Source organism: Calypte anna, chromosome 4B, assembly GCF_003957555.1.
Source record: "Calypte anna isolate BGI_N300 chromosome 4B, bCalAnn1_v1.p, whole genome shotgun sequence".
In the NCBI taxonomy this organism is placed as follows: Eukaryota; Metazoa; Chordata; class Aves; order Apodiformes; family Trochilidae; genus Calypte; species Calypte anna.
In genome coordinates this window covers 15,933,845-16,222,202 of record NC_044249.1, presented here as the reverse complement: position 1 = coordinate 16,222,202, position 288,358 = coordinate 15,933,845, and the positions used below count along the sequence as shown (strand labels likewise).

The 288,358-nt window shown below is 41.1% G+C and overlaps 6 protein-coding genes and 1 non-coding gene across 9 annotated transcripts; 4 read left to right on the top strand and 3 right to left on the bottom strand.

Annotated features, from left to right (window-relative positions):
• Positions 1-58,087: 58,087 nt before the first annotated feature.
• Positions 58,088-85,032, bottom strand: LETM1 (leucine zipper and EF-hand containing transmembrane protein 1). Its single transcript, XM_030450440.1, has 14 exons — positions 84,837-85,032; positions 80,274-80,331; positions 78,710-79,166; positions 74,426-74,569; positions 73,393-73,530; positions 70,425-70,628; positions 69,828-69,947; positions 69,094-69,225; positions 68,370-68,549; positions 67,675-67,830; positions 66,290-66,424; positions 65,471-65,661; positions 63,406-63,544; positions 58,088-61,965 (listed from the first exon to the last, which is right to left on the bottom strand). Exons 1-14 carry the CDS (start codon positions 84,913-84,915, stop codon positions 61,816-61,818), a joined length of 2,283 nt encoding a protein of 760 aa, XP_030306300.1. The 5' UTR covers positions 84,916-85,032; the 3' UTR covers positions 58,088-61,815.
• A 25,745-nt stretch (positions 85,033-110,777) lies between these two features.
• NSD2 (nuclear receptor binding SET domain protein 2) lies at positions 110,778-179,254 on the top strand. The gene is made up of 23 exons (XM_030450765.1): positions 110,778-110,919; positions 125,619-126,244; positions 138,078-138,243; positions 142,255-142,421; positions 142,754-143,245; positions 147,382-147,526; positions 148,507-148,584; positions 150,059-150,177; positions 153,226-153,307; positions 154,277-154,401; positions 167,455-167,586; positions 168,604-168,727; positions 169,735-169,935; positions 170,580-170,759; positions 171,772-171,928; positions 172,639-172,844; positions 173,293-173,396; positions 173,625-173,894; positions 173,990-174,106; positions 175,765-175,906; positions 176,262-176,368; positions 177,892-178,096; positions 178,986-179,254. The coding sequence occupies exons 2-23, from the start codon at positions 125,648-125,650 to the stop codon at positions 179,252-179,254; spliced, it is 4,185 nt and encodes a 1,394-aa protein (XP_030306625.1). The 5' UTR covers positions 110,778-110,919; positions 125,619-125,647.
• LOC115598366 lies at positions 175,489-175,619 on the top strand. The gene has a single exon (XR_003987598.1).
• Positions 179,255-183,579: 4,325 nt separating the features above from the next.
• LOC115598325 (mucin-2-like) lies at positions 183,580-196,414 on the bottom strand. The gene is made up of 9 exons (XM_030450677.1): positions 196,319-196,414; positions 192,774-193,313; positions 191,332-191,467; positions 189,846-189,934; positions 188,167-188,230; positions 186,576-186,664; positions 185,665-185,777; positions 185,040-185,196; positions 183,580-183,902 (listed from the first exon to the last, which is right to left on the bottom strand). Exons 1-9 carry the CDS (start codon positions 196,371-196,373, stop codon positions 183,751-183,753), a joined length of 1,395 nt encoding a protein of 464 aa, XP_030306537.1. The 5' UTR covers positions 196,374-196,414; the 3' UTR covers positions 183,580-183,750.
• A 5,447-nt stretch (positions 196,415-201,861) lies between these two features.
• NELFA (negative elongation factor complex member A) lies at positions 201,862-225,263 on the bottom strand. The gene is made up of 11 exons (XM_008501848.2): positions 224,864-225,263; positions 217,655-217,826; positions 216,337-216,498; positions 215,327-215,416; positions 213,450-213,580; positions 213,170-213,239; positions 212,223-212,311; positions 210,496-210,607; positions 207,963-208,219; positions 207,589-207,688; positions 201,862-206,111 (listed from the first exon to the last, which is right to left on the bottom strand). The coding sequence occupies exons 1-11, from the start codon at positions 225,113-225,115 to the stop codon at positions 205,927-205,929; spliced, it is 1,620 nt and encodes a 539-aa protein (XP_008500070.1). The 5' UTR covers positions 225,116-225,263; the 3' UTR covers positions 201,862-205,926.
• Positions 225,264-250,113: 24,850 nt separating this feature from the next.
• LOC103535747 (neuropeptide-like protein C4orf48 homolog) lies at positions 250,114-259,675 on the top strand. The gene is made up of 4 exons (XM_030450666.1): positions 250,114-250,186; positions 252,345-252,487; positions 254,290-254,378; positions 258,963-259,675. Exons 2-4 carry the CDS (start codon positions 252,364-252,366, stop codon positions 259,032-259,034), a joined length of 285 nt encoding a protein of 94 aa, XP_030306526.1. The 5' UTR covers positions 250,114-250,186; positions 252,345-252,363; the 3' UTR covers positions 259,035-259,675.
• A 7,493-nt stretch (positions 259,676-267,168) lies between these two features.
• C4BH4orf48 (chromosome 4B C4orf48 homolog) lies at positions 267,169-280,231 on the top strand. Of its 3 annotated transcripts, none has more exons than XM_030450605.1 (4): positions 267,169-267,374; positions 267,540-267,700; positions 274,215-274,303; positions 278,116-280,231. In XM_030450605.1, exons 2-4 carry the CDS (start codon positions 267,568-267,570, stop codon positions 278,179-278,181), a joined length of 288 nt encoding a protein of 95 aa, XP_030306465.1. In that variant the 5' UTR covers positions 267,169-267,374; positions 267,540-267,567; the 3' UTR covers positions 278,182-280,231. The 3 variants fall into 3 exon arrangements, with proteins under 3 accessions (XP_030306465.1, XP_030306466.1, XP_030306467.1); XM_030450606.1 differs by lacking the exon at positions 267,169-267,374 and adding an exon at positions 267,407-267,436; XM_030450607.1 differs by lacking the exon at positions 267,169-267,374 and adding an exon at positions 267,417-267,454.
• Positions 280,232-288,358: the final 8,127 nt, after the last annotated feature.

Below are 288,358 nucleotides of genomic sequence, written 5' to 3'. Positions count from 1 at the left end.
CCCTGCTCGTTCACTAAAAACCCTGTTGTTCTGTGGGAACATCTGCTCCTTTATGCTCCACCCAAACACCCCACACATTCTTCAGAAATTTCTCTTTCTACAGGTCTGGTTGCTTTTTGCCAGCAGCAATGTACACACTTGACACGCTAAGGAAAAACATTTAACAGTAGCGAGAGAGCATTGCTCATAAATTATTCTCTCTTCAGGATGGAGAGGAGCAAACTAACACTCCTGTACTTTAGGAAAGTTGTTTGCAAAAGGAAAGGACATTGACTGAGTCAGTTAAGGTGAAATACTTGCCATTCCCTCTCCATAAGACGTTTCAAAAGCATTTATGATAATTCACTCAGGTCACTACTGGATAAGTGATGGGGTGGGTGTGCAGCACCTTGGGAACCTGGGAACTCCTCCCCTGTGATTCCAAGCTCAGGGACACACTGGAGAGCAGATTTCTAGCTCTGCTCCTACCTTGGCTTCTTTGAAATGGGCTGGGAATTTGGGGCTGGTTTCTGGCCAGCTGGGACAACTCTCCTTAGTTCCCTGGTCATGATCCATCCCTGTCACCAAAGGGCTCTTGCTCTGCCACGCTGCTGTCACTGCCATGCAAGAAGATGCTTTGCTGTGCTGGACAAATGCAGTGTACAGGGTTTGTAGAAGTTTTATATACTAACAGACCCCTGTATTTGCAATTCCAGCCCAAAAAAACATGGACTTATTACTTTTTGGTCTAAATCACCAGTTGGAGCTCTTTTTATTTGACTTTTCATTGCTGAATTTAGAGAGTACATTCCAAGGACCTTTTACAGTGTTTTTTTTCCTGCAACTGTAAAATGTAAACATAATTTAATATCACAGCCCCAGCATCTAAATTTTCAAGGAAAGGAATTAAAGATGACAGTTACTAACTCAGAAGAGCTGAGTTTTCACTGACATTTAAGCCAGTGTACATTTTAAATTTTCTCAAGAAAATTTTCAGACATGAAAACGTCTGCAAGTTTTGCAAAACTAGATGATGGTTCAGTTCTGACTGCACTTCCCCACCCTTCTACTAATCTGACACTGGCATTACTTGGAACAGAACAGACTTTTAGATGTGGTGTGATGAGTGTTTCAAAACAGTCACTAAAACCTTCCTGAGAGGTGGGATTTCACTCATGCCTGCACTTCACATTTTATTGTCAGCTATAGGAAAGCAAGTGAGTGATATTGTAGTATTTTATGGGTAGTTGTGCTGGACTTTTTGCTAAAACTTCCTCTCTCAGGTGACCCAGCACTCTTCTTTGGAGCTTCAATTTGAGTTTGCAGGTTTTGCATGGTTTTCTCATCAGAATGCAAACAACTCTGCCTGTCTGAGCTGAGACAGGCAGACAAATTTCCCTGGGCTGCTTGGTTTTAGTCTCATTATTTTATTTAAGCATCACAAGGTTGAAATCTCATGGTATTAGGGTGTGCACAAATACATGGCACCCATCCCCTGCCCTACAGATGGCTGTTCCAGCAGGGGCTGAGGTGGAAACAGCACTGAAGAAAGTCAGAGAAAGAGCATAGGCTTCCCAGCACCTGAACTTCAGACCCTTTAGTTACACCACTGCAAACCCCTTTATTTAGTCCTTTGAAGAATTACCCAACTGGCCAGAGTGTTAAGCAAAAGAAATTGTAGGAGTTATCTTCAAGCCAGATGGTTGCTCAAGAGTTGCCTTTGCTTGGACACTCAGTGCTGGGGAGGTTTGGTGGATAAAGTTTCTGCAAAACCTGTCCAAACTGTAGCAATGTGCTTCGAGCTTTATTTAACCTCTCATAATTGTGCAGTGGTTTTCTATTTAAACTTTCCTCCAGTGTCCTACCAATGAGTACATCCATGCGTAAGTGAGGTCGGTGCCTCAGATCTCCCTCTTCAGCTCCAGAAATGCTCCAGGTGGCCACCAGAAGCTGAGCAAGGGCATTTCTCCCTTGAATCCCAGGTGAGCTGGTGAAAAGTCTTTCATGTTCCCAAGGACTGCCCTGACCCAGGTCCCAGGCAGGGCAGCCCCAAGGAGTCACACTCAGAGCCCTGTGTCTTATCAGCCACACTTGTGCCCTGTGACTGCTACGAGTGGTTCCCAGGGTACTGATTTTGGCTTGCAGGGGAATATTCAGACTGAATGTTCAGTTGTTTGAACCCAGTTCCAGCTCTATCTCTGCCATGTTTAATAACTTCCATAAATTGCTGAGTTCTTCCCTGAGATGAAATGGTTGGTTATGTGTGGTTGGCTCTGGCATCCCTGGTACCAGAGTGCTGGAATTTCAGCCATGAAGTGGGATGACCATCTGATTGCTGCCATTCAGGGCAGGCTGCAGATGCATGTGGGGACCTTGGTATCCATGTTAGCCTTGACTAGGGAAAGAGTTTAGTGAACTGACTTTCAAAGCCCACTTTCCTGACTCATGCTACAGGATTCAGCAAGTCCCTTAGAAGTGTATGTATGCATTGCACAAGGTTAGGCCAGCAAAGACAAGGAATGAGAGGTTAAGCATACACTTCTCAGCTCCTCCCTTCGTGCCCACTGTGATCTTCACCACCTTTTTATTGCCAGCATTCCTCCTGGCCTCATGCTAGAAGAGACACTGAGGGAGCAGCAAATTTTCCTCCAAGTTCTCCCAGTGCTCCCAGTAACAATGTTGTTGAGCTAAATGGATGAATGCTCCCCTCTCTAACAAAACTCTCCATAAAGGTGACTGATAATTCCAACCATAATAAGCACAGACACTGACTAGAGATGAATCAGGTGTGTACTCTTTACTTGTCTGGAGCTACAGATTATGTCTATGGTGGAAAAGTTCATCTTAGCAAATACATTCGTTAGCATGATTAGATCAACACCACCACAATATTCAATATTACTTTGCCTTTGGCAGCAAGGACAGCTGGGCAGAGCAGCATTTAACATGATGCTAGTTAAGGCATGTCAGATAATATACTTTCCAACATGAGGCAGCCTCCCACAACAGAAAAACCATAGCAAAGGAACCAGTTTCAGTGGTCACTGAATAAATGAAAATCTTTTTGAGGTTATGCATATGGGATGGCACAACACCCACCCAAATAGGAGCTTCTCATAGCAGGGGCAGTCCCACACAAAGGCAGCTCACATGAAGCAGTGCTAGAGCTCCAAGCTACTTGGATCAAGCAGAGCTCTGCATGCTCCCAGCAAAGTTTGAATCCAGAACTGGGTATTGCTGGGAGCTCCAGCCTGTCTTGGGAACTCTTGGAAGTTGGTTTGCAGAAAAAACAGTAATTCACACCCACTACAAAAAAATTCTTGACACCAGATCAGTCATCTCCATGCACTTGCCACAGCTGTACTCACAGCATCACCCTCCTGGGCCTGCCCCACCTCTCTCTGCACATCCCCAGACCCAGGGCACTGTTTGGATCCATGTTCCCAGCAAGCTGTGGTCCCTGCACTCTGGTCATGCTTTCTCAAAGCCAAGGTTGTAAAAGGTTCAGTTGCAAATGCTGAATGCTATCTATTTGAAAAGCATTCTAACTTTCAAACACCCCCTCTCCAGTGGCTACCGGCACTCTGTCTGTGCAAGGAAGTAATTGAAGAGGTGCAAATGCTCCAGCTGAATATCCCACATACTCAGGAATAGTTTCTTGGTCTGGTAGAGCTAACAAACCTTGCTGTGCCTAAAAGATGTTTCCTCAAGTTGGTCCTTAGACCTTACACATGGAGACAAGTGAAAACTGTATTAGGTAAAAAAATGCAGACAGACAGACCCTGTAACCCATTCAGGAGATGTAGGCATACAGAAAAGTTCATAGCAGTGCATTATTGTAGCAAATAAACTATTCTTAAGCCATGGTTTAGCACAGGTCAGTCAGCACAGCAGCATTGGAGCAGCACTGAAGTCACTGATGAATATCAGAACCATTTGGGATCCACACAATGAACTGCAGAGTATGAGAAGTCAGCTTTGCCAATGCCTAGAGCAGCATCAGAGGTCTCTGGAGGCTGCTGTCACCATCTGAACTACATCATTTAAGCTCACTTATGCATCAGGACACAGGCACTACAGGCACTTTTCCCAGCTGCAATCCACTCCACGTGCTATTGTCCTGCCCCACCAGAGGATTCCCCAGTCCATGGGAACTCTTTCCCTTGGCAGCTTAGCCTGTTTTTCTGGTTTCCTTTGTGTTGCCATAGTGGCACCAGGCACCTTGTATGGCTACTCTGGCTGACTCTCTCCTGCCCAGCTGCCCTGGAAAATTCTACCATGGGAGCAGACATGAAATGAAATGTCAGTGTTTCAGAACAATTTGCCCTGGCTTGAACATAGCCAGAGACCTGGTGTTGCAAAGGCCAGCAATCTGAAAAGCCCATGCACCAAAAATTACCTTTTCCTTATGGTTAGTAGAAATTTCTAACCAGCATCCTGACCTCTGCCTTAGCTGCCAGCTGAGGTGATTTTGTGGAACTCAGTGGCAGAAGATCTGCACACTGAATAGATCTGCCTGGGCTGGTGCTTCTCTTGCCTTCATTTTAAAGATGGCAAATTGAAATACAGCCCAGATAAAGGATCAAAGTCTCCAAAAGAGCCTGTAGCAGAGTGGAGACAGAAGCTCAGCTGAGCACCACTTCAGGACCCCCACCAAAAATCCTTTTTTTCTCCACAGTAGTGTCCAAGCAGGCTGCCTAAATACCTACACACACTGCTACAGACCAGCATCCCATCTGTAGACCCTAAAGGAAAGAAACTGCTCTACAAATCCCTTAGAAACTCTCTCTGCCAACAAAACTAAGTAAATCCTGCATTCCTTGCTGGTATAAGACAAGACTTTATGGATACAGCCCCTGTGGCCCTGCAGGCAATCACCTCCCTTTGTTCCCTAAGATTAACTCTTGTTTACACCTGTAAGACTTTTTCCCCATGACAGGTATCAAACATTACCAAGAGGTCTCCAGAGTTCTGTTCTCAAGAAACCCGAGTTCCCAGGTTCTTATGCCAGAAAACAAAGCAGATTTAAGTGCTTGTGATCTTTGAAACCCTGGGGCATCAAATCAACACCCCCTTCCCATCTCCTGACCCCATATCCCTGCTCTGTTCCCTAGCTGACTCTTCCATGAGCTGATTCAATGCACCTGAACAGCAGAAGACAAATCTTAGAGAAAGGGGCAGCTTGCTGCTGGGCTAGGGATGAACAAAACAGGGAGGGAGCTGCCAGGTTCCAGAGCTGAGGAGGGACCTTGAGGTCACATAGCCTGGGGCAGAGGTGGGAGGAGTGGAGGGTTGTCCTATGGGATGTCCTGGGTTACCCTTGGAGAGGTTCTAGGGTTCTCCTAAGAGAGAATCCTGGGCTGTCCAAGCAGTGACTCATGGCTTGTCCTAGAATGGGTTCTTCTTCTCTGGGTGTTCTCCATACAAATAGACAGGACAGGTTTATGCTATACCTGTGCCAGAAGCAAGGTTTTTCCCTCTGCAACTGCAGACAGAATGGGAGGCTGGAAGTCCCAGGCTCCAGGAGGAGCTTGCAGCCTAAATATAATCTGCAAAATGTCCCCAAAAGACATTTGGGGGGTGATGAGTTACACCGAGACAGCTCCCCACAGCATCCCACAAGAGAAACATCTTTCCAGTCACAAGTTTCACAATGATTTCTATTTGCATAGCAAGGAATTTGCCACTGGCAGGGGTTGAAACTCAGGAGCTAATGTACTGCAGGTTTATGGTAAATGAAGGCTTCTGGAGCCATAATTCATGTTAATTGACAGAAGCTGTCTACAACACTATGAAATATGCACATCCTAGCTGCAAAACAGGAATCCCTGTGTGCATCAGAAAACAAACACTGCCTTTTGCTTCCACATCAAATAAAAACTGCTGGTTAAGTCTGAAATGAGGTGTGAAGAGTCAAAGATGCATCTGTAACAAACCAGCTAAATGCAAGAACTGGGAAAGGAATGAATGTACCCGAGAAACGGGCGACCATTCCCATCCATGCCACACTTTGATCATAAAACACACTGAACAACCACTGAGCTCAGGGCAATGAAAATTATCAGGCAATTACCATTTGTGTGACCCATTTTCATCACTTCATTTAAAAAAAGGGGCCAACTGAGGCAAACTGGATTAGCTTCATTGACTAGAGACCAATCAGCCCCCTAAGATTTATTTGCTTGGAAAATACATATATTCTGTGAGTATATCCACCTATAATGACTAAACTTGATTTACAGCTTTACAGATATGTTTAGGAGAAGAGGTTCAGTTTTTCCACAAGGAAATCAGTGAAACTATTGAGGGGATGTACCCAAAGGTCTTTTCTAGGAGCACAAAGCCACGCTTCAGTTGTTAGAAATAAAAGTTTGTGAAGTGAGATTTCAAATGTTGTGTAGGGAGGGACTGGAGGGCAGCAAGGGCAACACCTTGAAAAAATCCCCATTTTGTCCAAAGGTGTCACCACATCAGAATGCAGCCATCCTGCAAAGACATTTGTGTTTGGCAATGTATTTGAAGGAGATTTTCTGGAAGTTTGAGGAATCCTTAGCCAAGAGAGTCATTGTGGAACAGTGTGGATTTTTTTTTATTTAGTCTTTTGACCCCGAACCAGTAATGTTAAGAAATTCCATTCTAGGAATCCATTCTAAAAAAAATTCTGTCTAGTTCCCATGAAAAATGAAAACTAGCTTTGAAGCTGTGACAGCTGTCATGAACAGAATTATCTACTTACATCAATAGCTGTAGGGGACAATGTTTGGCCTTAGAAAATCCATCCTAGACTAACAATGCCAGCTTGTGCAATTAGTTCTCATTGCAGTACTAAATAGAGGGGCTTTTACTCATTTTATTGGCTGTTAGTATTATTGAACATTATTAACTTCAGAGAGATGTATTGAGAAGCAAAGTCCTTTTTCTAGATTATATACAGTGAGATTTTTGCCACCAATCGACACAGCCTGGGGGTGGCCTTAGGGAAGGAATGTTCAGAAGGTTTCTTGTCCTTTTGCAATGATAAGCAAGATGCCATCTAACCTCACCTGCCTCTACCATCCAAAGCATCTTTGTCACCTTCCCTGAGACCTGTTAAAAAACCCATGGATTCCCATTACCAGGCTCCTCTCCCAGCACAAGCCTCAATCTTCAGCAGAGCTCTCTCCAAATCAGGGTACTCCAAGACCTGGCCAGATGTGGGCTGGGAAAAGCTGTGACAGAGGAGGATATAAGAGATGATGTTGCTCTGTCTGGGAGATCACATAATGCTCAGGAGGTGCTGTCACATGAAGGGTGTTACAGATAGTTCTGGTTCTACCAGATTTTGCACCCCAAAAGATCTTGCCATCATGCTGCCTCCATTTTTTGATCCAGAATCCAGCTTTATATCTTACACTCCTTATGTGTCTCACTACTCATTCACACGGCAGGACTCTGCCAATCTCCTTCACATCCTCCTGCATCCCAGAGGGGACCTGGTACACTCAACATGAGCCCTTGAGGACCGAGGCACTGCCAGTGAGCTCACTGCAGGTAGGATTTGGCCCAAACTATCTCAGCTTGTCCCTTTCATTAGCAGAGCTGTTCTGCTGGTTTGCTCCTGAGCAGTGAATGAAGAAAACTGTGAACAATGATTCCTTCCCCAAAAGCCCTGAAATCCATGAGCCCATCCCTGCAATCATTGCTCTCACCACTCTTCCTTGACTTTCACAAGAAGTTCCACGTGTGGATGAGGCTGGAGGATTTTCAGGATGAGACCTTGGATAATCTTGACCTGACCTGACCTGACTCACAAAGGAGGAGGAAGGATCTCCATCCAACTGGCTTAGGTGGTGGCTCATCTTGCCAGAGGTACCTCATGCCAGTTCCTTTGAAAATGAAGAATTAATCATCTTTCTGATTCAGTTAAGATACTCTTAGATGGGAAAGAAGAAAGGAGTCAAAGCTGAAGACACCATCAGGAAGGAGTGGAAGAGGAACAGTAGGTGTTGGGACAAATTGTTCTCATCAGAAGCTCAGCTGAAAAGAGATGCAGAATTGCAGGAGGTTGGTGTTTGCAGCTAACAGCCTGGCCGCAGAAGCTCTCTTCTCCCACCCCAACCTGGATGCTGAGTGGAAGCACAGAGGGCTTTTCACTCATTTTGAACCTGATCCTGCACCATTCACATCCTCCAGGCTTTGTAACCAGCCCCAAGTTCACAGGTGGGGAGGGAGCTCAGCCCCCTGCATCCTGCCTAGCCTGGCGGTGGCAAAATGAGCATTTCTGAAACTTGTCAGCTAAAATATTTGAACAAGCAGGTTTTCAACTCCCAACGTGGACAGGAGGAGCTCCTTTTTAGCAGGTGTTAGGAGGAAAAGATAAAGCTGCTCAGTTGAAAATATGTCATCTTTCATTTGGAAATGTGTCAGGAGAAGTGTGTTAGCACGTTCACGCCAAGTCTGGAAGAGCCCTGGAGGAGTAGAATGGCTGCACTAGTGAGGAGGGGGAGCTGGAACTTGAGATGTGGGGAAAGATCACTGCTGTAAGACTTTGGGTAGGGGAGAGGAAGCAACTAACCTCTAACAGGAACATTTCAAAAACAAGGAGTTTAGGAAAGGAGATTGCAACCACCTGCATTTTACACCTGCTCCAAGCAAAGTCTGGGGATCACGTTTGAGGTGACCGTGGCCACACGATTCTGCATGAGGATTCCAGAGGCTGATGCCATTGTGGAAGCTAAACTGGGCTCAGAAGCAGTGGGACCACTGCAGGACCCAGACCAAGAAGGACAGAGCCAGGGAGGAAAGTGGTCACCTCCCGAGAGCTCAGTATCTTGTGCTAGCCCCTGCTGCTATGACTGCTTTGGCAGCTGAGCTGGCATTTTGGACCCTGGATGCTCAGAGAAAAACCCAGCCTTGGTATCTTCATGTCCTTCCATCAATATCCATAGCAGAGCTTCACAAGCAGGGTTTGCTTGGCTTGTTTTTCTCCATGCAAAGTGGCTGCACAGTCCCTTTCATTTGGCACTTACCCAAGCAGCTGCTGATACAGTCCCAAGGAGACACAATAAAAAGACTGTAGGAATGTACAAATTCCATTTAATGTGAAACAAGGGACCAGTTAATCTGATCCCCAAGGAAAACAAAGATATTTATTTTCATGACAGTGTGGTGAGAGCTTCTATTTCAAGCCAAGAACAGCCCTTATCCCTTGGATCCACACTCCTTCTGTGTAGACATGCCTAAATAGCCAGTTTTGAAGCCAGCTCCCAACCTGCTGCTTGCAACCAGATTTTGTACATTTTGAGCCATCTCTCTCTCTCTAGCACAAACAAGCCTCAGAGACATCTAACAGCAAAGACATTGGGAACTGGGATACTCAGATTTTTATTCTGTTTCCCAGGTATACTGGGATTCCTCTCCCATCTGAACAAACCCAGTGACACATTGAGAGCCCTCTTAAATGGATTAAGTGGATCTTAAAGGATGATTAAACACATTTATGAGGTCTGAATAATAAAAAATAATAAATGGCCAATGCCTCAGTATCCAGGACAGACTTCTACAGCTATATCCCAATCCACAGGCTGCAGGAAGAAATACTTAACTCCCGGTCTGGGTGAGCAGAACTAAGAGAATATTAACATCAGCACTAATTACTGTCACCACAGCCTTCACTCTATCCTGTTCCTCCAGGTCTGTGCATTAGCTCACAATTTCCCAGGGGAAAGCATTGCAGCCTTCCCTGCCTTGCTGCTCAGCCCTGCCAGGGCTCCTCTCCACGCTCTGTGCTGGGTATCCGGGTACTGCTGTGCCCACTCCCTGCTGGCACAGCTGCAGCTGTGTTGCCAAAATATTGGATTAACAACACTGTGACTCTGAAGGTACATCCCATTTTTTTAATTTCCTACTTGATGAAAAAAAAGGTCTCTGGAATCAGCTGCATTTTCATCACTGAATTTCAGTGGCTGATCAAAGCTCTGTTGCTGTGCAGGACCAGAGTGACCTTCTCCTCCTCCAATCAAACAAGGAAAAAAACCCAATTTTGCTGCCCTAATCCACTGAGGACATACAAGCCCCCTGAACAGGGTCTTCCACCATCATGTAATGTCAGGGCAAATCAAACATGGTGTGCTAGCATGAAGCACAGCAGCCACTGGCACCTTCACCAAAAAAACATCCTGAGGGGAAGGCGGAAGCTCTCAGCACCAAGCAGCCATGGCACCAGGCCAGGAAACAGCAACCTTGGATTCATCTCCATCCTCAGGGCATTTGAGATTGAGGGGGCTCAAATGCATTGCTTCTACAACACTGCCCAGTCCACCATGCTCAGGAAAAGCCTAAGAGAGAAGCTCTCTGTAGCCAAGAAATGGGAGTCAAAAAAGGGAGCAGAAAAGGAAGAGGTGCCTTTAGTCTCCTGGCTGCAGCACTCAGCCCTGAAGAGAGGAGAGCCCAAAAGAATTTAAAACACAACCTTTTGGGAAATACAAGACATCCTCAATTCTTTACCTCCAGTGATTTAAGTGGAATGACTTACACACTTGCAAAGTTCTCACCTGAAGTTTTCTAAGAAGCAGTGACTGTACTGGGGGTTTCACTCTTTCCAGAAGTTCTGATTTCTGTTTCTTATATGAGAAAAATGCAGTTATTAGAGAGAAGTGAAAACACTTCCAAGGAAAATCCTCCTCTCTGGTACCTTGCAGGGCTCACATAAAAAGCCATGGAGTGCTGGTGGTGTCACTGATGCAGCAGGTCAGGTTGGCCATGGGGACCAGCAGAGCAGGTCTAGGCTGCCCACAACCCACACCTGGCAAATGGAACCCCTGGGAGCTCTGGGCAGGCCATTACCAGCACTGCAAAGAAGAGGAAAAAAGCCTCTGGTTACCCCCAGGCCAAATACACTTGGTTTCCACATAGGAAAAGTTCCCAGCAGTTTTGGAGAAATGGTTTAGTAAGGTCTAAGGATCATCAACCTGAGCCCAGTTCCCAAGCTCAGACACTGAGCCAGGCCAAGATGTGTGACATTATAGGAGAAAGATTGGAGCCTGAGTGTGGGCACCAACCCATCCATGACAATACAAGACCTGTGCCACATCCCTACCAAGCTTTCCGAGCTCAGTTCTTTTTGCAGTGCTTTGGGCATGGCCAGGTGCTCTGACCCCCTGCACTAGTTCAGCATGGTCAGACAGCCTGAAACACATTAAATGTGTTTCAGCTCCTGAAAAAGCTGTCAGCCCACAGCTTGGACAGGAGCACCCTGTGCTGGGTTAGGAACTGGCTGGAGGGCCGGGCCCAGAGAGTGGTGGTGAACGGGGCTGCATCCAGTTGGCGGCCGATCACTAGTGGTGTCCCCCAGGGATCAGTGTTGGGCCCAGTTCTGTTTAATATCTTTATCGACGACTTAGACAAAGGGATTGAGTCCATCATCAGCAAATTCGCAGATGACACCAAGCTGGGAGGAAGTGTGGACCAACTCGAAGGCAGGAGGGCTCTGCAGAGGGACCTGGACAGACTAGAGAGCTGGGCCGATTCCAACGGGATGAGGTTCAACAAGGCCAAGTGCCGGGTCCTGCACTTTGGCCACAACAACCCCATGCAGCGCTACAGGCTGGGGACAGAGTGGCTGGAGAGCAGCCAGGCAGAAAGGGACCTGGGAGTCTGCATCGACGAGAAACTGAACATGAGCCAGCAGTGTGCCCAGGTGGCCAAGAAGGCCAATGACATCCTGGCCTGTATCAAAAACAGCATCACCAGCAGGTCCAGGGAGGTGATTCTTCCCCTGTACTCAGCGCTGGTTAGGCCACACCTCGAGTACTGTGTCCAGTTCTGGGCCCCTCAGTTTAAGAAGGATATAGAGGTCCTGGAACAGGTCCAAAGGAGGGCAACCAGGCTGGTGAAGGGACTCGAGCACAGGCCCTATGAGGAGAGGCTGAGAGAGCTGGGGCTGTTCAGCCTGAAGAAGAGGAGGCTCAGGGGAGACCTCATTGCTGTCTACAACTACCTGAAAGGAGGCTGTAGCGAGATGGGAACTGGACTCTTTTCACAGACGACCTTCAACAAGACAAGAGGACACAGTCTTAAGTTGTGCCAGGGGAGGTTTAGGTTAGATATTAGAAAGAATTTCTTCACGGAGAGGGTGATTAGGCTATGGAATGGACTGCCCGGTGAGGTGGTAGATTCTCCGTCCCTGGAGACATTTAAAAAAAGACTGGATGTGGCACTCAGCGCCATGGTCTAGCAACTGCTCCGGTGGGTCAAGGGTTGGACTAGATGATCTCTGAGGTCCCTTCCAACCCGGCTAATTCTATGATTCTATGATTCTATGAAATGTACTTTAAGTAGGACACAGCCACTGTTGCCAAGGAGTTAATAGTCCAAATGCTCCATACAAAGAGAGCTTAACACCATGATGCATGGGGGATCCATGGTAGGAGGGCATGTTAGTCAGGTCAGACACCAAATCACATTGCTCCTCTAAAAGTCCAACAATGGCAGCAAATAAAAGGAGCTTCTTCCCCTGAGGCAAAAAGTTCTGAGACACCTAGAGACAGATTTAGCTGTGTGGAGGAGGGCAAGGCAAAGTCGGTCCATCATCTCTGTGGCTGTGTATCTGGGCAAAGCTTCTACACCACTTCAGGACAGGAGGACAGAGAATTGCTATTGCAGTATCCTACGTGCAGGCTGAACCTGGCTGGGCATAACTGAACAAGTTCTACCTCGTAGAACTGAAAAAGCCCTTCAGACACTGTGGGCTGTGTGTGGTTTGGTCCTCTCCAGTCTCTACATGATGGATCCAAAGCTGGTATATGGAGGATCTCGTCTCCCAAGAAGCAAAGGAAACTTGGGGGAGGTTGAATGAGAAAAATGATAGAGTTGGAGTTGTTTAAAGCAAGGATCATCTTTTCCTTTTGTATTGTACAGTATAGGGCACCACAATTCCTGACTGACAAACATAAGCACTTGTGTAATAAAATAACAATAATAACAGCAGGTCTGGCCACTTTAGGGAAACTGAACAAAATATTGTACATTCACGTTGAGTATCAGTTTCTAGTTTCAGAGTTTCATTTAAAAAGTGAGTTATTTGTCAAAGAAAATTACAGAAGTCGCATTTCTGAAGTTTGATGAGAGAAGACCAAATATATTTTAGTTACAATCCTACTTTAATAGGAGGGAGGGAAGGCATTATTATTTTTTATCTCTAGTTTCTGTGCATGCTCAGCCTTTTGCCCAGGGGGACTATGCCTCTGTTAACATATTCACATTAAGACTGCAGACAATTTACTGAAATACAAAGTATTCATCTTAACACAAAAGTAAACAGTTAAAGTTCTGTGACCTCTGCACTTCACAGGGGATGAGACTGGATGATCTAATGGGCCCTTCTGGTCCTACTGGCTGTAACTCCATCAATGAAGACCTTTTGGAAGTGATTTTTACTTTTGGGTCCTATGCAATTCTTTTTGTATCTTCACTAGGCAAGGGGAAGTTTAAGGAAAACAAGTTGAATTAAAGATCCATATAATAATGATTAAATAAATAAAAATGCGGTGGTTTTGCTGACAAATTGAGGGTATCATGGATCAGCAGTTTTATTATAGTCTCAGAGAGAAAAGATCAAAAGACAGATCAATGCATCAGCTTTTAGTTCATTTTAGATGGCACACTAAGGGATTAAGAACTCAAAGGATTTCCCTTCAGTCTCAGCGTGTTTCCAGAACATGTAACAGTTTTAGGTCAAATTATAATAATTAGCTTGAGATAGCATGTTGACTGGAGAGGAACTTTGCCAAAAACAATTGTGCACATCACTAAATACTGACGTTTGAATTCAGAAGGGAAACTTGCTTTAGCTCACCCACAAGTTTATACAGGTTCAACCATTAAAAGGGAGGTTGGTCTTTGCAAAACAACAAGAGCTGAAAGTTGTAATACTTCCCAAGTCAGATGGGGAGTAATCCCAAGAGCATGATGTATAAAGCAGCAGAAGGAATGTTTAAACATAAATGGGATCATACTGCCGTGCAGACAGACATGGCCTCTTCAAACTCTGATAATTAATCAGTGACTGGATCATTAATCACCACTTATATGTTATTAGAAGATCCTCAGGAACCTGGTGAATGCTGGGACTTATTTTTAGTAGGCAACTTGTCTTTGGTAATGAATAGATGGACACATGGAGGGAAAAGAAAATACAATCTCAGCCCAAAGTTGGAATTTTACATCCTCATTAAAGAGCTGCTGTATCCCAGACAGGTGGGATGACCCTGCTGCAGGAGTCATGGGTGATACCACACAGCCTGCAGTAGTTAAAGAGCAAAGCTCTATTAATCTGTATGTCCACAAATAGCTGGTTTTTAAGCAGAAAATATTGACTCCTTGTTGCTCCATACCCAAGTGAGCAAGCAGAGGGGAACTCAAATATCTCTGCTAGCCAGACTCAAATTATATTCAGTTTTCTTTCAGGCCACATTCCTCAAACTTCAAACTGTCATTACTTCCCTATCACCCCTGCAGGCTCCTTTACCCCTCCAGAGGAGACAAGGCAGCTGGGGAAAGTAATTTCATTAAAATAAAAGTACAAAAACAAAACAAAAAAACAAAAAAGGCAGGCATCTAGGCTCTGGCTTGAAGAATTAGACAGTCCAACAATCACCGGGTCAGTTCACATTAAGCTGAACAAAGAGCAGATGGCAAGAAGAAGATGAGCTAAATGGCTCGGTGGCCGCTGCCTGTCCCTAATTCTCTGTTGACTTTCGCAAGGGCCGTGCCGGAGGGGGCTGCAGCATTTGACCCCCCGTTTCCAGGCGCAGGCGGGGAGCAGGGGACACATGCGGGAGCGCTAAATAGGCGACTCCATCCCCGCCTGCCCCCGGCCCTGCCATGGGTGACTGCTCTCCCCCCAACTCAGCCTATCAGGAATTTATTGCCTCTTCTCCATCACCCGGCAAAGGAGCCGTCACACAGATGTTGGCATTGTAACTCATTCAGTGTCACCGTGGGGTTCTCCGCCATTGTGTCCCCGCACAAAGAGGCGGCATTCAGGGGAGGGCACGGCGGGGCTGGAAGGTAGCCCGGGGCCGGGCCGTGCTGATGCGTTCTTTGTTGCGGTTCCTTCGCCCAGGGTATCGCCTGCCCTTGCACTCCCCTGCGCCGGAGGCGAAGCCCGGAGAGGAGCCCGCAGGAAGGAAGGATTTTCTGCCTTTTGTGGGCTCTTTCTGTGCAATTTTTGTTCTCCGGGACGGCTTTTGTTGCCCAAGGTAATGATCCTTGGCCCTTATTCATATCTCTGCTTTTGTCCGGGGTCCCTTTGTAGGCAATGCACCGGGGGTGAAACCCGACAGAGGCAGCACCAGGGCCGGCCCCTGCTACGTAAACAGCTATAAATAACTGGCTGTGACTTATGTGCTATGAAATCGTCCTTGTCAGGGTTATTGGCAGCAGGTTGTGCAAAAGGTTTCCTGAAGATACAGCAGAGTCATCCTGGCTCCACGTAGTATCCCCAAGAACTCATGACTGCAGAGGTGATGGGGTAATGAACAGCATCCCCAAGCCTGCTCAGGACAAGCATCTTCACAGCCTGTCCCATGGCCACGGACTCTGGTCCCTTGGGCTTCTTGAAGAGCATGAACACTCCTATCCATAGACAAGACAAAAAAAAATGGTGTTCCAGAAGCTGGATGTAAACCAAAGCAAAACCTTTTTGTCAAACCTCTGCTGAACCTCCTGGGGGTGTGATCTAACTCCTTCTGTGTGATCCCTCCTTGATGCCTGTGAGGGGACGAGATGGCAGGAAACAAGAGCATGCTGCTCTTTAGACATGTAGGCACAGAAACAGAAACAAAACCAATTTAACCCTTAAAAGCAGAGATGCTCCAAGGCCACCTCTTTCCTCCCCACTGCTAGCACCAGTGGTGGCATCCTCACCAAGCTTGGGCCAAAAAGGCAAAACAGGGAGGGGACAGCCCATGGGGACACCTCTCTGCACTGAGGCCTCCTCTGACACTCAGCATGAGCTTTGCTCCAGCTCCCTCTGTGGAGTTCCCCTCAGGGCTGCAGACCTGCAAACAGTTATGCAAGTTCTCACATGCATAATATTAAGCATATTTGTTTTTGTTTTTGCAGGTTCAAGGCCTCAGAGTGTAAGCTCCGGAGGGTAGGGAGGCTCTGCTCTTCAGACATCTAAGGCACCACACCCAGCTGTGAGGAAAAGGGATTTTTTTTTTTTTTTTTTTAAATTTAAAAAACCCCAGAAAAACAACAAAAACCAGAAAACCCACCCCAAAACTCCCATCCATCAGTTCCACTGCAGCAATGGTGCCAAATGAAGTCTTTCCACTCATGCAATTTTTGTGGTCTGAAATGCACCACGTGTTTAACCACGACTCCTTGGCCAGTCCTTGCAGCACCCAGGTTCCCAGGTGGTCCCTTGTCCAAGCACCAGCCAAGCCTGTAACTGTTTAGTTTCTAAGCTCAGGGCAGTAAGGCCAAAGTGGACACAGGCCAGATGTAATATAGACACACACAGGTCTATGTTATATAAAATACACTCACACATATTTTATGTATGTAGATACACACATGTATATAAAAATATATAAACTCACATACAATGTGTGTGTTTAAAATAGAATCTCCCAACCAGAAAATAAAATATTTTACTGCAAAATGAATGGATTATTTTATGCTTAGGAAAGCGAGTTAAAATAAATATAGAACATTAATGAATCCCTGTTCAAATTGGATGAAACACAGTGCTTCATACTAACTGCATGAACATTTTTTACAGTTTATTTCTATCAATGCTAATAGGTAAATCTCATTTGGAAAGAAATATACTTGCTACAGAAGAGACCTAAGTCTTCATGGCCCACCACACTGTGCTCAGCACCAAACCTATGGCACAGAGGATCTGGAAATCCCCTGCCCTCACTCAATGCAAGCTTGAAAATCAGAACTGAACTGCAGCACAGAAAGTTCACCCTCCTGGTTTGGTCTGAGAATGAACTGGGAGAAAACTTACTTTCCGGACCCCTTTTTCCTGAGCTTTCCCCTCGAATAGATGCCAATAGATGCAGAGGGGTGCCTGGTGCCCTCACAGGCCAAGTGGCCTCCAGGAATACAGCATTTCTCCATAGGACCTATGATGCTGTATGTGATGCTTGCATTTGAAGAGAGGACCATCTCCATTTAGCACCCTGTGTTGTTTGACAGAAAGAACCTGGTGAGGGTTGGCAGCCCAGCCCAGAGAGAGTTTCTTGGTGGAGGGAGGCTTTGAGATCTCAGACCTTCAAACAGAAGCCACGAACTGTGTGGGCAGGTTTCCCAAAGAATTATCACACCCTGTTATTAGGGCTTTCAGCTGGGAAGGGGAGAGACCTGGACTGTTCCAATGGCAATTTAATTATTTTATACAAATGGGAACATCTTTAAAAGTTTTAGAGCCTGGGAGAGGCTTTAAGAGATGCGTTTGGACATTTTTTGGGGGAAAGTGAGTTCAAGTCTGATCAAGCAGAGGAAAATCACTCCTGGGAGTCTCCCATCGCCCAGATGAATACTTTAATTACTGGCCTGGGCACTGGGAGGAGGAGGTGGGGAAGCACAGCATTACATCTTTCTCCAGTTCTACTGACAGAAGGGATTAACCCTTCTTGGGCACCAGACGAGCTTTAAGCTTTGGGCCTGGGTTCACATCAGGCACCTCTGGCCCATGCAGAAGTAACACACAAAGAAAATGGTAGAGACTTCTCTGAGGTGGTGAGCTCCACTAAGCTTCCCCTGTGGTCAGTGGCCAGAGATGGAATTCTCCAGAAGGCAAACACAACCACTGAAAATGCAGATTTCCTTCCAGAGGTGTCTGTCTCCTCCCACTGAAGGAAAGAGGGATCCCAGGCCACCAGAGTCTTAAGAAAAGGAAACTTCTCTGGTGCTGAAGGAAAGGGGGATGAATCATAGAATTATAGAATAGTTTGAGTTGGAAAGCACCTTAAAGATCATCTGGTTCTAACTCTACTGTCAAGGACAATCTGGGCCCTTCTCCTTCTGACTTTCATGAATCCCATCCCATGCAGTGCCTGGTGCACTGTGTGGATGTTCAGTTTCGCTGAATAATAAAGATTATTCACAGTGACCCAAAACTTTGGCCAGATGAGAGCACTTACACATGTAAAGGCTTGAGCCAAGCCCTTGGAAGCTAACAGGAAAGAAAACAAACTAAATATGCTGACATAGCACTGTAATATGGAGCAATCAAGAAAAAGAGCAAGACTAACATGGCTTGAACAGTACAAGAATTATGTAATGCTGACATCAAAATACCTGGAAAACGGTGGGAGGAATCTCTTTCCTTCAGTGTTCAGAAGAGCACTGTGTCCTGGACAAGCTGGGAGCTGCAACCTGCCAGGACAGGTCAGCAGACCCCTTCCAAGTCCTCTGAGTAAGTAGTTTTCATCAGTTTAACAAAGAAACCTTTCAGCACGTGGGTCTGGTGATGGCACAACCCGAGGAGATAAAAGGAGACAGCCAATGTTCACAGACAAAACAGGTCAGCCTGACTCAGGTCATTATGATGGATGTACCTGAGCTCAACCAAAGATGATTTTGAGATTTCTTGAGTAATCTGACATGGCAAACCTAGCTCATGGTTCTGCTCTGGGTTTGTGTAAGTAATCACCATTGCATCTGTGGGAAGAATACATTAAAAATAATTTTGCTTTGTACAAGTTAATCTAGAACAACAACATAAATACCAATGTTCCTCAGGGAAAAGGCAAATTTACTGAGCACTGATGGGGTATCTAGGGGGGCAACTCAGTTTATTACCAACAGCTCTTGTTCAGGAGCATCATGTAATCAAGGATAGCTCATGGTGCAGTGAGAACAAAGGAGTCACAACTGTGTGACAATCCTCTTGAAACATTCCATCAGTGACCAGAACAATCACCCAGTGAGCTGGTGGAAAGAATCTTGTCTACTTCAGTGGTCTTTGGATCCTGTCCCAAAGGGGGAAGAAATCTCTATTAAATGTACTATGAAGACACAAAATAAAGTTCCAGAAATTATCCAGTATCAAGAGGTTTCAGCTGGAGTGATTAACCATATCCCAGGAACTAATGTCTTCTGGCCACTAAATCTTTCTTGCCAAGCAATAGAAGAGCCAAAAAAGCAAAGTAATTAGGAAGTTAGCACAATAACTCCAAATCCCAAAGAGGGTTCACTAATTGTTTACATAAGATAGATTACAATGAAGGGATGATTAGAAATATATCAGCTGCAGGACAATGATAGAAGCAAATCTGTCTTGGTGGGGGGAGGAACAGACCACAGAGAGCAACAGCAGTCTAAAAAGTGGAAGGAAAATTCCTGTCTGCTCAACCTCAGAGACTTTGCAGCCCAGCACACATCTACTGTATCAATCTCACATAAGAAGACATCAGATGAACTTGCTATTTTCCATAGTGGGAAAAAAATTAAAAAGAAGTGGACATACCATGGAGCCATGGTCTTGCCTTTCAACCCACCTGGGACCATCCACCCAGCTGCCCAAGTAGAGACACTCAGGAGCAAACACTGGGCAGCACTGACCCAAGGCAGCTCATGCCATCACAGCCCTGAGAAATGATGGTGAGCCCGGGCAGCATCTGATTCCAGTTTTCTGGATGTTGCTTGTGTCCTTGGTATGAAAGAACATGGGGACAGCCAGAAGACAAGCTCATCTGGGATGTTTTATCAGTGTCATCAGTGACTACACAGCAAAGTGAATTTTTACAATCATTTTCCTATGTTTGGGTTAGTGCAATACATCCAGTGCTGGGATGCTTCACAGTCCTGTCTCTTGCATGGCTGCAGCCCACTGCAAGGTGTGTATTAAGAGCTTTGTGCCAGATCTTGCAAACTGTAGCACAGGACAAGCCTACAGGAGCAGGTAGATGATGCAGGGCCTTTTTAGTATCTGTCAAGGCCAACCACCACCAGTCACATAAGCTCCTCTGTTGGATCTAACCACTCCAGCTGTGCCAAGCACCACATGTAGAATCTTGAGACATCTATTAGAAGCAGAGCCAAGCAAACACACATGCAAACATGCCATCACCAAGAGCCTGATAATGTTATTTCGCCTTCTTCCACAGCTTCCAGATCCCACTGGCTCTGTTTCTACGAGACATTTTATTTTTCTAATTTTCAGCCCTGCAAACCCTGCCTGGAGGCCATAAAATTCTGTCTGTACACCCCAGGATCAGGGCTGTTCACAGCAAGTACGTATGGACTCTCAAAAGAAGGAGGAAATAGGGATGGGTTGTAAAAAATTCTTAAAGGGGTCTTGAGTGAGGCTTCTGGGCACAGGTCCATGAAACATTCGGCACATCAGCCTGACTGAGATAGCTCCTATGCCCCATAGGTCCCCCTGGGACTAAACCAGGGTCTCCAGTTAAACTGGCCAGTCAAAAACAAAGCACTTTGCTCTGCTGTAGCTCCTTCAGACATGCAGACCTTGTAGCTGGCACCAGGAATTTCTGCCAATTACTTCAAAGAGGGCAGGATTCAACTCATCATTGAAGCCCGGCCCCATTCCCTGTCCTTAGGCAAGTGGAGGAGCCATGAGAACAGCTCAGAAACCTCAGCTGCTTCAAAGCACATCTGCCTACCTTGGGAATCAAGAAGAGCCTTAAAAAAACACCTCCCCTCTGCACCTGCAAAGCTGGTGACCCATCTCCTGCTGCCTGAGATGAGATGAACAACTATGTCCTACTGGCCAACTTCATGTCTTCAAATGTTCCTGCTCTTTCACATCCCATCCCAGATGTGATCTTCCCACTGTGAACTGCCACAAAAGCTGTGCCAGCCCAAAGGCTTTACTCATCCATCATCAGATGAGTAAAGGCATAATCCTGTCTAGGAGGCATGGCTTGATAGTTCAGCTTCCCTGACAACAGTGGTGAAAGAACAGCAGAGAAATAATTTTTTGCAACTTTATGACCATATACTTAGTTATTACTTTATTACACTAATTCTGTCTGCTTTGCTCCTTGCAGGTCAACAGTACAAAATCACTCATCCCCAAGGGGTTCCATAATGCCAATGTTTTCCCACATTGTGGTGTTCCTCCCCATCCTATCCCACTCAAGTGTAAGGCCAAACAGCATCCCTATTTCCAAGGGGCATTTCCAAGACCAAGGGCAATGTTGCAAATGAAGTGATATGATGCCTAAAAGGCCAAATAAAAGAGGCAAGGGGCCTTTCCCCAACCCTAAGCACACACAAGAGGCTGGTTGACTGCATGGTCTCCCCATTCCAAGAGGACACATTTTGGGAACAACCCCATGCTCCTCCATGTTCCTCCAGAGGGTGCCAGGACACAAATTCAGAAGGTGTGGGTTAATTCAGGTCAAATCTGTGCCAAGGCACTTGCTAACACTGCAGCTGTGGGGATGGTCACAGGCCAGGGCACAACACCATATATTGGCCATGCACCTTTTCTAGTGACCATGGAGCAGAGGGACCTGAAAAATGCCCACCTCATGCTGCCAGGTCAGGGCATGACTTCTTAGACAGAGCTTAGAAAAGCAAAGGCACCAAATTTTGTGTATGAAAAAGGTCCAAAGGGAAGTTCTGAAGGAGTCTGAGACAATCCATGACTCCTTGGAGAAGCTGGCTCAGGATGCCACTAGGTGAGGAAGCCTTGGAAAAGCTCCCTGTTGTCTCTTGCCCTCTCTTCCCCACCTATCCAATGGGAAAACCAGCACGTTCCCTTCTCACAGAGGTGTTGTTAGAGCTGCAGATCAAAGGCCAGAGGGTGCCCTGGTGCTGTGGGGATGGGAACCATAGGAGCACCCAACCTGAGATGAAAACACAAAGAAAAATGTTTTCAAACACAAGTAATCTAAGTCAATTTTGTCATCTCCAACTTCAAAGATGCTGGCTCCATTATTTTGTCTGCTCAGGAAATAGAAAAAACATTCTTCTTGTCCAATACAGTTTCATGCAGACAGCAGGCAAAACTTTGGCCTGTTGGATTAATTAAAATCATTTTAAACTGAGGTTCCAAATTTCACCCAGGCTGGCTTAGGGCATGTCTACACAGATGGGTGCAGACACACATGGGCTCCTCTGTCTGCCTTTCAAGCCAGCTTGATTCAAGCTCCTTTCAGCATCACACTGAGCTCACATGAGTGATCTGACCACTTGAGGGGAATTAAACACATCCCTAAGAGTCAGGGTGTAATATTTAAGCCCATCACCACATGAACATGGTTTCATGGCTTCTGGATGAAGCTGGCTTGTGCCCAGCTGGCTTGAAGAGCAAGACAGGAGCTCACATCTGTTTGCATCCATCCATGTGGGCATGTCCTTATATGCCTGTCTTCATGTTTACTAAATATGTTTTTATTTGGCCACCCACTAATGGAAGTATTTTCATGACAGCTTTTAGAAACTGTGCAGTTTTCTGCTCTACTATTTCCTTGTACCATACAAAGCCAAAATATTGTGGTGTTCACAATGATCAGCAAAAATCAGAAATAGAAGCATACATTATTATGACAGCATTTAATAGCAACAAATTAATTACCTTTGTAAGATGTTTTTGTTTCTGATAATCACAGGTGTTATTTACAACACAGGTTTTATTTCTTAGGTGGGTGTGTGCAATGATCTATTATTTTGGCAGATTCTTCTATAAAAGAGCACATTCATCAGTCCTTATTTCAATAAAATACTCAACCAGAGCAAAATCTATGAAATGTGGAAGTATCCATGGAACAGATAAAGTCACAGGAAGCAAACCATCCCCATTTCATCTGTATTAATGTTCAGCCAGGTTCAGGACAAACACACACATAGAGCCCCAGCTGAAACAAACTGAGAATTTACTCTGATCAGGTTTAAGCACAGGCCACAGATATGTCCAGAGTGAACTCAGTCATTGGGAAGAAATTCTGTGGATATGGAATAATAGGAAGTGTATAGTGTGTACAGAGGGAAAACCTTTTCACAGCAACACAAATCATTCAGAATTCACAGGGACATAATTTACAATGAGTGTAGAAATTTACTCAGGGAAGGAGGAAACTCAATAATTCATCTGCAGTAGTTTTCTTTGCATAAATACTGACCGAGATAAAGCTTATCAGAGACATTCTTATAGCTTTTTAATGCAACTGTAGTAGTCCATGGAGTATTAGTTATTTGGCAGTTAGTGTTATTCTGATATAAAACATACAAACCTGTTAAGTAAGTTAACCATTCACTGCCCACTGCTGGAATAATGCCAGTGACTCTCAGCCAAAGTCCTTTACTCATGACATTGGCATCAAAATAATGTTGCCCAGGAAAGGAAAAATGACAGTGCCTACCAAAATAACATAGGAACCAGGGAAATAAATCATAAGGAGAGGCTTGCAGAGTTTGTCTTGTTGAACAAAAAGCCCAGGATCACAACACACCAGTAGTAGCACTAAGACTTTCTTCTTAACAGCAAAATCTCTAGGCTTTCACTCGAGGCAGCCTCATAAATTCAAGCACATGGCCATTCCCAGGAGACAGCAGCTTTCAGAGCCACTTTGTGAACTACAGAGCTGGAGTAGATCTGCCAGTCAAGAGAGAACAGTTTTGCTTCTTGTACCAGTGCCAGAGAGCAACAGTTTGTACAGTGATCAGGAGACATCTCCATTAATACCCCTCACAATCATACAAGTAGGAACTGCAGTAATGGATCAGGGCAACATCCAGCCTGTTGCTACTGCTGAAAAGAAACAGATGTTTCATAGAAAGATAAACAGAACAAACCCACAAAAACTCTTGTGTTTTGTGTTCGTCTTGTAGCCTATTGCTTTGCTCTATTCCTGCACTCTCCATCTTAATGCAACCTTCCAAAATCAGTCAGAAGCTTGCATGGCAGAAATGCAAGTAGGTTTAACCCTATGGGAGACCTCCATCCATCCTCAGATTCTGCATGGGATAGCAAAGAGTTTATTGCTTGAACATCTGTGTGGAGACAGGAGGTGTTTCTGATGCAGGTGATGATGCATCACCCAGCAAGAGAGCCAAGGAGGAAAAAAGCAAGAGATTTATTCTTCTCTGATGTTTGCCATGGTCACCACTTCTTGGAGCTTAATCCAAGCTCTTCAGAGCTCATAGAGAAATAAATTAACAAGGCTGGACACTGCTGCTGCCAAAACAAAATATTGTTCTACAGTCAAGAGAATTAAAATTTCTTATGAGCTCAAGCCAAAATCTCCTCTAAGGGAATAAATTTTCTGATCATCTGTAGAAGAAAAGACTCTGATTAAATAGGGGACAGTAACTAAACAGTTGTTCAGATTTAGCTGAAAGGATTGGGCCCACAGAGATTATTGATTCATTGGTTATAGATGATGTGCCTTACAAGACCAAGGGTTCAAAGGGCTGTGGGGCAATATATGCAAGAGGGCTTGAGACAGTTAAACCATCAAGATGATCTTGAGACTGGGTCTCCACACTGACCAAAGTTTAAAGTAAAGTAATGCCTGTAACTGCCATGGGATATCTAGTAGGTCTGATGAATTTCAGCTTCCAACCTTAGGTCCAGAATGGTGGAGGTTGATGCAAGATGAGGAGATAGTTGCTAAATTCAACTTTTTTGAGGCCCTACCCCACCTGAGGACACTAGTATCAGTGGTATCTGTACTTCCCTAAGATTCACTGTGCCTTCACTCAGGTCCTACATCTCCATTTCATTTGGGCACCAAGCACAGGCTGGAGCCCCCACAAACTCAAGGACAACTCCCTGGTTGTCTGAATTGCACAGATTGCAGCTCACATTCAGTTTCCAGGCAAGCTCTGGAGAGCAAAGGTCCCAGCATCCAACCACTTCTGTCATGGAGACTCTGGCCATCAACTTTGAGTCCTCTGTTGAGGTTAACTGGCCTCAAGAACCTCAGGAGTGCCTTTCACTCAGCTGACTGAAAACACAAGAGAATCTGCTGTTCTAAGGCAGGAGCACACACATTTGAAGACATGCAGGTCCTGTAGCTGCTGTGTGGAGGGACATATACATGAGAAGAAACATTACAGGGTTTCCTCATCCTGTGGGACACAAATGTACTGAGGACATCTACAGGGCTGTCAGATGGTTTCTGCTACATCATTTTGGCTACTGTGGCCAAACAAGGCTCCCTCTCAGCTCCTTTGCCACATAAAGGGACAGGAAAACAGAAAACCAGAGACTGCTGCTTGCACAGTACTCCCATAAGTTTTTGCAACAAAATGCCATAAGCAATTGGTAGTTTGGATTCTTCAAAAGAGCTTTGTAAGACGCTTACTCCTCGTACATCAATAGAGAGTGGCAAGAGGAGGATTATTTTGATGTTGCACTTTTGAGCTTGGTGTTTGCCCCCTCTGAGCACATAAGGATGATGGGACCTACACCAGGTTCTGCAGGTTTTCCTACTTGATAGGAGGGCAAGTAAACAGTTGTCAGCCATCACTCAAGTTGACTTAGACCTTGCTGCCTTGCAAAAACCCACATCTGTACCTTGTCTCCTAATGGATCCAGCAGCTCTATATCTGACATGCAAAGTTATTACACTGTAAAAGTAACTCTGTCCTTTCTGGAACTGAATATACCTCCACAGTCACTGTCAAGCTCTACCCAAATCTTGCACCAGGGGTAACTCCACTTACAAATATCTGACTGCAATTTTCTGTCTATATCCAAGGAATTTTTATTTTGTTTTCAGCAGGAGTGTTTTGTCCTTCTATCCATGGGCTCCATCCATTTCCCTCAGCACTGAACCTGTCCTATCCCATCCAGACAGCTCTCTCCAGCTCAGGAATGACATGCAGTACTCACAACTGGAACATACATTTTCTCTTCATGCTCCATAGTTGCCAAAATAAACTCTTCATGAGATAAAGGCTAAAAGTTACTAACAGGGTGAATTATGCCCTGACTGTTGCATTCCTCTCCATATTCCCTTGAGGCTCCCTTGCTGCACAGCCCAGTGAGGAAATGCTCCACATGCTGGGTTTGTTTGTGCACTCCCTTCAGGATTTAACTCTAGTAACAGCTTAAGGCAGCTCATGAATGAATGAGTGAATTAATTAATATGAATCATGGGCAAACAAAATGCGCTCAGTCCAGCTCCTTATTTGCTTTATCCCATGCTCACTGGGCCTGGCTGAGGGGTTGGGGCAGGTATTTGAGACCCACCAGGCTTGTGCTGCATGTAAGCATCCCCTTTCTACATTATTTAATTTTAACAGGTCTTTCCTTGGCTCTTTTCGCCTTCACTGAAAGGAAAACAAAAAGCTCTCTCATGACCATGATGCTCCCTTTCCTTCATCTTCTGACCAGGGCAGGCTGCCTCAGCCCCCTCCCCAGCCCCTGGGGCTGTATGGGGCCATGCTGCTCATCACAGCAGACAATACAATATTCTCCCTGTTTGATCTTTCCCTCACCTCTCTTTTCTTTTTTTCCCCTCAACTCATGAAATACACAGAGTAAATCTTTTCCACACCTACAACCCTTTCCTGGTCAAAGCAGTTCATTGAAAACACTTCTCATGCACTAAGCAGACCTTATCACATCATCACATATTCAGTATTTTCACTCCTGTAGCTTTAGTAACTTTTTCAATTGTTGTTTCACCTCTTCCTATGTATGGAGACCTGGCTGACTGCTTCATTGAGTTCCTAACCATCTGTATGGTCCTTTTACACTGCAGGGCACTTTGGGACACACTTTGTTCCTTTGGGATGACATGGTGAAGCCTTGTTGCTGTTGGCATCTCACTCTTAGCTTCCTTTGGAACTTCCAGCTGCCCAGGAGCTTTTTGGAAAATCAGTTTTGTTCCAGTGGTCTGAAAGGTCAACAAGTAGATAGATATCTCAGAGTTATCTCCTTTCCAGAGAGTTAATGGCCTGTACTGGATGGATCTCATGACATTCATTACATTGTATGGATACCTCTTACTAAATGCATGATTCAAAGCCTCTAAGGACTGCAGCCATTTAACCATCACTTCCCTTCACCTTCAGCAGGTTTAATATAAATTTAAGGTTTATAAGAGCACTACAGAAGCATCAAGCAAATACTAAAATATACTTCATGCTGGACAAGAATAGAGTTCTACCAAAAGTCACTCCCTTGGCATGGCAAGATGACATCCCTAGCACACTCTTGACTGCACTTATAAATAACACCATCCTGCTACAAACAGCCACAAGAAGCCAACCAGAAAAGCATCTGCTCTGTGCTTTGTTGCCATGCCTCCATGGTGTGCCCCAGGTTGCAGTCACAAGGTGCCAGCTGGGGTGACTGGGAGCTGGGAAACCAGGACTCTCAATCACAAATCCCTTGGGAATGCTTCTATCAGGCACTTCTCAGCACTGCAGCCTTCAAGGAAGGCACTTTTGATGTCTTTCACCATGGAAACTTGCACCTCTCCATCAGCTGACCTCATCCCTTCCCTCTCATTCTTGCTTCCAGCTATTTATTCTCCCCAGACAACTTCCATGGCTGGCAGGGGAAAGGTGAGCCAGATGCCAGAAGGAAATCTCTTGTTTCAGGGTGAGAGATGGGTGCCTGTTGGCACTGCCTCTGTTCTGCAGGAGCTGGGAGCCCTTTCTACAGAAGATGCATCCTTCCTACCCAAACTCTGACAATTCATTCATTAAAACCTGTGCTCTAGAGAAAGCATTGGTCTCCCAGTTGGGAGCAGGGGGTGTCCAACCCATAGAAATGCCCAAATGCCCCTCACAAGCCACCTCCCCTAACACTGGACATTTGCTAAAACAGACAAGTGGCTTATTTGGGCATTTGGCCTCCTTTGAAAATGAAACAAGACTGTGTTCTTTTTGCAGTGAGGGGCCCAAAACTGAACACAGCACTCGAGGTGCTTTCCAAGGAATATTCCCAGACCACACTTCAAAGTGCAAGACCAGCTGTGCCTGCTCTGCCTACATTCATTGAAGAAAGGGTAAGACCCAATAATTGGAGAGATGTTTCTTATCTCTCCTTAGATGCAGAGATGACAGTAATATTTGGTTTAACTACCATGTACACATACGTATGATTTTTCCAGGTGGAAAACAAGCCCAGAAAACTTAAGCCCAAAAGCTGAGAATTTTAACAAACTGCTAACTGAAAATGAATTAGAATGGAAACCATCATGCAACTTTATCTTTGTTACGCTAATTTACAGCTACTATTCCCCTAGGCCTAGCATAATGCCAAACTAGACTCTTATCAATCTTTCCCTAGGACAAGAGATTCATATGGTCTCAGGCTAAAATACTATGCTAAAGAGATACTGTCAATTTTCCTCCCATTTTGTAACCCCCTATCTCCAACTTCTCCTTCTCTACTGTGTTTCAGAAGAGCCATCAGACTGATTGTGCACTCAAATTGTCTTCCCAGTTCATGAGCCTTGAATAAATACACAGACACACCAGGGTATGGTGTGGAGGTCTGCACAGAGAGAGGAAATACACAGGTCAGCAGCATACAGCACCCTACAGACCATGTATTTTGTATTAATATTCCAATAGCTTGGTCTCATGACAAAAATTGCAATGAGAGGGAAGAGAGCAGGCTGAATCCACCCAAGGTGCCACATTCATGGAGAAAAGCAAACCCTGGTCTATCACAACCCTACTGGTGCCATCCCAAAAGCTTATCCATGCTGCTCCTCTTCCCTTGCAATCCCCCAAAATGGGCATATGCCCAAAGGGTCCCTGTTCCACACTCTGTTCCTCCCTTCCCTAGCATTAGCTGGAGCACTTTATACTTCTAAGTTGAAGGTAACTTGCTCCAGGTGGAGAGTGTAAAGGTGATGCAGAGCCCCCAATGCCACTCTGAGCCCTGTGCCCATCACCTGGAATACAATGGGGACAAAAATGCTCCAGGTTCACCTTCTTCAGGGCTACCCCACCAGCATCCCCCCTGTATTTCTCAGTTCTTCCTTTCCTCACACTGATGTGCATGAAGTTGTATCTTATGAAAAATTAACCCAAGTGTCTGTATTGAGCTTTGGGTGGGGAAGGGAATGGGGAGAGGGAGAGGGAGAGGGGAAGGCAGATTTGGAGCAGGGCCCTGGCAGCTTCACCCTCCGAGGGGGCAGAGAGCGAGTGGTAACTTGAACATCTGCCATTCAGCATCCTGGCTTCCTCCTGATTCAGCGATTCTCCCAATGCTGTGTGGGAATGCCCACGGGACACATTTTGGAAGGGTTAGTGAACAAGTGCAAGCAGCTGTGCACGCTTGCTTTGAAAGCATATCCTTTCCTTTCCAGGATTTTGTAAATCCAGATCAGGACTTTGTACATCCAGATTTAACTCTGTCTCATAATCCACTCCCTGCTCTAAGGACATCCATCACTGGCCTTTAAAATAACCATTTGCCATTGCATAAGTGCTGGGTTGATTCTTTGTGAGCAATTTAACTCATTTTCCACCTTTTTTTCCTGCCTGTTGAACACAAGGATGTTATTCCCTATGTGCAGCTGGTGAGTTACCAGTGGTGCCTGATCCCATCTGTTCACAAACCCACGTGCACAAAATCCAACCAGAGGTCATGGACTTAAGCTCTTTCAGGGGAGGTATAGGTTAGATATTGGGAAAAAATTCTTTGCAGAGAGGGTGATCAGGCATTGGAATGGGCTGCCCAGGGAGGTGGTGAATTCTCCATCCCTGAAGGTTTTTAAGAAGAGACTGAATGTGGCACTCGGTGCCATGGGCTGGGAACCTCAGAGGCAGTGGATTAAAGGTTGGATTTGATGATCTCAGAGGTCCTTTCCAACCTGGCTGATCCTTGATTCTGTACCCAGCATCACTCCTGTCAGCACATCTCACACTCCATGGGTTGAATATTTCTTCCAGCAGCTCCTCTCTTCCCTGAAGCTGCTGTGTAACCCCCTGCCCAACCTGGACAGAGCACCACTCACTTGGTATTTAATTTGTATGTGAGCCCCCACCACGGGGCAGAGGGAAGGGGAGCAGATCCAAGGGGCTGCCAGAGACAGAGTGTCCTCTCCTTCTTCATCATCTCTTTTTTGCCTCTTTTCACTCAATGTGATTAGAGAGGATCCTGCAACATAACGTGAAATCTTAAACTAAACCAGTGCTGCCTCACTCACAAACACTTCTCTATCATTCCACTTAATTTTTACAATTATTTTTTCACAAAAAATGTCCAATAAGGCAAAAAAAGTCAGAGAAAGAGAAAGGTTTCCTGAAGAAACCAATTCTGCATAATTTCCTAACTTGTAATCTTGCTTTTTCCTCCCCTGTTTCAGAGAAAGCCACTTTCTTATCCCTGCTGCTGCCAACCTCCTACTTACAAGAGAATGAACCCAAAATAAACTCATTCATTTCAGTGAAGATACTTCGGAATTATTTTATTAGAATTCCAAGTGTAATTTTCCCTCGGTCTCTTTCACCACTGCACAGATTCCTGTTATGCACTCAGATTTCAGTCTGTGTCCAGCACTCTTAATAACTCCATTAATTTCCAAAAAACTCAGTTATATTAGAACTTAAAGCAGAAATAGGTGCACTGACACTGTCTTCTTGCCTCAGTTAACATGGAGGAAGGTGTAGGGCTATTTTTTTTTGAGGCATTTATGAATTCATTAAAAAAAAAAAAGAAAAAAGAAAAAAAAAAAAAAGAAAAAAAGGACAAGAAACAAGCTTCTCTGCAACTGCCTTATATTTAAGGTTTTTTTCTCTGACTTATGGCAGTGTGACATGGGAGATGCAGACAAGTGGACCAGGCTGATGTCAGGATAGTGGAAGAAATGCTGCCTTTTGGAGATGCAGGCTCTGCATTTTGGGACCCCCATTTTGGAAGTGTAGCTAACAAATGGAAACATTTACATGCTATTCATATCCCCAGCCAAGAGGATTTTAATTAGAGGATTTAATTTGCTGGGTTATACCTCTATCGTAATAAGATATTGTTAAAATATCAAAGGTAACAATCCACATGATCATTCAGTCCAGTGTATTCAATTTCCACCATCCTGAAATCTCATCCAAGAAAAGCCAGAGGTGTTGTCCATTGCTGTACTGGCACTGAAGTTCTCCCTTATTTCTCTTGCATAAAATGATTTGGTACTGAAATTCATTTCACTTTTTGTTGATGAGCACAGCACGTTGCAAAGCACACAGGATACCCAATAACAACCTCAGCTGCACTACATGTGATCCCTATGGAAACTGGGATTGCTTAGAAGGACATGTACCAACACACAGAGCAGGATTTTTCCTTCCTAATTATCCACCTGCATGGGGCAAGGCAGGGTATGTATATCAGTAGATCTCTGAAGTTTGGAGAAGAGGTAATACCCAGGATTAAAATTGTTACAAACACGTTATTTCTTGCCATACAACATGGAAATATCAAAGTTCACACCCTGTTATTTTGGAAGATCAAACCAAGCTTGGATGGTAGAACCTGTCTGGCTAAAAAGAGCACCCGTTTGAGACTCCTGCTCACTTTGCTCTAGTGCCTGGATGGCTTTTTTTGCTCTATTATTAATTCTTCAAAATTATCTAGGCCATCTCCTAAACTAAGAACAACTGCAAGGACACTTCACCACGGTGATGCTGAGGAAGGTGGAAACATCCATCTGACTGAGCTCTTGGTGCTTTGGGACATGGCCCCCAGGACTCCATCACTCATCCCCAGACTCTCCATTTCCAGCCCTGCTCCTTCCAAATCCCACCTGAAGCCTGGTGAGATCCGAGCACCACACACAGGCCTTCTGTGCTGCCCTATGCAACCTTTCCCCTGTCTCAAAGAGTTTTATTCTTCAGCTTCCTCACCCTTCCCTCACGGCTCAGCAGATTGAGACCAGCTGCACTTCTCTTGGCTTCTCGACATTTCCCCTCTCCTAAGCAAAAACATCCTTTCTAATCCCCCCGAGCCCGTCCTCCAGAGGGCCCTGCAGCTTCTGTGCACAGCTCCAAAAAAAGCAGCTGCTTGGTAGACAGTAGCATCTGATCTCTCTTGCTGGCAGAGCAGGGGAGGCAAATGCTCCTTCCTCCTGCCTGCTCCCTAATGGGTTATTTAAATCACCCTCATCAAGCCATGGCAAAACTTCACTCCCCAAGAGCAGTTCTCCCATTTCCCTTTTTCCCCCCTCCTGAAAGCCAGGTTTTCCTGCAGGGGGGTGCAGAAGTGTTGGTGCATCCATGCCCAAAATGCAGCCAGCACCAGGCACACCTGTACAGCCAAATTAAACAGATTTAATGATTCTTGCAGCAAAAGTGCCAGGGCACGTGCTCTGCTTTTGGAGCCTAATGGGGAGAACCTCTCTTTTGTTCAAAAGAATTTTTTCCTGTCAGTTATGATAAAAGCTGGAGATGAGCTAAGAGCTCAGGTGGGGTTGTTCAAGGTGTGATATCAGTCAGATTGGAGGAGCTGCTTCTGTTGGGAGGAACCTGGGAAGAACTATCAGAATGTACAAGCAACCAACTGTCCTCCATGGTTTTGTTCTCATTCATCCCAGTCCAACATCTGTGTTTTTACTGAGATGTGTTCCAGCTGCAGGAAAATAGGGGTTTGAGGAGAGAAGCCAGAGGAAAACTGTGGACATCTCCAATGCTGCCAGCTAGAAGTGCAGCTTCCAGCCTTTTTCGGATGATTGACCCAGACCAGATTTGTATGGGGGTTATGGAGTCCTGCAGACAAAAACAAAGTCTTGGAAGCCCCCAGAAGTAACACATGGACATGCTAAGGACCAAGCACCAGAATGGTGTGAAGGACAAGCTGTAGCTCCTGCTGCATTGTGGGCTGCTGGAAGGAATGGTGGCGTCAAGGTATTTTGGCCAGCCTCAGACTCATTGCAACACTTTTGTATTATTTAGAAGTCTATAAATCCCCTCTTCCCCCTCCAAAACACCTGTGTTACCTACCAGACCTTGCAAGCAGCCAGCAAAATGGAAGCAATGAAGAGACATGGGACATTATTGATGTGTGTGGTGTGGAGCTGTTGGTGTGGAGCTCACTCTGTGCTGTGGATGTGGAGGGCACCAGAAAGGGGTTGCCCATGCCCCAGCTGCCTGTGCAAACCTCCCAAACCCAGATACTTTGCAAGCTGCTGATTCCAGTTGTGTCTCAGCTCCCAGATCCATTCACTTTCCTCTGGGCTGAAGAAACTGCCCTGAGATGCCTCCAAAGGACACTTTGCAGTTTAAGAAAAACATCTGTGCTCTTCAGAACCCCATGAGCTGGTCATGGAGCCCCAGCCTCACTATTTTATCACCATCCTCACCATATTATCTGCTCTGGTGAAATAAAAGCTCTCCTACCAAGCAGAAAGGTGGCTGGTTGGAATGAGGGGGTGGTCTGGTCCAGGGACCAGATGGCCCCTCCAAGCCCTGGCTTTCCTTCCCAGGCCCTCCAACAGCTGGCTGAGAAATTTTCCAACCTGGGGCACAGCCTGCTCTGCCAGGGGCTGCAGGAGAAGGTGTTTGCTTGCAGGTGGAGGCATGTCAGGAAAACTGCCAGGAGAGGGGTTAAGCAATGAGCTACAAGCAAAGGAGAACACAAAGTGCCCACCAGCTGCAGTCAGGAGCAGTGCTGAGGATCTGCCACCAAATGTCCCATGGCTACTGACTCTTGCAGCAGTCCTAGCTCCTCCTCTTCTCATGCTCTGCTTTCCTCTGGCCACATCTTATCACCCTCTGGAGCTGTGGCTTGGGTTTGGAAATCTGAGATGTGGGAATATCACCTGGATTTGCTCTGCTGTGGTGCCACGGAGCCCTGCGAGTATTGGGGAACAAAGGATTGGCCAATTCCCCCTTGCCTCAACCTTACCTGTAGCTGGGTGGCAGCACGACTGTCACAGCCCTTTTGTGTAGCACTGCCCACTGTCACACCTTCTTTCTGTAGCCAGAAACTCAGGACTGGCAGAACTGATGGATGGAAGTCAAGGTCCCGCATTTCAGACCCAAGCCAAGCAGCTCCTTTGCACCCCACTGTGGAGCAATGGGCATGGGCTGCACAACTCTGCTTCACCTCCAGTTCCCCCATCACCCTGGGACCTTCAAGGAACACCAGCCTGAAATGGAGCAACCCTGGGGCTGCTCTGGTTTAGGCTCAGTACTGAAGAGTAGATTAAGCCAGATTCAGTTCTCTTTTCCACACTTTTACTGGGACCCAGTTGGCCACTCCAGGAGCAGAAGAGGAGCCCATGGGGACAGATGCTCACTGCTGACCCTGCCCTGAGCTGGAGATGAGACTGGAAACCTTTGGAGGTCCCTGCCAGACTAAATTATCCTACAACCCTATCAACTTCCCTATTACTTTTTCACCCCTTATTGTGACTCTCCACAGAAACCCAGAAGGTGGGACCAGGGGCACTCAGCAGCCCCTTTTCCCCACAGCCTGAGCTCAGGAGGGAGACCTTTCATCCCAGCCTCTGGTGCTTCAAAAACCTCATGAGTCTTTATCAAACACTAATGGTTTAATTCCTGCTCACATATGTAGAAAGATTGCCATGAATCTGAGCGTTTTTGAGGAGGGTTGTTTTGTTTCTTTTTAACTTTATAACAAGTTTAATTTTACAAGTTCATAAATCAACTCTTCTTTGCTCTGCCTCACACCTCCTGTCTGCTGGGTGTGGCTATAAGCAAATGAGACCACTGAATGAGAAATAACTTTTCTCTCCTCTCTCTTTTTTTTTTTTTTCCTTCAAGAATTGCTCATGTCTCCTCACAGCCTCAAATATTTCATGCAGGTTGTGCCATGTATTTCACAATCTAAGCCAAACAAAACACTGCCTTCCATATACACAGCAAAAAAAAAAAAAAAAAAAAAAAAAAAAAGGTTTTCCAGGGCTCAAAGCATTTCTGTCTTTGGCAGAATCTTTTCTCAAAGCATACTGGAGGAAAAGTATGGAAATTAAATACAAAGAGTGGTTAAAATAATATTTTGGGTAGAGATGAGCCCAAACCAAAGCCCAGATTAGAAAGCCAGATACCCCCCTAGATACCATTCCCAAAATGGGGAGGTTTGTTGTGATACTTGGAGAACAACTGGGAAATGTTGCAGGTCTCCCACTGAGTTTAATTTATTAATTAAACTTATAAATTACTTAACCACTACTGGTCCTCACAGCTAACACAGATCTTATTATATTTATATAATAGGTTATGTTTACCCAGACTGCCCCTAGGTGGGACAGGGTGGGGGGGATGGATGGGGGTCCAGCAAGACAGAGAGGACCCCCATGGACAACGGGGCTTTGCTGAACCCAGGCAGGAGACTCGAAGCTTCCCTGAGTTTTGGTGTGGTTATATTTGCTATTTGTATCCAGCCTGTCACTACTGTGGGCACAAACTGCCATATAATTTGGGGTTTCAGACCCAGCATTTAGGACTGGATCCAAAACTTGAATGGAAGAAATTTGGGAAAGAGGCTTTTAAGAGTTTAATTTGAAACAGAAAACCTGTGAATCTATTTTTGCTCTGGTCTGTAATTGAACTTTTTTTTTTTTTTTTTTTTTTTTTCAGTCCTGTAGTATGCCCAGGCTGTTCAGGCATCCAACAGCAACTTCTCAATATTAAATAGAAGGCTTTATGCTATATGAATGGTGAAGGAATGACAAACTCAGCTCTGTGTGTTCCTGCTGCTCTGGAGAGGTGGACAAACAGCATGTTATGGCTCAATGCATTTGCTCAACAGCAGCCAAAAGGAAAGCAAACTTCACACAAAACCTATCTTGACAACAGATTTCAAGAGAATAATTGCACCTACTAATTCAGAAATACTCTCAGACACTGACAGTGCAAGCCCAAGACTCAGAGGCATCTTTACCTTCTGTATCCCAGCAAGGAGCCCATGTGTGTGACTATAAAACTAAGATAATCGCGTAAAGTGTATTTTACTCTCCAGTTTAATGTTTTTTACAAACCTTAAAATAACCTCAAAAATATTTGCCCTAGTACTTGACAGGATTTGGGTTTGTTTTTCCATTGATTTAGCAGTTGTAACACGGGTCTCAAAATAGAGTACCCAGGGGAGGGGGGGGTATTTTTTTTTTCTCTAGAAGCCAAGTGTCCACCCCACACATCATCCCACACTAGCCCTGGGGTAGTGGCACATGCAGCACTGACCATCACAAGCCTAGAGTGCCCCAGCTCCCCACCAGCAAAGGGTAGATGTGCCCTGGGCTCCAGTGACTGCTCTGCCCCATCCCACACTGTGTCAGGGCTGCTCATGGCTGGTACCCACAACACAGGCAGCTACCTGGCCAGATCCTCCCCTAGTTATCCACACTGCTATTGCCCTGCCCTGGAAACAAGGAGAAGACTTGGCTAAAGTAGTGGACCTTTGGTGAAGCATGTTGGGTAAGTGGATGCTACCTGCTGCTAGGCAGAAGATATACATTAAAAATTTTTTTTTTTTTTTTTTAATGGGAAGTATCATGTGTTTTTAATACTTCATGCTGCCGAATCCTTACCTATAATGGCTTAAGACTTCTTGGTTTGCAGGACTGATGTTGTTCCACTCCCTGGAAGTGTTTGATACCAAGTTGTGAGCAGCCTGATCTAGCGGGAGGTGTCCCTGCCCATGCAGAGGGGTTGGAACTGGAAGGTCTTTAAGCTCTCTTCCAACCCAAACCATTCTAGGATTCTATGACCCATCTCTAATGCAAACAGGTCCCCCAGAACAAGGCCAGCTCTGCCTCAGAAGTGATGCCAGCACCTTCCTGCTCTTCCCTGTCCCACCCCAACCCTTGTGGCCACGGGTGCATGGGGAGGGACCCCTGCCCCTCCCTGCAGTTTTGGGAACCACAGTCACCCCAGCTGAAGAGTAAATGTTGGAAGCCAGTTTTGTAGCAGATAACATTCCTGGACTCTATCAGCAACATCTTCAGGCTTGGTCACCTTAAAAAAAAACCTTAACTCCATGAGCACTGCTCACATATACATACATGCACACACAAAAACACTTATTAGCTTAATAGGGTGAGTGTCAAACTGTAACACTAAATTATCTGACATCTTTATTGCTTAGAATGACAGATTCAAACAAAGCTAACCCTTTAATTATGTTTATATAATGTAATTTGGCATAAGTCATAAAGCACCCCTTTGGCAATGCCAGATTAAATATTTCACATTTGCTTGGGCAGCACATTACAGGACTGCGAGCGCCGTCTCACAGGATGCTGGGGAGCAGTGATGGCAGCAATGGGGATGGGAACAATACCCAGAACAGGCTCTCCAGATCCAGATCTCTGCCACCAGGGCACTCAGGGCTCGTGGAGACCCCAGCCCCACATCCCACTTTCCACAGATCCTCTTACACCTTCACACCCAGGAGACCAGCACCACCAGCTTTGGCCAAGAGCAAACAAAAAGTCCTGCTGATGCCAAGGGCACCAGAGGTACCTCTGTCACCACCAGCAGGGCTTCCCAGGGCTGTCACCTTTCTGCTCACTGGGGCTTTGCCAGATCGTCCTTTTGTGTACAAAAGTGGAGGATTTCACACTTTAAGCCACAAAAAATTTGGTTAATAGGCTTTAAGAAAGTTTCTACCTGAAATTTCACAGAGAGAATGAATGAAGCACCTTGAGGTGTTCTGGAGCAAGGCGGCGAAGAGAGAGTAGCCTCAACATCCAGAGTCTCAGGGTCCAAGTTTCCCACCCCTCCTGAGTATCTGCCCAAGAAAACAGAGTTCCCCCACACCAGGTTTGTTGTCCAGGGGTCCCACCTCCAAGATCTGTGATGTTATTCCTCACTGGTGAGCTAGAAGTGTCAGTGATGCTCGTTACCCATTTCAAAGGGATAGCAAAAAAACACAGCCCTTACTCCCAGAACAGGTCTCATGAAGCCCTCCCCCTCCCCTGTCAGCACACCAGGTAAGTAAATCTGGTTGAACAAAGCCCCTTGAGGATGAGGACAGCCACCCCAATGGACATCACAGACTGGTTGTCCTTCCTAAGGGTCTGCATTTTCCACAAGTTACCACCACCAGTCTAGGAACCTAACTCTACTCTCAGCCCTCTAAGACAGACCTGCTTTCTCTGACCATAGTTACCTACTCCAAAATATGTAAATCCACCACTCAGCAGGGCCAGGTCCATCCAGCCTAACAGTACAGGTCCTCCAGAGGTGTTTCTCTGGCCAAGTTCTGCTACTAAAAGTTCATGGTAGCAAAAAATTGATGAAGGAATTTTCACAAGAGCATTTAGTGATAGGACAAGGGGAATTGTTTTAAGTTGAAAGAGGGTAGATTAGATTAGACTTTAGGAAGAAATTCTTTATTCTGTGGGTGCTCAGACACAGGCACAGGTTGCCCAGAGAAGCTGTGGCTGCCCCATCCCTGCAGTGTTCAAAGCCAGGTTGGATGGGGCTTGGAGCAGCCTGGTCTAATGGAAAGTGTCCCTGCCCATAGCACAGGGACTGAAACCAGATGATCTTCAGGGTCCCTTCCAAACTAAGCCATTCTAGGATTCCATGATATAGCACAGACAGCAGGAACATATGGACTCAACTGGTGAATTAGCATTAAAAAATTGAAAAAAAAATAAATAAAAAATTCAAGTAGTACCCCCCGAAATGCACAATATGCTGCTCAGAGCAGCTGTTTACAGATTCTGGAGTATGCTATGTTTGCATCAAAGTATTTTAATTACAGAATGAATAAATCTATCCAGAAAAAATTTCCTTGGGGTCTTCAAAGACAATTTTGACTGTTTTGTCAAGACACTTTCCCTTTTCACCTTCATATAAATTATTGTGTGAAAAAAAAAAAAAAGAAAAAAGCAGCTAATTAAGAGAGAATGTGAGTTATGAAACATTTCCCTGTGCATAAACACAAAGGCTTGCAAATCTTATTGGAATTCTGTTGAGTTGTATTGCCCACACAACTTCCAATCTTAGCAAAAGCCACACAAAAGCCTTTCCTCCCCACTGTTTACATGAGCATTTTGGAAAGGGGGCAAATATTGCTACTCAGAAAGGGAAATTGAGATAGGAATGAAATGTAGTTTGTTGAGTTAAACAACCAGCAAGCCCTCCACTGGTTTCTTTAGTCCTGTTTAAGACTTACGTGTTCCTGTGTGAGTGGAGCTGGTGACAAGCATTGCAGACTGTTAAAGCATGAGAGCTACTTTAGTTTTAACGAGGAGAATATTTCCCAGCCATTCTTAATGGTGGTGGCATTAATTAATGATTTTAGAGGTTGACATGTAACAACAAAGGCACAGAAAGCCCTGAAGTGGCTGGCTGTACCATTAACCAAGCCAGCTAAACTCATCTAAAGACTACAACTGTAGAAAAAACATGAAATTAATCTGAATTCTGGGGCTTCTGATCTTTTCAATGAGCCTGGCCAAAAGCTATCTAATTATTTTCATATTCCTTTACATACAGTTACCAGTACTACCTAATTACATGAGTAATAACAGACAACAAAGCCTCCTTCTCACACAATCAGAACTCTGCAAACACTTTCATGCAGCAAGAAACCGTCTATGTAAAATAATTAAGATGGACATCAATGAAAGCAAGAAGGGGCATGAGCTTCAGGAAACCTACCAAACCACTGAGGCTTCTGGCAGAACATCCTGAATGTCTGCAATCTCCTTGTTCAAATAGGAGTGTCAAACCTCTCCGTGGGCACAGCCCCTGCAGCCCAGCAGCCACCCATGACCAAGGGACAGCAGCTGCCTCCTGCTGGGTCAGCTTGACTACTTCTCTTCTACAAGAGCAATAGCAGAGAAATTGAGAAAAAAAAAATCTGTAGAAAATAGCTCTGAAAAAGCTCTGAGAGATACCAATCCTCATGTCCCAGGATTTGTGGTAGCTCGGGCTCCATCCCTCCATCTCTAGACTGACTCGCAGATAATTTCAAAAGACACAGGCAGATACAAATGGGAAGAAAAGTCCAAGTGCCCAAGATTTTCTTCCCCCCCCCCCTGTATTCAGCCAAAATGATTGAGCAAAAATCCTACTTTGTTTCACATGTACCCTCATAGCATCCCAGCTGCAGCAGCTTAACTGCTGGGCTCTACTTTGGCAGTGCCAGTGCCAAACCTACAGCAGGCAAAGAACGGCGTTCTGCTCGGCAGAGAGGGCTGTGGGCCAACTCCAAACAGCTTCTCTTAACTCTTGTAAATCCCAGTTTATCACCTATCTGTTGAAGAGGAAGGAGAAAGGGATAAAGAGTTCAGTCTAGATCTTCAGTCCCTTTCAGTAGCATTGTGATCAATTACTGTAGGGCATAATGCCACCAACAGTGACCTGGGGTTTTTCTTCATTTACACCAGACAGGGATGAGACTGACCATCAATCAGCAGGTCAACCATCAGGGTGTGGATGAGGCCTCCTCAATAGCCAGGTGACTTCAGTGTGTTTTATTTCTGAACCTCATACTCATACCAGAGGGAAAGGATGCTCCTCTGCAAAGCCTCATCTTTACATGTCTGTGTGTGCTGGGGCATTGGGTGAAGCTTCCTGGAAGGTTTTAAGGAGAAATGAGCAAAGATCCTTCCTACAAGAAGAAAGCTCCTTCCCACAAAAGCAGGGCTCTGAGCACAGCCCCAGACAAGCACGTTGAAGTCTGCAGCTGAGCTCATGAAGATCACTGGGCAGCTTCTTTTTGGCTGTGCAGTCCCTTTCCTAAGCACTCACACCACCACCCTCAGCAAAAACTCCCCTTATGGAGCAGTACCCAGGCCTGGCTGTTTGAACCAATTAAACTTCTCTTTTCCTTGTTCAGTCCTTGATCCTTCAATCCCCCCATCCCATACTTTCTCCTTGCATGTTTACAAGGCAGTCCCAGCTGGTTTGGTCCACAGCAATCTTGGGTGGGTGGTCACCTCCTGGTTGCTGTGCCCAGAGCCACTTGCCAGCTGTGGGCACTGCTCCTCTGTGGCCAGGGCAGCTTGGTGGCTACTGGGGAATTTGCAAACCAGAGCCACAAACTGTAGGGACTCTCCAGGGAAAGTGCTTCTGGCAAACATGTGCTTACATGGCTGGAAATAAAATCAAGTTTCATTTCTGTGTCACATGGAGTGAATGATAATTTGCCTCTCAAGTGAGGAACCTGGGATGGTGACTGCCCCAAGAGTGAGCCTTAGAGGCAGGAATACAGAGCTGCCAGTAATGAAAGATCTTTCACTTACAGTGTGAATGTTTTAACCTGGCCTTTCTTTTCCCACCCCAGCATATTTTCTGCTTAGAAAAATTAAATTACTTCATAGCTGAAGGCAGGGTTTAATCCTGCAAGCACAAATTCACACGTACAGAGATGTGATCAGTGAGGTTTGTGGGATTAAGTCCTTGAGTCCACCAAAAAGTTTCACAGGAGCATAATTATAATCAGACATGCAGGTACATGAGTGTTTGAAGATAAGCACATGTGCAATTGCTTGCAGTGTGCTGCAGTTTCTGAGATCAGAAACATTGCTGAGCATCAAATCAATATGAGTTGCCTGAGCAGACATGCACGGAACAAAGCTGATTAGAAATTCACTTTTTAGGGATCCTCCTGTTGATTTCTTTACCTAGTCCCTCCTCAATCTCAAAACCTTTTCTGAAGAAGTGACTTTCCTCCACCAAGCTTTATTCTGTTGCTGCTCCTGACTTGAGCCCCTCCTGCCACCTCTGCATTAGTCCCAAAACCTATCTTCAACCAAAAATGCTACATTTTTTTTACCTACACATCTCACTAATTTTTCCTTGAAGCCCAAAGGACAAATGAGCATAAATATGAAGTTAACATTTTTTTAGTTATGTGCTTATTCACCTGAGCCCCCCCCCATTAACCTGAAAATTGAGAAGAGGAGATCTTCAGTTATCTCCAAGATGACCTGTCTGGTACAGTGTTTGTGGCTCAGGAAACAGGTTCTTTCAGACTGGAGGTCAATTTAAGGGTCAATTTAGACTAGATATTAGGAAGAAAATCTGTACTGTGAGGATGGTGAGACACTGACAGGTTGCCCAGAGGAGCTGTGGGTGCCCAGTCCCTTAAAGTGCTCAAGGTCAGGTTGGATGGGGCTTGGAGCAACCTGGTCTAGCAGAAAGTTTCCCTTCCTATGGCAGGATGGTTAGAATCAGATAATCTTTAAGGTCCCTTCCAACCCAAATAATGCCAGGATTCTGTGATTCTTGAGCTCTCCTGAGACCACACATCTCCCACACTTTGTTCAGCCATGTCCTGTTCCCTCTGCAGCTCAGATGAGCTCCCAACCTGAGACTGCAGCACACAGACCAAAAAACAAACACACAAAGGAATTCTCACCAGCAAACTGCAGCTTTTCCTACCAAAGCCATTAAGAAAATTATTTATGAGATGTGTTTCTTAAGCAGCTCCTTTTGCAAAACCTTTTCAGTCAGACATTTTCCCTACAAACAATTCCTATTCCCTACATCCCCACCAGCCATTTCCAAACCACTTCCCAGGTCCCCAGATCTGTCTTCCACATCTTCAACTTCCCACATTACTGTCACAACTCCTGTACTTACAAGAACCTGGTAGTGCCAACCCACACTGTCTGGCCAGCTGCCTGATGCTGTTGCAATCTCCCACATCCTTTTGATTCATGTTTTCAGTCGTTTTAGAGCCTTCTCAATTAAGGGCTGCACCTCAAGAGCAAACTGTCCCAACTGCACCCCTCAGGGCTCTGGATAAAAGCTTTCTCCAGGTGAGCCCAGTTACAATTACTGGGTGAATAGGAGCTGGAAAGATCTCCAACCTCTCTGCTGCTGAGAGCTGCATCCCTGCTGATACTACCTGAGACCTCTGGCTGCTGCTTCAGGTTTTCCCCCAGCTCCATGGGAGGAATCAGATCATTGGTGATGCACTTGCACCTTAACCATGGCTCTGGACCATCCATTGTAACCTTTGGACCACATAGCCCCAGTCCTGGTTCTTTTCAGGATGTCTAAAAAATAACCAGCTCCTCCAAATGATGCCAAGTTCTCACTAATTGATGAGTAACATCATTACTGCAAAAAGGGGCTGCCAGGTGAGACAGACTGAATAAAAGGCACCACAGCTGCTCCATAAACAGGAATCCTCCAGCAGCAGCAGCAGCAGCAGCAGCAGCAGCACCACCACCACCACCACCACCACCACCACCACCACCACCACCACCAGCAGCACCAGCAGCAGCACCACCAGCAGCACCAGCAGCAGCACCAGCAGCAGCACCAGCAGCAGCACCAGCAGCAGCACCAGCAGCAGCACCAGCAGCAGCACCAGCAGCAGCACCAGCAGCACCAGCACCAGCAGCAGCAGCAGCATCCTCTAAAAACACTGGGAATGTTCTGGTCCTTGTCTTTTTTGACTTGTGGGCTTTCAGACAGTGGGTCAGAAATGCAGCTTTCACATTGTATGCAAGATCTATGTCACATATTCTCATGGACAAGCTAACCTGGGTCTCCTGTTGAGGGGCTGAAACTGTTATAGATATAAGGAAAAACCTCACTTTGTTGTACAAATTTTGCCCCCTTCTGATGATACTGGTCCCCAGTGTGTTTTATGGGTTACAGGCAAGATCCTTAAATCACAGAGTTTGATCCTTAGATCAACTAAATTTGATTTAACAGTAAGCAGTTTGGTTGATGAAATAGAACACCAAACAGGGAAAGATCATTCAACTCCCTTACTAGAAGCCTAATACTAATTAAAATCAGGGTAATGAGAGAGGAAAACACATACTTAACATTACTCCATCAGTCTGAAAATCAGGTTTATTGTTCTAGACCCTTCTAGAAATATTTGGCCCCTTCAGATCATGTGTGCTGGGTCTTGAAAACAGACTGAGCTAATGAGTACTTAAACCTCTACATAGAAGATTTAATTACAAAACACTCAAAATAGCCCTCGATATTCTCCAGTTATGCACTGCACAAAAATTTGCTTTCTTAAAACTGGAATTATTAATTTCTGTACTGAGAGGCAGCTGCTTGCAGAGTTGTTTCTGGTGAGAATCGATTCTTGGTAGAGGCAAGGAGTCAGGAGGTAACCTCCTGATCTCTGCTACTGGTAATTACCTTTGCTGCAGAGCATCCAGGCCAGGCCCTGCCACTGGCAGCAGTGACATAAATAAAGATGTGACAGCAGTAAGGGATGAACAAACCACTGGGGCAGAGATGGGATGGGGAAGAAGGACAAGAGATACAAGCAAAGTAAGCAGATAAGTACGTGGCCAGCATCAAATGTTTTGTTTTGCATCAGCTGAACATCTGGAGCTGAGCTGGGCTTGTGGTGCAATCTGTGCTTTGAAGACAGGAAAAATGAGATACAGAGACATTAAGGTTGAGTTTTCCAAGAACTTTAGGGGAGCAAGGCACCCTCTCCTGGTAGAGGGTCCCGCCTAAGCAAGGTTCCTGTGGGGAGTTAGTACCAGAGCTAGAGACAGCACAGGGGCATCCCAGCTCCTCCTCTCTGGCTTTGGCATGGGGACCATATTCCATCCTTCACTATTCAAAGTTACCTACTTCTGATCTTCTACAGGAACACTTTCTTTTTTAACTTCTTCTGTTCTTTTTGAAGAGAAAAAGAAAACCATGCTAAGATGCATTACAGGTATTAATAAAGAAATGTAACAGAAAGTGCTTTCTTGGAAAGTAATATACAGAAGGAGCCTTTCCTCTTAAAATTATACATTGGAGATGGGAAAATAAAGAGGAAATCTGATTTTTTTCTGTTTTTGTTTGGTTTTGGGGGGGCTTTTTAAGAGGAAGAGTGAATGAGCAGCAAACAGAGATTTGAGGGTATCTCATGACAGTAGGTAGCAAAAATGCCTCTGTGCTCCTGTGTGAGATTTTAGTGAGATGTTGTGGTTGGGAGGAAAGCTAAATGAGTGCAGCAGCTTCCGAGAAATCATCTCCTGAGGTTTTATCTTCACTCTCTCTCCATCCAGACTCTGATACAAACTATATTGAGAAAACCCTGAGATCAGCAAACCAGCTCATGTTGATGCCAAAGTGTTCAACCACAGCCCAGCCCTGCTCAGCAGAAGCAACAGCAAAACATTTCCTACAGGAGCTTGAGCAGGCTCCTGGTTTTAGTTGCTTTCACTGTCACCAAGTCACAGACACTGCATGGCAATACCCATTTTGGGGCTGCCAGTTCCCCCAGCAGGGAGGGTGCAAGCACAAACCCAGGATGTTTTAGCAGGAAAGAGCAACTGCCACACAGCTTTGTAGTTAGGAAAGAGAATTTTTTCTTTTTGCTGGGAAAAAGTGAACTGAACATATATAAACAAGCTTCTCTAATCCCACTGAGAGTTAACTGGCTGGGCTTTATACTATTGAGATGTTTGTTTCTGGTTTGATTTCTCATCATGAACTTGGAGATGTGTTTAGCTGGGTATTCAAGGTCCCTTCCAACCCAGCCACTCTAAGACCACGACACACTTACATGTGGTGAAGAGCAAATATCAAAGCTCTTTACAAGGACAGAAGCCACATGATGGGGCTGAAGAAGAAATAAAGCAACAACTGGGTGAAGAGAAACCATTACGCAGCTGGAGACCGGTAGAACTAGGACCCATTAGGAGGCCAACAGGCAGCCAACATAATGTCAAAAAATAAAAAATAAAAAATACATAGCATTTTGTGTGAGATTCTCACTTTGGTTTGTGTCCCACAGCATTATGGAAGACTGTGGCTTGCAAAGTCCTAAAGGGCATCTGCTGATGTTGCTGCTATGAAGGTCTCTGTAAGTTTTTGTAATGAGATATGGGAGGAGAGGGTATTTTTAATTATTATTACTTTTCACATTTCACTGCTTTGAAGAACCCAACCCTGAGGAACAGAAGTCCCCCTGGAAGCTGGTATCAGTTAAGAATATAAAAGCCAAAATCATGAGGTGCTTCAGGAAAGTTTTACTGGCCATGAGGGACACGAATACCTGCACTTTGGGTGAGATACCCACCATTAATTACAGTCACAAAAGGGACATGCAGAGCTAAAGAAGTACACGTTGCAGACAGGGCAATCTGCTGCAATGACCTCCTACACTGCTCCAGGAAAGCATTTCTTACACTCCCTGTAACTCACTTTTGATTGTGTGGAATCAAAATCCTGCCAGACTCCAGCTTTCTTTGCCCTTCCCCCCAGTTTTTTTGGACGGAATCACAAGAGGATGGGGTTAACAGAGCACAGAGCAGCTGCAATCTATTTGGATTTCACTGAAGGACTTGATACTGTCTCCTGAAATCGTGTGCTCCAAATTAATTCAAGTTGGCTCAGGCAGGAAAACTCTGTCATGCTGGCTGAGAGCTGCCTGAGAAGTTTGTGAACAGGAGGAGCTGACAGGAGGTGACAGTCCAGCTGTGGGCACAGCTGGCTGCTGGCTGCTGCTTCACCTCACCAGCCATCCAGGGGAAAAGAAGGAATCTAAAATGTCCCAGATGTGGTTAAAATAAAAGGGGGTTGTGTCCATCTGGGCAGAGGGAGCAACCGACAAGGTTGAGAGAGTTAAGAAACATCGACAAAAGAAATCAGCTTTTCAGTGGGAAGGGAGGGGGAGAAGAGGGGAGCAACCCCACATACCTGGGCAGAGATAGATGAGTGCATGTTGTTTAACAGAGGAGGAAAACCCAGGACTCAGCAGGAAGGTCTCTTCCTCACTTAAAAGCAAGCAGGATAACAGCAGGACTGGAATCACCAGCTCCCAGCCAGGTTCTGGGTGCATTCCCACCAGCACTGCAGAGGGGATTCACAGATTCCTGACATGAGGAACTTGACCAGAATAGCTCTTGCAGAATAAGCAATTCTGGAAAATTTTGCCAGGTAGGCAAACCCCAAAATCCAAGTACTCATGAGCCATAGGCAGAAAATCCATGTGATGACCAGGCAAAGGTCTTTCAGAGCTGATAAGTCTGCTGCCCTTGTCAGCACCAAATTCTGCTGAATGTCAGTCCCACTGCTCCTGAAACCTAGGGGAATTCTGCTGCTTCAATAGGAGAGGATTTGGCTATGGTCAGTTCCATGTTTTTCAAGGAAAAATGGAATTTGATAATAAAAATTTGTAATCACTTTTGGGTTTACCTGGGGATTTCTTTTTCCATTTAATTTCAATGCAATGAAAGTGTTTCAGCTTTGGGAGGTAAGGAAATCTGGACAGAAAGATGACTGAGAAGTGTCTGGGAAAGAACAGGGGAGGGGACACAAATAAATGTGACCAGGGCTTGTAATTTCAAATACTGTTGATTATGGTTTTCTTTCACAGTCCTGCTTCTTCACACACTTCATTTCCAAATTCTCCAGCAAAAAATAAAACAGCAAGAATTTCAGTGGCATCTCCTGCCCAGAATTCTCCAGGCTGTGTACAAGGAGCTCATCTTTGGACTCCATGGCATTTTGGTTTTACGGTATCCCATGTGAAACTTCACCATTATCCTTCCTGACTTCTTGAGAAAACCACTTCTGCTCTGGAGGAGATGGTACCTTTTCTTCCTCATGCTTTGAAATATTGACCCAGTGTAGTGATGGATATTTCCCACAGTACCCAGGTGGCTGGGGCAGCTGGTGCTTTAAAAACTGGGATTTTAAAAAGTGTTTTCAAAACTAATTTGTTCATTCAGCTGCTGGTATTCTTCAAGTACTGTGGATTTTGCACTCAGAACTCAGAAGGACAATCTCCCTCTCAGCTCCATCATCTCCCCAGAGGGGGCTGTGTGTCCTGGAATGGGCTTGGGGCATCTGGTATGTGACTGTCCTCACCAGTCACCCAAAGCCCAGGCTCACACCTGCTTAAATTCACTGCAGGGGTAATTTCAGTTTGTCTTTACTGATCCAGAAGCCTCCAATCCATTTCTGCCCACACCAAGATGAGGAATTTGAACATGGCAGAGCCAGGAGCAAAGTGGGATGCAGAGGGGGGTCCCTCACCCTGCACAGTACCCTCTCCCATCCCTGGTGCTCACCATCACTCAGCCTTCAACACACAGACCTTCCCAGTGTGGGGAAAAAACCCAAACTTTCCAGCTGAATGCAGACTCCACAGCCAGCCAGTCACTGTGGCCCTGAAATTCAGCCTTCTGCAGCTCTCCCAGCCTAATGTGAAGCAGATGGCTGCTATTAATGAGCTAATTGCTAATGAGTAACCACTTCATTTCTCTGCCATCAGTTTTCTCCCTCAGTTCAGGTGCAGAGAGGGCAGACTGTGGGAATAACCAGTCCCTACAGACTGCTCCCAGATCAAGTCAAAAGCAGGAAGGCAGGAGGTGAGCAAGGTGGCACTTCATACCAGATGGGACACTTGATGGGGACACAAGACAGCTCATCTACCATTCTGCACATCCATTGCCTTCCCAAGTTCCTTTACTCCCCTGTATTTGGGTCTCAGACCCTTGCCCATGCTTTCCCCATTCCCACTACCAGCACTAAGCAAGGGCCATGTCTGATTTCAGTGCTTAGCAGAAAGGGGCCATGATATTTCCTACCACCCTGGGAGGCTGCAACAGGACAAACCCTTACCGTAGTTTCTCCTTGCTTGCTTGCAGTGGAGCAGAGCTGAGCACTGCCAAGCCACAGCCAAACACAAACTGATAGCAAGACAGTGTGAATGAGCTTTGAAAGGGAACAAGGACAAAGACAGACCTTGTGCTCTGAGCCAGAAGGACATGCAGGTTAAGCTGATGTGGCATAAAGCACCAAGACACTTGTTAGCATCGTTTTATCACTAAAACCAGAATTGCACACCTTGCTGGAAGCAGGTTTGCAAGACTTCAAAAGCATAGACCAGCAAGGCTGCTCTCCTTCCATCATCCCATCAGCTGTGGGACAGTAACACAAGTGACAGGGGCAGCACAGTGACTGCAAATGTCCCAGACACAGAGCAGAATTACTCCTGAAAGCTAGATGGGACATGCTTTACATTTTTTGTCTGCCCTGAATTCCCAGAGGAAACTCCAACATTTAGCCCAAAAGCTTTCTGTTCAAGTGGCACCACTGTGAACAGGCACAGACACAACCCTGTGACTTTGCCTCTAGGTGGTAAATACTCCACTCATGGTCTGGAGATGAAAAATTATTCACAGTAAACATTCCATTTTCCTGGTGGCTGTTGCAGGACATCTGGAACAATGCTCAGAATGAGAGGGTGCAGCCCTCTGGTCTGCTCCTGGTGCAGCATCCTCATGCATTTCCTCCAGAGAGGCTTGAGTGGAAGAGGAGAGCACCCAGCAGCTGGAACACACCAGCTTGGGACCCCTGAACTTGAGACCTCTGAATTCCAGTCCAAAATGTTACATCCCAGTTCAGTAAAGAGAGATTATTTCCCTCTGGGCTCTGCATTCAAGAATATGATGATGCTTATGCATTATTTATAGAAAAGCGATGACATTCAAATTCTGCCTGGGTCTCAGCCACCACATTGCATCTTTAAAATGGTTTCCCAATAGAGAGAGATTCCTGTTCTGGCTGTCTGACTCCCCTTTCCCCTTTCCCCCTGATACTAAAGGATCTTGAAAGCACAGAAAGCTCCAGCCATGCTAATTTTGTAATACACTGGAACTCTTCTTTTTCATCGTCCTAAGGGGGACTTACTCTAACTTGCTTCTTGGAAATTACTCCCCTCATAAAACACCCCAAATTGTAAACCTACCAGTGAACTCCTCACATTAAGGCATTTTAAAGTTTTCTTTTAGTAATCATCATCATAAACAACTCCAGTCTTTACAGAGATTTTAATCCCCAGGGATCCCAGAGAGCTTTTGACTGCTGCACAGCGAGCGTGGAGAGGGATGAATCCACCACCCTGTGAGAAGGCAGCAGCTCCCAGGGCTGTAGCTGGTGGCACCGGGCAGGGCAGGGTGGGAGAGGTACTGGTGGGAGGGGAGAGCAGCATCTCTGCAGCTCGACCACTATGGCCACCCTTGTAACCACCTCTGTAATGCTCAGACCTGGCCAAAGTGGGAATGGGCCATGTCCCCCACTTCTGCAGCACCATCAAGTGAGAGACCAGTGGGCAGTTACCATGAAAAATGCCATTAATCAAGGGATTTATTAGGTAATATCTAGGGTTTGGGGTTGCACCATGATAGGGGCAATGGACAAAAGTTGCAACACAGAAAACTACAATTAAATATAAGAAAAAAAGAATTACTATAGAAATGGTCAAATATCACAAATAGGTTGTCCAGAGAGGTCACGGAATCTCCATCCTGGGCCTGAGTCTTTGAATTCAGCAAGGTAAAGCCTTGAACAGCCTGGTTTGTTTGGGGCCAGGTTTGTGCAGGGCACTGGATGAGGAACATCCCACAGTCCAAACCCAAATTCTTGTATGCCACAGCCTGGTATAATAACTTAAAGCATGAGTGGTGTTAGTTTACATTAACACATCAAGTGCTGAGTTGCAGCAGCTGTCACAGCTGTTTGCTGCAGCCCTAGCAACCTCCAGCCAACACCAGGAACTGCAGTGCCTTAAGTTGTGCTACTGAGAGCCTGCAGAAACCCCACTGTTCTGGTAATTTCACTTAAAAAATTAAGCTCCTTGCTCCTGTCTCACCCAAGCAGCTGCAGAGGAGAACAGAGCACTGAGCCCTGCAGAGCAAACATTTCTGAACTTGGGTGTTCCCTGCCTTCAGTCCCCTCTTTTCTAGACTAAAGCCACACAACACCATTAACTGTTCCTCACCAACAACCACTCATCAGTCTCATTAATCTGGCCCCTCTCCAGCTCATCAGTATCAGTGCTGAAGAGCAATCCCCAAACCTGGCTTCAATATACTCTACTTCAGACCTCACTGACACCCAGGGCAGCCACCTCCCTTATCTTGCACACAGCTTTCCTGTGAAGTTGGCCCAGAGAGCTCTCAGGATGCAGACAACCGGCGTCACGCTGTCCCACTTGGATCCGAGTCTCCCATCGCTTCCAGATGTTTCTCTCTTGTGCTGAGCCTCACCAATTGTTGCCTCCTCTTTGGGAATTTGTGCCCTGGATCACACCTTCCTACTTACGTCTGGTGCTGAAACGTGTCTTGCTGATGGCAGGTTTCTGGTTAACTCCTTCTGAGAAGCCTTTTTGTCATTCCCCCCCACTCCTACCAAAGTGTTGTGCAGCCTATGCAAGGAACAACAACTCATCCCTGGCTGGAAGACAGCAGGATAGGGAGGATGCACCACTGTTATTTTCATAGCTGGGGATGATTTTGATATCTAACTTCCACTTTTCAGCTCACACTAGGTACTCAGGAGGTCTCTAGGTGGGCAAGGCTACAGCATGATGTAAAGACTTGGTAGCTAGACAGCAGCTATAGGCAAATTATGTAAATTGAGTCTTCTGGGGCTGGGAACCAGAGAGCATGGAGCACAATATGGAAGATACAGCTGTATTTTTTGTTGATATCATTATATATTATATTCCGTTTCAGTAGAAACTTTTTAATACTTTTTAACCCACTGCTCTCAGGGAAATCTGTGATGACTTGATTGCCATGTGACACTGATCCCAAAGGAATCCTCACCTTAGGACAGGCTCTGTCTGGACATAGAAACAGACAGATAAGGGTTTTAATCTGTTTTTTTTTTTTTATAACCCTTAGATACCCATGGGGGAAAAAAGCAACCAAACCATTCTTACAGCTGTGGATCACTTCTTAGCAAACAGTAGCTGTGAACTATCGTTTCTATAGGGCAGGGAGACCTGGGGTAAACAGCACAGCTATCCATAGGTAGAACCAAAATCCCATTACCTGCTGGCTTTAGACAAAGGTGTAGTGAGTTCCAGCTCTGCTATACAGCAGCTTCTAAGGTGCAGCTATCACCACTGTTAAATCAGTTGGAAAAAAAAAAAAATCTATAGTACTATAGTTGACATCTAGAAAACATGTAAGGCAGAAAATGTGATTTGAAGGTGAGCTGAAGAACAGCTTTTTGTTTATTAAAGTTTTATCCCATGTAGCATAAATAATGAAGGAGCCATTTACAACTTGTAAGACCAGGATGTACAAAAATCACATAAACTTGTCAACTTATAACATTTTACAGTGACAGGAATGCCATTATTTTCATCATTGTAGCAACTGAGCACACACCACTGGGAAAGAAAAAGGAAAGATTTGACAAACAAGCTGGGAAACAGCCTGGAAGCACAGAAGAAATTGGAAATGCAGATCAGCCAGGGAAAATTGTGAAGAGATCACACAATTGCCCAGGTTGGAAAAGATCTTTAAGATCATCGAGTCCATCGACCATTAACCCAGCTCTGCTGAGCCCAATGCTAAACCCTGTCCCAAAGCACCACATCTACACATCTTTTAAACACTTCCGAGGATGGGGATTCCACCAGCACTCGGAGCAGCCCTCCCCAGCGCTCCATAACCCTTCCACTGACGTTTCTGCTCCGGTCCAGTCTCCTACATCTTCCAACACCCGTATCAAATGAGGGAAGAAGCAGTACCGGGGACCCCACTGCCGGAGCTGTCCCGACGGGCGGGGAGTCGGACTCTGCGCCGGGAGCGGCCAGGGGGGAGTGGGAGCAGCGACCTGGGGGGACATCGGAAGGGTCGGGGGACGGTGGGCAGGCGGGGGGGGACATCAGGAGGGGCAGGGACGGGAGGAAGGGGACTGCAGGGACGGGGAGAGCAGCGGTCGGGCCGCGCCATCTAGTGAGACGGCATGGAGCCTGCCTGGGATCAACTGGGTGTAAATGGGTTTTAGGTTTGATTCTTTTTGTTTGGTTGGTTTTTTGGGGTTTTGTTGGGTTTTGTTGGTTTGGTGTTTTTTGATTTGGGGTTTTTTTGGGATGTGTGTCTTGTTTTGCAGCGTGGATGTCGTTCCTGGGTTGGGAACTCTGGGTCGCTGTGATAGGACAGGAAGGGTCCTGATCCCTCTGGTCCTCTGTAAAATGTGGGTTAGATGGATCTGCTCTATCAGCCACTGTGTTATTGCTTAAAAACCTGTAAAAATTATTATTAAGACTTTACCCCACTTCCTTGAAGTGGCCATGTTCCACCACGGACTTCAGTAAGTTACTCCTGGAGAGATCCCAACTGGACACCAGAAGAAAATTTTTCACTATGAGAACAGTCATAGATTGGAATAATTTCCCCAGGGAAGTGGTGAATTCCTTAGCACTAAACACTCTTAAGCCCCAGCTTGACAGGGTGCTGGGCTGTCTCATCTAACCTGTGTACCTACCTAGAAGTTTGGATGATCCTTGAGGTCCCTTCCAACCTGGCATTCTGTAAGAGCATCAAGCTTCGTGGTACAATATACTATATATTTCTCTTGACCAAAGGGTATGGTCACATTCACAAAATTAAAATAAATATTCATAGAATCATAGAATCATAGAATTGGCTGGGCTGGAAGGGACCTCAGAGATCATCGAGTCCAACCCTTGAACCACCGTTGCGGTTGCTAGACCATGGCACTGAGTGCCACATCCAGTCTCTTTTTAAATATCCTGCTCCCTCAAGGGCAAATTACAAGGAAGAAAGCACAACCAAAATGCTAACACTGTCAGATCTCCCTCTCCATTTACTTCCATTCACTACTACAGATCCTGTATGAGCCTGGCTGGTGAGTTACTTTCCCTGTCAGATTTCTCTTGATCACAAAGGTATTAGGAGGTACAAATAAGGGTTTTCTGGTAATGCTTTCTCCCCTGCCATTTATTTGAAGAGTGTTTCTGCATTCTCATCAGTCAGTTCTTGAATTTGCAGCTCCAAAACCTAGATACCCAAAGGGATTCCATTTGCAGAGTGGGTACAAAGGATTCTGTGGGGTAAAAGATGGCCCAGGTCATTAGGTGCACCTCAAATTAAATCATACTGAGTCACTAAGGGATCAAAATATGAATGATGGCAGAGAATTTGGATGGGTAACTCCAGTTGCAGAAGGTAAATGTAAAAATAGGGATGTGCATGTCTGCCTCTCAGTGTCACTCTTGATTTTGAAGACTCACCCTAGGAACATATTTTCTGCTAAATTGTTGTGCCTTATGGAAGGGCATACACAGGAGCACAGAGGATTCAGCAGGAGGAAAAAAAACATTCTGCTTCTACAAGCACTGTGTGCAGATACTGCACAGGAATCATGGTGGAGCTGGCGTAATTATGATTAGAAAGACGTGAGAGCAGAGCTTGATGAAGGCCACTAATGACTCAGTTTACATAGACCAGTCATTGAGAATCATCTAGTGAGGAGACTTTCACTGGAAAGATGAATGGTGGCTGTATTTCAATTCTGCTTCCACCAGTGCAAAGCAAGGTACTGAGAAACCAAAGTACAGCAGAGGCTCCATAAATCTTTCCTGCTTAGTCCTGGAGATTATGTAAGGGACAGAGAAAAAGGAAAGGCTGGGGGAGAGGAAAGATGGAGAAAAAAAACCTTCTGACTTGCTTACTACTTTGGGATATATTACCTAATAAAATTGGGTGGGGGGATCTTACAAATCTGAAGTGGGCTGCAGAGATTCTCAGGCTTTCTGCATACAGGTTGTTAATTCCCATCTTAATTTAGTAAGGCTTTTTAAGTAAGCTTAATTCAATTGGACTTAATTATTTATTGCCGCTCAGCTCCCAGTTGCTCTTCAGCTCCTTGCAGAAGCTCTCCTTAGGATGGAGTCTGAGAATCTTGCTTAACCAAAGATCTGAAAACACGGTTAGAAAATACTGGGAAGGAACTTGGATGGCTCTCTGGGCTGGAGTGAAGACAGAACGAGGGGGAGGGAGAATCCACAGCCTCTCCCAACAGGCACGGGGGACCTGACATCTTGAACTGCTGGCTGCAGCCTTCAGTGAGCCATAAATCAGAGCATTCAGGAAGGGGTCTGCTCCGCCAACACACATAAAGAGAAACACTAGAAGGAAAGAGGCAAATCTGAATTAGATCCATCTCTTGCATAGCAGAAATCCTTTATGCCATTTAGATGAAGGAAACTGATGTTTGCAAACCACAGAAGGTTTGGCAAGGGGAGCATTTTACATGCTAATGAGCCCCCAAAGAATTTTGACCTGCGAAGGGTATTTAACTACTGAGAGAGATTTATATCCAATAATACACAAAAATGGAAGTGAGTGCAGAGGATGGGGAATTAGAAACACACTACAAACGTCCTCCTGTTCACATTAGAGTTGAGAAATTATTAAAGAAAATACCAGAAACACTTTTCAATACATAAGCAGAGAGAAAAGTGAGAGTCCTTAGCCAGAGAAACTGTTTGGTATGGCCTGTCACAATCTGCATTCAGTATTTAAAAACTTTATCACTTTAAAATACTGTTCTGTGGTCTTGCACAGATAGGCCCAGCTCTGGAGAAATTGCCATCTGCCCAGGCACTGTCAAAGAGGTTTCATGTTACAGTGGCACAAGAAGCAAGCGATGTGTTACTGAACAAATAGGCATTAAGTGAACATGGATTTATCAAGTCTCAAATCAATGAAACATCCACAAGACAATCCAGCTCTCCCCCACCACTGTGCATGCATAGTCACCCTTTAAATGACATTCCACCACAACAGAATGCAACAGAGCAACTTCTATATGTGTATTTTTAAGACTGTGGTTTCATGAAATCCAAGGTTTTTCTAACCAGCTTTCATGACACCTGCATTACCAACCTGATGCAAAAGTAGTTTCCACCCAGTGAAATTACAGCAATATCTTCTTTATCTATCATTTATAATCTGTGAAGTCAGTTATCATTCCCTCTGTGTGTATTTTCAGAAAAAGCACAAATTCACATCTGTAATAATAAATTATCCCTGTCACAAAGGAAACAAACAGAAGACTCTTTTACTCCCGAGTCTGATCAAATACAGGCACAGGTCATGGAGAGGTCTATCTAGTAAGGTCTCCATCCTTGGAGATACTCAAGCCCTGATGGGCCACAGCCCTGAGAAACCAGCTCTGAACCACTTCAGGTCCCTTTCAGACTCAGCTTTTCTGAGATTTGAGTTGTGCCTACCAGCCCCACACAGAGCAGACTGACAAGGCACAAGGCACTCTGCTTGGCCATGGTACCACAGTTTTGTTACCCCCCTACAACAAGGAAGAAGTCAAAAACCCCACAGTCCTTTTTTTCTCCTTAGCTACTAGAAATAATTAGCCATAACTGGTATGTGTAGTAAAGATTTAGAAAATAGGATAATTTATTTGATATAAGTAATATATCTCATCAAAGATAACACTGGATCCAGAAGTCAGTCTCTTTCTTAGACACTCAGACGAGAGGTGACTATGATCAAGCACAATTTCTAATGTCCACATTTAATTTACAAACTCAGAGCTATAATTTCTCTGATGATTGTTTTACCACGCTGCTGCACAACAGTCCTGTTCACCCTAAATAAGTTTGTTGTTACAGGAAATTTTTATAGCAAAAGCTTAAAAGCCACTTTTTAAGTCATCTATTTGATATTTGGAAAAATAAAAAGAAAAAATAATCTGCAATACAACCTAGCTTATCAATGAAGTAGCTTTAAAGGCATCTCAATGCAGGAGGTTGTTTTCAGTCACTTGCTGAAATACCTTGCCACTAGAAAGTAGATCCAATGTTTGCACATTCCCAAATCCTGTATGAAAGCAGCCAGGAGACTACTTTTGTCAACACAGGCTTGAGCAACAGGATCTCCACATCTTCTGGGCCTAGATCTTCTTTGCTATATATTTCTGGGCCAAGACAAGTGCTGAAGCTTCTGAAACAGCAGCATTACAAGTTATATTTGAGATAGCTCATTCCAAGGGAGTAGGCAAGCATGGGACACCTTGCTGGGTCTGAGTCCTTCTGCCTCCACACCCAGACTGCCAAGGCTTCAGGAGAAGAGGTAACAATAACATTAACAGCTTTTAATTGAAAAAAACAACCCACATTGCTGGATATGACCAAGAGTTAAAAGTCTGATGTATGCTGAGATTAATTTGGTGAACAGTATTAGGATTACAGAGGAATAAACGTAACTTTGCAAAATGAGGGGTTAGGGGCGCAGAATGGCATAAAATAATCCATCTCTGGAACCATTTCAGATGTGTTTTCCCCCCTAACTTGGATAAAGACCAAAACCATATCCTTCATAAGGAAACACATCTATCTGGAATAGATCTCAACCTTTCCATTAGTTCCTTATAGTAAACAGTACACTGTTGTCATGGTTTAACATTGGCCTGGCAATTAAACCAAATGACAGATGCTCTCTATCTATGCCCCTCCCCTCCCTGATAAAGAAAGCAGAGAGAATAAGGGAGAAAGACTTATGGGTTGGAAATTAACTACACAACTTTAATGAAACAGTAATGATAAATAGGAAAAATTACTAAATGTATACAAATATACAGGAAAATTGATTCCATGTTCCTCTCCCCTTTTGCCCCAATAACTTTCACGTCACCACTGAGGCTGCAGGGCAGCCCTGGGAAAGTCCAGGCTGGAATCCTGGGGTCAGCAGCAGTTGGTAGCTGGAGGCAGAACAGACAGATTCAGGCTGGTATGGATCAGGAGCACAGGCAAAGGAATGGATGGAATCCTCCCAGGATGCTGAAGCAAACAGGGACAGGCAAAGAAGGAGAAGCAGGAAGGAATCCCTCGATTGATTTGATCCCTCAAATTTATACTGAGTACGAGGTGTATGGGATGGAATACTCTGGTCAATTTTGGCATCTGTCTTGTCCATTCCTCCCCAAAGGAGGGTTTCAGGTGGGACCTCTTTACTCCTCTCCTTCTGGAGGGCAAAATGTTCCTCAGAGCTGAGCAGTGTCCTTGGCTCTGCACACCAGGCTCTGGCTGTAACTATAAACATCGAGTGCTATCAGTCCTAGAGGCAGACACTGTCTGAGAAACTTGCTGTTAACTTCAGCAAGTGCAAGTGCAGCTGCTTACAAGGGACTTAGCTGAAAGCAAAAATACAAGACAGAAAATCACCTTTATCCTGGCCCAAACCAGGACAACTGTATTCCACTTTCATACCAAAAAATGTAATAGTTAGAAAGAATGGCCTAGCACAGTTCACTACACCAGTCCTTCTGCATTAAGAGAATTTCTGCAAGAATTAAGACCTCCCCAAATCCCACACAGCCCGCTCCCAATTTAAAGATTTGTCCTTCACTTGTCCTCTTCCACCCCAAAGATTGCAGACACAATACTCAGCTCATCAGTGTCCAGCTCTGTGACTGGCATCTCATCTGAAAAGAAATAATTAACACTAGATAATCAAAAGCAACAGAAAAATAATGGAGATATTAGATTTCAAAATTATACATTTATTTTAACCAAACACAGGACAATAGCTTCAATTAACTTAAAATTTTTTATCACGTTATGGCAAACACAGGACCAGTGTGCTCAGAGGACAGACAAATGATTTTCAACTTAACTTTGCAATACGTGCTGAAATTAACTTGGAACACTTGGAACACATACAAAGAACATAATACGGGATTATTTTAATTAAATATACCAGATAATTTCTTATAAACAATTTAAAAGTATTTAAATAGCTGCTGAAGTAGCTAAAGTTTAAATTATTGGCAAGGTATGTAGATACAAAGTTACAAGTATTTTGGAGTTGTATAAAATGAGATTTTTTTCTCCCCAGACAAAGCCTACATTAAGTGTAAGGTACTGTCCTGTCAAGAGAATATTCTCTACCTGCATGCAGTCCTACTGATTACATCCCTATTAAATCAGCTTCCTGGTTCTGAACTCGCAGGCAGATTTACTCTCACAGCACGCAGTCAGTGATGAAAATCTCAGTAAAAACCTTTTGAGCTAACATGAAATGGAAACAAATTTTTCAATAATATAGGTCCTATAATTTGCTTATTTTGAAGAGGAAAAAATTAATTACACCCTAAGTTTACTCCCTGCTGCTAAATTCATTTTTTAAAAAAGCTTTTTGTATGTTTTACACTTTCACCCTGAATAGTTTAAAATCAAAATCTGATCTTCTTTGAATATGAAACAACCAACAATGCCCTTACCAATGACCTAACTGACCTTAGAGGCTTTGCCTGTGTAAGTCACAAGGTAACCAAAATCTCGCCCATCTTTTAATTATTTAAAGAAATATTTTACATCTTCTGATTAAACATTCATTCATAAATAAGTTCTGACCAGTTACTGTACACTCAGGTGTTGTCCTTTCCCTGAAAGTAGTGCCACTTCTGTTTGGTTTGGTCAACACAAAAGAGAACACAGCACATGATCTGAAGTGAGTCCTCACACCACTGCTCTGCTGGAATTCTCTGAACTGCCTGGACAGGGCTGCTCAGGAAGGTTCCCAGCTGGGCAACTGGGAGTCACTGGGAGCTCCCTTATCTCTAAGTTTGCAGAGCATGTGATGATCAAGTCCTGCTGTCATGGGCTTGCCTACTTTCAACATCAGAAGGAAAATATTTTCTGAAAAAATGCTTTGATATAGTTGATGTTTTTATCCTTCAAACCTCTTTAAGTAGCAGGGAATGGACATTTTGTGGTCGACGTTTAAATATATTTTATGTAATATGTTAAAATTTCTCAATATGCCAAATTTCAAATATGTCCAAAAGCTAAAAATGTTCAATAAATATATCACAATTATTTTAACCAGAACACTCATTAAAAAAAACACCCAGCTATTTTTGGCTCCCTTCTTATTTAATCCACAGAAAATTTAAATGAACAGTAAACACAGAAAAAGAACAGCAGCGAAGTGTCTTAAACTCCCAAATACTAAAACCAGATAATAGACTGTAAGGATAGTTAAAGCTCTGTAAAACTTTCAATCAATAAATCTTTGAAAACAGCTTTTTCTGCTACTTCCCTGCTTTATACCTGCATGCATTCAAGTGCATATAATTCTTAGGTTTTTGATATTCCATGCAAGGTCACGGTCAATTTCAGAGTTATCTCTATCTTGTTTCAGGAATGTCAAGTAAGATAATTATATGCTGTTTTCAAACTGGAGATATGCAACTGCAAAATTTAGTGTACTTCAAAGCCCATCCATTCTAATTACAAATTTTAAAAAGTAAAATTAGTTTTTAAATTGTATTTTCATGAAAGCATTTCTACTCTAGTTTTGGCCTAAAAAAGCACCTATTTAAGTCTTATCATCAAAATCTACAAACTGACTTTCATGCTGAAATCTCCAATCTCAATTTACAAGGAAGAGAACAGTGCCCTTGTTTAGGGGTATATTAACTGCAAAGATGATACTGACTTGAAATTTCAGCTTTGTCACAGCAATTTTACACTTCGGATACAATTACAGTAATTTGCAGAGGGTTCTTTGCAGACTGTACAGAATAAGAACTCAATACTTCAACTAAACACTGACCCTTTTTCTAGAATTGTACTGTACATCTTGCTTTGGAAACAACTAAATACAATGGTCCATCATGCAAGCTGTGAGACTGACAATTTTTTCTTGTTCCACTAAATTCAAATGAATTTTTACAAATAATTTATCCAATCTAGATAAATACTCAACATATAATTACTCTTGGGAGTCAACATTTTCTACAAAAATATGCAACTATGACTAAAAGCAGTAAGTACTAACTGCCCACCTCAATATCACTGTGTACAGTGCCATTGTAAGATGTGCTTCTCCATAGTGTGCACAAAATCAAGGATGTTCATGTTTTATAATACTGGGTGCAAAATAAAAATAAAAAAAAAAATAAACCACAACCCTTCTGGTTCAAGCCACACTGCGTGCATTTTGTAACAGACTTTAAGAGAGTGGAAAATTTAGGCTACCAGGAATTATGGAACATGCTAGAGTTTGTATTTTAAACTTAGAAGTTTACTACTAAAGACAGACAGGGAACCTTGACCTACTGTCAGTATTTAACCACACAGTTCAAGACAATAACTATAACCAATTACTTCAAAAGCTGATGATGTAATCAAAGCACTGGCAATACCAGACATGACTTGTTGACTGCACAGTAAGCAAGGCCATGAGATGAAAATGTTTATGTACTTTGACTATACCTGGTTACTGATTTTGTACCTGAGATGAAAATTAAGAGGTAAGAGAACTAGTTATGGTGTAAATAATTATCAGATGAAAACATGCAAAGAGAACTGCATTTTTTAAAAATATACATAAAAAGATCAAAACTGACATTTTCCCCTTATGATTATTTTCATTTTGCTGTTTAGACAAACACTCTAAATCCCTTTACTGTGTGACAGACTATGTTCTGAAACTATTTTAAAGGCTCCTGTGATTCCAATGCTTTAATAATTCATGGAATTTTGAGTAGAAGCAACATCCTCTACTGCGCAATCTTAAGAAATTTAAGGCACCCATTAAGAAGCAAACTTCATGGGAAGTTTCCATTCTAGGGAAAAATAAATTTTCCCTTCAACAGAAAAAAGTAGTTGTTGTGAACTTGTGGAAGTGATTAGAATCCCACATTCTCAGTCAGTGAGGCAACAGCTTTGTGATATCTAGCTTAGATAAAACTCAATCTAAAGAGCTACTACTGAAGCCACAGAATCTTCACTAAGGTTACAAAATATGTAATATTGTGATGGAAGGGAAAGTTTGTATTAAATTCTGAAAAAGCCTGAAGTTCAAAGCAGAGCAAGGTTGGGCCCCACATAATGATGGAAGGAAATAAATGAGAAACATTTTTTCCATTATAGATACACTTAATTTGTGCAGCAAATCTGCAAGTTTAATGGGTCACTGTACCACAACAATGAGTGCAAAATACATGATTTTGTGGGCAGAAGCATTGCTAAGGAAGCATATTTTGTTTTCATCTGTATGGAATGACAGCAAATCACTTCTTTGATGAACGGAAATTTCATTCCATAGGTCAGAAAACACATCTACGATTTATTACTAGAATCAGCTCAAAATACTTCCCATAATCACAAAAGCTCAAATAATATGTAGCTATTAGACACAGAAAGATATACAGGTTTTTGGTTACAACTGGGATTAGCTTCAGATTCTGAAACTAATTCTTTGCTTCTGCAGCTTCTTTATCATGTTTCTCCTTGGCTTTCTCTTTTTCTTCCAGTTTTTCTTCTTTCTGAAGCAGTGCCATAATCTCAGCAACCTGACTGGTGCCAATATCAATATCTTCTTTGTCAATCAGCTCTACTACCTACATGAACATAAAATGAAATAGAGAGAACATTTAACTTTTATATCATTGAGCTATTTTCATATAATAATTTGTGTGAAGTCCAAAGAAGTAGCCAGTGCTGATATGGTCAAGAGAAAGAGTACTTTTTTCCGACATGGAATATAAATTCAAACCACAACCAGTGCCTCAAACATATCAGGAGTGAAAAAGAAAAACAAAACAACAAAACCTACATCAAAGCAAATAATGTAGAACTTTTGTCTCAGCACAAAGAGCCACATTTTAAAGCATTAGTAAACCAGACCAGTTTATTGTATCTGTTCCAACGGGAAGCTCAAATTCAGTATCTGTTGAAACAGTATGTAAGACAATACTTACTTTACAGGCTTACTCTTATAAACAAGACCTGTTGATAATACTGTACTAAATAGGCATGAATTTACAAAAACTCAGTACAGGAGGATGGATGAGCCTTTCAGAAAACAAAATGGAAAATTCCACATTAAATGCAGAATTCAGAAGTACAATTTACCTGCATTCTAAAGGTAGAATGGCTGTTCAGAGCAACAGCAAAGAGAATCAACACTCAAACAACTTCAGTAGATAGGAAAAACTGTGTTTCATAAGGCTGACATTGTATTTTCTACCTGACCACAGTGTCATAACTTTCAATGTTATTTCTGTATTGAGTAGGAAAGTTACTTACAAGGAAGTACGTTTCAGAACATCTCTGAATTTACAAAGTGAAAAAGAAACAAGAAAGTGAAGGAGAAATACAGGGAAAACCTAAGGATACTTTGCAAGCTGGGACAACAGGACAAAGCAGGCAAAGAACACAAGTTATTTACAATGGACAAAAAGAACATCTGATGTTCTGATGTCTTTCAAGTATAGGAAATAAAGGTCTCACTCAGTGCCATGGTCTGGTAACCACAGTGGTAGTGGATTAAGGGTTGGACTTGATGATCTCAGAGGTCCTTTCCAACCTGTCTGATTCTGTGATTCCCTCAATTACATATCTAAAGTATACAAGGAGGCAAGAGAATCTACTATCTTGTATTAACATAAAGTGAATCTAGGAACATTATGTCAAGACTTGGGCTGAACAGAAGTATTCCTGAAATAGTTCTTCTAAAGCTCCTTTCTATTCTTCCTCCCATCCCTAAGTAACACAATAAAATAGCCGTATTTTACAGAACTTTACACAGGCATACAGGAAAACCTTCTGTTTTAAAGGTAACAGTACCACTACCACCCCACAAAAAAAAGAAAGCCACATAAATTCTGAAAATCCTAGTATGTACAGTAAGATGGATGTCCAATACAATACCAAAAACCTCACTGGCATCAAGAAAAGACTATTGCATATAACAGCAATATGAATTTAAGTCAAAACAGATACAAGGTTTCTGTGAAGGATGGTTAGCCTTATTTTCTTTAAGCAGTCCACAGACTTACCTTAACAACATTATCTATATCAATTTTGCCATCTTTGTTTTCATCTAGTGCCTCTGCAATCCTAGTTAGCTTCTCCTCTGGAATCTTCTGAATATGCTTCATCACATTAATGAGCTCAGCAATACTGATGAGATTCTCCCTGAAGAGGAAGCACAATCTGTACATGGCAGCAGTTACTCCGAAGGAGTAAAAGTGACAGAAGGCAGAACTAAAACCACTACACTACAGGTAATTTGTAAAAACATTAACTACTTATAAACATGTACAGAATGCAAAAAAGCAAAAGTCAGTTACTGATCAGCAAACAGATTTCAAATTGATCTTTAGCTTGCCACTGAATCTCATGCTTTCACACTTCTGGTTTCCACATACTTTACTGAAAAAATAGATACCCACTAGCATTCAAAATAAACTTTAGCACAGTTTCTGTGCTTCCCAGACTCTGTAGTGAACATCCTTTGGTTCCCTACCCTCAGCCCCATTTGCCAAAGATGCAGTGCCATGGATCTGTCATCTGATTAGATTTTGAGATGTTGGTCTACAGAAAATTCTCTGAAGTCACACAAGAACAGAAGAGAATTAATTGGTTTAGCAATATAGCTGCTCATTAAAACAGGCTTCATTTAATCATATCAAGAAATAGACCTTGTAGAAGAAAGGTCCAGTGTATTTCAGATGTTTCCACTGTCTGCTCACTGAGCTCTCCAAGCTAAATTTCTTCTGCAACCTAAAGCCTCTGCTTGCCTGTGTAGTTTTGTTAGAAAAACATCTTCCAGCACAGGTCAAGTTGAAATGCAAGAGGACCATGAAGCCAATAAACATTGATCAGAAGGGCTTTGCAAGAACAGTCCCAGCTCCATACCTGTCCCTAAACTCTGGGCACAGACTGAATTTATTCAAGGAGGATTTCTCAAGCTGCCACTGAGGGTCCTGAACTTCTATTTTTTTTCTATGACTTTCGATAAAGTCATTACTAGACTACACAAACTAAAAAGTTAAATAAACAAGACTTTGAAAATTAAGCAATATTTAAACTGCTCATTTTCAGTCATACACAATCACCTACAAAACTACCCACAAAACCATCCATTACATAAAGTATAATCACATTCAGTATAAGTAGATTCTATATTGTATTTTTTACTTACAAATTCAGATGGTTTTGATAAACAACTTCTCTATAGCACTATTGATATGGCCTTAATCTTATTACACAGAATATGAAACAAATTTCTCCAGTCTAGATGCAACAAAAGCAGAAATTATGTCTGTTTAGGTTATGATCTATGGGAGCTGGTAAGCTCTCTAATGAATCACAAAGTGGTGCAAGCATAAAGTAGATTAATACAGCATTCACCATCATGAACTGTGAGAACTACACTCAAGAGTTCCTAGGTATGTTAATGCCTGTAATATGCAATAATTACTATTCAATATACAAATGTCAAAGATTTTCCAGTAACGTTAAAACCTGGAGAAGTGTTGATAAAATAATTTTGTCATGGAACTATCAAGAGAGAACTCTTTGAAAATCTGCAATTGTCAAACTAATTTAAATTTTCAGAAAGAAAATTATCTCCTTGCTATCATTAGACTTTCATTTCTCTCCAGAGACAGGGTAGACCTTACTGCAATTTTTTTTCTCCCTGCACTACGAAAGAATAACAAACATGAATATGCTCACGCTACTGTTGTGCACCTTGTGTCACATTACCAATGACAAAGTACTTCACAAGGACCATGACTAAAGAAACAATTTCACTTGTAGAACCATTGTTGCCAGAGATATGAACCACATGGTAAGATATTAATGAATACTTTGACTTTCAGAACCCCTCAAGACTGGTAGTTGGGAATTATACCTGCTTTTTTCTTCCTCATTTCAACCACATTTAACATACCTTAAAGGAAAGAAAATCTACCACACAACTTTGTTAATTTTATTCTTAAAATAAATAAAAATGCTAAACAACAACTAATTTACTAATTCTTTTCTAACCATACATCAGACAAAAGCACGACTCAAGATGAACAGAGACACATTCAGTGTTCTTAAGTCACTTACCCAGCAGGAGGACTCTCACCACTATCCAGCTTTGCATCTCCTGCCTTTTGATTTGTCTCTAATTCATTAATGATTTTGTCTATCTGACCAATCATTCGGTTCACTCTCTTGGTCAATCGCTTGCTTGCTTTTGACTCTTCCACCACGTCCTCCTCACCAGTTTTTGAGAGTTCTTTTATCTCTTGCAGATCCTAAAAGAAACAGTCAGCAGACAGAAGAGTTACATTGGTGTGAATTCTCAGTAACAAACACTGCTGACTCTGACAACCATTTCAAGACAGGAGCCATTTGCAAATTAAATGCAAATATATAGACTTAATATAGACATATATTATGATATAATGATATAATATAGATATAATATATAGACATAAATGCCAAGCTGGTATTAGATCAAGAAATTATAATGCTGCCATTTTCTTGCACTTCTTAAATACTATTTTACAAATCTTCCATAAGATTGGCCAAGATTATTTTACTTTACTTGAAGTATCTCTAATACTGACATCTATGCTTGACAAGGAGGAACTGCAGTACACAGCAGTTCTCAGCACCTACTAATTCAGTCACCTGGTGAGTAAAAGCAGGAACAGGATACTCATTTGGCAGGAATTACTCCAATGATTTTAACTAAGCTCTGAACACATTATAGAAAGGAAGGTCTGTACACAACAGGATAAAGCTCATTTACTCAGCTATGAAATACAGGCTAACAGACATCTAAGTAAAATAACCTTTAACTTTGTGAATCATTTATGCTAAAACCAAACACATACAGAAAACAAACAAACCAACCAACTTCCATGCCCTATTCTTCACCTCATTGTACTCCTGGATATCACCCTTCAATTCTTCAAGCTCCTCCTTTTCCTTTGTTAGTGATTTTTTCTGTTCCTGAAGCTTGGTGCAAGCATCACTTAGCACATCTATCTCCTCTTTAGTGATTTCCTCACCCTGTAACAGAAAATACATACAAAAATACAAAGGATACATTTGTGATTTTTCCCACATATTAGTTTTTTTAGCAGAAAAGACAGAAGCAGAAAAGATTCTTTTTCACATGTTGGTAGTCAATAATTGTACAGTGGCATTGTGAGTTTAATGCAGAAATGTGCATTTTGAGGCTAATCATAAATACTAAGACAATTGTTTCCTATGCTATATATTTTTCAAGTGCACCAGTATTAAGTTTGGCTACTGTAATTCATTATGTGGGTTTTGGATATTTTAAATTATTTTTTCAATCAAGAATGTTTTACTTCCTAGTCAATGCCTTCTTCAATTTTCACTGGGAGGACTGGCCCTCAGGAATCCCAGGTCTCTGAGACCAGTCTGGAGCAAGGAAGATCCATCATCAGTGGAGCACTGTCAGGTTAGAGAACATTTAGACAAAAGTGAACACACACGAGTCCATGGGACTGAATGGGATACACAGCCACAAGTGCTGAGGGAGCTGTTTCATGTCAGCGAGAGGCTGCTCTTGATTATCTCTGAAAGGACATAGTCAGAAGTGAAGATTTCATGGGACTGAATAAAGTAAATGTCACTCCCATGTTCAATAAGGGCAAGGAGGAGAATCTGGGGAGCTAAAGGCCAGCAGACATTTAAAACTAGCATAACCTGACTGTAACAAAGCATGCTCTGATCACAACATAGCATGCTAATCCTAGAAATTAACCCTTTATTTTTATGGTGGTATAAACTACATTTAACATCATACTAAAGAAACAGTTAAAGAGTACACTACAAAGATTTTTCACACATCAGTTGTGATGCCATATCAGTTTAGAAGAGGAAGTTGATGCAAATCTAGTACAGTCTAGTCTAAACCCAGTTCGTACTTAATTCCATTTTTAGCTACAACCCTTCAAAAGAAGGGAACAGTCCTCCTTACCTACTTTTGCCCTCTCCCTCATGATGTGTTAACTATACACAAATTAAACAGGCACAGATCCATTACAGCCAGTGCAAATGTCCCCCAAACCAGTTATATCAACATAGGCAGATAAAGGAGATACTCAAGATGTTCTTTGCTGGTGTCAATATTTGCTTTGGTGTTTAAGAATTTGCAGTTGACTAATTATCTGGTTAAATGTGGTGAGAGGGTTAAAAATGAAGGACATTCAGGCAAATCATCATGGCTCTTATATGGATGTCTTGTATCTTTACAATGAGAAGTGTAAGAACATAGTTATCCAGATTACCTTGATGCCTTCCAATACTGGTGCTGTGTCTTTCAGTGTCTCCGAGAGCATCGTCGCATCTGCCCTTGCCAGCTCTTGTTCAGTATCCACAAGTATCTGACTTCTTTTAGCTTGCTGAGCAGCTGCTTCAAGATCTACTGCTGATTCCACCTCTTTCTAAATTTGAAAAGTCCATGAATGTTTAATTAAAACAAAGATAACAGTGCCTCTATTAGAATCAGTAATAATGCCTTTTCAAAATGTTATAGTTGTCATTGTAGAGGGAGGCATTTTTATCAGAACACAACACTAAAAAACTGCATCATACTGAATAATTTCACATTAAAAATACCCAAGTGCACTTACACATCTATGCCTGTGACCACCTGAGGCTTAATTAACCATAAAGCAGGCCAGCAGCTTTTATAGTCAAGCATTACACAATGACATTGTCAGGTTAATGATGAACAGAAAAAGTCAGGGATAATAACAATTACATTTAAGAATGGGGCAGGCATTAAAGAAACCAAACAAAACAACCACCTTTGCAATGAACCCTGCCATGTTGCAGTCAGTTTGTAATATTCTTCCACATCTTCCATATGCAGATTTAAAGTTCAGGTTTTTTGCAGGCCAGAGCAGAGGCAATAACTCATTACATGCTAGTTTTACACTGCTGACATTTATTTCTTAATAGTCAAGAGAGCAGAACCTACCACAGCTGCAACCTGAATGGTCTCTTTGGCTTTCTCTGCAGCTTCAGACATTCTTTCCATCTCCTTTTCTTCATTTTCTTTCCTGATGGCTTCCTCTTCCTGAAGTGTTGCTTCCAACCGTGCTTTGTTATCTACCTTTTCGCCTTCAACTTCTGCCACTTTGACCTGAGCCTCTTTGGCCTAAAGATAACATAAGTTCGTATGTGCAAGATGGGTGTGTATATATGTATATATATATATATATATATGCATGTCCACATCATGTAAGAAACTTATTTATCCTTATTGACTTCCCTTTTTTTGCCTTTCTCAGAAAAAGATGACTTCCTTCAAAAATGAGAACTTTCCACCCCGAAATAACACACATTTTTCATTCTCTTACTCTCAATGCTACCAATAACACATTCAAATTATTCCTCTCTTTACACAACAGCCTCAACATTTTCATATCTTAATGTCTTTAGATTGCCTGGACTGTAGATTGTTTTTTATGTAAATAAAAAACCCATAATCTAAATCTTCTTATGCTTTTACTGCTTACCCTCATGCAATGAAAAACTGCCTTTCATTTGCTCTACTCTCAGATTCCTCCACAAATAATCTAACTACTTCTGTATTTGAAGGTCACTCAAATAAGAAAGGAGGCAACAAGATCTACTTCTCTAAATGGATTTTCAATGATAATACTGAAAGCTGGTTACAGACTATGTTTATTAATACTTACAACACTCTCTGGTAGTGTCTGAAGTGTTGTTTTGAGTTGATCAGCTGGAGAAAGGGTATCTGGAAGATACATGGCTCTGGATAAAATTAGCAACGAAGTAGGGATTTCCTGGTTCAGATGCAGATCTAGCCACTATAAACACAATACATTAAAAAATACTTTAACTTTTGGATTTCTTTTTTACTGATCAAGCCAACCATACACAAAAATGTAGATACTATGTGTTTTTTAACACTATTTATCAGTCCATATGCTAGCATAGGAATTACTAGTTACAAGCAGCAAAGAATTACAGGAGTTGCATTGAAACAAATAAAAAGTTTTTCTTTTTAAGAAAGTTTTGAATTAATATTTGAAAACTAGTTTTGTTTCACATGCATCTTCCCCTAAACCAGACAATACCAAAAGCCAAGGAACTGATCTACTTAGAGAAAAGTTCTTTGCAGAATAATGCAAATAAATAACAAGACAAACAGCCAAAATCCCACACATATTTTGGATAAGTTTAAGCCTGGGGACCTATTTGCATCATCAAAATATTAAGTCCCTGTCAAAAACCAGAAGCCCACTTCTACTACATACTTACAGAGCACACATTACAAAAGCTTATTAAGGAGACTGTTCTAGCCAAGCCTTTAATGAGACCTGAACAAAAATCACTTCCCAGAAATGTAACAAAAATGAGAGCTAGTAAATGAAGTCAGATCTGTGCATTCAGCCTCACAAGAACAAACCTGTTTAAGCTGCTCCTTAAGTCGCTCCTCTGTCACACCAAGAGCTCTCATACCTCGGGCACGACAAGCTGCCTGCAGTTCCTTAACAGTCAGGCTGTCAACGCCTTCTTCAGCAATCATCTGCACAAAGTAAAGTAAACTTTTAACATGCTCCAAGAACCGCCACCAAGGCAGACCCAGGAGTCTGTATTTTTACAACGTCCACTAGAGGCTGCTGTGGTAACACCCAACAGAAATCACTTCTTAAACAGGGAACGTCAGACTGGAGTCAACAGCTCCACAAGGGTCACGTCAAATTTCTGTTGACATTTATATTTCCATCAGCTCCCCTAGAAATGATAGTTTCATACAAACGCTCTTCTTTTCAACGTGATCACTTTCATTGTGATTAAGGGTAGATTTTAAAAAGGTCAGCTTTTTCTTTACAGATAAGGACACATCTGCCTTAAAGCTATTCAAGCCTTTTCATTCTAAGGTCAAAAATAAGAAAAAGGAAAATACCAAGAGAGACATACATGTATATAAACATATATATGCACACACCCATTGTTCTTACATGTTAAAATTATTAACCAGTGTCTACTTAGAATGACTTACTTTGTCATCTGCTTTTATGCTTCTCAACCTCATGGTCAGCTGGAAGCGGAGGAAGTTGTTAGTCCCAATTGACTGAAGTTCCAACAATTTACAAAGTGCCACCAACTGAGGCCTGGTTAGATTGTCCAGAGTCAACTCATCTTCAAACAGTTTAGAGAACCTTAAGATCTCCTCATTACTGGGTCTTTCGCCAGTCTCCCTGATCTGTAAGAAAAAACAAACACGCACAAAAGGTTTTCAAGGCAACTGTTAGGATTAATAGGAAATAGGATGCAAGGAAGATATGAAAGATTATTTTAAAAAATATTAACTAAAAAAGGTGAAAGAAAGGATGTTTTTTATAGTTTCCAACAGCATTGCATAATGCACTTAAGACAAAACTTGCAAAATTTAGATGCATGTATATACTAACAATTAGGTCTGAGCTGGAACTACCCTGAGATACCTCAAAAAAATGTCTGAGCTAATCAACAGTTGCTCCAAAAGTCATGCAAGTACTCTTACTAAACATAAAAGCACATTAAAAGCATCACCTTGTGAAGATAAAGCAAGAAGTATGTCCAATGGCAAAAATTTTGCACTGTTGCTGTTCCTGTAAAACACAGATTTAGGCACCTACATATCTTCTCTCCAAAACTACATTTGCTACAATACTGTTTGCTTCTAGGTCCTACATGTTCTGTGGCACCTCAGTGCAAACACACTTGTACTTCCAAAGCACAAACCACTATTCAGGAAAAGACTGCATGCTTCCTGATGGAAGGTTCTATGCAACTGATTGTACAAATGCAAAATTAAGCTTTTAAGGTATGTGACACTATATGCCACTTCCTGGTAATTAAAATCAAATACTGGAAGCAGAAATAGCAGTTCAAAGAAGAAGGAAAAAAAAATAATTCCCAAGTCTCATCAAGTCATCATAAAACATCACCTGTATAAATGTTGATTTTTCTATTTTAAGTATAACATCAAGTGCTTATTAGTGATATTACTGAATCCAAAATCTACAGAACAATTAAGTACTTCCAGTCACATAACACATTCAGTCTGAAAAGTAGATATGCAAAAAACACTCTTCCCAATCCAACTACCTTTTTTTAAGCCCTGTAAAGCTAAGTGATGTCAAGTACAGTCTGACAATCTGACATTATCTGATTTATTTTGCCTACTTGTTTTACTTTCCAGCACACATCTTTTAGTGAATGGCTTATACTGAGTACAGGAAAAGATAAAAATTTGGAAGACAAGACAGTCTTGAGCCCACCCACCTCCAGGATTCTTGTGTAGCTGAGAAACTAACTCAGTGAAAGAAAGGTCAAACACCCTGATGTTCCAGTTCATCAGCTCCTTCATTACAGGAGCCAAAAATGGAACTTGATAAACAAACTATTTTCTTTCTTGTTTAAAGCTGAATTTTGGCAGAGCCAAGCATATGTTTCTTGAGGGTATAAACTCAAACTCTACTACATCAGAAGCTACAAAGCAACACAAATTCTGGAATTCTGCAACAAACAGGTTAAGCCTATAATCAATTGTTCTTGCAGCATCAAATAATTCACTACAGAAGCAGCTATAAAGGAACAGCAAGAAGGTGGGAAACGTTTAAGCTTCCTCTTGCTCTGACATTTATTATCTAGTATAGTGAAATGAGACCAATGTCATTTGTTTCCATGACACAAATGAAAAATTTAGAGCCGTTAAAAACACACCCACACATGAGAAATGCAGGGCTTGAAACATCTTCTTACTCATCAGAGGAACTTGGGACTTCCTCCAGCAAATGTGTAGTAATACATCATTTATTTCCAGAAAGTAACTGCCAAATGTAAATTCCCAGTAGCAGTTCTTTCAGAAGAGAATGAAACATTCCAAACAGGAAGCATGGCAGTGGCATGCTCCCAGAGGCTCAGTGTTTCAGCTACTAACTACTATAAATAACCATTTAAAATTTTCTGCAGATGAAAAAGAAAAGAAACGGGTGATTGCACCAAAGCTTCAAAGTACATGGACTGTGCAAGCAGACACCAGCTGCAAGACTTGCCAATTGTATTATCTGAGGTATCAACATCATCTTATTACCCCACCCTTTAAAACTTTATTCTCAGCACTGAGAAGCAGGAAAAGCTCAAGCTAGCTGACAGGACTTGTAAAGTTGAGGTCTGAAATCCCCGGGTTTATGTGACTTTTTCTGTTCAAATACATACTCTCCCCAAAGAAGGAGCCTACATTCTTAATTTCAACAGTCTACAATGGGAGAAATTGGAATAAACCCTATCCAGAGAAGATTTAAAGTGGTACTTTTCATCTCTCCAGTGAATACCTGCCCCTCACCTACAGCTTGGTGAAAGGCAATACTGTCAAACTTAATGGCTACCAAGGAAGGAGGCAGATACCTGACATTTAATCTCTGTGACAGCAACTGCTTATGAATAGAAAAATTTTGATTGATTATACCAGATTATGCCACATTCTAGTCAGTACCCAGAAGGATTTCAGCAGTATGGCAGCTATGTGTTTAAAAACTGGTTTTTTTTTAAGCAGAATTCAATTTGACAAAAACACTTTACTTTTCCCCTACTAATGTTTCATCAGTTAATTAGGGAAGAACTTTTCTCCCACTTTTTACACCCCAGGTTCAAAAAGGAGGTCAAAACCTACATGAATAATTACTGAATGCATGAAGTTTTTTGATGTTAGAATTAGCTTATTAACAAAGAACAAGCAAATGTGCAAAAATATGCTGCTTCTAGAATGAGACAAAGTACCAGCTAGAATACCAAAGCTAAAAACAGTAGAAGTTTAGCACACTGAAGTACTACTTGCAAAAAAGAAATCTATCCTAAAAAAATATTACATCCTGCTCTTTCAAATCCAACAGAACAAAGGCTCCTGATGATTGCCATAGACAAAACAATACAAAACACTATTTTTTTGTTAGGATGAGATAACACATTTTTTTTAAAACTACCTTTTGAAAGAACGCTGAAAAATCTTTTGTAACATTTCCTTTGGCTGCTTTATTTTTTAAGGCCATCTCCTCAATCGTGTCCTGAAGGAACTTGGCCAGTTCAAGCTTTACTCTTAATTCTTTCTTCAATCTTTCCTCCTGTTAAGAAAAATACGGTTTTAAAATTTCTTTTGATAAATATGTGCATTAAATACCACTTCTTCTGAGCACAAACAAGCTATGTAGAGTATTGCTGAAGTTCTGATGAAACACACACAGCATAAGAGGACATCCACTCCTGCCACACAGATCCCCAAATTGCACTGAAAGATAGTTTCATCAGTGCAAAGCTCCAAGAAGGATGAGAGACACTGCCAGAGTGAAGTGCAGCACCAGGGGCCTCACCTGCAAAACTAACATGCTCTTTCTATTAGTAACAGCAAAACAACAGATTATATTTTGTGTAACTGAACATATCTGACTGTCTGCAAGCTCACTATGTATGAACTTCATGGAAGTATTTTGTCCTCTGAAGGTGAAAACTTTTGAGGCATTTTGGTTTCTTTTACAAAGCTCTAAATAATTCCCAGAAAACTTAACCACACGTATTAAAGTATAAACTAAAAAACTGTACCATAAGCTATTTTAAATAGTTAGTATATGTACAAAAAAACCTTCATCAAGAATAAGGACTACAAACATTAAAATAAATGTATTAAAACATTTTAATTCAAACTAGAAAAAGCTTTGAAGCTTTCACTTTTGCTTTTAAGGGTCACAGGAAAAGGATTTAAGGACAGCAGAGCAGAAAAAAAAACAGAGAACAAGCTTACAGCCCTGATGGCTGAGCACCTGCATGTATTAAAAGGTAAATCAGGGTGGCACTGTTTTATTATTAGATGTTAACAAAATCACCAAAACAATGTAAAGAAAAAAGTATTCCTCAAAGCCCAAAGAAAAATTGTGATTTTCATAATTTTTCTACTTTTTTTCCCAAAGAAAGTTCTTTTCTTTCAAAACATATTTACTGGGTTATAAATTCAGACCTGCTTACCTTTTTAGACTTTGTCTCAAATGTAGAGGGAAGCATATTAGGGAACAACTTAAGAGCTACTGGAAGCAAAAATTCCATAAATGGGACAACAAGAAACACTAGGAAAGGGACCAAGCGGAAAAGATCGGCACATATTCGAAGGAACTATAAAGAAAGAAAAAACAAAAAGTATTTTTTGAATAATTATGTAAGATTTTGCTTACAAATACTTATTACAATCATCCACATAATCACTTAGGCTCATGTATTTATATTTGCTACAAAGGAAATTTAAAGTAACAAAAAAAAAAAAGGATGAGACAAAGTTATATCCTACACCGTGCCAGAGTTTCACCCGTTTTCAACACTGCAGAAAGTATTTCAAAAGCCTCACTGTGTCTCAATAGGATTACTGAACAAGTATCTCATTTAAACCTCTTAAAAGCACCTGAAAACAGGAGGTGGTCATTTGTTGTCACTAAAGCTGCTTAACTTCTTTTATTCATCTTTATTTGTGCTCCACCACTTCTTACATGCATGAGCTATTATGGACTAAATAATCAGAAATAAAATGGAAGATCCCTCCCCCTCTGCCTTATAACAATTGTGATGTACATTTAAATCCAGGGTAATGAGCCAACCTTTGTAGATTTATTTTGTTTTAATCACTGCTTTTCTAGAGCAGTAATCCTGTGAAGCAAGCTGATGAACTAGTTACTAAATCTGCAACTGCATAAAATAAATATTGTCCGTTCTTGTTTCTGTACACCCATAAATACGTACATTAGGCCGTGTAATGTTTAATTAAATCTCTCAGTACTTGTTGGAATCTTAGTAACTTGCTTGACATTGGGGATAATATAATTTCCTTTACCAGAGACTGAAGATCAGATGTACACTGTGGCCCACTACTGCCACAAGCACTGGCAAAAAATAGGACACATAAGTGCTATCATAGAAGTGCTCCAACACAAAATCAGGAAAACTTCAGCCATAATTGTCTTAGCATGGAAGCAGGCAAAATCTTAAATACTGTTTATAAAATGCACAAACTCCATAGAGCTACAGTTTGACATTTTTCTTTGTATATAAAAAACTCAGTTTCCCAGAGGGATGCTTTGGTCCATTGTTACAGGCTCAAAGATGTTCCCATTCATTCCAAGAATAGAAGATAAATGACTGCCAGAGAGTTCAAGGAGATGTAAAAATGGTTGGAAGCAAATTTTAAAAGTCAGAAGAATAAGTACATTTCCCCCCCCCCAAAAAAAAGCCCAAATAAAAATAAAACAAACAAACAAAACAAGGAAAAAAACCACCTTCAACAATTTCTCTAGAAAGCAGCACAGAGTTCCTATTTCTAGACAGTATCTATTTTTAGGTAGTGCATGCAAGTATTCAGAGAAGGCAGAATCCACATCTGAGGAAGCAGTTTTATAAGCAGATTTAGTTAACCTAATGCTAACCTGGGACAATGTATGAAGAGTCACAAAGCTTTACTAGCACTCTCAAGGTGAAGGAACTCCACTGATCCAGCTACAGCTTACCAGTACAAACTAAAAGGGGCAGGGGAGGGAGGGGATGGTGTTGGAAAACCTGATTTAAGCACCAAGCAGCACTGGCCTTGTTCTCAGCAGCACCATCCTGGATCACTTTACATTAAGCATGAAACTACACCCTCCCCTAAACGAAGGAAAACAGCTTTGCACAGAAATGTAATACAATGGTGCATGATTACACACACATTATTTGGCAGCACAGTATAAAAAAAAAACAAACTTGACTACTCTGTATCTGCTGCTACAGCTCATTTATTCCACTTTTTCCTCCTCCGCAGGGCTGATGAGTTTGTAAAACTGACAGACTTGCTACAGATTTGTTCCCTATCTGATCTCCATGTCCTGAACCACCCTGCTGTAGGAGGCAGCACTAGAGCAATTAGATTCTAACAGCCAGTATCATATTTTGCATCTTCTACTTTTCTAAATTCAGATACATAATCCTGTTGAATCCAAACCCTACCAGCAATTGTACAAGCAGAATTTTGGAACCTACTTTTGGTTTACATGGTTTACATAGTTTCCTTGCATTAGCCCTGCTGCAATTGCTTGTTAGATTGTGGTTAGATTACTGGGATATCTTTCCACTATTGCCTCCAAAGAGGAAGGAAAGGGCAGGCAGAAATAACTCATTTGTCAGTCAGTATGAAGGTAAGATTTGTCTAGGACTGATATTTCATATCCAGTTTAGTAAATTTAAATAAATATGTACTAAAAATTGTATTTTTTTTTAAAGTTGAGGCAACTTTTTCAAAGTTGCAGTTAATCTGGCATCAAACTTTTAAGACTTCTTTAGAGTCATTACACAATATAGGGCTGAACTGTTAAAAAATGAACTGTGTTGAAACAAACATAAAATAAGGTTTAAAAAAAGCTTTTGTTCAGCTGCAGGCTAGTTGGCTTTTCAATGGATTCTAAGCCCACATCCTCTGTCCATACAAAGAAAACACAAAACTTGAGAAAATAACATTACTGTAGCTCTTAAAACTATCTTCTCTACATCTTCTACATTGGATTGCACACATACAGACAGGCTACACAGATGTAATAACTTATCCTTGCACAATAAATTTTTATTTTATTTAAAATAAGGGAACTGATACTGAAATCACGTATCTAAACACAGAAAAAAGATGAAGAATCAGGAAGGCCAAATGCCTGTGTAAAATGTCTGTGTAAACATGAGAAAGCCAGCTCTGTCACATCACTAGATGCCAAAACTACAGGGCAAATGAAAAAAATCATCTGTAGATGGAATAATACAGCCAAAAATAACTTATTACTTCTAAAGACTCATGCCTTCTAGAATAGTCCTGATTTTTAGAAATATTTCCATGATACTGTACTCTTGCTCATATAATGTCTCAGAAGCATGGCTCAGGGAACATAAAATAGGCAGGAAAACCAATTATTCCAATCTTGACCTCTGGAGGATTTCTGATTCTGTTTTAAACCATGAATGAATTTGTCTCACTCTGTTTCCCAAGTTTCCCATAGCTCTCAATAAGCCAGCAAAAGCCAGAACTGCTGCTTCAGGAAGTCCTGTGATCCTCATCCCTCCCCATCCTAGTTACTCTTTCTTGGCACTCCCTAATCCCTCTCCCTGTTAGATTTACTGCTGAGCAATGTTTCAGCTGGAGCAGCTGCCAAGCAAACTCTTGGAATAAGGAAGAGTGCAAAATAAGAAGTATCATGAAGACGCTGGGACCAGATACTATCAACCAGTGCTGCTGTAAATAAACAAACACCTATGAAAACTCCTGTGTGCTTATTTGTATTGTATTTAACAATTTTGGTTACTTGTCTAACTTCGCAAATATAGGGGAAAAAAAACTTCTCCTTGCTGCATCGTGATGTTTTTTAATTACACATGAAAATGTTCAGCTATGTATGTAGTTTTATCAGGAAATTATTAAAACTCTGAGCAACTATTCATACTTTTCATCATTTCACAAAATCGAAGGCAATTTTTTTCATGTCAAATGCTTTAAAATAACCATATATTTTTTCATTATAGTTGAATAAGCATATTTACTTCATCCAAAAAATGAAATTAACATATATGTTATCCTATGGAAACAGTAATTTTGCACGCTAGATTTCATCTCCATCCCCTCTTCTTTTAAAAATGACCATTTGCATTTTTAGTTTCATAAATGTAAGCTAAATGTCATAAAGAAAAATAGAAGTATAAAACAAAAACTTGCCTCAAATTATATTCGGCAGACTAAAATTCTCACACATACATTTATAACAGATAGTAATAATATCTGATTATCAATCATGCATTTCAACCTGCAACTTTTCTTCTGTTTAAGAAAAAAACCAAAACCAAACAAAACCAAAACACAAACCACAACAGAGCTGGTGCAAATTCAACCTTTACTAGAAGCACTTCCCCTGTTTTTCCAGCTGGGGTGAAAAAGCAGAGAAAGTGACCATGTACACACACACACAGCACATGGATATGAACATGAGAACAAACCAGAACTGCGGTCCACCTGACAAAACAGTAGCACCCTCTACCATTCCAACAAAGAAATGACCAACTCTATCTTCAATAATGGAAAATAATAAAATGTTTTGTGGTCACATCCAAAATTTTTAGCATCCATGTTGGGAGGAAAGGGGAAATACACCTAGCAATTTTAATTCTAGGAAGAGAAGACAGCAAAAGGAACCAGCTACACTCAGACAAAATGAAGTAACCATTAAGGATACACAAATGAAACTGGGATTTACTCAGTACCTGTCTCCGTTCTCGTCGAGACAAAGTGTTTCCATGAAGTATCCTCCAGAGCATCCTCGCAGCTATTTTTGTGTCAATCCACAGTAATCGAAAGCCATGGTAATAGTGCTTCAGTTCATCCACAATTCTTTCTCCAATAGATTTTTTCACAACTTCCACTTCTGTTGGACTATAGACAGGACCTCCCTCTTCCAACTTCTTGTTTTTGTCCTTTAAGGACTTCAGTGACTTTTCAACTATGGAGTCATCTTGAAGGGGAGGTGAAGAATGCCACCACCTAACTGGAAGATACTGGGGACCTAAAACACCCATGGTTGCTTGTGGCGTCCATGAGGCAGAAGAGCTCCTAAGAGTAAAGTGTATTTGTTGAGATCCTTTAGTCCAACAGCAGTAACGATCTTTTTTGGAACACGCGTAAACAGGAGGGACACTAGTGCAATATTTAAAGTGTACAGTCCTTCAAAAGAAAAAAAAAACCATTGAACAATTAGCAATAGGTCACCAGCGACTTATATATATATATGTGTGTATTTATAAATACACTGTAGTATTTGATAAATATCTAGCATATATTTAAGAAAAAAACCCAAACTTGTGACTCTCAAGACCAATGTCTGTACCCAAGAAGAACACCTGGCTCTACTTCATGACCCAAAAAAACCCCACAACCAAAAAACCAACTGCAAGGCATTTACCAATATATAACTTTAAAATGTAGCTTATTTTACTCTGATTTAATAAAGACCAGCCATCAGAAGCACTCTCCATTTAGAAAACTACATTTGAAAATAAATCTGTACATCTGTAAGTAACATAAATTCCCTTCTTTTACTACCAAATCAAAATCAGAAAGTATATTTGTCTTCAATCGATGAACAGAAAATAGGTGCAAGTGGCTCTACAGCTCTGCATAACAATTGAAGTATTGTCCTGACAGTTAAGACTGTAAATAAACTAGAGAATGCATATTTAAACATTCCAAGGAAAGGAATTAGGAAATTCATGTCATGAGCCAAGTCAGGAACCAAGAATGGATTCTACCAACATCCAACTCCTTAAGTTCTGTAAAAGGACACAGTGGCTGGATTCATTTTCAGAAGAGGACACAAACTCCAAGCAGAACATCACCCAGGCTGCAATGTACAGTAAAATGCTATGGCTTAATAAAGGCACTGCACAAATGACCTACATTCCCCAATGTCAACTGTTTCTCAAACTAGCTGTGACTTCATGTTTACTCTGTTTAACTCCACAGATAAAGTATTCAAAAAGCCCATGATATGTCACCTGGAATCACTCAAGAACAAGATTAATAGTCCATTCTTTCACACTATTAGTGAAACAAAAAGGCAAGCAGGCAAAAAAAGGAAGATCTCACTTTTTCTCTCACACACAACCAAGCAAGTGAAGAGAGTAATACTAAGACTGCCTTTAATCTGTCAATAACACAAGGTGAAGCTAATCTATCCACACTTTATGAGACTTACAACTACATTCTGTGGTAGTATACTAACTGCTGGTTTTGTAGAGTTCTGAGTTTAGAGAAAAGTTCATATTTACTCACATTTTGTTTGCCAGCCTCAGGGATGTACAGCTAAGACATGCCCGATCTCCCAGGTTTCCTAGGAAAATATCAATAATTAGCATTAATTCTGAAATTTATGAAAACACTTATCTATCTGTCAAGTTATACCCCAAATGCATGATTTATAAGACACATCTTTATGTTGGAATAGCTACTACTGAAAGCACAAAAAAGATGCTGCTTAACAGCAGCTGCCTTGTGGTACAGTTTGTAAGCACATTCACGCTTTGGATGATTATGCGTCACAAACAGCCAAGACCAAAGATTTTTTTATTTATTTTATTTACTTTGCCAATAACCATGTGAAGTCCTGAAGCCCAAATACCTCATTCTATTCCAACAGAAGTCAAAGTACATCTTGTTCTTCGTATTTCTCTCAATCAGTAATCCCAACTTACAGGATGAGTTGAGAAAACAGATGGGAAGCAATGCGGTACCACAGCTGACACCCCTGTAAGTGTTCAAGTAAACTGTTTGTGCATGCAGCCCAACTCTGTGGATGTGTCAGGTACTATCTGCACTGGTTCAGTTCCCTGATGCCAGACTTCCAAGTCCCTCAGACAATCAGCTACATTGTAGAAAAAACTTAACTGAAAGGAAATGTTATTTTTGAATGGCTTCATGAAAACACTGACCCAAATGGAGCACTTGCCAAGAATCTAGGAGGAAAATGTTCGGTTTATTTTAAGCAGAACAACAAATGAAATATGAGTAGGAACCTAAACACAATTCACCAGAGGGGTGGAACCACAACATCACTGCAGTATGTTGCTGTCCATTTTGATTAGCACCTTGTAAAAATAGCTCTACCCCTGGATCTCTCTGCAAAGGATACAAATTGTCTTGAAGGGCAAGAAACTGATTCAAAGAATATGAAACGTTAGCTTTCCAGTGAACACCATGCTCCTCAATTTCAATTTTAGTTGAAATCCTAACTCATAATTAGTGCTAATAACTTATACAAGTCCACAGACACCTATTCACGGGCATTCTCTATCCAGGTACAGAGATAGGCAGCAATAAATTGTAAATAAACAGAGAAGACCATTAACTGAACTATTATCCAAGCCTGTACACATGCTTCAATAAAGGGCCATGTTTGAAAGCCTTCTGACCATCCAACACAATGGAAGCACCATGAACTACATCAAGTGCTACCTGGCAGCTGAATGCAATCTACAGCCACTGAAAATCATCCCTGAGACCACTAGAAAAGAATCAGTCTCTATAGAGCAATAAAAAAAAAAAAAAAAAAAAAAGTAAACCTTGTATCAACACCTAGCTGCAGTATCTCAGTATCCTCCCAATACCAAGTGCAAAAAGACTCCTAAGAAGAACAAAGGGAGATCCCATGAACAAGACTTCAGATGCCTTGACTCTTTTGGGCCAATGCTTTCAGAATTCACTGTAAAAAAATAAAAATGGAAAGCTGGATGGAGTAGGCACACTGTGATTTGTTTCTCCTATCTGGAAACTCCTATTCCTGGTCAACTCTAAGAGACAGCATGATAGAAAAGGCATTTTAGAGGTTAGCAGACAACTTTTCCACCATTAAAGCTGAGATACAGCTATGACAGACTCTGCAGCAGACAGTTGTATCTGAAAAAGCACAGCACTCAACACCAATCACCAGAAGCCCTCCTCAACAAAATATCCTAAATTATCAAAACCGATACCTCCAAAATCAGGTTAGGTGTGGAAGGGAGGGGGGTGGGTAAACATGAAGTTAACCTACCAAAGAAAAACCTCAATAGCTAAAGAATGTCCCATGCTAAGCAGGCTTTGATGTCATTACAGCAAAACCTATGGCATTCTTAAAGGAAAAGGATTTACCCATCTCAAGTTATGTCAAACTTAACAGGTACACACTGCCACTGCAAGTAAGCCAATGGAAAAATATCTCTTTCTGGCTCAAAATTGAAGTCCAGAGAATCTGTGAAGGCACTGTGACACTCTCCAATATTTACAGAAAGATCAGTAACTGAATTTCTCAACCCAAAGAGTCTAGCCATCTCAGAAGGATGCTTCTTACATGAGGGGAAAGCTGAGCAAAGCAGAGAAGCACACAGTCTTGAGGAATAAGTCACAGTACAGCAATGCCTATCTCTCACCCAAGTGCCAGCAAGCACCCAAATCCCATTACCAAACCTGGCAGATGTACTGGTAGAGGCCAGCACTTCCTATGGACAGGTGCCTCTAGAGTAAAGAGGGATGATCTGGAGATAAAAAGTGTACTGGAGTTTCTTAGATAAAACTCAAGCAAAGTGGAAGTGTCTTGCTATTGTAATCTTTATGTTATGTTTTTTCCAACCAGTATCATTAATGCTAAGGAAGGGGCAAAAGAACAAGGCCTCTATATAGGCCTCTATAAGAAAACATGCAGACTCAAACATTTCTTGTCTCACAGCCATTCAGAGTACGACTGGGCACACAAAGATATACCATTTTACCAGAAAACTGCAAAATAGCTGTTAATTTCAACTTCGCCACTTCTGACAAGAGCTCTTCATGTTTTGCACTGTCTGTTCTAACCATGCACCTAAGTACAAGCCAGCCCTGAAATTAAATATATACTCACTTCAAATAGGAGTAAAGTCCATGCTCCTTGCTTCTAGAATAATACAAACATGCAAGAGTGTCTGGATAAGGTCAGTGTTGTGTAGCATGCCCAGCACTTTAAATGAAGTGTTGAACTTTTAAGGAACCTGCACTAGGATTACTTGGTTTGGAAGTGAGAAAGGCAATAGTGCCAGAAACACTATATATTAGCATATACTTCATGGAAAAAGAAGTAATGAGTAACTTTATTTTTAATTTTAATGAAACATCAAACTAGAAGTTTTAAATGGAGAATAGCTGTGCACTGTTCTATGCTTTTTCTGTGAATTTTAAAAAAGAAAAGTCTGACATGCAGTAAGTCCCCCAAGTACACAGTACTTAACAGCTTGATCTTTACAGGAAGAACAATTAGGATCCTTAGAAGCACTTAGCTTTAATTTAATCTTAGATTACTTACATGTAAAGCAAAGAAGATGAGCTAAGTAAAGCAAAACACTATTTAAAAAAGTACCACAGACTAATGTATTAATAATAGATTACATCCCAATTAGAAGCATTTATTATACCATAAGCATGGTATACCACAACACACAAATTACTTGATTCTATCACAGTAGTCCAGCAATGAGAATTTTTATGTGGAGTGAGATTTATAACACACAAAAACACAGCTATCATTAGCATCTGCTCTTATGCTAAGCTACAAGAAAAATCAAAGATCACATCTTATTTGAAGGCATGTGGATGTGTTTCCCAAACTCAATGACTACCTTTCTCCAGCTTCATGTTAATGTCACTGTGCAAGCTCAGCCTAAAAAAAACGTCTTTATAACAGTAGCAAAAAACCAAACAAACAACCCATCAACAAGTTGCAGCTACCTTGCTTGAGTGATTATTGGCTTGTTTATCAAACTGAACAAGCATCCATATGGATGACCAGGTCTGCCAGAATCTGAAGGCATATTCTGATCTCTAATATCTGAAGGCAGATATTCTGATCTGTCAGCCCCTCAGTGGCAAGCCAGGGCCCAATGTCAGTGACAATCCACTGCTTGTTCATCTTTCACTCATTCCTCACTAAACCCCTGATGTTGCAACTCAGGGCCATAAAAAGCTACTACAGATCTCATGCCCGTCACACTTTATCAGCTGTTTCATGTCATTAAATATCACCACTCGGTGATACTTAAACTACCAAATTATCGTGATTATTAATGGAAACAGGATTATTCACGGCAGTAGCTTTCTAGTTCTCCAAGCTTTCAAAGCTACCTGGCAAAACGGCAAATTCGTGCTCTCTCCCTAACACAGACTAAGAAGTAACCCCATGTGCTTTCCTATAGGGTCCTGGGAAGCGCCTGTAACTCCCCTGCACACAGCTCTGCGGCCGAGCGATACTGAGAGCACGACAGGCAGGACTCAACCGCACTAACGTACACTTGTACCCCTATAAAAAAACACGGGTTTTTTTTTCTCCCTCAGTCAGCTGGCATTTAAGGGGGATCATGAGGAGACAGCAACCCCTCCACCCATCCCGGCAGGGAGGGAAATGCCAAGAGCCGAGCTGCCGCCCCGGACCGCAGCACCCAGGGAGCGGGATCCAGGCCCGCAGCGGCTCCCTCGGGGAGCGGCCGAGGGCGGCAGAGGCGAAGCGCCGGGCCCGCTACCGGCGGCTCGGAAGGATGGAACGGGGGAAACCCAGACAGGGCCCCGCTGCGGCCCTTCCCCCCCGCAACGACCTCTCCGCCCACACCGGGAGCCCCCACACGGCGTCGCCGTCGCCGCCACCTCCTCCCTCCCTCCCTCCCTCCCTTCCCCACCCCGCCGCCCAAGCTCAGGCCGTCGGCGCCGCCAGCAGCACCGGCCTCACGGCCCGGGAAGCAGCGCGGCCGCACCGCACCCTAGGGCCGGGCCTGACCACCGGGCAGCTGCCCCTCCCTCTCTCCCCGCCGCCGCCGCCGCAGGGCCCACGGGCAGCCTCACCCAGCTGGGGCTGGCGGCGCAGCGCTCGGGGCAGGCGGCAGGCCCGCCGGCCGCAGGTCTGTAGCAGCATGGACGCCATCTTGGCGCTGAGGCGCGGCTGGGCGGCGGGCTAGCGGCGGCGGCGGGCTACGGGCCCCGCACGGCGATCCCCACACGGCCTGGAGCGCCCATCCGCCACCGCCGGCTGCCTTTGCATAGCCCCGCCCCGCGGCGCCGGGCACGCAGGGAAGTGTAGTCCTGGGGGGGAAGCACGGTAAGCGGCCTGCGGGCGCGGGACGCGCGGCATGCCGGGATCTGTAGTCCTAGGCGGTGGTGAAGTGGCGTGACGTGACGTTCGTCGAGGCGCTCGGAAGAGCGGCCGAGGGGCGGCGCGGGGCATGCTGGGAGATGTAGTCCTCTCTCATTGCACCCGCTGTGTGTACGCGCGTCCCTTCGCCCACAGCGCGGCGGAGAGGACCGGGGGTGGGGAGGTTCCTGGAGACCTTCCAGGGGTTGGGCTGCAGAAAACTACCCGGGAGGCAGCGCGGGGATTGTTTATGCGAGGGAGCGTGGAAACGGAGAGCGGCGGGGCCGCGACCCGCAGCCCGCGAATCCCCCGCCCCACCGGGAAGGTCACGCAGGCTGAGGGCAGGCGGGGTGCCCCGGGCCGGGCAGGGCTGCTCAGGGGCTGGGATGAGTAGGGGGAGGCCCCTGGCACCTCTTGTGGCCGCGCTCAGAGGTTAAGTGCAGCCAGGGGGCAGAGGAGCGGATCCCTGAGGGCTGCTCCATGGCTGCACCCCCTGTGTAGGGCGTCCCCTTATGCCTGGGGACAAAGTCCGGCGATTTTGCTGATCTTGTGTATTGCTTAGTACTGCTTGATACACCCGCATTGCTTGTGCATCTCAGAAAATGACAGAAAATACACTCTTTTTTTTTCATGGAGCTAATTTTTTTTTTTAATATAAAATAGTACGTAAGTTGGGTCAGTCAGCAGATGTGCCTCGCTACTGCTGGTTAGTTTGGCTACAGGGAGCACCTTATTCTACAAATACCAGTCCTATGGCCAGTGCTAGGAGCTTTTATCAAATAAATTACAGTTCTCAATAAATATCAAACAGTACCATGAATATTAGAGTTGATTAGTTAGAATTGTATGGACAGATGCAGGGAATAACTGTAACCAGAGTGCAGAAATTACACTTTAAGCAGAGTAAAGTGAATTTTAAAAACAACGACATGGATGAGGTTTGGGTGTCAGTGGCTTCCTTGTAAAAAAAAAAAAAATGGGGGGAAAAGCTGCTGGAACTGCTTTTCAACAAGATGGCTGCCACCCCCTGCCAACAAGATGGCTGCACAAGGACAGGGCTCAAAAGGGACAAGGATACCGTGGCTCCAGACTTTCTGTGTTTCACGGGTTATTTGAAATACCAAGCATTTTTTTTCACCTATCCACCCACCTAAGTCCCAAACAAAATAGGTGCTATTTATCTTTATATGTAAACAGTAGCAGAGGCTTCGGCTTTGACCCAAAACGTGACTGAATGGCAAAAAGCAAATGTGTCTGCAGTCACCATTTCATGCTTGAGACTTGGCAAAGGCAGGAAATTAATTAGCAATGTTTTAAAGTTCTTTCACACATTTAAAGAAAATTGCCAGGGTTTATCCTAAGTATGAAAAACATTGAGTAAATTAAAATTACTAAAATAATTTTAATTCAAAATAATATGTGGAAATGGAGTATTAAGTCTACCAGATCTTTAAAACCAAATCAAGACATGCTTTTTTTCACATTATTTGACAGTCTTGCCAACAGAAACACTGGTTTAATTTTAGTGTTGTTTTACATTACAAAAAATTAATTTGCATTACTATTTATGTACTCAGTATTAGAGCTGTTTTTAAAGTGTTAGAGACTAAAATATATTGCAAGATGTTTAGCCAGCTATGTTTGCTCTACGAGTGTTCCAGTGTGTAGTACATTTACATGGTTAAAATTGTTTAAAATGGCCAACTTAACAATAGTGCTTTATCTTAAAATGGCAGTCTTAAAAAAACAACAATAACTGTAACCACAAAAACATCTTTCCAAAATCATCTTTCCAATCTACACATTTCTCTCACTAGACTGGCTTTGTAGCCTTCTCTTGTTATTCTTTTTTTCTTTATGGCTGGCTGATAACAAAACCAAATGAAATGGGGCAACTAATGGCAGTTCCTCTAACAAAGCTGCTTAATTATGTAGAAACATTATATGAAGCCTATACAAGAAAAATAATATGCTCTGAAGTCATTAAACTATTGACAGGAGATTTCAGACAGCAAACAGATGATTACAGAGGTCTCAGTACATTTATGCAGACAAGTAACCAGACTTTCAATAGTTTCATTAAATTCATTAGTATTCAGGGTAGCAGACAATGTACATGCATGAGGCTTTTCAGAGCTGAATCCGTTATGTTTTTGTACAGTCTTTTGTTCCAGGGTTGTTTATACCTGAAAGTTACATGGTTTTCTGTTGTATTTGAAAAGGAATGATAATGCACCCTGTGGAAATTTCCTGAATGGACACTGTTTCAAAATACTAATTGATGTGGTGCATTTACAAAGCATTGTGAAATAATGCTTAAGACAAAGTGTTAATAATTTTCAAGCAGTTATATGAATTGCTCCCACATGGAAAGGGCTATGACTGTAGGTGATACATGGGCCCTCCACACAAGACAGATTTTGTTTTAAAGAAAAACATCTTTCACTCTCTCCAGACCAACAGACTATGAGTTCACAAAGAAAACACCCCTAGAATAAAACACAAACCACATAGCTATTAGGGTTTATTTAAAAAATAAATAAATAATAAAAAATAAAGCTGCTATGGCCATTTAAGATCTGTTTCTTAAAGCAACCATGTTGTTTGGAAAGGTTGTCAGCCATCTTGTTGAAAATTACATGTTTTCTACCAGGAAGAGGATGGGAGACTAAAAGGAAAAAATACAAACCCATATTTCTAGCTGTCTTTAAAAAGGATCTGAAAATTATTACATAAATGTATTTAAACAAAGCTAGAATTATTATTCGATATCAAACATCAGCATTTTTTCCCGAGTTTTAAATAGAAGCAGAAGCAAGGTGAGAGTTGTGTAAACAAGGTGAAAGTTGTATAAACAAGGTGAGAGTTGTGTAAGCAATTACAAAACAATCTCCAAATAACAGGAAATTGTGATGCCTCTCATAGGCTGTGGGAATATTGAAACATTTATTTTACTATTAATAAGAGTTTAATAATAATTTCAGCTTACAGTGCTGGTCAGCGTTTGGACTGGATAATCTTGAAGGTCTCTTCCAACCAAAGGCATTCTGTGATATGAGCAGAGTCCAATGATACAAAAAAACCAGAGAAGTTGTACTTACCTCAAAGAGGTATGTGCACATAAAACCATAGAATATGCCTACATCTGTGCATTACTTACATAGATACGAAAAAGGAGCTGATGAACATCTTAAATTATTCCCATTTAAGAAAACCTAAAGAGATCCACCTATAAATCTGAGGACAGTGTCCAGATGAGCAGGGAGCAAAGCTGTAGGATAACTGTGTGCAGTATACTCTGCAGTATGCAGGGCAACTCCTTTCTCATGGTGAATAGTTCTATGAAATTCTTACCTGTTGTTGTCCTTTACTCTTTCCCTCTTCACCATCTATCAAGATCTGGTGGGTGGTAGGCAGATCTGTGTGAGGAGCAGGATTCTTTTGTGGCCTACAAAAACAAAACCTGCACAGCTGGGGGGAACACCACAGTCATCACCCCTCCCCTGAGCACATGTCCCAGGGAGCACTTCCTAGATCCTGTTGATTTTTTTGAAGGATGGGTAAGAGGAGCCCTGTTCCCAACTTGAGACACTTGGTTGGTTATGTTAAAGTGGCTGTGTAACAATACCAGCTCCATGGCACTCGTTCATGGCAGAACCACCATGTTCCTGGCACAGGCATAGGCTGGGCTCCTGGTTACACCCAGAGGAGAAGAAGAGCTGGGAGCAAAGGACTGGGGAGTATCAGATGCAATGGGTGGAGAGGGGAAGGAGGTGAAATCTGTGATGTTCTGGGCTTTGTAAGTCAGAGGAGATGGGAGCATAATTAGCATTTGATGAGATGGGCAACAGGATTGCCATTTCTGCAACATCATGTCTGTGCACACAGCGTCATTCTACAAGCTGTGTAGAGCTACAGGTCCATATACAGTATTTAGAAGTAGGATTATGCTTTTAGTCTGTAGAATGTGTTTCCATGGCAATCCCCAGGTTGTCTCCTTGAATAGATTTAACACTATGGGATTAACCTCATCTTTATTCACCACTGTTCAGCGTAAATCCCAAGAGGAAAAAAAAAAAGCATTACTGTGTAGCAAGTTGCATTAAGTTTCCACTCCAGGGAGAAAAAACAACCGATTACTACTAGTAGTTCTTTAAAAAAATACTCCCATTCATCATCACAGATTTATAGTAGAGGCTTCTGGGATGCTGAAGCCTGTTGCTCTGTAAATGTTAAGAGCCCAAAGGTAAAAGTTCAAGTGGTCGCTGGATTACAGACTTGCTCTGTATGTGCCTCCAGGTCACAAGTTCACTCCTGTCCTTAATGTGCCAGTGACAAACCGCAGTGGCTGCACATTAGGGACAGCACAGACACACTGCCAGGGTGCCTGGTCACCACCCAGGGAAAAGCCACGCAGAGATTTTCATGACAGTAATAACGTGCTGTAAGCAGTCAGTGCAGATCCGAGGATAATTACCTGCTCAAACTCCAGTCAAAAAGTGGTATTTTCAAAGACTGCATAGGCTTGACCCAAATTAGCAATACCAAATAACGTACTAGGTTGTCATTCATTAAATTTGACATGCAGGCAGACGAGGCAAACATAGATGGGGGAGTACAAACAGGTAGTTTTTAAAATCTTTTCAAACCGAGGGGAAAAAAATAGCGTTTGCAGTTCACAGTGAAAAGTAGAGGTTCTGCTTTTAGCCAGCAGATGGAGCTTATGTGAAACAAACAAGCGGAAAAGCTGCATAATCACCGCACAAAGCAGCGTTTTGGGGACTGGAGGAGGACATGGAGAAAAAGCTAGAAGGTTCTGGGCAAGGCAGGATCAAAGCAGAGGAGGGAGGGCAGGCAGTGTTCAGGTTATATGCATAGCAACCAGGGAAAAACACACCTATAATGAGTAAACTTTTTTAGACCTTAAGAAACAGAGAGAGAGGGGAAAAAGGACAAAAGGAGCCTAGCGTTAAAAATGCACCTGCGAGTTCCAGTGATCTGAGCAAGTTTAGGATTTTGCTACAGAATTACTAATCCTGTATTTAAGATAACCTTTTATGCCTCTAAATGCATCAATTTGATTTAATGAATGACAGGCTTTAACATTATGTATTTAGTTGTACTTTACCTCCTCATTTTTTCAAGTCTGCAAGGATTGCAAGTTCCTGTCAGCAATTAGAAGCACAGAAAGCCAACAGTCTTATGCCATCATCTGCCTTTGAGAGTAAGGACTTTGACAAAACACCAAATATTGTGTTTGCTGCTCAAAATATGCCACCTTTGCTTTTATAAATCTATCAAGAAGCAAGAGAAGAAAAGCATGTGACCAGAGAAGCCCTTCCCCACCCCATCCCAAATTTTATAGACTTGATGCTGTACCCTTTATATATCTCCAAATTCCTCATGAAGTCAGACAGTATTACAGGAGTGTTAGAAAAATAGGAGGTCCCTGCAAACCAGATCCCTTTCAGTTTGTGTCCATTGAAGAAGCAGCAGAAGGTCAGCACACCATTTTAGGAGAATTTCTACCTTTGTATTCTAACAAAGAGAAAAATGGGCAACTTCCAAGGGCAATTTTAGTGGCAGTAACATAACTTTCTCTAACGATTTTGCAAGGCTGAGGCTGCTTGTGACAAGCTCTGTTTTAAAAGGGAGAGGATTACAGCCAGCACATGCAGACAGCTATATGACTTGATAGCAGGCAAAATGCTATGTAGTCCCATTATCCCCCCAGGCATATTTGGGCTTTGTCTGCCTCTAAGGACAGAAGCAGAACTAAGCATTTCTGTTAAAAGAACAAATAAGAAAGATATTGAAAATGGATTAGGTTGATTTGCTGAAACGTGATGCTTAAAATCCCTGTGCAGAATTAACCCTCTTGGGCCTCAGCTGTTGTTACCTCTTTTTGTTGATGATCTTATCAGTCCTGGCCCATATATTTCCCTAACAATCAGCCTGAATGACCCTACCAGAATATGTCTTTCCAACCTCTGAACTGCTCTCTCTTGTTTACCTTTCAGCTTTAAACATTCTACCTTAGATAATCCAGACCAAGCCTGTATCACAGATCTCACACTTTTTGATCCTGTTCTCCTTGACCTGAGCAGCACTCCCATCTTCCCTGCTGCCATACAATGACCTCCCCATTCCAGCATGCCAGCACACAGCCCCTCCTTTATTCAACTCAGAGCTGCTTTTCTCAAGAGGCCTCCCCACAGAGATAATGAAAAGCAGATTAAGAGATTTTAAAAAGGAGTTGGTTCCCTTGGAATGGTCAGTGTGCTTTCCCTTTCTACAAGTGTCCTCTATACTGTAAATTTTCTAAATCAGTGTTTGTCTGGATGTCTGTGCCTTGACCTCTGCAGGACCTAAGCTGTAGGGCCCCAATCCTACCCATGCATATGCATGCCTTGTCCCTTTGCTATCAGTAACACTGAAAGTCACAGAGTGGTGGAGGAACAAGTGCAGTTATGTATTTGTAAAATCAAATCCTGGTGCTTGGCAAATAATATCATAAAAATGTTGTGAAGGACTATAAATTAACATTTTTATCTTTGTTCTTGTGCCACAGAGAGAATGGCAGCCTCCAAGGCAAGTGAAGCAGCAAGCTCTATTGACAAGATTTGGTTTGGACTGATTTGTGGGTAAATGAGAATCTTGAGGGGAAATACCTAGTAAAATGTGATGTGAAGCTATGGAGAAATAACAAGGAGTCAGCAGCACAAGAACATCCCAGTGGTGCTTTGCCAGTATCCTGCCTTTTTCTTATGCAGCTGAATTTCAGGCACCAGAAACAGAAGATGCTTTGTCTGGGCTTTCCCATGTAATCCACAACCTCTCTCCTGCCTGTCTTAGGCCTCTATTCACTTTATTACTATTATAGTATCCCCTAGAGACAGGCTTAGGAGGCATTCACCCCCAAATGCCCTGTTACATTAAAGCAATTAGTTATTCTACCAATAATGCATTACATACTTTAATCCTGGTTATGTGATTGTCTAAGCTGTGGCTAGCAACGTATATGCATATATAAAAAATACAAAGTTGACACAGAGGTTTTACTGTTTGATTTAATCAGTGTTGAGAGGAAGTCCCCCAAACCAGGCTCTCACCTCTGAAAGCAACTTCAAGGGGGAACTTTGAAGCCTTTGCTGGGAAATTGTAAATATCTAGCAGTTCATCTGCTGCATAGAATGAGAGGAGTTCTTTGGGTCTGATCTGAGCAACAGGTAAAAATAAGCCATCCAGGCTGCTCATCAGCCAGAGTGACAAACCCCACTCATTCTAATATGACACATATTGATTTTATTTTTTAATCACAGCTGAAAGAGGAAATACACCCAACAGATAGCAACAAAAAGACTCCGTTCCCCTTTGGCTCAGCCCGCAGTGTTTTCCTGTTGTGCCAAGGGAACAACCTCCTCCCCTTTCCGAGGCCTCTCCTCCCAAAGAACAGACATCTAACTCTCCCTGAGTGGGAAGCCTCTTTCAGCATGCCAGCTGGGAATCAGGGCCCTGGGCTCAATCCCAGCACCTGTGCCTGGTTTTCTTACAGAGCACAGCCAGCTGCTCTTCTAGGGCTGCAAACGTCCCCTACACCCGATTTATTTTCATTTCTGCCTATTGCTTTCAATAAGGGATGTAAATGTGTTGCTTATATTTGTATTTTTGCAAATACACTGTTTTACATTAACCATAACCTAGTTTATGTTAAGGATCATATCAAGGTACTAACAAACAGAGCTATAATATGGTTTTGGTAATTCTTAAACCAGGGTTGTTGAACCAGTAGTGCCAAGAACCCCTGTTGAGGGTTCATATTCCTTTTGAGGGAATATGAAGGTGAGCAGGATATAACTGCAGGCCACTTCAGAAACTAGTGACACAGAGTTTGGGAGGAAGAAGTGTTTTTGATGGCTGGTATTAGTTAGCAAACTTTTCTGGCATTAAGCATGGTAGCAGAGAGTGTAATTGACCCTGAGGGTTCACAGGCATTAGATAATTGCTTTGGCTCTGACTTAGTTCACAGCATGTTAGACTAGTGACTTCTATCTGTGGCACCAAACTATCAACTGCAAGCTTCCTGTGTGGAAATAATTATGCATTTTTTCCAAGTTTGCATTAAGTACTCATTTATCCAACGGTTCCTATGCAGAGAGGCAAGGTTAGACAGAGAAGACAGTTGTCACTGCTAATAGCTTGACTCTGAAAAGCCCTCATATAATTCAAAAATCCTAATGTAAACAGGAGACAGACTGGGGCTTGCATTCATACTTCAACAGGAAGGGGATACATAGGGGCCTGGAAAATAATGAAAGTGGGAAGAAAGTGAATAGAAAATGGCTATTATCACTGCTCATAATAATATTAATTCAATCAGTTTATCAGGGAGCAGAGTTTTAAAAAGAATGGAGGGAAATAAATTTTCATGTGAACTTCTTGCCACTGAATGGTCTAAAACACAAAAACATAAATAAATAGGTTCAAAAAGAAAATAAACAAATTCAAGGGAGATAGGCTTAATAGCCTCGGGCCTGTGCTTATCTAGATGCACAGTCTGGTTTGGAATTTTGAAGTCCCTAATTTACTGATTTTTAGAAGCAGGAATGACTCAGGTGGGTAAGAGCTACTTTTCCTACACCCTGTTACCAGTTCTAAGCATCCATTACTATTTATCTTCTTGGCTTCCCTTGAGAAAAGGACATGCCTGAGCCTGCTTTGGATTTTAAAAGCCTTTTCCATTATGCACAAATAGAGGTGAGAATAAGAGACCATTATAAATGACTTCTGGGGGCAGCCAATGAAAACCATTAGAATGTGAGTCCTGAACTGGAACCAAAAAGGTGTCTGGGGTGGACTGGAGGGTGAGTGTCAAGCCACTTACTTGAGACTGTCCATGGCAGTGACAGTTCGGTTACTTTTAGACAAGCACAACACTGGTCCTGCCATCCTTACAACTCCAGCTGTTCTGTCACTATCAAAAGAACAAATAGGTTGCTCAAGATGGGGATTTTTTGAAGAAAATTATAATTACAGTCAGGTCAGAAAGGGTTTCAGTCTACTTGCTAACTTACACAATGCTTTTCAGCATGAAACACTACCAGGGTAGAGAACTCACATCTTCTCTGGCTTTTGTACTACAATGTTTCCTCTTTGGACTTTACTGTAAAGTCCAATTTCTGCAATAATCCACCTGGCAACAAGTTACAGTCTATCTCCCTCTAGTGGGTAATTACCCATGAAAGCCAAGAGGAGTCGAGCATTAAAAATTTGCCTTGCACTTGCTTTCCATTATCTTCTTTCTTCAGTTTTCTTTCTTCTTCTTTGCTCCAAGATCTTTCTCACAAATGCATTTTCTTGATATCCTCTAAACATCTCTGCTTTTCCTCCTTTCATGTGCTGTGTGAAGAGTTGGGCTGTTTCAGGGTTTTCTACTTGACTTGCATGTAAATGAAAATGAAAGTAAAGAAGCTGTTCAAGAATTAATACAAAATGAAATACTTTAGATGTTAGTGGTGTTTGTAGAGAGGCAAGTGTGCAACCCCTAGTACATTACAGACTTAGAAATCTGGGGAAAAGAAAACCTGCCTTACATGGATACCTGAGGTCTGTAATTTTTTTTTTTTCTATCTGGAGTCAGTAGAAAGAATTTTGCAGTTGAGTTTTCTTATCATTAAGGTTGATTTATTTGGGCAGAAAATCTTTTGCATTCTGCTTAGTAGTTGGTTCACTTTGCATTTATTGTTCCATTACCAAAAACATTAACAGCAAAATACATAACCCAGCTGTGTTCTGTCTGAAGTTAGCTCTGTAGCAGCAACAGTTAACCACGAAAGTGTATTCCCAGAGCAGAGCTGACATTAATTGAGAAAGATTGTGCTCTCAAATATGTTGAGACATGATGCTATAGAAATTGATTTAACCAGACCATGCTTTTTGTCTATGAAACTGCATTTCTTTCCTTTGCAGAGCACATAGGCTATGTACTGTTGCTGTTACTCCATTGACATGAATGGAAATATATTAGGGATGAATCTCAAAGGTGTTTCCTTTCTCTGACTACTCTGATTGTTTTGTCTGCTTAAGGACATTTCAAAAAACAAGATGAACAAACCAATATTTTACAAATGAAAAATGCCACACTTAGTTGAAAGAAATTTTTAGCTCAGACTTTGATAATAATACATTTCCTGAGTGACAGCAGGCTTTGTATTAATCATTGTCTGCTATCTTTCTGTTTAAAACTCTGAATTATTTGAATAAGCAACAGAAAAGACATTTTGCTCCAATTCAAGTGTTTTCCAGATTCCTTGGGACACTGACCTTTCTCTCAGTTTGCTGTGGTAATGGTGTTCCTCAAAAGTCACTAATTAGAATCCCAACAGAGTCTTTATTATGGTAAACTTAAGTATCCAAAGGAGAATGAATGAATGAATGAATGAATGAAATTAAGATAAACTGGAATTTAATTAAAGCAAAAATAATGGATTATTTGTTCTGATGAAATTCTGCACCTGTGAACATCTATGCAATACATATAATTACATCAAACAGCATTATACAAAATAATTTTGCTATATAACATATCAGGATTATCAACCAAGCAATTTTACTTACACAGCTTTTGCTCCCTTTATAACTGAGATGTCAACATAACTAATTTCATTTCACTGTAATAAGATGAAATGAATTCCAGTCTTTCTCCTATATCAGTAAAAACATATTTTTATTCAGCTGAGACAATTCATAAACCTGCTGACGGTAAGAATTGCAGGCAGCACTGATACAGAATGTGAAGGCAGGGAACTGGTACTGCAGAAGAAATTTACAGATTTTTTTTTTTTTTTTTCTCCAGAGCTTTATCTGCATTGATGGGCAGGAAAAAAGGAATCCAGTGACTATCAGCTTTCACAACCAGCTTGTGAAATGGCCAGTGAGAAACATTCTTTTGTTTCCAAATTGAGTACATTTGTTCTAGAATTTATAAAAAACTGTAAACAAAGAAACTTACAGTGCCACATCCTGTTCTTTATTTAGGTTGGATGAGGGCTTCATTTGGCATCACTGAAAGTAGAACAACTGCACTGGGCTAAGCCAAAGGCCTGCAAGTCCCTTTATCCAGTCTGGTCATAGTCAGAAACGAATGCTTGGGGAAAGGCATGAGAAGCAGGGCAGGCACAGTCAGAGTGTTGCTGCCATCAGTCTGCTCTGCCTGCAGCAGTGACTGTTGCATTTTGTCACTGTGGATAAAGAAATACAGAATGCAGTCTCGTGGTCTAAGCTCAGAGCTGGGAGCTATGAATCTCTGTGTTTTGGTCTTGCCTCTGTCACCAAGGTTACTCCTAAGATGCTGTGTCCCAGCTCATGTGTATCTGTGCTCCTGGCAAACCTGTCTCCAAGCCTCAGCACCACAGAAGCACACACAGCCCACACTTATGTACCCACCCTGGCATTCCCACTGTAGTTGGCCAGGACTGGTATTATGATTTGGAGAGATTTGTTCCTCCCTAATGAACTGCTTAACATCTGTGATTTTTTTTCCCAAAGAGTCACACACTATCCTGGTGCAATTCTTATGTGACTCTTTCTGTTTTCCCTCTTTCTGGTTCTTCCATTTTTCACATGGTTATCATTACCAGTCTTTGTGGTCCTTGTGCTTTATCTTAAGCTTGTCATCCTTCAGTTCTCATACTCCAGAACAGGAGGCTCAGTGCAGTGTAAAAATGCTGCAAATGTTTTCCCTGCCTGCATAGCCTGAGTCAAGGTCAACCTGTCAAGTAGCATGGAGAGGCTGCCCCAGGTGAAGCTGCTGATAAAGAGGTGATGCAGTTAGCTTTCCAGTACCACCACAAATATAATATTTCAGTGTGCTCCTTCAAAATTCATGGTAACATTTTCTAAAAAAAAAACAAACAAAAAACCCCTCCACCTTGCTTCAGGACTACCCTGCAATTCCTGGCACCATGAGATCACTCTCAAATGGCTCCTCAGCTGCAGGCCCACTTCTAGTGAGCTCACAACTTCACCATTGGTCTTGAAACTCTACCACCTCCTCCTCAACAGCCTCCTCCAGGGTAACCATCGTTCTCTCCCCTGTTTCTCAATGATCCTTCCAGAAATATGACATGGAGGGCAGCAAGCTCCACACTCAGGCCACTGCTCAGAACAACTCAACTCGGACAGGTAGAGAGGAAGTTTCCAGAATGCCTGTTCCCTAATACACCTTGCAATGCAGAGCCTTTACCAATCTAATGCATTACTTGCCCTCTACAGCCATTGGACACGTCCCTATTTCTTCAGGCTGGATGGATTGAAGGACAGATCTGAGGTTATTTCTCCCCAAATCCTTTGCACCTCAGGTTGAGCAGAACCCTGGAGAGCTCCAGCTCCTCCTGCCTGCAGCATCCAGCTGAGCATCTGCTCAGAGCAGGGGGCATAAGAACTATAACTATAGGTAGCCACATGTACATTGAGGTTCAGTGGTGACCAAATATGTCCCAGGGTGAAAAGAGCAGCAAAAGGGAAGTCAGCAGCAAAAAGTCCAGGGTACACAAGTCCTGGTATTGGTGTGTCAGTGTAGAGCTGTGTATAGTAGATAAATAAAGCTGTTTCTGCAGTGAGTAGGAGTGCATTCAAAGATTAATATTTGCTTTATATTGTCCCACAAGCACAGGTTCAATATATGCATTAGGAAGTATTTATGGGAATGATGAAGGAATTTAGACAACCTGAACAATCCGCAGCATACACCAATGATCCCAAAGGCAAGTTTCTGACTCCTCAGTGTTAGTTTCACATGCTATTAAAATGGCTACTTAGCTACAGTCTGTAATTCTGAGCAACATTTCAAGTATGAAAAGTGATGTTAATTTTTCAGCATTACTACCCAGGTAAAATTTACACCCAGTGTTAAGAATGCACAGCAACATACTAGTAACTTGTTTAATATGATAGCTTTGAAACAGTGATATGTTTTCCTTTTACATTTCTACTATGAGACCTTTGTTACTACTCTCTTCATTAAAATTGTTTCTGCAATAAAAAAGATTCAATGATTTTGCAAACCAGCCTCATCCCTAGAATGTTACAATTCGACAGTTTCAAGGCTTTTCAACACAGACCCTTACAAATGTCATAAATTGCAGTGCAGATTTCATCCAGTAGCAGAAAATGTACTGAACACAGTATCATCTTATCAGTATTCTGGTACCATAAGCTTCCTCACTGCAAGCAGGGTTCTGTTCATTACAATGAAACTGAAAATGGAATAACTGAAGGATTGATTTATATGACCTTCACTGAGGAATGTTCTAATTCTGACATAATCTCTCTGATTGAAATCCTAAACACTGTAAAATTGTGATTTATTACCCATAAAAGAAGGAGCTTAGATCTATAGATTAACAGAATACCTAGCATGGAAAAGAGTGGTTCAACAGCTCAGGAATACTGCAAGAAAATGCAGATATATCATGTGACTTTACTCCAAACATCGTCTGAGCAGCAAATCCAAGACTGGGGCTGAAAGCAACTGGAAAAACATTATCTGGATGTTTTCACAACCCCACTCTGTCACTCAGAAATTGCACTTAATTATAAACTTTTTTATACCAAAGATAAGAGCATGCTAATAAGTTCAATCGTGAACTGGTCTGTTTGCTAAAAGTTGCAAGAAATACTTATTCAAACAGCTAATTTATGGCAAAACAGGGCCAGAGCTTGATTCCCCATATACTGCACAAAAGGCTGCTTTACCAGGCAGCTCAGTTTTCCTCCTGCACCAGCAGAACAATCTATTCTGTACTATTCTGTCCTAACACTGCTTGTCACAGGGGCCAGGAGAAGGTTTATCTGTGGCATGAGGTTATGTTGGCCCCAAAAGGTGAAAGCTAGAGCAGCCCTACAGCATACAGCTTAAAAATAATAGCTGATGCCTTTAAAGCCAAGTAGCTGGATCAAAACCAAGTAGAATACTAGACTGGATGGTGAATCAGGTTGGTTGTGTGTGTTACTTTTTTTTTTTTTTTTTTTTTTTTTCTGAAGTAAAGAGAGCAATTAGAAGAAAGGACAGATACAAACTGTTCCCAACAAACTTGTTGATAAATGTTCATTAAAAGCTCAATGAACACAGTTTTAATGCCTTCCAAAATTGAAATCAAAAGGTAATTTTGAACAGACTAAGAAAGAGAAATCTGTCTCCCACCTGTTCCTATTTTCTGTTTTAAGTGTTGGGTGAAATAAATGCTCGCCTCCTTCCCTCCCACACACTCAGCTCACAGTTCCCACTGAGCCACTTCCTCCCAGGCCTGTTTTGGTCAAATCTTTATCTTATCACCCTTCTCTCACAAATCCTTCTTCTCTAAAGCACTTAACATACTCCTCTTTCACAAAATCCACCTTTTACAAGTGGTACCTCATCAATCTCACTTTGTCCTCGCCAGAAAACAGAGGGGCTTATTTTAGAAAATAAAATAGTTTTATTCAGGGCATTTTGCAGCTTGTATGAATACTTTGTTTAATTCTAGCAGATGGTAGTCTCCTCTATGCAGGAACACTTGTCTGCTTCACTGTATTGCACAATGCTAGTCCAGGCATATTATTCTCACCTATGAATGGGCCTGTTCCTTATTACTCCCAAAGATCAAACATTACACAATTGCTCCAGTATTTTTCACTTAGAGACAATCTGAGCTACAGCTACTGCAGCCACTGTAAAAGCATTACAGCCTCAGAGAGATTATTTCTTCCTTCCTGAATACGTTAGAGTGGATATGCCAGGAATTAAATTTGTGCTTAGGGCATAGCAGGAAGTGCCCGATTCTTTTTATGTATTCAGAGAAAAGAAAATGAAAAGAGGAAAAAAACCCCAAAATGGATAGAATCAAATTTAGGACATTTATTCCCTCAGCTACATGGACACAGTTTTCAAAAGTAATAAAATAAATTCTTTATGTTTTAAAATATGTTATACTGGAATGACATAAAGGCCTGTAAGCAGTGAACAGTGCAAGCAGATGAAAAAACTGCTTACTGTTTTTATAGTCAATTAGCACTGTAATCATATATGGTGCATATCAACATATATTAATAAAATACAGGCAACATTTGATTATTTGGACTGCAAACTTCCTGAAAAGCCCAGTTCTGCAAACCAATCCTGGCATGCTTGGTTTTCAGCATGAGCTATTTATTGAACTCTCGAATGAATGTATTTATCAGTAGGAAAATCAAAACAGCAGAGGAAGTAATACAGTCTGAGATTTCCCAATGGTGAATTCATTAGCAGAGTCAATACTGGGCTCAGCCTGGCATCTTATCCACCAGACAGCACTCCCTTTCCAATGTAATGACAGAGGATCATAAAAGCTGAGCAGTGTTTTTGCTCTGCTGGTGTAGCAGATAGGGATGGCAGTGAAGAGCAGCACGGGATCTTCTTTGACCAGTGGCAAACCATTAAGGGTGAGAGATTAAGAACCATCAGGATGATTACCATTACCTTCAACAACAGCTATAAAAAGCTCTAAGTCAAATGCTTCTGACTCATTTGTTGAAGGGTATGAGCATCTGGGGAGGAAATTCTGGGTATGGGCTGTCACCAGTGGTTAATCCCTCTGGAACAGGTGCACAGCACTTTGCCAGTCCCACATCACAGCAGGGCTGGGAGCCAGGGGATCCAGTTAATGGAAGAGATGCCCATTCAGAAAAAAAGGTGGAACAAAACAAGAAAGAGAATTGCCTGTCTTGGCACCTCCCATGAATGGTTTCCACTGGTAAGTTTTGGTACTTATAGTTTGGAAGCCTTTTTCTGCTTGGCACACACCCATGGTAGTACCCTACCTGTCCCTTCCCCACTATTGAGTTCTCCAGGGCCACACCAGCAACTCTTGGGTGAAGTACTTTAGGAGCCAGTGTTTTTGCAGTTGTAAATTCAACATATTCTATATAAACTGGTGACTGTTATTATTTTAAAATACCACTAGAATGCCTAAGTTGCAGATCTGGCTAAGGTCAAAGAGCATTTATTGAGTCCTTTCAGGACAGAAGGCAGAAATAGTGCAAAAAATTACATTCAAATTAATTAACAAAGAACACAGATTCAAAAGCTCTACTCTGGCAGAGGCTGAACCCAGTGTCATTTAATCTGCAGCAGTATTTGGGTGCCTGAGTCAGCTGAAAAAGAAGGAAACCTTTCTCAAAAATTATTGCTCTTGTTCAACTGGTCCAAGTTGGTAGCTTGAAACATTTTCTTATTTGTAAGTAATGTAAATAAAATAATGTAAGATCTTTTAATTGATTCAGATACATGTATTGAAAATTATATGTTCGGGTTAGAGAGAACTCTGTTGTCACAACTGCACAACACTGACTGAAAGACTTTGAAGGGATTTTTCTTTTAATCTGAAATGCAACATACCTTTCAGGATATTTCTGACCAATTAAAGTAATTCTATTGATAGAGACTCTATCAGTTAGTTTGATTATTATTACAATTTAGTGTAAATTTAGTGCATTAATAATCTAGCTGTAAAAATACTAATACTAGTAATTATTAAACTTGAAAACAATTCCAAAAAAGATAAAGAAAAAAAGAGGGAAATGAGGCTGATTAAATGTCTGGCTCCCATTGATTGCCAATAGCAGCTAGAGTTAAATAAGGAGGTTATTTTAATGACCTCTGCAGCCAAGCTCAGCCATACTCCATTTCAATAACCAATAATTTAGGTCTTTGAGTTTATAATAATAATAATGGCAATAAAAGTATTCCCCACTTTCTGGCATGCTGTGTTTATTTTAGGATATTAACACAGCAACCCAAATACAACACGTAAGACTCCCTCAGGGTATTCTGTCTCACATCCCAGACCTTCTGTTTCTTTATAAGCTTTAACAGCCAGAGTTATAAGAGATATAAATAGTCCCAAGCACAAGAGAATCTCCCTTCCCTGACAGGATCTTTATTTACAAGCTGTACAAACCTAAGCAGGTCAAATAGTCCCTTGCTGGCAGGTTAATAAGGCCCACCTGCCAAATAAACCCACCAGTGAACTCCACAGGCCCTACATAAATCCAAAACATTTGGACAAGAGTAGATTTTCTCCCTAGGAATCATACTGAGACATGATGCTTACAGTTCAAAAGGGGTTCATCTTTCAAACTCCAGAGTGCTTGTCTACCTGGCACATATTCATGAATGTGCAGAAAGCTTGCAAAAAACCCATGGTTCTTACCTTCAGAAGACAGCATTATTTAAAGTTCATATTTCAATATTGCTTACAGGATACCTATATGCCAAGGAGGACTTCTGTATGGGAGCCATACAAACACATAAAACTTTTAAGTCTGTGCCCTTCAGAGTTTCTGAAAAACAAGTATAGTTGGTTCATAAAACAAATCTTTAGAATTATTTACAATTTAACATACAATTAATTTGCATACAATGCCATGGAAAGGAAATGGACAAATTGGATAACTAGTTACTTAAGCTCACCTAGAAATTAATTCTCACAGGCCACAGTACATTTTTAAATGAATATTGATTGCTATCAAAGTGAAATTTTGTTCTGAGACCCAAGCTGTTCAAACACTACTCTTGGGTAAATGTTTCCCACTGAATCAATGACTTCTTTATGTTCTTTCCTGAACCAGCTGGGCCCAACAACTGTCTCAGTGTGGACATATCCACAGACATTTCAAGGAGTCTAAGTCACTATGCTTAGACTGCATTGTAAAAACCAGCTTGAAGGCATCCTTCAGATTTCTATTTGCTGTCAGCAAACTGGTAAATTCTGATAGCAAGCCTCTTAATTTATTATACCTTCAGGACAGCATCAGGCAGATGAAGGCAGACAGTGGACTGTAGCTGTGCAGCACAAGGTCTGTGTCCCAAAACTGAAGCAGGAATTTGGGATCCATTTGGGTGATGGGAGATGGTTTACCTGTGTGTGCCAGGTTGAGACCTGGGGCAGTGCCCAAGCTGATTCCCAGATTATTTCCCAGGGGTAGCAACAGTGATCAGGAAGGGGATACATTGCTGGAGAGGCAGTGTGTGTCCAGGGGGAGGGATCACAGGTCCCATTTTAACAAGCCAGGAAAGTCTTAGGGAGCTCGTTAATGTATTGTGAGGCACATGAACATACCAGGCCTACATGCTGCCTGGAAAAATCCTTGGGGCCAGGTTACAGGCAAACCAGGGAGCACAGAAAAAGTCAGGAATTCCTGCCTGCAGGTCTGGAGTGGGCTTGCTCAGGGTCCCTGCAGGCACCAAGGGTTACCGCTGTATGAAAACACAGAAGATTGGGGCTGCAAAGAGGCAACTCCCATACGTTACACTGTGTATTTGCCAAAGTGACTCCAAATATAAGTCAAATGTAAGGGTTTTACAAGTGCATGTGAAACAAGGAACACATGTAGAGCATGTAAGATGGTGTTCTGTGGGAAAGCATTTAGTCACACTTGGGAGACAAATCACTGGAGAGAATGCTAGGATCCAGGATCCAGGCATTTTAGGTAAGCTGCACGTTTCACTGGTGTACTTCCAGTCCAACTACCTCTTCTAGTTCATAAGGGACTCCTGGGGTGTGGGGCTTTGAATAATACTTTAGACTCCGGTATTCCAAGTGCTCTTTGAGTGCCCACCTCCTTTGGACCACTGCAAACAGTTTCTTCCTGCTTCAAAGAACCAGCTCAAAACCAGAAGATGGACATAACCTCAGCCCTTCAGCAAGTACTGCATGTCCAGGTGCTGTAGCAATTGCAAAGGGAGGAGTGTCCAGCACATGTTGGCTTTTGTCCAGGGGAATGATGGTTATTGTTATGGCACTATAACCATAGTTACCCAGCTTCAGGGTGAGACAACTAAGACTGGGTCAGTCTTCATGTAGGCTGTCTCCTACACACTGGCCAAGCCCAACATTTATTTTCTGCTGTAAATGCAGCTAAGACAGGCCCATGTTTTTCCAGTGTACCTAAACTGGATGCAGATTGAGCAATGGAGCCAGAACTGCTACTCTTGCATCTGAGGTTGAACTGCTGACAGTGAAGCATAGAATAATTCCTGCAAGCAGCTCCTTCCATTCCCTGCTAGGGAGGGAGGGGGTCTCATAAAATTCCTGCACTGATTTGCAAAGTGCAAGCTCTGGCTCATTAACAATAACTGAAGCGAACAAATATAGCTTAGAGGAGTGAGCACATCAAGCTCAAGAAGAGTGTAGGAACATGGTAAAATCTGCAAGAAACACATCCTGCTCCTTTCAGTTTTCACAGCAAAACCAGCAGAGGTGATAACTTAGCAGTGAGGCCTGCATTTGCAAACCTGCTCCTCCTGTGCTTCAAATCCCGTTGTTTCTGCCCTCATTTGTCAAGCACAGTTCCACATATTCAGCACCAATTAAAACTATTGCTTGGCATCTTATATAAAGTCTACAAACCGTTCTCAAAATTAGTGGGTATTTCTGAAACTGTCTGTCAATGAGCATTTTTCTCAAGGCGCATGTACTGAGTAGATGGGATATGATCGCAGCCACAATTTCTCAGCACAGGAAATTGCCAGCCACCAACATAATTAGAAACAGTTCGTGTGATCAAATTAATCATTCAAAAAAAGAGCAATTACTGTTAACAGAATAATGGCATGCCTTAAAAAAAGAATGAAATTAACCTTTAGGACTGACATAGTTATCCTCAGTGTTCTGTACCGAGGCAGCAAAATTAATATATGTGCAAAATAAAACACTGCATTAGCGTCTGCTGAAAACAGAACCAGCTTTATCTATTGGGCCTGTTCAACCCTTAACAAACTTATTATTTGGCACTGGCACAGAGTGGAAATATCAATAGTCACTTCTCTGCCAAAATGAAAAAAAAAAAACAAAACACCTTAAAGATTCCATTGCTATATTACCTGCCACATTGTGTTTAGTGTTGAACAATACTTACATGAAGATTAAGCATAAATCAGTAATTTGAAATGCAGTAGAATTAGTGCTCAAACCTGTATTTCTGCTCCCTCAAAAGCTAAGAGTTACAGAGTTGAGCTTTAGCCTTAACAAAGATGTAGAAATGCATATCAAATATATTGCAAAAAAAAAAAAAAGTAGTTTTGCTCTGCAGTACTAAACATTCTGATTATTAATATATTCCAATAATTATACTTCAAAAAGATATTAAATTTATGGTTATAAACTCAGTAACAGACTATGCTATCAATATCTAGAAGAACTAATATGTTTTGAATCCTCAAGCTTTGTGTCTACACAGATCAGATTTATTTTATTCTGGATGTCAGCAATGTTTAAATTAAGTCATACTGATGGTGAAGATAATTAGACACATATAACTTATCTATACAAATTTATTAGCACACTGAAGTTACTTATTCCGGGCTGGACCATATTAACTGCTAAGCATTGGCATACAGCTGTTTTTTATCATCCCAACACTGGAAAACAGCAGGGACATGCTCCTCAGTTTTCCTTTCTCCTGGTTTCTGCCTTCCCCTGAAGATGTATTCCACTCCCTCATGTCTGCAACTTTTCTCTTCCTTTTGCTCCTTCATTGACACTTCCCTTCCTTCTGCTCAGCACAAATGGTACAGAAAGAGATATTTGTGAAAAAAAGTGGCATTTAGTCCATTTTCTTCCTAATTGGCAATGTGTCTGGTAAAAAGACTGGTGTATAACTCATAGTATGAAGAAGATTCACATTTAACTGTGTATTTTTACCAACTTTATAATTTCTTTCTTGCACAGTATTTATGCTACAGGCTATAGTTGCACTTAAGATGTCTCTCATTTGGAAAGAGACTAATTCTGTTTGAAACTCTCAAAGCAGATTATTTTCTTTTACCCAAAGCATCAACTTCCAATTAAAAAATACGATTACTCCAGTTTTATGAGGTTATGTAAAACATTCTAAGAGTCTGAAATGCCTGTACCTCCTCATATTCGAGTTAATTTAAAAGTAAAAAGAAATCTAATACACAATGCTGAATTATTTAAATGACCATTTTCAATGAACTTTCATTCAAATTAATTAGCAAATGTATGTGTGGGTTCTCAAGAACACATTTAGTACTATAATTTTAGGATGACTATGCTTCATTTAATGAAAAATACTTTGAAACATTGGTTTAAATTTTATTCTCCATTCTTGATTAATTCTACATCAGCAGATTGTTGCCTCCATGTTAAACAGCATGCAATATGTTGCATGACCAAAGACATAAATGTATGCACCTTGGTAAAGACTTTACTTAATAGTCCTGATGACACATGGACTGATGTACTGAAGGATCAGTCTGGCTATACCCAACGTAGCTGAGGATAGGTTCAGACAGGTTGGAAATGACAATTACAGTAAATGAGGAAAAAAAGGCAGTGCTCAGGTGATGGGTTGCCAGCTGACAGCATGAAAGAGAAAGCAGCAATGGTGAACAGCGCTGGGAAGGTATCTCTGCATCAGTGCTACAATAAAAGAGGACAATGTGCAGCATTAACTTTTCCAGTGTATTCACATTTTGAAGAACCACAATGTCTTCAGTGTTTAGTAGGTGGAAAAGTCTGTGAAACAAGAACAACTTAGATTTGTAGATTCTCTGTGGCCTAGTACAGCCCTTATCTCATTAAACACTTGTAATACAATAAACACTGTGAACATGCTGTGCTAGTGTGGGAATATCAAATTAACTCATCGACAGCACTCACGTAACTTCACTTTACTTGTATTAATGTTAAGATTGCCACCACCACGATCTGCATTCAGAAAAATATTTACCAAGCAGATAATTTTATGAAATCCTGAAACAAAAAGGGACACAGAAAGGAAAAAAAAAAAAGAAGAACCAAAATGAAACAAAACCAGAAAGTAATCAATCCTTAGGATCTATACAGGAGAGAAATGTAAACATGAAGCTCCTGCCACAAAGATCTACAATGAGATGAAACGTACTTGCTGACTGCACTGTTGTTACAATTGCCTTTTGCCAGGGAAGGCAAAATCTTCAACAGACACTGCAAATCTCCATTATTTCTAATAGCAAGAAGTACCCCAGAACGTGCCCCATCCTCTTCTTAGCAGGGCTGACCAAACTCTCAGGAGAGAGAGCTCTTTACTGTTGCATGGAGTCTGACACCCCACATGTATTTGGTTATGATCTTTACCTAACACAGTGACACTACAACTCCAAAAGGTATATATATATATATATATACTTCCTGGTATTGCCTGTCCCTGTGCTGGCACAGACCCAAACTTCCTTCAGCTTCAGACTTTCAGCATATCCTAACATTTGCCTAAGGTCAGGGCACCAACCACCAGTATTGCTGAATAAATTACTTTGAAAAAGTGTTTCAATTGTAAATTATCTTTTTAATAGGATAGGATAATCTGCAAAATATTTAAATGTTTCTCGAATAAAATGTGCCCACTATGTTTATTTAAATTCCTTTATTGAGTTGAAGGGAGGAATATTGATCCTGATGCTATTTCTTAACACAGTATTTCCATAAAAGTTGTAAGGAACAATAAAATTTTAAACACCAAATGGAACAGGAGTCATTAATAAATTATTATCTGCTCTGTGTTGTACATCTTTTGGTTTCAGTGACCTATTTGGATATCTGAGAAATATCAAACTGTTAAAAAAATTTTGGGTATTTCAAAAATCACAAGAAAACATAATGAAAGAGAATAAAACCAGTGGATGAAAAGCTGGATGTGAGCCAGCAGTATGCACTCACAACCCAGAAAACCAACTGTGTCCTGGGCTGCATCAAAGGCCAAGAGAGGTGATTCTGCCCATCTTCTCCACTCCTGGGATACTGGATCCACTTCCGGAGATCATTTGGATTGTTGGAGATCCCTCCCACCCCAAACTATCCTATTATTCTATGAAAACTTCCAGTAGGTTCAGTCTGGAAATTTGCAACAAATTAGAGGACATTTACTTAAAACTTCTTCAAGCCATCAGTCAAGCATAATGCAGTGTGCCTGTTATTTGACAGCACAAGCACATTCTGCACTGAACGTGCTCTTCTATCATCTGAAGTTGAAACTTTTGAACAGTTTTCAGACTTGTAATCTAACTATATCCTTGTTCAGAGAATCAGCCTCTGTGTGCTGCAGTGGAAAAAATGAGACTGTATTATTATTATCATGATAGGAACTCAAAACTTATAATAATTGCTTCTGAAATGTAAAAAAGGCTGCATGGGCAGTTTCTGTTTAAAAGGGCCATGACACTGGAGAATTTTGCACCAGTGCCCATGTACAGTATAAGCTATTCCAGTTAAAGATGTTAACTCCCAGCAGAAGCTTGCCTGTAAATTTGTGTGGTGGGTCTATCAGGAGGTAATTAACATGGTTGCAAATCCTGGTGGCATAGACAAGGCCAATTATCCACAAGAGTTGAAAGGACTAATAAAGAATTGTTGGCACCTTGACCGTGATGGCAAAATCCTTCAATTTAAACCTTAACCAACTGAGAAGGCAAACATGAAAACTTCATTATCTGGAGGATCTTATCCATTAGTAATAACTACAGAATAAAAATCCATTTCTCTTATCTAAGTCATACATAGAGATAGATTTATATCACTGAGCCTAAACAAAGGATTTATTCCCAAGAGAAAACATTTGTATTGTACCAATTACTGAAAACTAACCTGGTTTCTTAAACAAGTTGGGGTGGGTGGGGCATTTGGGGTTTTTTTGGTTTTTGTTTTCTTTTGTGGGGGGAGAGGGGAGGTGGTGAAGCAGCAAGCACCCCTGCCAACATGTCATGCTTTGTACTTTTAATATTTGGCAAGATTGTTGAAATGTGGGAGAAAGGCACACTTGTTTATATCATTATGTAGCTAAACGATAGGATTAATTTATTGGTATTTCCATTTATTTTTATTCATAATGGTGACTCTTAAATTAGAAAACTTACCTTTTTTCTGTAAATGCATATAACAAATTTAGAAAGGAAACAGGAAGATAAAATGATCTTGACTTTTAATTCAAACTAGCTATTTTAAAAGCTGATGGCACTTTGTTTCTCTTTAATGTTGTAAATACAGTCATTCAGAAGCTAAATCTTGTTTGTCTAACACTTCTAAGACAATGTATTTTTTTTCACAGAAGGGCTGTAAAACAAGTTAAGGTACCTTTATCACTACAGATAAATTTCCTTCAACCACCTTGAGATTAATCAGCAATGAAGAAGTCTTTCACTACTAAGTAATTTATACCAAGTTTGCAGTTCAAACTGATGCTAAGAAAGGTGCTTCCACCATTAAACACACACATAAAAACATCAATAAACTTAACATATAAAAATAAATTAGGGATTATGTACCGACAGAAAAAAATAATCTGAGCCTTTCTGTAACAGATGGTGTAATTTCATCATCACCCATAAAGCATGATGCTGATGTGTTCCCCTCCTCCATTCTCATCTGTTTACCTTTCACAGGAATTGTGTCAGGCCCTTAACTACAAGGTTAATGCAGTAGCCATAGCACCCAGGAACCGTATTCTCAGCCTTGGAAGCGCACACACACTCTCAGCCCTCCACAAATCCTCTATCAAATCATGAAAAAGCCTGAAAATGTTGGGCATTACCTGCTTTATGTTATCTGCTGCAACGGCTCATGAGAGCATTTGTTCCTATCATAACATGACAGATATTTAACGATTTGGCTTAAAAAAAAAATAACTGCGCTTTCAATTGGCAAATTGCAAGCACATGTACTTATTTTGATGCGGGCTTAAAAAAAAATAAGCTAGTCCATACTTCCAGAAGAGACAGCCCGGGTAATTCACAGCCAGACTCACTTGGGTTCTTACAACTTTCCGACAGCCTCAAAATTGGGTGCAGTTGTGCGGAAAGTCAAAACATTTGGCTTAAATCAGTGTTTTTGGAGAGCACACGTGCACGGCCACCGAGGCCAACGGGCGAAGAGGGAACATCCCCCCGGCGGTGCGGCCCACGACGAACGTCCCTCTGCCCAAGGGCGAGACAAATAATATTAAAATACTTATTTACAAGTGTTTTCCATCAACCTCTGCAGGTCAGCGGGCACTCAACGCGCTCACTCCCACCTGCGGACGCGCTGTGCCAGCCCACCCCCACCCCCCTTTCCCTCCCCACAGAGGGCCGGGCCCCACACAGCTCCCGCCTTCGGCCCCACCTCGCCCCAAGGCCTTCCCTCCCTCCCTCCTGCTCCAGGCGTTCGGCCTTCCCTCTCCTTACACCCTCCCCCTGGCAGCCGGCCGGCCGGCCCGCCCTCCTCTTCCTCCCAGCCGGCGGCCCTGTCAGGGCGGGCGGCCCCGGGCCGGCGGCGCCGCTCTTGTGTCCCCGCGCTGCTACTGCTGCTGCTGCTGCTTCTTCTGCTGGCCCTCCTACTTCTACTGCTGCTTCTAGTGCTGCCTCTTCTGCTGCTGCTGCTGCCTCTGCTCCTGGCCCTCCTACTTCTGCTGCTGCTGCCGGCCCTGCTGCTGCCTCTGCTGCTGGCGCTGCTCCCGGGCGCTGCTGCCGGGCGGCGCGTGCGGGCGGCTCCGTGCGGGGGGATTTGAAACAGCCGCTCCAGGGGCAGCGCAGCGGCGCCGTCCAATCAGCGGCCCGGATTTTTCGCGCTGGTTCTGGCCGGAGGAGGGGGCGGGGCTGCCGCGCAGGATCGCCGGAGCCGCCGCCGCCGTTGCCGCCGCTGTTGCCGTGTCGCCTCAGCTCCCGCCGCTGCCGCCGCTCCCCGGCACCGAGCTACCCGCCGCCGCTTCAGCCCGGCTCCTGGGGGAGAAGGATGCGTTAGGGCACAGGTCAGTAGGTTGGGAGCCCGGCTGGTTCTCCCCTCCCCCCTTCCGCCTCTCTGGGGAAAGGAGGAGGCACCCGGGGCACGTTCCCGCAGGCCCCGGGCGGGAGGCGGGAGCAGCAGCGGCGAGGCTTCATCGCCCGCGGGGATGCTGCCGCCCGGCCCCGCGGCTGGCTAAGACCGCCGGGAGCCCCTTCCAGGTCTAGGACCGCGGGCCCTGTCCGGCAAAGCGCTGTGTAGGTGGAGTGGGGGCCGGGGGTCCTCTCGCAGGGCATCTGCTCCCCGGCCATTGCACCGGGGGCTCCCCCTCCGTCGGGGCTCCGCTCCCCTCAAACTTACTGCCTGCTCCCCTCCAGCTCTATCGCCCGCTTCTGCCCGGGCAATCGCCGGCTCCTGTTTCCCACTTCCCTGGAGGAGGGTTTTTTTGTTCACTCCTACCCCTCTCTCTCTCTCCATCTTTCCCCCCCGCCCGCTACCTGCCCCTCATTGAGGGGTCGCGAACCCTCCGCCCACCTCTCGCCTCCACCCCCCAGCACTCCCCCCCGGAGGCTGCCGCAGGATTTGTGCTGCTGGCTGGGCCTGACTCTTGGGTGGCGAAGGAGCGGAAAGGAGCGATGCCGAGCCGGAGTCCCGGCTGTTGCAGCTTCATCCTTTCCCCCCCCCTGCCCTCCTCCTCCTCAGCGCTGCGGGAGGTCGGGGGCAGCATAAAGGGGTAAGGAAGAGGTGCCCACCCGTCCCACCTCCCTCCTCCGGCGAAGGGGGGGAAATCAATCAGTGCAAATGAGAAAGAAAACCGCTGGGGGGGGGAGGGGGGTTAGAAGCGATGGGAAGGGGGGGAAAAAAAGCCTCCCCAAGGATTTAAACGCCTTATTAAGGGGGTGTAGATACCTCCCCCCCTCCCGTGGCGGTGAGGGTGTGGGGGGGTGGAGGCTGCTCCTACCCCTTCCCTCCGGGTAGGTCTGAGATTGTGAGGCGGCAGGAGTGAATGTAACTCTGGAAATGTATGGAGGGGGAAGCCATGTTTGATTTATTCCTCCACTAAACACTGGTATGATGATCCTTCTACTTAAACCCTTCTGCAGTCCATCCTGGACCTGTATGGGAGGAGAACCTTGTTAGGAAAACGAAAAAAAAACCAAAAACATTCCTGCAAAGGCATACAGGCTCGTTGGCTCAATCTTCATTAAGCATAAGAGGATAGGGCTCTTGTAACTTGAATTGGTATTTGTGTGGTAAAAGAGCCTGGGGAACTTGTATTCCCAAGGCCATAGTTACAGCTCATCCGCTGTGGCTTTACCGCTCTGGGGGTGGAGAAGGGAATTTGCCACACTACTTGAACATATTTATACTTGCTTTTGGGTTGTGTTGTTTTTTTTGTTTTGGTTTGGGTTTTTTTTTTCCAAATATGTCGGCTGAAAGGAGGAGTAAATACTAGTAGAAGTACAGACACAGTAAACACCATATTTAAACATATTTCAGAGAAAACCAGCCTCTTGCTAACAGGCATTAAACAGGCAAGAGACTGGTATCAGTCGTTGCCCATGTATTGTGTGTACATGAACAGTTTCCATTCTGACGTTTGCATGAAACTTGTTTTATAATAATTCTTAAATTTAGGAGCAGTAGTGCCTATGCTGAGTAAGCTAAACGAGGTCTGCTTCTAAAAAAAGCAGAAAACAAGGAAGATATGTTTGGTGTTTAGCCTTTTCAGACATCTATGGAAGATAACTGTAAACACTGCAGGGTGGCAGTGAAGTTTGTAATAGATTTTGCAGGGAGTACTTGCTGATGGTTTATGCGGACATAGATGCTCACTGAAATTTCCTTAAACATGGAGTGTGTGGCTCCAGCTGCAAGAATTAATTGAATCTTCAACAAAATGTTGAGATGTTAGTAGATTCTCTGTAAATTTGTTGCTGAAGCTGTTATTTGCTTGTTTTGCTACAGGAATTTTGCTTAGGAAATGCAGCATATCAACCTTAATAAGCTCCTCAGTTTCACAGGGTGGTATTTGACTGTTGGATGTAATCATTGAGTAAAACCACTGTTTTGTGGGACTACTGATCGCTCAGTCCTTACAGTTAATGCAATTTTTGATTGTTTGAGTAAGCATCCATATCCCATATGTCAAAGCGTGCTGAGATTTTTGCCTGGTATGCAGCCATCAGAAAATAATTTTTTTTTTTTTTTTCCAGTATTTGAATATAAAAGCTCTGGATATTCCCAGAGACTATATACAGCTTGTTCTTGCGATTGTTCCAGGAGTATCCACCCTCCTACGTACTCAAAGAAATTCAGATATTATAACCACAGTAAACCATAAAAATTTATCAAATGTTATTTGAAAATGTCAGGAGAAACTAGGTCATTATACTTAAAAGGTGTAGATTTAAAGTCGTTTAGAAAATGGAAATTAAATATATATTTTCTTTTTAGTTCAATACAATGCAGCGAATTGCTATTAAGAATAAAAGAAATAGTGTTTTAATATTTATAAGATTTTATGCCATTTTCTGAAGTAAGTGGTTGTTTTGCAGATGAGACTATTGCATTTAAATTACTGCCTGCATGCAGTAGACTGGATATTACAGCAAAAACAACCCCACATTGTTTTAGACTGGAAGCAAAAATTACTATTGAGGGGGTGGCTTTCTAATATTTGGGTGGTGAAATTGATGTGTATGGGTACAGGTACATATACATGTGTGTGCATATATTTATTTATATTTGAGTTTGTGTTCAAAACAGTGCTAACAAAATAGCAAAGGAATGGAAAGAAGGGGTTGGTTTTCAGTGCCCTATTGTTTGTGGCCCATTCACCTCTCACTTTTGGACTGAGCCTGGTTTTTGTTCCTATGCTGGTATCAGTATGTTTCCCAAATGAGGTGTTATTTCTACAGACTGCTAAATGTATATCTTGTGGTCAGTCAAAGCCTATTCACTGCACTGGGAGAAAGAAAGTTCCACCTGCTCTGGTCAGATTATTGGGTCAAGGATGTAGTTTATGATGAAGAGAGGGTAAAAGCACAATTCTTGAAGCATTTTAGAATCATAGAATCATACAATTGGCTGGGTTGGAAGGGACCTCAGAGATCATCGAGTCCAACCCTTGAACCACTGTTGCGGTTGCTAGACCATGGCACTCAGTGCCACATCCAGTCTCTTTTTAAATATCTCCAGGAACAGAGGATCCACTACTTCCCTGGGCAGCCCATTCCAATGCTTGATCACTCTCTCCGTAAAGAAATTCTTTCTAATATCCAACCTAAACTTCCCCTGGCACAACTTAAGACCCTGCCCTCTTGTCTTGTTGAAAGTTGTTTGGCAAAGGAGACCAACCCCCACCTGGCTACGCCCTCCTTTCAGGGAGTTGTAGAGAGTGATGAGGTCTCCCCTGAGCCGCCTCTTCTTTAGGCTGAACAGCCCCAGCTCCCTCAGCCTCTCCTCATAGGGTCTGTGCTCGAGTCCCTTCACCAGCCTGGTTGCCCTCCTTTGGACCTGCTCCAGGACCTCAATATCCTTCCTGAACTGAGGGGCCCAGAACTGGAATTTTAGTCCCAGAACCAGAATTTAGAACCAGAATTTTAGTCCCCTCTGGTTACTCCTGCTTACCTAACTATAAGTCATCTCAGGTTATAAGTGTAGAGATGGATGAGTGAACAAAAATGCCAAATGTTTTTTTGTGTAGAGCAAAGTAAATCACCTGGCCTTTTCTAGGAAAAGAAATCTCAACTCTCCCAAAGAGAGGCACAGTGGGAGGCATCTGCTGAGTGATATTGCTGAGAACAACAGATACCCTGACATCCAGTACCCAAACATTAATAAGCAAGTTCTTGGTGAGATTAATAGTATCACAGGAGATGATGATGGCTGCATCTTTTAATGCTATGTGTGTGACTCTACTGTTTGAGGGTTTTTTTCAACTTTTCTGCAGAGACACAAGAAATGGTTTTACAGTAGAGTAAATATGATAGTTCTGGTATAATTTGAGCATCTAGCCTGTGGATGAAGGAAAAATAGAGATACTGAAGTGGACCTAAGTGGATAAGTAAGTTCATGTTCCTAGGCAGCATCGCTTTCCAGTTAGGATATAGCTGTGAGAAATGTCTTTCTTGAGGATGTGTTGGACTCTCAGTGGTGTAAATGAGAAGACAGAGATGGAATGTGGCACCAGGATAAGCAGTCAGGTGGTAAACTGGAGAGGGGAAATTTCCCATTAGAGCTTTGCATGGGAGTCCAAATTTCCTTGGGTGTGTAACTGGAGGACCTGGGAGAAGGGGAGTGGGTGAGGAAGCCTTATTGATGTACCAGTAGTCACCTCATCCTACAGCTTGTAAATTTGTGCAGCCAGTCAGATGGGTCAGCTGTTTCATCAAGGCAGTGGTTATTTAGAAAGTTTTGGTTCTGAGAACATTTTTGAAGTAGAAGAGAAAAATTATCTAAATGTACCCTTCACTGCCTGCTCATATTAGCTTCTCTGTGACCTGTAGTCATTGTAGATAAGAAGACAGCTCTATAAATGTATTTACTTTTTTTCTTTCTGTTTACACTGGCAGAAATTACAGAAAGATATATCGAGGGCTATTTTTTATGTTTTCTATCAAGTTGATGGCATCTAGCATTTGTATTTTCTAGCACCAGCAGGAAGGAAAGTTTTTGGAAAGTGTTATAAAGGAAACTTAGTGGTCTAAGTTTCTACTCTATTCTTCTGCCCTTCTGGTGATTAGTGAGCTACAAAAATACACAAGATTCCTGGAAAATAGATTACATAAATGAATACCTTGAGTATGGTGATGATAGCCTGATGCATAGGCCATTGTGCATTCCTTTACTCTCAAACAATTCTAATCTTTAGCACCAGATTATCTGTTGACTCTCTGGTATAGTTGAAATTGTCCAAAGCATATAATAGATGATAGTATAAAATAAGTTTTTTTAGAACACATTTTGTGTACAATAAGGAAATAACAGTTCATCATGGTTCAACCAAAACCAAGATTTCAACTATTCTTTTTGCTAATATTAAGAAATAATATTATTACATGAGAATTTAGTACAACAGTATGATGTGCTACCTGTGAAAAGTAAAAGTTTTTAAATCTTTTTAATATTTCATAGCAATCAAATTAAATTGACTAAGTATGGAATAGTGAAATGCTAACCTGTATCTACTTCAGGGTGTTCTTATGTTGGCCAAAATTACTTTGCCCTGGTGCACCACTGATGTAAGTTTTCATATATTTTTATGTAAAACCTAAGTGACTTAAAGCATGTGTTAAATTGCAAGGGCAACTCAGCAGGTGATGGCTTAATTTCTAGCTTTGTCCCCATCCTTTTGACTTGTCCTGTTTTTATCTTAGTGCGAGAGAGCCACTTGGATCATGTTTTGAACTTTGGTATTCAGCTCCCCCACACAAACTGGAGCTATTTTAAATTCATCCATATCTGAGGTAAGGATACATGTGTGGAACATGACTGGAAACCTATTGCATAATGTTGATATTGAAATAGGCTTTCCTAGAAGCCTTTACAATTTTTCTCCTGCTGTCTGTGAAGGAGACTTCTCTTTGGAGAAGCAGAAGGTGGTCTTGTACTGTTGGCTGACAAGAGGTGGCCATTTAACTGTGTTTGTGAAACCTCTCCTCTTCTGGCCCTTGGTTTGTATCAAAACACAAAAATACTGAAATCTCACATCTGTGCTGAAACACACATAAAAAGTTTGGAAATTTGTGTTTTAAAATAATAATTTAAAAACTTATTTAGCCTTGAAGGCTAACATCAGAATTCCACACTTCCTTTTCCATCATCAAAAAGATAATAGAGCATGAACATTGTCCTGTTCTCTGTGTTCTGCCTTACTAAATAAGATACACCAAGGAGCAGAAGATGAAATATTTTGTGACAAATATTTTCAAGAAAGAAGGCTGAGAGTGGGGAAGGTTTTATTAGACCTGTGATCTAGATGCCATTTGAAATATTTTGAAAGCTACTTGTAAAAGAAGCAATAGGAAAAAGATGCAGTAATGGAGCCTCCTATCATAATATTTGGGACCCTTTTTATTTAGTCATTATAACAAGTATAAATATTGCTGCTGTTTCATGGGTTAGTGTTTGAAGCTGAGGTTCCCAAGATCGTATAGCAGATAAACCAATTGTGAAACAGCCCAGCCCCTGTGAGATCCCATCTCAGCAAAGAACCTGACTGCATTGGCACTCAGAAACATCTAAATTGGGGACTTACCTCTGTCGTAAAGAATGCCCAGATTCTACTGTGATAATAAAGCCATAGGGATTTAAGCCCAAGTGTGAACTTGGAGAGCTGTGAAGGACGAAAGACATGGATATGGATTCTTTTGCTAGATGCAGTAGTTGCCAAGACCTTTCAATCAGATACGAAAGAATGAAATTTATGTTGTGATTTTTCTGTGGATGCAAAATGCAGACCACCAGAAGCTGTTTTGTAGTAGCACTCCTGAACAAATTGGAAACAAATGCTGTGATTACATGTGGAACGTGACTGAAATTAAGCTATACTGTAAAAAACAAGTAGTAGTCTTAAAAGTAGTAGAAAGTGCATGTACAATATCTGTTCATCAGGTGAATGCTTAGCTCAGAAGTGGTGGTGATAGTTGAGTCTTCAGAAACTCTGCAAGAACAGCAACTGCAATTGCTTAATGCATTTCTACAGTAAAAACGTTTTAGATTTTCCCAGAAGAAGTAGGTACAACAGAATTTGTCTAGAGAACTAAATTTCATAAGGTAGTGAAGTAATCCACAGAAATATTGCAGTACTGAGAGAAGGGACAGCAAAAATGACAAGAAATTCCCACTGCAAACCTCTCAACACAGAAGGTTTTGAAAGTGCCCAAGGAGGATTTGCTTTGTTGAACAGGGAGGTGTTTTATCTTTCTCTCTTCAATTAAATGGCCAAGCTGCACTGCATCTGCAGAAACCTAACACTTGCCTTAAATTCTAGACCTTTTACCTTTATGAGTCTGTCTGACTTCTCTTCTGGGGGAACTCTTGATGTAGATGTAGCAGAAGAAATAGAAAGGCAATATACAACATGGCAGTGATGCGTTTTGTTAAGAGCATGTTAAAACCTCAGCACAGGAAGATACTTCAAATAATGTCAGAACCTCAACGGCCACTTATTGCAAGTATTAGGCTTTGTCTAGAGAGGATCTAGTGTTCCAAGTCTTCTGTGAGCTCAGGCCCTGTTTGAGTATTCTGCATATATCTGCCAGTTGTGTGTGTGTTGTTTCCTTCAAGGTAATACATTGACAGAATAATTAACATAACCACACATGTATAGTTAAAGTCTATGTGTAAAGTAGACCAGAATTTACACAGTGGGGCTGGGATTACATTATGGACATAATAATACTGGTTAGGTAGGTATATACACAGTTCTTGCTGAAAGGTTTTGTTAAGTTGGTATTGACTACCTCAAACTTTACCTTCCAGTTCATTACTTAATTTTTTGGGATGTGAAATTGAATGTGCTGGATGAAGGAAATCATATGTATGCTTTACGTGCTACTTGTCCACAGTAGAGAGGTGCATTGTCAGTGCAATGTGTTGCTCTTTTTATAAAGAACAGAAGCTGTGGCCGAATACGCTATGATCAAGATTGTGAAGCTCTCCTGTCTATCTGTATAGCTGGGCTTTCATACAGTTCAAAAGGCCTCATGTCTCACCAGCACAACACTGCTTTTTAGAATTATTCCAAAGCACCAAGTGTGCTTCTGGCATATAAATCCACCCACTTTGGAGGACAGGTTTTAATGTCATGATAGACAAAGGTAGAACCAGTTTTAAGGTTCTAGGTAAAATGAGTTTATTGTGTTTATTAAACACTGGGCGACATTGTTTATTTCTTTAGAGGTGTAGCAGATAAAGCTTTGTTAATATTATGATTTGATTCACTACTTATACTGAAAACTTATTTTCTACTTATACTGAAAACTTATTTTGCAATGTCATCCCAGATTTGATCTTCCCTCATCAGAATTTGCATGATCAGAAATTTTCTTGATACTCTCTCTGACACTTCTCATGCTGTGCTGTCATGAGAATAAGGGCAGAGTCATTGGTTACAATGAAAAGGAAAGAAAGAGATTATGGCACATTTATCTCCTGTCATGAGTATTACATAGAAGCAGAGGATCCTGAAGTTGATGTCACAAGGAGCAGAGGTAGGGTGCTGAAAAGAAAAAGGAGTTGGATTAAAGAAAGGGGGGAAAAATTAAAGTAGGCTGGGACCAGGTGAAAAAGCAGCATAAATAAATGCACAAATAAGGAAGTCACTCTGCACCCTCATGCTGAGATATTTTTTTAGATATATATATATACACATACATATACATATATAAAACTGCATTTGATTCTTAATTCCCAAGCTAAGTAGAAGCCAGATGTAGAACTGAGGCCCACTGAGAGACAAAGAGACCCATAATTTTGTTGATGGGTAAAGACCTAGACTGAATGAGCATTCTGGTTGTATTGAATTGTCAAGTCCTGATCTGCTGAAGACCAGCCATTCCCTCCAGCTGAACCATTTGGAACTCTTCAGGAGGCAGAAAAGTCCCATTGAGAACATAACCCTTCTATTAAAAAAAAAATAAATAAAACCAACAAACAACAAAAAAGCTTGTAGCCATTTATTGAGTAGCTGTGGGCTACCTTTTAGCATTTATTAAATACTGGAGGGAAATCCAATAATTTCTAGCACTTTAGGCTCCACTGATTTGTGGTCCTACCATAGTATCTGTATTCACTCGTCAGGCAGAAATACATAATTTTACAAGAATATGAATTTACCCAAATCTGTCTACTTCGTTCACCACCCACCTTGAGCAGCAGGAGTGGAACTGACAAAATGCGTTTATGTAGCAGTGGAAAAAGAGTATTTTTTTCTGATTTTGATGAAAACAAATTAATAGGGAGGAGTCCTGTTGCAGAATCTTCCAACCTTATCCTTGGCAGCAATTGTTTGTTGCAGAAGTGCTTCCTGAGGAGGAACATAAAGTGAAGTCCCATCAGTTTTGTAAGATTGCTTTCTGCAGTTGCAAGTAACACGTTAAGCAAATAAATTCTTTGCTTGTCATTTTGTAGTTCTTAACTGTACAAGCTGGTGTGGCCTCTTGCCTTCATGTGAAAACAATAAATACTTTAGTCTGTGAGTAAAGACTGTAACAATTACATTCTGAAACTTTGGAGGGAAAAAGGCAAACCTGAAACACCTTAGGGAAGATCAGTTCTATTTATATATTTTTTAATGTTTGGTGGCCAGTGTAAGTGCCACTATAAGTATGCTGATTTTTCCACTCAATTTTCAAAATATGCTTGATCTATTTATGCAAATATACATATTATGTCTCTGTATAACCATTGGGTACTAAAAGTGTAAAGGATTTTTCATGTATTCATTTAAAAAACTTTTTAGGTCAGCCTTGTGAGCTGAGTGGTTAACTGAAATCATTACATTTCTACTGCAAAAATAATGATAATGAAGTCTTCAGGTGCTTTTAAACTGAGAATTGGCTCCTTTGGACTAAAGTTTCCTGTTATTTCCTAAGATTTTTCTAAGAGTAGTGGCAAATTGTTAGCAAGTTCTAATATAATTATTTTCAGTTGTCTATCAGCTGCTACAGTAATGGTTTTCTTCATGAGAGGTAATGCTTTTGAATTTGCTGGATAGAGCTGGTTTGTAACAATTTCTGTGAGTAAACATGCAATGTAGTTTTCAGTTCTGCATTTTCTTCTAAAAGTAAATTCTGTTTCAACACTGCATTTTTTCATTATTTTAATGTACTGAAGAACAGTCACAGAATACTGCATAATAGTGAAGATGTCTTTACCATGATATTTTAGTTTTTTTATACAAGGTAATGCAAATAAGTAAACCTAAGTTTTCAAATGTACTAGCAAGTATGTGTTGTAACTTATTAATATCTTAAGTATTTTGTCTCATTCTGACCTGAAAATAGGAATAACCTCTAAAATTGATGAGAGAATGGAGAAGACTTACCAGGAAGCTATCTTTATAGAAAAAAAGCAACAGCCAACTATAAGCTTTTTCATTGCCAGCTTGAAAGCCTGATTTGTAGGTAATAAAAATAGCTTTTGGGAATAAAGTTCTTTTACTGTTAAATTGTATTTAGGTGTGTCTTTCTTCTCCTTCTCCCCCTCCTGAGTAATATACCTGAGAAAAGGCTCAGACAAAAAGGAAGTGGTGTTTAGTATTTACTCTGTTAACTCTCTTTGGCAGAATTGGAAGGACTGGACTACTCGCATTATTTCTGACACATAGGAAAAGCATTTCTGACTTTGCAGCACATGTGGAAGAAATGAATATAAATATCACATAAATGATGGTGGCCTGGACAGTAAATGAGGAACCTGACATGCAGACTAACTGTGTTTGGCTCATAACTCCTGACAGATGATGGACTTTCAAGTAGTTAATAACATTATTTAAAATGTCTGCAAAGTAGTTTTCCTCACGTGGAACGTTTTTTTTCTTTTTAGTGTGAAATGTGTACAGAGTGAAATGTGTGCAGTCTGTGTACAGAGCCATTGCAAGGATTGCCCAATTGTCGCTTTCTGATTAAAATACAGAGATCTTTCTCTGATAAGTTTGCTTACAGAAAGCTATTTGTTCACAAGCCAAAATATCATGTTTACTCAGCAGACTCTTGGGCTATCATGTTTTTTCCTTTGTTAGTGAAAATGGTACTTGTTGGATCACCAGACAGTCAATATGGGACAATACTATCTTAAGCTTATTAGCTGCTACTAGTGTGTGGTGCTTTTGTCCCTTTGCTTCCCCTACCCTCCCCTAGTTTCCTTTTCTATAGATACAGTCATCTAGAAGAAGATAAAGAATTTCTTTTGCTTCTATGTGATATGGTGGTCCCATGTGAATGCACTTAACTACCCAATCTAATCTTATGCTCAGCAGCTTCAGGACCTTACTCTTACAAAAAGATCTTTTCTGTGACCACTTCATTGTCATTTCATTCTTTCACGTCCTGTCTTCTAGATCTCCTTGCATTAATTCTAAGCTCACAGTGCTGCTTGGTTATCTGTTGCTGATCATTTTCTTTCCTCACTCCTTTTCTTCTTTTCTGCTTTATTGTCCTTACAAAAAGCCTAGTCCTTTTTCTTGTTATGGCATTGGGCTACCATAGCATTTAGATAGCAAAGGTGGTGCAGAGTTTAACAAGCTACAATTTTGCCTTTCTTGAAGCCCTATTTCATTCCCCCACTTAAATTTGCTGGCTTTTTTGCTTAACTGTCCCCCACAATGTATCTTATTTTTCACAAGGAGGACTGAGATACACATATTGACAATTTACCTCCATTTATTGTCCTGAAATTGTTGACTAACCTGCAACTTGCTCTCTATGAGTCTCACCTCCCAGTGGATCTGTGTTTGCTTACGGTGCTCATCTGTTATCTTTGACCATTATTCTGCCTCCTCCTATTGGCTCTGATAAACCTTTGTACACACATGGTGTATTTTCCATATCCTATAATCTGTATCTACTGGTTCTGAGAAACTTGCTGCCTCAAATTGCTGCCTTTGTGTTTACTATCCTCATGTTTACTATCGGCCTGAGTGTATTGACTTCCTTTTACCAGTTACTTCTAATTTTGTGGACTCCCTAAGCTCCAGTGATTCAAGGAGCCTTTTTCAGTGCTTTTAGCTGTTTGTAGTGACTTGAATTAGTGAGAATGGTTAATGGAACCTTCACACACTGAATTGCTAAGATCTACATGCTGTGTATCTTCAGACATATTAGGCAAATTGAGTTAACCACTGAAAGTTTGGGTCTTTGACTGCGTGGTCTTTCCATATTTTTGCTACATGGAATTACTACCCTTAGGTTTATTAGCTGGAAAAAAAGTCACTTGATTTCTTTAAGCTGTGTCTTTCCACGTAATTATTTACTGATCATTGTCCACACAGGCTCTGAGCAGCTTCATCTGTGTTGGCCCTGATTTAAGCTTGGGGTTGGAACAGTTATTCTTAGGAAGTCCCTTGCAGCCTAAGTCATTCTTTAAGCATATGGTGGGTTTTGTGTTTTGAAAGTCTTAAGCTATCACTTTTTTAATGCATGCAGAATTTTGAGGTAGAGTACACCAGTAAGGTAATGTAACTTTATTATTTGTTGCTTTTTTGAGTTGTTCTGGACTGCCTCAAGCTTGATTACTTTCTATCTTAAATCAGTGATGAAAGTCAGAGTTATTCTTAAACTGGACAGAAAAATACTATTAAAATTATGGATGAAAGCAGTTATGAAATGCAGATGTCCTGATGTCTCGATTCAGAAATCCAGATCCTGGTAAGCAGCTAATGAGGCTATATTAAAAAATATTTTTCAATTTAATCGTGTAGTTGATGGACAGGAGGAAGTCAGGAAGCATTTTTGGTGCTGGTCCTCTTTTGAAAACTGCTCTGAGCAGCATTGGCAGGGCAGTGGGGAGCTGCTGTGGTTGCAGCTCTGGCTGGGTCAGGCAACCACTGGAGGGCGTCTGCAGCCACAGGAGAGCTGCTGGTTTCTTTTTCAGATAAAGGGAATTTAGATGCCCAAATCAAACCTCTGTTTTGCATTCTGGTTTACTCTCTTAAGAATCTGTGGGAAGAAGGGATGGATTTTGCAACAATTAAGTGTTTTGGAATATTTTTTTTTTCTGACGAACTGTACTGTTATCTCCCTAACCATCAGCATCACATGTTCCATAATGGGCTTGGCTTTTGCCTGGAGATTTGTAGAATTTGTCAGCAGTTGTTTCTTAAAATAAATATGATTTCAGTTAAACCTCCTGAATCACAGCTTGAAACACTGTAATATTATTAATTGGGTTGAGAGTTTGTCTCATGTCTATGTTTTCAGAGAAGATATTGTGAAAGCATTTGAGTTCTTGTTTCATTTAGTGAGCTCTTTGTTCTGGTGGAGTTTTGAGTTTCCTTTTACCTCTGACTCCTCTTCAAAAGAGTTATATAGTTGGCTTGCTTCCACTCATTTTATCGGATATTTTATAATTCAGACATCATCTGGCTAAGGAAAGATTAGAACCTTCCCTATCACAGACTCACTTGGAGTTCAAGAATACTTGCTTTTCTTACTCTGTGTATTACCAATTTTTCAGGCTGCTGTTTGTCCCTGAAGAATGGTTTTCATCTGAAATAAATCTATATAGCTTGTGTGGAGAGAGAGAGACCCTTTTATCTTGTAGGTACCTTAAAGCAGCATGTTAGGGAGATAAGAGTATTTGCAAAAGAGTGACAGTGTTATGGTTTTTAGATTATTATTTTTTCCTGCATCTTTGTGAAAAGGTTTCGTGTTGGCCGATTTTGGCTTTGAGTTTGGGTTTGCCAGTCTTAAGCTTTGCCAGACCAGGGTAGTGCCCAGTTATAAGAATTTCTACGTTGCTACTCCTGATGTAGAGCTAGCAAATACACAGGTTTCAGGAACATGCCAGTTGTAAGCATTAATAAGGTGCTGAGATTCCGAAGAGATTTCTTCCATAGCAACTGACAATTCAATAGTTATTCATCATGCCTTTTACTGCACATTTTTTAAAGCCTGTGAGACTAGATTTGATGAATTTTTGATTCAATGTGACGGTTTTTGGACTTAATCATGTATAAAATTGTTTACCTTGAGTTTGGGCATGGATATGATTATTGAGCTGAGCTTTCATAATATTTATGGTGGTGTATTTCTCTATCTCATGTATACATTAGACCTGGTAATATGAGAAGTCTATGCATATGATTTTTAAAAATGAAGATCATCATCTTGCCTGGACTGGGAGCACAAAGGAGTCACTTTTCCAGATTAATTTTTTTTCTACATTAGTATAATGTTGAAGTGGACAGGTTTGGCATTTAGAACACTCAGAAAACCTGCTGAGAGCACATAATAATACCATTTTAGCTTGTTGTGTGTTTTCAAATTTCTGTATGAAAAATGGATGTTAGATGATGTTGTTATTAAGAAGCTGAAAATCCAGCAGTTGCTTTGATGATTTATATTTTTCCCAGTGACCACTGACCTGAAGGATCAGCTGTTCCCCAATGGGCTGGTGTGCTCATGGTCCAAAATGCTCACTTTTTATTCATTCTCATAGCCAGAACACTGTCTGGAGACTGAGCTGTGGTGTTTCCTCTGGAGGTGTGCTTTGATGGGAGATCAAAGGGCTGTTTGTAGGGTGAGAAAGAGAGAAGTTTGTGATGCTGCTGTCCATGGTGTGGGAGCTACAGGAGCACAGCCTCTGGGTTTTTTACCCTGGCACAAGCTCTTACAAATAAACTCATCTGTTCTACTTTGTTATTAATGATATTATCTTAGGTCTAACTCTTACTTGTTTTAAAGAGTGCAATACTTTTGAGTAATTAGTGTGGGTAAGACACGTGTTGCAGATTGTTAACAGATTGTTAAAATGAAAACTATGATTTTGTTGTCGGGTTTTCTTGTATGAAAATTGATTAATAAATTAGTTTTTCTTGGACTTTTTCATAAGGCATGTTAATAGATATTGAAATATTTTGGTTATGAAGATCTTAAGCAACATTTTCTTTAGTAAAACCTTATCGAAGGACATTGAGTGTTATATTAGTGGGGACATAGCTGAATATTTAGTAGCTTTTGGCATTTCTGTATTAAAAATACTCTTTTTGTCTTACTGTAGCAGTGTGAGACTGGAAACATCTGGGCTGAATGGACTTTAGCATCAAAAGAAGTTCTCAACTTTTAACTCGAAAAATTAACTACATCAAAATGAAGCAGGTACCAGAGATCCTTGGAAATACCAATGGGAAAACTCAGAATTGTGAAGTGAATCGCGAGTGTTCGGTCTACTTGGGCAAAGCACAACTTTCTGCCTCCCTACAAGAAGGTGTCATGCAGAAATATAATGGCCATGAAGCTCTTCCATTTATTCCAGCTGATAAATTGAAAGATCTGACTTCTCGTGTGTTCAATGGGGAGTCTGGGGCCCAAGATGCCAAACTGCGCTTCGAGCCCCAGGAAATAAAGGGAGTTGGAACACCACCCAACACTACTCCTATCAAGAATGGCTCTCCAGAAATTAAGCTGAAAATCACTAAAACCTACATGAATGGAAAGCCTCTTTTTGAATCTTCCATTTGTGGAGATAATGGTGCAGATGTGTCTCAGGCAGAGGAAAATGAACAAAAGCCAGCAAACAAGGAGAGGAGAAACAGGAAAAGAAGCATAAAATATGACTCCTTACTTGAGCAGGGTCTTGTTGAAGCAGCGTTGGTATCGAAGACTTCAAGCCCCACTGAAAAGAAGGTAGTTCTCTTTTCATATTCTTTATCTTGTTAGTTTTGGTAATCATATTGAAATTTCATTTGCTCATATACTAATCTTAATTTCAAGTATTTTGATAGGTGCTTCCCACAAACACGTCACTTTCTATGATATTTTGTCCCAACAAGGGATAGATAGACTCTAGTTCTGGTCTGTGTTTCTCGTCAGGAGGAGGAGTACCCCATAAATTCTATTTCTATACAAGTAAAATAAATATGTCTCCAGAGCAAAATCAGAGCATGGTGTAATATGGGTAAGTATGAAACAGATGCTTCATTCAGATAGGTTGCTAAGACCTAGGGATGTTCACATGGGCAAGGTAGCTTAGAGAGGCCTCTAAATTTAGAGATGGTCTTTAACTGTTGGAGCATGAGGTATTCTGGCTTCCTAATAACCAGATGATTCAGAAAAAAGGAACCCTATTTCTGTATTACTGCTTCTGAATTAAAAAAAATAAAATAAATGTACTCAGCTCTCTGTTGGCTGCTAAGCTAGACTCTTGACCTTCAGATTTTGGCAGCTGGAATATAGTCCCTAGCCTTACTTGTCATCTGAAAAGAGCTCATTTTGCTCTTTTGTATTTATTGAAATAATTGTATTTATTGAAAAAGTCTAGATACTTGTATTAAATGTCATTAAGCTTTCTGGTCAGCTTCATCTGTTTATTGCTTCTTCTGAACATGGGCGGAAATGGAAATTTCATTTTTTTTTTTTAATTTGCTTTGCCAAGTTGTAATTAAGAATGCTGCTGGGATCCTTTTTCCTTTTGTTTTTATTTTTTGTTACTATACTCCACTTAAATGATTGTGGTTTGTAGTCATTTTGTCTTGGAGGAAGAAAGCTACATTGTGAGGATACTTCTGTGTCTATTAGGTTTCTCAATGAGTAATTCAAAATAGTGTTGTATAAAACAGTAAATATTAATGAATGCTTTGACTAGTGAACAGATCATGTTTTTACACACTAAAACATGAACTGTGTGTTGTAGTTTTCTTCATCTGCAGGCTTACTAGTTAGTTTGATTCTTACTCCCTCCCAAGGTGACTTGCAAAGAACTGACATAGACATAGCTCCTATATTGCTGGTTTTACTTGCCCTTATTTTCCTTAAAACTACTTAACAAATGAGTTCTACAGAACTGAGTAAACATTCTTCTAAGTGTCAGAAATATTTGTCATTTATTTATGATTTGAGTATATTATTTGTCCAAAAAGTCACACTGATGTTTTCAGCAATTTTATTAGAGTCAATTTTTTAAAGTTTTTTAAGGAGAATTTTGCAACACTAATTTTTTCAGACTTTTCAGAATCACTACTCAAAATTTTAAAAGTATGGGAGCAGTCAATAATTGGATTAATTCTTTGTCCTGCTCTTTGTTGGGATATATTGGACTAAATAGTGGTATATTTATTAGCATCAACAAGCCCAGCATATTTGTGTGGGGGGTTTTTTGTTGTTAAGAAAGGGGAGGTGATATTAAATATGCCCATCTACACAGTTTATTCTGAGGCCTTTCACATTGGTTGTTAAGGTTCATTTAAGTTTAAAATAAAGATTGGTCTGGCTTCTGTGGGTTGTCTTTGGCCAGAAATGGTCAGGAAAAAAAACACCTCAGTGCTGTCTGCCAGTGTGGTAGAGATTTGATGGCTGGGGAGTGATGGGGTTATTTGCTCCTGTGCCAGAGCCAGTAAGCTACCAAGTCAGGGCAACCACCTGCTTGATATCAAACTTTGCAGTATTATAACCCTATACTTTTTAGAGCACTTGAAACAGTGTTCTGCCTTTTTCTTTTTTTTATTTTATTTTATTTTTTTTATTCCTGCATGGTGTACTGTAGAGCACAAAGGGCAAAAGTAAAAGCATTTGAAGGTCAGAAAATTTTTATGATGATTGTAACTCCTTGATTGTAACTAGTCTAGGGCCTTTCTTTCACAGGGAGGATTTGCAACTGTGCAGTTTTAAAATAAAGGAAGCAAAGCATAACACTTGGGAACATGCTGAAGAAGATTTTTCAAACGTTTGTCCACATGGAAACCAGCAATATGCATGTGTTCTCCATGATCATAACTGATATCTTATTGTCAGTGTCCTTTGTTTTCAGATCCCTGCTCTAGCTGTTACTTTATTGCCAACATCCAGGCTTAATGTTAGTGCATCATACTCTGGTTTTATGTGGCTGGTTGTGGCTGCAAAGTCCAAGTAAAAGCTGATTAATTTTGCACTTAAATATCTGTTTATTGTAGGTTACAAGTTAATGTAGAACCTGTTTGTCTGGTTTTCTTTCTGGTCTGCTTTTTCTCATTTTCTTGTTGTCCAAGCTCTTACTCTTTTGATTTAGCAAAAATTGCCATGGTTCAAATACTGCCTTTTGTGTAAGGTAATTGTATCTCTGTCTGATGGATATAGCAGATTACTATCTTGCTGAGGTGAGCAGCATATCATTTAACAAATGTTCCAGTGCTCTCTTGTTGGGTTTTCTTGTTGTACAGCCATTTTTTTTGTTAACATAAAGGAAAGCTGTTTAAAACTTTACCTGCAAGTCAGTTTTCAATTGGGAATAAACATGATCTGCCCAGCTCTAAGTGAGCTGTGCCTTTTCCAGGACTCCAATAAGCAGCTGTACTGCTTTTACTTTCCCAGGGCAAAGGAAAGGAAGGGGGACAAACTGTGACTCTTCTATCCCCTCTTGCCTTTCATCCTTCTTCCCCCCACCTTATGAGTTTGCTTTAAAATCCATGCCTCTTCTGATAATGCCAAGGCACTACACTGGTAGTGGGCTGACACCACCACCAAATGTTCTCTGTTACTGGTGGTGGGTTTCACATATTAAGTGTTTGCATCCATGCCAAACCCATGGATTCTGACACCTACCTGCTTGATAGTGCTGCTTGTGAGCATGGCAGCATCTGCACTGGTGGCTGCTTTTTGAGGCACAGCTTTTGTCAGTTGCTGCACACTACCAGGTAGGACTGAGAGTTTTCCTAGATTTTTCATACTGCCTGCCTTTGTTACAAGGGAAACAATCCTTCTGTTTGGAGAATGGCAGAGGTTTACTTCCTATACTCATGTAAAGTAACCCAAGTCTGATTCTTAGAGCAAGCCAGAGTTTCTGTAGAGGAAAGTGTGTGTATGGCTGCAGCTCTCTCATGTTTGTGGTCCCAAAGTAAGTCTGTGCTCCCTAACCTAACAAAAGCTCAGCCCTGATAATGGGGCATTTCAGCTTGTTCTGCATAAGCAGGTTGGGCCTACAAGTGGCAGACAACCCTTTTGGCTTGGCTTCCTTGCATGATTTGGTTACATGGGTGCAGTAGCTCAGAAAAGCAGCAGCACTGTGTCCAGAACAAACCTGAAGTTCACACACTACTATACTACCTAGCTAAGGGATTCCAGCAGTGTAAGATGTACATGATCATAAAGCTCTACCTTCCACATAGCTTCCTATCCAGTTCTCTTGTAGTCCTCTTTTAGCATTATACCAGAAACTATTATACCAATAACAGAGGATATGTTATTTTTCTCTCCCTGGTACAGTCTATAATGACATTGCTGCAGCTACATGGGGGACAACTGCAAGTTAATGAAAAAATTCTTGTCGTCCCTGTTGTGTGTTTATGTTGCCATTTCATCTTCACAGAGAAATCATGTTCTGGCCAGCTCCATTATATCCAGTACTTACATATTGTTACAGTGCCTTTCCCAGTGAATGGCAATGGTTTAGAAATCCAGTAAGGGTGGAACAGAAGCAGTTTGAGGATTATCTTCTGCTTTTTATGCTTTTCTGCTAACTAAATATGGAAAGATGGGGACCACTGAAGGTGGTGATATTGCTCTGATGCTTTCATCAATGGAAATGAGCAGAAACCAGCAAGTTCTCTCTTGACTGGGGAGCTGTGCTCACCAGTTGTTTGATTAGCCTGTTATAGCTCTTGCAGCCAGATCCTGGGGAGACTTGTTTTAATTAAAAAAAAAAAGCTAAAAGAAAAAATAAAGTCAAATAAATGTGTCTTTTTCAGAAGAAGGGCTTCCTTTTTCATAATCAGTTACTAGGAATTCTTGATCAGGTGCAATTACTGAACTTTTCATAAGATGTGCAGCTAAACTACCATGGGAGTCAGGATGTGTAGCTGTAGGGTAAAATGAACTCGTATTACTTTTTCTTTTTTAATAGACTGTTCTTGAGGTATCAGAGCCTGTCTTTAGGCAAGGATAACACAGGTTGTCTGGTCGATGTCATCAGAATCCCAAAGTAGTAGGAATAACCCTAAAATCTCTTCTGGGTGATCCCTTCAGGAATGAGAAGTAACTTATCCTTTTTGGAAGGTTTCCTTAGCATTAGAGTTAGTAAGAGATGATGTTTAGCTGTGCCTTGAAAACTTGTATATGCTAAGAACCTCACAATGTGAAGCAGCACTGTTACTTTGGAACTTTAAATTGTTTGTGCTTAATGCCTCATTAGAAAAGTATATTAAAGAACTACTTGTAGGTTAAGAAGCACCAAAAAGCATAAAACATGAAGAATATACTGTTGGGGGGAAGGAAGGGAAGTTAAGAAGTTACAAGTATTCTCAGAGTGGCTTCAAAATTAATTACAGAAAGCTTAACTATTTGTTCAAGGCTCTCTGTACCAGACTTCCTGTTCTTGTATTTAAAAGTGGCTGAATTAAGTGCACTTTCTGCTTAAAACTGTCATCTCAATTTGTAATATGTAAATATATTTTTTCTTTCTTTCTTTATAAAGACATTGGTGGAAGAATCAAAATCAAATATGAAATAATCTCTTGAAGTGGTGACAAAAATGCTAGCTAAGAATAGCTCTCCCAAGTTGGAACAGGGAGCCATTTATTCACTTCAGCTCGGGAGTGAGGTTCAGTGGAGGATGCATAATGGAGAGCATAGACCTGGCAAGTCATGGAGTGATGCACTCCTTGAATGCATTCAGCCTCCAGCAGTTTGTAACTCAGAGGTTTGCAGAGCTGGTGACTTTGTGTTTAATAGGTGTAGATCAATAAATTCATGGAAGATGACCTCAGTTTCTTTTTGAGCCGGTGTGAATTTTACACCCATGACATTAAGTAATAGAGCAGCACTTTCTTTTTCAATTTGCCACCTAGTTGTTTCATTTGATTCTCTCATAAAACTAGAAATGGAGAGCATGGACAAAATTCTCTGCTACTGATAGTTTTATAGATTTCTCACTAAACCTGCTCAGTTATTAATTTCAGATGGAAGAGTCCTGGTGCATTTTTCCCCATACAGGAGCCATTCCAGAAGGTTTCTTGTTATCATCCTTTTTTTGAACTGTGTTGCCCTTTGGGTTCTGCTGTCTCTTTTTTTGAGAATGAGGGATGACAACAGTAGAGGACATTCATGATACAGATGTCTTGTGGATGCATACAGTGGCATGTTAGTGATTTTCTGTATTGTTCTCAATAATAAATAACAGCATTTGATTAGTTCTTTACTGCTTCTGACTGCTAAGCCAGTATTCTGTGGAAAAAGCTGACTCCATCTCAAAGACTGTCAGCAACTGTTGCATAGGTTCATGTTAATCTTTGAGTATTCATTCGTAATCATTTCTGGACTTTCTGGTCTTCCGGGTACTATGATGGAAATGACAGATAAATAAAGTGGTGAGCAGGACATCTTCTGAAGAACTTCTTTTGACATCTCAACAGCAGATGGTGTACCATAACATAGTAGGTTAATGACACTTTTCTGCTTTAAATGTTTTTTAAATTAACCAGTTGCACTGGTAGTGTTGTGATTTGAATGAATACTATCATCTCAACATCTTCTCCTTACGTAGAATTGACCATTACTGGTTGGTGTGGCAAAGAATTTGCTTCTTTTCACTACTTTTCTGTCCAAGACATGGTGAAGCCTTTCTTTTGCCCTCCTCAGGGGTCAGTTTAACAGAAATAATGAATGTCTGACTTTTGTATTTAGCTGACAATTAGATCTACAGTTCAGGGTTATGTTACTTGGATGGTTTTACAGGCAAATTTTTGGTAAACTTTAATGATCTGTACCAGATGTCATTTCTGGCCCTTAAAGCTCCTTTTTGTCAAGAAAGAAAGATGTTTTGTAGAAACCCTTAGGCAAAGTAGTGAAGGCAAAATATTTTGGTCTGTCTTGGAACAGTGATAGCAGCCCTTCTTCACAAGTTTCCTTGTTCTGGAGGGGTTTTTATGTAGGGCACATGAACTTGACCTCCAAAGGAGGGCTTTGTTCACAGACACTATTTTTGTAATTATTTATTACCATGTTTCTTTATCCTCCTATTACAAGTAAATAGAGCCAATTAGGGTAACACATTTATATTTCAGCTTTTTTTTTTCTCCTTTTTTTTTTTCCTTTGATTTTTTTTTGAGTAATTTAAGTACCTACAGGAGTTGTTCTCTTGGGCATCATAAAATAAGCAATGACTAAAACTGTAAATTGTCGATAAAAATTCCCTTCCTAGAAGGAGACTTTATAAAAATGTTTTACTTTGGAAGGCCAATGCAAGAATTAAAACTGGATCTTGAGTAGGCAGTGGTTAAACAAGCCCTGCTGCACTTCCATGAAGAAGGCAAGAATCGGGAGATTCATTTTAAAGGCCTAATCTCAAAGGCAAATTAGTACTTGGACCATGTCAAGTGATTAGTTAATTAATAAAGCCCCTTTATGCCAAGTTAGTACTTGTTCTGTTGCAAACTCCTTCTTTCAGAAGTGTTCTTATTGCAAAAAAGTATAGAGAGATGTATCTGCCTTCACCACAACAGTGCTCTCAAGCCTGGTTGCCTGTTGGCACCGTGGTCTGGGCTTGGGATTCTCTGTTTCTACCAAAAGCATTAGAACTGCTGGGATATTTGTGAGCTACCAAACAGGGGATCTGTAAGGGTGTAGGAGAGCACTAAGGGTAAAGTCATGACACAGATTTGGATCTGGAAAGTATGTGAAACCACTGTACATGCAGATAACAAAATACATATGGATGTGGCATCCTGAAAATCTGTAGATAACACTGAGATGGTTTAGCTTTCATTCCGTTATCCTATGTGAGATCCATATGGAAATTATTCAGAAGTAACTTTTCAGTTCCAGACTTCCTTATGGCTCTACAGTCATGCTTCTCCAGACTTCTGTAGCATCTCATATCCACACTGATACTGCGTCAAAAGTTTAAGGGTGGGTGAAGGTTAGACAAGTTTGATATAGGGAGATTTTTTTTTCTAACAGTATAAAAGGACGTTTCATTGATTCTGATGAAGCTTTATCTGATTTAAATACCTATTTCTGAAACATGGAACCATTCAATAATAGGACAGTAACTTAAAATTTAAGAGGTCATCTAAATGTAAATGCAGAAATTCAGTAAAGTGGTTGAAAGAAACTGCTCTTCTCATTTTTAAGAAAGATAGAGGGTTGGGAAATGTTCCAGAACTTGTATCTCACTGGATCTATCTGTGAATGATTGAATCTGTTTCTCTTCAACTTTTTACTCTGAAAAAAGGTTAGTATCCTGGTTACTAAAATACTGTGTTAAGTTTATTTCTAAAATACTTGCTCATATAGTGTTAGTGTAAAGGAAGGTTGCTGATATGGATAAATAGATTTGGTTTTAAATGTAGAAGCATCTTAAAATTCTCATCTGCTGGAGACTTGCTAATGAGGGAACCAAAGCCAGAAAAAGAAATTGAAATGTAACCAGGAGTTTAGTGGTTGATTTGAAATACAAATTCAAGCTTCTATCTTGTTTTAAAGTCCATCAATACGTTATGGATCCCTGTCAAATGGATTTTTGTTTCCTTCTGCTTGCTTTTCCTCTTGGAGGGAAAGGCCCTGCATGGTGATATTCAACGTGCTGCCCACAAACTGCTTTATGTGAGAATGTGGAAAAAAATGGAGGAAACAAACCTAATGTCACAAGAACTACTTTGGTTTCAAAGAGCCTTAGGAAGCACAGGAATGTCTTGAGGAGATCTGCAAATAAAGCAGTGATTTTTATTTTTTTTTTCCAGCCTTTTTTGTCCTCTTTTTTTGTAGCTTTACCATCTAAGCACATGGAAGAAAAATAAATAAATCCTAGTTGTGGCGAGAAGATTCAAATGTAATGTCTTCTGCAAATGTAATTCTTCACACTGCCAGATTTGACCCCCTTTTTGTAACTGAAGAAAAGAAGTAAGTGGTTAGTAATAGAAGAAAAGATAACTCAAGGGGATATATTTAATGTAATTGCTTTCAAAATGAAATTTGAAAGGTTTTAGTTAAATCTCTGGCTTGGTAGAAAGCAATTAGAAATCTGAAAAACTAACATACCAACCCCAGTACTTGATCTGGACTTTTCATGACCTCTTCCCCCTCAGTCTTTACCTCTCTGCAGAATATAATGCATGTTTTATGAGGGGGTTGCAGATTAAATTGTGCAGAAGTTGATGCAATGACCTTTTGAGGGCTTCAGTATTTGGGTGCTCTGCTGATATGTCCCTTTCTATTTTACTGAAGATGGAACACACGTCTTACCAGCTCGTTGCTGCTTTCCTCATGTTTCCTCATCCTTCTCCATTTTGTAATAATAATTCAGTATTTTCTCTTGACCTTCTGGTGATGATCTGTTTTTTTACTCTTTAGTCTTCTGCCTGAAACGTTCTCTCTGTAGCCAGTGGTTTGTTGAATATGTAATTACATAGCATTCTTCCATTGGATAATAAACAGAATATAACAATACAAAATTGGAAAAGCTTAATTTTATTCTTACTATACAGATATAGAGATTTATTACAATGTGTGAATTGTAATCATAGGGCAAAAAAACCCACCACAGCAATTATGTTTGCGAGATACAGTGTTTTTATAGACAGAGTAATTTAGAATGTGTGTTGGCCGTGTCTTAACTGTTAAGTTGCTGCAATTTTCATTTGGAACAATAGTGTATATTGAGGGGTTTGAGTACTTAATCAAGTGTAGTTGTAATTTTTGGCTTTGTAGTGATTTGAGACTTCTTCAATCACAGAGTGAGAAGAAGCTGTTGCTCTCTCCTGATTGACCAGACATCACTTACTGGTAGAGTAGCTGCATTCCTCCATGCCTTTGCCTGAAGACTGAATGGTGGTTTGTCTTCTGTCAAATAAAAAAAATGCAGTTTTTTAGGAAGCAAGAGCTTTCCTAAGAACATAACTGTGACTGTGGTTTCTCAAGGAAGAAATGTTTGAAAGCATTGTCCTATTATAGAGTTTTTTGTTGTGTCCTAAATCATTGGTGAATTCAAGTGACAGAACAGCTTTTCAAAAACAGTCCTTTCTGTTCCGTTGTTCCCATTTTCTCCAGACAAACCTATCAATTCTCCTGAACCTCTGAAAGGAATGGAGTTTGTTCTGTAACCACATCTTTAGTTCCTTATCTTTCCTGACAGTGGGAAGAGCAGACAAAACATTTTACTTTATTTTTGTTACATCGTCTGTAATGAAATACAACAGAAATAAGATAGCAACACCAGAGAAATATGTGGTCTTGGTCAGCAAGCAATGTTATCTCTTCCATAGGAAAGAAACACATTTGACTGTTTTGTGTTCTTTGTTTCAAAGTTCATTTTAATTGAATATATTCTGTTTAGGGACCTTGATTATTTTGTTTATAGTCTTTGTTGTGGTAGCAGGTTAATTTTTTTTTTTCTAGAGTGCAAGCAGTCTGTTTGCAGCATGGCCTTCTATTATAGTACACTGGCAGTTCTTTGATATGGGATGGAACTGAATTGAAATTGAAAACAGAATGGGAAATACCAGATATCTGCAAGTTCCTCAGTATGTGCTTCCCCACTATGGTACACAAAAGAGAGAATTTACTCTTGTTTTAATCTGGTATTTTGTTCTTCACCAATTCTCAACATCATTCTTTGTCTTATTCTTTATGGGAATGTCGATGCCATTGGGACTGCCACCCCATCCATCTAATAATTAGAGATCCCAACCTGGATACTGAAGTAAAATTATGCTTATGACTGCCCTCCCATATCTGGCATTTTCTTATGTTTTTAAACATAACATGTAATGCTATGATGAGGATTTGCAAAAATGTTTTTGAGAGGAAGTACTGAAGAGACAATTGATGTCCTGTGGCTGCTTGTTTCAGAAGTACATGCCAGAAATTTCAACTCACTGTTTACTGTTCAGATACCTATCACATAAATCAGAGTAATCCCCAGAATGAGAAAATCAAACTAAGCCAGATGGATGTAGGAAAGTAAGATGGAAGTAAATGCATTCATGGTGATATTTTCCATAGGTTTTTAAGTACCTTTGCATGAGAGCTGTTAAAAAAATTATATATATATATATATAGAATACTGTCCTGTATTTTGCCATTGATTTGAAGTATGCACTTTTTACCATTAAAGAAAAACATAAATACAGCAAGTGTTGTGGAGGTAAACCTGTCAGGTTTTATCACAGCCTGTCATTTTCAAGTATTTTATCATGATCCAGTATAGTAAAAGAATTCTGGGTGTTTTTAAAATTTGTGAAGTGCTTGCAGATATTTTGAAACGTGCTACTCACACGTGTATTTCCACCCCTTTTAGATAGTGCTGCGGCAGCACTGCTAGAGCCAGCTCCCTCTCAGGCTGTAGCTGAAAATCTTAGCAGCTTAGTAGCACTTTTTGAAAAATACAGGGACTCATAAATCAGAAATGAGATTCAGAATCTTGAGTAAGTTTTACATTTCTGAGAAGTTAACTCATTGAAAAATATTTTCTTCCCACCTATTTATTTTAAATGTTGAAGTTGGTTTGTGTGTGTTAGGATTAGTGTCTTTCTGGATCAGTTCTTGGCATATGTAGTTCTTAATTTTTGGCTTTCAAGCCTAGCTTTTTCTGTCATTTTTAACTGCTTGAAGGAGCATTTGACTTTTCACATCTGCTTGAAAGCTTTAAGGTCTGTTGAGTGTGGTGGACTGGGGGAAAGCTCAGTGGGAGGAGTTTTCTGACAGTTACAGAATCCTTAGAGAGCCAAAAACTTGGAGACATGGGAACATGGCTCTATCTGGAGGCTCATGAACCAAGCCTGAATTAATCAGAAAAGCTGAATCACTGGCTGAGTAATGGTTCCTAACAATCAGATGTCACAGACATAGCATCCTGTGTGTTCTCATGAGTTTCTGAGTACATTAAGCTTTAGGTTTTTTGTCTAGATGTGTACCTCTGTGTTTGAGTTGCAAAAAAAATAATCTCTGTGCTGTAGAGCACATCAGACTTTTGCTGTTTGTGTTTGGAAAGTAATGTGCAATTAATTAGTTATGGTTGTATTCTCTGGATAAAAACATGTTCAAAGTAACCTGATCTGTTTTGGCTGTTGGAGTTGTGCATAGTGCTTAACTTGATTGATAATGCTCAATACAGGAGGCTGGCTCTTCTGTATCTACCTCCAGTGCTTCATAATGTGTTTGAAATTAAAGTAAGCCTTCTTGATGGTCTCTCAGCAGTTATTAGAAAAGATGAAGGCAAATGACAGCTTATTTAACAATATTTCTAATTAAAACAAAAAATGTAAATGGAACTTGGAATTTTTCTGCTGTGAGAACAAAAATTTTAACATAAAGGTTTTATTACACATGAAATCCAATTATTATTTGTAAGCAAATGTAGTACCTCTATCCTGATGAACTGTTTCTTTTTTCCCCTCCTGTCATTACCATTCTGGGTTTTTTTTTAATAAGACTGTTTAAACAGAATATGAAGTGTAATTTGTTTTTATTTTTATGTATTATATAGTAATACTAGTGCATATCTGAAGAAATATGGTGATGGGTTCTTTTGTCTTTTTTCTTTTTGTCTTTTAAGGTTCCTGCTAAGAGAGATCCAACACAAAGTACCATCAAAGAAGACAAAATCCATCTGTTGAAGTATAATATAGGAGATCTAGTATGGTCAAAAGTGTCTGGTTTTCCATGGTGGCCATGTATGGTTTCTGCTGATCCTATTCTTCATTCATACACTAAATTAAAAGGTATGTCGGTGGTGCTACAACCAACCAGATTTCCTCAGGTATACATAACCATTATTTTGGAAGAGTTCTGTTCATTTTGTTCTTCACTTTACCTGCTCATCTATATGAGTAACCAAATGGGCTCCTTCTTGTCAAGAGGAATGTTGAAATCATGTACCACTATCCTCGAGCATATACAGCAGATGAGCTTTTTTTTCCACTGTGTTTTTTAACTTTAAACATTCTCTGAAAGATATAAAAAATGTGATCTATGAAGTTGTATGAAGTCTTATTAAAAAATTATCTGATAGTAATTTCCATTGTTTTTATGGAGAAGTGATATGGCTTGGAGAAGTGATATGGGCTAAAAATTTTATTGAAGACTAAATGGGAATTAGATATTCCTGCTGATTATGCTTTATTAAAAGCAGTTTGTAATTCAGACAGATAAATTTTTTAGTGATTCATACGAGCAATACTGTGAAATGCAGACAACAATGGTTGATTCTAAATGCAGGGAATGCAGAGTGCTAATGAAATTTTGAGTAGGAATCTCTTGGGTTTTTTTGGGGTTTTTTTAGATCTCATTGCAGCTTTATTCTCTGTTCTGATACCTGAATCTTCTGAGGCTTATCTGTGCTGTTTGTAGAATGATAAAATACTATAGGTTGGAAAGGACCTCTACATCTTATACTCTCTCCAAATTAGAGCACGTTGCTCAGGGCCTTGTCCAGTCAAATATTTAATGTGTTCAAGGATGGAGACTTGATGGCCTTTCTGTACAAGTTGTCACAGTGCATGGTAGCCATTATGGCAAGAAGATTTTTTCCTTTCTCTGCTTTTAAGTTCCTTTGTTTTAACTTGTGTCCATTGCCTTTTATATTAGCAGTATGTGAATTAGGTTAGGCACAGTTTGCCCTTGGTGAGTCTGAGTGGGCTATTCCCAGGTGCCTTCTTGTCCTTCATGTGCTTGAATGTGCCGTCTAGGAGAATTTGCCCCATAATCTTGTCACTGAGAGTGAACTAATTGGCCTAGCTTGTAGTTTCCCAGATTGTTCTTGTGGTTCTTGGAAGATAGGTGCAATGTTTTCAGTGCTTGGGGTATCTCCCCTGATGCTTGAGACCTTTCAAAAATTAGAGAGATCACCCTTACAATCACAATGACCAACATCTTCAGCTCCTTCTGAGGCTCCCATGTGGCTCCATAATCTCATAAGAAGTCTATTATTATTATTAAGTGCTCCCTGATTTTTTGTTAATATGATGTGAGTAGTGCCTCAGACTTGCAGCCTTTATCACTACACCAAGGGACCTGAAGGCAGATGTTAGATTTTAACAAACAAGCAAAACCTTTGGGCAGAGAAGACAGTGAGTACCCCATCCTTTTCTGTGTCCTTTTGTCACTCAGTCACCTTCCCCAGTGAGCATTCCTTAGCCTTCCTTTTGCTACTCTTGTATTTACAGAAAATCTTGTTGCATGTTACGTGCCTCACTAGTGCCCGCTGAGCACTGTAAGCTGTTCTTTACTATGCTTATGCCAAACTATACTGAAGTTTAGAAAACCTGAAAATGGAATCCAGGAAACCTGTAGATTAAGGAGAAAATCAAGAAGTTAGTAAGTGTAGCAAACCGAAGTGGGAGCACATAACTTCATTTTGATATTTATGCTTCTGAATACTTTGTTGTATTTCATTAGATCATGTATTGCATTTGATATTGTGAACAGAGTGGAGACCATTTACATGTTGCTAGAGGTCTCAGTAACCTTGAACTATGTATTTCCATGTTTGGGGAAAGTTTTTTTGTGGTGGTGTTCAGGGTTGCACTGGGAGCTTGTAAAATGGACTAGAATATCCATCTCAAATTTGTATTGAAATCACAGATTCCCATTGTGGAGGGACTGTAAACATGTGGGACTGGAAATAAGAATAATCTTAACACTTTGGTGGTGTGGTCTGAAAAAAGTGCAGTTCAGTAGGGGCTGGATTTTTACAGTGTTATCAAGCTGGGAAATAAATGGAAGGCTGCATTTTGGAATAAATGAATCTGTCATTTTCTCTGTAGAAAGACCAGAATGTCACTGACACAAGTTAATAGTGCTGCTTATAGAAAGCATGAAGTAAAGCCTTTGCTTTTCCAGTGGTGCCATGGCCTCTGCAGGATTACTTTGTTCACTGCATCCTGTTTGGGCCATCTCATTTCAAGAAACATGGACCAAACACAGAAGGTTCTGAGGATACCATGAGCAGAAATCTGGGAATCTGATTGCATGGGCAGTCTGAAGGAACTGGGACTGATTATTCTGACAAGGAGGGGCTAAAGGAGAACCCTGTAACTTACTGTAGATAACCTCTTACATGCAAAGAAAAAAAGACTCTTATTATTCTGCAAAGAAAAGAGTTTAATAGTAATGAATGTTTAGACTACATATTAAGAGGAACTTGGAAGGGATAAAGATAGTGAAACATTGGTATGGGTTGCCTGGAGAAATTGTGTTATCGCATTCATAGAAGTTTTTAAGAACAAATTGAATGAGGATCCCTAGGGCTGTTGCTAGAATCAGTGTTGTTAGTAAGCTAAATGTTGTCTTCAGAACCCTTTTAAGCAGACATACAATTGCTAGAATAGTTATTATTGACTCCTCAGACTAATTTTTCTTGTAGCAGTCTCAGAGTTTTAATCAAACATTCCCTGTGATTTTAGTTTTTGGATTATTAGGTCTATTGTGAGATAGAGGTGGACTCTGAGAATAATTAGGTTGTTGATTTGTTCCTAACTGAATTACTCTGCTCCTTGAAAGAAGCGAGTTTTATACTTCATTATCAAGAATCTCTGGGGTAGCTTTTTGTAAGAAACTATAGAAATAGATCTAGCAAAAAACCATGATTAATTATATATTATGTTGATTTGGATCTACAGTGTTTATTTCTACTGCTAATACATGATTTCATCATTCCATCTGGTTAGGCTTGAGAAAAGTTTGTAACTTTCAGCTTGTGGGATGTATTATTTAATGTAAGAAGACCTGTACTGACTCAGGCTGAAACTTCCTCTCCTTCAATACCCTGGCCCTGACTGTGGTCAACCACAGATGCCAGGATACAGAAGAAGACAAGTAATAGCAGTTCTTCTCCAGAAACACTCTCCCAAACCTTCAATAACTAGTGCTTCCACAATTCTGAGAGCAAATTATGCCTTTGTAAATAAAAAGCCCTCAATTCCATTACTTTATCCAGCAGCATTGATGGAATTTATTCCACTCATGTTATCTCAAGATTCACAAATAGGCTCAATGATTCTAGTGGTAGGCACTATTATTTAGACTCCATAGTCAGGCAGTTACAGCTCTCCTGCATTATACTTTAGGTGAAATAGAGTGTCTGTGTCAGCTTGGAACTCCCAAGGTAGCAGTTAAAGCATTTTCTATTTTTAAATTAGACTCTGATCTGCAAATTTTAATGCAGGAGGTGCAAGAGATCTTTTAAAGATCTATTCTATTACCTCTGCCTTTTTAGAAGTTCATGTTTAAGTGTGAACTCTTTGGTGAATTTTGAAGATGTTGTCTTCCCCCTTCACTGTAGAATAGCAAAGATCTGTAGAAAGGGAAGGTTGTACACCTGTATCTGTTCAGGAACATTGAAAGATAAAGTTTAAGCAAATCAAGGATGAGGCTGAGCGCACAGAGTATCCAAGCTTTGGAAACTTTTTTAAATATTGCATTTGCAGAAACAGCCAGGTCTACATTTAAGTTAATATATATGGAAAGAACTGACAGATGATTGTAACCTTAAGTTAATTTAGCAAAGCATATTCTTGTTCGAAGTTAAACTATTGGGCTTTTGTGTCAAACTTCATTGATAATAGCTCAGAGACTTTCAAGCCAATTAAGTGGGTTTTCAAAAGGTTAGCCAGTTGTACTGGGCTTTTGTCATGGTAACAGTAACGTCTTTAAAAAGACCTGAAGTGTGAAAATGCAGAGAACAGCCTAGAGATATAACCTGCATCTTAAATACCTTTGGTTTTAATTTTCAGGACAGAAAAAGAGTTTTCGTCAATATCATGTTCAGTTTTTTGGAGATGCCCCAGAGCGAGCTTGGATATTTGAGAAAAGCCTTGTGCCCTTCAAAGAAAAAGACCAGTTTGAACAGTTATGCCAGGACAGTGCTAAACAAGCCCTCACTAAAGCAGAGAAAATAAAGGTAAGAGGCTACCAAGTCAGACAAGATTTGCAGCTTTTCATTTTTCTGTTACAGGTATGTACAGCCATAAGCAGATATTCTTAAAAGCTTTGAAGTCTGCTTGTTTTACAAGGGCTTGTAGTCTTGCACGGCACTTACAGATGCCAAGAATTTGTTACTTACTGAAATCAGTATTCTTCTGCTTTGTCATGGGCTCCTGCATGGTATTAGTACTGTCAAATACAATTCCATTTGAATGCCTGAATTATAACTCTTGGAATGATTTTGTGCTAATGTTGGCATTTTAAAACCAAAAGTGGGCAAGTTCCTCACACTGTTGTCTTACCTTGCAGATGTTAAAGCCTGTTTCAGGGAAGCTGAGGCCACAGTGGGAGATGGGTGTTAAGCAAGCAAGTGAAGCAGTAAGCATGACAGTGGAAGAACGGAAGGCCAAGTACACCTTCATCTATGTAAGGGACAGACCTCATCTGAATCCTCGAGTGGCAAAGGAAGTTGGCATTGCTGTGGAGCCATTAGAGGAGGTAGATGAGACATCTTACTCAAATGAAGAAACCACTCAAAATCTGAAGTCCATGAAGGAGTCTGGCATTCCTAGCAAGAGGAGGAGAAGGACATCAAAACTGTCTGCCCTTGATGATGCGCAAGAAAGCGATCAGTTGGAGACTAAGCATGTTACTCCTCAAAAGTCATCTGAACAAGCAGAATCCAAAAGAGGGATAGGCTCCCCTCTCAGTAGAAAGAAAACTCCAGCATCTACTCCAAGAAGCAGAAAAGGCGATGCAATATCTCAGTTTTTGGTCTTCTGTCAGAAGCACAGAGATGAGGTGAGTCTCTTTTGGCTGTTACTGTTGTTGATTATCTCCTCTCATTTCTGTCCTTAGAGAGACTTCCTTACTTGGTTAACAAAACCAGTGGTTACTATAGAATCCGTAATGCTATGGGCATGACAAGATGTGCCTGCATCAAATCTTAGTCTAGATGGGAACAGAGAAAGGAAGAGCAGTATAAACAAGGTAGTGATAATGCCATTGTACTTAAAGCATAAATCACGTTAGTATCTTCCTATGTAATTTAATAGTTCTTTGTATTAGCCATAATTATTTAAAATGTATGTAAAATACAGTAGATAATGCATGTATATGTTCAGGCAAATATAACCCAGGTTATGCTCTTTATAGCAATCTTCTGTTAGTTAGCTTGTACATTCTTCCTGAAGAGCTAGGTCGATTACTTTGATGTGTTCCCTTGTCTTTGAACTCCTCAAAAACTTAATTTATCTATCTAAAGTCTTTTGCTGAGCTTCAAAAGAAGCCAGTTACCACAGCTTTTGAAAAATCACAGTCAGTGATTCTGTGTGCTAGGGGAGAAAATAGGTCCTCTTGAGAGGATTACACTCCAAGACAAGGTAGAACAAGTAAGTACCTTAATATGAACATTTCCTAGGAAGTCTATTAAAAGTATAAAAGCAGTACAGCTGTTCTAGCTCATTACTTTAAAATCAGAACCATCATTTTTCTTCCTTACAACCCTCTGCTCCATTTGCAGTACAATTTCATGCACTGAAAGAAGCATGAGTTCTCACATTTTCTTGTAGCTGTACTTTTCCATAATACCACAGGACCAGAAAGTTAAGTCTTAGTCACACTTCAGCTACTGAATGGTTGATGTCACTACAGGATATTAGTGTTAGAAGAAATTAACAGATACAGACTTTATAAACAAAAGTCGAAAAACAGATTCTCTTGAATGGAATTCAGTTAGTTGTGGTTCAGCTTAGGATCTTCAGATCATTGCAACTGAAATTAATATGGAGAATTAAAATGAATGCAGCATTATAGCATTACACATACCTTTTAGTGGCTTTGGTTAAATTGAGAAAAGCATTGCAGTTCAGTTTGCTGGCTCCAGAAAAGAAAGGGTTTTGTAGCCAGACTTACTGAATAGAGGTTTTGACATAGTGATTATGAAAGCTGTATGGGTAAATCATCTCATGTTTGAGAAACTTGTGTTCTATTTCCAGTTCTTCTGTAAGTAACCTTGTGTCTTATATACTGGCAAGGGAAATTTCCTCAGCCTTTCATTTAAGTAGCAAGAAGAACTGGATTACAAAAACTGCAGACATGAGGTAGCCACAGATAACGGTCCCTCTAACAGATCAGGGCAGTAGAAATCTGTCTTTGCTTTCTCTGGGTTCAAAGGTAACTCACAAAGTAGGGAAATACCATTTCAGATATTTGTGCTTCTTGCACAGAACTTACAACCTCAGTTTAGGCAACACTTCCAGCCTGTCACAGTGTTTTTAAGGGCAGTTTTGTGCATTAAGTGGAAGGCTGAGGTTGTATTCAACGTAGTATTTGGAGTTTCCCCTTCTGTTATCTGGTTCTGCTTATCTGGTTCAACTCCCACGGTTTGCTTTACTCCAAGAGCTTGCTTTGTTGCTGTTCTGATGCTCTAGAAGGAGTGGTAACACTGGCTAAAAAACAGACCCTTTTTTTGAGCTACTTGTTTTGGTGGCATCTGAGGGATTGTTGTGTGGCTACTTTAGTATTTGCATGTAGAAACTTAGAAGAAAGGAAAAGTATAGATCAAAAAGTGGTTCTCTGGTCCCTAGACTTGGGAAGGGATGGAAGTGAATATTTTTTATATAGTTAATACTTAAAAGTAGATCTGTTTCTGCTCTGTCTTGTTTGGAGTCCAGCTTTGCACAGTAGCAGGATTTATACATAAGTTTGGTTTTAATTACTACTTTTGTTATTTTTTTTTTCTGGGGGTAAGGGGGCGAGGAATAGTTGAAATGTTTAGAAACTAATGATGGCTGCTGAGAGACCAAGTGAACTGCTGGAAAATGGTTTTAATGATATAAGAGGCATGCTTCCCTGAGGGAGGCATTGACAGCTTGGAGCACTTACATGTCTGTAGTGACGCATTAAGTACTTTGTGTTGTTACCAGTGGAGTAAAGATACATTTTGTACTGTTGGCGTTCTTCTGTGCTTCCTCTATGAAATACAACCACAGTAATAATTAGAGGGGAGTGTCTGACTTGAGATAAAGGTATAATTCAGTGAGAAGCAGGTAGCTGTAATAGTGTTTATTCACTGATCTGGGCCTTTAGTCAGTTTAGAGGTAAATTCAGGAAATTTCACTAGTAGGGTTTACAGCTGAAGATTTATGAATGCATAAGGAGTTGTTGAACATGAAGTTTGTTCAGATGACCTATGTCATACCTGGACTAATTACCATATTTTCCACACCTATACTGATACTGATTCTCAGACCCAAGGAAAAATCCTCCATGTGTTCCATAGCATAGTTAGAGTAAGTACCTGGGAGAACCGTGTGATTTTAATGTATGAGATAAGCAATACATCATTTCCAGCATGTAGGTCAGGCTTGCATATTACAGTATGAAGACTTTGGAGAGGACTGCTGGGCATTTGCCTTGGAGACCTTCTTTGCAAGGATCCCATAACCATTTAGAATCACAAAGATATTTTGCTTGTTATTTCACAGTGCTCCTAGTCAGCTGAAAGGTGCTTGTATTTGTGTTTTGGTTAGACTGGAGGTGATATTAAGCTGTATCTTATTTGAGTGAACAAAGTAGTTATTTCTAAGAGAGTTAAATAACTGTGCATACACTTAGTGGGAATGGTCAAAATTTAAGGTAATTTCTTTTCCTAAAGAAGTGAGGTTTGTGGGAGGGTATCTTGTGGATATGTCTGAGTTTTCCCATCTCAGTAACTTTTTTGACATTGTGGATTTTAATCAAACTTTGAGTAGAGGCCTCCAAAGGTAGCTGTATTCTCCAAACTCTACGCAGATGGAGTACTCTACTAGGGGAGATGGATCAGTGAGATGGATTAGTACTCTACTAGGGGAAAAATTACAGCATGAATTCCCCCACTAGACACTAAATAATCCAAATGAAAGGAAGGCACTACAACTTTTACTTTGTTTGACCCCAGGAAATGCAATTTTTAGACACTAAGCTCTAAGAGATAAGGTTTAATGATTTCCAGTAATCACTGAAAATTTGTATTTCTGTTCTGTTGGATGGCATTACAGTTTAGATGCTTGGCTTTGTAGGCCTAGTTTTTATTTTGCTCCATGGTTTTGCAGTGTTGTTTGCATCATTCCAGTAATAGGATTTGAGAGAATGCTGGGTAGTGAGATGGGAGGCATTGTTTGGAAAGCTACAGTTTCATTTCTGCAGAGCATACAGTCTTAGAGCTTTTTGACTTCTGTGATGATTTAAATCTAATTTTCCTCAGTAGAACTACATTAGTTACTGAAGTACTTCAAGAGGATTTTTTTTCTTTGTTTTTAATACTGGATTTCTGCTTGTGTTAAATAAACTCACTCAAACTCTTAAATTCCATGCTGATTGCTGTTGTGTGTCATGCTTGTGTTACTAAGATGCACAGTTCTTAACATTCATATACATGGTAAAAAATGATGAATTAGTACAAGAAAATTTTGGATCAGGTGCTAGCTTGTGTAAATCCATCTGCAAAGATAGGTGTCATGAGTTTTATCTTTAATGAGTTCTCATGTGAAAATATGGATGTCTTTGTAGGCAAGTACATATTCCAGTATTGCTTGTCTGTCTTTTGTGGTACTTCTTGAAGGCATACAAATTTTTCAAATGACCAAAAGACAAGATTTGCACTTACTCCATCTTTTTTGAATGTTAAAAAGCAAATATATATATATATATATACTTCTAAAATTAGTCTTAGTTCTTCTGAATATGCTAATAGGTGGGGATTGGTTTTTTTTTATAGAGAGAGAGAAGTGGTTATTCAAAGAAAAACTGGAGACAGAAGGTTTTAATCTAGTTCTCTTTGCAGGAGAAATATTAGATAACTTGTTTGTATCCAGTTTTCCAAAGGAATAGAAGTATGTATGCCATTCTTTTCAATGGTCACCTTTTTTAATACAACCCTATTTCTGCATGTATAGGTGGTGGCTGAACATCCAGATGCTTCAAGTGAGGAGATTGAAGAATTACTGGAATCACAGTGGAATATGCTTAGTGAAAAACAGAAAGCTCGCTATAACACAAAGTTTGCCATAGTGACCTCTCCCAAATCTGAAGAAGACTCTGGTAAACGTAAAACTGTGCTAGTGTACTCTAACTAAATTTGATATACATAGTGGTGTTAAACTAAGCACATATTTGAGACCTGTAGGGAAAACAGCTTTCACTGTTTTCCAGTTTTAATTCTTGGTGTTTGTGCCAATAGCAAAGGAATGCCAATGGTGACAATAAACGCAACCCACAAAGTCTACATTTCTTGCTCATTGTTCTGAAAAGTTGTTATATGTAAACCTTCTACTGTTTAGACATTGCTGGTTTCTCATTCTTCTTCTGCCCACAAGCAGCTGCCATTGCATCCACTGACTGTGGGAAGGCAAGACAAAGTGTTACTACTAGTAAATTATGAGTTAGTTTTTTACAGAACAACTAGAAAATGGTTTAATAAGTTTAATCAGAGCTACACCTTTTGCTCGTATATACCTAAAGTGTATTACCTTAAATCATCATCAGCTTAGGAAGAAATATTCCAAACTTTATTCTGAAACTTTCACTTGTTTGGCATTTTATTGTGCTACTCAAAGATTTTAGGTGATTGTAAAAGGTTGCAAATATTTTTTTTTTCTCCTTTTGTTTTTTGTTGCTGTTGTCTAGCATTTAGTTTTAAAGAAAACAGTCTCAATTATTTTGTAAAATAGTTGAGGGGGTTTGGAATTGCTTGTTTGAGAAGGAGGAAGATAGTTTGGCATTTGCATGAACTTTATAAAATTTAGCTATTATTTTTCAAATTTAAACAGCTTTACAGCACTGTAAGAAGACATTACTAGAAGTCAACAGGTGCTGCTTTGGGCAATGACAAGAATGAGAGGGAGTGTTTGAAAGTTTGTGAGACTTGGAAAAACTTGTATAAAAATAGCAGTCAGTTTTGTTAACTGTGTGTGTGAAATAACGTCATTTTGTGGAAAACAAAAGCTTTTAACTTTAAATTTTGAGTGTCAAATATTTGGATATCAGTTTTAAAAAAAAACCCACATTCTGTATCTCTCAAGGTTCATCATTGAAGAATATTGGAGAGGCCAAACGTAAAGTGTTTCAAGACTCACCTAAAAGGAGATCAAGATCCAGAAGTAATTGAAATTTGTGTTGTGTGCAAATAGTTCATCATTCTAAGTAGCTATTGAGTGTATTTTTTTATGTAATCGCCCACGTATCATAATCTCTTTATCTCAGATGTTGTCTTCCTTGACACTAGAATTTTAATGGATCCCAAATTAAATATCTAAACACTGTAATGCTGAATTTTGTTCACCTTCCTCAGTGTCGTATTACAAGAAATGTAATTGAAATTGTACCTGTACCAGGTGTTTCTAGTACATCTATTGTGTACATTTAGAGCTATCTACAGATGGAAATCTGTCAGATCAATCATTCCCCTACCCAAATGCTCTTATCTTAAACTTGGAAGAATATTGTGGGATTTCCTTTGCTGGCTTTTTGTAAGTAGCAGGTTCTCCTGGAGCCATTTCAGTCTGGTTTGTGGATTCAGAGTTTGATAATAGAATATGTCCTAGATAACTGAGATAAAAACATTATTTTGAAAGTTATCCATATTTTCAAGTTGCTATATTTTTAATATTTGCAGGTATTTGTTCCCACTGGAATAGAGTACTTGTAGGTGTAGAACAATTTTCAGTTATTTTTGCCCCCTGGAGCTTGCATTCTTTGTACTAATAACACTCTGTAGCTTCATAAACTAGAAAGTACTGGAGAGTGTAATAATGTCATTTCATCCTGATGAAACAGACCACTTCCTAAACCTTCATCTGTCTTTTTGAGGTAGAATGAGTGCAGACAATAGCTGAACCTGAGAAAGGGGTGTGTAGTTTAATCACTGACCTTTTGTAATTTAGCAGCTGCTTGAGCTTTACGGTGAATAATCATCTAAATATGTGAATAAGTCTGTTGGTTTAAAATGACCAATGTAGTTCTTTTCTTATGACTTTTGTTCACAAAGGAAGGGGATCTTACGGTCTCTTGTAAAACGCAACTAAGTGTGTTAGAGAGTCTGAAACTGCCATACCAGAAAGAGAGAATTAATCTGTATGGTTGGTGATATCTTGTCTTTTCCAGAGCCCCCTTAATAGATGTCACCAGATCTTCATCTGCATCATTTGGAGAATTCAATAGGAAACTTAAGGAAGAGACTTAAAAATTTATTTCAGTGATAAGGCACTGTTACAAAGTGCCAGGAGAGATAAAGGCTGTATAGATCAGTCATGTGCAGTCTAACAGTATGAAACAAATGTTGGGCAGTAATATTCAGATCTTTAACTAGTGCTAATACAGGTGGCATCATTTTCTAAAATGAGTATGAAGCAGTTGATTTGCATATGTTGTACAGGTAGTCTTCAGCACCGTAAGTGCTGACCTTAAGCCAGACCTTAAGCATTAAGAGGTCATCAAACTGTGTTAATGTTTAACTATGTTTTAAAAATAATGACTGACAGAAAAGTAACTTAAATAACTAGATTAGTTTCAAAATAATTTGAAAGTGGGTTTTAGATTATTTTTCATGTAAGTTTCCCCATCCCCCATCCCAAGGTAACTTACATGGAAATAAAAGAAACCAAAAAAAGAGGACAAAGGAACCTACAGAAGATTTTGAAGTTCAGGAAGCACCTAGGAAAAGACTCAGGATGGATAAACAGAATAATCAGAAGGTAATTATGTTGTTGGTTTGTTTGGGTTGATTTATAGCAGCACCAATTACATTGCTGTAGTTAAGTTTGTCAGCATTTCCATTTCCAGGATTTAAAAAGTAATGTCTGTATATCATACCAAACTTGTAAATATTCAGAGGTACATGTGAGCTTACTGCTGTGAGGTTTGGGATTTTTTTTCCTTTGGATTTGAGGATGGAGGTATTTCAAGTTGTACTTGCTACTTAAACTGTGGTGAAAATGTATGCTGAGAAAATCTCTTCCCTCAAGGAATGTGCAGAGGCATGACCTTGCTGTGTTGTCATGCTTTGTAGAGCTTTATCTTTCCTCCTGAATTGGAGTTCAGACGTGTGCAAGAACATAAAAAGGTATCTTCAGTAAATATTTAATTTAGACAAAAGTCAGAGGGGGAGAAGAAAGCAAGTAAAGCAAACCAGAAAAACTACTTCTTAAGAACTGGAACATCTATAAACATTTGAGTGACATGCTCACCTGGTTATTAAGTTAGGAAACTGAAGTAAATATTACAGTATTTTTATCACACAAATCACAGGCTCCTAATCAGTCAGCTTGCCTTAGAAAAAGGCAATTCCTTATATAGGTCACTGAAACTGTGTATATGGATACAGTCCAAATCTTGTAGAGACTTAAGTATAGATTTATTTAGTCATACATGTAGGCCAGTAAACTTCATGGATTTTACTTCTGTGGAAAGCTTAGCTCACAAGTATTTTCTGATACATTTTGTCAGTATCATACTGCAGTGTGAGTACCTTATCTCAGGACTTCAGTGGTTCAGCAGTTAAATAAAACAAACTAACAGAAGAAAGGGCAGTGGGTAGTTTTGAAAATTAATTATGAAGGTCATATCTGTAGATATCAGCTTGCTTGGTAGGCTCATTATTTTACTACCTCTGATACTGTGGATATTCAGACAACTTGATTAGAGTTCAATATAAAAAATAAGTAGAATTTCAGATAGCCAGGTTCAATGAACTTAGCAAGGGATAAAAATAATTCTTAAAGAAAAGCTGTGACCTTTGCAGAAGGAAGGTCCAAAAGTGGATCTTCTAATGGATTAGTCATGTAATATGTTTTATATTCTAGGAGAAGGTTTTGAAACCTTTTAAACTTTGGATTCACAATAATACAGTAGATCTATGGAATAATGAGGCTGATTTACTGTAATTCTTGCAGCAAAGTCCTTGTTTTGACTGTCCCTGGAGTTACTTCTTCACTGTCTCCACAGTACTGGCACACTGCAGTTACCTACATTATCACAAGTAGAATGAAAAGTGGTTGCAACACAGCTGATGCAGAGGAGGTTCTGGTATCTTTGATACTGTGATGCAGAGGTGGATATTAACAGGAAAATAAGTAAATCAGGTGAATGATTCCTGTAAGATACACACCATTAAAATAGTTACTTAGTAATGTGCATTAAAAAATGTGCTCTGCCTGATCCATTTCTCAGAAGTAATTACAAGGACTCTGGTGTGTGTCATGTTAGGTAATTGGGAAACTCTAAATGCATATAGCAGTTTTTGTGCTTCTATCCACAAAAGGGTCAGAGATATTGTAGAATGGTTGCTTTGTGGGGTTTTTTTAATGTAATCTTAGTCTTTTTCCTGCTTTCAGCAGCCCAGGTTACTTCTAGCTCTATGTACTGCTGTTTAGTAAAACATTTAGTGAATGGCAGTGAATGTGTGTATGTAATGATTCAAAAAAGCAAACATTAATCATGCACCTTCCTACTGTTGTTCCCAGTTTATGTGAAGGTTTTTGTTACAATCATTTTGGATAGGAGGAGCTTTAATGACTTTTTTGCATGAGAGTTGTGCATTATCCTCTCGTTTTTGTCTTTAATTCTTATTTATGAAATCTAAATGTTTTCACACAAAGTGACCAAGTCATAAGTACCCATATGAAAGTTTCGAAAAGCTAGTTTGTTCATCAGTCTTTTCATGATGTATATAAAATGCACATTAACAAAATGAGGGTTCTGTGAAGCATGCTGTAGATTTAAGAGTGAACTAAATGGTACATTTCCTCTCATTTTTACAGAGAACTGTTACAGTAGTCCTGTAAATCTGATAGGAGTCTCCAGTGGCATCAGTGGTAGGGTGTTGTCTTAGTCTAGAAATCAGTAAAAGCAGAGTTTCCAGAACTGTATTAGAGTAGTCATTCATATTCATTTTACAAAGCAAACCAGTTCTCTGGTCTTTAAGGTGTTCACCTGCACATTTTTTGTAAAAACTGAACGTCAGGTGAAGAATATGATCAAGTATATGAAACCTTCTGTTCAGTAGAATTGTTCTTTTTGGTAAGGTGAGCATTTGTCAGGGTTAAGCATTCTTGGCTGCAACTTTAGTGACTTATAAAAAGGAAAAAAATAAACATAAGTAATTTCATGTGTAAGGAACAGTATTTTAAGTTTGAAAAAGCTTTGATGAAAACTTCCCCAGTTTTCAGCCTAAACTTCTAGTGATAAATTCTCAATAGGGAGAAAGTTTGTGTTGTTTATGCTCCCTTGAAAATAGTGTTAATTTTGGAAATGCTGAAACAACCTTAACCATAGTAATTTAAAAAATGGCACTGCTATAAGTTACGGAGTTGAAAGCAAGCCTGTCTGAGACTTAGAATTCTGCACAGGGTTTAATCTTAAATTTATATACTATTTCTGTAGTTTACTTTTAATAATTAAAGATTTTAATTTGACCAGTTTAGACAAAGAATAGTAAGGATAATTTACATGTTTTCTGTTCATTTAAAGCTCCCCTTTTGGATGTGCTGAGTTTGGGATGGATAAGTGGGGTGCTGGAATACTGTGTTCTTTAATTTTTCTCATTTGTTTGTGGGTTTGTACCCTGTGCTGTAAATGAATTTGACAAAATCAGGTAAATGGGGCTAGCTTAACTACATTATCATTCAGATATTTGTAAAGACACTTTCTTTTTAATAGCATAAGTCCAGAAGTAATTGCCAGTTTTATCCAACCACTCATAAATTAGGAGGTTTTTTATTTTTTCATATTTCTTTTTGTGACAGAGGGAGACAAGCAATGACAAAACAGCAAAAACAAACTCTTCTAAGGTCACAGAAACCTCCTCTTCACAAAAGAACCAGTCAGGTAATGTGGTCAGAATAAGTTTTAATGTAACTTTTTCAATTCAATAATTTACAAATAAACCGGTTGTCTGAGGCAGCTGGCTAAATTTTGCTGAGCAATAACCAGTTACAGCCTCTCTGCCAGATCTGGGGAGGGAGCGTTCCCTCTTCCTTCACTACCACCATTTTGCAACTTGATGCTTGACTGAAATTGTGTACTGCTGATTTAAAGCAGCAGTTCACAAGTTCACCATTTGATGGCACCAAATTAAAGCTATTGCCCTCTGAACTTGGCAACCTAATCCTGCTGCTCCAGGTTGTCATTGTGCATTACCCCTATAAAATAAGTGCAGTGACCATCAGTGCCATAAGCTACTGATGCTTGATGCTTGATGGGAGGCAGAGTGGAGCACAAGAGGGAACTCTAAAGAACCTTGGACCAAAATTCAGAAGTCAGACTTGTAATGATGCTCAAGTTTAAGGTAACTTCTGTTAAGAGCATGTCTCTTTAGGTCCTTGTAATGATATGGCAAAGACAAGTGAGCTTCAGCAAGTTCTGCACCCTGCAGGAGTGGTGATGTGCCACAGATAACATCTGGTACTTGGCTCCTATCTGTAACCTTTCTTTAACAGTGTTAGTGGTACACAGACTGTACTATGAGATCATATAGGCCTTCTGATGTTTATCTGAGGAGATAACTTACCTTTGCTTTAAAGAGACTGTAAGTCACAAAATATATTGTTTTTAATAGAAATGAGCTGGAAAAAATTTTTAGCCATTTTTAGTACATATTTAATAGAAAACTCGGTATTTTTAAAATCAAAGCAAAACACATGGTTTCAGAAACTTATTTGTGTTCTTTCAGCTACGTAGGTGCCCAGAAGACCTACCTAAATCATTCCTTTATCTGAAGGAATATATTAAATGGCTTCAGGGAGATAACATTTTAAAGTTCCAAACTTCACTTTGTAAACCAAAATTATTTTACAGCAACGAAAAATCTGTCTGATGCTTGTAAACCTCTGAAGAAGCGAAATCGGGCTTCAGCTGCAGAGTCTTCAACTCTTGCTTTTAGCAAGAGTTCATCTCCTTCAGCTTCCTTAACTGAGAATGAGGTAAAAAAAAAGTGGTATTTGCACACAGCCATTTAAGTAGAGAATTTTTCAGGTGTGAATCTTGTTTAAAAAACAAAATCAAAGGCAAATTCTCTAACGTTGGTGCTCTAGACAAATTACAGTTTTGGCCTCTGTGAAACCTGTTAATGTGTGCATTGCAAATTCATTTATTGTAATACAAACGTCTGATTTGGGGACTATTGTGGTTTTTAATGTACTTACCAACAAAGTTTTAGAATTGTAACCTTCTATTAGAGGCAAAGTAAAATGCCAGTGTGTTCTGTATTTTCTTCTACAGACCTTATGTAAGTGTACTACATTAGTTACATTATGTAACTCAGTATCATCATGTTGCCATAGCTTTTATATGGAAGCAAGTTTCCTAATCCTCTGTTTAATATAGAACTGGACAGTTTTCTGAGCAGAGCCCCTTTGAGCTCAAATTAGTTTTCAGGCTGTTAAGTGCTATTTCTCTGTGATGCAAATAGCTTCATCCCCAGCAGAGTTCAACAGGCAGTGAAGGATGTATCTTTTTGATACTTTCTTATCATAGTCCTAGCTCTGCATATTTGGAACTGTAATTCTTCTCAATTGACGTAGAGTAAATTAAATGTATGTACCAAAACTGTACTCAGAAAATCCATTAAATCATTCCCCAAGTTATATACACTATTAAAACCAGTCAGCCAGAGTGGCAGCATGAGGGTGAGATATGCATGCTGGTTTGCAGGTGGATTCAGAAATGTAGTTGGTAGGATTTAGTAAAATATCCATAGAAAAACAGCTTCAAGCATTTTGTATTACAGAAGCTGTAGAAAAAAAAAATACCTGCCTGCTAACAAGGGAGTAGGACTTCCACCTATCCTGGAGTCTTTTTCATTTCCCCTAACAAACGCATGAGATGCTTAGACACTGTAATAAATGAAGTTAAAATATTTAGGCAAGTGTTCAGCAAATGGTTTGCCTCTGGGTGAGGGAAATCAGATTGCATGTTTATGGCTGAATATCTTCCTGTAACTGGAAAAATATTTTAACAAAAAAAACCCAAACCAACAGATTTTCCCTCCTGTACCCCAATAAAACAAGCAAAGGAAGTCCCACAGGAAATAGTGTCCATAGCAGCAGTCAGGTAAAGTAGTAACTTGTTGTCATTTTGTTCTCTCAATTGAGAGACTTCCATCTTTTGGCTTACCAGTTTCTGCTTTTTTGGCTTTGCTGCTGGGACTTGCTGTGTAACAGCTGCTTGTGTTTAGGACCATCTATTCAGCCAGACCAGTTTAAGGAACATACTGGGTTTTTGGCTCTAAATATGCATCTCAAGTCTTGTAATCTCAGGAGAAAGATTTCTAAAGATTTCATTTTATTGACACAGTATCTAGAAATATAAGAATCTTTCTCGACAAAATGCTCATTTTTGTAGGGTTTTGCATTGGGATTTAACAGTTCACATGTAAAAAAAAAAAAAAAAAGAAAAGAAAAAAAAGATATGGTTATATAGGTGGAGATGGAAATTTAAAAACTTTGCTCTTAATTTACTCAGCTAGTGCTGAGCAGCAGCATATGTTCTCCTTCCCTGGAGACATTCAAAGGCCACCTGTATATGTTCCTGTGTGACCTGCTATAGGTGACCCTGCTCGGGCAGGGGGGGCTTGGACTAGATGATCTTTCCAGGTTCCTTCCACCCCCTGATTTCTATGATTCTGTGTTAAGAGAAATTAACATCACATGCTGCTCCAGAACATAGGTACACAAACTATAAAGTGCATTATTTTCAAGGATTTAAAAGGTTTGAAAATATCAAAAATATCCCAATCAAATTACAGAGTTTCTGCAGGACTGAGTGCAGGGGAGAGTAGGTTAGTGGTCCAGATCCTTAAATGGTTTAAAGCTACACTGACCTGAACTTGTACCATCTAAGGATTAGGTCCAGTTTGTTTCCAATGATATTAGATATATTTTCCTTTAAATAAAACAAATGTCAGGCATGTGTTTCTGAACTTACTATTGATTTAATCTACAAAAGAATGAAGAGTATAAATTTTGGGTTGTGTGGGTGGCTTTTCTTTTTTTATTTTTTCCTTTTGTATTATTTAGTACTTGTCTAAATGGCTAAACATGGGTGGGCCCTGAAAGTGTTCATCCAGAGAGAAAACTTCTCCAAGAGTGTTAAGGGAAATATTTAAAAAAAGAAACACAATAATGAAACAATGAAAGCTTTGCACAGCTAATGGGATAGGATGTAATTCTTCTCAAAATTAAATATATTTACTGGTTAACTTTTAAATTTCTATGTTCACTATAACACTTCTAAGTGTTGGTGTAGATACTGTCTTAACAAAGACAGAAAGCATTCTGCATATTCCACAAGCACATATGTCTCCACAAGCAATACTAAGTGAATTCTGGCCTTTTTCTTTTATTTTTTTTCTTTCCTTTATTTTTTTTTTCCCCTCCATTCCTTTCTCCTTTCCCCCCACACTATTTGTGGACAGCTGGATATGACTGTTATTTGTCAAGGACTGTTGCTAACTGCACACCTCTTAAATGTCAGTCCATCACAACTAAGTTCTAGGAAAGGTATGTTTAATAGGAGGTATATGCTCAGTTTCTTCTTGTTTGAAAGATGCATCTTTTTTGACATTTTAAAAAGATTTTTGAAAGCTTTTTGTTGTTATTGGGGGTATTTTTTTAAAGAGATTTACTTGAAATATAAAATTAGTTGAGGATGAATTTTCAATTGATAAGTTACTTTGGGTATGTCATTTACAGGGGAGAGAGATAGGGGTAGGGGTGTGGACTTCTGCCTTAACAAAAAAAAAATTATAGACCTGACATATCAGAGATTAGAAAGTAGGCTTTCGTTCCTCTAAAAAGATTGGGATTTTCATTTGTTTTAGGATGGATGGATGGACAGAAGCAGTAAGATGTTTATACATGAATAAATAAAATTTTATACCTGCATTTAATCTTGAAACAAAATACTTAATTTTACTTCTAGGCACTTGACATCAGTAATCATTTCTTGCAGTAGTTCATGTCAAATACAATTCTGTTTAAAATCCAGTTCTTAATGAGCAAGTGCTAGAGCCAGAGGTGAGAAAGATACTCAACACTTCGGAGTCTGCAAAAGCTCAGAGAAGTTTTTTACTGCTTACATAAGACTTGGTTTTAACTATCCAAAAACTCATGATATTTGTGAGAAATTATACAGGTGGTGTATCTTCATTTCTGTTTCTTTTCTACCTTGGCCCTCCACCCCCCAATAATGTAGCAGGTGCCAGTGGAGTGTAACCAGTATTTTTTTAAGAAATAAAAAAGGCTTTACATTACCATAACTGCTGGATTATTGGCACACTTTGTGTGTTTGCATGAAACATACATGCTTTAGCTTTTTGATAAATTTTTGTGATTATTGGCTGGCTTCATTACATTGGATGTATTTGTTGACAGCAGATAAGTGTCATAGTATCCTACAGAGTCTAGATACTACTTCTGAATTTGTCAAAGAAATTGTAATTTTTTTTCTAAGAGAGGACAAAATAAAGCACGTGTAATACTCTCAATTTGTAGCTAGTCTGTCATTCATCATATCCTCATGAATTGTGAACTGACCAGCAGATGGCAGTTTAAAGAAGCCTCTGAAAAGTTTTGAAGGTTTTGCTTTTCCTGTAAGTTCCTTCTATCTTTCCTAGAGGGTGTTCTTTCTGCTCTCTGTGACATCCAGTGTCAAACAAGCTCACTTGCTGGTTATAGCTACAACTTCTTGTGTTTTCAAGGCCTAATAGTGCAACTTATGCAAGTTGCAACACAATAATTATATAAGCCTTAAGTTTTGTTCTTTTTCTGCTTATTAAACAACATTTCTTTTTCATTAGCAATTCTAAGGTAGATGTGGTTTATCTGCATTTTTAATGGGTATTAGCATGTATGCACAATGGAGAAAATGTGTACAATTTGTAAAAGGTAAGGTATTTGATTGAGAAGGCAGTCACATGAGACGTGTACAACTTGCAACTTAAAAAGTTCATCAGCTCCATTTATCGACCCAGGAGTCCAGTTGTACCTCAATATACAACTAAAATATTCTAGGCACGCTTACTCGAGGTAAAAATAACTGTCCTTGAGATCCTAAGAATAGGAAGAAAGGAATTTTGTGTCATTTTAAACAAACTACTGTCCTAAAGAAAACATAGTTGCAGCTAACCTTGCAGGTTGTTAAAATTGGTGTGGTTGTAGTGTTTCATTCTAGATTCCCTCAAAGATAATTCTCTCTTTGAAACAATACTAAATGATTAAATAACATATAGTGCCACTTTAAATCCTGTCACTTAGTAGATAGTTGTTTTCTGTGTTTGTATTTGTATGCCTATACATTTTTTTTTCCTGTTTCAAAGCATCAGTAAGCAGTCAGGGGTGCATTTTTGTGGAACACTACAAGTAATTGGACTTGTTTCTTGCTAAACTTCTGCTAAAACTTCTAACAGTTGAAATGACCTGCACTGCCCACCAGCTCATACAGTTTTGTTACAGTGCTTCTACTTTTACATGGAAAATAATTCTAGCCTTGACTCTTGTTCTTTGGCAGCACATTCTGTGTAGAAAATTAAGAATCTTGTGTAACTATTCTCATCTTGTGTATTACATGCTGTAGGTTTTTATTCCACATCCCCTACCAAAGTATCACAACTATCTGTAGGCAATTTTACACTGTTCTAGAATGTTCTTGGAGTCTTAATTAACTTTCCAGGCAAATTCAGAAATGCATAATATCCTTATCTGAAACGTCTAACTCCTGCTAATAATAAAAATGAAACTTGTCCCAGGCCGTCTTTTTTGCTATTACAGTACTGTGTACACTTGTGGCACTGCATACTTGAGTTTATCTAGTCTAGCAGTATGGGCCAAAAAACCATTCTTCATTCAGTTCAGGAATTCTTATACTGAAATAAAGAAAATGTTAACTGTAACTCAATTGGCTCTGTCAGTTTTTCTGTCTCCGTGTGGGTGCACGATAGATTGTCTTTTGAATACAGTCTCACCTGTTGTTTGTATGTTGCTTATTGACTTATTACAATATAAGCTGTGCTTAGATTTAAGAAAAAAATTAAAAAGATCCCTCTAGTCACTGAGATCTTGTTAGTAAGAAGAAAAAAGTGCAGTTGGGGGTTTGTCTGTGGAAGGACTGAAGAGGTTGCTCATCAGAACATGAATACTCCAAGCTTCCTAGAAAAAGCTCTTAGCCAGACCAGACCACTTCCTCCTGGATGACTGTGGTATTGCAGTCACTGACTCAAAAGTCAGGTCAGGAAGTCTGAGCTTGTAGCTGTGTCCTTAGTTTTAAGGAAAGTGGAACTTAAGAGCCAGCAGCATTCAGAAGTCATGGAAACGTGCTTCTAAAATGCTTATGAAAAGCTGTGGTGTATCTGTTAGAGGTAGCAGGTGACCTGAGAGAAGATGCCACTAATGCCATTGAGTATGTACCTTAAGACAACTGAAAGAATGGTAGGTCTCTCTTTGTGGGCCCTTTCTTTTATGGATCCTGCTGTGGAGGTGCCTTGGCTGCCAAACAAAAAAACAGATGGAAATTATTTTCTGCCATGCTTTGTTTTCATTTTATATACCCCTAGCTTTCAGAGAGGTATACATAGTGGATTTTGTTTCAACTTGGTGTTCTACAGCCAGAATTATAAAACCAGATGCTTCAGGAAAACAAGGGGAAGTGGGAAGTATAAACTTGCTCTGCTCTGGGAAAATTTGCCCATTAGTTCTTTTATAACTGCTTAAGCACAATGTGACAGCACCACCATTGTCCTGAATATGACCAAAGCTTGTATTTGCTAATACTTAAGAAGTGCTGTTAAGCAGCATATACAAGTAATATAAGAAGTGATATTGTAAGACTGAATGAGTTATGAAGTGAGTTTTCTGAGGAATATTTTTTTTTTTTTAATCAAAATTGCCCTTTGGTAGCTAGAAGAATCTGGCAAGGTGTGTGACTGGTGGAATAATAACACTTGGAGCCATTCCCATGTAGGCACCATAGGTGCATAACCTTTTTCACTCCAGATTTCTGACTTTTTCTTGAACCTTCAAACACTGGGCAGAGGAAGTGTGTCTGAATTAGAGCTGGAAGAAGTCCTAGTGAAGCTGATAAGCACAGAAGTGTGAATGTTGCTCACTTTGCAATTGCTAACACACAGTGAATAGTATTTGCAACTTGCTTCTGCTCCATGAGGCATGAATTTTTGCCTCAATGAATACTGATGATCTGGTCCCATAGGACATCCTTTAGCCAGGAGGTACTTCAGGGAAGAAAAAAAAAAAGAGACACTGCTGCCTGCCCACCCCCAGGATAACATGGAGCCAGCAAAGACACTGTTATAGTCTTTTAAAAACGACGAATTAATCCTAAACCTAAAACAAAAAGCATGTTTATTAGTCAAGTAAATTGAGGGCCACTTGTGACACACAGAACAGTTGCATTTTATCTTATACACTGTTGAATTTGTAAATTCTTGGGCTGCAGATTGGATAAGTATAACTTTATTTTCAGATCTAGAATTTCTGAACCTCTTTTTCCTTGGAAATTTCAGTGTAATGGTTTTGCTGGCACTGGTATTTAGTATCTGAGTTTGGAGATGTCTGAAAGGAAGCAGAAAATTTTAAATGGAATTTTTTTTTTCCTTCAAGTGGGTGAGGGAATGGAGCAAATCTCCACATAAGCATCTGACTTCATCCTTACCTGGAGAATGAAGGAAATCCTTTTTTCTATCATGTATCAGTATGATGGGATGCTAACTAAGAATGTATCAGCACCCATTTTTTTTTTTTTTTTTTTGTATTAACTTTTTTGATTAGTGAAATTTCAACAATTCAGATACATAATTAATTATGCCATTTGCAAAGTTCACCCACATTATTCTAGAAATACACGAGGTGAGTGTATATACCAGCTTGTAGACAACTTTTTTTTTTTAGTTTTTTCTTTTTTTTAAGTTTTTTAGTTTTCTTTTTTTAAAGTTTTTTAGTTTTCTTTTTTTAAAGCCTGAGAGAATGAAGAATTGGATCACATTTCTGCTGAGGTGTGTGGCTGAGACTGGAATCAGGTGCCTGATTGTAAAAAAGAATGCTGAAAAAATCGTTGTAGACCTGAATTTAACATTTAGATACATTGAGAGCTATAAGAAATGTTTTTGATGTTGGCATGAAGTCCTCTATCACTTTGGAACACTTCAGTTGCAGAGGCAGTGAATATGCAGTTAACTGAAACCCAGAGCTGAGGAAAGTCTTGCAGTAGGAAAAACATTGGAGAAGTGATTGTTTTATTCAATGCTTCTGTCAAATCATCTTCCTGCCTTCCTTAAATCTTTCTAGAGATCTTCAATCAGAAGGCAAAATTAAGAATACAAACACAGAAGCTCACCAAGTGCACATAGCTGACTCAGTTTAATTCCTTTCAATGCTCTGGTGTCTTAAGTCTTATTTTAAATGTATGGGGTTGCACACATTTCCTCCTCTTTTCTTAGCTTGCCCAGCAGCCTCCATCAAAACCAAATACTTATTTACTCAGTGAGAAGAAAACTCCAGTATTCCACTAGCAGTGCTTGCCTCTGTGTGCACGTTGTGTATCCCTTTTGCACAAAATGGGGAGAAGTAGTTCAGGAAGCAGTAAAAAAAAAAGTCAATCTCATATTTAGCAATTACATAATTACCCAGTATTCAGTGGCAGCTACAGGTGTAATTTGGCTTTATCCATCAAAAATTGCAGTATGTAAAGCATTTTAATTCAATTAGGAATTAATACTGAAGATTGCTTTTTGTGAGCATTCCTATATAGTCTTCCCCAAAATAAGTCAGTGTTTGTCTGAAAGAGTCGATTAAACACTTCCTTTGGTTGTTGTGAGCAGCAATTTTTAGCATGTAGTTCCAGAGAAAATTAAAAATACTCTGGGCATACAAAGTCTTGATATGCTGATTCCTGAACTGTTGTGGGTCTGAGAAACACAGAAAAAGTTGCCAAAAAAAAGTTGAGTAAGGTGTATGATCAGAATACCATGATGAGTAGATTCAGTTTTTAAACTATCAACACATTGCCACAGTTTCAATCTTTTCACAGATAATAACCTAATACCCAAAGAATTTGCAGAGATGCTGAAGTTTTTTCACAATTTGACTCAGGAACAAGTATTTTTCCAGTTAGAAAGGTTTAAAAAATCTGGAAAAATGCATTGATGGGTCCTTATCTGTTCCACTGAAGTTTTGTGTGTGAGTAGTAAGAGGATACACATGGAAAAGGAAGGACTGCTGTGTTGTTTCTGTGAGCAACCATATTCTGAACCCCTTTGATCCCTGAAGAGTTGTGGCCCAGCCCAAATGAAGAGCAAAGCATTTGGGTTTTAGGCCAGTTTTTCCCCTTTCTCTTAATGCACATGTGCAGTTTCCAGCAGAAAAAGCTGCATCTGGGTTGTGAAATGCCACCCTCTGGCTCAGTGTTCAGGCAGTGCAGTGTGAAAGCCTCTACAGGCAAGTACTTGCAAGATAATGTTGACTTTCAATAATTGAAGGAAATGGGAAGGAAAGCCTGAGTGATGAGCAGAATGTAGTTTGATGCTTACAGGGATAGCCTTTTTTTGCTGGAGTTAGTATCTCCCACGTTCAGCATCTGTAATTACTAATGAAAAGTGGAGGTGGTCACAGAGTTCCAGTAGATTTCACTGCAGGAACTTCTCACTTGCTACAAATCTGAAGTGAACAGCCTTGCTTTTTCCCCTAAATTTGCACTTTGCCTTTTGAGAAATAAGAAATCACTCAAAATGTAAACCAATAAAGGGGCAAACCAGCTGATTTTGCTACAAATTGCTGATTACCAGGTTTTGCCGCTCATCTAGATGTTGATTACTTTGAATACCTTGGCATGAATATCAGAAGTTAATTACATTGAATTTGCTAAGGAGATTATATTACAAAAGTTAAGGACAAGACAAGCTCTAGCATGATCACAAGGAAAAGATTTACGATTGTAACTTAAGAATTAAAGAAAAAAGCCTCTCAAAACTTGTGCTGATTTTTATTGGATGCTGGGACTTGGGCACTTGGATGTGAACTATTAGACCGTCCACTGGGGAAAGCTGTATTAACAAACCACAAAAGCATTATGTTTCACTTTAGGGGTGGCTTTATTTCATGTCACCATGAACAGATTTCCAGCAATCATCTCTTAAATCATCTCTAGCTAGTAACTGTTTAAATCTAAAGGTATTTTTACTGCAAAACTCAAGTGTCCCATTGACAAATCAGAACCTAATAGTGCTGCTGCAGCTTGCTTGCTTGCAGTACAGATACAGTTTTCCCAGCCATCTTGTGCTCTATGGTACTTCAGTCAGCTTTTTTGGGATAAACTCAGGAACCAAGCTGAATTCTGGTTCTCTGTACAGAGGGAGCTTTTCCCCCTGTCTAGAGCAGGGACTAATTTCAAAGGGAGATGGCTGGTAGAGAGTGCTTTGCCTTCTGCAAGACATAAACACAATGAGATTCGGATCAAATCCTGAATTATCCTGGAGAAATGCTTCAGTCTCTTACAGCAGGGAATCTGCTGGCCTCCCCCCCCCCCTTATATATGCCCCTAAAATGAGCCACTTTGAAAACTGTTCAGATGATGGTGAAATGGATGGGAGCTGTGCATGAGTTACATGTAATGTGGCTGTTGTGATGCTGAACCTTTGGTCCTGGTAGCAAGGATCAAGGGATGTGTTCTGTAGCAGCAAACTGCACCCAGCAGTATAATTATATCACTAAGCTTCTTCTGAATGTGTTGGTTTTTAGGAGCTGGAACAGCCATGAGCAGGTATCCAGGTTTGTCTGCATAGTGCAGAACTGGTGGCTAATAGGGCATTTGGTTTGTGAAGTGTGTGAGGCTCCTGACAGCCATCAAGGAGAGATCTTAAAAGATGCTCTCAGTCTGGTGGCCACACAGCTGATGAGCTGGAGGTACTTTGTTCATGCTCTGTGTGTTGGTTTTCATGCTTGAATTCTGGCATTAATCTCTAGGCAGATGTAAATTGCCAAGTTTGATTTTGAATGGGCTGGCTAGAGTTTGGGTTTTGTGGTTACATTTGTGATGGAGAACTTCAATCTTGGCCAGCACTGCTCCTTTTTGGCTCCCTAACCATTTAATTTAAATGAAGGCTGGTGTGTTCATTCTGAGGCAATTCTGTGGGGGAATGGCACAAATGGCTGGGACTTTGTGACCTACATCTGGGGGGTTTTGGAAAAACTGCCATCTTCCAGTGGGGTTACCTTTCCACATAGAGGTCTGCCTTCTTCATTTAAACACTTTTCAAGTATGTAGAGTAAAGAAAAGCTAGGAAACCATTGCTTTTAAACAAACCGTGTGCTCTTGTGACTTAATATGTTTGTTACTGGGTACCTTCTGTTTCTCTGCTCTTCTGTGGAAGTAGCGAGCTGGGGGAAGGGAAGTGTTTTCCTCAAGGGCAAGACTTGCTGCTGGAAAGAAGACTGTCTTAATTCTTAAGGTGTGCTGCACAAATAGATTTTGACAGGATTTTTAGGTGTGCTTTGTGGCGTGGGGAAAACAGAGGGGGCAGACAACTGTAGTGTTTAATGTAAGACTGCTTGGTTGGTCCAGAACATAAAGTGCATTTTGGTTTTTTTCGTAGAAAAGAAATACAGATCTGAGACCTTCCAGCTTTTTTTTTTTTTTTTTTCCTTTTTTCTACACATGACTAATTTTGGCTAGTTGAAACAGGAACATAATGAGGTACTAAAATGTTAGAGCAGTGCACTGTTTATACTAATTAATGTTTCTGTGGGAACAGTTTAAACAGAAATAAGCATGTGTATGAGTTTACTTAAACCGTAAGACATAATGTTTTTGTGCTTTTGCTGAACTCCTGTGCTGCCTCTCTTTATCTGCCCCTTCCCAGCCAGGCATTCAGGTTGCATTTGCAGTTTACTGTTTCACAGCTCTTCCAGGGGACAGATTTCCTGGTGCCTGAAAAAAGCAGTGATTTTACATGCATTTTATTTTAACCACTCCTAAAAGGGTATGGCAGAATCTCCACATTTTTTTGTAGAAATATTCATAGGTGAAATGTAGGTACAAATTGTCTTAATAGTATGCCTTTGCACAGAGGAAATGCATTTAAACCCTTGCCAAGTAATCTGGAAGAAAATAAAACCCAAAACAACATGGAAAGCTCTCTCAAACTGTTCTAGGAGGGGTTTTATATTTTGAAATTATAACACAATACAAATGGACAGGTCGAATCTGTTTCCACAAACATCAGTCCAATTTACAACACATTTTTAGACATGATCAAGGAAACCAAATGTTAAATGGAGGAATGCAGGCAGCAACAGTGCAAAATAATTGCTCAAAACCAGTGGTTCTCGTGGGATTTTATAAAGACTAATGGTAGGCCTGGCTTGGCTTTACATTTTTCTCTCTGATTTCAAAATAAACCTCTTCTAATAAATTACCGCAGTGCATGAAGGTTGGCTGACATGGGAGGTTGCATGTGGCTGTCTCAGTATTACTAAGTTAGCTGGGCCATTTTTAATAAAATGTGTTTTACTATGGATAAATATGAGATTGTGTGTCTAAAAACAAAACATTTTTTTCATATAAAATGAAGTGTCTATTCTGCCAGACAGCTATTGGGCAAAATGATCTCTTGAGTACTGTGGCAATATACAGTGACTTTCAGTGCTATACTGGGAAGATCTGGGGAGGTCCTTACACAGCAGAACAGAAGCAGTGAGGAGGAGTAGCATGTTGGTTTGCTTTGGATATTGTACTTACCAGACTTTTAATGGGCTATTTCCTCCAGTTCTTGTGCCTGGTTTTTCAACAACCTTTTAAAAGCACAAATAAGGTTTAGAAAAACCAAAACCAACCCACCAAAATTCTTCTGATACTGGAAAAAGTTTCCTTTGGGGAGAACATTAGAAGGCCTTCTGGCTTGCCAAAAAGGAGTGAAATGGGCTTAATTGCAGCATGCTTCCACAGGAGAAAAATGTTGGGTTCCCAAGGATTGCTAATGGAGCTGAAATACCTGGAGAAAGCATCATTGAGTTGCAGTTAGAAAAGTCAAAAGGGACACACAGCAGTGGTTTTGATGGTATGTGTGAATAAGCATTAGAACAATCTCTGACAGAAGGAATGGGTTTCTTTTGTGATTCCAAGTTGTGCTGCTCTTCTGGAGCATGTACTTACACAGCTTACTCGGGACTGTCTGGGGGCAAGAAGGTGAAATTCTGCATCTTCTGGTGTAATGCTGAGATAAGACAACTGACTCGGTTTTCCATTTCTTCCCTAAATTCTATTGAACTGAAAACTGACCTGTATTTTCTTTTAAATATGTTACTTGGTTTTTTTGTTTTTTAAAGTAAATTTAAAAGTTTTTTTTAAATCCCCCATCTTTAGTGCATCTCTATCTGTTCTATAAGATTTATACATAACATGGTTGTGTTGGTACTATTCTGAATTATTGTTAGCTGTAACATTCCTTCAACATATACACGGAACCACATTCTTCTTTCTTCCTCTCTTCCATATCCTGTTCCCACATTCCTGGTGGAAAATCTCAGAGACTTTCCTATGCAGCTTGAAGTTTGCCAAGTTTCTTCCTAAAATCAACTATTACTCTCTCATAAAACACGCATTTAAACTTTAATCCAAGGGATTTGAAGATATTCCTGTGTTACTGGTGAGGTACTTCCAGCTAACTCTATTGCACAACAGAGTATAAATAACACACCACATGATGAAGTTTTGGTGTTATGTTTTGGCTGCTGCTGAGCTGGTGCGGATGATTGTTAATGCATCCCTTTTGATCAGACTTATATAAATGTATATGCTGGTTTTAATTAAGGTTTATTTAAGGGGCAGGGAGGGGGGAAGGACAAAAACTGAGAAAGTGTGCCTAAATCTGCTAGTCTGAGTTGCAGTCTGTTTGTTTCCTTCAGTTGATACTCTGTACAAAACTGACCATAAAAAAGCTGCTTTCTCTAACATGTCTGTTTCATCTCCAGATCTCTGATGGCCAAGGAGATGAGCGCTCAGAGTCTCCCTATGAAAGTGCTGATGAAACTCAGACTGAATTGTCTATATCATCCAAAAAATCTGAGCGAGGAGCAGGAACAAAAAAAGAATATGTGTGTCAGGTGAGAGATGTTAGCTGGGCAGCAAGCTATGTTTTCTGAGGTCTTTTTAAATATGAAAATGACAGCATTAGTCCAGAAACAGGTTTATTCTCTGTGTCTGAGGTGTCTGTTAGTGATGAGGGTGCCATGCCAGTAAATAGACTTGTAAAATCTTAATTAATTTTTCTTCTTGGCCTCCAGTAAGTGACAGTCTTTCTGCTTGAGTTTCCAGATCTGTAAAAATAAACATAATTTGTACCTCAGAATAAGTGTAGGAGTGTTGCCAGGTAACTAGTCAGATGATTGAGGAGAGCTGCTCACTTACTCTGTTAATGAAAAGGAGTAAGAAAAACCCAGTGGGTTTTGTGCTTCTGCATGCAGCAGAGGTTGCAGGGATGCAGGTGGTATGCTCATGGAAAGCTCTCAAACTGTTCCAGGAGGGGCTTTATGTTTTGAATTATAATGCAATACAAATGGACAGATCAAATCTGTTTCCACAAGATTGGGCAAGCATTTAGATTTCCAGTTCTTGTACAGATTGTTGATAAGGTTAATTTTTAAGTGTTGGCTAATCCCTTAAATTTTGCCAACATTATTGCTCAGTTAATTTTCAGTTATGCATGTGCCATTCCTAAACTCTTGGACATCAAAATGTTGTTGTGCCACCTATGTTCATTTCCTTTTGCCAAGGAAAGGAAAATAAAGATGCTTTGTAACCCTACTCAGATGCACTGATGTGCTTGGGAAAAATTTCTTAAAGCTTTCTTTCTTTTCCTTTTTTCTGTTGGATTATATCTAGTCATGAACTGTGGTTCTATGAGTGATATATTTCTGGCAATTTAATGACTCTCTTAACCTGTTTCAACTGGGAGCCAGGGCATATGATGATACTTGCAAAATTATCTTTCACATGTTAAATTCAATTTCAGTGTGGGGAAAAGAGATATTAGAGGAGCAATATATGAAAAGCAATAGAGAAAACAGTTTTTTCCACATATGAACTTTTCTTTAACGTTCAATGCCTTTGTGTTGTAAAAGCTGTGTGAAAAAACAGGTGATCTCCTACTGTGTGAAGGACTTTGCTATCGAGCTTTTCATGTAAGCTGCCTTGGGCTTTCTGGAAGACCAGCAGGAAAATTCATTTGTAGTGAATGTACATCAGGCAAGTTTGTCCCTTTCTATTATAAATAAAAAACTGATAATAATAAAATTGTAGTTTTCACATATATTGCTCTTAGAAAATCCTTCTGGGCAGAGGATGTATCTCTGGAGAAACCGTATTTATCCTTTGGTACCTGAGAGGGTGGGAGTTCATGTACTATCATTTAGTGTACCATATTTTAGAAATCTCACTGTTTTCAGTGAGAACTGTCTTGCAACCTGACTGATTCAGTCTGAATTCCACTGCCTTACTAATTGCAGGGTATTTGCTGAGTACAGTTACAGATTAGATTTAAAGTCTGTCAGAAGCACCTAAGACACCCAGGAAAAAAAGCAGCAAGTGAAACATTTTAAGTCCTTTTTCAGTCCTCTCTCTATATCAATCTACTTTTTCTATTAAAAGACTGTCTTATTGCTATCAATTTAATTTGCTTTTAATCCTGTAATGATTACTTGGAAGTTCTTAAGATTAAAATTTTAAGTAAAAGATCTATTTCTTGCTCATAAACTCAGCTCAGTACATGTAATGAACCTTGTTTGAACAAGGCTGCTTCAAAATAAAGCTGTTGCAAGCAGTCCAGAGAAAAGATTAAAGGATGTTTCTTTTGATTTATGGACCTCCTTCAAATTCCACAGCATCACAGAAAACCCATTGTCCTCTTTCATTGCTTTAAAAAAATAAATTTAAAAATGGTATATGAATGTAAATGCAGTTCATTGAGGCTTTAGGTGTTGTTTTGTACACTTTAACTGCAGTGGGTTTGCACTGTGATTTTTTTCTGTCTCTGAGCAGATTAGTATTTAACATTAAAGAGTTACAGTATAATATTCTATACATAATGATTGCTGCATCAAGTAATATAATTGGGGGGGGTGTTTTAAAAAAAAAAAAAAAAAAAGTCTACAACAAAAGCAATTCACCCCCTGCATAACAAAACCAGAAGCACTTTAAATTCATGTGTTTGGATGACAGATTAGTTATGTTATATTTATTACTTTTGCCACTAGGTGTGCATACCTGTTTTGTGTGTAAAGAGAGAAAGGCAGATGTCAAACGCTGTGTTGTGTCTCACTGCGGAAAATTCTACCATGAAGCTTGTGTGAAAAAATTTCACCTTACTGTGTTTGAGAACAGGGGCTTTCGATGTCCTCTCCACAGCTGCCTAAGCTGTCATGTTAGTAACCCCTCACATCCACGAATTTCAAAAGGTAGTTTTATTTTACATTTTTATGACTGATGAATTAAGTGTTTATGGTATGTTAAAGAATCTGCCTGTTTAATAGCTGCTAGCTGCAGTTTTTGAGGCATACAGGGACTATTAATGGATTCAGCATTTTTTAAAAAATGCATGATTTTTATCCAACATGAGTACGGTGTTTGTATTCATTTTTTTAGGTAGCTTTCAGTTATCTGTAGTCAGCCATGTTTTCTTCTCAACTAAAAATGAAATCTAGAATTCATATATGATGATGCTGAGTGAGGACAAGACCTGTGAATGTACAAATGCTGCAGCAAGACTGGCTGAACATGGAGACACTGATTCTGTGCATATTTTTAGCTCTGTGCAACATCTGTAGGCAAAATTGCATGGCTGAGGAAACCTTTTCTACCCTGGTGTGCAGAGTTAGATCCTTCCCATTTGAATATCACAGTGATTTAAGCTCAGTGTAGGATTGTGCTAAAACCCTCGTTAATTCGCTATTGTTGCCGAATGCAAATAGGCGGACTATTTTTTTCTGTGCGTAGGCCGCCTCAGACAGTATTACCCTTTTGTTTTGGTTTGGTAATAAATAAGCTCAAGTAATAAACCAGTTTTGTTCCAAAATAACCCAGCAGTGTTCTGCTTTGCCAGGCAAGATGATGCGCTGCGTCCGCTGCCCCGTGGCGTACCACGCCGGAGACGTTTGCATCGCCGCGGGGTGCGCGGTCATCGCCTCCAACAGCATCGTCTGCACCAACCACTTCACTGCCACCAAAGGGAAGAGTCACCATGCCCATGTCAATGTCAGCTGGTGCTTTGTGTGCTCCAAAGGTGAGCTGGTGTAAAACTCTTTCATAAAGGCAGCATCGGTATGTGGTGTTCTTGAGTTTAATTTTACTAATCTGTGGACAGAGAATGGTTAGAAATGTGGAATATTAGGTTAGGTACTGAAATAACTTCAAGTTGGCTGCTCCAAGTTCTGGAATATCCTTTTTCTGCAGATTTAATTCATTAAAGAATGTTATTACTTGGGCTTTGTCCAGCAGTCAGAAGCCTGATTGAATTCTTTACCAGAGACATGTATTAAGAAGTATTTCTCTGCCCTTCCCCCTGTGTTCAACATACTGAAGCTTTTTGTGTTTCTTTATTGCTAATACATAATCCTAAAACATAAATATTTTAAGAGCTGCTTTTAGTTTGCAGACAGCAAATTGAATCATTATTAGTTGTTGCTGGCAGTACCACTAACCAAAGGTGTTTTGGTTCATATTGCACAGTAAATGTATTTCTTATGTAGAACCACAAAGTGCATAGTGCTGATTAAACTTTAGCAGTGGAAGTTTACCTGATTTGTTAACAAATTAACATGCAGCACAGCAGCTTTTAAGCTGCAGCTAGCTTTCCACTTGATAATTCATGGAACAGATTTACAATGTAATTCCTTCTCCCCCCAGGAAAAAAAAAAAAGAAATTTGTTGTTAAAATTTTTAATGCAGTGAAATATTAATATATATTAAACCATGCTAAATATATCATAGTCATTAAAGTAAAACAAAGTAATTACAATCTGCAATGCATTATTCTGGGTTTTTTTAATCACTAGCTTGCTTGTTATTTTGTGTGTATTACTAATTCAAGCCTGCCAGGCATTCACATTAGTAAGGACCTTTTGGTGTTGTATACAACAAAATGATAGGTGTTTATTGGAGGCCAGCAGGTTTTAACCATTTATTTTCTAACTAAACCTACCACATGTATCGCATTGCTTTGAACCTGGTTGGAATGCCAAACTTTTATTTTTGTCTGGATGTTTCTCAACCTTGTTTTTTCTTTCTCTCTGAAGGAGGCAGCTTGCTGTGCTGCGAGTCATGTCCTGCAGCGTTTCACCCAGACTGTTTAAACATTGAAATGCCAGATGGGAGCTGGTACTGCAATGACTGCAGGGCGGGGAAGAAGCTCCATTTCCAGGATATTATTTGGGTTAAACTGGGAAATTACAGGTCTGATTAAAGGATTTATTTTATTTTACAGTATTGGCATGTTTAATTATGGATCATACAGTTGGTTGCTTCAGTAGGCCAGCCTTGCACACAGTTTTCTCATTCCTCTGTAAGCCGAGAACCCTGATTCCTTGCAAGCTTCAAGTTCAAAGACTTGCAGCTTCAGTGCTGCTCTCAGCCAAGGCATTGCCTGTGCAGGACTCCTTGCAGTCTTTTGACATCTGCTTCCAATGCCTTCAACCCCTTTTGTTTCAGAGATCTCTTCAAATAATTAAATTGGTGTAACTTGTAAGTGGCTTGTAGGGTGGGAGGTAAGTCACTTAGGTTGCCAGTGTTGAGATTTGAGTGAGATAGAGGTGGGTAGGGTTACTCCTAGAAAGCAGTAGTAGCTATTACCAGCTGTCTCTAGATCTTTGACAATTCCAGTGGTTGCAGACCTTGCTAAAGGTGATGTTTTTGCTAACCAGATGCAAGGAGCTTTATGCTTATGCTTATCTTGCAGGCCAGTGAAAGTACCATGGATCTGAGTATCAAGCTTTCCTTTTCTAGTTCTGTCTTACTGCCTAGTGAGTGGGAAAGGGAAAGATTTTTAACCACATGGATCTTGGAATAATCATGTTACTACTGTTCAGGGTGGCTTTGTTTAAGTGTCTCTTACAGAAAGAGCTTGACTAAAATGCTCTATTTTTTTATTTGTACTTTTGTGATAGATGGTGGCCTGCAGAAGTTTGCCATCCGAAAAACGTTCCCCCAAATATTCAGAAAATGAAGCATGAAATCGGAGAATTTCCTGTGTTTTTCTTTGGTTCTAAGGATTACTACTGGACGCACCAAGCACGGGTGTTCCCTTATATGGAGGGAGACAGAGGGAGTAGATATCAGGGAATCAAAGGAATTGGAAAAGTCTTCAAAAATGGTACACAGCAGAAAGTAAACAAAAATAATCTTGTGATATGCATGCTTTGCTTTCTTCAGATATAGTCTTGGGGATTGGTTTTGTACATCTGTTTCACAGTATTGGATGAAAAAATTGAACTGCTCCTGGGCAGCAATTATTATTGCTAACTTTGAATCAAAGTATTATTTTCAGGACTAGTAAAAGACTAGCATTTAACTGAATTATTTCTGACATTTTTTTACTTTCTGGAAAGGGAATGATGAGTGTAACTGGGAGACAGAAGTAGAGTTGATAAAGCTGTTAAAAATACTAGTGTTCCAGAAGCATTGTTTGCAAGAAAAGTGAACGATGGGACTAGGAAGTAGAAGGCAATTATTTGTTTAACGTATAGGGCAATAAGATAGCTTGGGGAGAGTAATGCACTTTCTAGAATCTCTGTTGATGTAGCAATCTTTTTTTTTTTTAGCTTTGCAAGAAGCTGAAGCTCGATTTCGAGAAATAAAGCTACAGCGAGAAGCCAAAGAAACCCAAGAAAGTGAACGTAAACCTCCACCATATAAGCATATTAAGGTAAACTTTGAGAAAATTACACTGGGTACTCAGAAGCCTAAGCCAGCCCTGAAAGAAGAAGAACTGAATGGTGAGATAGGGAGGAGGGGCTGTAATGATGTGCTACTTATTGTGCTGTGCTTCCATTGGAACAGGTAGTATTGCAAAACCAAATTCATAACCACCATCACAACTCTTAAATTTTAATGTTTTAAAGTGATCACTGAACTATTTTAATGTCTTATCCAGGTGAATAAACCTTGTGGTAAAGTGCAGATATACACGGCTGACATTTCTGAGATTCCCAAGTGCAACTGCAAACCCACAGATGAAAACCCCTGTGGCTTTGATTCCGAGTGCCTCAATCGGATGCTGATGTACGAATGCCATCCACAAGTTTGTCCAGCAGGAGAACGGTGCCAAAACCAGTGCTTTACCAAACGTCAGTACCCTGAGACAAAGATCATCAAAACTGATGGGAAAGGGTGGGGTCTGGTGGCCAAGAGGGACATTAAAAAGGTATGAATCATTCTTGCCTAGCAAGGAGTTGGTGAGTTGTGATGCTGTTTGTGGGTTTGGTGTATACTTCACTAGTGATACTTGGTATCTTTCAGGGAGAGTTTGTGAATGAGTATGTTGGTGAACTGATTGATGAAGAGGAATGTATGGCAAGAATCAAATATGCACATGAAAATGACATCACCCACTTCTATATGCTTACTATTGATAAGGTAGAGTGTTGTACATTTTCTTCCTTATTTAATTGTAAAGCAATTTTGATCTCTTTGCTTTCTGCTGATCACCCTGGTGTAGGGCATTCTACCTCTGACATTGCAGTGTTTAATCCTCTGTGCCTGCTTGCTCATATCCATATAATGCATCTCCTTAGTTCGAGCTGTGTAATGCAATGAAGTATATATTAAGATCTATAAATTGTGCTTTATTGTTTGAAATCAAGTATAGCAAAAGTATTTATCTGCCTAGTCTTAAAAGGAAGTGTGAAGTTTTGAGGAATAGTAATGAGACATTTGGAAGAATTACTATTAGCAATCCTTTTACTAAAATTTCAACAATAAAAAAAAAATCTCACTTGAGAATAGTGTGAAATACAGTTGTGAGGCTGTGTTTGATATTTAACATCAATCTTTTTTACAGCTGTCCCTTTGCTTATGGCTTGTGCTTTTGTAGAAGCTCTATTCTGAAAGCAGTAGCTGCATTACTTGCAAGCCAGCACTCCACAAATTGATTCTGCAGTACATTAATCCAGACAATTAATTAACCCAGCATCTGGTGTTGTTTGTGCACACCTCTGAGTATTTCGTTCCTGAGAAGGAGAAGAAAGTGGGAGACAGGACAGTAGGGGCTACTGATGAGATACAGTATATTGTTACTGTCCCCAAACAGCTACCTGTCAGTCCTGAATATTTTTTCAGCCCTAATAACCCTTCTCTTGTCTGATACTGTCCTGCTCTGTATTTTCACAGCTACACATTAGTCCTGTAACTTGAGGAGTTTCCTGCACAGGAGTTATCACCTAAGAATGATGAAAACTTGTTTCTCTGAACACTTAAGTTTCTCACCCCTCCAATAAACAGTCATACAATGTCAGTGTGTTCAACATGGGAACTGAATGTATGTTTGGCTTTTGCTGTAGTTAATAAATGATCCTTTAAATGTGCCCATGTGCTGGACATTGACATGTATGATGTGCATTATGTAAATGAGTTAGAAGGAAATGCTAATAATATTTCAGAAATAAGCAAAGCTTTCTTAAACAGCTCTGCAAAGAAGTAGTTTCAAGACTTTGTTTTATTTTGCTAATGTCTGGTATGCTTGGTGGAGATAGAACTTAAAAGGCAATTGTGTGTATTGATGGGATGTTTCTAGTTTACCCAGAGCTTGTTTTTGTTTAGACTAGGATAATTTGGGGAAGGCAAGCTGGTGAGAATATAGCAATCTCTGCAAGTAATCATGCAGTGACTTGGTAAATACCAATAAAGCACAGTGTCTGTCTATGTGTCACAGCTTTGTGAATGCAAAGTAAAAGATAAATGGACTCAGTTTGAGTTTTGAGGCATTTTGGAGGGAGGGCTTTCTTAGCATCACCATCACAGTGCTCACAAGAACACTTATCCTGCCATGTGGCTGAGATGGGTTCTGGGAAAGTGTGAGCAAGAGCATGAGTATTGCTTTGGGAGTGTCACATTCCAGGCCACATGGGACACTACGGTTTTCAATACAACATGGACCATCAGTTTCCTTGTGTGCTTCTGGGCAGCAGCACTGTGTCTGTTTTGAATGCAACTACTGAGAGAATTGATGGAAATTTTTTTGTTGTTTTGTGACTGGGGAGAAGAAACATTCATTCTGTTGCTGGTTTGATCTTCAGGACCGTATTATTGATGCTGGCCCCAAAGGAAACTATTCTCGTTTTATGAACCACAGCTGCCAACCAAATTGTGAAACTCTAAAATGGACAGTAAATGGAGACACTCGTGTTGGCCTGTTTGCTGTGTGTGATATTCCTGCAGGTATATCAGCTTATGTTGGGTTTGTTTTCATTCTCTGTGTTAGACCTTTTGTACAGTTATAAGTGGGGCAGTCACAGTTTAACTGAAACCGTGCAAAATATTTTTGTAGAGGAACATTTCTGTATCTTTTCAAGTGAAAATAATGAACATAACGAATGGGGCAAGAAGGTTATTTGAAAATAGATCCTGTTTTGTGTGCACACATATATCTGTATGTATCCATAGCTGTGATAATAGATGAGTGAGCAAGTACAAAACCAGAACACAGATAATTTTATCTTTTCACTTGTAATAATGTTGATAGACATTGTTACCATGTCCTTCATCATGAAAGAGTGTGTCTTATCTTACTCAGGGACGGAGCTGACTTTTAATTACAATCTTGACTGTCTGGGCAATGAAAAAACAGTCTGCAAGTGTGGTGCCCCAAACTGCAGTGGATTTCTTGGAGACAGACCAAAGGCAAGTAATGTATCAAGAGATTTTGACCATGTCTTGTCTGCTAGCCTTGTTTTTTTGTTTTGGGGTATGCATTTGTGGATCAGTTCTACATTATGATAAGAATTAATGTTGCTTGAACAGATGCAAGCTGCCCTCTGAGGAAAAAGTTACTATTTCTCTTGCTGGGAAGGCGAGATACACTTTTGCCAGACATAACCTTGATGCTAAAGAATATATTTTTATGCTGTAACAGTGCAGCAGTTGATACTGGTATTGGAAACACCCTAAAATATTTTCTTCTACTTTCTCCTGTGAGAAAGTATTTACTTTGGGTCCTGAATAATAAATATTCTTAATACTATCACTAGCTTCTGGAATCAAAGCATGCAAAAGAAGGGGTTGCAGAAGGAATGACCTTCCCAGTCCTGTTTGAAGTGTGGGGAGGGGAAGGGTTGTAGGAGTTAGGACCCAAGTAAGAACAAGCCCAACCATAGCCAGTGAGATTATGCTGACATTACAGTTTTTATTACCCCCATCTAAATCTTAAAATATTATAATTTTGTTAAGACTTGGTAAAAAAAAAATCAGTTGAACTGAAGAACTAAAAATTAGGGTTTCAAATGTGAAAAAAAAATTATACCAAATTACCTCAAGAAATGGTGTGTATGATTCATGTCAGGTCAATTTAAAACCTGTAATCCAGCAGAAGTTGATGTGGCTTCCTGAAGGGCTGGCATAGGAGTGGGAGGGAAAGCACAAGTTCGTTCCCAAGAGAAAAAAAATCTCAGTTGTGGATGCAGAAAGGCTGCACCTTTGTGTGGTCCTTCACACTGCTCAGTATCAAGCACTTCAGCTGATGGACTTAAAATCTTCAGAATTTGCATAGCTGGGTTTTGTTAAGGGAGAGGTTTAAGTGAGTTTTTACTGAAGCTTGTCATCACTTTATGTAGACAGCCATGAAGAAATGAACTGTTACAGTTCAGTTTTGCAGGTCTGCCTGCAGTGGTAGATAGCATGGGCTAATTTTAAGGAAAGTAGGTAATGATTACTGGGGTGAGGAGGAGGGAATGATGGTAGGGATGTTGGAAAAAACATCTAGAATGAATTTTTTATGCTCTGGTGAAGGAGAGTTGAAGTGCAGGAGGCAGAATGTCAAACTGAAGCAGAGATAAGGCTTGGTATATTCTTTCTGCTGTCATGGACACGTTTGTAGTTCCTGCTGTGCCTTCATCAGAGAGAAGTGGAAACTGGTTTTAGTAATTCCAGTATGAAATTGAAACACAACTGGAAGAGAAAAATGGATATTGAAATGAAATGGTTGGTGCTGCAAGAATGAGATGGGGGTAAATTAACCACAAGTACATTACACTGAAACTTGGAATACATTTTTTTCAGTGACACGAAAGTGGAAGAGCTTTCTAGTAGGAAGGGATTGTAGGGACAAGATGCTTTTCACAAGGATCAGTGTCATATTTTTTTTGATCCACACAGATAGTTTTCCTTTGCAAAACTGGCATTTACACCTTTGCATTTTACTCCCTCAGAATTCTTCCACTAATGCCTCAGAAGAAAAAGGCAAAAAGACCAAAAAGAGAACACGGAGACGCAGAACAAAAAATGAAGGGAAGAAAGAGTCTGAGGATGATTGTTTCCGTTGTGGGGATGGAGGTCAGCTGGTGCTGTGTGACAGGAAATCTTGTACTAAAGCTTATCACCTCTCCTGTCTTGGCTTGGTGAAACGTCCTTTTGGTGAGTCAGCTTGCCACAGAAACTTGTGTGAATAGGTAACTTGGGCAGGTACCTTGTGTATTGCATTGAAACCTTGTCAAGAGTGCCACCTTGAACGCTGTTTTCATAGGGTTTGTGCATCATGTAGAAGCTCTTCTTGAGTATGGAGACAAAATGATGGCCTTCCTCCTGCCCTTCTGGCAAAATAAGCCTTTTCTTCTACAAATGTAGGTAATTGAGTACATTACTGGGTAGGAGCACTGTGTCCTTGTCACAGGAAAGTTTATAAGAAATGCAGGAAGCCAGTTGAGTTCAAGCTAGAATAGCAGCAGCATCTGGAATAAGGCAACTTGGAAAATGATAAGGAATCAAGCATCAGGTTGCAGTTCCAGATACCATAGGAGTTACCTGGTTCCAGTCAGCAGTCTCAGGTGTGGGATATGAAGAAGTGAAGCAGGCAAAGCCTGTTATCCCCAAAATAAGTATATCAGTGGCATGGTAAACTCTTCTAGGGCAAAAGAGAGTCTGTAGGTATGGCACACCAGCCATCCCTGAGCAAAACTTGGAACAAAGAGGTGAGTGTTTTAACAGAAAGCAGTAGGTGAGTGAATGTTTGGATACTGCCAGCTTATGAGTTCTGTAAAATGCTGTTGAGTAAAGCCTGAATAATTTCTTCCAGATAAAGTTCACTGCTGAAATTAAATGAATGTCCAGTCTGCTGCTTACTACTGTCAGTTGAGCTTTGGAAGTATGATGTAGCATTGTGATTTTAGAGATTAGCCATTGTAGCTGCTGTCTCATCCAGCTTTGTCAGGAAAGTCATGCATTGTTCAGCTGCTAAAACACAAAACTTCAAAGGATGATGACAAGTTTTAATTCCCACTAATGTGTTCTTTGGTTTTGATCACAGGAAAATGGGAGTGTCCTTGGCACCACTGTGATGTTTGTGGCAAACCTTCTGTTTCTTTCTGCCACTTCTGCCCAAATTCTTTCTGCAAGGAACACCAAGATGGGACAGTACTAAATTCTATGTTGAATGGACATTTATGCTGCTCTGAACACGTTCTTGGGGTGGATTCTGTTGAAACTCAGAAGACTGAGAAACCCCGCAAAAAACTGAACAAGTTGAAGGCTAAGAGAAAGCAGAGGAACAGATGGGTGAGAGCTGAATGCAAATAGTCATGGACTGCAGTTTCTACTGCCAACACTATCTTGTAGATAAGTTGTGAATATGACCAGGGAAGGACACAATTTTACATATATTCTGTAAAGGTTACATGGGGGCGGGGGGGGAATTTTTTGTTTTGTTTTTATAAATCCACTGAGCCAACCACAGCAGATTTCTGCTGCTTCTGCACTGATAACGAACTTCATAGTTCAGAAAATTTCAGGACAACCCAAACTTATTACTCAGCATTACAGTTACACTTGAATTGTTACGAATGTAAAAGGTTCCCTCCAAAAAACTTTCAGATTGGAGGTAGGGTAAAAAATCAAACCAGGTAGGCGTAAACGTAGGTTTTTGAGATAGTATTTGTCAACCAACAGATGTTTAAAATAGTATATCCTTGAAAGAAGATAATTAGCTCTCAAGTCCTTTTAGGTAAGAAATGGCTTGGTCTGTGGTCCCAATGAGATTTGCTTGCCTTGTGTGTTTTTGAGCAAGTGCTTGAATGCCATCCATGATCCACGTGTGTATCTGGCTGTAGCCACACATAACAATTTGTTTGTGCTCTTATAAAATAGCTCTCTGATCATTCTTTTTAAAATATCCTTCCACCAGCAAATGTAGTGTGTGGTGGGAAAGGCTCACCCCGTACCAGAAATGGGAAATCTTACATTGTAAGAGATTTTTTTCTATACTGTTTTTTCCATTATTTTATTCTAGCAAAATACAAGTGACTTGATCTTGCAGAGCTGTACAAGTCTGGATGTAAAGGGATATTTTGTCTTGCACTCTAGGCCAAATGCTCTAGGATTTTTGTGTCTCAATAAACATAAACCATACAAAAACTACTATTTGAAAAAAATTACTTGACGTGAGAGAAATATCCAAGCTGTAGTACTGATGGAAATAATACTAGAACTAGGAAAAAATGGTAAAGAAAAATGTCTTCACCCATTTTCTTCCCAGTGCATGTCATTGGTGTGTGATGAGGCAGTGTTGCAAGTAAGTTCTGACTTGTGCCATTGTTACAAGCCTGTGTAAACATGATGTACCCCTTCCTGTCCATTAAGTAATTTGTGTATGTTCTAGCTTAGTTTGCCTTTAATAGTGCAGAAACTCTGTGTAGCCCTTTTGAAAATGAAGCCTTGATGTATCATGAAAGTGCATGGGTTTTTTCCAAAGCATTTCTACAGGATTTGATTGCAGATTTAGTTTTTGAAATTACCAAAATCCCCATTCGTTCCCAACAGATAAAAGCTTTGGTTTTATTAGAAGGTATTAATTGAGAGAGGTTTTAAATGTAGCATTGCCCTATCCTGAACATTTTAGTTTTTATTTTGTAACCAAGCTGCTTTGTTCTTTTAATCAAATTTTATGAACCCTGTTGGAAGGTTAATTTTATTTTTCAAATAATTTTTTTAAAATAGCACAGATCAAAACAGGGGGAAGTGTTACATGTTTGCATTTTTAAAGTGGTATGCCAAGTCTTGCACTTGAGTTAAAAATCAGTATTTCTTATTTGATTTTGAGGGAAACTTGGACTAGGGCTGAAGCATAAGCCTGTGCCTAAAATCAAACCCAAAAAGCTGTATTATGTATGTTTCTCTAATACTGTTTTTTGAGGAGAGTAAATTGAGATCAGGTAGTAAAGCAGAAAAGCCTCATCACTTTTAAACAAAATGAAGGAATTTGATGTCATTGGGACCATTCTTTGAGTTACTCTACCACGTAAGGAAGGCTTTATGAAAATACCTTTAAATAAGTTATTATAAAATTTTACCTTTACATTCCGTTACCTTTTTAATTTGTTAATTTTTTAGGTGTTTTGTTGCTTTTTCCTCTTCATATATAGGTGTAACAGCACTGGCACCCTGGAACAGTTATTCCCCAGGTCCTAAGAGGCAGATTCCCACTCCCAGGAGCCACCATAGTTACAGAATGGCCACAGTACCACCCCCCTTGGCCTCTCAGGTGGGCACATTTAGCACAGCAGGATGCAGGACAGCCACCCACGTTGTCTCTGTGGGTAAAAAAAAGAGTTTTTTAGGCATTCACAGCAATCCCTCTCAGTGCTCTTTCCATGCCACTCAATTTACACAAACAGATCTGAGCAACTGGCTGTTGGACTTCCAGCTTCCTTCTACCTCTTCTCCACTCTTGACTTCTCAACTCTTGGGGCCAATGAAGGTTTTAACATCACTGAGTCTGCACACTAGGAGTTTGCTTTTCAGCTGCTAGGAACTGATTCCTTCTGCTGATCACAGACTTTGGAGATGGATTTGTGAAAGAAATGTGGACACTGTTCTCCCTGGATATGTGCTGACCATGTAACCCTCAGCTAAGTCACTCAGGTAGTGATCTGGTAGAATTTTAGTTTCTGAATCAGAAAAATCACCTGAATCAGGGTTTTAGGTGTTTGTTTAATGAAGGCTTCTGTACCTTACTCTGTGGCACTGGGAAAACAGCCTGAAGATTTGTTAAAAAAAGAAGACAAAAGAAAAGTTGTTTCACCATTTTTGTTTTTTTTTCCCCAAGGAAAACTATAAAAATTAAGCTTTCTCATTATACAACTCAATACTTTTTAGAATTCAGCAACTTAAAAGATTTTCCATTTCAAATTCATTCATCTAAATAGCCTTCAAATATGGCATATTATGTGGCATTAAATTATGTACTTAGTGTCTTGCCCATCAAAGCAGAACAAATTCTTTACTTTTCCAGCAAACTTTCAAAGCTGGTACATGATAGCCAAATTCAGAATTTGTTCTTTTATCACTTGAGCAAGGATAGAAACAATTTTAAGTTGAATATGTTAGATGTGTTTTCATACCATCTAGGAAGAATTATAAAAATGTCTGTTTTGTTCAATAGCTTTGTGTTCATGGTCAGTTTTTAGGGTTTTTCTTTTGTTTTTTAATTTTAATTACTTGGAAAAGCAAAACATCTTGAAAGATGTATTAATGGGATTTTTCCACATTGTTGAGTCACATTATTCCATGTCTGACTGCTTGAGAAACTTCAGTGTCTTATTAAATATTAAAATTTATTCCTAGTTATTTAAGAAGTTGCTACTTATTTTTTTGTAAAACAGTTCTGTGTAGTTATTTTTGCACCAATTTCTTTACAGAAAAATGAAATTATACATACTAAGCAATTGTCATCTGACAGTGAGGGACCTGGATGCTGTTCTTCCATAGTGGAAACTTACACTCTAGGACTTCCTAAAAGACTGAAAATAATGTTTTAAGTTTACGGGGTGGTGACAATGATTGTGCTTTGCCTTGTTTTCAGAGTATTGCTTATCAAAAAAAATATTGACACTTTTTTTTTTCAGCACAGCTTTTCCTGTTCTAGCACCATTTTCTATGGCTCATAATTTTACAGGCTTTAACAGCTTTGAGTCATATTGTCCTACCAGCTCTGTTCCCTTGGTTTTCCTTTAGCTATGACTGGTGCTGTTCCTGCTTCAGCAGGAAAAAACATTTTGTTTAGTTTTTTTTTTTTTTTCAGCTGGGTTTTGGTTTGTCTGGTTTGACTTCATGTGGAATCTCCTATCTGACAGCAGTGACATTTCTTTTTAAGAGCATTGCAGAAAAGTGAGAGTACTGGATTATTGCTGCTCTCCTAAATCATCTGGGGCTGTGCATCAGGATTGGGTCCCTCTGGTCATCCTGTGAAAAGCCAAAGTTTTTGCCAGTTGAGAAACTTAACACCTGCCTGCTAAAGCAACAGTTCAAGAAAGACCATGGGGAGGATGTGGGGACCTCTGCCCCTGCTGTACCCATCCCATCCCCCAGCTCATGGGGCTGGGAAGCAGGAAAGGGTCCTTTGCAGGCAGCATTTCCACTGCTGAGCACAGCACAGGAGGAGTGGGATAACCCCATGCTGTCCTCAGGTGGCCACTGCTGCCAAGGCTCTAGTTATTTATTCTCTGAGCTGGGAAAGCCCTGAGAGCCATTGGATTTTTAGTGAGGAGATGGGCACATCTCCTAGGAGTGAAAAATGTACCAAGTGTCTTCCATGGCTGGTCTGTTTGGCTCCCAAGGATGGGCAGAGTTTCATATCTTCCATATCCAATTCCCTCAAGACTGATGGAAGTCCTGACCTGCTTTTGTACCTCTAGTATGCAGAACCCCCTTCCATCCAGACATATAAGGGATATATTTGTCCAGGAAGCAACCATTATTTTAGGTGCATGTTCTTCCACAGTTAAAAGCTTTTTTTTCCCCCTCCCCCCCCCCCCCCCCCCCCCCCCCCCCCGAGGAAAAAAGTGTTTATTTGTGAATGAAGGCAAGAACTGCAGGGGGAGACTTTTCCCTTCGGTCCATTGTAGTACAGCAGGCTGCTGGGTTGGTTTGCATAAGCAGCCACAACTCAGAAACTGAGTTTTATTTCTCAGCATGTATTTTAGCTGTACAGAAATGGGTTAAACATTTTTCCTTGTACACAGATTTCTGTATTGCCCCAGGCAAAAGAGAACGGGGTGCTTGCCAGCAGCATGTCCTGGCTACCAGCCAGCATAGACTGGTTCTGTGTGCTCCAACCCCCCATAATTTTTGTGTCCTCCTGAGCCTTGGAGCAGGAGCAGAGACTTTAATGATTTCTTGTTATGTTCTTGCATTCTTCTCAAAATTATTAGAAAGACAGCAAGGATTCCACCTGGAAGGCAAAGGAGGGTAATTACTCTCAGATGGCAGGTAAAGTGTCAGCTCTTGTTTGCTCTAGGGATTCCTCATTGAAATATCCTTTTCTGGTAAATGAAAGGTTTTGGATTTTTTTGTCTCCTACATATTCTGCACAGAAGTATTTGGCTACCTAGAATAATAAATACTCCAGCATTTCCGCTTTACTTTGGAAGCTGCAGAGAACAGCAAGTTTGAATGAAATAACTCGGTAACTTGCTTTCCCTCTCATGTTGTTCTCTGTGGAACTCTTGATTTTCCTTTGCTGATCCCACTGAAGGATCTTGCTAAGAAACAACCTTGCTCTGTGCAGCACAAGAAGGACCTGACCTAGAGTAACGTTGAGTCTAGACTGAGATCAGGACTGTCAAGAAAAATTACTTCTGGTTGGGTGTAGACATGGAAATACTCAGCACATAACAAGGGCTGCAACATTCTGTTTGTTTGTTTCTGGCAGCAGCACAATCAGAGAAAATTGATCCTAACAGAAGAGAACAAATCTGTCTCTGTGAGGCAACATGGCCAGACAAACACATCCAGATTTAGGTTGTGGGAGCAGACAGTCTCATGGTAAACAATTATATATTCACAGTGTAGTTTCCAGGAAAAAAAGCTCATCCACCCATTAGCTTGCCCTGGGAGCTAATTATAGCAGGTGGCATCTAAGATGAAGATGCTCCTCATATTCAGGAGGTGCTGGTGTTGGTTACAAGGCAACACCACAGCAGCTGACAGACCCCCCCCCCCCTATCCTGCTGGATATTACAGCAGAGTTACAGGGGAGGAATACTTTTAGAAAACTTCAAATTTCATCCTAAAAGGAAATTGTCCTTTTCCCTACTTTTTGGCAGATGAGAAATTCCTGTTTTGGGGCCCATACCCACACCTGCTTCTAAATGACAATAGACATTCAACCTTCCTTGAGGGCAAATACAGCATTATCCCTGCTTACAGTTTGGGGAAGGATTATTGTTGGCATTTGAAAGCAGCTAGAAAGACTGTCACTGGAAATCCATGTTTCCAGGAACATAAATTACAGCATCCAGAGAACACTGTTGGCGTAACAGGAAGGTGCCCAGAGCTTTACCAGAGGACACGGGAGGGTGACACTTACCTCCTGAGAAGGTGACCAGGAGAACAACTGTGAGGGGAGTCAGCTGGCAGGAGTCCCCTGACTTGTAAAGGAAAAGCTCCTTGCAGTACTGGGGCTCAGCACTGCCCCTGGGGCAGAAGGCATCAAGAGGGCACTTCATGGGCAGCACATCTGGGCTCTGCCCAAAAAAAGAGAGAAAGCAGCTCAGCCACTCAGCACCAACAAACAGGCAAAACTGCAGCAGGTAACCAGGGTGAAGGGACACCTTAGCAGGGCCAAAAAAAAAATAAAAAATCAGAAGGCAGTGACCCAGGAAGGAGCCTGCTGTCCTTAAATCCAACCTCAACCTCTCTGCCCCAGGGGTTCCTTGGAGCAGGGTGGAGAGCAGAAGGTGTCTGAATCACACCCCCTTGTTAATGGATGCACCATCCTCTGGTTTGTCCCCTCTGTGGACCAGTGGGACTGGGCAGCTCCAAGGGTGCCACAAAGCCAGATTCCCACATCTCCCTCCATCAGGGCTCTAGGTTTAAGGAAAGGAAATCAGCTCACATAAAACTTGTTCAAAGAAGTGTATTTAGGTATTTAGCTTGCCACAGGACAGCTGTATTTGTTAATCCCACCTGTCTTACCATCTGAGGAGACTTACAGGGCAGTAGTGATTTTCTGGGCACAGGTCACAGCTCTCCTTGCCCCTCTGTAATTGGTATTCTCCTGTCCTGCAGGGCTTGCAGTTGTTGTCGCTGGGACCTTTGAAGGTACCTAAAGCAAATAAGCACAAAATTAAGGTCTGGGACTGGACCCCTGGGGCCTTTATGATTGCATATGGATGAATCAGCTTTCAAAGCCACATGGGGAAAGGCCACTAAAGGCTTCATGTGCATAACAAAAGCTGAGCCTGGACTTTGGTCGGTGGCAAAGGGGCAGGAAAGAGAACAAACAGGGACAGAGGGACTAAAGGATTTCTGGTGTTAGATCTGGCAAACAGAGTAAGTTTGAGCAGGAGTGCGGTGGGAGATGGGTTTAGTAGCGAGCTCTGGCTTTAAAGCAAAGCAGAGGTTGGAGCTGGGGGTCAGCAGGGTTTCCTCCTCTCTAATTCTGGATTCAAACACCTTCTTCAGCTGTTTGAAACTTGCTGAGTTAAGTTGAGATCATGGCTCAGCCTCCTTAGCTTTGTGGGAGCAGACCAGTCACAAAAGTCCCAGCTCTCAAAAGCTGTAAATGCTTTTCTGGATGTCTAAAACACAACTTGACAACAAAAAAACCCTGGTGCTGTCTCTGGAGAGGAGACTCAGCCATCTGAGGGGACAGCCAGAGAGCTCTGCCCTCCCACTGGGGTCTGGTGTTAGTGATGGGACCACCAGAGTCATTTCCTCACTTCCCCTCACTGACTGCTCCCTTTGCCACTGCTGCTGCTTCCCAGTTCCAGGCAAAACCCTTTATTCCCAGGATCTGCTGGGTCAGGGTTGCAAGGCTTGGGAGGGAATAATTCCTGGTGGTCCTGAGGCCACCAGCTCCCTGCTGGGGTGTCACAGCCCCCCCCCATCCCCTGCAGGTTACCTGTGGGGCAGGACACACACTCCTCTGACCCCTCCTGAAGAGCCTCTTGCCCAGCAGGACAGGGCAGACACATGGTGCAGCTGGTGGTGCTGGGGGGATGAGAAGAGACAGAGAATGCTGCAGTTGGACAAGCACTTGGAAGATCAGCCCCCCAAAGCCAGCACAGGCTGGATTCTCCAGGCACTACACCTTTTTCCAGTCTGTGGGTATTTCTGGTGTCTCTCCTGGGTGGTCTCACTAAATGTTAGGGGTTGGAAGGGACCTCTGGAGATCATTTAGTCCAAGCCTCCTGCCAGGGCAGGTTCACCTGGAGTAGGTTGCACAGGATGGCATCCAGGTCGGTTTTGAATGTCTCCAGAGACAGAGACTCCACCAGCACTCTGGGCAGTCTGTCCCAGTGCTGTTACCCGTAAGTTTTTCCCCTATGTTTTTGTTGAATCTGTTGTGTCCCAGTTTGTGACCATTGCTCCTTGTTCTGTCACTGGACACCACTAAAAAGACTCTGGTCCCATGGTTTTTAGTGCTGGGCACATGATGGCATTTCTGTACTTTTGCTTAATTGCATGAAATTTGTAGGAATTTGCCATCCCAGAAGTCACTATCCTGTAGCAGACTTGGCTGGAATTTGTCAGGAGGTGCTGAAGGGAGCTGGGAGGGAGACCTGCAATACAGCTGGGTAAGCCCTGGACCTGATCTTGCAGCAGTTTAATCATATTCCAGCAGCTTTCTGTCTCATGGACAAGCAAGGTAAGAAGGGAAATGTCCATGTACTGATGGATCTGCTGGGAACATAAACCCCACAACCTCTATGCAGGTGCAGAGCCCATCACAAGGTCCCCCACCAGCACCTCTCCCAGACCTCTTTCCCACCATGAAGGCAACTTCACAGCCAGGGTAATTTACCTCATGCCTTCTGCACATCTAAACTCAGGATAAATAAATCTTTTCCTGATTTCCTGCTTCCCTTCCTTCACCCGGCATCCTGGAAGGATCCTGTCCGTTCGTCTGCCTGTGGTCCTGATCCGTGCCAGCCCATATCTGTGTGTTCCTGCCTCCGGTTCCCGACTGCTGCCGACTCCAGGAGTCCAGCCTGGACTTTCCCAGGGCTGCCCTGCAGCCTCAGTGGTGACGTGAGAGTTATTGGGGGAAAGGAGGGGGGAGGAATGTGGTTTCCATTTTCCTGTATATTTGTATATATTTAGTAATTTTACCTATTTATCATTACTGTTTCATTAAAGTTGTGTAGTTTAGTTTCCAACCCAAAAGTCTCTCTCAGCTTCAATCTACAAGCCCCAGAGCATCACTGAGCTTGTTCCCTGTGCCAGGACCAGTCTGTGGATCATTGGTGTGCAGTGCTCACACAATGCAGTGATAGTGACAAGGGCGTGCTCTGCCACCTCATCCCAAGGTACCTCCATAGCCAGCCAGGCTCTTCCCCTCCATCCTGCCATCCCTGTCACCATGGTCACCACCAATGTCCCTACAGCTGAAGTGGCAGGTGACTTGCCTTTTGGCCACTCTATTGGGTCTTCTAGCTCAGTGGCCAGAAGAAAACCACCCTGACAGTCAGCATCACAAGGAGACTTCTTACTTGCAAAATGATCCAGGCAGGCAAGGCAGACATGAAGTTGCATTTTGCTCAGAGCTAAAAAAGCCTGAAAAGGAGAAAAGTAAGGCTTCAGGTTCCTTCTTCCACCCATCACTGCCCCCCAGCATTGCATACTTGCATATCTCCATTTTGCAAGCAACCAAATCAGCTCCCTACACCACACTTCAGGTGACATTTCATGGGCCTATTTAGGACTTTTGGGTTTGTATTTGTCAGAAGCCTTGAAAGAGAAGTAAAAGTTTCCCAGCCTCTTCTGCCCTGCTGAGGGATGCCATGAGGCTTGGGCAGATTTCCCTGGTGTCACTTTTGTGTCCTAAACCCCACCAGGGAATCAGAAAGCCCTGACAGCCTTTGCAGCACAACAGGTTGAACGGGACCAAAGCTGTAATGGACAATCCCAGTGCTGCCTCCTGGGTTATTCAGTTGGATTTCTGGACAGGAAAAACTCCCCCCATTCACCCAGTTCCCTCTCCCTGCAAAGTCTGAGGTGCAACTTCTTCCCCTCAAAGGGAAGCACAAAAGACCCATCAAGCAGGGCAGCTCTCATCCCCATCCCTGCAGCACCCAGACCAGGAAGGGCAGGAGGGCACATTCAGACCCTTCTCCCCAGAGCACCACAAGGACAGAAATGCCCCAAAACCCAGGGTATGGGCAGGGGGGCTGGCAGGACCCAGCTTGTGAGTCCCTGCCACACCAACAGGAGCCTCCAAAGCCAAGAGAACACCACTCAGGAGTTCAGGTGGCTTTGGGAGGATGCAGCCTGTTCCTCCTCATCATCAGGTGGGCTTTTTGATGCACATCACTGGTCACTGCCATGGGGCCAGGTGGGACAGAATTCATGTTCAGAGAGGCCCTGGGAGTGGTGTGGGCAAGATCTGCCTTGCACACCCTTCACACCAGCCCAGATGGAGCAGGATGGCAAGGAAAAAAGAATTTCTGAAGCTGGTGTCTGCGTGACTCACGGCAGCAATGCCACCAAACCTGGGCAGGGATCACCAAGCTTCAGGTGCCAGCTGAGCAGTTTGGTGGCTGGGTTTGCCAGGGAAGAGTTGTGCATGTATGAGGAGCACTTAATTTGTGTGCAGGCTGCACTGCCCGAGCTAATGAGGGGTTTTGCATAACTAAATGCTGGTCTGTTTTGAACTCCTTGTTACTCTGTCTGCAGACACAGTGTGCCAGGCTCAGATTGCAGAAGCCAGCTGCCACTGCTGGAAACCCAGTTTCTAATGTCTGGGGAACAAGGAGAGCATTACACTAAATATTCAGGCTGCAGAAGGTTGCCTAACTGAAAACAAAGATGATTTAGACTCATTGTTGCCATGAAGAATAGGGAAAATACTTCATTTTCCTGACACCCTCCTCCCCCTTGTGCTATAACTGAATTTCATAACCCTTCTTTCCCAACTTTCTGGGAAAGGCTTTGGTTGCAGTGTTGCTGTTACCTTGTTGCAAAGAGAAGCAGGAGATCTGTTCTTTTCCTTTTAATAAAAACGTCAATGCCAGAACGAGAAGAGAGCCATGGCTCTATTTTTAGCCTCAACAAAATAACCTGTTTACTCCTCCCTGCTTTTAAGCTACCTGGTAATTGCATCTGGCCATGGGAAAAAGCACCATGTAGCCTGATGAAGGTGCATTTGGGTTGAATACAAATCCAAGCCCACCTTTCTCACATGCTCTGCAGGCTGCAGCCCCAGACTCTTCACCAAAATATCCAGGTGGGCAGGGAAGGCACAGGATGCTCCTTGGGAAGCTGGGACAGAAGGGAGCAGAGAGTGAGTGCTGGTTTAAGCCTGGATTCTCCAAACACCACAAAAATGTTAAACCATCCTATGGGAGCCCTGAGGCCTGTGTGGATGCTCTGGAGACATCCATACACATCAGGCCCCCTCCCTTCCATTTCCCTCCATCCCTCCCTCTCCTGGCATCCCTCCAGCACCCCCTGTCCCTGAACCTTCTGGTCCCGAGCTCTGTGTTGCCCTCACTGACAGGAATGTGGTGACCTGGAGCTTGGTCATCATTTATTTTAAAGCACTTGAAGGGGGTAGCAAAGGTAAGGCAGATCCCTCACAACTCAAACAGTAAGGAGGGAGCATGGAGGAGGAAGCTCCTCAAACTCCAGGGCTGCTGCAAGCCATGGCCAGGTCACCCTTTGCTGCTGCCAGATTTTGCTCTGTCCCCAAGGGCTCTGGTCCAAACTGAGCTGATCTGGGAGCGGCTTGGTCCTGGGAAGTTCTGGCCACCCTTCCTGTCCCTGAAGCCACCCAAGAGACAAACCTCACCTCTTGCTCACAGCAGACATTGGATACACCCAGGGAAAACCCAGTGAGAATCAGCAAGGACTTCCCACCCACGTGTCCCTGCAGCCAGGGGACATTGGCAGTGTCCTCAGGACAAGGCAGGCTGGTGAAATGGCAGTGCTGGGATGTCTTGTTTTTCCACACTGTATCAGCTAAGGATATTGCTCCACTTGCCAACTTTTTAAATGTACAGAATACATTTGGACAGAATAGGGACTGAGAACATCCCTGAGCAAAGGGCAGAGGTGAAGCCAGCAGCCCAGAGGTATCCTGGGGAAAAGCTGAGGAGATGAACCCCACACCTCACTCCCAAGTGTCCCTACACCACAAAAACACCCATTCTCCCTCCTAAATCACACAAAAGATGAAGGGGGGAAAAGGGCAGCCCACAGAGAACTAGAACTACCATTGGGAAACCCTTGACACAACCACCTCCTGCCAAGGTTTTCTGGTGAGAAGGACTAATGCTGAAAAGGGGCACACAGGGAACCCTTCTACAGTCCAAAGGTAGCCTGGGGCTTTCTTCAGGTTTTGGACTACTTGCAGGTTATTTTAACAGGCACATGGCTCTTCTGGCTTGAGTTCCCTGATCCAGTTTGCCACAGAGCCACACAGGAATCTGGGAGCACACGGCCTCTCTTGCTGCTGCCAAGTGTTTACATGATGGGTGGGTGCTGGGGCAGCCAAATCCAGGGCTCCTCTTTTCCTTAGGGACACAAAACCCTGGACTTCCCACTGAGAAGCCACCCTGGCAGCACTTTTCTCTCTGCCCAAAGGAGGAGATTTTTCTGGCTGGGAAGTGTTTTGAGGAAGAGCATCTCCCACCCCATGCCCAGGGGCTGTCACTTACTTGGTGTAAGTCCCCTGTGGACAAGGCAGGCAGGATGGTTGCCCACTTTGGGGCTGGTAGTGGCCCAGTGGGCAGGAGATGCATGCTTCAGGGTCTGTGCACGAGCCCACAGCACAGCATGAGCAGCTCAGGGTGCCTAAAGCAGAGCAAAAAAGTCAGGATCAGGAGTCTGAGGCTTGAGTTAAACCCCAGTGCTTGTCAGGACAGGTGACTGTCAGGCATGCAATGTGTTGGGATGCAAAGCCTCCAGCAGGACAGGGTTGGAGGGTAGAAACTGTAATATTGGTACTAAAGATGATGCTGTGCATCATTAGTGAACTGAAGAACAGCCCTAAATGACAAAGCCTGACATGCATCAGGGTAGATTCCAGTTATTTAGGTAACTGCTTTCTAGTTTAATTTGAGGGGCCAGGAAGGTTCTCCTTGTTGTCTCTCCAACACACAAACAAAAAAGAAAAAAAGCCAGCATCCTCCTTTGGATTGCCAATAATTTAGGCTTATGGGAAGCAGAACTGAAGAGTAAAATCCCAGAGCAGAGGATTTGCCTTAAGCAGCAGCAGCTTTTCTGTGAGCACAGGCACCACAGCACTTCCACCAGACATGAATGAGCTTTAGCCCTCTCTGCTCCACAAATCAAACCTGAGCTATGCAGAATAATTGTGTGGGATTCACTAGAGCTGCAGACAGCAAACATTCCACCCCACTGCTGGAAGGAACCGGTCCTGGTGCAGCAGCAACCAAGCTCTGCCCTCCAGAAGCTCCCATGGGTGGGCATCCTGCATGGGACCCTGAGCAACCTCCTCCAGTGGGAAGTTTCCCTGCCCATGCAGCAGGGTTGGAACTGGATGATCCTTAAGGTCCCCCCCAACCCAGCCCATTCTATGACTCTACAATAGGAATTACCTCCTGTCCTCTTCAGATTTACCCTAAAGGATTGGAGCTCCTTATTCCTTTCTTTAAAAACGCCTTGCAATGGAGGCTTGTATTTTAGGGATTTTTTTTTCTTTTGGGGTGAAGTAGTGGTGTTAAAAAAAAAAACAAACAAACCACAAAACCACATATTACAACATAAATAACTTCTGGAAAAGGCAATATTATGTCCTCCTGGCCACGACAGAATTTGACCAGGTAGCTTCTTAAGCTCCAATGAAAAGGTTGTTTCTTAGCAGATTCTCTTCCTAACATTAGAGAAGGAGAGTTGGAAACTGACCTTGTATTGGGCACTGTACCTCAAAACAACAAATCTGTCTGTGTGACACCTTGCATCCACAACCCTACTGCTGCTCCATTCCACTGAGGAGGAAGCTTTGGGAAGACCAGTGAGCAGCACACGGTTGGCAAAGGTCAAATTTTTAACTTCAGAAAGGTGCAGTGAACATGTGCTGGTTTCACCTCCCTTGAGGGGTCACTTTTCCACCTAACCCAGTATCAGGGGCTCTCACCTCCACTGGGAAATGTCCCTGGGGAGCACTGGGCACAGGCTGTGACATTCACTCTGCTGCAGTTGGAGGGCTTGGTGGTGAGGAAGAGAGATTCTGCTGGGCCCCCAGGAGAAGTGGTCAGGCCTGGAGGGGACACCAGGGCACTGGAGGATGCAGCCATCAGTCCTGCAGAGACCTGGGTGGTGACAGCTGTGGCAGCAGGCAGAGTCTGAGCAGATGTTCCTGTGCTTGGCCCAGCAGATGACACTGATGAGGACACAGCAAGGTTTGAAGTGGCTGATTCCACTCCAGCAGCAAGCGTGGCAGCTGCAGCTGGGGGAGCAGAGGCTGCACTGGGAGGTGCTGGGGTTGATGCAATGGGGACCAGGGTGCTGGTTGCACTGGGAGGTGCTGGGGTTGATGCAACGGGGACCTGGGTGCTGGTTGCACTGGGAGGTGCTGGGGTTGATGCAATGGGGACTTGGGCACTGGTCACACTGGGAGGCACTGGTGTTGATGAAATAGAGACCTCAAAGGTGGTTGTCTGGCCTAAAGTAACACCTAAGAGGAGAAAAAACATAATTAGAGGCCTAATTATTGTTCTCCCTGTAACGGAGGCTTCCTATTAGGCCTTTATCTACTTAACCCATGTGTTAACATCAAGCAAATGTCTATCTACTTAACCCATTGTGCTGACATCAAGCAAATATCCAGAAACTCCCTTCTGCTCCAGTCAATTCCAAAGCAATCCAGAAGCAAGGAAGCAAACAGCATTGGCAGCACCTGAGCATCCCCAGCATCAGACTTATCAAGGAAATAAATTAGAGCATCCATGAAGCCACAGCTCAGTAGATGTCAATGTCCAGGAGGTCTGACTCTCCTAGATAAAAGGGTGTGGGAATTGCCTGGAACACTTGATTTTTGTTAGAGGCAGCTCAAGACAGTTTACCCTGAGATCCCAAGACAATCAGATTTAAGATGCCTGTCAAAAAGCTGGCTGGTTTATCCCATCTCCGTTAAACGGATCAGCAAAGAAAAGTCATGGGTTTGGGATTTACTGGTTTGATTTTTTTTTTAAGCTGCTCTGAAGATCCATCCAGTGACCAGAGCAGAACCCTCAGGCCAAGACTTTGATTCTGAAATCCCTCCCATCAGAGCAGGGACAGCTGTAATCTTCAGAGAACAGGGGCATTGCTGCAGCTCAAGTTGTTTTTCTGGGATAGGCAGGGATGGGCACCTCTCAGCACACAACCATGGGAGATGCCTTCCAGGCTCTGAACAGGAGAGAGCCCCATGGAACTGAGCATAGAAAGCAGCAAGTTGCTTTCAGCGTAGCAGTCTGTGGTGCTAAGTGAAGGAAGCAAAGCAAAAGTGACATAGGCAGCTCCTGCCACAGCAGCTGTCAGTCATCTCAGGCCAGAAACTCCAGGCAGGGATTTGCCTTAAAATATCTGCAGCTTCTGAGCACAACAACCTTCCTGCAGCATCAGTGTCTGACTGCAGCTGGGAAGGTGCAGTTTGCACACCCAGAACCAGCTCACAGCTGAGCCCCCTGATGAAATGGAGGGGACATTGGCTAGCAGGAAAGATAGGAGGGCTACTTAAACAAAACCCAAGCCACTTTACGTGGGTTTTCAAGGAGCCCAAAGAGCTCAGCTGACACCTGGTGTGTAGATAAGGATGTGAGCAGGATGGGAAGCTCTGGACTCCAAGGGGCTACACCTTTGAGTGGTGGCAGCACCAGAGGACTGCAGACTCGTGGGTCCCTGCAGGCTTTTCCCAAGCCCAGTTTTCCCTCAGCCTTTGCTTTCTCCATCAGTTTGGGTCCCCTTCACATGAAGCTGGGCACCATGGGAATCAGTGCTTAGCACTGCTCTGGTACAAACACCACCACCATGGTGAGAAATAATTCTAGTTCAATTTCTACAGGAAGATCAGGACACTGAATAAAAGAATCCTCACAAAGTTGCAATCACATGGAGAGTGCAGGCTGGGAGGGCACACTGCCTGCTTTGTACTCCCAGTGCAAAAACCCAACTACTGGGTGAAGCAGCAGATGAGCTACAAGTCCTCAGGGTCCCTCCCCACATTGTGCAGAACAAGAAATTCTGAATTTAACAGAGAGTTTTGTGGTGTATTTGTTTACCTCAGGCCCCAACCCAAGTGACCTGCAGACAGGTCACCCCTCAGCAGACTCAGATGCCTGAAGTCACTCTGCTGCTCTTTCCTCCAGGCTGGCGATGAGCTGGCTCAGTTCTGGGTTTTATTAAATTCATCTCCAAGTAAACACCATCAGTAAGGCAAAGGGAAGGGGGAAGGCAGTGTCAATCAACAAAAGCATCAGCAGGGACACTTCAAAGTTGGGTCACTTTCATGTGATGCCTTAGCATGAAGTTTTACTCTGAGAGCCTCGAGGATGCCAGGGAAGGTCACTGAACCCTTATTTAAGGAGCTAAACTTCTCTGCCTTATAAGGCAGGCAGCCCCACTGACTTGCAAGGCTCACAGACACTGGCTGAGAACTCTAAAATGCAGAAGTAATATGGACACTCCCTTTTTTTCTTCCTTCCATCTTGCACAACTGCACAGCCTGCCACTCAAAAAAATCTAATCCTGCAAGCCAAACAAACCCAGCCAAGTCAACAGGTACAGCTCTAGGTGAAGATAACAATCACCTGGTGAATTGAGGTGGTGAGTAATTGGTTCCTAAATCAACAGGTGAATCATTGGCTCCTGAAATGGAGCTTCCCCAAACTGTTTATTTTCAGGAGAATGCTAGACCACAGCTCATCCCGTTATGTGCTCAGCCTGCTCTAGATGCACACAGATAAAATGAGGCTCACCAAGTCCTCTGGAGCAGTTTTGTCCCTTGCAAAGGAACTCTGTACGATGCAAATTGTTCTGATAAGGCTGATGGGTTCACATGGCAAACAGGGGGGGAGGACATGGGGCCCCTGGCAGCCCCTGACCCCCCAAATGCAGGTAGACTTGGGTAAGAAGGGAGCAGGGCAAGACCTCACCTTCCAGTTGCAGGCAGCCAGAGTGGCCCTGGAAGGTACATGCCCTGACCTGCACCAAGTTTTGCAGATCCCACATAGCAGAAACATTAATGATAATGATACAATTTTTTAAATATATATGCAGCTAAGCAGTACAAAAGCACAAGAAGAACAAGGAGAGGAGCAGATAAAGGCATGATTACAAAATTGTTGAGGCATTTTTACATATCTTACATAGAGCCAGTTATCAAGTCAGCCTGACAAAGGGAACATACTGGGGCAAGTTGTTCCCTGAGGTTTAAGAAAAAGCCAGAAAGGCCACTGCAACTCCTCAATACCCCAAGTAACAGGGCTCCATTTCTCCTTTATTTCTTGGAAAAGCAAGCTTTTACATTTACAATATTCAGCCCACTTCTAATGCTACATCTCTTCCACCACTTATTTCTTGCCTTCCCTCCCCCTCTCTTGCCCTCCCTTCTGCAGCACCCCACGATTGTGAAGCCAAGCACTGCCACAAACCTCTGACTGCTTCTCCCACCTCAGTGCTCAGCACCACTTCAGGACTTACCAGTTAAATACGACATGGTTAAGGTCCAAAGCAGAGGAGATGGCCAGGCACTCATTTTTCCCTGAGTAGCAACACAACTTGTCAAAAGGCAGGATCAGCAGCTGATCTCCTACACCCAGCAGTTTATTCTCCTCCGGATTTGTGCCCAATATTGTCACCTGACTCTGATCAGGAGGCTTAGTGCAGTCAACCTCCCCCCAACAAAAGATGGTTTTATACTCAGAGAGTGCAACAGCTCTTAAAATATCACCGTCCTCCTCCAAGCCTACTCCAAATTAATTCCTGAGCAGAAGAGCAAACCTAAGCCTCTTCCCATGCCATGCAGAAATAAATACATGCAGGGGTCCTGCAGGAGGCCCTGGGCTTGTGGGGAGGAAGGGGGCAGAGCTGCACAGGAGCCCTGGGCTGGCTGCTAGCCAGCACCCCGTGACCTCATCAAGTGAAAGGATTTCATTTTTGAGACGTCCAGGATTTCCTGTGAGAAGAAAAACAACCCCAGAAGAGCCCAGAGTTCAAAGCAGTTCCCATGTTAACTGAGACCAACCATACCACAACAAAAATCCACCCTCTGGTGGGGATTGCAGAGCTTTCCCAGTCAGCCTCAAACTCCCCCAGCATTGCCCCCAAGGCTTCAAGCTTCATGCATGAAGTTCTTGTGACCAGGACCAAACTCAAAGATCCAGATGGGGATGATTTTGATGTAAGGGCATTAAGTTCAGCAAGGCCCCATTCCCATTTTCCATGTGGCATTTAGTGGCTATCCCTGCTCGCTGGTCAAGCCCTCAGGCTGGGTCTCTCTGGCCTCTGCCCACACTGCCTGAGGGCAGCTCTCCCCATGGTTTCCTCAACTTGCAGCCATGCTTTGAAAGGTCCCCCCTCTTTCCTTCTGTCCCCATCAGTCAGCACTGCTGAGCCTCCATTGCCACAGAGAATTTCCCTTCACCTATGGCTGAATGCCACATCTCATGTGTGACCCCTCTTCTCCCAAATTCAGAGGGCAGCTCATGCAGGACTGGAGATGCTCATCATGCAGAGCCCACCCAGCCATGTGTCTAACAAGCAGATCAGGTGCTGTCATGCACTGCCCATCTTTTGTGCTCCAAAATCCTCCACAGGGCTCCATATCACGAGCCAACAGTTGTAATTCCAACCCAGACTCCCAAACTTTCCTCACAGTGGCTCAGGTAGGGTCAGTTTGGCATCACACATGGTGCCCTGACTGTCCCAGGCCAGGAGCGTGGTTGTTCCCTACCTTGCACGGACACCACACAGGCTGGGAGGTTGTGCAAGGCAAGCAGTGCTTCCCAAGATGTACAGCCCATGCTACAGGAGATTCAAGTACCCACCAGTCCCTGCTCCAGGTCCTTCCCTGGTACCCAGAGCTCTGGTGGGGACCCTCTTGTGTCCTCCTGTCTCCAGCAACAATGGTCTTTTGATGTTAACTTGCCTCATGGTAGCTGCTGGAGGACAGGGCAGGCTCCCTGAGTTTGGTATCCTCAGCTCAGTTCACAGCTCAGTTGGTGGCCAGCTGGCATCCTGCTGTCAAATAGAACCTTAACCTGAAATGCCCCCTGCTAGCAAGCAAAGTGCCAGACTTCAGACTTCAGGACACAGCCCCCACAGCTCTGCACGAGCGGCCCCTTGCAGAGATGCTGCCCAGCATCAGGACAGGTCTGTCCTTTCCCTGCAGGCTGACAAGCTCTCAAGGTGACATTTCCCACCTCTGCTTGATTGCAAAGTCTGCATAGCATGTTTGGGCTCAGTCTGTGTCAGTAACACAACAACCTGATCCACCCCCATCCATTCAGCAATGCAGGTGATGGGCTGAGGGTCTGCAGGGGTGGATAACTGCATAAGCATCATTGCAGGGTGAAGCAGCCCTATGCACTGATAAAAAACACTGCCAGCAACTCCCCAGTGAGATTTAGTGCCATCAGAGCCACAGATGACATCAATTCCTCCACTGCACACTGCACCCCTGCTTTGGGGGCCTTCCCTGTGCCGCCATGCCCCAGTGACAAGCTGCCCATCTCCACAGCAGCTGCAGCACAGACACACACACACTGGAAAAGCACTGAAGATACAGTCACTTGTGAGGCTCAGCCTGACACATGGAAGAGAAAGAAAATGCATCTTAACCCCCCTTCCTGTGCCCCCAAAGCCCCTGCTTGGGTGAGCTACCAGAGCCCAGCTGGGAGGTGAGGCAGGCTGCTTGCCTCTCAGTTGTTTTAGCAGTTTGGGAATACTCTGACAGGAAAAGTCTGATGCCACTTCAGGGCAGAGAAGTCCAAACTGGTTCATTTAGAAACTCCTGCCCTGTCTCTGTTGAGATTAAATACTTTTGCCAGTTGATTCACAGTGTCCTGGCTGATCAAAAGCCATGTCCTAGGCTGACGCAGGGCTCTCTTCTTGTCACTTTGGTTGCTTTTCCATGGGTGGTGAACCTTGGGTTCCCAAATAAACCAGACACTGCTGCCTGCCCTGGAGATTCTCAGAACTTGTCTGACTCCTGCAGCACCAGTGGCATTTTTCCCCAGAACACTGTATCCTGCTAAGACCCCCCCATGGGTTGCACTAGTTCTGAGAAGCTGCCCAGCCTGGAGAGCAGAGCTGTAGGTCACTGCTGCCTGGAACCACACAGCCCCCTCCCAGATGGGCAGGAAAAGGAAATGCCATTAGATATTCCATCTGCAGAGGGCAGGCTTGGATTCCTGAGCTACCTGGGGATTACAAACCAGATGGCCAGCCCAAGAACATACCTCTCTTGGCTAAATGTCACCCAGGTGTTACCTACCTAATTGACCTGGCTGTTTATAAGAAGAGCTACTTATTTAATAAACAACCAACCAAAAAAAAAACCGAGCAAAGAGAGCATCTCAAGCACCAGCCCTCTCTGCAATGTCACAAGTGTGAGCTGCAAGCACGAGCAGGGCGAGTTGCCACCACCCCAGCTGATGGGAAGTGCTGTGGGGATGAAATCCCCCAGTGAGGGCCCAGCTACAGCAAGGATGGTGAGAGGACTGCTGAGAGCAGAGACATGTCCATCAGCTTGAGCATGGAAACAGCCACTGGGTAACCTCTAAGGTCAGAAACTACCAGAATATGAGAGCAGAAGGACCACTTTGTATCCTTAGGCTCTTCCCACAATTATCTGCCACTGCTTGGGTCCCTGGCCTGACAGACTCACTGCAGTGCCAAGTGACTGTCATACTACAAGCTGAGCAAGCTACCACAAAAATATCTTAGTTCCCACTCTGCTGAAGGAAAATACATTCCTTGGTGTACTGCATTCAGCTGTTTGACAAAGTAGAGTCCTTCAGACCAAGAAAAAAATAAAAGTAGGATCCTTTTTTTCCCCAACAAAAGCAAAGCACTGGAGAGCTACTGACTGCCATGGGATTCACTGCTCTGTGGGTGGGGAAGCAACTGGGAATCCAGAACCCCTTGGTATATAAATTAAATCTCACAAAACAGCACAGGAGACAAGACTTTAGGAGATCCAGCTGCCAGTCAAGTCAGGTGTATAAATTCAGCCTGTCCTCTGAAGCTTTCCTGAAAAAACGTAAGTGTATGCAGCCTCCCAGTCAGGAGGACATTTGCTACAGAATTATGACTGAAGTCCTCAACAGTTAAAGGTCATTTTGAACAGAAGAAGCAGGAAGAAGGGCAGCAGGAGCTGCCTTACTTCAGGTAAGGAGAGAAGTTGTGCCATGCTGTGCTGCTCCAGAATGGTATCAGAGCCAGCTCTGTGCCCAAGGGGACCAAAAGGCTTCTACACGGATAGAAAGTCAAGGAGCCAAAGCTGTTGTGCTCTGGAGAGACAGAAAACCTTGTGCCTGACCAGATGGCCACAGGATGGCGACACAGCTTTGAGGACCGAGGACACATTGAGTGAAGTCTAAAACCCTCAAGCAGAAGTCAGTGCTGCAGTCATCGGTGCTGTGCAGATGGACTAACAAAAGTACCAAAAGGCGATCAACGAATTTGGGTGTTAGAAAGTTGTTACAGTAACTTTTAAACAAGTTAACTCCAAACATTCCTTTTTTAAAAAAAGTGTTTCTTTTGGGCTTGGATTTAGAAGGAATAATAAAAAATTGGTAAGAATAACAAAATAAAGGTAACAAAATAAAACCTATAAGAAATAAAAGCATTTAAAAATATTAACATTAAATAAAAAATACAAATAGCTAGCCAAAGGCAAGGTGTAGCACCACAGCAGAGATTGGATGGTTTATCCAACCAAAGACATGATAAACTTCTGGAGTGAGTCCAGGTATTTTGGGTTTTTTTCCCCTCACAAGCAGCAGTGAACATTTAGTTCTTAATTAGTCCCCATCAGTGAAAGAGAGGGCATAAAAATGTGAAGAACTCCAAAACAGATCAGTGTGTCCTGGGTGGAGTCAGGGTCAAAGATGCAAATCAAACCCATCTAGTGCTCTGGGCAAAAAGCAAAAAAAAAATATTAACTACTCAGCTGCCTTAGAGCAGAATACAAAGAAAAGCATGATTTCATAAAATAAAAGGGAGTAAGTGTGGTTACCTGAAAAACGTCTCTCTAGGATCAGAGCTGAGTCACTCAGAATTACCCAGTCAGGGAGCACACAGCACCAACTGGAGGCTGACACATTCCCCATATTCTTGTCCTGTGGGGATTTAAACCTCTGAACATCCCAGGGCTGCAGATGTTGGGTTTTCTAGCAGCACCTCCCAGGGCAAGCCCACAACCTGCCTCCTTCATGAAAATCCAGCACAAATGAAAGAATGGACTCTTAGTCCAGTGCTCTGGCTCTACTGGATTCAAACCATGATCCAAAACCCATGACTTTGTAAAAGAGAAAAAACATTTGTCAATACATAGCTCAAAGAATCTCAAACTAAGCATCCTTGCATTTTCCTTCAGGACATTGCTTGTATTTCATTTTGTGGGCAGCTTTCAGCCATCAAGAAAAAAAGCCACGGAGAACTGCTCTGGCAACACTTCTTACCTTTGACAGCTCAGATATGATGGATTACCTGGTGTCTACAACTCCCAACTTTTCACTCCCCTGGTCTCACACTTTAGGAATGCTGGAAGGGTAGCTGGTGGTCTGTCTGTAAGAGAGTAAACTGAAATGCTTCAGGGAGAGGAGTTTACAGGCACTGTACCATAAAGGACATGGAAAATACAAATGGTTTATAACTCAGAGGGACAGCTTTTAATGCACACCATCAAGGTCTCTGCAGAAGCCATGACTAAAATGTTTCCCACACCGAAATCTTTTTCAAAAGAGTTATGTTCTATCCTTCTGCCAGAGCAGCTGACCTGGAACAGAATTCCTTTCCCAGCTATTTGATAAGGTCGATCTGACACAGAAAAGAAAAACCTTGGACTATGTCTGGCACTGCACCAGGACAGGCAAATGTAACATTGCCACATCACACAGCTGTACATAAGAAAATTGGAGTTTGGCTGCTTGGTCTCAGGCTAGCAGGACTCATCAGCACTTCATCTCTTAGTACAATATGGAACTTTATTATTGAAAAGAGTCTCAGTCCAGTTCCTTAGAAAAATCTAAATCTTTATTATACATACTGTATTACACTGAAAATACGTACCCAAAGACAGAATAATTTGAATTTACAACTGTACAAAAAAATAGAAAACATACGGGCTATGCTATAGATGTAACATTTTACAAAATGACAGTTCTTGTTAAAGGCACCAGATTCCCAGAGGGCTCTGGCTTAACATTTTTTAGTCTTCATTATCAGTCAGATCTTACTATGAAAACGTGATTCACTCTTGAACTGTACAATGTCAAAGTCTCAAACTTCTTTCACCTAGACAAGTGGTCTGCACTTTGACACAGCTTAGTGAGGGAAGTGACCAGTTTCATACAGAGATGTCAAGCAACTACCAAAGACTCCTCCCATTGCACCAGCATCCTATGGTATTTAACCAAAATATTAAATGGCAAAGCTACCATTGAAAATCAAGTTAAACCACAAAATACTGGCCCAATACTAGAGTGTTACCCATACTAAGCCTAGAGTGTTTTGTATGGAGATAACTACAGAACACCAGAACAGGAAAGAAAATGTTCTGTCAAAAAGAAGATGCAATCTATGACCAGAAGTCCTGCTCAGCATCCTTCTTGGGCTCACCTCTATTACATTCATTTCACTTTTTCTGGTCCCTTGTGGCAATTAAAAAAGAAATTGGAGTCTAAAGGAACCCAGCACTGTGCTGTAGGGCAAACTGTTAAAGAAGCCTGGGTATGCATGAATGTGTTCTTTCTCCCCTAAGCATAAAATCTTTGGACAGGACAGGGACAAACACAAGCCACTTTCATTGCTTTTTTCTCTCCAGTATTCCACCCTCTCAGAGTTAATAAACTGATCTGTATCATGCCTAGGCTGCACTGACTGGTGCAAGGCAAGAGAAGCTGGGACATCCTGCCTTGGAATGCACCTGGGAAGTCTGGGCTTATTACTTACTAAAACTTCATGCTTGGATAAATGGAAAGAGGAAAGGACACAAAACTTTAAACTACTACTTTGGTCAGTTTGTCAGTACATTTTCAAGTCATTCCAGAGCCAAGTGTTTTTGTTGAAACTCACATCACACACTGAGCCCCATTGAAGGGAATCCAGCTAACATCCAAGTGACTGAGTATGCAAGACAAAAATATTAAGTTCCAGGGCCAAATTTTGTTCTGTATATACCAATTCCATGATATTGGAATTTAAATGTTGATGCTGCCCTTCCTAAAGTGACTCATATTATCCCTATTTTCAAGCCACTGATTCAGTGGTTTCATTCTCTGAAGAACTCCATGTAGTTTTACTTCCTACTGTATCATTTTACCCATGTTGCAAAGACTTCACTTTCTCTAGGCATTTAAAAAACCCAGTTTCCTAGATTCACAGATCAAGTTGAGCAATGCTTTGATATTAAGGATCATAAAATCACTTTAAAAATAATTTATGTTTGCAGTGTTTGTCTCATCCTAATGACTTAATAGAATTAAAAATTTACTATGCTTCTGTTTAAAATTTCAGATTATTGTTATGACTGACTTCAGACAAGCAGGCATGGTTGAGACCACTTGTTCTGCAGCAAATACAAACAGGTAGCAGCAGGGTTCAGCTTCCCACACACTACTGCACTCAACTCCCACTCCATTCTAAAAGAGCCTCTTGATAAAGCTCCTCCCAACCCAACAGCACAGTCTGAAATGCAGCCTTCTGAAAGACTAAGAAAGTTTAGTGAGGGACTGAGGGATCTCCATTCATCTCAGGTAAGCCAAAAGAGCCATCCCACAGCAGCTCCTGATGACTCAAGTTGAGTCTTGCATTAACAATTTCCAAAGGCAGTACAGAACCTCCTAGTCAGCCAGTTTGCTAAAGGTTCGTTCTTAAAAATGATACTTGATACTTGCAATTATCTAACAAGCAGGAGTAGCTAAGACATAAGTATCATACATGTTTACAGAAAACTGGTCATCAGAAGAAAACCTGAAAAATCTGAATGCAGACAAGAAAAGGAATGTTGCTTTTCTTTAATCCTTTCTTTAAAAGATGAATACTTTCATATTCACTTGTTAGCCCTTACCTGTGTAACATACTATAATCAAATAAGTTATAACCATGAAAATTCATTTCTACTGAACTCATTCTAAACACTAAAACCCACTACTCATCCTTACTTGTCAGGCTGGTTTCTAGCTGTTTGAAGAAAAATCACAACCAGAATCACAATCTACACTGCTCTGAAATGGGGTAATTATGTGGAGGAGAGCCCCCAGTGTGATTGTTAAATATAACTTTCACACTAATACATGCACAACACCCTGCAATAGTAGCAGGTACCATGAAGTAACTTGCCCACTACAGGAGCTAGAACATTCTGTGTATTTGCTAAAATAAAATTAACAAATCTATCCTTTTGGTCACATTTTAAAATACTGTAGAATACAGATTCTTATTATCTATTCTTGCCCTGTCCTGTTGGATAATTTGTTTGAAAAACTAAAAATAAAATGCAATAAAAACTCCCCAACACAAAAAGACTCTAATCAATTATCTAAACATCTTTGTTAGTATATAAGTGTACATATGGGATTTGGTCTGCTTCCTTTAAAAAAAAAAAAAGCCTCATTTTGTCTGAGGAGTTCCTCTTTCACATGAAAATCTAGTCAGCCCAAGGTACTCCCCCTCAGCACCATTGTGCTACTCATCTCTGTATTTCTTCCTTCTAAGCACCATTCCTAACCAAGTACAGCTCCACGTACAAGCACTGGCAGAAACCAGACATTTAATCCAAGTCTCCTTCCAATGATGAGGCCAAGTCTCCCAAGCATGAATCCTGAACTATGTACAGAAGCCCTCAAAATAAATGCAAACTTTATTTGTACAAGTAAAGCCAGGTTATACCAGTGGTGTGAACACAGTTATAAACATAAAAATGTGCTTCTACTAGAAGGGAACAAGTATAAGGCACATTTATATGCCAGTATAATTGTGGCCACATTAGGGACTACACCAATATAACTACACTGGTGAGAACCACCCTTACAGTCACTCCAAACTTTTTAGATCAGGGCTTGGCAATCAAGCACCTTATGACTGCTCAACCAACCGTGAATTAACACTGCCTTATGACAAATCTCCCCAACCATCTGTATTCAGACGTGAGTCATTCAGCCATTTCTAGGACCATTTTTAAATTAAACTGCAATTGGTCTTGAGATACAACAGTATCACTTCCTCACAGGTAAGTTATGCTGTTCAAAGGGTTTGCTACACACAACAGCCACAGATCAACAGCTGCCCAAGACTTGCGTGGCAAAGCGCTGTCACTTCAAGGCAGTGACAAGCCACCACTATTCCTTTTTCCTGAATTTTGATTTTTTTTTTTTCTTTAGAAAGTTACAACACTCAGCTTCTCTTGATCTCAAATAATGCCAAATATAGATTAATTCATGCTGGGCATGGACACTGACAATATAGCAAGTTAACAAAGCTGCTCAATTCCATCCTATGACCCAAGCATAAATAAGCTAAACACACAGTGGGCACCATCAGACACTGGACACCACCTGCAATATTTAGTTGTACTGCAGCTGAATTACAAAATAATTAAGCACTGACCAGTAGTGCTTTAAATATCCATTCTTACACTAGAACTCGTGTAGCCAAAGAAAAATATTTTTACAATGAACACCTGTGCCCTTGTTTAATGGTAAACCACAAATGACTGTGCAGTAGTCTTCCCTTCTGGCACTCAGAAAGAAACTGCTCCCATCTCTAATCTCTCAGTTGTGATCTCCTTTTCCAGCATCTTGAAGTGCAGGAAAACAAAAACCACACCAACAAATTCCTCACCTAAGATCACCTTTCCCTCTCCCAAGATTTTACAAAAAAACAAGAAAGAAAAAAAAGTTTGACACCATCTTCTTCTGTGTTCACTGCACCCAGTTAGGTTGAAGAGCCACAACTTCTGCTCTGGAGAGTAGTACGAAATGTTTACATGAATGCTGTTTTGTACAGTTGACATACTCATAGAGTTTGACTCTACAGGGTTGACTCTAAGCTTGATTTGGTCCAGTCTGCTGTTTCTGCATCTCTTAGGAAACATTAGTTATAGGTTTGTACTTCTTGAATCTGGTCCATTCACCAGTAGCATAGTTCATTTCAAAGACCGTATCAACCAGCATTGTGGTGCTGCCAGTGCCATCTGCCTTTGGTAAATCTTCTGTATGCTCACTAAGTTTAATTTGGATGATATCACCTTGCTCTTGGCAAGGATTCTCTGCAAAAACAAGAACAACAACAACAAATTATACATTTCAGTAGTACCATATTAGAAAATGTGAAGAGCACTTGATGGAGATTCTGAATGTTATGCTGAAAAAGATCAAAATTTAAGAAACAACCCCCAAATACAAAACTGAGCAAGTAATGTCATCAGCACACAGTCACACAAAAACCTTCCTCCATAAATCACAGATTGAGTATCAAGGCTAACAAAAACAGACCCTGAAAGATAAACATCAAGGCTAAAGTAACTGGAAGAACAAGGGGAGGGATAAAGCATGACACTAATTTCTGTCTGCCCCAAGAATCATAAGAGAAGCTTCTATTTAAATGGAAGTCAGTAAGCTTGAAGTTACTTTATTTGGTATACATTTTATAGTAAAATGTCTCAATAATTTTCAGCTGCTCTGGAAGCCCAAACAGCTCCTCTATAATCACTCATTCAGGACTGAATACTTCTACTGCAATGTAACCCAATGTTACATTTCAAGACACTGGAACTGACACTCAAGGAACTCAAAAATACCATAGCTGACAGTTACTCAACCCACCTTCATAAGGTGATAACATTGTTATTGAAGGAATTCAGATTGTATACTTAACTATATATGCATTTGTGAACATATACAACACAAGTGCACACTTCCAAAATAAAATAATAGCTTGCATTATATATGCTAAGACTACCACTACTAATGCAAGATACACAAAGCTCTCAAAGTCCAGGGTTCATCACAGTAACTCTACCCCGTCATCTTCAATAATGTATTGCATTCAGCTGAATGCATGAGCCACAGAGGCTGCAGCACTCCAGTGGTAAGAGCCTTCAAAGAGTAAATTAGAAACCAGTGCTAGTGCAGATGAGAGTTCATGTAAGGACTCTTAAGCTCTCTCATCTTACATCTGATAATCTTCTGGGTAAAACAGCCTTGGTCTATCAAGGCCAGTATGTGACAGGATCTAGCTATGAGACAGCTTATCTCCCTGTGATTCACAGCACCTGTGGTTACCTAATACCTCTGAGACAACAGTTGCCAGATTTCTAATGCTAAGGAATTATCACAGAGGCTCTGTGGCACCCAACTTGAACCTCAACTTGCCACAGAAGGACTTAGATTTACTGGTCTTCTAGACAGGTTACTGGGACCTAACCAGTCAGTCCACTGTTCTGACTGGCTGCCTTGTTTTTCTTCAAGCCCTCAGCCACAATATTCCATGTGTTCAGTTATGTAGATGCTGTGTTTAGCAGCAGCTCTGACAGACTGACTTACTGGAAGCAGATCCTGAAGGCCCATTTCCAGATAGCTAGAACTGTAATCCATAAAACTACACACAGTCCAGAGTAAAGCAAGGAGCCCTGTACATACAGAATAAAGCTAGAGTCTTGGACTCACATAGGCACATTTAGAAATGCTGAGCTGCATTTCAGATTTGGGTATTTGAAATCAAGCAAAATTAGTCTCAATACATGCCTCTGGATCCTGCCATGAATCCAAGGATAAGAGCCTTTTCTGGCCTTGTAACTTTGTTTGCAGTCTTGAACATTTCCTGTGCAGCATACATTTGCTCCCTCTGCAAAAAATACAAACAAATATGAATTCCAGTGGAGAAAACACTGTCAGTAGGTACTGTACAGTAACCACAGACAAGGGTAAGAGCAATGTGGAAGTCTGCAGACCTAGAAAAAGCCACAAGGTGTTTCATTATCTTTGGTTAGAAAACAACAGCCTCAACCACTCCGTGCTCCAAAGACCAGACACTGGCAACATATCAAGAGATCAATAATGAAAACTTGCATTTTCCCATCCACAAAAGCATCAGTCAAAAAGGACGCAGTTTTACTTACTGTGAGAGAGAGGCTTTTTTTGGGTGGTGGCTGTTGCTGAGTTTGGGGGGCCACTTGTGGTGCTTGTGCTGCAGGAGCAATGGCAGGAGGTGTTGTAGGTGTTAGGGGTGAGGTAGGTGTAGCTGCAGGTGGATTAGAGTTACTGTTGTACATAGGTGTTCTTTGTTTGAACTGTGCAGGAAGAGCTGTGGTAGCATTTGGAGCTGCAGGCTCTTCAGTCTGTCTGTTAGTCTGCAAGGCCTCTCGTGTGGAGCCAGCTGCAAAAACCAAATCAGGATAATTAAAAACATTATAATCCACAAACTGGGATTAACACCACCAGTGGCCTTTAAAGAAAACCAATTCTGATTATTCCATTTTAGCACCATGAATCAATATACCATCTAAAACCTATATGAAACAATTAAGAGCTAATGCTCTTTCTACTTTCTCCTCTGTTATCCTTTGCAATAATCAGACAACTGAGTGACTATCTATGCAATACAGATTACACTGTATCTAGCATCAAAGTTTGTCTTTAATGGATGCTTGATTAAATTGAAACTACTTTATTTACTTCTTAGCTTGTGTTGATCTAACAACTGTACTCTAACCAACCAGAATCATTATTGTACTGTCACATAGAAGCCAAAATCATAAAAATATTGCATCAACTTTTACTTAATGCAGCAGCAGCTTCCAAAGGAAATGGTAATTAAGTCTCAGCCAGTAACAGATACTGAAAACACTCAAATACTTGAACAGGTGACAGAATGAAATGTGGTCTCCGCAGAACAGTCATTTAAACACTAACTGCTAAGAGGGATAAAACCCCACAGTACTGACAAGTCCTAACTCTGCTACTTCTCAAAGTTGATCCATTCACCTGCACTTCAGGGAGTTAATTCCTAGCCTGGCTATAGGTGGAGGTTACATATATGATCAAGTTACAGTGATTTCGTAAGTTACCATCTGTCCAGCAAACTGTAACTACCCAGTGTACATTCTAGCCATCTACATTATTTTGCAGCTCTCAGACAAAGGCATAGCTGCTTAAGCACCTTTCACAAATTTCATGAGGCTTAAGCCAATCTATTCACACTGTGTCCATAATAGACTAAAAGGCAGATTCAGACAAGAGCCTGGTGCCTTTCAGATCAGATTTTAGAGAATGAGAGGTCTATCACTCTCCATCTAGGCACAGATACAGCACTGGTTTTAACAACACTGGGTTATTACCTAGTAATATGTGAATGGGACATGAACACTTGAGAGGACAGACATTTCTAAGTATTCGTTACCTCTTTATTTTGAACAAATCTGGTAAGTTTTATTACTGGCTTCCTCTCATGTCAGAATGACTGACTAGCATAATGTGACATGTCTTAACTATGCAACCTCAAATTATATGACACTAAGTCTGTGGATCTTTTGTTTGCATCTTATATCAAGGAAACAGTTCTATTCCTTGTCCATAAGAAAACCCAGATATTCTTTCCTTCTGGAATACAGGGTAAGTTATAAAGAATAAAGACAATAGTTTCCTGCTGTTGAATACAATTCCAAGACTCTGGAAGATACTACTAGCTGCTGACAGCACTGATGTGCTCTTGGCTGTGTTCCTTCTGGAGATGCCAATTCTTGCCAGAGAAAAAGATTTGCATGGAACTTCAGTGAAATTCTGAACTGCTTCAAGATACAATGAAGTAATCAGGTTTTGCATATATATTTTTCTATAGTGACCAACATGCCACAGCTCCATTATAGTACCAAATCACAAGAAGCAAGAGTTAAAAAAATGTACTGTAATGAAACATTGATTCTCTGGTAACTGCAAACTCTGGTAATAAAACCCAATCATCCACAGCTGTTAGTGTGAAATGATACATTCCTGTAAGAATTTACAGACAGCAGGGAACATAAAACCAAGTGTATTAAAAGGTGTAGAAATAAAGACTCATTTGTACACATGCTGTTTTTTACCACGGGCAATTTTCTAGAACTGACAACTAATATAGCACTTTTCAAGATATGCAGGAGCTCTGCTATTATCTATTAGATTGTTATAAGAAGACAGAAGGAAAATGGATGGCTTTATCCCAGCCTATATGAAAGCCAGCATGTACTTGGCTCTGGAAACTTACCTGACTCTCAAAACCAACTGCTTTGTAACTAACTGCATGCATATATGAATGGCTATATGGAATATGTACCCTAGACTTATATGTATTACTGGTCTCTTTAGGGATTAAAAAAAAATGCTGGATATTCTATCACAGAGTAAGAAAAAAACCCCAAAACAGTAGATTTCTTTACTTGCTTGACTTAACCAGCAGTCATTGCAAGACAAATATAACAAGCATTTTCTTTATTTAGGTTAAATGATACATCTGGTTTCCCAAAACCCAAAGGCTGGACTATTGCAATGGATTTTTAGACTGCTAAGGTTAAGCTTCACTAGAGCTGAAAGACAGCAGGTTTTTAAGTTAAGAACTAGACTGTAGAACTGTATATATAGAGAATTAGGTCCCAAAGGCAAAAATGGGTCTTTTACCTGGCTGTGTTTCAGAGCTGGGGATATATGAGGAAGATGGCACCACACTGGGAGTAGCAGGTAAATAACTTGTAGAAGGTAGTGCAGGCTCATTGTTCAATGAGCCAAGTTTCTGTAAAACACAAAAGAAAGTGGTTATAGACATCTTGCTCTATATATTCATGTGATATTTCTGCTTATAATTTCAAGTACTAGTTGTGCCTCAATATTCTTTTTGGGAACATAACTATGGACTCCTCTGTCAGAGCAAGCTTGTCCTTTTAATCCTAACTTCCTATACAAATTTCAGACATTAGAATTACCCTAGAAGAGAAAAAGCAGCTTTTATTTTCCCTCATGCAGATCAAATTTTCATTTGAAGGTACAATCTGAGCCAGGAAAAAATATTAGAGAGAATGTACTTTGCAAAGACAGTCAAGCAGCTGCTGTTCCTTTGCCCCATTCCTCAGCAGCAGCATGGAGACCTGATGATGAAATTTGTGCAGACAGTGCTCTCTGAGGAGTGACACTATAGAACCAAGTAAACTTCTGCCTCAGCAAGCACGGTCTTCATTGTTAGCAAGACAAAAATCTTTGTTCATTCACAAGCAAAAGGCCAACTAAAATATCACCTGAGAGAAGTAGAAGGCAGCAGCAAAAGCTCAGGTAAAACCATTCCCACATTCAACACCAACCTGACAGAGGTCAACATGGATCAAGCCTAAGAAAATGCCACAGTTTGTACTTGTTTATACATGGCACTGCATACACAGCATAAAGACAAGAGCATGCTCCCTCTATGAAGATCTTCACTTTGGTCCAATCCATCTTCACCAATGTAAGAGGTTGAGAGAGTAAAGAGGTTTGGGGAAAATAAGTCTAGCAGACACATCATTTAGGGTAGGCTTACTATACAAAGAACAGATATTCAGTAAAAAATGGAGTTTGTAAAAAAGAGATGCTCTTAGACTTCTGCAGACACAGGCAACAACATTAACTCCTGACACAGGCCTACCAATATCTGCCTGTATGGTTTTTTTTTTTCCTTGTGTCATAGGTTGCTTGCCATAAGCACAGGGATAGTGATGCACGTGCTTATCATCAGGCTCTAGATGAGAAAATGCCTGTTTCACCAACCAAACCACAGGTCTTCACACAGAGTGCTCTCCTAAGGCAAGCATTTCATGTCAACACACAGACTTAAGGCAGATGTAATCACAGACATTTGAAATTTGAAACAAAAGAAGACACTTAAGGTTTGAGATTGATTTCAATCCTCCTGAGAGGCTTGGAAATGCTGAGTGCAGCTGCACTGAATTATCTACCAGTATCTAAAGAACCCAGTTGCCCAAATTAATTCCAGGGCACAGACCAGTAACTAATGCTCTTCACAGACTTCTGTGGGCACTATTCCACTAGGGTCAAAGGATGCACAGGCACAAAGTGAAACCTGCAGCAACCCCTGAAGATTATTCTACCTTTCTAGGGTCAGAGAACCCTTTGATCCCTTTAATCTCTACCAGACTAATTCTCATTACAGAAATGTCATAATCCATGAGAAACTTAAACTGTGATCAAAAAACCTAAGCAAAAAACCAACAAAACCCAAACCACACTTCATCTAAAAATACATTAAGAGGCATGTTTCAACAAGTCAGTAAAATATCATTACAGTGCTTACAATACCATGCACCATGGTATTCTTTTTTATTTGGTTAAGTTGTTTGTTTTGGTTTTGTTTGGCTTACCTGTGTCGAGACAAGGCCAGCAGCATAATCTGGGGTAGCATTTTCTACTACTGTTTCTTCTTTGGCTTGCTTTTCCACAACTTCTGTATCTTTTGCATAAAAATAGATGTCAGTTAAAAAATTTTCTGAAATACTGAATTAAATGTACTTTTTGGAACAAAGATTCAAAAATGCATTTCTTAAAGTCTGCTTAAACATGCTTAGAGATATATGCTGAAAGCTTGGCAGATACAATAATCTTCATACACAATTTTATAATCAACACGTTTATCAGCTGAACCAAAATGTATATCCATGAGAATATAGTAACTCAGTAATTATGCAGAAATGGTTAATTCTGTGATATTAGAAAGCAATGAAATCCAAGCAAAATTTTTTTGGAATTCGGATTTTGTTCTGAGATGGCACTTATTTTTTTGTGACAAATACAAAGTAGGTTGGTTTAGGGCAAACATTCTGCCTTCTGTATCTTCCTGATATGGTTTAGTACAGCACAGCACTGTCACTTCAGCTAAAAGCAGTGTATCAGGTATTTTTTACTTGTCAAGATCTCAGTCAGAATTCTGTAGAATGCTATATATTTTTTTCAACATTATTTTAAATTAATATACTTGGCCTCACAGCCAGCAGAAATAAGAACACCAAAGTATCTTAGAACAATTTCAATACTGAAGTCACTCACACACCTATGTGCTGTCCAAAACACAACTGGCTGGCTGAATCCTCTGATGCAGAGTCAGATTATCTAGGCACACTGCAATGCATTTAGGAGTACTGAAAAAAGTGAAAATTCTCCTTTTAAGGCATTTTTGTTTGGGTTTTGTTATTCCTTCCTTTTTTGAAGTTTAGCTGAAGATGGGCTTTAACAAAATAAGAACAAATCTACAAATCTAGGTCTTATTTGCAGGTATATTAATAGCCTTTTTAAGTAGCATTGTTATACCAACCTAATGTCTTTCTTCTTCTCTTTGCTTCACGGCCAGCACCTACCATATCCAGCTCAGAGATGTCTAGAAGCTAAAAAGAAAAAACACAGAGAACTTAATATCCACGCTACAGTTACGTAGTCGAGCTCTAAATATTGTCCTTATTTATTAATACATAGTATAATATATGCTACAATATAATATAATATAATACTGGGTTCAAAACAGCATCAGAAATTCACTTTAGCTGAGGGAGGGGAACTGAGCAGGAACACAAGAGACAAAGAAAGAGCACATCTACCTTTACTCCTCTTTCTTTGCGCAGAGGTGTTCTTGAAGGAGGAATTGGAGTTCTGTTTCCAGCAGGACTAAATACACTGGGTGCTGAAGTACTCCTGAATGGAGCTTGTTTTGGTATTCCTTTGAGTGGTGCTTAGGGAAGATCAAAAAAGGGAACAACTGTAATACATGTTTAATTAGCTACAAAAACAATAATGAGATCTTTGGCTTTTCCCCTTCTTAATGCACACCCCCCCTGCTCTTTAATTTAAAATGTTTATAACGTGGAACTGTCTATAGTACATTAAATGCTCCTCAAAGGTCACATTAGGTTTTATCCTTTGAAAAAGTAAAAGCCATCACTAGGCTAATGCAATTAAACAGCTGCACTGGAATCAAAATATACTTCTACATCCAAGCATCAATGCTTTCACTACTTACAACAAATAAACTGAACATATAAAAAGGTATTAAGCATGAATGTTCTGAAGCCAATTATTGCCAAAGTTGCTCTTTGAACTTTAAAAATCTAATTACTTCATAAAACTGCATTTAACCAAAGATTCTTAGCCAACCTTCTGAAAGGCTAAAGGCTCAAAATCTACTAGAAAGGTAAATTACTGCTCCACAAAGGGGTCTGAAATGCCGGACCTGCTGTTTGCACAAGGAAGAGGATCCAATTTGGTGTACACTGCAAACAGAAGACATGCAGTCTTCTGACTGAACCTGCTACACCTGTAAGAGGCTGTTTTCCCCCAGCTTTATACTGTTAACCCTCTACCACACACTTGATTTAAGTGCTGAAGGAAGCAATCTTTCACTAACTGCTAGAAATTGGGGCCACACATACCAGGTCATTGAACCTCCTGACAATCACACAAACACATCACACCAGACAATTTGAAGGGATACTCTGATATCCTTCTGTCAGATGCTCTGTATCCTTCTGTATGTTGTGCAGAAAATGTTTTCCCCACTGACAATCCTCTCTGCCCAAGTCAGTAAATTTCAGTGGAGTCAATCTGAGTTGGTTGCATAAACCACATTTCTATAGAGCACCTGGTTCTAAAGGCCAATTCCAAAAACTATCTTTATTACTTCGGTGGCTAAAAAAGAATGCCAAAAAAGGACTAATGGTCAATTTCCATACCGGGACAAATTTCATTTCAAATCACAACTACACTTTTTGCATTTCCTGCATGAACAAGTGGCTAAACTTTGGTGCTCAGCAACATAATGACTGTGGGAAAAATTATAGGTGTGCAATGATTTCAAGTATGTAACTAATTCTAAACCCTCCTCTGGCTCCTGGTCAAATACTTACTTGAAAATTTCAAGCAGTTCAGGAACTTCATCTAACAGCTGAAGTCTATTAAAGCAAAGCTGAAGAATGACTATACATCTCTTATGTCCACTAAACAAAAGCCACTGCACAGCCCTGGCTGCAGAGAGCACACTGTCCCTCTTCTTTCTCCTCACAGAATTCAACAAACACAATATAGATTCAGTCTACTTGACAGCAGCTTCAAAGAGCACAACAGATAACAGTGTGAGCAACTCTATTCCAGTTTGGAGCAATATGGCTTAGTCAGGAGTTATTCCTGGAGTGATGCAAATTAAATTCTTACCAAAGTCTACAGGCATGATCTAGCTGCGTACATTTTAGAAGCATGGCAGATATACTTGCTGTTTAAGAAAAACCCCACACTCTTGTTCTTTCTGACAAGACAGGTCAGAAACATTTAAATATCAGGAGAGAGAGAGAGAGAGGCACAAAGGGAAAAATCCTTTCCTTCAAAAAAGAATTAAGGTTTTGTAAAAACGAGGCTGTAATTTTAGTCTTCATCAAAGCTATTTTATCAGATTTTCTTTCTGGAAAGTGCTGAAAGAGAGCCATACTTGTTGTATCTATCTTTTTGACTAGTCCCCTGCCTTTGGCATGGAAAGGCACTCCTGCAGTTTTCTTGAGCTGTTGTGCAGTTTCTGTTGCTAAAAAAAAAAAAGAGGGGGACTTAGTTATTACAGTTTCTGTGCTGAAAAAATATAATAAATTGCTTCATTTATAAAATGTTATTACTTAATACATAAACAGGTATGTATAGCAACAAAGAATGAATTTTATTTTAATTAAAAAGCAGGTCATTTATGCAAGGTAAACCCATTATCTGAAGAAAATGCAAAATCAATATAACTGTGAAACTCATCAGATGGTCTAAGCTAAAGTAAATTATCATAGTAGATAATTTATTTGATAAAGACAGAAATAAAGTTCTATATAACATGATAATATCTTGCAGATCTCGTATTTAGCCAGACCAACTACTCAAGTCACACGTATGAGAGAAGCAAGCTGCTGCAAGAGAACAGCAAGCACACTTAAGATCACTTAGTTCAAGCAACTATCACTACAGATATGTATACATATATTGCCTGTTGTTAGCAAAAGCCCTCTTGGCTTTCACACCCTACATAGACATACTGAGCAAAAGAAAGCACTAATTAGCAGCTCTTGCTCCGCTGCAAAAACATATGGCAAACTAAAACAAGTTTCTCATTTCAGTGCTGTTTCATGACAGCTTTATCCAAAGATGTCCCTCACAGCTCTTCACAACTGTTAAACACACCCACAAGGCAGTGTATCTGAGCTTTCAAGTGCTACAGATTTCTGTATACCTTGATATCAGAACAGGATTTAAATCAAGATTAGCATTTTAAGATAATCATGGCAACTTGCACCTGCTCTTCCATTCCTATCAGTCTATTAAAGACAAAATAGTCAGCCAGCAAACCTCTTATAACAGAAAACTTTTATGTATAAACCCATACTGAAGCATAACACTGAATATAAATTTTCCTTTCACCATTTAATTTGTTACTCAGTCTTATCAACTAGCTGTAATACTACTTACACTTCTGCAAGAGTTCAGCTCTGAGAGTGGCACTTTTAGGTTTCCTTTTCAGCTGGAAGTGTTTCACTGGGGGAGTAAGAGGCCCAGCTAGTGTTGTCAAGGCATTTTTGTTTAAGTATTGGCATTCCAACGGCAACATAGCTGAAGTTTCACATTCACTTACTGCATAAAGAGTTAACACAGTACATATGGGTATTAGCACCTCCTTGATTCCCAATTACAAAACATTTTACAGCTACACTGTACAGGTGTTTTTATATTTCAGATTACTCATTTAAGCACCCATAGTAATTTGGTTCTAATTATAATACAGTATATAACTGGTTATTAGAATACTTGTTTTTTACATTAGCTTCATAAGAGCTTCCACGTTAATCATACCTAGTCAAATTAAAGGAATCCTGAACATGCTACTATTGTCAGACAAAAAAAAAAAAGACTGAATTCTCAGATTCATTAAAAACTACACAAAAAAAGGAATCTACACAAAAGCCCAAACCATAAGTGTGAACAGACAAATTATTTGTTTATAGTAAGAAAACAAAATGCTTTCACCTCTCAGTAATTTCACTACTGGTCTGCTGCAATCCCAGCTCCAAGACCCTGCCTGTCAACGCCCGAGGGCTTTTTGGAGGCAATGTGCTAAATCAAACCCACTGTAATAGGAGTAGCTTTGCATCACCATCTAAGCTACATTGTTTGAAGCAGCAACTGTGCAAATGCCTGAGCCAATATTCTCAGCTGCCAGGCAATCCACATCGGCAGGACACAAGCAGCAGAACTCTTTGTGTGATCAGTCTCCCCCACAGCACCCATCATGTGTTGATTAGGAGGACTTTCAGCAGAGATTCACCCCACCTGCCCAATACAACCGTGGTGCTTCCCCACAGAGGAAGCTATACACACCAGCACTGCAGAAACAGAGCTTTTCAGTCACCTTTGGTACAACAAAGATGGAGTAATGTATGAAAAAAGCTCAAATTACTAAGATGCAGTCAGTTTTACCAATCAGTGAACGTACAGCCCAGCTAAGATACTAGTGAGTCCACATTCACTTGCACAGCGCCCTTCAGGGTAATACCTGACACAATGCAAGTTCTGATGTTGTGTGAAAAGATACTTTAAGCTATCATTCCTTAAATATTACCAATCCCAGTTCAGTACCATGCCAACTCACAAATTGTGGCAGTTAAGACAAGACATACTGCCTGTCCTATTACCAGTTCTGTTAAAATACCAGGACTGCCTGTGAAATGACAGGCTGTTTCTGAAAAAAGGCATCATATTTCTGGAATTTTCACCAACACAAAAGTCTTACCTTTTTCTCTAAGCTCTCCTAAAATATCTTGAACATTGGGATTCTGTTCTTCAAGATCAAGGTTAAGGGAGCCAGTATCTGGAAAGGATTTTAAAATATCAGCTACCATTAAGACCCAGGGGTCTGAATCCAAGGTAGCGAGCTGGATAATTTCAGTCAGTGCCCCTTTCATCTAACAAAAAAAGAAAAAGAAAATCAGCCAATTTGAAACAGTCTTAGGTTAGGTTTTTTTATTATTTTAAAAAGACACTCATGTAAACATGCACAATGTTTTACTACTGGGGAAGGGAAGAGGGAGACTGATTCAACAGTTATACATTAACTCTAGAACTAAGTAAAGATCAAACCAAGATAATTCTTTATATTGCATTTTGTCAATCTAACCCAAGTTTGGTTTAAGCTTTTGGCAGCTCAAAGCACTGAACATTTTTACTAAAAGCAACAGGCCAGATTTTTATGTTAATGTCTCCTTATATTCTACACTTATACTTCACACATTATATTCAGTGGTAAAAACATACAACTAGAATACAAGAAGTTATTTACAGCAGGCCTTTAAATGAATATGTACCTCTTCCTAGGCTACAGGATTATATAGCTGACAGACCACATTTGCATTGCATGAACTGAAGTCCTCAAATTTTAACTGAAGCTTAGGCCAAAATACTGTTTCATGCTAATCAAAACTGTATTGTCTGACAAAAAATATATAGTCCTCCAATATGCCACAAGTAACAAGATTTTCCATCTACCCAAATCTCCTTTAGTCGAAAGTTATTTTGCTTTAAGCACTTATTTTGAAAGTGGGGAAATAATGCATGAGATTAAAAAAGGATTGTGACAATTTGTTTTAATTAAAATTGCTGATCAACATGTCTGTTGGCACTATGAAAGGAAATATGTGTCACAACAAATACAGTCAGGGGTTTACACAGTGAATCTCAAATTAGTTGTTTTATTTAATTCACAGGTAAGCTTAACCTCCCTAAATAGTCCAAATCCTTGTTTTTACTTCTTAGTAAGTTAACTTTGAGATAAGCATTAAAGCATTAGATTCTCAGGACTAGGATGTCAGAGATGTGCTGTGAGTCTATAAAGCCATGAAACAGTAAGATGGCACATTTAAATATAGTCTGTACAGTACTGATACTGAAGAATTTACAAGTATAAGAAAATACTTGAATTTTGATTTTTCACAACACATTACAGTATGCATAGCTTAGTTACAATCTACATCCTTGTTGCCCTGTGTTCAGAAACAGAGATTCATCTTCATGCTGTATTTCTCTTTGTATAGAACCAGTCTTTTCTTATATGAAAATGTTTACTAAAACAAGCTTATTCAATTCATGCAACTTTAAGAAGTTAAATCTCTGCTCTCCAGTTTTTCCCCCTCAGCACTTCTGAAACTCAGCAGTGGCAGATAAACACAGACATTTCCCAACTCCTTCCACCCACACAAAGCTAATGCTCTCTCACTTTAAAAAGTTCACAAGCACACTATAGGGGCAGTTTGTCCCTTACCCTTTGAAGATTTTACCATATTGATACACTTGTGAAATGTACAAGATCAGTTTATCTGATTGAAAACTAGCAACTCTACAGCTTTAAGCTTGAGCAAACCCTTGGTGTGGCTGGCTAGTCACAGGAGCACAATAAACACAAAAAGAAAGGAGCAGAATGGAGGCACTGCAACACTTAGCAGCACTCCTGATCTGCTTTGGATTTGGAGCCACAAAGCCTTGCACTGGTTGACATTTGGCAAAAATTAATCAACATTTAAACTCAGTGGAAAGAATAAATGTAAGGTTCTAGTCTTTGTTGTGCTCCACTGCTACTTTCTCTCTCAATGAACATAAAACTCCACCTAGACTCCACACATACTTGTAAATCTCTAACCATAAACTGCTCACTACTGAAGTCCTTTATTGCCCTATCTGTCCTGGAGGAATTACAGTACTGATTTACAGCAAACACCAGAAAACTGAAAACATGCCATGAAAATGGATGGTTTATATTTGCATCTCTCTTACAAGGTCTGATCTGGACACCACTAATGGATGTTAAGTGCTTAGAATGTAATTTTTTCCCCAAAGTCAATTCAGGCAACAGTTGGGGGCAAGATGGCTCCTGCATCACTCCAATCTACCCCTCCTAGTTGCTCCACAAACTCCTATTTGTACCAAGAATCCTGAGCTACACATATATACTATGCATGTTTCTATGAAATGCTCAGCTGGGCATGCTATATCCATATTGCTCTCAGGGCAGCTAAAGACAGGCAACCTACTGATGCCACAGTGCAGAGCTTCACATGACTTGGGTTCCTTCAGTAATAGAGCCCAGAAGCAACTTGTTTGCCAAGCACTGGACAAATTCCATTATCATAACACCTCATGGGAGGAAAAAGGTGATGAAAGAACACTCACTGTCACACACAGGGAAGAGAAGCACACTAAGATGTACTGTGAGCTAACCAAAGACCTTTTTTGAATACAGGTTTGCATTTAACAAGCCAGGATCTGATTTTTGACTCAGGTTTGTCTTCAAATGGCAATTTAAATACATGCACTCAGTTTGCTGTGGAACTGGCAGCTGAAGAAAATTTCATTTGTGGTTTGAGAATGCCTAAAATGCAATTCAAAATAGCAGAGAATCCTATGTACAATTTTTCTGTTTTTACAGAGCACAGCCATTATACCAAGCTCTTAATCATGTAAGATTGCAACACTGGGTCACTAAGAGTACCATCAGCTCCAACCAGTGTCTTGTTATGCACGAATGTCAAGATATGATTCAACATGTTCTGGCATTTCTCTCATCTCAAACTTAAGGATCATTAGTACTTTTTGCAGCCTGCTGGCACAAAACAAAACAAACAAACAAAAAGCATAGGGCATGACTAGAAACACTTGATAAATAATCAGGAAGGATGGAAAAAGCCTGGGAACAAAGTGAGAGTAATAATGGCTGTGCAGGAAGAATATACAAACAGAATTGTGGCAAGGGGCAAAAAAAATTAATGTTACTAGGAACATACAAAGTAAAAGCTGCAAGATGATTTCTTGCAAAGAATTCCCATCTATTTAATTTATCTTATTCCTAAATTAAAATACACTATTATACCTTTGGACAAGTGCATCAACAGTTGGCTAATAAACCCAAATTTTAATCTTTCAGGAGCCATAGAGGTGTTATTTAATAGGCACCTGTATTGTTATGGAACATTTTCATTTAGCTAAAAGCATTGGACTGAGAGCGCAGTATTTACACGATACAAAAGTAGGATGGATCAAATATCACTATTGTATGTGCTTTGTATTTTAATAATGAAAAAGATTAGGAAGTGGCCAAGAGTAATATTAGATTAAAATACACCTTATTACATTACAGAAGAATTAAGAACACTAAATGCAGACCAGGAAGATGCATAGCAGCCTGCATATTCTGAGAGGGAAAAGCAAGTGTCATGTACCCTTTTACTCCTTTGCACTAGTACTCCACAATTCCCACTTCCACGAATAAAACACTCACAGACATAAACAAGCAAGAAGAAAGTCTTGACTTTTGCTCTCCTGAAGCTACTGTACTAAGGGGGTTCATTCCAACTAATTCTGAACAAATAAATGCTGGCACAAAAAGAAAACTTGCACTTGCCTTTGTGAATCCAGTTAACAAGAATATAATATACAAAATAAACATTAGTAACTGTTCTGCCAAATTCACAACTGAAACTCTGCTCAGCATTGTACTGAGCTTTAGGCATCATTTCAAATAAACACAATTACCTAGGAAAAAAATCTAGCAGATGAAGCTCAGGGACATTCAAGAGTTTGCATGTTCTGCTCAGAGAATTAGAGCGGCAGAGGATATTCTTGTTAACTGCCTACAAAACACACTTAAAATTAAAATGGGAGCCAATTATTCTTATTAGTCAGCAGGAACAAACAAGCAGTAATGAGGTTCACGGCATGATAAAAGAATTAGGTTTATTACCCATCCCACAGGAGTATTATGAGAATTAAGTCCCTTATATCTATGCAATATTTGGAGTGTTGAATGAAAACATTATAAAAAGTAAAGGATACTACATTTGAGAAAACCAAACAGTTAAGCTAAGGACTGAGCTTTCAAGAAAGCTCACTGAAGATTTACTTGTCTAGACTGAAGGTTTCACAAAGATTAAGCAAGGACCAGCAGCCAGTTAAATCCCTTCTAAAACAAGTACCATCGCACTTTTCTCGATTCCCACATCACTTTTTACTCTGATGTCTGCTCTAAAATGGTTCCCATGTTATTCTGTGCCTCAATGGAAATGCTATTATAGAGGAAAAAGAAATTTTGAACAGAAAATAACTAAGTCCAATGTGCTGAGAAGGGAATATCACAGAACCATAGAATATCATTTAATGTGTTACGTAAGAAACGAGAAACCCTGCATCCACTGCCAGGGTTCCCAAAGTGTTACAAAGATGATGCAATTTATTTTCCAATACTATTAAGTTTCCAAATGCCAGCTCAGTGCTTCTCACATGTGGGTCAATACAGAATGGCACATGGCATGGAAAACACAGATTTAACAAAGTGACTAATTAAGCACTTTAAGCTTAACCATTGAGATATGGGAGTGATTTCCAAGTGACAAATTTCACTTCCAGGCAGCTACAGTTGTCTATACTGGTGTATGTTTGTTAGCAAAAAGACACCATGTTCAGTACTCCACAATACATTGAGTGGAAAATACTGCACAGAGGTATACAGCACACATATACTGAACACATACATATGATACCCACAAACATATGTATGCCAGATATTCAGTGCCAGTTAAAGTATCAACAATCTTGACAGTAAGTTAACAAATCTTCACAGATATTTTAGAAAACCCACCACCAGTGATGAGCATCTGATAAAGACAACATCCCTTTTAACAGTTTGGTTACACCAGCTATTTTTACTATTTATAAAAGGAAATCCATAATAATAATAGTAAACCTACTAGAAATGTTTAGGGCTTCTGCCCCATGCGCTTTCAATTTTTAAGCCCTTCTGCTCATTTAAAAAAATTAAAATCACATGTCCCTGAAATGATTAAGATGCTACACTTACTTTGCAAAGGTCTGAAAATATGATAAATCCCTACATTCCAATCAAGTGTCCTCTGTTTACAATGACAGATTAAGTTTATGACTGAATTCACAGACTCTACCAAAGAAGTGAAAAATGTCACAGTATTTTTTTGTTACAGCAGTAGTAGGAGCTTTGTATTTGGAACACAACTGATCACTTTTACACCAAAAGGCACAGAAACTGACTTGCTTTTCTTTACATAAACTTTACCTCCATGGCTACCAAAAGCCCAGATCAAGTAAAGCTCCTGGCTACCATCTTCCTTGTAATCTGTTAAAAGACTTCTTTTACCTACCCCATGAACACTCTTGCAGCATTTCAACAACTTATTTTTGTTTGAATGCTGCAGCCTCAAAGAGTTACTATGCATATTATTTAAGAAGGTCCACAAGTTTTTTAAGCTCTCTTCAATCTAAAAGAAGTCACTTTTTCTAAACATTCCAATACTAATTTTTTCCAGGACTACTTGGATTTTCACATTACTTCAGAAGAATTTTGCATACAGAGTTGACTGGAGCTTATGCATAGCTCCCCATCCCCCTTTTTGGCCTTGGTTATTTTGAATATTCAAAACACAACTATACTTGTCACACACAAGGAAGATGGGGCTTGTGCACTGGACAAAATATTAATATCAGCTTTTAAAAACTGAGTAAATGCTGAACAAGATTTTATTTCTTTAAGTTACATGTAACACAGTGAACAGCGATAACAGTGGCAAGACAAGAGACTGACATACACTGAACTACTGCTTGAATGTGGCGTTTATGTATTTTCAGCTTAAAAGTACACAAAAACTGAGTTATAATACTGTCTCCCCACACCCTGCCTAGTATATGTGTTTAAGTCTAAACAGTAGCTGTGTCCAAGCCATGGATACTGGAGCAAGCACAGCTGAGGATATTCTTCCCAAGAAGGTGAGAATTAACTATGCACCACCTCCATGACTGTTATCTCCACACATGGTGCAGGCAGGAGAGGAATTCCTTAAACCTAGCTGAAGAATTGTGTTTTCCAATCGTTCTCCAAGCACTGTCTCAAAGATCAGAAGCTTTCTACTGGTAAGAACAAGGCAGGTGAAGATGAGGTATGGTCCAGGACGAAATGAATAAGCTTTCCTGCATCTGTGATGACTGCTTGCAAAACCCACCTGGACTCAAGCCAGCCAGCTTATTAGCTGGAGTAGGACAGTAAAGGAAAGCACCAGCTGTTCCCAGAAAGGTTCAGTGGAAAAAAAAACAAACCATGATAGTTTTCCTCAAGCAAGACCTCAAGACCTGACTGCAAGAAGGTTGGCAAAAGGACTGTGTTCAGTGCAGACCCCAGATGTCCTATTCCTAAAGTTTCAGCACTTGCTGCTGTCCTTCCTAAAGCTGAGATGTTCGACTTGGGACACCCACACGGCTGCCAGTATTAAGGAAGGAGAGAGAAGGAAACCCAGCACAGGCGGCTGTTCCTGAACCATCCTTCCTTTCTGTCTTAATCCTAGAACAAGCACTGCTTCAGCGAAGACCTCGCCCCTAAAGGCACCCAAACTGTACCAAAACACAGCCGTACAACCACGAGTCCCTCTGGAGGCTTAAGATGGGCCACAGGTCGGAACTGCTTTCCAAAGCCAAATGTCAACCAGCGATTCCCCAAGGAGCGGGAGGAGGAGGAGGAGCAGCAACGCTTTCACTCCACTCGCTCCTTTATCACGGGGAGTCTCAGCGTTTTCCCTCACACCAAGGATCCGACTCTTCCGAGCTGGGCCTCAAGGGACCGCTCTGCCATCCTAGACCTTTTTCCTCCCATACCCCTTCCAAGAAAGGCTGCGAGGGAGAAGCGGGGATGTCTGCGGGGATCGGGCACCCGCCCTTCAGCCGCAGCCGCCCCTCGGCTCCAACCCCGGGCTCTCCCCACCTCACAGACCACGGGAAAAGGGCGGCGGGCGGGCAGTGGGGAGGAGGTGGTGGTGCTGCCGTTGCCCTCCCCCGCTTCTCCCCTCACGCCTCTCCGACCCATCTCTCTCCCTCACACACACACACGCACACACCGCTTCGGTTAAGCTTCCCGCGCAAGCTCCTACCCGGCTCTCACCTCATCCACCGCCCGGCGGGGCAGGTGCAGCATCCCCAGGAGTAGCTTGAGCTTGACGGCCGAGGAGAGGCCGTGGAAACAGAGACGGATGTTGTCGATCACCGAAGCCGTGAGCAGCGAGGCAATGCTCGGCGGCGCCCACAGTTCATCTGTGGAGCCCAGTTTGTTGTGCAGCCACAGGCCAGTGTCGCTCTCCCGCATCGACGCCATCTTGGGAGCGGGACGAAAAAAGAAGGGATTCTCCACAGGCATTTTATGAAGACACCTAAAGGGAGGGAGGGGGGGGTAAGGACCCCTGCGGGTCGCCCTCTTGTTCGTAACCCAAAATGGCGGCGCCCTATGAGCTTGCGCTGGGGAAGCTAGAGATTCCGCCGTAACTTAAAATGGCGGCGCCCAGGCGAGGAACACCATTGACGCGCTCGTCACCCCTCGTTCAGATGCAAAATGGCGCCTGCCGTAACTTTTCTTCTGTATTGCAAGATGGCGACGCCTCACAGTAGAGAACCTTTTGTGTCAGCCCCGACTTGTTGTTTCTCACAGTTCGCCCTAACTTCTCAGGGGTTCAGAAGAAGACCGACAAAGGGGACGGAGGGGCAAAGCCACGGCAGGGCACAGCGATCCATATCGGAGGCAGCCCAAAGCCTCCCCCTCCCGCCTGAGGCCACTGCGTCTCCCCTCTCCCCCCTCCCCCCCGGCTGGCGGTTCCATTCCTTTTCCTGCCCGGGAGCCGCCTCAGAGGCTCGGCGTGCCGAGCGGCTGCCGCTGGAGGCGGGAGCAGGGCTGAGGGCCCCGCTGCCAGCCCGCCCTTTCTCCCGGGGGCTGGGCATGGCCCCGGCACAGCGCTTTGCAGAGCACCACGTCGCCTTTCCTCACAGCCCCCATGGCCCTGAGGGGGTGGCTGATAACGGCCCTCGGGCACAGCACCTGCCGGCACCCCTGTTTCCCTGATCTGTACTGACCAGGCGATCCGTTTTCTCTCTCTTACCACCAAGGGCGGCTTATTAAGAGTTTATAGCACCTTAAAACGTACCCACCTGCGTGGTTTCTTCAGGTGCTTTCAGCCCTTACCTTCCTGCCCAAACCCGCTAGCGGAGTTTGCTGATGTGGAGCTGGGTGGGGATCCAACTCCGGAGGTGCTGCAGTTAGACACAAGTAAAATTGAGAGACTTTGTCGTCATTTATTTCCCCCCCAGGAGATTGTGCTGGGTGCTTCAGAGGTGTCGGAGGTCTGTAAGCCTTGCGGCAGGTACTCGGAAATTGGGGGATGGTGTTCACATTCCCTCCTGATTCAGCTCACTGTTATTTAAATATGTAAAACTAATTAATTGCCTACATCCCAGAAGACTCCGGAGTTTTTAAAATGCACCACAAGCGTTTCATTTTAGTGTCTAATTGAAATTAAAACACAGAAACTGTAGGAATGCATAGCAAACTCACCTCCTAAGTTTTTGAATGAAAACATTTTCTTTACAACACCCTTCCTAAAGGAGATGATTTACAGACTGATATCTCTTGGAGAGCAGATTGGTCGTTGCTAAGGTGCCTCGTATTTCTTCAGTGTGATGTGGTGGAGGTTGTTAATCTGTATACCCTTATTCAACTTATTATAATATTCAAAGTGCTGATACCTGCATCTCTTGAGTAATTAGATATCAGTACACTGGGTTTTATTACACTGCTAATAATTTCAAATATGTGTATAAATGCACTCGAGGATATATCGTTGGTATTATAGTCAAATCCAGTGTGATTTAAGGCAACACTTATACACAGTCAACTGATATTTTAGAATGGTAAAATCACAGGTGAGAGTTTTTCTAGAACATAAATCATTCTGTCCAGAATTTCAGTTGCCCTCTCTGCCAGTATGTTCATGCATAGTTGTAGGAGAATTATTTATCCACTAGTTACTATTTATATCTTAGTCTGTACAGAAATTTAAGAAAAAAAAAAAAAAAAAAAGAATAAGAGACTGGGATAAATGACTATGGTGAAAACAGAATAGGAGATGAATTAAAACAAGTTTGAAAACCAGCTGTAAAAGAATGGTATTAGTTTAGACATACAATTAACATGCTACTATCACTAGTAAAAATTACTGTCTATTAAATATAAACAACTGTTTATAGCAGGCAGCAATATTACTAATACTTAGATGCTTAACTGTAGTGCAAATTCTCATCACATTCACTTGAACTATTTTTTTCATGGCAGGAAAGTGAGCTTTGGATTGGAGGTTATCCAGGGTGGGGAGTGGGTTTTTTCAAAGGGTAACTGTTCTGGTAAACTTTGTGTGGGATTAGGTACTGGCTTTCTCATGCAATGCTAAACTGCACACTGATGGCATAAGGGAATAAGGGAATGTTATTACGTATTTTCTTTGTTCCTGTGCTTTCCTCAAGGCATCTATTTTTGGACACTGCCAAGTGCTAATGCACTAAGCTGCACGGCTGCCTCCTCTGAGCTACTGTAACCACTTTTGTGCTCTTATCTGAAGTGTGACTCGAAAAGGGAGCCTAGTTTGTGATATGTATCTGGAATATAAAGTTTAGCAGTCAGCTTGGCTCCAGTCCTATCGCCAGCAAATTTGTCCCTATCAGCTGTTAACTGAATGGGTATGCAGACGTTGTGGAGACAAAGTGCCAGCTTGCTGTGAGAGCATGCTTTTGTCCTCTCTAGTTACTAAGGACCTTAATTTTCTGTTTGAATACAGTAAAGCAACATTATCATTATCAGCAACATTATCATTAGCAATAGCACTAGGTTGCCACTAGCATCCCATCCTGCAGTGACAAGTATGGCAGTTTCTGAGCCAACAAGGCTCTGATTCATGCCATGACAACAGAGGCCAGCCCAAAAAGGTAGGTAAAGCAATAGATTGTGTATTCCCATAGAATACACCACTCTGCCCCCATAACATTTCCATTAAGGTTGAATAACTGAGCTTTTCTGCAGGTTTGTGGGGTTTTTTTCTTTCATGTTTGTAACTAGTGTTCCAAAAAATGAAACGTTTTAGTACATTCAATATTTTGGTATGTTTTTAAAGTACAGTTTCTTAGGTTTTTGAAGCATAGGAAGAGGACAAAATTTATCCTGTGGCATTAGGTTGACATGTAAGTTGTTTGTGTAGTTATTCCTTTAGAGCTGGAGTAACTGGTAGCAGTAACAGGCTAGTATCCTTTATGTTAACTGGCAGGAGAGGTTTCTCAGTGGATCTGAGGCACACATAATTATAAGGAAAATCCATTTGGCTACTTTTACATGTATGATTAAATTATCACTAAGTAGTAGTGCATTTCATAAAATGGTATTTACTGTCAGTTTTAATAGCTGTTGGTACATTTTTATACTGATTCAGTTAATAAAATGCTGTGTATTTGAGTTTATGTATTTTTATTTTGTGTGGGAGTTTATTTGACCTTTCTTTAAACTTTGTTTTAGTGATGAGGTCTGAAAAGAAATATCTGAGAGCTTACTCAAACAAACCCAGATTATCTAGCTTCCTCAAGTCAAATGGGGGGGCTTCCTTATGGTAACCTCTTGTATCAGCTCTGATACAGCCACTTACCTTCCTTGGCAGGCAAAGTTTCTTGAAACCAGTATAACTCTATTCTGTCAGAAATAAAGATAAAAGCTATGAAAAATGTCCTGGATACAACTTCTCTTGTGAATTGGCATGGCACAATGGACAGTAATTATTAAAATGCTGCTCTATCTGGCTGCTTGTGTCCAAGACTATGCTTGGATTGTCATCACACCCTATTACTACTTCAGCCACGTGGTTTGGTGATTGTTTTTTCCCCAAATAAACTTCAAACTGGTGTAGTGGCTTTAGACATAAAATAAAGGCCCATGAAGAGCAAGAGGTATAACTCTAAACAGTTATTTCCTTTCTTGCTTGCTCTAGAGCAGTTTAATTTGATGCACAGCCACTCTTGTGCAGTAGCTAATGGGGCCTGAAAACTGAAGGTTATCAGCAGTGATGAAACAATTCTCTTGAAGTCTCTGCAGAGCAACATACCTCTGTGACAGGTTCCATCCCTGAGGAAACACAACCACCTGCCTTGAAAACTCCTCTTCTACTTTTCTCCTGCCTCAATGTGTCACTCATCAGCAGCTAATCCTGGTGGTGGGGGTGTTGGTGCATCATCTGTAAGATTGCCCTGACTTCATTAGGATGCACTGCTTTGGAGAAGGTGCTATTTAGGGGCTTCCAGACTTCATTAGGGTCTCATTTGTTTGCCATGTTTGACCTCAGAGGTCATCAAAAGGGTTTTTGTTCTCAGGGCTGGTGGGGCTGGGTGAGGAGTATTCCTTTAGCTCTTTCTGGACATCTCTGCCTGCAGCCATTGCTGCTGCTGCTTCCACAGGCAGAGCAGGGCTGCTCACTTGCCTTTGCCACGTTTTAGACTTCCTTTCTTTCACTCTTGATTTTAATAAGCTTTTAATGTATTATTATAACAAAAGGAAGCATTTAAATAATTATTAAAAAAATAAAACTATGAATGCAGAGCTCAATTACCTCCTCGATTACTTTTTAATAAATAAGAACACAATCACTATGAGCAGTACAAACATCACTAATCAGGCACAACAGTGTGCCAAATTAAAAACCATTAGGGGCTTTAAAAAACCACTAGGACCTAAAATGCAAAGTGCTGCACAGAAGTAAACAGTCTTTCCAAGCCATGCATTTGTGCATGTCTGGTGCCTCAGATCATCTCTGCTCATGGTGATACAACCAAATGGTGGAAAGGCCTTGTTTTGTAGGAAGGAATTCATCAAGGGAATCATTCAATATTATCTGTTACTTGACATTCCTTATGACACTCTATAAAATGTGGTATCACTGTTTTTCTGGAAGTAGTAACACTTCTAGCAGCCATCACAATGAAATTGTTATCCAAAATAAGGAGTACTGAATCAGGTCTCATTGAGACAATGTTGTGATCTCTGACAAGAAAGCCACCAATTTTTCAAGGAAAATTGCTTTTCTCTTTGTTACTTCTGGGCACTCTGCTTGACAACACCCCTGTGTTCCTCTCCTTTTTTCTCTTCTTTATTATGTTTCAGAAACTATCCTCTGTTTTCTTTTGGTTTTATCACTCTTTATGCATGCTTAATTCAGGAATGTAGGACAGGATGAGACTTCATACCTTGCCACTTGCTCTCACGTGCAACATTATTACGTTTATTATAGTTTTTATAAACCATTAAACTTCATTTTGCAACTAGCTTGATAGTTTCACTCTGCTACTGAAGGCAGAAATTTGCTCCAGAAACTCACTGCTCTGGCAAGGATTCCTACCTTCTAATTTTCCAGCTAGATTATCCCCATTTATATGAAAAGTGGTTCTTTTTCATAGAAATAAATACTGGTTAAGCACTTAAAGTTGAATCTGGCAGCCTCTGTGAAAATGTTTGTTTCTGATTTCACTGTTTTAATGACTGTGAGATGATGTTTTTCCTGCCACCCCTCTCTTGATGGGGTCCAGGGTGCAGTTTCTTTTATTGGCAGTGCATGGTTGTGCTTTAATAGGCTCATGATCAGCCTGACATCACCAGGATTCCCTGGTCCTTGTCATGGGCTGATACTCATCTGGTTTCCCACCTGTCCTGATGCCTGGGGTTATTCTGCTCTATTGATCTTCAATTTATTGAAATCTCTCTGGATTAAGATTTGCCAGTCCTCATGTCAGCCACTGCTTAATTTGGTGTCCAAAGATTTGCTGAGGGTGCGTTCTGTGCACCCTGGTTAAGATGCTGAACACTGTTTTCACAGTTATATGTCAGCCCCTCATCTTTACTGGTTGAGCCTGGCAGTCCAGCCAGTTTTCAAGCCATCTGACAGACTGGTGGCCCAGACCATGCTTTCTCAAGAAAAGACCATCTTTTTGTCACTGTATAAATTAAAGTAGAGGAGAACTGAAAATCTGTAAATTTTTTGGCATGGATCCCACACTGAGCCCTTGAAGGAGATTTAAAAGCCCAAGTGATACAGAAAGGACACACTAAGATATCTGGACAGGAATTATGATATATGAGACTTGCCATGCAGTTGTATCATACTGTATGTACTTTATTCCACTTTCTAGATACTCCATATGTGACACAGCTGGATGTTCCAGGTGTGATTTTGGAGATGTAGGTATCTCAGCCTGACTCCTCATATTTGTGAGTCAATGGAGAACCAGAATTTCACAGCCCATCTCTGCTTGCTCCAGTTTCAACATTGGTAGTGACACAAGGTACAGGGCCTGGAATTTACATGTTGGTAACTCCCACAGCCAGTTTTCTGCTTTTAATGGTGGCTGCTGACCCAGTAAGTTTTCCAGAGTTACTGCTGATGTATTTCTCACTCATATGGTTAAAAGATGTATTTCTTACTCCTGTCATTAAAAGGAGGGTTCGTTATGGCAGTGTTTGCTTATGTTTCAATTGTTTCCTGAATTTGTTGGTATTTGCTTCTGTATTTGTGCAGCTGGTTGGGCAGAACTCGAGTGGGACAGCATGTACTCCTTTTCCAAGGACAATGAAATCAGGAGCTGAGTACCGGAGCACACTGACACTTGAGGCTTGGCTGTACTGACACAGTTCTGCTGGAACATGGAAGAGTTCAGGCTGTAGAGGCAATGGGTAAGTGTGATAAAAAGGACAATCTGGATAGCCAGAAAAATCTTGAGTTTTTATCAGTGGAACCACTTAGCAATTGCAGAATGATGACTTCAGAAAGACATGCTTGAATTCATGGGTGTTGCTGGAGAACTACTTTTTCCAAAGTATTTCTAATAGTAGTTTACATAAAGCCAAAGGATTCACAGAAATAATGTATTTGTTTGATGCAAATCATTAAATTGTACAAATACACCCACTATAAGTTTCAAATTAATAGACACTTTCCAGCTTGTCTGAATAAACAGTAAATGTCAGTTAGTACCTAGCTATGAAGATCTCTAGCATTAGTTCAGATTCTGCTTTGAGAACTGGAGTCTTTGGAAAATACAAACTGTAGTGAAAAAAAATACAGAGACCACCAAAGAGCATGACAGGACATGTAGAACTGAAGAATCTGGCTGAAATCTCTCATAGTTTAAGAAGTACTGTGAACTTGAACTATTAAATGAACTAAAAGCTTTTAATTTTTTTCATGCCACTATTTTCTCCACCAATTTATATGTTTTACAATGACTCTTTGAAGTTTTTATTTTAGTTCCTTGTATTGAAAATTCCAAACAACCATGGGAAAATTACTAGCTTTACACAGGTTTAGCACTGTGTAGCCAACAGTGAAAGTTATTATAAATTTTCTATTCTTTTTCAGTTCTAAGTTATCTTACACTTTATTGGCAAAGGAGGGGTTCCAAATGGATATGTTTCATTATGTCATTTCATTTGTGCGTTCATTTGTTAATATATATCCACCATACATGCTTTACCTCTAAAGTAGTACTTGTGTAGCCTGTAAGAAAGGTTAGGTTTATAGGAAGACATAATTATATTTGATCAGATATAATTGGAAAAAAATGAGCTTTCAAGCTTCTAGTTCTTATATTTGGTCTGAACATAACACAACATAACATACATTACATAACATAAAACATATTACACCTCATTATAAAGTTTTGCACTCTCAGTGCAAACTGATCTTACATGTCTGTTATAGACCCAGTAAATTAACCTTTTAAACAATTTTTCTTTTCTACGAATTTTGGATTACTGTTGCTTGTTTCACTCTGATGTGAGAAGTGAGAATTTTCTGACTTTATTTTAAGTGATAGTTTTCTCACTTAAAAAAAAATTATAATTTTAACAAGATCTGCTGTATTTTAGTAACTGAGATGATGAACTGATGGACATATCTACAGGAAGCATCAGAGGCATAAATTTGGTTTACACGTATTATTTGTGTCTGTTGGCATGGTTCTAATTGCCATTCATTTTACTGATAAAAAGGATTCTCACAGTTTTCTGAGATGTGTACATGTTACCCTATTTAACAAAGAGGGACTTGGGTAGATGAAAATTTATCCTCAGGGCCAGTGAAGAAAACCAGATGAGGCAGGTCTTTAACTCAGTTCTGCAAAACCTGATGGGTGATTTTTATGCTACATTTTTTCTCTTCTGAAATTTAACTGAGCTAAACAAAGGAGCAGGAAGCTGGAGTTAAAAATAAAATTGTACTCTTTCCAATTTTCATTTATATTAGTGAGGGGGATGTTTAAATCCATCTTAATCTGTTAATCCTTTTTTACTACTGAGTCATGTAAACTAGCTTGAAGGAGGATGTTTTGAATTTGATTGTGTGGACACTTACACGGAGGAGTTTTTGATCTACAGTTCTCAAAGCCTTTTTCAAAGATGACATTATGGACTTAGGTTTTCAAACTGATGGAGGAAGGGAGTGAGATAAGCAAACCAGGAAAGAGAAAACAAAAGAGGAAATTATATAAACTCAGTAATAGAAAAAAAAAATTTTATTTCAAGAAACATGTTGGGAAAAGTTGATGATAGCAATTTTCACATTATTCCTTAAAATCTCTTCCAAAGCCTCCTTTTAAAAAATCAATAGGAGATGATAATTGAGTTTAATAGCAAGAAAATCAGGCAGGCATAGTAGAAAGACACTGAACAGAGAGCAGTCTGATGGTCAGCTGTAATTGACTCACTATGCTGTACTCTGCTGTTTGATAGGGTAATGATGGGTGTATAATTTACTGTGACTAAATGGAGCAGATTGTACACTGACATGTGGAAAGCCTGGTAGTGCAATTCTATCAAGTGACAGAGAACAAGGAAAAGACTTGAACCACTGAAGTAAGTTCCCAGCTTTTTTGCTAACTTCCAAATGCAAGGCTGCCAGATACCTTGTAAAGATCTCCATTCAATCCTGGCACTTAAAATGCAAGCCTTGAAAATGAAAAAGAAAGATCACATTCCTAACCAGGTTCTGTGCAGGCTCTGGGGAATAACATGTAAAATGCTGATGCTAGGCAGCAGGGATAAACAAGTTCTTTGCATGTTTGACAACATGGCAGGAAAATGAAGAACAGGGAATGAGCAAGCAAAGGGAAAGCTGATCCTAACCAAGCATGGGGTGGTCATGAACATGAAAACAATGGTGGATTTAAGGTTTTTTTTTGTTTGTTTTACTGTCATTTGATATTTACTTTTTCACTGTTAAAGTGTTAACAGATGAAATGCTAAAGATCCTGATGGTTTGCATACGAACTTTTACAGAATTGATTCCAGACCAGCCCTTCAGAAGAGCTTACAGGAATCTAGGGAGGAAGCTCAGAGGAGAGCAATTCAGTCACATATACAGAGATGACAGGATTATTGCATCTTTGAGTAATTTCAGATAAAAGTCTTTGGAAAACATTTCTAGCAGCTATGTGAAGTACAAGGACAGATGAAGGTAGCTACAGAGAGAGGTCTTCTGTATAGAATTATAAACATGAACATCCCTAGTGTTCTAATAATGGATATACAGGTGTGATCCTTCCCTCTTGGCTGATGTATTAGGATTGTGGTTTACCTCCAACACAAGGCAGAATCCATTAGTGACAGCTCCAACGACCCATGTCCTGATGAAGACAGAGGAGCTGTAAGACCACTGCACTGCCAGAGATCCAGGGCCAAGTGTGTTAACTTTATGCAGTGAAGCATGGGGCACAGATGCTCAGTTGTTTCATCACTGTTCCAAAGGGAATAATTAGTTAAAATAGCAAAATACTCTATGTTAATTTAAACTTTCCCTGTCTCTTTAAATGTCCCTCATATTATTATTTTACTTCTGTTTACACACAGAGTTGCACTGCCTTATTGCTGTTTGACAGTAACTTAGTTCAACTAGTTCAAAACTCTTGTGGGCATTTTTATAATTCTAATATTATGATAAAGCTTGCTCTGATAAATCTACAGTTTTAAACTAATGCACAATAATCACAGCTAAAGTCTCAGAAATTTCAGTCTTAATGCACTTTTAATCTACAGGGATTCCTTTTTGTGGTTCTTAATGCTTTGTTTTACTAAAGTATCTTGAAATTCCAAACAAAAATAATATTAAAGCTTTTAAGGCTGCAAATTCAAGCATTCTGGAGTTAGAAAATGCCAGAATTAATGCTATTTGCAGAACTTTGACTTGCCTCTCCTTCTGTTTGATTGCAAAGGAGTCCTTAATAACATCAGCCCAGTTAGTGCACAGAAAGGATGGTAGTCACTTTATAAGCAGCTATTCAATACTTGACTCTCTCTTTGATGCTTGATTTGGAACTCTATACCTCACTATTTGCTGCTCATATCCTGCTCTGAAGATGGAATTAGTAATTTTGTTATGGGTTTTTCAGTGGTGTACAATAGTGTAGGAGCTGAGCGTTTCACAGAAAGAATTCAATGTATTTTGATAACATCCTCATATTAGGAAAAATATATCATTAGAGCTGAGTACATTAGGTTAGAATTACAAAGTTAGAATGTAGGCTTTTAGCAAGACATGCAGTTCATGACCACTCATAAAAAATGGGGTTTTAACAGGCTAATTGAGTAGTCTGTGCAAAAGACAAAAATAGAATCTGCTCCTGAGAAGCATACAAACACCTGAGCCAGGGAACATTTTTTTCTTTGCTGCAGTCATTGTGTTCACTTTCTGCAACAAAAGAGCCAGGATCCTCTGGACAAAATCTGACTCATAACATGACTCACCCCCATACCATGCTACATTCTGTGCTCTGAGTAGCTGTATGCGCAGATTCATAGTCATAGAATGGTTTGGTTGGAAGGGGCCTTTAAAAGTCATCCAGTCAAACCCTTCTGCAGTGAGTAACTAGATCAGGTTGCTCACAGCCCCATCCAACCTGACCAGGAATGTTTCCAGGGATAGGGTATCTACCACCTCTCTGAGAAACCTGTGCCAGTGTTTCGCTACCTTTATTGTAAGAAGTTTCCTACTAATTTCTAGTCTAAATCTACCCTCTTTCAGTTTAAACTATTGCCCTTTGTCTTATCACTACAGGCCCTGCTATACAGCTCTGTACCAACAAGCTTGATATGCTTCCATTAAAATGATGGAAAATTTCAGAGGGAGAGAGAAAAAAAAAAAAAAAGCCCATCCCTGCAAGTGTTTCTGGTAGTTCAGGTGGTCCAGATATTTCCCTGCCTCTCTAACCTGAAGTGGATTGAGTGACTGCTTTGGGCAACTGTATGTCTGTGCTGGTGCTGAGCATAAAGGGTAAATGGATAAAATAATCACCCTTGGAAGACGAGTAAAAAACAGTTCATGAGGTCTGTGGGAGATGAGTTCTGACACGGGGAAAAGAAATTCTGGGTGCCAAGAGAGTTTGGGGGATTTACTAATAGGAAAAAAAGGCCTCTCCTATCTCTGGAAGGATGTCTTGCTGTTTGCCACAAGTGACCCAGATTGCTAGTGGCATGATCCTGACCTGTAAAAGGTCACAGGGTGCCCTCAATCCTGTGAGGATGAGCATGGCACTGCACTGTAAATCAAGGTACCACCTTCCTCCTTGAAAAGAAAACAATAAAATCAATTCCTCTCATCCTTTCCCTGGTTGGTGATGAAGCCAAACCTCTTAGAAGTGGTAACACATAGTTTGGAGGTTTTTTGCCTCAGAATTCCTACCAACAGCCTTCTCCTTCAGCTTCTTGATCCTTTTATGACAGTGTCTATGAAGTGGTTGAGTGCCTCTGCTGGGACTGTCAATGAGTGATCAGTGCATATCAAGATAATCTCTATTTATTTTCTTGTGTTTGTGGTCCCCTTTCAAATGACAGAAGAGCCTAGAACTCTGCAAGGCACGATGGTGATCTCTAACTCCCAGCTTCTGGAGTGTGATGCATCAGAGTGTAGGATGGCACCATTACTATATTAAAGGTCTGCAACTCCTTCCTGAGACGTGGACATTTTGCATAAGCATCCATGTGTGAAGTGTAACAACAGCATGATGTGGCCATAAGGGTTTAGTTCAGGTCTGCTGCATAGCTCTGCTCGTGGCTGAGTGACTGGGACTACTCCAGGTGGGAGATGGACTGAAGTGCAGTCAGCACAGGTTGCATGAGCAGTGTCCTGTAAGGTCATGGCTAGACATCCTTAGGATATTTGTCCTGGTGTAGGGAACCCTCAACATCCTACCAAGTACTCCTACAGGCTAGATCAGGCAGACTGTCAAGGGCATCAGGTCTCAAGGATGAATGTGTCACTGGTGTAGGGCACTACCTGTCAGCACTGTTGTGCTTGGAGAATTCCTGTCCCTTCTGCAGTACAGGCAGATGGGATCTCCCTTTATGTTACCGATATGACTGCAGAACAGACTGAGAACTCAGTGGCAGCACTGAGAAACAGAAGATAAGTATCTGATGGATTTTTGTGCCCTGGAATGGTAGATATTCAGTGAATCTGTGTGTGCAGTAAATGTGAAGAGCCCCTGGCACATGTGAGCTGAAAGTAACAGAACATTCAAGTATTTGAGCTCACAAGCTCTCCTGAGTCTTTACAGAACATATTTGAAGTGAGATTTTCAAATGCTTATCACTTGTCCCAGATTTGTGCAGTGACTCAGGAGTGGTGAAAAGCTTATCCCTGATACTTCAATGTCCTGCATCAAGCTAGAAGGTGCACAAACTTTCTCACAGAACAGTCTTGCATTTTTTAAAATAAAATGGGCATTCAACATTTTTTATTCTCATAGGCAGCTCAACCAACATTTTAATAAATGAGCAAAGCAAATACCTATCAGGTCCTCAGCAGTCTGCTAGCACAGAAAATATTGCTCAAACAGCTGAGGTTAAAAGTTGTAAGTACTGATTATACTGATAATGAACCTAGTGATGCCAAGTGTCAGGCTGCTTTAATTAAGTGTGTCCATGTAAACAGCCAGCTGGCAGTTAGGACATGCAGTCATTTACTCTTATAAGCTACTATTTCATGAGATGTTGTACCTTTTATTTCTGTACTTGGTTCCTCAAATCAGTTTAGTGATGCAAAGAATTAGTTTTAGGTGAGTGAACTCAACCCCATATTTTTTTAATAAGAGCAATTTATTATTGATAATTATTAGCCCACACAAGACTGAACAAATGTTTGAAAAAATATGTGAATTAAATTCATATCAACTGTTTAGAACATGAAGTGCATGTTGCACTACATGGACTTTGATGGCCTTTTTATTACAGAAAACAAGCATATATGTCTTTTAATTTCCTCTACATGGATCTTTCCAGATGATTCCTGTTCTTATTTCTATAACCAAAAGGTGGCAGCATATTGTCTACTTTCCCTTTCCATCCATCCTAGCACTAAGCTCCTGAATAACCTTACTTGCTCAGTTTGTCAGAATGCCAGGAAGTCTGGAACAACCATGCTGACTAAGGAATGCTGATGAGATCTTACGTGAGATCAACTATTTATTACCTTTAAATAGAGACAGGGATAGATTAAATACTGTTGATTTTATTCCATTGTTTCAATGACAGCCTGATTGGTTTATGGAAAGATGAAGGGTTACATTTCAGCTCAGTGGTGTAATTTCAAAAGTGACACCTATCTATAGAGTTTAACACTTTCTTTAACAATAATTGTTAAGAATCCCGAGCTAATAGTATTTGGCAGATACTTCTTATATGTTAGACTTTAACTCAGTTTTGTTCCTACTCAGATACTTCCTGCCCTGGTAACTAGACAAAAGACCAGTGGCCATCCAAAGGAGTAGTAGAGGTAGAGCAGTACTTAATGCAGTGCAAATACCAAGATGAAAAGGACACACATATACCAGTTGAGTTTTGCTGCCTGAGTGCATCAGCTCAGAGGTTTGGAAAGATGCCCAGAGACACCCATTTCAGATTTTGGGTGGTAAAGGGATCTGAAAGTGGAAAAAAGTATTCTGAAACATAACCTCAGATCTGCAGAGGTACTGTGTGCTTGGCATGATTCCACAGCTCCTCAGAAAACAGAACTGCTACAGAACACTACCTTGTGTGTCCTTAACTCAAGACACCGACATGCACATCAAACTAATTCTTGCTCTGTACACTGGCTTCCCATACTTGGACTCAGGTTCTCAGTCATGATTTCCCAGTTGCTCTGTGACCTGGCCTGGTAATTGTAAATGATTTTGCTGTAGGATGCTGACTGGATTAACCCCACTGTTTCTAAGGCATTATGAAGCTTTTTACCACAAGGGTAAAAAAAGCCTCTCAGTTTGAGAGAGCTGAGAACTTCATTTAGCCTCATTTTCCAGCTGGAGAATAGATGCCCAGAAAGGATAAAAATATACATATGAGAATTACAGAAAACTTTAGAGTCATTTTCAACCCCCAACTCAGTACATGCCTATGTTGAAAAGCCCTAAGTACAAGCCACAGCAGCCATCCAGTAGCCATCCAGTCTGAGTCCAGAAGCTTTTCTAAAGTTAGTTCATACTAGCTGCAGCTTGCAAGTATAGGTAGTGGTGAGCAGCAGTCCTACCTCCTGTCATTCTTGTACACAACTAGAGATAAAACTTAATGGAGAAAGTCACTTCATAGGCAGGGCTGGCTGGAGGATTGAGGAGACCAATGTGGAAGCTGGGGCTGTCAAGGAAGATGCAGATACAGGAAGGATTGTTCAGGTAGCTGAGAGCATATGATCCTTCATCTGTCATAACTGACAGTGTAGATGCATTTTGGGGGAATAGCTCACAGACTAAAGACACAACTCCTCTAGATACTAAGCGTCATCTTAAATTATTATTTCTCATGTCTCCAAGTGGAAGACCAAGTTTTTGGCCTCCTGTCTCTGACACAGAAGCATCATACACTTAACTAAAGAAGCTCCCCACTCACATCCTCCCTTGTAAGAGCAGAAGAGGAACAACAATTCTCATATGAAAATTACAAGTTATTTTAAGCCCAGCACATGACTGCAAAGTACTAAAATATACATAGCAATGAGACCATGTAAAAGTACATATGGAGGAGGATTTCCAGGCTTTAGTCTGGCTCTGTCATAAGGAGAAATGCTTTTGAGGAAGGCTGGAGGATTTTGATGCAGTGTTTATATCAAGATGCTCCCCAGCACTGTGTAGGTGGTTTGCTGTGCAGTATTTCTGTTGCTCTCTGCTGTGTGAGCTGCTCCTGGCCTCTCTGTGCCTGCAACTTGCCTTCCTATTTAATCTGCCCTCAGTTCAGTCACCTTGCCACTATTTCAGCACTGGCTCCTCAAGGAGATGATAGCCAAAGCAAGGTGCTACATGTGGTGAGCCCCAGCCACTGCAAACCTGCTACTCAGATTAAGGGATGCACCTTATGGGTCATGCTTGGTTTAGTGTCTCACATTGGAGGGGCAGCAAAAAGGGGCCATAACAAATTTTCTTCTACGTACTTACAAACACAGAGGTGGGAAAATCCTCTGTGAATTGTCTTATATTTTACACACTGTCAGCCAAAGGATGAGTTAAACCAATTCAGCAATACCAATATAAGCACATTTCAAAGCTACTTGTCTCGTTTCCTTCATTTCCCACCTCTTGTTGAGCAGCTGGTTTGAAAAAACAGAGGAAATATTTCTGTTTTGAAAATTTCAAAACCAGCTTGAAAGTGAAAGGACAGAGAGCACCTCTGTATCTTCTGAAACCCTCCCTCAGTCTTAGTGCAGCTGGAAAATTGTCTGTATGACTTGGAAATCTCATACCTTTTCAGACCTGGAATTCAGCACAGGTTCTATTTTGATTGGAAATCTATTTTCCTCTATTCCTGATTCTAAAAGAGTTCACAGCTATGCTCAAAACTGACAAGTCTGCATGTCAAATGGAAATGCCAACATAGTATGGTGTGACATGAACAGTGCCCAAACATTTTCTTATGGCTTTTTTGCTGATGCAACAAAGGTATTTTTTAACACTTGTCTGTCTCAGATGAAGATGGGATCTTAAAACTAAATATTTTTTTTTCTGGAGAGGTACCATTTCAGCTGCCTTTAAACCCTCCTCTTTCTCTCCTTTTTTCTGCACTGTGACATTTGCAATTTGACACTGGTTAGAAGACAGGAAACCAGAATTCACTGATTCAGAAACATCCCACACTACAATATCCAGTCTCCACAATCTGCAACAAATTTAAATGGCTGATCTCAAGATAAAAGGTGACTCATGGCTTAATCAATCTTCAAAGCCCACTTTTATACAAAAGTTAACAGTTTAATCCTCTGTTAATTTCAGTGTTTGGAAAGAAGCAATTTTCAACTCCAAGTTAGAAGGAAAACTAATTGCCAAGTACACCAATCTGCAACATGAAGATGGGATGTCTAAGTATAGTGTGTGCCTTTTCCCTCAAGATACTTTTACACTAAGACCTATGCTTAGTTGTAAAAAAAAACAAACAACAAAACTACTGTTTTGGTAGCCAGGCTTTTTAAATAATATAATAATTCCTGAATATGCTTACAGCCTTTAAAAAAATGCATCTGACACCTTCTCCAATAAAGAAAATATTTGATTAAATAGAAATAGAAACAGTCCAACTAATAAAATCATTGATAGTAAAGCAGCAAATTTCTTCCACCTTTTCAGAGTTTTAGAACTTCAGAATATGCATATACCTTTTGTTTTGTTTGTTTGTTTGTTTGCTTTTTCCCAGCAAGTCTGGAGCAGAAAAGTAACTTTGCAGATCTAAGTGATAATAATGAGGAGAGACACTCCTCATGTTCAGGATAAAGAAGGCTACACGACTGGTCTGGAACTGCTTTTTTTTTTGTATCCTCAAAAAGAAGTTATGTATTCCTGTAGAAACCTGGCTGGTACCAGTTGATCTTGCCTCTCAAAGAAATAAAAACCTGCAGCTGATGGGAGGTACTTTGTCTCTCTGGAACTCAGCAATTCTTGCTAAGCTTAGAACTCAATTTGAACCAGGGGCTGACAGCTCCTGCTGCTCACAAAACCTCTCTAAAGAGGCTGTCTGCCCACTTGCCATCTTGGGTGCCCTGCATTGCTGATCCCTCTTCTAAACCATGTGCAAAGCCCCTCCAGCAACATCAGCACAACAGGGCAGTGAATCAGATTGTGCACATCAAGGGAAAATGTCAAATACTTCTAGCCTTAAAATTGTTGAACAGATGTGCTTTGTTTCTGACTCAAAACCATTCGAGTTTAAATACAGAAACAGCTGAGCCAAGTGGGAGTGTTTCAGGCTCAAAAAACCCCCACTGGAACCAATGAGGAAAGGTAGGCTTCTTTTGTTCTCATCCAATGCCTAAATTCCATTTAAAGTGCTTTCCCTAAATTAACCTCTGTTTCAGGACAGTTCATGAAAAAATAGCAATTGAAGAGGTTAGGTGAGGGTCACTATAAAAGGTGTAATTTGGCCTTAACAACCCAGCATGCTGTAGCCACCTTCTGTCTGCCATGTGCAGTGTGTGCTCTTTCAAACACTGTAAAGAGCCCTGGTGCCTCTTTGTCAAAAGGATACTTCATCTAATGTTACTTGAAAATCTTTCTTTGCCTCAGCTATATTGTAAAGTCGAGACAAATCCACTAGAAGGTGCTTTTTTTAAATGTTGAAAACTATTAATTTCAAATTGCTTATTAGAAAATCACTCCATATGACAATCACATGTCCCAGATGTGAACCCATTTCTCTGTAGTGATTCAGGACCATGTTAGATTAGACAGTAACTCTTGAGAGGTGGCTGCTCATGTTAGCAAAATCAGCGTATCACAAGTGCATCATTAGCATAGATATTGCAGGAATTTATGATCTGAAAAGTTGGATCTTTTAACCCTCACCTAATATCTTTTTTCTTCCTCCTGATGCCGTTTCCAGAATGTAGTGGGAAACTAAATTAAAGATACCTGCTATCTAAGGAGAGCTGCTCTCTGAATAAAAATGCAGGATGTTTGCGCAGAGAAGATTCCTTGGCAGGAGAAAAGTATTTATGCAACGGAGAGCTCTGCCTTGTCCTTTCTTTCTTTGAGATGCAGAGATAAGAAGTAGTTTGTGCATTCCCACAGATTCAAAAATAGCATTTAAAATATTGCAGGATGCTGCTGTGAGGTGCCCACATTCCTGGGACAGGGCAGTTCTCCCTATTGCAGACTCCCCATCCAGAAGGAATGAAGAAGAATAACTTGGTGGTTACTGTCTTGACTTTCCCATATCCCTAAAAAGAGTAGAAAGTCCTAGACAAGGCAATATGAGCCTCAGTGTGGAAAAGCTGGAGAACCTCTAGTGAGGGGTTTTCAGCACCCTAGGGCCTCCTAAGATGAGGGTTCAGCTTGCAGCCTGCTTCTGATTTTTTGAGGATGTATTGGTTGGATCTTTCTCCCAGCCCTACTCTGCCTATAGCATTTTTTTTTTAAAGAAGTGTGTTTGTGTCTTACTGTCATGTAGCTGATACACATTGATTAAGCACAGCCCTAGTACCCATAATGATTTATTGACTTATCTTGGGGTACCCATGCCACATACTATCTGCAACATTTTGAGACTCTTGCATGTTTGAAGTTCTTAGGGTGGTTACATGACTTTTAAAACCAGGAGTCTCTCTTTGTTTTACATCCATCTACATCTTTGTTTGCAGCCTGCACTCCTTGCAGCTACCCATGTGGCTGAGCTGATGCTAATTCTGGCAGATGGGACAAGTGTGTAGCCATTCAGTGACACTCCATGCTGCCCTTTACAAAGCATTCTATGAGCCACTCTGGCACAGTATGCCAGACTATCAGCTACAAGGGGATGAGAAGCCAATGTGTTTGCTCCAGCCCTCTTTCTAGACAACAATACCATTTTGGCAGAGGGACAAGACAACTGTTCCTTTGCAGAGCTGCTGAACTGCACTCTGGTGGGGGCTCAAACCAGGCGTCAGTGCTCACACACTGCAGAGAAGCATTGGAGTGCAGAATATCAGAGGCTGAGAAAATGGAAAATCAAACTGGAGACAAAGAACTGAGAAACAGAGATTAAGAGAATGATTAATTACAGGAGAAGTTATATAAGAGACAAGAGAAACATACGAAAGGAGAAATATAAGGGAAGAGCTTATTTGACAGGCACCTCTTCCCTTTCTCTCAGCTGCCAGTGCATGTGTCCCATGCACATCCCTAAGCATGTAACAAAACATGTGATTTCTCTTCCTCCTCACCTTGAAAGTTTTGCTGCACTCTAAGTAACCTGATCCTGCTTTTAAAAATAAGCACTCTTTCAAACTATCAAAATTTTATAAGCACCTGACCAATTCCCAATGAAGTGCTCAGCTATTTTGGCAGGCAGATTCACCCATCAGAAAGACATGCTTGTCCATCACACTTTTACCAATCTCATCTGAGGACTGAAAAGGTTTAAGAAATGGATCTTTTCTCCAATTTTCCAGATAAACTAGCCCTTCTATTTCCCTCCCTTGCCCAGCCTGCTTTCTTGTCTCACCACTTTTGCTTTGTGGCTATGTTAACCTCAGCTCCTCACTTCTTTTTCTTACCTTTTTAGTTTTCTAAGATTTTCTGCCATCTATTAGGCGAAGAATCATAGGATGGTTTAGGTTGGAAGACACCTTTAAAGATCATCTAGTCCACCCCCCTGACATGGGCAGGGGCATCTCTCCCTAGATCAGGTTGCTCAAAGTCCAGTCCAGCATGATCATAAAATAATATGTATTTTTCTGTTTTAGGGTTTTTAATACACCTATCATCATGGTCTATTTGTTTCCCTTCTATATTCTTATCTCCTTAAAACACTTTTTTTTCCCTGATAGGGATTTTGGTTGCTTTTTACTTGAGTAGATGTAAAGATTACAAAGAGTTCATAAAGAAAGCATTTCAGTGGACCAACCATTTCAGCATTTCAACCTCCTGGGAGGTTCCTGGTTATTTGAAAGGCTTTTATTGAGAGGAGAGGTTTGCAGTATTTTCAAAGTCTGGTAAGACTTTGGATTCAGTGTATTTCTTCTGAAGCTCCTTGTGCAGACAGATGCCCTCAACAAGATCGATTTGTTCTCAGCTCTCTTAAAGTGCATCCCACAGAGTCTTAGAGCTGCAGAACTGACCCTGGGTTCATAAGATGAGTTTGGTACTGCTGAGGCACGAGATGCTTCCTGCATTGAGTATTCTAACAGGTGCTGGAAGTGGACAGTGAATGAACGGTTTCAAAGCAGAGCTCCTGTGGCTTTGGCTGCATAAAACTGGATAGGGATCTTGTACAAGCTAGAGCCTTGATTCTGTCTTTCAGCATAGATTCATCTGATTTGCAACAGCGTGCAGTGAAAGCCAGGAACATAACCAGGAGAGCAAGAACAAAGGTATTTCCTAGGATGCTAGAAAGGAATGAATGCATTGTTTAGAAACCAAGACTGGATGTCAGAGCATAGGAAGGCAATTGCCTGCAGTGTGGGAAGTGCCCTACAGTGCACTCAGACAGCATGTTTGGTACTGGGGCTGCTAACACAGTTTCTACTCCTAAGTGTAACTTAGTAAATGAGAAGACTAATATAGGATTCTTCATGCTTTTTCTTTCTGAAGAAGAACCCAATCTCTTGTTTTGAGGGTTGTTGGAAAATTTCTTTTGCCAACAGTTAAAAGAATTTGTCCAAGGAACAAATAACCCATTCTGTCCTGGTGGTCACTTTATCTCCCTTCTAGAATGATAAACAGATGATCCTGAGGACTTGAGAAGTGTAATCTGTTAATGAGTGTGTGCTAGAACTTGATCCCTGCCTAGAGCAAGTTTTAAACCTCCTGAGGATGGGAATCACTTATTCTTTAATTAGCCATACTTCAGCAGGGGTGGTTCTGGTGTGTTTTCCAGCATGTCAGCCAAGATTGTGCCCACTGTAGTGATACTTAAGAAAATCAATTGATCATTTGTCACTGGCAAGTGTCTAAAAACATCCCTGGATCACAAATGAGGAAAGCACTCACAGGGCATTTTTAAAGCAGACATGAGTAAGCTCTTGGGTGGAAACTGTAGTCATTGTTAGTGCAATATCAGGACAGCAATGCAATAATGAGCTTGCAATTTATAGCATTGTCAGTGTAGAAAGGAGAAAAAAATTATGAAAAGGAGAACCCACAGCTCTCAGGTTGAAAATAACTTGTAAATATGAGCTCAGGTGCATGGTGCTGTTTTCAAACATAGATGTATGAAGGTACATCCAGATACAGAGATATTAGTGTCAGAATTATTGATTATCAATGAGATCCAAGTACTGCTGTCATAAATGTCATCCTGGATCAATCTCAGATAACTAACTGTGAAACAGTTGATTCCAAGAGCAGGGAATGGATCTGAAGGCCCCTGACTATGGCTCCTGGATTCTAAAATTTGAGAGTCCTTATGCAGATTTTGGATAATAAGCATCTTTTGAGGAAGAAAGGGTCATTGATAAGCTTCTAATTTTAGCAGTTTCATTTCCTTTATTTTCCTCAGTTGCTAGTTTCCAAGACAGCCTTTGCAAGGAAACTTGCTAATGGTAGGAATGCTTCTCAGCTAAGAGACCTTCTCTTTTCTAGGCCACCCATATTTTTTTGAGAGTCCACCCTGGACTCTGAAGTCTGGTTGGGAGGCTGGTAAAGACAGCACTTTGCTTCCCTCTGGTTCAAAACCCACTCATACACATGCATATTTGCATAGTACTGCAAAGTACTCAAGACAGTTCTGTGGATTTAGCAAATTAGTTAAAGTTCCAACTATTATATACCTAGAAATAGCTCAAGCACAGCTTGGAACACAACTCCCCAAAGTCGTGTGTGCGGGAGGGTGGATGGGGACAGTGCAAGACAAGGATAGTTGAGCTAACACTAACCCTTCCTGAGTATTGCAGTGGTATTTTTAATTCCTTTAAACTCCCAGAGAGATGTGGAAAGGTTTGACCTCAGTCTAGAATCTCATCCAAAAAGCAGTAAGTAGCAGTGCAGATCTCCCCGAGTGCTGTGTGGAAACTTCAGACTTGGGCATGAGCCCAGCACTGAAACTCAAGCCTTTTAGGGCTTAGAATAATTTCAGATGAGCCATACTCTGACAGACAGGGACTGCAAGAATTGAAGTTACTGAAAAAGTAATTACTCCTAAAATTACTGGAGAGGGGAAAGTGGAAGAAGGAACAATTTCAAATATTTGCTGCTATGAGGATATGCAAGACCTGTTCAGGGAACAAGGGAAGGCTTCATTTCTTAATCTGATCACTCTGACACTTTCCAAGAGCTTTGAATGGGAAGGAAAAGATTAAGTGACTTGCTTTATGAATAGCTCCTATATCAGACTGAGGGACAGTGCCATCAGCTTTAGGGTGTTTGACATAATTATTCATCACATATGCCTGCAGGTCTCAATCAGCACTCCAGCCTTGTGGTGTTGTGCCAAAAGTGCAAACCCAGCCCCTGCCCTGGAGCTATCCCAGGCTGGGATCAAGGCAGGAGAGAGGTGTGGGGCAGGGAAGTCTGGAATAAGGAGCACATTTGCATGCCAGCAGCAGTCTGACAGCTTCCCCAGGCTCTGCCAGGCAGCAGAGCTTTTGTAGGACTTGTGGCAGAGGTAAAGCTTGAAAGAGGATTTGATGGAAGATAAGATGGTACCTTGTGGAGAGATTTTAACCATGATTTAGAGGCCAGACTGAGAGAAAGCATTGTCTGCAGGAGAAGTGTGACAGAATCTGTTATCTTTAGTGAGGAAAGAAAGTTTTCAGCTGTGACAGAGTATTAGATTTAAGAACCAAGGAGAGACCAAGCAGTGAAGAGGCTTAGAGGTAAAGGCGTGAGCTTTTCTGCCAATCCCACAGAAATATTTATAGTCTCTAGACGTGCTATCAAGATGAAAAAAAGAAATCTCAGAAAGGGTACTTTAATGCTTTTAGGTAGTGGGGATCTTCAAAACAAAAATCCATTGTGTTTGACTTCATTATAAAAAGAAACTATAAATTCTCTCTGCTTACCTCATGACTGATCCCACTGGATAGCTGTGGAATCAGGACATTCCAGCTTTCATTCATGTCACTTTTCATGCTGAGCCCAAAGTGCAGCATGACCACCACTGAAACTTGGGGCACACCACTGAAATGTAGTTCCAGTTCTGGTCTGTACTTCCAATTTTGGGATGCCCATCTGTACCACCCACACTTCACACAGGGGAGAAGTAAGAGTAGGAAAGTTTATTTGAGTTGTAATGTTCTGGTGGGATGCACCCCAATATCCTTAAGATAAGAGCTGCTCTAGATCTGTACTGAGTGTGGAGTGTATTTTTACTCTGTTAAGCTTAGGTTTAAAAAGAAAATAATTATAAACAGAAAGCCAGAAATTATAAATTTGAAAATAATATTAACAATAATTTTAAAATTCCAAATAAAAATATCCTAAAATGGGGTCTCTACCTCCTCTGTGGTAAGTCTCCTCCTTGAGGAACTGATACTATTCAGTTGAGAAAATATTCATTTCAGTGAAGAGAAAAGCTAGTACTTAACACAGTACAGAGCAGGGATAAGTGAAGAAAGGAAATGTGGTTAAATGCAGAAATGAAATTGTTCCTTGCAGGGCAAGTAGATTTAGGACAAGGCTAAAGAAGGAAGGTCTCAATAGGTGGTATGAGGTGTGTAGAGTAAGGAATTTGGCAGCTGAAAACTGCAAAAACAGATTTTTTAAAAAATTGTATTTAATGGAGTCAGAAGGCCCTTGCATGGAACTAGAGAAAATGAATCAGCTACCAGAGGTGGCTGCTTGGTGCTACTGTTGTGATAGAGAAAGAACAGGATTTGGGAGAACAGGGTAAGATTTACTGGGAAGATCAAGAACACACGTTAAGAAAAGTCAGATAGATAGATAGATAGATATCTGTGTGAGTACATGTATGTGGGTATCTATGTTATCTATCAGGAAGAGATGCCAAGGTGTGAGATGAGATGCTTGAATAATGAATATCTGCTTTTGTAATTTGTGTAGAGGCAGATTCTTAATCAGACCAAATCTTGTATGGTTATCTCTGCACAAAATGCTAAATCTTGTTTGCCCAAAAGAATAGTCTTAAAAAATTATTTCCACCTCTTCCTGTTTCTTTGATGTATAAGGATGGCAGCACTATAATTAATCCTCTCTTGGCTCTGCTTGTACATGCTGTAACTTCATATAGCATCCTACTTACACACTGAACAACCTGAAATTTTAGCATCTTACTTAAAAAGCTGAATTAATAGAAGCAAACCATTCCCCTCGGGCTGTACAGAAGAGACATGCTATAAAGCATGCTGAAAAGAAAAATGTTAGCCAAGGGTTTAGTCATGATTTTCTGAAGGAGCTGCTGTTCATGGAAAACAAAGAAAAAAAGTTTTGTGTGCCTGACCTCCCTGGCCACTGAGTTCCCCCAACTTTCATCATGAGAGCATTTAAGACTGAGTCCCTATTGAACTGGCCACAACCAAACAGGGAGCTCAGTGCCTTTGAAGTTCTGTGCATGCTCCTCAGTGCTGCTCCTTCTCTCTGGGACAAGCTCTGCAAGTGTCTAATCTGCGATGGAAATCTATTTTGGGGGTGGGGATGTGTGTGATGCCTGTACTTTGCTTTACTTTGACAAAAGCACTTTTATCATCTGTGCTTCATTATTGCACTGCATTCAGTACAAGTGCAGTCAGTGGTGTTCTGGAGTTGAGCTCATGGGGCACTGAAAGGGAACCAGAGGTGCGGGATGGAACAAGAGGGTGGAATTTACTCTTGAGTTCAGACTCAAGTTTGGACTCAGTGTTGCAGTTCCTGCACTCCTGCAGCTCTTCTGGCAGCCTTGAGACTGGGATCTGCCCAGGAAAGCAGGCATGAGTGATTCCAACCGCTGTAACTGTTGAACTGGCAGACTGTGGGTTGAACAATTCCTGTCTTTCACCAAAGTCTCAGCTGTAACATACCCTGTATTTCCTGAGTGCAATCCCATAGTTTTTGCTGATTTCCCTTGTATCAGGTGTAATTTATCATCATTATTTTTGGGCACTAGGGAAACCAGTTGCTTGAATCAGGCACCACATCCAGCTGAGGAGACTTCAGGAAAACCATTCAGTGGACTTCAAGAGAGAAGAGTCAAATTACCTGGCTTTAAAAGCTGTACCCGGAGCAGGTAAGGCACTGCTGGAACTCACAAGTCAAAGCACAGACATCCTGCCACAGACCTGGGATGCACAGCCTATTCCTCTTTAAATCTGTGCTGTGTGCTGCAGTGCTCTGCATTGTTGCCATGGCAGAAATCTCCCCACAGTAATAACCTCTTTCAGAGAAGGTTAAAAAGAGACAGTGCACATGCTCAGAAATGCTGCACTTGTTCTGTTAGCAGTTTGCAGCGGCCATTTCAAAGAGAACATCACAAAGACAAGAGAGAAATCAGGTACTGAAATTTTTTTCCTTTGTTAGAAAGGGGTGACTTTTTTCTTTCACAGAAGCCCGTGCACGGCTGTGTCACTGTTTCTGGCTATATGGCAGAAAGAAACCACCCTTGAAGCCTGTCATGGCTATTACTTGCAGTTAGCAAATTCCCCGTGGGATAACTAAGAGGCAGTAGTTACCTGTGGCCTAAGGTGTGTGCTGCAATTGGGGAGCAATTATTTTGTAGCAGGACCAATACGTGAAGCTGAGCTGATTGATGCTGGGGTGGGTGATGTGTAAGGTGCCCTGAAAAAGTTTAAGTCTGTCTGCTTTGTTTTGTTGAACCTTTGTGGCACTCGTGGTCAACTATAGGCTCTGCTGCTACTGATGAGGAAGCTTCTGCATTAGGTACTTTGAAAGGAAACTGTTATTATCCTGATTTACTATTACTTGGAGACACTCTGCTGCATCCTGAGCAAAGCCTGGTGTCTTTGATTGTACTTGCTTTGATAGCATATCGCCATTAATGAAAAAAGAAAGTACAAGCCTCTTGTTATGATTTTAATCCTTTTATTTTAAGGACTGTAGAAATAAGAAAAAGGATCACATCTGATAACTTACAAGTAGTGGGAGGGATAAGAAACCCAGTTCTGAGGCTATAAGAATTCAATTACCAGTTCTATTTTATGGTGTGGGTCTGAATACATTTATGACTCTCAGTGTATATGTGTGTCTCTTGCTTCTGAACCATCCCCTACTGAATGTTTAGGTGGAGGTGCACAGGAGGGGATGTGTATAATGTTGCTCCTTTCCTGGATGAATTTGTGGTTTGCACATGCTGCAAGTGTTCATGCAGATTTTGCAGCTTCAGATTAGCTGTGTCTGAAATGGTGGGTTGCATATATCAAAGAGCAAGCTTGTTACTCTCTGTATCTGTGACAAAATGGGGAAAAACTCCCTTCCTGTCTCCCTCTGTTGCTCTTCCAAATGTGAAATACAAGCTGGTTTGGGGAGTGCTGTACTCTTGCATTCAGCACATGCAGGTTTGATATTCTTATGCAACATCTTTTGCTTAGTAGGCACTGATGTAAAAATCAGGAAGACCCATTTTGTTGTCCTGCTTTCCTGAGTTCAGCTAAAGAGAATTTTCATGTGCCTTTTATTGTGTTACTACAACTTCACCATATTTGATTCTATGTTTCTTCCATTTATGCATGCAGGAATGGAAGGTAAACTTAGCTGAACTAAGGACCACTCCAGCAGTTTCCCAGGATCCCAGATTGAAATCTGTAATAGACAGTTGCAACTTGAGCCAGTCCAAATTTCCTGCATTCCCTCTTGATCTGAATAATTTACCTGTTGGTTCAAGAAAATACTTTTGAAACCTGTGTACTTAGACAAATTTTACATCTGTGTGAAAGGAAGGTGTTGCTGGTCCAGACTGTACCTTCCTTTAAGGCTGGTGTGGCCTTGCTGTGATGTTCAAGAATAAATGGATGGTTGCAAAAAAAGGTCTGAAGCACAGATTAGGAGGGGAAACAGAAGATCAAAGAGTTTTGATCCATTTACCACTAGAAACTCAACCCATAAATTTATGGAGGTTTAACAAAAATCTTATCTTTCTGCTACTTTCATCAGTGTGGTGCACAGTAGTAATGATGATGATCAGCTTTAGTTATTATACCTGTGAAATGCTGGTGCATCTGTAAAGCAAGTGAGTGGGTAAGGATTTCATTTTCAGGTTCAGGCATGTTTTAATCTGAAAGTCTAATAGTGAATCAGCTGTCCAGATTCATGTGCTAGTCTGAGACTATTTAGTTAGAAAAAAGACTGGAGTCACAGAGCAGGCAAAGTCACTGGCAAATGAAGCCTGGCTTGCAGCTAAAACCTAAAACTGTCCAGGAACTTCTGATTTTCTCCTTTATGTCTGGGGAACTTCTCTCACAGTTGGGTTTTATGTGCACTGCTGAAAAGTACAGAGAACGATCTGTATAGTATTTAGGGTATAGTATCTAGAGTACAGTATCTAGAGTCCATACTCTAGATACTCTGGTATTTTTTTCTTTTCTTTAAAAGGAAGACTGCCAATGCTTTGGGCATCAGGAACTTTAAGTCATTGTAAAAAACCCCTTATATCTCTAATGTTCTTCACCAACTTGTTTGTGTTTCTTGATAAAGAGAGGAGCACCTGTTCCCACAATGCTGGCACCCTGCCTTCTGAGAAGAGTGATCCTTACAGTTCCTTTAGTTCTTGTGGTTGCACTGCTTCTGGCAGAGCCTGCTAGACCTGACCAAGAAGGGGGAACAGCCATACCAGCTGAAAGTAGGTACCACCATACAGTCCTCTGATACAGCTTGTACTGCAGTTATAATGTTGCAGGACTTCATATCGCTGTAGCTTGTCCACATAATTCTAACTGTTTTGGATGTTTTGCTTGTCTTGTTTTAAAATCACAACTTGATAGCATGTAAGTGCTGTTTTTCTTCTGCATCTATGGGTTTCCACTCTGACACTTATCTGCTGTCTATTGCTGTCTTGTACGTGAAATCTTCCACTGTTTAGTACTTTGTGTGTGTGTGTGCAGCCCTTCCATTGTGTTCACCTTTTCTATGCCAAGAATCACCCTGGTTTAATTTTTCAGAGATATTCTTGAGGCCTGCTTTTTTCAGCTGGTATTGACTCTTCATCACATCTTCCATTCTCTGTGATGTCTACTATATGAAAGGCAATGGTTTTAATTAAAAAAATTCCCAGCGATGCCAAGAAAGCACACTGTGTCAACACTTGGTTCTGCAGCCTTCAGCCATCCAATTCTCCTCTGCTGATCTATGTTGAGCTTAATTTACACATAAACCTAATGGCAGTTCCTCATGTCAAGTTGTTGATGAGGAAAATGCTGTCCTCTTCTTATTTCTGGTGTGTATTTGACACTAAGAGTGGGTGGTGATACAACAGTGAAAGAGGAGGTCTTTAGATTTATTCAGTGGTGGTTTTTTTATTGTATATTTTTTTTTCCCAGCCATTTAAAGAATTTGGCAGGCTCTTTTCCCCCAGCGGGCAGGATTCCTGTCAGCTGGTTAGTACAAAGATTATGAGCTGGAAGCTCCTACTGCAGCTTATCAGAGACTTGTAGTAATCAGGCAGATATCAAGGCTTTGCAAAATAGACAGAGGCACTGCAGGATTTTCCAGCATCACTCTACACTTCATCTTTTCCTCCTTACCAAACTTCAAAGAGCAAACTAAACTTGTGCTCAGAATTCCTCACATTTCCTCACTTGCTTCATATTTTCTATGGAATTGTCAAGAGAGGCACAAGCGCATAAGAGCACATGTAGAGCCTGATGATTTGGAGACATTTCATCATTTCTGTATTTGTTCTATCTCAGTACTGCTATCTGTTAGGGCTCAACTTTGTATTACATGATGATCAAGGCAAAGCAAAACTTGTGACCTTCAGTCTGGATATCTAGATATGGGAATACTATCTTAAATGCTGCAGTTAGTCCAGAATGCAGCAGTTCTGCTTATCAGCAATGCCCACTAATGACAGAGAGTTGTTTTTATCTGCTGCTGGCCTCATTGGCTTTGGACAAAGCTGTGTCATATTCAAAATTAGAGTCCAAGTGATCCTTGTGATAATGCAGTCAATTTTATTCCATTAGCTTTCTGTTTAGAGCTTTCGTTTGTGAGATTAGGGGACAAGATTTTTCAGAAAACAGGTTAATGGCTTCAGAGGTAATTTCTGAAAAATCTGAACATACAATTAAAATGTGCCCAGGGTTGGTGGAGCAAAATGAAAGACTCAGGTTATGATTTTAGTGTTTCCACACTATGAAGAAGAGAAAAGAAATGGTGGGAAGAGGGAAGAGAAGAGATACAGCAAAGGAGGAAGAATCATTTTAAAGCAAATTTGTGGAAGTCATTCTTTTGTCCTTGAGACAATGGGTGGACCATGAGGATGGACCAATGACAGTGACATGGAGTGCTGAAGAGTCCATACCTCAGTACTCACTCTGCAAACTCTTTTCTGTGGCTCTTCCTCATGCTCAAAATTAGTGTTTATTCCTTCTGCTTAAAACACTATGCCCTGAAGTGACAATTTTCTACTGAATTCTCTCCTAGGCCGTCCCTGTGTCGATTGCCATGCATTTGAGTTCATGCAGAGGGCTCTGCAGGATTTAAAGAAGACAGCATATAACCTAGACACACGGGTAAGGAAACATTTCAAGTTTTGTTTGGTTGTTCTTTTGGGTTTTAATATGGAATAAAATTCTGTGGATAGAAGTAGATGAGGTGGATGGATTTTGCACAAGACAGTAAATTGTATTGTCCTATCTTACAAAGTGATGCTGAGTAATTACATTTCATTTCTCTAGGCAATACTCTGGAATTACTCTGATTTTGGGTATCGGGGTGTCTAGGAAGCTCAGGAAAGTGTGAATTTACAGTCCTTGGTTCTCTGTTTTTCTCTTGCCAAAGGCAGAGCCATTAGTGCTGCTATTCTCATTCCAAATGCTGAGCATACACCAAACAAACCAAAACATTTGGTTTCATGTTAGAGGTAGTTAGGTGAGAGCATAATTTATGTTTATTGTCCAAAAGGAGAGAGCCAGCTCTGACAAAAAGACTACTAAATAAGATTCTCCTCTGCACATGGGGAGAGATTAAGGGAGGAAAACAGCAGAGATACTTTTTGCATTGCTCTGATTCCATAATGATGAAAAATGCCACAAAATAGAATAGAATAGAATAGAGAATAAAACTTGTTTGCCTTGCAGTCAGTGTGGAGAATTTGCCAAGGTTGGTGTTCTCCTTCTGTGAGGGAAATTCTCTTGCAACTGCAACCTGCAGTCTGTGACTAACTGCATCCCAGCTGCTGGCAGATAGAAGAGTTTCAGGAGGTGTTTCAGGTGTTTTTCCCACCTCCTGTGCTCATCCTTTAGCTACACTCTTGCACAGCTTTGTCAACAGAAGGCGTTCAAACTTTTTTGGTATTCTAATCTAAGGTCAAGGTCATTCACAGTTCATTCACTCTTTGCTGGAGTTACCAGCAAAGAAATCTTATCTTTGTGGTAACTACAAGCAGGGCCCATTGTGTTAATGTAAAAATGCAGGTGCAGGAATGAAGATGTCTTGAATTCTGATATACTACAAAAAAATAAAAATAAAAATAAAAAAACCAAACAAACCCAAAAAACCCCCTAACATTCCAGCAGAACCAGATTGGTATGTAGCACATTTACAGTTAAACAAAATCTGTTCAATAATTACAGGTCAAATGTATTTTGGGCTCCTTCGGGAAGAAATCTGGTTAGTGAATACATCTGCTGAGCACTGTGTACAGCCCAAAAAAAGATTTTCAGATTGTGCTGTAAAGTGGTTTTAGCACACCTTTTCCTTCTTTCACAAACTTCTGAACTTTTCCCAGAATTTCTAAAACTTGACTGGAAAATATCTACACTACCAAAATCTTCTTTGATTGTCTGACTATGGTAATGACCTTTATGATGCCTACAGCTTGCAGGCCAAGAGAGAAGCTTTATGAAATACAGATATCCAAAGCAGGAAGCTAGCAATGGGAGCCTCAAAGATAACAGTAATATTCTAATTAAAAAAAGACAGCCAAGAAGAGGAAATGAGGACACGATGAGGACACAAAGTTTCAGTTGAGGGTAATTTCCTGCTGTTGACTTTCATAGTTAGGGATTTGACATCCAGGCTGGAGATGTGGCTCCATGATGTATTCTCACAAAACCAAACCTATCACTTTCTTATAATTTGGAAATATAAATAATTGAATCCATATTGAGATCCTTTAATTCCTATGCACAGGCCTATTCTGGTCATTTAAGCTAGAAAGCCCACCTACATCTTCAAAAGACATGTAAATATTTAATAGTTGGGACTTCTTGGAACTTCTATGGTTTCATTACTCAGCTGTGGTCCAGTCTGATACAACCTGGAAGTTTTAAGGCAATTCCTTTGAGCCACATATGTATTTTATATTTGACTACTTGAGTCTGTTTGTGGTGAGGCAAATGTCTCTGTCCCTGAAAATACAATTCCCTTTGTTAATATTCCCACAGGAGACACTTATTTCCTTGAAAACCTCTTTTGTTTGCAGGCAAGACTTTTAGATGATGACTAAGCAGCTTGTGACAGTGTTGGAGGAGGAGGAGGAGGGATTCTCAAGAGCTTAGAGAGCCAATTCCCATTAAATTTCTTCTGCAAATCTCACCCTGCAGTTCTGTACAGGGGAAGCCATGGAGTTTTATTGCACAACTCACAGTTTTCACAATTAATTTGGCCCTGTGTTGACCTGCATGGTGTCTCAGTGAGCAAACTGGCTCGAGCATAGGCCACATAACTTTTTATCTCCTTCCTTTTGCAAGACCAGGCATGCTTGTAACCTACACTGATGTGAGGATCATGTGCTGATTGACAGGCTGGCTGCATGTTACTTATGTGGTAAAAGAAAGGTCACAGATCACCTCCGAGAGGCTGGCTACTACCCAGGCATAAACCAGATCCTTTTGCTTGGTGCAGGTCCTTTCCACCCTTTCATTGCTGCTGGCCCTTTGGAGCAGGCTGCAGGTTGGAAAAGTTGTTTTAACAGCAGTGACATTTTTTTCTGGGGATACCTCTGACTCTCAACTCACACAGCCAAAGTATGGCAGGTAGAGCTCTGATCATGAACTGAGAAAGGATTCTCATACTACTGGGAGAGAACTGCTGCCCTCAAAACCATTCAGGAAGCTCACAACCTGTTCCTTACTGCATCTCTAAGCTGCTCAAGACAGAGTCCAGCAGGGAACAGGCTGTGAAACAAATCCTGTGAAACAAATCCAGTCCATGGGCTACAAGTTTAAGTCTGCACTATTGATACTTCTTTTCAAAATTGCAACCCACTTTTCAGAGCTAACCAGTGGACATTGCATTACAACTTCAAAGAGTTCCAGAACTGCATTTTTAGCTGGATTTTATCAGATTTTTCATAGGTCCAGAATATGGACCTTGCCCTGCTATTTAAAAAATAAACAAAAAAATTAACAACTTGCTTTAACCCACCAAGGGATGAGAACAAGTCACAAGGTTTTGTGATCACGCTGACAAAACAGTCAATAAAACTGGATTTAGGGTGATTCATTGTGTTCTTTATTTCTTTCTAAACCTCTAATGGTTATTTGGAACATTAAAGCACATTAATTCAGCCCATGAAAGTAAAAACAAAGTTTGGAAATTGTATCAAAGATGTATAAGATAGTAAGCAGCTTTGGTTTTAACTTCAAAGCTGTTAGAATGCTGTCAACCTCCTTTATTCAAACTGTAGCAAAGGTTGTTGAGGAGATTGTTGGAAGGTGGTGACTGAGTATCTTTTAGGTGATCAGGTTTTTCCAGTTGTGCTGGGTAGCTGAAGCAATAGAAACAATAGTCGATTGAATATAGGGCTGTGGTTTATATTTTGGGATGAAAATTGACCAATGGATACTTTTCCTGTACTAAGAAGGTAGGTGGTAAGCAGGATGCTTCACCCCAGCTTTTCTCTAAGTGTCTTCAACTGATGTGAGTTAATGGATAACACAGCTTTTCAAACACATCCTCTAATCATGTGACAGTTCCATCTCATACAAAAATCATGACAGACAGATCAAGGATGGGGTTTACTGGCTTTTAGACCTGGTGGTCTTCATGATTCCCCTTTTTTTGTCTATCTGGCTACACCAGTGGAGATTAAATTGGTGAGTGAAGTTCCCACAGTTGGTGTGTCCCATGGCAGTAAGGTCATAGTCCTCTCTTGGATCAGACTGATTCTCAGATACAGTTTCAGCTCATGACAGACAAACTGAGATGAAGATATGATATTGATGTCAAGCAGCTCTGACCTCCATCAGGCACCTACTGAAGCCACAAGAGCTCCGATCAGCCATGAAAAACAAAGTCTGTGTGTTCTAGAAAGGAAAAGTTCCCAATTCTGCTTATGCAGCCCTGTGGTCCCTTCCCTGGTTCTCAGCCCCTGATTGCTCAGGTCTCAGAGGGTTCAGACCTTTCTGATCACACCCAGCTCTGACAAGTTCTCTGACAAGATGCACCCGAAGCAATGATACTGATGAACACCAGTTCAACTGGGAGACCTCAGCTCTCACTGGTTTGGGATCCCTTTCCTTAAAAAGCCAGCAGTCCCATCACATGTTTGAACTGTGCTGGCTGTGTGCCAGCTCAGCACCTATTCTCTACTTTAGGCCCTACCAGCATATTAACAATAACCACAGTGAGTCAGGAGAAGCCAAAACAGAGGTAAAGCATCCCTTACTTTCTCCATAGAACTTTCAACAGCAAGCCCAGGCTGTAATACTCTAGATTTAATTTTTGTAGTCTGTTTTTAAGTAAAACGAGAAAAAAAGATGAGAAAAAATTGATGGATTTGAATTTTTTTTTAGGCCTTTTATGAACTTGAGATCTATGACCAAGTTTGTGTTTCTGAAGTATAATTGTAAGAAAGTGGCTTTAAACAAAAATAACAGCACCCAGACACATACTGAATATATTGATGTGAAAAACATGAATGTGTCCAAGGCTGAATTTCTTCATGTCACAGGAACTATTGCCATGTTGGTATGCCAGTTAAGTCAGGAAAAAACTAAATTATTTTACAGGGTAGTAAGGAATAATTCTTGAAGCTGAAGCTTCATCTCAAATGACAATTTTTATAACAGTGGACTTTTCTTTGGGAACTAGTTAGTTTCACAGCACGGTTGCTTATTTTTTGATGCTACTTTTGTTTCCTCCTCTTACAGACAGAAACTCTGCTTCTTCAGGTGGAAAAAAGAAATCTGTGCGACTGTGTAACTGCAAATCTGCTGAACTGAATCCTGGAGGTCAGCTGAGGAGTGTCACCTGCTCAGCCATTTTTAAAAAGCAGCTGTATAAAATACAGCTTTTTGGAGTTGATGTTGCAAGCATGTGTGCCCCAATGCACTGAGGAAATTGGGGGGTTGTGTCATATATTTGTCTGTTCTATTTTTTGGTTTGTTTCATTTTTAAACAGTACCCTCTTTTCATGTCCACTGCCAGTAAGGGCTCAGTCTGGTAAAACTGTTAGTTGGTATTAAAGTGGGGGAAAAATTTACCTGCTGTGGTTTTTAAATCAGAATTGGCCATGTGTAACCCACAAGATAAATCTGGCCAGCAGTGGTGTATAGAAATTTGCAGCTGTTTTTTGTCTCTAATATGAAGGTATCTCTGTGGCAACTTGCCCAGTTATATTGAGACAGGGAATTGTGATCTCTGGAAGCTTTGCCTGTGTATTAAAGATGATTTAAATCCTTTCTGTTTATTGTCTGCATTGTGACTGCATTCAGACATGCAGCTCTGTCAGCTGTAATGAGGTATGCACCATGAGGAGGTATATGCCCCATACTTAGGCCAAATCAGATTTTATCTTAATTATGAGTTTTCTGGAATTCTTCTAAGAGTCTTGTCTTTAATTAAAACCTTCAGTTTCTTCCTCTCCTTCTCTGGTCACTCGATTCTTAACCCACTCGATCCCTAAGCAGCTTCATCTCAGCAGGTCAAATGAATAGAGTAGAAAAAGGAGAATAAGGACATGACTTGGCATCCTTGCCAGCTGTACCAAATCCTGCCACCAGCAACTACTGCTGAGCATCACAATGAAGGAAAGCTTCATGCAGAAGTTTCTTCATGAGGGTGCTTCTTATTTTACTTCAGAGAAAACAGGGGTTTAGATCACTCCCATTTTCCATGCTGTGATGGCCTGAACTCTGAACATCTTTCCTTGTAGTTGCCTTTGAAAGCTGATCTACTTTCAGGCATGAAGAAATACTTGCGTATGGGAAAGGTGAGATCACTCTTACCCTCATCTCTACCACTTTATTCTGTGCCCATTCACAAGTCTGAAGTAGGCTGAGCAGTTTGAGCAGATGCTCTGAGTTTGATGTGACTTAGAGTCATCTCAGTCCACAGCAACAGTGGGGCTGTGGGGAGGTAACTTGGCTTGGAGAGTGGATGGGAGGTGAATATCTGAAGGTCAAAACCTCTTGAGCTAAAATTGGAAGAAAGTCGATCCCTGTGGCCTTAGTTCTCTAACTAAGCTGCTGGGACTTTGCTGGAAATCAATGAGAGATGCAATTCTGCCAGTGCAACTGTAGGTGTGGTAACAAGCAGCTGGTGAGAGCTAAAGGAGCACCAGAGACTGGTTCAGTGCCTTGCCAAACCTGCCTGGGGCTGGGAAAACCTGCACAGAGAAGTGCAGCACAACCTTCTGCATGGGAGCAGGATATAGGCCAGCACAGAAGCTCCAGATGAATTGGAGAGGTGATTCTGCTGTTACTTTCTCAAATTTAATCTCCATGTAGGTATTCCTTAACCTAATTCCACCTTGCTGTTTCAACTGTAATTTTATAGAGACTAAGAGTGGAAAGATGGTAATTTCAAGGTCTCCAAGCTCCTGAATTTAGAAAGGTGGCTTAAGGTGTAAGAAAAAGAGTTCCAGGCATGGATGCAATGAGAAAAGCAATGAAGATATCTGCATATATTCTAGTTCTTGCATTGGTCTGCCTACACTTTTCTTTCCTGATAATCAAGGCTCACATAATTTGATTTCTGTTCTGAAATGTGCACTTGCTGAAAACCTACTAATATATCAGCTTGTCTTCATTAGGCTTGAGCATCTTTTGCTGCTTAAATCCAAGTAAGTGATATTGCATTTTTCTGGTCATTTTGGGTGAAAAAACTATAGTTTGTTCTCTTTCTTAATAGAATCTGAAAATGGAGCAGGACTGGCAACTCTCTCATTATTCTTTCTACAGCTTAACTCCTGGAGCATCCAGATCAACCAGAAAGACTGCTGACAGGTCATGCAAGGTAGACTGTTCCACAGGGTAAGCAGGGCACAGGTTTCAAGGGAGGTCAGTGTTCCAAGTTCAAGGTTTGTAATGAGGGGATCTGAATTTTCTGTGTGTATGCATTGATAGCTGCTGCACTTGCCACTTCATGCTCAGGCAAACATAATGGCAGCCTCAGCCCTGAGCTACATATAATTGTTAAGTTTTCTCAGCATTGATTTTTTAATTTTTTTTTTTTTAATTAGAACTTGGTTTATACCCTAACCCTTTATTTTATTCCATATTTGGCTATGAAAAGGACAATAGATTCCACTGACAGAGAAATCTGTCATCTGGCATCACTGGGAAAGTGTAAAGACAGCAGATTTTTTTGCTCTGTGAAGTGCCAGTTGTTGCATTATAGCAGTGAGGGTCTTGTGCTAAATGTTAGAAAATGTAGAGACAAGTCACAGCTTTGGTTTAAATGCAGAGAATGTCTAATGCATGCCAATGTGAAGTGCATAAGATTATTTATCTAAGGGACTCTTCTGCAACATGAGCATAAAGTGTAGGAGTTTGTCTATATAACAGAATTGTGTCATGTCCAAATTAATTGAAAGATCTGCTAATGTAAACTACATTTTTATGTCAAATCTGGACTAACTTTTAGCAAACCAATGCTCATTTTGGCAAAAAATATTGACAAAATGTATAATTTTGTGTGGATTCTGCAATGAGCTTGGTGAAACTTGGCACTTTTCCTTTGCATGAATCCCAACAAACTTTACAGTTTCCAGTGAAAGGAGGTTTAATGAAGTTACATCTATCCACCTCTCGTCCTCAACCCAAAAAGATGACCATGATTTCACTCTGAAGCTCTTCAGTTTAATATAGAAGCTGAGGAGAGAGGCACAAACTTTGGGACTAAAGTCAATGTCATCAGCTTTTGGGAATGTTTATAGTCCAGGCTTTCACTGAAAGCCATCTTCAGTGCTCTAAGTTGACTCTCAAAGTTCTTTGCATTTGGGTGATTTCTCTTCCCCAGTTAAAGGGCAGAATTTCATCCTTACAGTAAGTTTGATACACATGGTCTCTTGCCCAAGCAGCTATAGCATTCATCCTACACTGTAATAAAGCATCCAGCTTGTGAAAAGAACCTGGTTTCAGCCAAGAGAACTGGATATAACTAAAGCACAATCCAGTCTTGCATTGAAGTGAGACATGAGCAATGCTTAAATGCCTTTTGACAGCTGGTATATTGCAATTTAAAGTATGGCTTGGTTTATATACAATGTAAAATCAAACTGTATTTTACCCATGGAAGGTGAACCATGTCCTAGATGGCAATAGCTTTTCTTAAATAAAATGAGACCTCCCCACCTCCTCTTTTTGTGTTCACATACAAGGTGTTCAGACAACTGCCTGTGCCTTCTGTTACTTTGGGTTTGGTAGCCACAGAAAAATGTACCCAAACCCCAGCACTTGAAAAAACAACATTTTTTTTTCCAGGACAGGATCACTCTCAGAACACATGAAGTCAGTTTTCTATATCAAGTAAAAAATGACATGTCTTTATCTTCCTAGACAAGGATAAGAGTGTCAGTAGCAGGACAAATAGCTCAGCTTTGCCATCATTATCATTCAGACTGAGTGTACACAAACTGTGCACAACCACTGCCTATGCTGTAAATTTACCTCACGTCTAGCACAGAGATCACTTGCTGGATTTCCAGGAGCCCAATGCAAGCCTTAAGTATAAACTAGGAAAACTGCTATTTTGCCAATGGTTCATTTTTTATCTTGGAAGCAAAAACCTGAACTGACCTTTATTTCACCACAGCTTGAGAGCAGCCTCTCCTGTGCAGCAGAAAGCACTGTGGACTTCAGAGTGTGCTTAAAGATGTCACACTTGGTTTCAGATGATTTTGGAGAACTAATCAAGCCTGGATGCTTTCCCCCACCTTACACTATGGTGAAAGAGGCTTCTTGGAGTAGCCTAGTTCCTGCATTAGAGGATATCTTTGTGCTGAGTTTCCACCATTCTTCCTATTTGCAGTTTTGCAGTGTCACATGGACTTTGCTGGGGCAGCTGCAGTGTCTCGAAGCCTCAGAGTCTGATGAAAGTTCAGCTTCTGGTTGGATCCTTGAAGAGTTTTCCAGGAAGATCTAAGATGAGGAACTTGTCAAGCAATCCTGCCAAGAGCAAATTTGTCATTTCAGGAGGGAGACTTTTCTTGCCCACAAACCCACTTACAGTACTTAAAGAAGATACTGGGACATCAAGTAAAGGTGAATCAGTATCTCATGGCATGAGGGGCTGAAACATCTACAGTTTTTCTGTCACCTCTCAATTCATCTGCAGGGCTGTGAAATAATTATTTAAAGGAAGGTTAAGAAGCCATGAGCTCTGGCAGCTGCCCTGCAGCCAAATGTCTCTGGATTCCTTGATCAGTGACCCACCCCAAAGAGCAATGTTCTCTGTCCATCATACTTGCTTAGACCAGGAAATCATTGCCTTTGCCCTGATAACAGAGGAAGGAGGAATGATAGTCTGAATTTCAGATGCAGTACAAGGGTAATGCATTTGTCCCAGGGGTATCTGTGTTTATGCAGAAATTACAATACAGAAATCTTGAAAGTGACTTGCCTGGGAAGGAAAATTATTCCCATAATCATAGACTCCTGAGAAACAGGAGAGAAAGGTGTCAATAAGAAATCACTCAGTCTTTATCATCCCTCATCTTTATGCAGGGTCAACTATCCCAATGCCTTTGACAGATTTGGTCTAATTTATTCCTACAGGCTTAAATAACCCCCTGTCTTTCACAGACTGTTAATTCTGGTGCAATCTTTATTATTAAAAGTTTTTCAGGGGCTTCAGTGGTGCCTTCTTGATGCAATTTAAATCTCTGGTTATTTCTGCTGCTGTTGGTGCCTCTACTAGTTCCTAGTATTGCAGTGACCAAACCAGACACTGTATTATAGCTCAGACCTTCTGCTGGAGGCTGAGTTCTTGCACTTATTTGTATGCCCCAGTATAATTGCATTTCTTTTTGCAGTAACTGAATATTGTAGACTAATGTCAACTCGTGACTCCCCAGCTCCAGTGTCAAAGTGCCACTTAGCCTGCTGTTCCCCATTCTAAATACAAGCCACTGATTATTCCTGATGAAGTGTAGCACCTTGTTCTCATCCTTACCAATTTTTATTCTGTTTTGAGACCCTTTTTTTCAACTTGACTGCATGATTTAGAATTCTAGTCCTTTCCCCCAGCATTGCTTATAACTTCCAAGTAATAATAACTTCAAGTAATAATAACCAGACATAGATTCTTCTCTCTCTGTGCTTTCTTCTTCTGTTTGAGTTCAACAAAGTGCTTATGGTCATGTTAGCAGGCAATGATTTAGCACTTCATATCAGCGTGGGATCAACCATCTCTCTCTTTGCCATGTGTGCCCATGACTGTAATAATGGATTTCTAAAATTAGCTCCTTTGCCTGCACTGTCCTTCTATGCATGCATATTTAACTCAGGTTTTAATGTTTGTGGTTTTAAATGGGTATATGCAGTTTCTTCCTCCACAGCAAAGATGTCATTTTCAATACCTGTAACATTTAGGCATCAGTAAGATTTTTCTGAGGGAGCTGTCAGATGTTTATCTTCATTAATCATCTACCCAACAAATGCCTGGATGTTCTGGAGGAAATTCTTTTGTTAGCAAATGGTAATTAGGTAATTCAGTTTTTCTACAGAAAGCTAAGTGTAAAGATTTCCATCAGCCTTCTGGGATTTGTTATGGTATTTTTCAGACAGCAAATGAACTCCTATGAATCTCTTGGAATTTTTTCATCCTTCACAGTAAATTTAGTACTGGTATCCCTTAGTCATAGAGGAAGGCAATGTTGAATGTAATTGCAATGCAACTCATGCAAGTGCCTTCATGCTTCTCTGTTCTTCAGCTTTGCTGGAGGTAATAGAACAGCACAGATTTATGGAACTTTTCTATGCAGACTGACTCTTTTTCCCCGTGAGTTGAGAACTGCATCTTGGGCCACACAGTTCTGTTAGCAAGAGGAATTGGGAGCATTTTTCATGCTTCTTAAAGACTTCTTGAGAGCCTTTCTCTCCCTCCCAAAATGTATCACATCTACTTTCTGAATGCTTGATTTCAGACAGGTCCTTGTGGAGATCCCCTATCCAAAAGGGCTCATGCTTAAGCTTTATTAGGCCACAGCCTATTAGTAAAACCCCAGATCAAGGGCTGAGCTTTAAACCTTGAAAATTTTACAGTGTGTAGGTTTGGGCTGGGCTGTTACCATTAGATGGTGGATAGAGAGATCCCTACACCAGATCCCCCAGATGTCACAGATGGGAGCAGGGTCACTGGTGTTGTACTGACTGGATGGCAATAGTTCAATTCAGCAAGGACAACTTCTGGGATGCTGCTGCAGTGTTTGGTCTGCTCAGTGGGCAGCTGAGTACAGAAACCAGGACACAGCCCATCCTCTCACAGAGAAGGTTTTTTTGATGCATATGCAACTAAGTAAAACTGTGCTGTGATTTATAATAATAATATAATAACAAGATATAACACTAATCACCAAACCATGTGTAGTCATCCTTGGAGTCTTGGCATCCTGGGAATAACGTATTTCAGGACATTCATCTTCTCTTTATAAGAAAATTTCCTTTCCAAGGAAAATTTCCACTCTGATCCTCTTTTATACTTTCTGCAGTTGCTTAATGTGCGTAACACCTCAGTTTAACTCTGTGATTGCCCTTCCTTCCTGAGATGTCAGTTTCCTTGGGTTATACTGCTTGTTGACCTAGCTACTGAAAAGACCAGGCAGTTATAAAAATAATGTTACAAAATAGTTACAATTTTAGAAAAGACTATGTTGATACCTTGAAAAAAGAACATAACAAACAGTGCTTTCCACCTTTTCAAAAGTTATTGCATCTGTAGGCCATTTCTTTCTGTCTTTGTCTTAGTGCTGATATATGAAAAGTATGATGTGGCTGTGGGACCACAATGAAGGTATGCACAAGAAACACATATCCCAGGGCAAATGGAAGTGTAAAGTTTGGATTTTGTGCCAGAATTTCCATTTGGTGTTATTTAAAATTGCAGATCAGGGCTAGATTGTGTCACCAGTCCTAGATAAGTGTATAGGCAAACTCTACAGTATTCTGTTATGTCCTGGCTCTTATGGAGCTGCTCTTTAACAGGCATCAGAGGCCTGTGAAGAGAAAATGTTCAATGGGCCATTTCACACAACCTCAGTTCAGCCATCTGACTTCAGAGCTTGGATTAGGTGTCTCAGCTTCTCAGAAAGTCAGTGGAACCATTTCAATGCACATATGTGCCCTAACTCACCTAATGAAGGTGCTGCTCACTGAAACCTTCATTTGGACCCTCCATGCAAGGGAAGTTGAATTTCAGTTGCACTTTGGGCTAAAAGTTTGCTCAACGTGTCATTCCTGTAGAAACTCCTTCCAGAACTCTGGGCTCCCTCCCAGCAAAGTCCCCTCTTTGATGCACAAGGAAATTCCACTTTGCCAGAAGGTGATCAAGAGCCTGTAATCCCCTGAGATGACTTTTAAACTAACCTGGCCCCAAAGGGTAAGCATTATAATGAGACATGTGACAGGTAAGTTTGAGGAAGCCTCAGGAACTCGTTAAACAGAAGCAGACTGCATCATTTGTGACAGTCCCTATGACTGAAGAATTACCAGGGGTAAATTGTGTCTCAGCCCAGAAAAGCTGATGCCTGCAGAGCCTGGCAGGTTAGTTATGCCATACAGACCAGGAAGACTGGAGCTTGCTCCCCAGTGGGAGGAGATGGAATGTCCTCCCCTTAGAGGACAAAGCTGTCTGCCCCAGAGCCCAGGGCTGCATCAGCAGGCCCTGCATCTATTTTATTTTTTTTTCCCAGGCAAACTGTTGACTTTTCATCTCATTTGAACTGCCCAGTACAAAGTCTCACTTAATGTGAGATACAGCTGAGGCAAGGGCTGTGAACTGCACATTTCAGCACAGTCCTCGTGGGAATAAAAGCCCAAATATAAAAATTGCCTCTCCCATGTGGGTGGCAGCAGGCAGTGTCCATCTAGGAGAGAACACGGCCTTGGAGGAGCAGAGGCAGAGGAGAGGCCACCCGTGACACCGTGGTCCCTTTAAATCTTCTTCTCTTGGCAGCTCCAATTTTTCAGTGTTGCTATAGCAAATCTCCATGGCAATGACCCTAAATCAGGGAAGGGGGGATGCAGGGGTAACGCATGCTCAGAGGAGCTGCTGGAGCCTCCTCTCCTCTCCTCTCTCAAGCTGCTCCAAGGCTCTGACACGCAGGCGAAGAGGAAGATCAGGTACTTGGCAAACTGGTCCTTGGGGTGCCCTGCCAGCCCCTGTCCTGTCACTGCAGTGATGTGTGCGTGGGGGTTTGCGTGTACGTGTGGGGCTGTGCTCATCACGTCTCATCCGCTCCTCCGTGGGGAGTGAACTGCTGATTTTCCTTAATTCTCCTCTTTCAGACAGGGAAGAAAAAAGCTTGAATTATTGATGAGAACCATGGCGTTGCCGTCTGTCTGGAGCGCGGTGCGGGTGGTGATCCCCTTCACCTTGCTGCTTGGCCTGCTAAGCATGAGGCTTGTGGGGGCCAGCCAGGACTCTGGGAGTGTCATTCCAGCAGAAAGTAGGTACCTGCCGTGCCCACTCGTGCCCTCTCTCTGCACTGCTCCCTGCTTTGTTTCCTCCACTTAACTCGCAGCAGCCACAGAGACCCCAGCTCCAGGGGGAGGTTGCATTGCCTGGTTAGCTGGGGAGCAGCAATGAGTTTGTAACGTGTCAGCAGGGCATGAGAGCAGCAAGGAACCAACTGATCTGTAGTCATTTAGGAAAAATTACTAACTGCATACTACAATTTTAGCTGGAGCTTGTGTTAAAGCCATTTAATAGTAGATCTTTTAGATCTACTTCTTAAGAGTTGCATTCCCAGATTTGCCATTATTCATATGAAATCCTTGCTAGTCTGGGTATTGTTAGAAGGAAATTTGTGTTTATTGCTGTTAGGGCATTACATGTCACTTACTGTAGTATTTGGTTGGAACAATAGCTCATGTTCAACTTGACACAGGGGAAGTTAACCCAAACACTTCATTTGTAAAGCATATATAGAATTCTGAAATCCAGCTGCTGTTCTGCAAACCTAAAAACTAAATAAATGTGACAGACTGTTTTGAGTACACTGTAGAGCTGGGAGCCCTTGAATTTGGATTACAGCTCTATACTAGCTGCCTCTGTGATTCTGACAAAGTTCCTAGTTAAACTTTCTCTGCTCCATAATGAGGCAATAGTTCAAAGATATTAGGGGATGGAGTCAATGTTCTCAGGGTGTTTTGGCAACAATAAGTGGGAAGCAGCCACTCATTAGAAACTTAAAATATCCTATGGGAATAAAAAAAAAAAAAAAAAAGGAAGGCAATTGCATACAAACCAATCTTTAGTTTTTAATCATACTTACTTTGTATTCACAGCTACCTTTTCAGTGACTACCAAAATATTTAACTGAGACCTGATTTAGTAACTGCATTTTATTTTCCTATACTGCCATTTCTAGTCTTGAAACACACCTTTGTGTATTTGTCTCTACAAGATTTAAATGCCAAATTCCCTTCTTTTTCCACCCTCTTTTTTTTTTTTTATTAGTGCTAGGTTTTGGTCTGCTCTAAACCAGACCCAATTTCTGTTTTTTGTATCTGTTTTCTAGGCATGCATTAGATCAGCTTTTGTGGCCAGTAGTCCCTTTTGTGTCCTCAAGAATCAAATCATGCTTGAAAATAAATTATAGGTGCCCTCTGTGTCTGTGTTAGCAGAGACAAGTCAGTGCATATTTGGGAAAAAATATATGCTACTTTCTTGTTCTGCTTGTGTAGTAAAAACTCACAGTTTATCTATTTAACTCACATTTTATTTATTTAACAAAACTCTTGGCCAGGGTCTCTGATTCCAGTCTCAAGGAGTTATCTCACGGTTTTGATATCCTGTGGCCAGGCTGCTGAGTCCCTTGAGAAAGATTCCTCCTCTTGCCTTACAACTCCTGCATGCAGGAGTGTGGAATGAAGGGCAGGTCAGAGTGTTTCAAATGTTTCAAATTTGAAGCCATTGCTATGAATGCACAAAGGTATTTATGGCTCAGGTCAGGCCAGGAGGAAGACTCAGCTAATCATGAACTGTAAATTGTTTAGTGCTGCTGCAGGGACTCAGTTGTAGAACAACAGGGAATTTGGAATGTTTCTTGCATTTGGAATGCACTTGTTGAGAATGCTGCATAGCTGCTAAGTGCTCCAGGTACTTTCTTTTTTCCATCACTGCTATTCCTGATAGTTAACCTGTGGAACGCCTCCCTCAGGACACTATGCTAACATTTTGCATGCTATTGCAAAGATGATTGGGTAAATTAAAGGAAAAAAAAATCTTAGAAATGACAGTTAGGTACAGCAGTTCTTCTGGATCAGGAGCTGCCTCAGCATTTTCCCAAGGCCTGGGTGGGTACACATCTCTCTATACTTGCCCTGTTCTTGTGTTCTTTAATGGGCATCCATTGTTGGATCCACTGATCCATTGAAAGTCAGAGTGCTGATGAATGTTACCTCTCCTGGGGACATGGCTGTTCTAGTCACCTGCTAGGTGTTCCCTGGCACATTTTCATCCCTGCCAGGAGGCCATTTGCCTATCTGGAAGACAAGGTTTATGTTCCAGATATGGGCTGTCCTATGCCTGCTGCTCTCAAAGCTTGGGAATCCTTCTAGACACAATCATTGTACTAGAGGAGATGTAGCTCATGGCAGACAGAACACTGGGCCAGGTAAACCTTTGATGTAACTTAGTACAGACATTCCTGGATCTTCTCCTGATTGATGTCAGCTCCATAGATTATTTCTCATGGAGGAGTTGATCCTCCTGGGCACTTGCCCACTTTGGGGACAGTACTCCTGCAGCACATGCACACATCTGACCTATTGCTGATGCTTAAGACTATTTTGTCAGCCCAGGTAAAATGGTGGCTGTGTGATCCTGGATGACTCAGAGATAAAAAGGAGTGATATATGTTCTTGACAAGGGTGTATGATGTACATGGACCATACTAAACATCCTTCTACAAGGCAGACCAGTGTGGTGCTCGATGCTTTTCTCCATCTCCAGGAGCATGAATCGGGACTGGGAATATGCCTGTGGCACGAACAATGAACCATACAGCCTCCCTCTCCCACTTGATGGGAGAAATGTGTCCCACCTACAGGACCATGAGCAGAAGAGGGGCAGCAATGCTCTCCTGCAAGTGTGGGAGGTGCAGGAGACAAAGGAGAGTTCTTAGCATTACAGAGAGATCCTGCACTAGATGTAGCACTGATACCTGGCTTGGGTACCACTGCCTGTCTTCAGTTGGCATGTTTTCTTCCAGCCAGAAAGTCAGGCCCAGCTTTTTATGAATAATGATAATTAGCAGTGATTAATCACATCCTTATACTTTCTACATAGCACTTCACATATGCAAAAGACTGTTCAAGTAGGAAGTAGTGTTACTAAGATTTGCAGATTATTTTCTTTGAAGTTCAGTGCACTCCTCTAAAAAAATTCAGTCATTTCCCCATCTTCCCATTGCATTTGTAACCCAGATCAGCCACTGTAAAAGCTGAAATGTGGAACTGAAGAACAGAAGCTGGTCAGTCTGTTTTCATTCATGCCAAAATGCATGAAATATAAAGTGTAAACACCATGTGCATGCAAAAAGAAGACAAGAAGCATAATTTGAGCTCCCCTCCCCCACTTTTCCCCAAACACATAAAGACACATATAGCCTTTGTGCTGACAGGACCCATTTAAAGAATGATAGCTGACTCTTGATAATTCTCATTATGCTAATCCACAGAACTGTTAAGTCTCCCTATGAATGATAGTCTGTTCCCAGCTATCAGCAAGGAATTAATAGCACTCTGCTGCACTTTGCTATGGTCTGACTTGAGGTTTGGTTTCATGATTGCTTTAAGCTGATGTAAGCCTATGCTGCCTCTGCCCTTTTCCTTCCCATACCCTGGCCTCCTGCCCTTGTTCTGGCCTCAGATCTTCTATATTCAGGATCTGTTCTGGAGGGGAAAAAAATAAGCAATCCAGCTGACTTAGCAACCACTTGGTCACTCCTGCTCTGACCATGGAAAGGTGTGGGACAGAAAGCAGAGTGGGATTGCTCCTGTTGGTAACAACACATATTTAGTTTTGTTTAAAACATTTGTGAAAAAGGACCCTTAGACATAATTTCTTAGGGAAAATGTCCAGGAGCATCCTACTGAAAAAGCTGTGAGCATGAAAAGAGATTAAGTCCACCTAGACAGGCCAGTTACCAGCCCAGTTCTTCAGTCTGGAAAGGAGACACCAAGACAGGGAATGATGGAGAGCAGGAAAGTCATAAGTAGGACAAAGATGGTCAGTATTTAATAACTGTCTCTCCCAGTGCAAAAATTAGAGGTGGGAAATGAAAGCAGCAGATGTTAACCTCTGAGCAGACAGGAATGGTATTTTGTTCACCCAGTGAATAAATGAGCTGTGGAACTCATTGCCACAGGATGCTGTAGATTCCAGAAGTTCATGTGGACTCAGGAAGCAACAGTGCAAATTAATGTGAGAAAAATCCTTGGAGGGTTTATCAGTTGTACAGACACCAGCCAGGCTCAGGATATCCTCTAACCTCTTGGTAGGCCAGAACATTGCTAGAGGCATTTATCTTCCTTAAGTATCTGATATTGGCTACTACAAGAGCCTGGCTGGTATAATAAATTAAAAGACCAGATGGAGTCAGGAGCTGGGTAGCTCTTCTGGTAAAAATCTGACTGTAGCTCTATGCTTTCCAGATAGAGGGGTATTGCCCCTCTTTTATTTGAGGAACTGCATTCAAGTTTTTCTGTGCTAGTGCAAGATGCTTAATGGGGAAATCAGCACTGCCCTAGTTAAGTCCCCAACGTGCTGAGCAGATGTGTGCTCTGCATGGATGGAAAAAGTTACAGCCAGCCACCTCCCACTGCTCATCACCTCCTCCAGGTACAGCTCTCGTCTGCCAGTGGTGCTGAATCAGGAAGGGCTCTCTGCAGAGCTGTCAGTCCAAATGTTGCATCCCATCCTGGGAATGCTGGTTGGAGGAATCCCATGAACTCAGGACTGCTTGGTCCCAGCAGGCAGGGTGCTAACCTGGCCCAGAGACAGCTGTGCCTGGAGCAGACCCTCCACCAAGGGAGACAGCCCAGGAAACTGTATTACAGAGAGTGAATGTCCCACTATGTGGTGACATAATGCATCTGCACTGTGGCTTTGAAGAGCAGTTCTGTGTTAGGAGCTTCACATGTGCTGATCTAGGACACACAGAGCTGCACAGAGAGGTATCCATAGTGCCACCACCATTTTCCTCCAGAAGTTGCTTTGATGCTGGAGCAGGTTGTCTCACAGTGCTGACAGAAGTGAAATAATCACTTGGCATTGATTGTACCTTTCTACTTGTACCTCTCTGTCCACGTAGGAGTACTTGGCTGCTATAAGGAACAATGAATGATCCCACACAGCCACAGCCTTCATGAGGGTGTGGAAAGACCTCCTGGATTGCAGGCAGTGATTGACTATGGAATTCATGGCTCTCTGCAAAGGTGCTTTCTCCACACTGCCAGAGCAAAAGACATTCATTTAGGACCTGAAGTTTGTTTTTTTCCCCATCAGTTTCTGATTTTGAGAACACCTTAGTGACAGGCACATCAGGGTATGCAGCACTTCACCAAGGCAGAGCCAGGGCATGGTGCTTTCTGAGACCACAGCAAGGGCAGGGTGCCAGGCCATGGCACCAAGTGAGTGATGGATTTGCTGACAGCTGACTGAGGATGCAGATTCTTTCTAAGGGCTCCGCTCCATGACCTGAAGTGAAAACAAATTACTGAAATACTGGAAACAGGAGGGGGTTGAGTGCTTTTAAAATTTGCTCAAAGCCATCCTACAGCTATTTTTGCCAGGCTTGGAGACAGGCTTTGTGGGTGATGCTGTTCTTATAGACATGGGGACTTTGCATCTCCCCACATGCCTGGAATGAAATCCCTGGCCTGATCCCTGTGTCTTTCTGAGATGAGAGCTGTATGGAAGGGAGATGGAGGAGAATGGGTGGGTGAGAAACACCTTCTGAACAGGTCAAAGCCCCTAAGATGCTTGCTGGGGACCAAGAAACACACTGGCTGCTCCCTTCCGTCAGGCCCTGTGTTGGCAGCAGGGTGCCAGGCATGGGGTGCTGCAGGGGCAGCATTCTGACTCTGAGCAGCTCCCCAGCTATCTCAACAGCAGTTTTGCACCTCTTTGCTTTGTCTTTGGCTGTCTGTGGACATGGAATTCAGCACACTCACATGGGGGGCTGTGATCAATGTAAAATATCTTCTTCTTCATTCCCCCTGCATCTCCTCCAGTATCTGCAGTTTGTCCTTCTGAAAACCCACACTTCATTAAACTCTGGGACTGAATGAAAGAGCCTGAGATCAGTGCAGGGTGAATCCTGGCAGAGCACCAATGCTCAGTTCCAGAGATGAGCCATTTTAGTTGTTGTCAAGTCCCTTTTGCATCCTCTTGTTTGCCTTTTCCCTGCCCTGCCCCTCTGCACACACACTGCCACCAGCTGCAGAGCCAGTGGGATGCTTTGCATTCCTGGCAGAGAAAAAATACAGCAGCAGGTGAAAGGAAGCAAATACAGATCTGGCACTGTCCCTTGCCAAGCTGCTCTGTAAGAGCTCCTGTAAAAACAGACCTGCCTGTCTGATTTCTGAACCACTGCAAGCTTCTTTTTTCAGTGTATTAGTTGAGAATTAACCTATGTCTGAGAAGTTTTGAAATTTTCCATTTTAAGGGGAGAGGCTCGGACCTGAAGGCTCACAGCACCGGGCAGAATCAAGCCTGGGCTACGTTCAGAAAACACATAGTAAAAAGGTCTTGTGGTTTTGCTGGTCCTTAACAGATTTGCACAAGGATAAATACAGTCCACAGCAGCCCTATCTTTGTCTACATACTGGGGTGGATGCCTGGTGAAAGGGGTTTTCTCCTGGCATTTCAAAGTCTGAGTGTTCTCTCTGTGTACTGCCACACTCCACATTTCATGCTGTGACAGTGATGTCTTCTTCTGCATCTTTTTCCAGGTCGTCCCTGTGTCGACTGCCATGCATTCGAGTTCATGCAGAGGGCGTTGCAGGATTTAAAGAAGACAGCGTATAACCTAGACACCCGGGTATGTGTTTCCATAGAAATGTTGTTACTTAACCTTTATCTCCAAGTAGCCAGGTCTGCCTGCCTGGGTACAGCAGACATGACATCTCTGCTGACTCACTTCCATTTCAGCAAATAGGATTGTACCAAGCACAGATTATATTTCACAGGCTGGAGAGGTTCATTAAAGATCATCTAGTCAGTTTTCTTGCATAACAGGCTAAAGAATTACCCTAGAATAGTCCCTTCAGCAAAAAGAGAAGGAAAGAAGATGTATGAAGGGACGGAAGAACAAGAAAGATTATTGATTCTCTATTTCACAGCATTGCTTCCAAGCCTGTTCACTGGGCAGGAACAGAAAGTGAACTGAGGAGCAAGAAGGTGGCAGGCAGAGCTGGCAGACAGGAAAGGGAAGGATATTTATTCCTTGCTCATGGATTGATATTCCATGAAAAAGGGGAAGCACATTTGCTGGTGTAGTTATCACAGCACACAGGGAATTTTGTTACTTCATATGTCAGTCCTGTGCTTTAGAGGTCCCAATAGACATAAAATGAGGGTGTGTTGGGTGCCCTGATTTTAGCAATGATTACATCTGTGAGTTCCTAAGTAGGGGCAGGGCTTTTTAGAGTGGTTCCCATGCTGTTTGAAATGTTTCAGAGGCAGGTAGTCTCTCACTTCTAATACAGCTCTCCCATGTATTTTTTTTATCTTTCCTTCCCTAACAGCTGCATCAACACTGGCAACATGACAATAAAGCAACTTGTGGCCAGTGAAACCAGTTCACAGACACATCTCACACTTCTATTAGGTGCCTGTTCAGTGCCTTTGACTGATGCCATCCCAGTTGGTAGGTGAGAAGAGGAGAAGAGCTCCTTGCTCCTCTACAATCATGCTCCACCCAAATTGTCACTTACTGCAAAGTCAACCAAAGAGATGTAAATCAGTTATATGTCTCCAACTGACACAGAAGAGCAATTACTTGTCTTCGCTTTCGGTTTCTTATGACCTTGAGCAATCATGTAGGGCCTCACACAATAAAGTTGGAGTGCCTTAAGCTTTCTTGAGCTATCAATAGCAAACTGATGAGGGCAGAACTCTGAGTGCAGTCTGAGTTACATTGCAAAAACTTCCTATGCACTTGTGTAAAACTCAGTGAGTGCTCAGTGTCAGGCTGTGAATAGAGGGGCTGTACCTCCAGAAGCTGTGCTGGGCTGTTCTGATGCACAGAAGGGTCTCACTGTTTGTGTTAGGTTCAGCTGTACATATTTTATACCTGTGCATGACACAGCAAGAAGACGTGCAGTTGCACCTCTGTTGATTCTTATACTGTCACCAGGATTCACATGGGAAGTTAAAGGAAGTACTTAATTTCTGTCTAAGTTGCACTGGGAAGATTTTTCTGAAGGTAGCAGAGGTAGCACAATTCCTTAATCCCATTTACAGGAATTATATTCAGATATATCTGTGTTTGCTGCTCTATAGCCAACAATATTTGTATTCTAAAACACAACCCATCAAGGAGGAATGGTGTGTTGTAAGAAGCAAAGGAGTATAAAGGGAGAAGATGGTCCTAGAGCACCAAGAAATAAGCTTCTGTTTCTGTGAGGACATGGACAGGCCTGAGATGCCAAGGCACTGGTTCAGACAGCAAAAAGTGTTACAGAACAAGGGTCATGGAAGAATTCATCACCAAAACAAAAGTAACCAGTTATCTGGAACATCACCAACTCTGCTAATAAATAAATGGTATATTACTATCCATCTTCCCCAACATTTGGATTGAGACTCCAAAGGTCTTTTTTTGAGAGATGTTTTAGTCATATAAAAGTTATTGAATGATACAGAAATATTCAAGTGAAATGCATGGTCACAGCCCTACAAATGGCACACTGGGGCCTTCTGTTCTCCACCAGGTACAGGCTCCATATCCTTATTTAACTTCTGGTGCTTAGTTCATACTGACCAACTCTAACTTCTCAGGTTTTACACACAAATAACTTCATTCAACAACTCCTGAGTCTTGAAAGTTGTTATTTCAAGGGCAAGTCCACTGCTGGACTATTCCTAGCAGGGACTTTCTAGACTGATACCAGGAGGCCACAATTCAATTTTGTAATTGATGCTTCTCTTTCATTTGATGATTAAATGCCCCTAGAGTTGTTCTGCCTGTAAATAGTAATGAATGATGCCTAAGCAGGTTTTGTGGTAACAGTGACAACTTGTTGGCATTACAGTGACATCCTGTGAGCCTGCTTGATGTTGAGATGATTCTATGATTTCTATGAGAGTCCCAACAGTGAGAGCATCCACTCATCCAGGGTTGCTCTGTGCAATGAGGAGCAGTGCCTGCCATGGCACTGAGCTGGGAAGTGGAAGCAGGCAGGGAAAGTGAACAAATCCTCTTTTAATGCAAAAGTGGATGTCAAAAGTTGGAGCTGAAAAGGACAGAGGGCTGTGGAGAGGGAAAAGCAGTTCTCAAACAGCCTCTTCTGGCAGATGTTTGCAGTCTGGGAACAAGAAATGAGTAACAGGGGGTGGGAACTGCTGGGAGAGAGGGGGATTTCTGGCAGAGCTTGGTGGAGCCAGGTAGATGTACCCAGCTACTCCTTTGGAAATTGTGTGTCTTTGTTAATTAGCCCTTTGCTGTTTCTAATTTGTCAGGGGACATTATGTCAGAGGAACACCAGCAGGCTGAGGACCTTGTTGTTTCACAGAGCTTTTAGATAATTTGCTAACAAGTGTTTTTCAACACTTTAATGGTTTTCTGCAGTGCAGATGGGAAACCCATTCATGGTGCATTTAGGCCTCTTAACATTTTTTTTCTCACCTCAAGAAACTCTTCAAAGTCAATCTACAAATTACCACAGACCACAGGGTGAAAACCACATGGTATGCTCAGGAAGGATTTTCTCTTCAGTCACAATTGCACTCACTAATGTGATTTGCTTGCACAATTTTATTTTGAGTTTTGCAAGAGACTCAGTTTTGGAAATTATTGTGCCATTTGAGAAATTCAGCCTTTGTTTCTCAAATAGTGAGACTAGGGCATAGAAAAGATTTCAGTTATTTGATTACAATTAAATGAATGATATTTAAGTATCTTTGAGGGTCTGAAGTTTATTTTTTTTCCTGGCCAAAAAACTTGGAAAGTTTTTCCACTAAGATGCTTCAAAACCAAAAGCAAGTAATTTAAAATTACTTATATAGAGAATGGATTTTAAGCTTTTGATGTAGTTCTGGGGGCATGACTCTAAATGGAGTTGATAATAAGGCAGCAGTCAGTAAATTCAACTACAGTTAAGATAGGAGCCACAAGCTCAGGTCTAGATCTGCCCTGAAAGAATATGAGTTTCAGGCAACAAGGTGAGGCTGACAGCTGGATTGAACTCAGAGCTATTCTAGAGAAACAGCAGTGAAACTGAGAGCACAACTGGCTCTTCAGCACATGCTATCAGGAGTGATTAAATTCTACAGGACCGAAGACATCATCAACAGGGAGCCATCAGTCACTGTGAAGGAATTAAGAGCAGTGCAGTTGAAAGTGGAATTTTTCTCAGCCTTCATAAAGGACATTTTAATAATTCTGGCAGCCAGCTCCCTAGAAGTTAACTGTGAAAATTAAAACATTTAAACTATAAAAATACTCTCCATGCATCTTGGTTCTGAATTTATTTCATCATCTTTTCTGGATTAAATCCAGCAATAATAAGTATGATTTTTGACTCAGCAAAACACCTTGACTACACCTGTGTGAAGGGATTAGGTCTAATCAATCATACACTCCTTCAAAGTGATACATTCAGTTCTTTGATTTCTTTTTTTTTTTTACAGACAGAAACTCTCCTCCTGAGAGCAGAAAAGAGAGGCCTGTGTGACTGCTTTCATGCAATACACTGAAATAAGAGCTGGGATGTGACCAATGGACATATATTAATTTTTTAAATGCCGTTCAGTAAATTACAGGAAGATACAGAGTGCAAGTTTTGCCACACTGCAAGGAAAACAATTTTTATCCAAAAAGGTACAGCTCAGATAGATACTTTTTGCTTTGATGTGTTTCATCATTACTGTATGTGCCACTGCATCTGCTGAAATGTCAACAGAAGAAACAGTGCCAAAGTCTCACTCATGGATTTTATGTACAGATAATATCTCACTTTTCTGGTATTTCAAGCCAAGAATTGTTTTTGGACTTTTAGGCCAACCCCTCAGCACTTGAGAATTGCTGCAGAGCTGTGAGAGTCAGTGGAGTAAAATTCTTTAATATATTTATGGGACAAAAACATGAAAAGGAAGCTGCTTTGCAATGATCCATAGCTAAACATTTACAAACAAGCAGTCATGGATTTATATAGCTGTCACTGACTGCTTGGCAGCCCAAGGAAGGTGTTTGTTCCCAGCTTTATCAGTAGTTCAGTCCCCAGCAAACACAGTAATCTGTATCACAATTTTGGTTTCTTCAGAGCCATACAGCAGCCATCATCTTTTTGGAGTGATTTATTAAGTATCTACTGTGATCAGTAACATCTGTAATCACATGAATACTGCCTGGCAATTGAGCTGAGTGTGTCTGCCAAAATCTTCTGGAGAGGGGTATTTCATTAAGCAAATCACATACTGGATTGAACCACTCAAACTGGCCTCTCCTGAGAGTTTTGGCAGTGGGCCTACAAAATGCCTGAGTGCTCAGGAGTCTCCTGAAAACTGTATTTTGAGAAATATTTAAGTTCTAGCAAAATGGTTCATAGCTCTTGCATGGACTTCACTCTCTGTATCAGTGAGTTCCAGTGCTGGTACTATGAATATTCCTGCTGCAGTCAGTGTGAGACAAGAGAGAACAAAATTTAGGAACATAGTAATAGCATCCCTAGACAAGAGTGTACCTGTGAAAAAGAATAGCAAATCTTTTTTTTTAGTGTTTTCTTTTTTTCCTTTGTTGGAGGGGGGAGCAGTGGTTTTCAACAGCAGTGGTTTTCAAAGTAATTTTGCCAGTTGTTATTAATATGTCTGTCTTCCCATAAGTGGCTGATGCTCTGCTGTTATGGTGGTAGCTGTCTGTATGTTTCCAAACTACTTCTCTCCCATTTTATCTACCACATTAGGCACAAGGGAATAGGGAACTGTGACCTACTGACAACTTATTATTTTGTGTGCAGTCATACTCAATAACACAAAGAAGTGTACTGCCATATAGTCTGCCAAAGTTGTTTGAAAGGCAGGTGGTTCTCAGCAAGGAAAAGCTTCTTTGCACCTGTGTTTCAAGTAGGAAATTTGCTTTTTCCTTTGTAGTATTTTAGAAAAACCCTGTGTATGTCATCAGGACCCAGTCTGCATAAAAGAGAAGCAGCACAACACAGCAACACGTTTCTGGTATCACTGCACTCCACTGCAGCTGATGGAAAGCAACAGAGGTTCTTATCATGGCTCATATTTTATTTTACAGATAAAACAATAGATTTCACACAACTCTTTTTCAAGGTACCAGCCCTAGCTTACTTTACTCCAACTTAAATTTGCACCTAAGTAACACATAGACTTTGAGTTGGCTTTTCACTGGGGGATTTCCAGCACTTGAAGCTGGGAGTTTTCCAGCACAGCTCAACCCTTCTGAGGGGCAGCATGTCTGGGGTTTTGTACTGCTGTTGTGCATGCTTATTCTGCTGCTACCTTAAAGAATCTTGCAAAGTCCTGCTAGCAAGCACTGTCTTTTTTGGATGTGTGTTCATTTAGAAAAACAGTTGTGCACCACTGAGTTTGGATATACAAAGCTTGTGACAATAAAGTTGGAATGAATGACAAACGGATGTTCTCTGACTCCCCAAGGGATCAGTGACACTGCAGCTTTAGAGTTGAGATGGCAGCAACTGTTCTGTGTGTACTTCTCTTTGTCCATGCTACAATACAATAAAAATGCAGGATTCATTATAGTATCTGGTGTGATTTGTCACTGATTTGATAAAATGATATTGCTTTTGCATTAATAAATAGCTGTTCTTTATTTAGATGGAAAATCCACAGAGAAAAAGTGCTACTTTGAATACAATATTAAAGAAATCTTGTACCTGGGGTAAACTATGAATGTATTCTTATTTGTGAAGTATAAAACTGAAATCACTCATACTTGAAATAATAGTACTCTAATGGGTTTTGTGAACTTTTTTAAGAACCCCATCCTCTCTATTTGGTTGTTGTGATAACTGTGTGTGTATGTCCTTATAACTGTTAGAACAGCACGAGGGAAAAATATGAGCTAGATAGTTTTAATTTATTATTGCTCAGGAAGTTAATTAAAACCCAAAAGTCCCTCGAGTCTTCACTTCATAGAAGAAATGAGAATAAATTCTGTATTTTACAGGAGGATTTAATTGCAGGAGACTTTAAATCAGAAAGTCTGTTTTTTTTCACTAAGGACTTCCCTCCCTGTTTTGCTGCAGAGCCAAGGCAGTGCTCATGACCTTCTGAATCCGAGCTGTGCCTTTCCTTTTGGTGCAGTGCTGCTGCAGGTAGCCCTGGGCACCTGGCATTTGTAGACAAGGTGGAGTGCAAGAGGTAGGCTGTAAGGATGTACAGCCAAGTGTTCCTTGTAAGAGAAAAGAATTAATCCTGTAAGCTTTGTGCTGTTTCTGGGTAGGCACCTGAGACCAAGGTGATGGTCTCAGTCATCATCTCTACAACTCCAGAACTTCTTGCACTTGAGTTAATGCCTTCTTTAGGTGGAATTCTGTGTGTATTCCAAGTTAGTGATTTTGAGCTGTGTCTCAGGACACCTCTCCTAGAAATCCAGGATGTGATATGATTTCATCCTGAAAAACAGGAAACCAGTTTATCTTGTTCATAATGAAGATTCCTGTTGGGTAACATGAAAGCTAAACAGTGTTATTGCTGGCTGAATCTGGCTACTATATGGTGTTCTTTGCCCATATGAAAGCCTCATGGAATGCCCTCTCCAGATGGAAATATTTAGAAATCAGTTCTATCTTTGTACTCAGAGCTAGTCTGTAGATAACCCTGATCTGAGCATACAATATATATTCCCTGTTTTCTAAGCAATAGTTGTGTAGCAGTTGCACACTAGCAATAGTGTGTAGGCAGTCCCCTTAAGAGTAATCATGTGGTTTCTGTGACCCCTTCTTCATCTTTCCCAGGCTGATACCCAGAGACAAGACCTCCTCCTGTAGCTGTACATCCTCCTGTATTCTACATCCACTGTCTCCCTGCATCTCCCTGCTCAGTCACAGCACCACAGAAGGCTCTCCCCCATGATAAATCAGTGCTGACTACTCCTGATAAACTTCTTCTCTTCCATGTGCTCAGAGATGACCTCCAGGATGAATTTTTTTTTTTTTTTAACTGAAAAAGCTTTACTTTAAATTCTGGTCCACATTTCCAATGCATCCTATGTTTCTTGTATTTCCTTTCTCCAGCCAACCACACGCACAAGTTTCAATACCAAAATGGACAACAGCAGGGAAAATACCAAGGTTATTCTATGAACATTCATAAAGGAGGACTAAAGAGAATGTTATAAATTAGAGACTAGATTGAACATGTGACTTGCAAAATCCATCATAACCTGACCTTCTGTATCTAGACTGCTACATAATGCTGAAAAGTACCCCATGTCCAATAATGCATTGAATAACTTTGATTTTGAAATTGTGAAATAATTCTGAAAAGGGATTGTAGAGACTCCAGAATGCTTCACTGTTGTGCAAAAAACCCCACAAAACCAAAACCAAAAAACAACCCAAAAGTACCACCAACCCAAACAAAACAACCAAACAACAAAACCAAAACAAAACTAAACTTAAGCCCCCCACCACCCACAAGTTAAAAGTTGCAAAATTTAAAACTTTCTTCCTTGCAAGTAATTAGCTATTTCCCAGACATACAGTTATATAACAAAACCAGACATTTGTATTGTGGTGGAGTCTGAGTCAGTTCCCTTTAACAATTCGTTGAGAGGGTCTGAACCTGGAAGTAAATGGGGACCCTCAATGGATTTATGAGTTCTAGGCCTTGGTGGCTCTCTAAGGACAAGTGCAAACATGCAATGCTTGAGAAAAATATCAAACTACAGCAAACTTGGTGAAAATACACTTAGCTGCTTTCCATTTGACATGAGGTCTGATTATACCATGGTAATTTATAACTTTCATCGTACATGACATGTAAGCAACTTTTTTCTATTCCTCCTCAAAACCAGTTGCTCTTTAAGTCTCCAATCTATTCATAGAAGGCCATCAGATACCTCATGCATGCCAGGCCAGGGACTTTATCACCAGACTTGTAGTCTGGAATTAGTAAGTGTGAGGATTTCTGTCTGGGAGTGGCAAACAATTGGCCATCTGGAAGCCCATAGACTTCTCCCAGTCACTGACAATGTAGAGAAAATGTCCAGCCACCTCTGCACGAGTGACATTGGCTCTGCAGAGAACATCCCCCTTGCAAAATCCTTCTGCATGCACATCCTGGCAGGATGAGGGAATGCCCCATGGCATGGATACTTGTCATCCTTGCCAGGGAAGAGTTTTGCAGGCTGCCTGGCATGGCTGGGGAGCAGAATGTTGCACACTGCAAGAGGTGCACAGGAGCATCCCAAGGTGGGCATGAATTGGTGGTGAAAAACTCAAACCCCCAAAATCTGAGTATTGTGCTCGGTACCAGCTGTGTTGTACACATCTTTGACACAAATCAATGTGCCCCACAAGTATGCAAAAGCACCATGTGAAAAGGGATACACAGTGAAGAGCACCAGGCTTTTGAGGTGCTGTGTTTGGATGAGTGGCCCCAATTCTGTGTGCTCTGGATCAGGCACCATTTTGTACACCCTTAGAGCAGCAGATGGACAAAATGGCCATCGGGGGTCACCACACTGAGAAAATGGCTTTTTACCCCCAAAAATGAGGTTGCTGGTGCTGGTGAGAGTCTACTTCTTCTGGGCATGAAAACACTTCTGAGCACTGAGCCATGAGAGGCACCTGGGAGCAGGGGGGGAATGGTGGGTGCTTGTCAGCAGCCCCTTCCCTGGACATTTCCCTTCCCAGAGGTGCTCCTCAGGCTGTGCCTGGGCACCAGGACTGTCCTTGGGCCCATCTTCCTCAAGTGACTGCAAAGCCCAAGCTTTTTACATACCTTGTGATAGAGAAATAAACCAACAGCTGTGCCTCTGTCTGCTGGCTCCCTGTGTCAGTGAGAGGAAGATGCACACGGGCTTTGTATTCTGTAGGAATGGAGACCCCCAGTTGCATTTTGCCTGGGAAATTTGTGTTTGGCACCTCAGAAGGGCATTCCCCTGGCCTGAGCAAGTCTCCAGCAGCCTTTGATAAAACCCCAGCCTTTATACTATGTGGCAGTCATTGTTTAAAGCTGCCCCTCCATCTTCAGACAGCCTTAGCGCAGAACTTGAGGCGATTCCAGCACAATGTATTGTTTGTTTGCAAGAAAGGAAAAGACCTAAAATGCACTTTGCTACTGTATGATCACAATAGCACTACTGTGATTAAATTACATGGGATTAAATTACATGGGACCCACCATGTTATTACCCAACTTTCAGTCATCTGTCAGGCTCTTTGTACTGCCAAATTCAGGAGTGTAGACTCACAATTACCACAGAAAAAAACATGGGATTTTTATAAAAAGCACAAGAATACATGAATACATCCGTTTTGGATCTCTTAATTTTGTGCCAGTTTTCAGACTGTAATGCACACTAGCTGGAAATTACACCAGGAAATGGTGCATGTATTCTATTAAATCTGAAAAGCTGATAACTCCAGAGAAATGAGCACCCTCCTTTGGTTGTTACGGTAGATAGTGTGTGAAGAGTCCTGTCTACTGCCAAGACCTCTGGATATGAACTCCATTGACTTTCTCAGAGTTTATCAGAGCTACTGATAAATTTGGTCTGGTGAACCAGATAAAGTTAGCTTCCACATTGTGCAGGCTTTTACATTTATATTTATACTGGCTTTGCACACATACATGGCTTCTCCAATGTTTCCTGAGGAAGTGATTGTGGAGCCCAAGGCACCCAGAAGTGATCTTAGAATCAATTCAGTTTTGAGGTGCTTTAAGAAGTTTTGCTTGAAAAGTAAGGCTGGATAACTGTGTGTAGGATACTGGTGAGCAAAGGTAGAGAGACTGGATAGATGAGCCAGATGGAACAGTGAGCCAAGTTACAGTGCTTCACCTATAATAATGTAGATATACTTTCTGTAACAACTGTGTTAGTTCTGCACATCCCAGGAATCGATATGTGCCTTGGAAGTATGAACAATAAATCTTGCAAGGTGCTACAATAGCAGATTGCTTAACACAACATACATCCATGCTTAACAGCTTTGCAAAATTGGACCTCAAGGGCTCAGAACACTTTGGGATTCATCACTTCGTGAGTTTTGCTCTCTGCTCAATGGTGCCATTATTCAAACCATGACAGTTTTTTCCATTATGTACCCGGGTGTTTGTAACTGCTGAAAAAGAGATCCACTCCAGATGGAAATGTAGTGTGCAAGCTGTCCAAACGTTATATTTGCAACCAACATTTCAAGAACAATTGTCTGGGACTTTACAATATGGGCACTAACAAGAACAGGAAAAGGCAGTTTAATGTGGCTTCCAACAGCTTTTTTTGCATTTAAAGAGTGCAAAAAAGTGCAAAAAGTGCAAAAAGTGCCATGGAACACATCCTTTCACACTGTCACTGGGCTACAGAGTTACCCCAGCTGAAGCCTCAGAACAGCACCAGTAGGTCATCTTTCCTGAAGTGCCCCACAGGGCAAGAAATGGAGAACTTAATGGGTAATTCAAAGGAAAGAGAAAGGCTCCAACCCATTCCACAGGGACAATTATTTAAAAAAAAATATTAAAAAAAATATTTAGAAAAGCAGGATAGAGCTCTAATATGGGGAAATTTAAGGATGAAGCATTTAAATTATTTATTTCAATAAGTGAAGAGATAAACAGATTCTACTATACTCAGCAACCCAAATTTATCCATCAGGAGTGTCTGAGGCAGTGGGAAGGAGCAGGGCTTCAGGTTTCCTCCCATCAGACTAGGAACCCAGTGCTGGAAGGTGAGGTTGTGGTGAGGAACTGAACCAGCCAGCAGTTCTCAGCCTCCACATTTCACAGGTGGAAGGGGAATTCCTCAGCATCTCCTCAAAAGGGTCCACTTCTAGAGCACTGAAAAGATTGTGGATGGGAAAAAGGGTCCAGGCAGACCACAGTGGCATTAAAGCTGTGTTAAGCTGATGCAGTTTATTGGAACGGAAGTGCTCTTTGTATTTTTGCAGTTTGAAATGGTGGCATTTGTACATTTGCTAGACTTTAAAGAATTTATTTACTTCATTGTCTGGAAAAGCATGACGGCTACAGACATTTTAGGCTCTGTTTTGGCATGCTGGGAGTGGACTTATGGGATGGATTAAACTGTGCTATGAATCAATACCTTCACCTTGCATAATTTTATGTTTATTTTAAGGAACTAAGCTCCTTAGTGGAGCTAAGTGCCTGAAACATTAGGAGCTTCTAATCAAGCACAGATAAATGTGACTGCTCCAAACTAAAGCATGTCTAAGATCACTCCAGAATTTGAACTATGTGAGAAGGGCTTGAGGCTGTGAATATATAGATTATCTTGTCAGTCACAGGCTGGTTTATTTTAGGTTTGCAGTGATGGGTTCCATCAGTGTCTTCAGTACATTTGGACCTCCAGGTTTTTCTGGCCTCTGCAGGATCTTCTGCTTGCCACTTCTGTGCAGAAATACAGGCTGAAATTCCACAGTTGGTGATAACTGTTCCTGTGCATCTGTTTACTTTATGCAATTCCATGTTCTCACATCCCTGTGAAATTTTATGACAATAAAGTTAGAATTCACCTCTGGTTTTTGAAAACCCAGTTCTTACTGACTTCTAACAAAAAAAAAAATAAGCAACCTTATCTTTCACCTGTCTTTCCTTTCCCTATCATCTGGGTGTGAAACATGTGAGGTGATGTCTTTCATTGATTTCAGCTTCTTGATCAGTTCTCCACAACAGATTGCAACAGAAATGTAAGGACTGAGGCTGGAAGTCTCTGTGATGGCTGTTCAAGGCTAGCTAGTTTTTCCTTTTGGGTATTTTCTAGAATATGTTCTTATACATAATGTATATCTCTCTCTCCAGAGGCTTTCATAGTCCTCCAAAGCCTTGGTTCTTCCTTGTCAATAAAGCCTGGCAAACTTTCAATCACAGTCCTTTGGAACTTTATTCTTTTCTGACTGATAGAGTTGTTGCTAGAAAATGCCTGAGGAAAGCACAGCTGTATGTGATTATGAAGGCTTTTTGTCATTAGAAAAGGAAGCTTACCTTATATAGTTTTTTCCCCACAGTTTTATAATTATTAGATTTTGGTATTTCTTCCTAAGAAGAGTCTAAGAGTGGTGGAAAGGACTGAGTAGGAGAGCACAAATGGAAGTGCAGCAAGGCAGGGGTATGAGTCTGCAAAACTTACTGACAGGTGCATCAGGAACTTGAAAAAAAAATCTTGGTGAATGTTTTTAGCTTTAGCACCTATTTGGTTTTCTTCTAGGAACATGATTCAATTGAGTTTCTGCATAAATAATCATTAATGATCTAAGTAACAGACTCATTAGTGATCCAACAAGTTTGAGGGTCAACAGAGATGTCAGTGGAGGAATGTGCTGGAAACAACTCCATCCAAGTCACACAGGTGCTGATCAATTCCTGGAATAGATTGGGAGAACCAGTGCTCTAGGGACAAAATACTGTGAGGTAGTGAAAGTGCTGAAATTAGGAATGACTTGTGCTGTTGCTGGGGAACAGAATAGCAGTGAGGAGGGTCGGGAAGTTCAGCCCTTCAAGGTGTGATGTATCAGCCACACCATTTCTGTAAGTGATTGTGGCACCTTGCAGGCCTCTGCTGAAGTAGGATACCCACTGCAGAAGGGACAGGGCTAGCCTGGGACATAAAAAAAACAGAGGCAGAGAGGTGGAAAAGAGAAGATACAGAGATCGCCAGCTCCCTCTTCCCATGCTGCCCGGGTGACACCAAGAGCCATGGGGCTGCCACCAGTGCACAGCATCCAGCCAGCGGTCTACTCTGGCCTCTCCATCCTGCCCCCTTCTGCCAACACTCTCCCTACAAAAGGAGAGGACAGGAAAAGGAAGAGCATTTCTATCCCAAGATGTTGATTTGCAACAACCTCAGAAAGGAGCAGCTGACACAGTTCTAGGAGGAGGGGAGGTATCTCTTGATGGTGGGAAGGGCCTTCAGGCCTTCATCTTCATGTCTTCATCTGAGGTACTGGGCAATGTGAGGCTTATTTAGTCAGAAAGGTTGGGCTGTTAGAGAGCTTCCCTCCTCTTTGTTACCACTGCAGAAAATGCCCATCAGGTAAGAATTGCTCCATCTTTGCTGCCTGAGAACTGAACTATTTTTCTGACACTGTCATCCCAAACTGTGAGGCCTGACAGACCTGTGCATAAGGCACAGCCACAAGGCTGAGCTCAGATCCTGGCACCTCAGTTCCAGGTGACAGTCAGGCTCAGCCTCTCCAGTCAGGACAGGGGATGAGAAGAGAAAAAAAGTGGATCTCTTTGGTCAACAGTGACCTCTGTGGACTTTTGAGAAGCCAAATGCATTGGATTGCCTCTGTGCTCAGCCTCAGGGAGCCAGGAAGAGCAAACGGGTTGAAGGGAGGAGGTGACAGTAAGCACTCCTCTGGGTGCTGTTGCATCTGGAAAGCATCTTTATATAAATATCACTCAGCTGAGTGATGCAGGGCATTATTTTTAAACCTATTCTCTCTTTCACTTTTAGTATCTGTTTATGTTTTTCTGCAGAAGGCATGGATGCTTTCTCATGCACTCAGTCTCTGATTCAGGGCCATTAGCATGCTTGATACAATTATAAATGCACTGAGCCACATTTCAGGCTTTTCGATGAGCTATTTATTTCTTTCCTCTCTCCATGAACAAATTAATGGGCTAACAGCTCTTAAAATTACAAATCTTACACTTTTGTGTTTGTTTTAAGGAGGAGAACTGCACAAACATGTATTTCAGC

Coding starts and splice junctions, on each gene's coding strand:
- LETM1 (XM_030450440.1), bottom strand. CDS start 84,915: ATGGCGTCCATGCTGCTACAGACCTGCGGCCGGCGGGCCTGCCGCCTG. Junction 79,167..80,273: donor CTGAGGCTGGCAAACAAAAT/GTGAGTAAATAT, acceptor TTTCTTTTGAAG/GACTGTACACTTTAAATATT. Junction 69,948..70,424: donor GCATAAAAGCAGATGACAAA/GTAAGTCATTCT, acceptor TACTTTGTGCAG/ATGATTGCTGAAGAAGGCGT.
- NSD2 (XM_030450765.1), top strand. CDS start 125,648: ATGGACTTTAGCATCAAAAGAAGTTCTCAACTTTTAACTCGAAAAATT. Junction 169,936..170,579: donor ACATCCACGAATTTCAAAAG/GTAGTTTTATTT, acceptor CTGCTTTGCCAG/GCAAGATGATGCGCTGCGTC. Junction 171,929..172,638: donor GTTAAACTGGGAAATTACAG/GTCTGATTAAAG, acceptor CTTTTGTGATAG/ATGGTGGCCTGCAGAAGTTT.
- LOC115598325 (XM_030450677.1), bottom strand. CDS start 196,373: ATGAGTGCCTGGCCATCTCCTCTGCTTTGGACCTTAACCATGTCGTAT. Junction 191,468..192,773: donor AGGGACATTTCCCAGTGGAG/GTGAGAGCCCCT, acceptor GCTCTGCTTTAG/GCACCCTGAGCTGCTCATGC. Junction 183,903..185,039: donor CCTGGTCACCTTCTCAGGAG/GTAAGTGTCACC, acceptor TTTGCCTTCCAG/GTGGAATCCTTGCTGTCTTT.
- NELFA (XM_008501848.2), bottom strand. CDS start 225,115: ATGCCTGTGGAGAATCCCTTCTTTTTTCGTCCCGCTCCCAAGATGGCG. Junction 215,417..216,336: donor AGCTGAACTCTTGCAGAAGT/GTAAGTAGTATT, acceptor TTTTTTTTTTAG/CAACAGAAACTGCACAACAG. Junction 213,581..215,326: donor CAAAAAGATAGATACAACAA/GTATGGCTCTCT, acceptor ATCTTCCCTAAG/CACCACTCAAAGGAATACCA.
- LOC103535747 (XM_030450666.1), top strand. CDS start 252,364: ATGCTGGCACCCTGCCTTCTGAGAAGAGTGATCCTTACAGTTCCTTTA. Junction 252,488..254,289: donor AACAGCCATACCAGCTGAAA/GTAGGTACCACC, acceptor ATTCTCTCCTAG/GCCGTCCCTGTGTCGATTGC. Junction 254,379..258,962: donor CATATAACCTAGACACACGG/GTAAGGAAACAT, acceptor CTCCTCTTACAG/ACAGAAACTCTGCTTCTTCA.
- C4BH4orf48 (XM_030450605.1), top strand. CDS start 267,568: ATGAGAACCATGGCGTTGCCGTCTGTCTGGAGCGCGGTGCGGGTGGTG. Junction 267,701..274,214: donor GAGTGTCATTCCAGCAGAAA/GTAGGTACCTGC, acceptor ATCTTTTTCCAG/GTCGTCCCTGTGTCGACTGC. Junction 274,304..278,115: donor CGTATAACCTAGACACCCGG/GTATGTGTTTCC, acceptor TTTTTTTTACAG/ACAGAAACTCTCCTCCTGAG.